This window comes from Lytechinus pictus, chromosome 3, assembly GCF_037042905.1.
Source record: "Lytechinus pictus isolate F3 Inbred chromosome 3, Lp3.0, whole genome shotgun sequence".
NCBI classification, from domain to species: domain Eukaryota; kingdom Metazoa; phylum Echinodermata; class Echinoidea; order Temnopleuroida; family Toxopneustidae; genus Lytechinus; species Lytechinus pictus.
The window spans coordinates 31,467,670-31,756,027 of record NC_087247.1 but is presented as its reverse complement, the minus strand read 5'-3'; the positions used below and the strand labels follow the sequence as shown (position 1 = coordinate 31,756,027).

The 288,358-nt window shown below is 35.7% G+C and overlaps 9 protein-coding genes and 1 long non-coding RNA gene across 14 annotated transcripts; all 10 read left to right on the top strand.

Moving 5' to 3' along the window:
- Positions 1-4,954: 4,954 nt before the first annotated feature.
- Positions 4,955-11,496, top strand: LOC129257439 (MORN repeat-containing protein 5-like). The gene is made up of 4 exons (XM_054895759.2): positions 4,955-5,129; positions 7,159-7,270; positions 8,037-8,168; positions 9,510-11,496. Exons 1-4 carry the CDS (start codon positions 4,983-4,985, stop codon positions 9,593-9,595), a joined length of 477 nt encoding a protein of 158 aa, XP_054751734.1. The 5' UTR covers positions 4,955-4,982; the 3' UTR covers positions 9,596-11,496.
- A 1,347-nt stretch (positions 11,497-12,843) lies between these two features.
- LOC129257440 (kelch-like protein 18) lies at positions 12,844-41,700 on the top strand. The gene is made up of 10 exons (XM_054895761.2): positions 12,844-13,259; positions 21,548-21,678; positions 24,910-25,050; positions 25,730-25,928; positions 26,560-26,720; positions 30,155-30,291; positions 30,784-31,006; positions 33,709-33,813; positions 34,514-34,625; positions 35,489-41,700. The coding sequence occupies exons 1-10, from the start codon at positions 13,083-13,085 to the stop codon at positions 35,870-35,872; spliced, it is 1,770 nt and encodes a 589-aa protein (XP_054751736.1). The 5' UTR covers positions 12,844-13,082; the 3' UTR covers positions 35,873-41,700.
- Positions 41,701-48,493: 6,793 nt separating this feature from the next.
- Positions 48,494-69,648, top strand: LOC129257441 (protein disulfide-isomerase A4-like). Its single transcript, XM_054895762.2, has 8 exons — positions 48,494-48,710; positions 52,440-52,634; positions 56,416-56,554; positions 58,422-58,484; positions 60,910-61,005; positions 62,605-62,730; positions 64,000-64,036; positions 66,342-69,648. The coding sequence occupies exons 1-8, from the start codon at positions 48,533-48,535 to the stop codon at positions 66,477-66,479; spliced, it is 972 nt and encodes a 323-aa protein (XP_054751737.1). The 5' UTR covers positions 48,494-48,532; the 3' UTR covers positions 66,480-69,648.
- A 27,748-nt stretch (positions 69,649-97,396) lies between these two features.
- Positions 97,397-123,241, top strand: LOC129257442 (uncharacterized). The gene is made up of 9 exons (XM_054895763.2): positions 97,397-97,822; positions 102,420-102,500; positions 109,712-109,951; positions 110,759-110,988; positions 111,816-112,028; positions 112,448-112,562; positions 112,959-113,761; positions 115,109-117,529; positions 118,429-123,241. The coding sequence occupies exons 2-9, from the start codon at positions 102,428-102,430 to the stop codon at positions 118,639-118,641; spliced, it is 4,308 nt and encodes a 1,435-aa protein (XP_054751738.2). The 5' UTR covers positions 97,397-97,822; positions 102,420-102,427; the 3' UTR covers positions 118,642-123,241.
- An 11,376-nt stretch (positions 123,242-134,617) lies between these two features.
- Positions 134,618-151,494, top strand: LOC129257443 (ras-related protein Rab-8A-like). Its single transcript, XM_054895764.2, has 7 exons — positions 134,618-134,917; positions 140,453-140,513; positions 141,344-141,404; positions 142,841-142,918; positions 143,547-143,636; positions 144,871-144,936; positions 145,382-151,494. Exons 1-7 carry the CDS (start codon positions 134,794-134,796, stop codon positions 145,523-145,525), a joined length of 624 nt encoding a protein of 207 aa, XP_054751739.1. The 5' UTR covers positions 134,618-134,793; the 3' UTR covers positions 145,526-151,494.
- A 1,140-nt stretch (positions 151,495-152,634) lies between these two features.
- On the top strand, positions 152,635-176,634 carry LOC129255699 (aspartate--tRNA ligase, cytoplasmic-like). Of its 2 annotated transcripts, XR_010293035.1 has the most exons (15): positions 152,894-153,025; positions 160,194-160,281; positions 160,846-160,930; positions 161,376-161,468; positions 162,504-162,606; positions 163,091-163,193; positions 164,429-164,572; positions 164,961-165,072; positions 167,017-167,151; positions 168,553-168,644; positions 170,579-170,781; positions 171,742-171,865; positions 173,229-173,340; positions 173,642-175,356; positions 175,712-176,634. XR_010293035.1 is itself a non-coding variant. In XM_064096822.1 (14 exons), the coding sequence occupies exons 1-14, from the start codon at positions 152,997-152,999 to the stop codon at positions 173,803-173,805; spliced, it is 1,587 nt and encodes a 528-aa protein (XP_063952892.1). In that variant the 5' UTR covers positions 152,635-152,996; the 3' UTR covers positions 173,806-176,634. The 2 variants fall into 2 exon arrangements, 1 of the variants encoding a protein (XP_063952892.1); XM_064096822.1 differs by having other exon boundaries at positions 152,635-153,025; positions 173,642-176,634.
- A 1,399-nt stretch (positions 176,635-178,033) lies between these two features.
- On the top strand, positions 178,034-198,922 carry LOC129257445 (fumarylacetoacetase-like). Of its 2 annotated transcripts, XM_064096821.1 has the most exons (14): positions 178,034-178,112; positions 178,306-178,605; positions 183,452-183,562; positions 186,207-186,328; positions 186,806-186,946; positions 187,762-187,856; positions 188,708-188,760; positions 189,660-189,759; positions 190,196-190,326; positions 191,038-191,113; positions 192,293-192,339; positions 193,103-193,204; positions 196,003-196,120; positions 196,513-198,922. In XM_064096821.1, the coding sequence occupies exons 2-14, from the start codon at positions 178,519-178,521 to the stop codon at positions 196,587-196,589; spliced, it is 1,260 nt and encodes a 419-aa protein (XP_063952891.1). In that variant the 5' UTR covers positions 178,034-178,112; positions 178,306-178,518; the 3' UTR covers positions 196,590-198,922. The 2 variants fall into 2 exon arrangements, with proteins under 2 accessions (XP_063952891.1, XP_054751741.2); XM_054895766.2 differs by lacking the exon at positions 178,034-178,112 and having other exon boundaries at positions 178,269-178,605.
- A 1,957-nt stretch (positions 198,923-200,879) lies between these two features.
- LOC135153573 (uncharacterized) lies at positions 200,880-203,040 on the top strand. Its single transcript, XR_010293033.1, has 2 exons — positions 200,880-201,051; positions 201,881-203,040. It is a non-coding gene; the product is annotated as an uncharacterized LOC135153573 (long non-coding RNA).
- A 14,784-nt stretch (positions 203,041-217,824) lies between these two features.
- LOC129256369 (methylcrotonoyl-CoA carboxylase beta chain, mitochondrial-like) lies at positions 217,825-241,602 on the top strand. 2 transcript variants are annotated; one of them, XR_010293032.1, is made up of 14 exons: positions 217,825-217,988; positions 221,115-221,216; positions 224,413-224,540; positions 225,026-225,138; positions 227,046-227,159; positions 228,262-228,326; positions 228,872-228,971; positions 229,995-230,163; positions 230,721-230,864; positions 231,473-231,629; positions 231,999-232,113; positions 236,268-236,353; positions 237,043-237,229; positions 237,855-241,602. XR_010293032.1 is itself a non-coding variant. In XM_064096820.1 (13 exons), exons 1-13 carry the CDS (start codon positions 217,825-217,827, stop codon positions 237,158-237,160), a joined length of 1,575 nt encoding a protein of 524 aa, XP_063952890.1. In that variant the 3' UTR covers positions 237,161-237,749. The 2 variants fall into 2 exon arrangements, 1 of the variants encoding a protein (XP_063952890.1); XM_064096820.1 differs by lacking the exon at positions 237,855-241,602 and having other exon boundaries at positions 237,043-237,749.
- A 4,010-nt stretch (positions 241,603-245,612) lies between these two features.
- LOC129255701 (DNA-binding protein RFX7-like) lies at positions 245,613-272,021 on the top strand. 2 transcript variants are annotated; one of them, XM_064096819.1, is made up of 7 exons: positions 245,613-246,111; positions 255,059-255,092; positions 260,384-260,472; positions 261,778-261,900; positions 262,631-262,747; positions 264,091-264,175; positions 265,264-272,021. In XM_064096819.1, exons 1-7 carry the CDS (start codon positions 245,798-245,800, stop codon positions 268,954-268,956), a joined length of 4,455 nt encoding a protein of 1,484 aa, XP_063952889.1. In that variant the 5' UTR covers positions 245,613-245,797; the 3' UTR covers positions 268,957-272,021. The 2 variants fall into 2 exon arrangements, with proteins under 2 accessions (XP_063952889.1, XP_063952888.1); XM_064096818.1 differs by having other exon boundaries at positions 245,626-246,111; positions 262,631-262,751; positions 264,095-264,175.
- The last annotated feature ends 16,337 nt before the right edge of the window (positions 272,022-288,358 follow it).

The window sequence follows — 288,358 nt, the reverse complement described above, 5'->3', positions numbered from 1 at the left end:
ATTTTTGGTGTCTACACTGTGGTATGAAGGGTCCATTATTACATTAGGACAAGTAACAATGATGGTTAGTTATCAATTTTGTCCAAAATCCAAGGAAGATTCTAAAATTACATCAATGGGTGCTGTTGCCAACTCTTACCTGCTTGCATTTTGAATGTAGGCACCAAAATTATTTCTCACAAGTGGATATTACATCCACTTCAAAGTAACAGTTGTCATTTTAGAACCCATTTATGGAAGCCATCTTGGATTTTCAGGCAAAATGGACAATTGTAACCAGTCCCTAAGTATAATTTGATCCTTGAAACCCTAGTGTAGACACCAAAATAATATCACCAGGTGTATTTTTGATGTACTATGTCCATTTTTTAGTAACATTATAACCCCCATTTTTCAAGCCATCTTTGAATTTTTTGACACAATAATGACACCTGACTGTCCTTTCAACTTGACCAAATGTACAGTATTTCTTGACCCTTTAAATACTAGTGTAGACATCAAAATCATATCCCCATAGTATATTATTAATGAACTATATTATGTCCATATTGAAGTACCAACAGTCAATTTAGACCCCATTTTGGAGGCCATCTTGGATTTTTTACATACCAGTCCACTGACTGTCCTCGTAACTTGTTCTAATGCATTAAACCATGGTTTTATGATTATGGTTTAGACATCAAAATCATATTCCCCAGACAGATATTGAACAAACTATGTCCTAATTTATTATTTGACTCTTGAAAATATGGTTTAGACACCAGAATCACATCTCACAGGCGGATATAGAATGAGCTCTGCCAATTTTTAAGTAACAACAGTCAATTTTAGACCCCATTTTGTAAGCCATCTTGCGGTTTTTAACATACCAAACCACCGACTGTCCTTGTAACTTGTCCTAATGCATTACTTGACCCTTTAAAATATGGTTTAGACACCAAAATCATATTCCCCAGACAGACATTGAACAAACTATGTTTATTTGTAAGCAACATTAGACATTGTTTTATATCTTTTTTGGAAGCCATCTTGGAATTTTGGACATACAAGACCACCGACTGTCCGTGTAGCCTGTCCTAATGTATTATTCGCCTTTGAAATCATAGTTTAGACACCAAAATCATATCTCACAGGTGAATATAAAATGAGCTTTTCCACTTTTAAGTATCAGCAGCCATTTTATAATTATTTTCGGAAGCCATATTGGATTTTCGGACATACTTGACTGTCGTTGTAACTTGTCCTAATATTGTTAGACTCTTGAAACCAATGATTTAAAGTCAAAATCACTTCCCCTAGGCCAATATGAAATGAGCTACGTCCGCTCTAGGTATCAGCAACCATTTTAGATTCAATTTTTTGAAGCCAACTTATGTTTTTGGACATTCCAGACCACTGGCTGTACCTGTAACTTGGCCCTATGTACTATTGATCCTTAATATTAAACCAATGAATAAAAAACAAATTAAAGCCATTTTATCAAGTAATGGATGAGTTGTGGATTTTTAGCCTACGGCAGCCAGTGAGGGCACCATCTTGGATTTTCCTGTTACCCTGGAGTACTTAATTTTTCTTTTCAACCTTTCAACCAGTAAGGGTATTTTTAAAAATTTAAATATTTTAATAAGTCTACTTATCGTGTAAAATTAGCAGTGAATAGATTATACTTCATGTTGATTAGATTCATAATTATGTTAATTAAAAAATTATCACAGTATTTCAAAATCTTCTTCGTCAAAATCTGTAGTGTAATTTTGATGTATTGAGTAAAATTTATTTTTAAAAGTTGTCAGCTAGCCCAGCGAAAGAGTAAAACTTTCGAAATTTTTCATTTTTTTTACAAAAATAAAATTTTGTAAAAGATTTTGGGTATAGTATTTGTAAGATAATCATATTTTATCCATCTCTCTTTCAGGTTCTCTTTATTTTTTTCTTGGTAATGATTTTTTTTGGGGGGAGTAGGGTTGCAGAATTTCCGGGAATTTTCTTGATGGAATCTTTTCATGGGAAAAAACGGGAATTTGGTGGGAATTTTTTGAATTTTCGGCAATTTTCAAGAAATGATGGGAATTTTCAAAAAGTAACAATTTTCTGATATATGCAGAAATTAAAATGCGTACTAGCAGATGATACTTGATAATTCTTTGTCATCAAATTTCGAGCCAAGTATTATGCTAAAACAGTCAGACAAAGCAAATTTTAATGATTTCCATGTAAAAGTTGATTTACTGTATTTACATTGATTAGGAGCTCAAGACCATGTCAACTCCTCAGATAGACTTTTGATTTTGATTTATCAACGCCTATTATCCCCTTATATATTGATATGATGAACGGCCTTAAAGCACAAATCACACCAAGACGCTTTCTTCAAAATGGCAGCCTGCGAATACTTTGAACGAAATTGACCAGCCTCGAAATTAGAGTTTCGGGAATTTATTTGAGCCCAAAAAAGTCTGATATGATTTTTGTAGGTCTTATTTCGATGCCATGTATAATGAAATAAGATGGTGCTTATCATTTAGCATATTTATGTTCAGCACCCTCAAATAAGGGACAAGGAAATAAAATAAACATATTATTTTTATCAAAATTTGTACTTTTAAGGGACCATTGGCAACATTGATATTTATCATGTTCAAGCATTACCAAATCAAGATATCGTAAGAAATCATGCATAACACTTAATGTGATTTTAAAATTAAAAGAGTAGGTCAAACCTTACGCATATTAAGTTAATTTTATTGTATTTTCCACCTGTCCATTATCTTGTCAGCCATGTTATTTTTTGGGTAAATGATATGTTATTTTATTGCCATGGTAATGCCTTAAGATGTTATTTATACATTAACCAACAGAGATGTACGTGTATGTTTGGCACCCTAAACTTAGTAGAATTGAATGAAAAATAAGATTCTACAAGGTATTTTTTATCAAAGATGGTATTTTAGGGGGAATAAAATGACCCGTTGCCATGGGAACAGAACACACATTTGTAAACATTGATATCAATAAATTCAAGCATTACCAAGGCAACATCAGTTTTTATCATGCTAATGAACTCATGCGGAACACTTACTGTATTTTTTGTTCAAAACTTAATGACTGGTCAAAGTCAAACCTTATGTAGATTAAGTAAATCTTTACTTTACATTCCACCTGTCCATTATCATTACAACTGTGTTAGTTTGTTTTAAAAATTATATCTTGATTGGTTGCCATGGCAATGGCTGAAGATGTTATTTATTTATTAACAGCAAGCATATATATGCTTAGCTCCCTAAATTTGGGGCAAATGAAATAAAAATCAGATTTTACAATTTTTTTGTTTATCAAACATGATACTTTTCTGGGGGGAATGAGCTGTTGCCATGGCAACGGGACATTTGAAACACTAATATTTATCATTAAATTCAAGTATTACCAAGGCAACATAATTTTATTATTCTGATGAACTCATACAGAACTCTTACTGAAATTTTTGTTCGAAATTAAATGACCGGCCAAACCTTTCGCATATTGAGTTATTTGTATTTGTATTTTCCACCTGTCCAAAATCTTGTCATCCAAATCATTATTTTTTAGTATTAGATATTATCTGGTTGCCATGGCAATAGCTTCAGATGTTATTTATACATTTTGCATCAAACATATCGATGTTTAGCACACAAAGATTAGGGGAAATGCAAGAAAAATCAGATTCTACAGTCCCTTTTTTAATCAAAACTGATACTAAATGATCTGTTGCTATGGCAACAGGCCATTTTGAATATTGATATTTATTGTTGAATTCAAGTATTACCAAGGCAACATCAATGTTTATCATTCTAATTTAGTTCATGCAGAACACTGACTGTATTATTTTCCCCTAAATTAATTGAGTAGGTCAGACCTTACGAATGCACATTAAGTTAATATTCATTGTATCTTTCACCTGTTTTTAACCTTATCATCCACTTTTTTTAAAAAATTGATGTTATTTGGTTGCCATGGCAATGGCTTAAGATGTTATATTTATAAATTTAGTCACAAACATATCTCGATTAGTACCTTGAAATTAGGGAAAATGGAATGATGATCTTACTGTACATGTATTTTACATTTTTATCAATATTTTTACTTTTCTAGAGGGAAAGAGATGTTGCCATGGCAACGGGTCCTTTGCAAAATTGTTTATTTTTAAATTTAATTCAAGCTTTATCAAGGCAATATTAATTTTTATCTTTATAAAGAACTCCTGCAGAACAATTTTGTATTTTTTGTTCAAATGAGGGGGTCAAATCTTAAGCATACAGATTAAGTTAATTCCACTTGTATTTTCCACCTGTCCATTGTCTTGTCAAACATGTTATTTTTGTAAATTAGATGTTAATTGGTTGCCATGGCAATGGCTTGAGATGTAATTTACTCATTTAGCAACCAAAATATCTTCGATAAGCACTGTAAAGTTAGGGGAAATTAAAGATAAATCATATTCTACAACGTTTTTTTAATCAAAATTTTTACTTTTCTGGGGAATAACAAGCCGTTGCCATGGCAACGGACCAATTGGAACTTTCTTGATGATCTTGAATATTTCTAAATTTCATATGCATTCAATTGGGAGCCTGAAAATTATCATTTTGGTCATCTATATCATGTTTATTTACCATTTACATGGGAATGTATGTTGTTTTGGAGAAATTAATCCGTTGGCAACGGCCGAAAATGGCATTTATAAATTTACCTCCCATCTTTAAAATAAATCTTACGGCATATACTAATACTTGTGAAAGTTTCATGCTTTAGTCAAAATTTGCACAATTGTTCGGCTAATCCGCTCTACTATTAATAAAATACACCTCTATATAATGTATCCAGTGGCTGGACAAACACTGGAGGACAACCGCAAACATAATCAGTTTATTAGACAGTGCATCAAGCACATAATTCATGTAGAATTGTAATATTAAGTCAGTTATATTTATATTTCTTCTTGCAGGATGGAAGGTAAAGGAAAATATGGGTTTCCAACAGACACAAAGTATGAAGGTGAAATGAAGGATGGCATGTTCCATGGTAAAGGAACACTTTTCTTTCCAAACGGAAGCAAGTATGATGCAACATGGGAAAACGGCACAGCTGTAGAGGTACATATGACCAACAGTGATTTTTTATTGCATTTTGCAAACTTTACATTTGAATGTACCATTTTTAGCTCATCCGGCCCGAAGGGCCAAATGAGCTTATGCCGTGGCGTCCGGCGTCTGTCGTCTGTCCACAATTTCAAAATGCTACTTCTTCGCCATTTCAAGTCCGATTTCAATTCTGTTTGCTTTATATGATAGCACTAGGTGGGGGATTCAAAACTTTTACACAGAATTTAGAAATTTATTAAATATGCTAATTTATGCGCATTTTTCAAAATTCACAAAAAAATGCTTCTTCTTTATTTGTTGACCGATTTTGAATTTTTTGCTTCCATCTGGTAGAGCTTCATGAGGTTCACCAAACTTCTACACAGAATTTTCAAATTTTGACCAGAACAATTTTTATGCTCATTTATGCGAAATTAATTTATGCATATTTTTAAAAATTAACATAAAATACTACTTCTTTATTTGTTGACCGATTGTGATTTTTGTTCTTCCATCTGGTAGAGCTTCAACTTTTACACAGAATTTTGAAATTTTGATTAGAACAATTTTTATGCTAATTTACGCAAAATTAATTTATTCATATTTTTAAATATTCACAAAAAATGCTTTTTCTTCTTTAATTGTTGACCGATTTTGATTTTTTTTTCTTCCATCTGATAGAACTTCATGAGGTTCACCAAACTTCTACACAGAATTTTGAAATTTTTAGTAGAAAATTATTTATGCTAATTTATGCAAAATTTATTCAGAAATCACAGAAAATGCCTCTTCTTTATTTGTTGACAGATTTTGATTTTTGTTTCTTCCATCTGGTAGAGCTGCATGAGATTCACCAAACTTGTACACAAAATTTTGAAATTTTGTCTGGAAAATTATTTATGCTAATTTATGCAAAATTTATTCATAAATCACAAAAAGAAATTCTTCATTTGTTGATCAATTTCAATTTTGTTTGCTTTATATGATAGCTCAAGGTGGTGATACAAAATTTCAACACAGAATTTTGAAATTCATTAAATATGCTAATTTATTCATATATTTTCAAAACTCACAAAAATTACTGTACTTATTTGTTGATTGATTTTGATTATTTTTGTTCCATCTGAGAGCTACATGAGGTTCACCAAGGTTCTACACAGAGTTAAGAATTTTTGACTAGAAAGTTATTTATGCTTAATTTATATGAAATTTATTCATAGATCACAAAAAATGCTTCTATGTCATTTCTTCATCAATTTCAATTCTATATCCTTAATTTATGTCACCAATATAATTCACTACAGTGTCAACTGGCCTGAAATTAAAATTGTGTTAAATTTCTTTGCTAGTTATTTTCATTTCTCTTTATCATTTATATTTCTTATCTAAATATTGAGCTAATTAATATTTGAAAGTAGAAATCTCTGGAACTAATGATTTACAAATTTCATGGCCTAATTTTCTTTAAAAATGTGAATATTACATTTTTTGCTCAAACTTCAATTATTAATTGAATCAAGGAATTGTAATTAAGAACAATGTGGAATCTATATAGAAAAGCACATTCTGAAATTTCAATGAAAATAATTACGATTGTTTTGGCTGAGATAGACCCCTGATACTAGGGCTCTGTGTAGACTGTCTAATAAAGGTGAAAAGTGTTCAATTTGTTGTGAGGCTATATGATACATTATTTTGGTGGAAAGACCACGGCTAATACCCAGCATCAATGCATTTTGTGAAGTTCAGGGTCTGTCCAGCTAGGAGGTCATTTGCTTGTCTGGCATCAGTTGACTAAATCTCCTTCAGGCCCCCCCCCCCCCCCCTGACTATTAGTATTCTACCCAGCATTAATCTAAAACAAGAATCCCCCTAAATATGTGATTTTAGCATTTGTAGTACTGTAGGTTTTGTCCCACTTCCAGTTTCCTTTCACTCCTAAATTTCTATGTCACTGCAGATCCAAATGTGAAAGTTATTGTTCTGGATTCATTTAATCATGTAAAGTGATTGGCTGTGGATTTATTCTTTCTTTATTCAGGGGAAATACACATTTGCTGATGGTTTGGAATACGATGAACCAGAGTGGCTATATTGTGATGGTTATGATAGGAGATTCTACACAGAGACGTGTGATGGACTCAAACCAGCTGGTAAGTCAAGGGTTTTATGATATCGTTGTAATACCCTTTTAACACAATTATAATTGAATTAAAGATGGATCGTGTTGGGGCGTTGTGGCCTATTGATTACGACTCTTGTCTTTCAATTAGAGGGACATGGGTTTGAATCTGAGCCTTGGTGTGTTTTCCTTCAGCAAGAAATTTACCTGCATTGTGCTGCACTTAACCCAGGTGAGGTGAATGGGTACCCAGCAGGATTAATTACTTGAATGCACTGAGCGCTGGAAGGCAGCTTAAGCTAAAGCTACAATAATAGTGTGCGTCGAAATAGATTATTTCTACATGGATGACACTATATAAATACCTTTTATCATTCTTAAAACATAAACAAGGAGATCACTAGTGATTTTCAGTAGTTCACATGAAAATTTAACTTTCAGAAATCTTGTCACTGTTCCTCCTCACGGATCTTTTTCATACTTTCATTTGCGTTTCATTGACTTTCAAACTGAAATCTATAATCTTTTCTAATATTATTAGTTCTTGGCACTCTGAAACTCATTCAAACTCTCTTATACTCTCTATTTTTCTTGTGCACCTCAGATTAGAAATTACTAGATAGGCAGTGCTATACAAATGCCAATTATTATTCTTTGTGCTGCTTTTTTATTGACTTCAGAGTGCTGCTTTAAAAAAGTTTCTTGGAACTTTGTTGTCCTTTTCGTAGGGAGTAATGAGATATGAATGTAGTTTTTCTGTGTCCATTGATGATTTATATGATTTTGTTTTGCCATAGGTCGATCACAGCTAACGAATAGGATACCCCCAAGAGATATTCCAGAAGGTTGCTATGATACAGGTGATGGTTTCTATAACCCAACATCAAGAGTCATTGTGGATTATAACCATAAATTCCTAAGAAATGCAGGTGAGAAATAGGTTATTCAATGTCTCTTCAAAAGTATAGTGATTAGATCATAAGTAATTAATGCAGGAACATGTGTTGTATCATCTCTGCTTGAGACATTTCACAACACTTTGAAATCATCCTACTGGTGCTCAGGCACGACAAAGCCCACAGAAAGTCTCCAGAAATTAGTATCCAGTTAAAGATCCCTTCCCAAAGAGGAGATTCTCAACTTTAAAATGAACGAAAGTCACTACTATTTAAAGAACCTATCCCTCAATAAAAAGACAAGAATGTTTGCTGCCATAGAATGCATCTTTTCAGAAATTAATGGATTTAAATTTGACCAGTCTCTTTAAGCACGTTTTCCCTCATACTCTTGTGCAAAGGTTACAAAAAGAGGATTAGAACTCAATAGAGTTGTCATAAATAGGGGTCATCAATTATATCCAAATGTGGCGCATCAACTAGGCCCCTCCTGTTTATAACAAAGGGAATATTAATTATTAATATATAATATTAATAATGATTAAAGTTCATTGTTTTTTTCTTATCGATCAAGCTGAGGTTTCAATTGGTCTCAAAATATAACCTGTGGAAAATGATACAGAAAAAAATTCATCTGATGGGACTAAACCAGATTTAAAACCTGGATTCTTTGAACACTCAATTCAAAATATGAAGAAGGCATGTAAGACATTAGAAACTTACTGTATAGGGAGGGGGAGGGGCAGCCTTCTACAGCACACCATGCAGAAAACACAGTGTTTCAAATATCATTTCATATGTTTTGAGACAGAATGTGTGATGATCAGGGTGTGAGTTCTGAAATTCTAAAGTATGCAACTCCAAAAGGCTGTTTTATAAATGAGGTTACAACTAAGTAACTTTGTCATTATGGCAACTGCCATGGTAACAGAAGTGATTTTTTTTTTTTTCTATTTTCACTCTTAAGTATATTAAATTTTCACTTTAGTAAAAATAAATTGAGTTTGAATTTAGATGGGACGTTTGGGGGGAAAAAATCATCATTATTTTCACTTAGTGTGACACAAAGGATCATGTAGAATTTTTTAGACGTAAATGTCATATTGTGATATTTTTATATATTTAATATACTGGTATGTCATTGTTTTTTGCTGTCGTAAAATTGTTTCATTTTATTGGTTTTCATGGAATTTTGTTTATTTGATTTTGTTCTGTCTAAATCAGCTAGACATTGTGGGTGGATATAGGCCTAAAGGAATGCTTTTAAATTAGGCATCTTATTCTATATGGAATCATTGATGGTTGTATTTCTCTTACGAATGTTTAGAACTGAGTTTGGAAATAATATGGTTGAAATATTATTTGTCTCTGCAGATGATGATGAACATGCATGGATTATCAAGACTTGCAGGAAAGGATGGGACGAAATAGCAGGATATCAAGAGAAACCAGATTTATAAGACATACTTAATCATAAGATATGATCTAGCAAATCTCAACTGTATTCATCATAGTTTTAATATGCAAGACTTATTTCCATACCAGTGCCTCTAAAATGGGCTTGGTACTTTTCAAGTTAACATAAGTTGTCAAAAAGATGTGCAGACAAACATGACAGGTATAGGTAACCAGAGATCTGTGCTATACCAATTTCTTCATTTCATGAGTCATGGTGGATTTTATGATAACTCAAGAGTCATGTTTTATTCATGTTGATTTTATTGGATTACAGCAAATACATCCCAAGTCTCTTGACTTTGTTCAGAAACAATGTTGCCGAGTATACATTTTCTTGCTTAGTTTTTTCCCGCCATATATGAATGAAAGCTTGTTTTAACTGCACATTACAGGCAATTTATTACTATGATAATACTAAAGACGACTGAAGTTGTAAAAATTACAAAATCAATGATGTTATGAGCAACATAAAGATAACAATTGCAAAAATATAAGCCCCTGATGTTTATGAATAGTATGACTGCAAAAATTGTAATGCACAATATTCTTTGCTCCAAAATCTTCACGATTAGAATTTTTTGTTGATTTGATGAGCATGTATTCTGTGGCTACATTCAGAAAACTAATTTGGCTCGCCATATACGAAATCACTTAAAAAGTCATGAAGTTTTTCAAGTAGCATAAAAGTTCAACAGATCAGTACTTTTGATTCATGCTATGAATTTCTTAGACCCATGAGATGAAGCCCTAACCTGGTGGGTGTTTCATAAAGCTGTTCATAAGATACGAATGACTTTACTCTCAACTGGTGATCCTTTATTGTGCTATGTGATATAGCCCTATGTAATTGATTTATGACCTAAGAATATGTTCCAGTCATGCATAATTTTACAAACAGCTTTATGAAACACCCACCTGATCACATAGGTGGAATATATTTTATAAATAGAACTACTCTGTAAATTACTAACCCAAGCAATGCAATCATCACCTTGAAAGTTAATCCTGACAATAAGATGGCATATTCTTAAAAGCAGAAAAATTTGGTGAAGGTTTTTATCAGAGACTAAGAGTTATGAATTTCAAATTTAGATTTTGTTTTGACGTCATAATATTTTTTCAATAACAATATAATCATAATCATAACATAATTACAAATAAGTCTAAGAGAGAGAAAGAAGGGGGAGGGTGAAAACAAATCATTACAATAAATTGAAAGCCGTGTTTAGAAGTGCTTTGTTTTGGAGTCATGCATGTTTAAACTGATTTAAAGAATTTGATAATTCAACAGAATTAGGTAATGAGTTCCGAAAGAGTGGTCTAAAATAAAAAACAGATCGTCTAGTTAAAGCTATACGTGGCAAAGGAAGGTGGTAACCGTTACAATTTCTAGTTTGATAGGAGTGATACAAATTATTCATTTTAAAATAATCTAGAAGAGACTTAGGTAACATACATGTATGGGTGTGGCATTGGTACATGAATATGCGAGCAGCTACCCTGTTTGTCATCATTATGTAATGTGAATTCTATGAATTCACCTTTCAAAATGGTTCATGACTGAATATAGTTTTCTCATAAAATTGTGTATGAAATGATTTATGTCTAAGTAATATGTCTGATTATGTATGACATGCTGATATCAAACTATTATCTTTTTTCAGAGAAAATGTCATATGGAGGAGCTAATTGCACTTGACACCATAAGAGTATAATTTTGTCTGAATGGATTTTCAATTTCATCTTTTAATTGTCTCTTTTGTATTTTTGTCAGCCTCTATCACTTTCAATTTCGTGCTAATATTGTACAAATTTTTATAGTATATGTTGTAAATTTGTAAATTGTATATTATCTTTGTAAATATACAAATATTGAAAGAAGAAATAAATAAATTTAATTGAATTGCATTGTATAAATTTGTCTTTATTTCTCTCCTATTACACAAGGCTCCTAAATGAAAAACAAAATGTCCTGAATATGACGTCTACCTATCAATTTTGACTCCTTGCAATGGGAAATGTATTAGTAATGCAAAGAATTTTGACATTTAAAATAGATAAATTGAAATGCACACATAGGCAAGCAGCCTGAAGATGCCGGATATAGGCCTACTTCCGGGGGGGGGGGGGGGGGGGCCCAGGGGGGGGCCCACTTACATTGACGAGTGGAAACCATGCGCGACCAAAAAAACACGTAAAAAGAATGTCTTTTTCAAGATAGGGCACGTTACGTACGTAGCGTGATAAGGGTGTCAAAAACACAAAAATATTGAAAAAAGGGTATCTATTTCGTTCTGAAAAATATATGTGTTTAGGGTCAAATATGCGGGGATGATAAAACAAAATCAAAATGTTTTATAAAGGATGTCCTTTTTGCCCCAACACTACGTGTTTAGAGTCCGATTTGCGGAAGGTGGGGCCGTACTAAAACCAAATAAACGTGTGTAAAGGTACGACCAATGGACCCGTGACATAACATTAAAATATCTCTGCACTTGTTTAGGGGTTAATTTCAGGGAATACTTGCCAAGAGTATCGTTTTGTTTCCAATACTTGTTAAGGGGTGCATTTTCAGAATATGGAAAATACATCGCTGTACTTGTTTAGGGGCTCAATTCTGGGAATAATTGCCAATAGTATTTGTTTCCAATACTTGTTAAGGGTAGGGTTTCACACGCCAATACTTGTTAAGGGGTGCATTTTCAGAATATGGAAAATACGTGTTTAGGGTGCTTTTCAAGACCCTGTGGTCGCGCATGGTATCCACTCGTCAATGGAAGTGCCCCCCCCCCCCCCCCCCCGGGGCCTACTTGTATAAGATTTTGGATCACAAAGAGTATGTGAAATGCCAGACTTCTTTATTTTTATGCTAATATAAGCTCTCATATAGGTTTTTATGACAAAGAGTTCATGAAGGACACTATATTTTATTTCTAACCAATTCTGTCATTTTTAGGACTAGCCTGATTAGCATAAATATGCTAGCTATATGTGTAATATATATCAAATTCTTTGTCAGTATATTCCCTGGGTATATTCAGAAATTTTTCTCTGATTTTTTTCATGAACCATGCTTTCATTTTTAAGTGATACAATCATCATAAATATGATTAACATAAGCTAATTAACAATTTCAGCAGCCAGATTATACAGCGGGCTTAATTCACTTGGCAACTAGAACTTGATGTAAATAAGCTCATCGTGCTAATAAATTGTGTGACAACAATTGCTTACAATGAAAACTAGTTTCATAAACAAATTCCTCATAGAAAGAAACCCTCGACAGGCTGTATTTTTCCAGATTTCAGGAAATATATATACATTTATAATGAAGTACATATCTTGTACATATGCCATATGCTAATTAGTTCATTATGCTATGAATGAAATTGCATTACTAATATTAGAAAGTTTGCGTTTTAGCAGACACCGTAACGTAACGATATACCAAATTCATCGGTGTACGCGTTATATTATAATTATTGGAAAATGTTTAATATGATGGCTTCAACTGCAGCTCCAACTAGCATTACTGCCAGTACCGGAGCTTTTCCAGATGGCATGTCGGATTCAGTAGTATTCTGTAAAAATGATCTACCAGCAGACGGTTACATGACAATGGAAAGCATACGGCGGCAAGGAAAACTCTGCGACGTGACATTGAAGGTTGGTCAAAAATGGGCTTACTCGTACAACTACAACTACAAGTACAACTACAAGTCTAGATTGGGATTTAGCTCGTGTGCATTTTGAAAGACATTATCACAGAGTTGTGATGAGCCCATAATGAATGTGCGTGCATAAGAATTGCATGCAGCACTGATAGGGATGACCTCATTGTGAGTTGGGCCGACAAAAATTAGTAGGATGGGGGGTTGGGTGTCCGGACACGTAACAGAAATGAAGCCTTGTTTTTATCTCAGGAATAAACCAAAAATATAGGTTGAATAGTTTTTTTTTCACCATCAATATTTGTTCTTTATAATATTTTCTTATATTCTGTGCTAAAAAGAATTAAACTTAAAGACATTGCTTGTAAACTTTTCAAAATTGAGAGTAAAACTAAAAGTCATGTGTCCGGACACCCAACCCGTCCGGACACACAACCACTGGGTACAGTAGAGGCGCACGGCCAATATTGGAGACTGTCTCCAATGTGGGAGATTATCTCCAATATCAGAGACTTTTGTAAAGAATTTGGGTATCCAATTTCAGAGACAGTCTCCAGTTTTGGAGTCCAATTTCCTTTGTTTACATTTGCTGCAAAAGGATTACCTTGGCGGCAAATAAAAATGTGATAAGCAGATTCCTCATGAAAAATTACCCCTTTTCACCGTCTACTTTAAAAATTCACCGTCTACTTTTATTTTGATAAGGAATTTTGTTGTCAATCACACACAAAACAAATGGGCTTCTGACCTCAGTGAGACAAAATTTTGGGTGGAAAAAATCATACTTTTGTTGGTGTTGTTTCTTTTGTCCTTTTGCAAAGCAAGTCTCCAATGTGGGAGATTGTCTCCCCTATTGGAGAGAGTCTCCCATATTGGCCGTGCGCCTCTACTGGGGTATACTCCAGCAACTCATCTAATTTATTATGTTAAGTCGAGGAGAAGCTCAATTCAAGATCATGGACCCATTGCAGGGTACTCATTCCTGTAATTTTGAAGTGAAAAAGAGAGAAAAAAAGCGGGCGGGGGAAAATAGGGTGATCAGATAATTTTTCTATTTTTTTATTAAGAAAAAAAAATACTATTTCGTATTTACCATGGATAAGAATTCATCTTGCTTAAACCACTTACCAAGGTTAGATGTAAAATCATCCTGGAAAGCTATAATTTGAGGAATAAATTTCCATTTTTGCCGAATAAAAATGCACCGATAACGATATGCGATATTTCGCACGAGCCTTTGAAAATCACGTTCTAGCAGTGCAGCGAAAGTTGGCCAGGTATTGTACCTAGCGACCAATATAGATGCACGCCAGTCGCTATATGAAAATTGCTGCAGTGATGCGATTAGTATAGTATGGTCTATGTTGGCAACTGCCCAAGTTGCAGCACTTGTTTCTAAGTTTGATCAAAATTGCATAAATTCTAATTCAAAAGCCGTGATATCAAATTAAACACTTGTGTTCCTAGACAGCTGGCAGCCTTCTGTTTCGAGGAGTTTTTTAACATTTTTTAAATAATTTTTTTATTTCTCCTCGTACACAGACGGCTCGCTATCGTGCAGCCACCATTAGGGGGTTAACAATGCAAAATCCCCCCGACGGGGCTCAACCACTTTTGTCATTATTTCATAAAAATATATAAAAAGAACTACCAAAATGAAGATTATTATTCCATTTTGGCCTGAAATGCACCAACACAGGGAAAAATAAACTTAAAAGGGGGAAAAAACAGTGACTTACTTTGGCTGTCGCGCAACTTCACTTCCCTGTTTTAATCCATAAACATATGGCCATTGAGTCCCTGTACAGATCGAGCTAGAACTTGGGTCTCTGTATTTGGTGAGTGGAGCCAACGGAGTTCAGCGGAACACCCAACATAACAGAGACCGAAGCTTTTGGTCTATTGTGTTCCCTGATATTTCCTTTCTTGTTTCTTTCTTTTTTATTTCCTTCCTTCCTTCTGTTTTTGTCTCACCTGCATAGCAGGGTGAGACTATAGGCGCCGCTTTTCCGACGGCAGCGGCGTCAACACCAAATCTTAACCGAAGGTTAAGTTTTTGAAATGACAGCATAACTTAGAAAGTATATGAACCAAGTACATGAAACTTGGCCATTTATAAGGTTAATCAAGTATTACTGAACTTCCTGCCTGAGTTTCATGTCACATGACCAAGGTCAAAGGTCATTTGGGGTCAATGAACTTAGACCATGTTGGGGGAATCAACATCAAAATCTTAACCTAAGGTTAAGATTTTGAAATGTCATCATAACTTAGAAAAATATATGGACCTAGTTCATGAAACTTGGAAATAAGGCAATCAAGTATTACTGAACATCCTGCATGAGTTTCAGGTCACATGATCAAGGTCAAAGGTCATGTAAGGTCAATGAACTTTGGCCATGTTGAGGGTATTTGTTGAATTACCATCATATCTCTGTAAGTGTATTATAAAACGTGGACATAAGAGTAACCAAGTATCACTGAACATCTTGTGCGAGTTTCAGGTCACATGACAAAGGTCAATGGACATTGGCCATGTTGGGGGTAGAGGAGACCGGGGTTAGTTGGAACATTTTTGACAAAAATGGCTGTAAAATCCAAATAGATTTTATTTGAGAAACAATCAATATATCAGCTTGAAGCATATCTAATGGCTTCAAAATGTACCCCATAAAATTTTTTAACTCTATTATGGTTACTGAAAAAATCCACTTTCAACAAGACCATCGCAAACGTTCCAACTTACCCCAACACGGGGTAAGTTGGAATAATGTTGTAACCCGCACCCGTTGCGGTACGGGTTAACCTGCCGGTATGCCCCCGATCGCGGGTTGCGGGCCGGGCCGAGTTCATTCTCAAACCCGCAGACCGTCATACGAAAAAACGGGAGAAGTAACGACGCATATTAAAAACATTAACAATGAAAATTGAGTTAGGATCATGTGCTTCTTACGTGGCGGATTCTTTTAGAGACGTAGATATTTCCTTTAAAAAAATGCCGGCGTATTTTTGTCATGTGAACAGTGAACAGGACTGAGACAGTTCGACATAATACATCGAGTTGCTCTTTCAAAGGAGCGCGAGAGAGAGAGGAGAGGAGAGCGGATGTGTTAGGAGAAAGTAAACAGTAGCCAGAAAAAAATTGCGTAATCATGTCTGGCAGGGAGCGAGTGATTTGGCAGAGAAAGGAATGTTTTACGACTGGGAGAGGGGAGAGAGAGAGAGAGAGATAGAGAGAGAGGGGAGGGGATGTGTTCGGAGAATGTAAACAGAAGCCAGAATACATTGCGTAATCATGTCTGGCAAGGAGCGAGTGATGGGCCATGTGGCAGAGAAAGGAATGCGTTATGACTTGGAGTGGGGCGAGTCGAGCCTGTTTCCACGGCAACGCTCGCTGTTTGAGCTCGAGGTATTTGCGGTGCACTGCAGTGAGACAGTTGTTTGCTTACTGGATTACCAAATTAGGTCATGACCTGATAGAGCGTGCCGTTAGGTCAGAGTGTTAGCTGCCCTTTTTTGAAGACATGCTAAGCTGGTCTAGTGGCTAACTAACCCTCCTTTTCGTTATTTCATACATTTTCTGATGAAAACTGAAGCCCCCGCACCCTGAATGCCCAGATCTCTTAATTTTTCCAATGTACAATTGATTGAAAGTCTTTAAGATTTCTGAAGATGTAAAATTGGATTGCAAGTTTCTTGCAAATACCTCTCTCTTGACCGATCGATCGAGAGAGATAAAAAATAAAAAATAAATAAAAGCCTAGCTAAGCTAGCTAAGCACTAGTAACACGAGCTGTTTACGTAAGTTCATGGGCGCCCTCGTGCACGTTTGTATAAGTTTACAAAGAATTGGAAGAAATACAAAAACAGAAGGAAATAATATGGAGATATACAGTACAAGAAGAAAAAATTGACTGTATCATTATCCTGGTATTTATTTCAATTTTGATTACTTTATAGACGAGGTCCCATAGAATTGAATATTGTAATTATGATTGTTGTGAGTCGCTGTGTCGACCGACCTGGACTGAAAAACAACATTGCCGATCTTTGCTGGGCAGCCTTGGCTAGCTAGCGCGCGTGCTGAGCTGCAGCTCCAATTAGAGGACTTAATTGCGTAATGCTTTTAATTTCGAGATCAGAGCGGACCCATTTTGTGGTACAAAGTCACCCAAAAAAACATTTTCTCTCCGAAATAAAAGGCGAATTTGCAAATTGTAAGTAAATTCACTCTAGGCTAGGTTAGTAGTTGGCATACATTTTCCTGATTTGAGCCTGTATAGTGTGGGGATTGCAGAAATAATATTTTTCATTTTTCAAAGATAAATTGACTTGCGGGTTAAAACCCGACGGGTCAGCGGGTCCCGCTTGCAAATTATTGGATTATACGGGACAGTACGGTTCGGGTTTTCACTTGCGGGTTACAACATTAAGTTGGAACATGGTATGGGGTAAGTTGGAACACTGCATGGTCAATTAAGAATTATACTAAAACTGTAATATTACATGGTTTTAGCCTATTTGCTTTATTTTTTCAAGTTCAAAACATTTAAAGTGTGGATTTGTTGAACTTTGTTTTCTATTAATTATACAGCCACTCACGCAAGCAGACTGTGTAGTAGAATTCCGCATATTTGGGTGCGTTTGATTTTACATGCAATTAAGTGTACTATCAGCAATTTCATGTACTTCTGCATCAAAATTACAAGACAAAAATTAATTGTTTTTATTTTTTCCATTAATTAATTATGCAAATAACCATATGAAATTTGCCCTAAATTTGTTTTTTTTTTATGTTTTTGCCTTTAACTCTATTTATTAAGCTAGTAGAATGCTAATTTTTGGTGAGAGTATCAATTTTCACATTTTTAACAAATATCCACCAAAAATTGCAAAAAAATATAATTTCTTGTGTATTTTTTATTTGTATTTCTTTGTTTTTTCGAACCTTTGTTTTTCGATTGAACTTTGTCAGGACTCTTTTGCGATCATAAATAGCATAAAATAAATCTATTTGAACCAACAAAAGTAAAAAATAATCATACATAATATATGACTTTTGGTTGAAAAACACAATTTGCATTGACCTTGTACATGGAATCACGTTTTTGAGCAATTTTGGGTCCGACATGCACTTACAAAATGTTGCATAATTTCAAAACCGCGCACACAGGCATCGCAAATTTGGTCTCAAATGATGCGCAAGACTTGAAAGTAAAAAGTTAGCGAGCAGTGTAGTAAAAAAAAATTGTGCGACGGCGTAGTGACAAAATTTCTTGAGGGGGGCTCAAATTGACCCCCCCCCCCCATTTGATAAGGGTTAATAGTGCATTAGGGGCCTACAATAGGCCTTAAAGTTGAATTAAGAAGGGGGTGAGTTTCCATAAATATGGGTTCCACACACAATATATAGTATATATCAGTTGTTCAAACAGATAGCATGTCACAAAAATACTCTGCCTTCTCGATATTTTGCTTTGAAAGTCTATGAAATTAGCCACCTGTCAGAGCCCGAGAGACGAGTGTACAGAAAAATCACTCGGAGTGTGACGTCACCGTGGGGAATTTAGTATAAGAGGTGTCCGGATATAATACAGAAATGCTATGCAGAGAGAGAAAGATGATTTTACTTTTTTTTTTCAAAGCAACTCAAATCAAACAAATAGGAATCGTATGTACAAATCTTTACTTTCCCTGTATAAAAAACAGTATGAATAACTATCATGAACTCTTAAATCATGATGTAAGATTGCAAACAGTGAGTTATTGAATTATATTTTCACTATTTCTCATTTATTTTATCACGATGTTCCATCAAGTGAGTAGCTGGAAAGTAATTCCGGCAGCTAGCTCAGCTCTGCGCGCGCTGCACGCGCGCCTATACAATACACACAACACCCAGGCATTGAGTGTACTGTACAGTATAGTGGTCTGGTACCGGTATATGTCGACCCGCAGTTCATGACCATGCAGCGATCCCCTGGCGTCTTTTTCTTCTTTCCTTTTGTCTTTGACTCCATTTTTATATCCTCTGGATCATTTCCACTCATAGCTCATTCCACAGAACAATCTTGAATCAAACGTACTATTCTTCTCGGCCTTCCGAGTTGTTTTCTATATTTAATTACGCTAGAGGTCATCGTCACACATATAAACGCAATTCGCAAGTGAGTTGAAGACAGCAAGAAAGGTATGCGGTATAGTACGGTAGCTCGACAGCTAGCTGAGCCGGAGCGGGCGGCCGGTCGGCACAAAGCAATTCCGCAACCAACTGTGTTTTTTGCAAGAGCCGCGTCACACGCGGATAAATATGTCATAATAACACGTCTGCTACGTTATCGACTGGTGAGAAGATCTCGATCAACTTTAATATTATTCGCCTTGAAATTATTCCTTTAGGGTCTATGGTATCATTCTGAGGGAATTTACATATTAGGAATAATAGTACGGCCATAAATATACTTTTAATCATTTCCTCTTTGCAAGTTCTCCGGCTCGTAGATACAACTTTAACTGCAGTTGATTCCATGGCATTATGACTTGTTTCGCCACGGACACAGTCCCGAACGAAAACAAGGCATTAAAATCGTCTAAAATCGCTACAAAGAAGAACAGTTTTAACAATGTAGGGTTATATTATTGACTATATGTCTTTGAATAATTATTACTTCCTTTCAGTATCGTTCACATAAAATCAATAGCGATAAAATGAAGTTTTGACACAAAAGTAAATATGAAGGCGTACGTGTATAGTACACAAATCGGCACTGCCTTGTTTACTACACCGGGACCGAATACCCCCCGGTGACGTCACAGTCAAAGAACACCCGTCTCGGTAGGCATTGCATGAGCGAACTCAGGGAAAATGGGTAGGGATAAATCGTTCAAATTCACTATTTTGAAAAAAGAAAATAGGGGGTCGAATCACCTCTTCGTGTTTGGGGGGTTGTAAGGTTGTTATTAATGTAAATATCTCAATATTTGGAATCGTCTTCTTAATTCAACTTTAAATGCACACTCAGACCTAACTTATAAAAAAAACAAGCATGGTGCTGCTATATTGAATCGCGTGATGCAGGTGAGACCGCCAGAGGCATTCCACTTGTTTTGTCTTTCCATTTATTTGTCCTTTTCAATCTTCTTAAAAATCCTTTGCTTTTTGTTTCCTTCCCTCTTTCTTTCTCTATCTCCCTCCTTTCTTAAGTTTTCTTTCTTTCCTTCATTTTCTTTTTCTCATTATGTTGTATTTGATTATTTATGTTATATATAGAATTATATAATGGTTGAAAGATATTTTGAAATAAATACGATATAATTAAGAAAAAATGAATGCTTCACTTTCCTTCTTTCTTTGTCTTTCTTACCATTTATTTGTCCTTTTTACTTTTACTTTTTGTTTCCTTCTCTCTCTCTCTCCCTCATTTCTTATTTTTCTTCTCTTTTTCCTTCATTTCCTTTCCTTTTGTATTATGCTGTATTAAATATATATTTATGTTATATATAGAATAATATAATGGTCGAAAGATATTTTGAAATAAATACGATAAACTTGTAATCAAGAAAAAAAAAAGTGCTTCACTTATTATTTTAAAGAAGTATTCATCATAGGAGCCACTGGAGCAGGATTATCTTTTTTTTTTCTTCTTTTTTATAAGTATCCTTCCTTGAGATGTTTTTATGAGTGTAAACTCTTTAAGTTCATGTTTGATCATTTTGAATTATTATATTGGCTCCTCCAAGGGCTGAATATACATGTACATGTAGAAGTCTCTAGAGGTAGATCCCGTACATTTATTCAAATTCATCATTTGCAGTTTTTGCACCAAGAAGCTCTGTGGGGGAGAGATGTGATTGAATCCCAAAAGGGTTGATGTCCACAAAGTTTGTTCCGATCTCTTTTCAGTTGAATAAACACAATACTTAAGCCCTTCTTAGAGGTGGCTGTCTCGGGCCTTGTGCAGAATGAAGTGATGGTCTTTGGGGTTTTCTTAATAGGTACCCCCAAAGTATACAATATTCACCAACTTATGTCCTTGTCTGTAAATTAGTAAGCTCATTTCTTTGCCCCCTTTGGGGTTGGTGTAGGGCTCATTTTCCAGTATGAGCCATTCGCACATTGTATTGATTCTTTGCCATATCCAAGCATGACCTTACCATTGTATGTTTGGCCCTTTTCAGCTGAATGAATTGGTCCTGGTCCCTGGCCTATATCTACATACAGTACATGCATGTCACGAGTAATACTATCTTTTCATTTTCATGGACTTCTCTAATCCTTTTTAGGTTGAAGACCACAAATTTACAGCACATCGCATCGTATTGGCGGCTTCCATTCCATACTTCCATGCAATGTTTACCACAGATATGGTGGAAAGCAAGCAAGAAGAAATTACCATGTCTGGCATTGATCCAAGGTAAGTACTACCATGACATGGAATGATGCTGTGGTGTATAAAAATAACAGAGTTCAAGGCTTTGCTATGCTCTTCTTTGGTAATATCATGTATCAGGGATGTGCTGTAGTATAAGGTTTCATTTCCTTTTTATATGCCTGCTCTAGGACGGGAGGTATTATGGTATTACGCTCGGTAGCCGTCCGTTAACTTTTCCTTAAATGCGATAACTTCAGTTTGACTTCACATAGGCTCATATCATTTGGTGTGTATGATACTAGCATGGATCCCAGGAAGCCTATTGATTTTTAGGTCAAAAGGTCAAGGTCACAGTGACATATTTTCATCTTACCCTTCTGCAGTCCTTGTAAACGTGATAACTTGAGTTTAATTTAACCTAGGCTCATATAATTTGGTGGGTATTATACTAGCATGAATCCCATGAAGCCTAATAATTTTGAGGTCAAAAGGTGAAAGGTCAAGGTCACAGTGACATTTTTTCATCTTACCCTTCTGCAGTCCTTGTAAACACGATAACTTTAGTTCAACTTAAAGGGATCGTTTAACTTTGTGAGCAGCTGATTTAAAAATTTCTCAAACTGAGTTGAAACGTGCGTATGAGTGCCTGTATTTGTCCTCAAAAACCCTGAAACAGACCACAATATAGGATGAAAAACTCTAATTTAGATACAAGTAGCAATTTATTAGCCTGATTATGAGAACCGTCTAGTAGACTGGTTCAGCTTATGACCAGTTTTCTCCAATTCAAAAAGTCCGTTGGCTATTTTGACTGCCTTCTGTTGTGTGTATCTCCTATACTATACACACGCTATTAGCTGCACTGTACATTCAGTGTATACCTTGTACACACTAGGTCATGCTGCATGCTGTGTTCATCTAGAATTAATGTGTTGTGGTGCACAGATTCCCTGTATACACATAGTCATTGAAACCAACTCCCAATTATTTTCAAACTTTGGTTTACATCTCCAAGATTTAACATTGATCCTGTAATTGCTGTAAATATAATACTTTGAAACTTTTGGGATGGTATTTTTACACTATAAGCCTAATGTTTAGTCCATTTTCAGGAACCACAATGAGATTTTTTTAAATCAGAACAAAGTGAAATGATCACTTTAACCTAGGCTCATATAATTTGGTATGTATATACTAGCATGGATCCCAGGAAGCCTATCGATTTTGAGGTCCAAAGGTCAAGGTCACAGTGACATGTTTTCATCTTACCTTTCTGCAGTCCTTGTAAACGCGATAACTTCAGTTTAACTTAACCTAGGCTCATATAATTTGGTATGTATGATACTAGCATGAATCCCAGGAAGCCTATCGATTTTGAGGTCAAAAGGTCAAAAGTCAAGGTCACGCTAACATGTTTTTATCTTACCCTTCTGAAGTCCTTGTAAATGCGATAACTTTGGTTTAACTTATCCTAGGCTCATATAATATGGTATGAATGATACTAGCATGAATCCAAGAAAGCCTATGGATTTCGAGGTCAAAGGTCAAGGTCACACTGACATGTTTTCATCTTACCCTTCTGAAGTCCTTGTTAACACGATAACTATAGTTGAACTTAACCTAGGCTCATATAATTTGGTGTGTATGATACGAGCATAAATCTCAGGAAGCCTATTGATTTTGAGGTCAAAAGGTCAAGGCCACAGTGGCACATTTTCATCTTACCCTTTTGCAGTCCTTGTAAACGCGATAACTTCAGTTTAACTTAACCTAGACTCATATAATTTGGTGTGTATGATACTAGCATGGATCCCAGGAAGCCTATTGATTTTGAGGTCAAAGGTCAAGGTCACAGTGACATGTTTTCAGCTTACCCTTCTGCAGTCTTTGTAAACGCAATAACTTCAGTTAACTTAAACTAGGCTCATATAATTTGCTGTGTATGATACTAGCATAGATCTCATGTAGCCTATTGATTTTGAGGTAAAAGGTCAAGGTCACAGTGACATGTTTTCAGCTTACCCTTCTGCAGTCTTCGTAAACGCAATAACTTCAGTTAACTTAAACTAGGCTCATATAATTTGCTGTGTATGATACTAGCATAGATCTCACGTAGCCTATTGATTTTGAGGTAAAAGGTCAAGGTCACAGTGACATGTTTTCATCTTACCCTTCTGCAGTCATTGTAAACGTGATAACTTGAGTTTAACTTAACCTAGGCTCATATAATTTGGTGGGTATGATACTAGCATGAATCCCATGAAGCCTAACAATTTTGAGGTCAAAAGGTGAAAGGTCAAGGTCACAGTGACATGTTTTCATCTTACCCTTCTGCAGTCTTTGTAAACGCAATAACTTCAGTTTAACTTAACCTAGGCTAATATAATGTGGTGTGTATGATACTAGCATGGATCCCAGGAAGCCTATTGATTTTGAGGTCAAAAAGTCAAAGGTCAAAGTCACAGTGACAGGTTTTCATCTTGCCCTTCTGCAGTCCTTGTAAACGCGATAACTTTGGTTTAACTTATCCTAGGCTCATATAATTTGGTGTGTATGATACTAGCATGAATCCAAGAAAGCCTATGGATTTCGAGGTCAAAGGTGAAGGTCACACTGACATGTTTTCATCTTACCCTTCTGAAGTCCTTGTTAACACGATAACTATAGTTGAACTGAACCTAGGCTCATATAATTTGGTGGTTATGATACTAGCATAGATCTCAGCAATTCTATTGATTTTGAGGTCAGAAGGTCAAATGTGAAGTCGCCACCTTCCACTTTTCTTGCTTGACCAATTGACCAACTCCATTTTCCGCGTTACAGGCGGGCATATTATGTGCTCGCCTTAGCGACACTCTTGTTAGCTCATTCCCTCACTCTCTTCTCATTGCCTTTTATGTTTTTGTTTGTACATATATTTTGCAAACTTTGGAGCATTATCTGTCTTTCTTTTTTAACATTGTTTATTTAAAAACTAAATACATGTAATTGAAACTTGAAAATGAGAAACAAAACAGGAGCAAGTGATAAGATACATTAGTTGAAATCAAGCTTTTTTGTTTTTAAATTTCATGAAGATTCCTTTTTTTCATTGCACATTTAATAGACACATTTGGTGTTCACACGAAATGACACTTGTTCTTTTTGTCAAAGTTTGGCAGTTTACATTTTCTACAGGTGATTTGATAATAATCCAACTCATTCTGACTGTTCATAATTTTGTAGGTCTGTGTTTAATATAGCACCTATTTATATGCCTCATTTTCTCTTCAGTGCCTTGGAAGTCCTAGTGAATTTTTCATACAGTGGTCGTGTTATTATCAACACCCAGAATGTCCTATCTATACTTGTCTGTGCTAATTTCCTCCAACTCCAAGTCATAAAAGAAGCTTGTTGCAGTTTTCTCAAAGATCGGTATGTTACCTTATTTCTTCTCTTGAGGATGGATATATCTCATTGTCAAATCAGTGGCTTGATTGCTTCATCTTATTTTTAAAATTAAAAATATATTGATTATTGATTGATAGTATATAATTTTATACCAGAGGGATGTTTCACAAGGGTTTTAGAGTGTCACTGAAAGTCATGCTCAAGTGCTGATGAGCACATGATATTCAACATGTAATCTCATAGATTAATGGGCAGTAGCACAAGTCCTCCGAGCACAATTTGATTAAAGTGGAGCATTTTATACTGCATGCAACTTGGAATGTAAGTGTGGCTTTCATTCACACTTAAATCTTTGTGAAACACCCGCTGTTCTCATATTGCACGTTCATATTGTATTAAGTTTTAAAATTAGTTATGATTTGAAAATTTAATCCATTATGTAGTTCACTTCTTACTGCAGATAATGCTGGTGGTGACATCATTGTTGATGATAATATGGTAATTCATAAAATACTGATGATGAAATATGAAAGAAGACTTCAACAGTGTCTTACAAATACATTTTAAATCAGGAAAAAAATTATCCAGGGGCTGTTGATGTTGACGTTGCTGGCTTTCCAAAGTTGTGGTTGATTTGATCAATCACAACTCGTAAGACGGGACCCAGGGCAACAATGCATGTGTTTTTTATTCTGTATTTCAGCTTGGACCCTTCCAACTGCCTTGGTATACGTCGGTTTGCAGACACCATGGTGTGTGGAGATTTATTCCAGGCTTCCACTAGTTTCCTTCATAAGCAGTTTGTAGATGTCTCATCCTCAGATGAGTTTATGATGCTGAGTAAGGCTGATTTCATTGAGATCCTAGAGATGGACGGGCTCAATGTCACGGGGGAGGAACAGGTATGATGATAACTCAGTTATCAGTGAAAATCGGTCTGTTTCATAAATTAGAACCAAACCAAAATATGGTGATTTCACTGGGGCTAATGAGGTATTCATACAACTGCATCTTCGGCCCACATGGACCGGATTCACACCAAATCTTGTTTTTTTTTATGTTTTTTCATCATGCTTCACTGATGAAGAATGCTGAAATCCCCCCCAAAATTAATTGTGACATCATTGGTTTGGTACATTGTAGTCTATAGGAAGACTAGAGATTTTAGAGATTCTAACCATATTTTGTGTCACTGGGTAACTGGAATGAATAAGGTATTGTGACAAGTACACATGTATAATGGATGTGGGAGGGGCTGTTACATTCAGTTACATCCTTTAGTTCTTCATGATGCTAAAGTCAAGATACAGAAAGTCTATTACCAATGACATAGAAATGTGGCCCATGACATCTGTTATGGTGCATAAGGGATCAGAATGCTAAATGGAATCGTTAATACAACTTGAAACCAGTTTTGGCTTCCAGTTGTCCAACTTAAAACTTCAATAGTAATTGATTAATCAGTGCGTTTTCAAGCTAAAGTTGACATTATTGACTAATAATGTCAATTCTTCTATTTTTTTCTTTCTGTAGGTGTTCGACGCTCTTATAGGATGGGTGAAACACGATGAGGAGGTGAGACAGGAATATATGCCAGAATTACTTGGTCTAGTAAGACTACCTCTGATACGGCCTCAGGTTCTTACAGATCATATATCAACGGAAGAGAGGGTCAAAGCTTGCCATAAATGCAGGTGGGTAGCTCTTAGGTTCATGTATCATCAGTTTGTATTTAACTTGGTCTTCATTCAGTTGGTCTACTTCTCAGTCTTAATACCACATGGGCGCGTCGTGGTCTAGTGGTTCTGACTCTCGCCTTTCAAACAGAGGGTTGTGGTTCGAATCCTAGCCGTGGCGTGATTTCCTTCAGCAAGAAATTTATCCATACTGTGCTGCACTCAACCCAGTTGAGGTAAATGGGTACCAGCAGGAAATAATTCCTGAAAAAGCTGTGTGCACCTGAATTGGCAGTCTAGCTTAGCCGGGTAATAATAATAGCAGGGCCCGCTGGGAGAACAGGTTTCGGAACTGAAGTGGCTACCCTGGGTAAATATACTGTTATTATTATGGGCTAAATACATGAGGCCTACTATCAATTAGGTCTACATTACACTTGGTCTAATACCCACATAGTCCAATTCTTATTTTAATTATTTTTACTTTGTCAAATGAAGTTTAGTTCATAAACAGTTCATCTAAAGACGTAGACTATGTGGGGTTAGAACAAGTGGATATAAGACAAAGTGAGGAGGCCAGTGGCCTCATCCACTGCAGACTAGACCAATACTAAATGGGCTTAAATGCAATTATTAGACCGAATAGGTTATAAAACAAACCGGTAGTAAACGAAGTAAGATTGAACCATGTGGGATCATGAGACGAAATTCAGTAAGAAAAAATTGTGTGTGTGTGGAAAATTTAAACAATTGAATAGACTTGATGAATACAGATTTTTTTTTTTCAGAAAAGCAACGTTTCTGCAGATATACATGTATGTTCACACAGTTAATTCATCTTTTCGAATTCATTCTGTTTGGCAAACTCAGGAATCAAATGAATTCATATAAAAAGTGGTGGAAACTCATTCATTTATTTTGAGCATGTTTCTAACAGATTGGTGGCCTCCATGTCATTCCCTAAAACCTTGGCCATCAAACATGCTTTTTGCAACAAAGATTGGCATGCACTCTTGAGAACTGTTGCATCGGTTTTTCCAATTGATGATAATTATCCTGTATGACACAAAAAAGTCAAAATTATGGTCTACCTCTTTTATTTACATCTACAGTGCGTCCCAAAAAAAACTATACACTTTTGAAATGGCTGCCAAATAAAAAATGTAGCACTTTGGGGGGAAAGACTTATAGATATGGAAAGCCAATAATGTCAACTTTCAAATGACACCAAAAAGTTGGAAAACTATTCATGCTTGAGCGAGCACTGCCCACTTAAACAAAGGGTATGAAAATTAGGGTGGGCCGGAATTAGCCTTCCAATTTCTTTCAGGTTTGTTTGTTTGGTACTTGCAAAGGTTAGGGTTATTTGGTGAATTAAAGATCAGTTGTGATCAGTTTGTTGTTTGTGAAAATTTAATGCGTTATTAAATTGAAATTTAATGCATGGGTAATCATGAATTGCAATTTTTAGTGCATTATTTTGTCTTTATCATGTGGATCTCAACAATGTGTTCATGACAGTCAGGAGAAGAGGGGGTAATATGACTTAGGTAGGTGAAGTACGTTGATGGGATAAAGGTCAACAGAACATTTAGCAACCCCTCTCTCCATCTCAACCTCCCCCCCCCCCCCCCCCCCCCGCTTCTCTTCTCCTGAGAGACTAAGCTCGGCTAGGCTGGGCAGGAATTAGCCTTACAGTTTTTTTTTTAGTGGTTAGTCCTTTGGAACTTGCTAAGCTAAATTAATGAGTGAGATAAGTTTTGGTTTCCTAGGCAAATTTCATGAGTTACTAAATTGAAATTTAATGCATGAGTGAACAGGACTTGTAATTTTAGTGTAGCATATTCATCTTGTGGACCTCAGAAGTGTGTTCGTGAGAGTCAGAGTAATGTTGATGGTACCTGTTACAAGCAAGAGCGCGAGATATGCTAAGACTTGGTTAAAAGGGCATTCCTCTTCTTTTTGTCCTTTTACACATTAAAAGTCATATGTACTCTCCCCTCTCCACCTCCATTTCCCAGCCCTGCCCCCCTCTTTCTGTCTCACTTCCTGGATTGTAGCCTATTCAAAACTTAACTGCCAAGTGACCGGTGGCTGATGGTCAGTTTTTTTATTGAATGATTACCAAGAAATTTAATGATTATGATGATTAATGAAATAATTTATTGAAAAAAAAATGAATGTTTGATTGATCACATTGCACATTGAATGAGTTGATTTACTGATAAATTGTTGATTAAATGATAGGAAAAAGTTGATGCCCCAATTCAGAAATAATCATTAAATCAACATTCTGCTCTGGACTTTGCGCACATGACAATAGCCATCAGTCTCTCAACAGGAGGGGAGGGCGGGAAAGAGGGAGGGGCGGGGGCTGAATGTTCTGTTGACCCTTATTCCATCAACCTACTTCTCCCACTTAAGTCCTATCTCACCCCCTATTCTCTCGACTCCCATGAACACATTGCTGAGATCCACATGATAAAGTTTAAATGCTGCCCCAAAAGAGATCCAAATGATACAGTTGAAATGCTGCCAAAAAAGTGTAATTTGTGTTCACTCATGCATTAAAGTTCAATTTAATTATTCATAAAATTTGCTTAAGCAACCAAAACTGGTCACGGTTGATCATTGATTTATCACAACGCCCTTAACTTTGCAAGTTCGAAAGGATTCGCCTCTCAAAAACTGACATAAATTGGAAGGCTAATTCCAGCCCACCCTAATTTTCATACCCATTGTTTAAGTGGGCAGTGCTCGCTCAAGCATGAATAGTTTTCCAACTTTTTGGTGTCATTTGAAAGTTGACTTTATTGGCTTTCCATATCTATAACTTTTTCCCCCAAAGTGCTACATTTTTTTATTTGGCAGCCATTTCAAAAGTGTATAGTTTTTTTTGGGACGCACTGTATATTAAAACTTAAACCCTGCATAAGTTTCTGCAATTCAGCCTTTGGCTGCTAATTTGATTTTGCAGTATACAAATAGCGAATAGGCATGAGTGCGGTGGTGCGAGATTTCGCGTGAGGTGAAAGATGCTCTATTCAATGAGGCGTTAACCGAGTTGAATAAAGCATCTCTTTCTTTCACCACATGCGAAATCTCGCACCATTGCACGAATAAGAATATTCGCTACTTGTGTTGTACAACGCCTCGGAATTTAGCGAAAATACGAAAAAGAAACACAAGTTTTTCCCTGCAGTAATGTATGAAAAGGGAGCACAATTATTGAAAACAAATACAAGAGCAACTTCATTTTTACTGAGCGCAATGAATTAAATCGTATTGTAACGTCACCTCCTCAAGCCGTGCAACGGTACATTTTGGATGGTACATCTTGTGTGCAACGGTACAAATGTTTGACATTCAGCCTCTCATTTGCTCGCGTACAACAAACAAAGTAGGTGTTATACAATAATAGATAGTATTTGGTTTTCTATCAATCCATTTAGGGACCTAGTAGACGAAGCTAAAGACTACCATTTAATGCCAGAAAGACGTTCTCTTCTTCAAAGTAAACGCACCAAACCTAGATGCTGCAATGACATTTCGGGTCTTATCTATGCAGTAGGAGGCCTAACACGCTCAGGTTTGTCAAATTTCACATAAAAACTCATGGCCATGATTATAGCTGAGTCAAAACGTTTAACCACCATTCACATGACTGCTGAAAGCGTAACTGTTTAGCCATTTTGTTTACCGTTTGTGTTGATGTGAATAGTAACTGGAACTGAAAGTTCTAGAAATCGTTCTTTCAGAGTCAAGAAAGAAAAAAAAAAACTCTTCACTGTCTTGGAATTTTCTACTTTATCAAAATTATTTGTAAGAAATATTCACAACTCGTAGACAGGCATTTGATGGTGTCAAAGAAATCTTTGTATCTCTTGTTTGGTTTAACTTTTTAACTTATATTTTGATAGCTTTGAGAAAAGACTTTCAGATATGGATTTTTTTTTCTAATTTTGATTTTGGAAGACCTTGCCTGTTAAATTATTGTTGGTTTTCAAGGTGGAGGGTCACACGTTTTCAACGTTAATCAATTAGTACTAAAAATTGCCAATGTCTCTTCAATGCACACTAGGTGAATCATTGAATGCAGTAGAAGTCTATGAACCTGTCAACGAGACTTGGAGTGTGACCAAGCAGATGACAACGAGACGTAGCCGGGTTGGCGTAACGGTATTATCAGGACGATTATATGCTGTAGGAGGATATGATGGTCATTCTAGACTGAACACAGTAGAAGTCTTTGATCCTATTAGCAATGAATGGTGGGATGTAGCACCCATGAATCATAGGAGAAGGTAGATATAAACTTTTAGGACCAAGTACATAGAATCATAGAAGATTTATTCATTTTATCATTGATTTATCATTTATCATTGAATCTAATTATTTCATGTATATTAATCACCCTTGGAGTAGCAGCATGTATATGGCTGTGCCTAATACTTGTGGCACATTTATCATTGAATATGATTATCATTTCATGTATTTGTCTTATATTATTAAGCGCCCTTGGATTAGTAGCATTAGATGGCCGCATCTAATTTTTATTACACATTTTATCATTGAATATAATTATTATCTCATGTATATGTCATATATTAAGCACACTTGGAATAACAAGCATTAGATGACAGCATCTAATATTTACACATTTATCATTGAATATAATTACAGGGTGCTACATAGATTTTTTGAAGCACTTGCCCAGTCGGGCAAGTAAATTTTCAAATAGTTGGAAAATACTTGCCCGAATATAGATTTCACTTGCCTGAAAAAATCCTTCAAAACGAAGTTTTATTGCTTCAAAACAAGATATAGCCTTATAGTTTTACATACCATACCATTGACGGCTTTAAAAATACATTTTTCAACATGACTACTGATGTACCTTGTAGTTGTATTTCTTTTTTTTTTTTTTTTTTATCTTGAACATCATGACAAAATAAATGGTAAATATGCTCTTTAATTAATTTCCTAATCTCATATATTTTCCATATATTTTGGAGGGGAATAGGACACACAATAAAAAAAAGGGGAAATCACTGAAAATAACCAGAGAAAAAAAAATGAAGAGAGGGGGAGAGAATGAAAGAAAAAAAAGTAAGAAGACAGAAAGGACGAAGAAATAAGGGAAGGAAGAAAGAAAAAAAAAAGAAAGGAAGAAAGAAGGGAAAGGAGGATGGAAAGAAAAAAGAAAGAAAGAAAAAAAATAGAAAACAAAATGAGAGGAAGGAAAGAAAGGAATGAATAAAAGGAAAACAAGAAAGAAAAAGGTAAACAGAAAGGAAGGAAAAGGGAAAGAAAGCAAACGAGAGAAAGGAAAGAAGGAAGATAGGAAGTTAGAAAAGGTATAAGAATAGATGGAAGGAAGGAAAAAAATAAAAAAATAAAAGAAAGATACAACGAAAGACAGAAAGAAATGAAGGAAAGAGATGAAGGAAGGCAGAAAGAAAAAATAAGGAAGAAAAGAAAGGATGGATGGAAAAAGAAAGATCAAAAGAACCAAAGACAGAAATAAAGAAAAACAGAAAGGAAGAAAGAAAGAAAGAAGGAAAGAAAGGAGAAAGAAAGAATGAAAGACAAAAAGAAAGGAAGGAATGAAAGAAAGAAATAAAGAAAGAAAAGCGAGAATGAAAGGGATGAAGAAAGTAAGGAAGAAAAAGACAGGAAGAAAAGGTGAAGAATGGATGGACGAAGGAAGACAGTAAGAAAGAATGAAAGGAAGGGGAAAAAGAAGGAAGGATTAAAGAAAGAGGTAAACAAAGGTTGAATGGAAGGAAGAAAAAATAAAAGATAGAAAGAAAAGAATGAAAAAAAGAAAGACAGCTATAGTAACAGAAAAAATGAACAAAAGAAGGAAGGGAATTTAAAGAAATAAAGAGAGATTCAAAAGAAGGAAAGATAGGCAGAAAGAAAGCTCAAACTATCCAGTCATAAAATAAAGAAGAAAATTTATCAATTTCCTTGGCTAAAAAAATAGTTACGAAAGAAACCACGTTTATCAACATACACACAAATGCATATGTGGGACTGTCAAACAATGTATTTCAGTGTGTGCGATACAGACGATCATTCGAAACCCGATCTTTTTGAAGCATAACAGAAGTGAAAATTTCTCCTTTTACTGCTTACAAATGACAGAGCAACCCCAATTTTTAGGAAATATGGACATTACAAGAATTTTCATTGGTGAGATATGTGAATTTTGACAGTTCTGTGGGAGATTCTTCCATAGCAAACTTCGTTCGTGCAACACCGTACACCGTAGAAACTTTACTAAATGCATCGGCTGCGTGGACTAGGCACTAGCTAGCTAGGTATGCTAGACTGCCATTGATTCTGTGTGTGTGTGTACGTCTCTGAGCTGTGTGTTTATTGCAGAAAATGGCGCAAAATTTGCAATTCGAATTATAAACTTTTTTGAAAGAAGAAATTAATGATATTGCTTTTTTTTTATCTCTTTTTCTTTTCTATATTTTGATGGTGAAATATGGGGAATCTTTCTAAAATATAATTTCCATAGGAGAATTTTGCTTGCCCGATTCGGGCAAGCAGTTTTTGTCTTTGCTTCAAAACACTTGCCCGACTCTAACTTTTACTTGCCCCGGGCAATCGGGCAAGCGCTTATGTCGCACCCTGTAATTATTATCTCATGTATATGTCATATATTAAGCACACTTGGAATAACAAGCATTAGATGACAGCATCTAATATTTACACATTTATCATTGAATATAATTATCCTGTGATGTATTTGACATATATTGAGTGCCCTTGGAGTAACAAGCATTAGATGGCTGTGTCTAATACATATTATACATTCGTCTTTGAATGTAATTATTATTTCATATAAATTAAGCCCCCTTGGAGTAGTAGCATTAGATGGCCGTGATGTCTATTAATTACCCTTATTATTACTTCATCATATAAATGTAAATGATTATTTATTCACTAATATGAATCTAATTACTATTTCATGTATTTGTCATATATTAAGTGCCCTTGGAGTAGCAGCACTAGATGGCCGTGTCTATGCCTGTGGTGGGTATGATGGGATATCATCTCTCAGCTCTGTGGAATGTTATGACCCAGAAACTAACAAGTAAGTACATACTACAATACCCCATGTTTGCATGGTTTACATTCACTAGGTTGACAAGAAGTTGGTCTATTTTTTGGATAGTCTAACAAGTCATAGGCTAAACTCACAGGCCTACTACCAATATGGTCTACAGCACACTTAGTCTAATACCTACTAAGACTAATGCCCACTTGGTCTAATTTCTACTTTGTCTAATGAAAGTTTGGTCCATAAACAATTCATCTAACCGTAAAGCCTAAGTTGTGTTAGACCGAGTGGATATTAGATGAAATTTTGTACAGCCATAGTAGTAGTAGTAGTGGTAGTGGTAGTGGTAGTGGTAGTAGTAGTAGTAGTAGTAGTAGTAGTAATAGTAGTTGTAGTAGTAGTAGTAGTAGTGGTAGTAGTGGTAGTAGTAGTAATAGTAGTAGTAGTAGTAGTAGTAGTAGTAGTAGTAGTAGTAGTAGTAGTAGTAGTGGTAGTAGTAGTAGTAGTAGTAGTAGTAGTAATTGTAGTACTAGTAGTAGTAGTAGTAGTAGTAGTAGTAGTAGTAGTAGTAGTAGTAGTAGTAGTAGTAGTAGAAGTAGTAGTAATAGTAGTAGTAGTAGTAGTAGTAGTAGTAGTAGTAGTAGTAGTAGAAGTAGTAATAGTAGTAGTAGTAGAGAAGCAGTAGTAGTGTTGTTGTTATCATTACTACTATTATTATCATATTTTTGAACAGGTGGTATGTTGTTGCTGATATGACAAAGTCAAGGAGTGCTGCTGGTGTCGCTGTTCTCAGTGGAGAGATCTTTGCTGCCGGTGGACACGATGGTCTTCAAATATTTAGCACAGTAAGTTAACAGATTCCTTGTATCTTATCTTTGGGCTATTATGGATAGAGTTGCGATTAAACATTACTGAAAAAATCAAGCACAAGTTCCTTATACGTGCATTTCATTGGTTGAATGTCAAGATGCGTTTGACATTTTAAGTCACATTTGATTGCAACTCTTCCTGTTTCTGCAACTGGCCTCTCGATAAATATATTATTCAATTGACTCAAATTAAATAAAGAGTTGCAAATTTAATTCCTCAGAGTTGAATTCAAAAGATATCCAATTAATTTCAAGCTTTATTTTCTGGAAAATAGCCACAGGGAGTCAAAAAGAAGTTATTAGAATTGTACAAAAGCCTTACTGTTGGTGTGGAAATTGTAGTTCCTCTCAGTGTCTTTTCCAGGCTTAGGTAGGATCCGTCTGTTCTCATAACTAAACAATTGTTTAACAGATCGACTTCGAAATTGGTGTTAGTTTGGATTAAGGTGTGACGATGATCGGATTTTTGTTTATCAATCTCAAAGGTCACAGAATTCATTATATACCTTGAAATATATCTTGTTCTTGCAATAATTCAAGAACTGTTTGAGAGATCAACTCCAAACTTGATTCATATATGCATATTGCAGTGAATAATTTTGCTTTACAAATTTGAATAGCATTTTTGGTCCTAAGAGAAGAGCTCTCAAATAAGTACAGTCTTTCAAAAATATGGAGCAAATTGCAATGCAATACCTGGAAAATTATTCCCTGTATTGGATAATGATTCTTTTGCAAGGTAAAATTTGCTTTGAATATAGAGAATTTCATTGATTAAGTTACAGTAAATGTATAAACATAAATGTATGAACATATTGTCCTTGAAATTGTTTTACCAGGTGGAGTGCTTCAATCGATTCACCGGTCGCTGGACAGTGGTACAACCCATGCAGAGTAAGAGATGTCGTCTCGGAGTCACATCTTTCAATGGTAAACTCTACATCTGTGGCGGTTACGACGGCTCGAAGTTCCTCAACACCGTTGAAGTGTATGATCCTGTAGCAAACGCTTGGACCTATGCAGCACCCATGAACTCTCGAAGGAGTCGTGTAGCTCTGGTTGCCAATAGAGGGCGACTGTATGCAGTTGGAGGTTATGACGGACTTACGAATCTGAACACTGTAGAGATGTATGATCCTCAAAAGGATGTATGGACTTTTGTATCACCGATGCAGTCGCATGAAGGAGGCGTAGGTGTTGGTGTTATACCCCTTTCTGTGTGATTGCGCAACTTTTGTTGTCATCTCTTAAACTTCTCAGACACTGAATTCTTCATTCATTGAAAGGTGCCACACAACCAATAATTTGACATTCCTTGTTCCAAACTTTGTGGGAATAAGCAAATTCCAAGCTTCAAAATGGTATGCAGTTTGCCATGACTTGATGGAGAAATTTCTTATGAAATACCTTGGAGGATGTGAGAAAGTCTGATGAGTATCTTTCAAGAATAATGGTGAAAATGAGTCTTGAATAGTGAGATCACTAACGTTTATTAACAAGTTATAGCCACAGCAAAAAGAAAAAAAGAGGTAAATCAAATATCCTTATGATACATTATGAAAGGATTTTGGATTAAAGGGGTACTCCAGGTAAAAAAAAAATGATTTGAAGAGACAGAGTCAAATTAGACAAACATAAAATTGAAAATTGCATCAATATTGGATATGGAATATGTGACATTTGAAAGTTAAGCATTATTTCTGTAAAACTGTTACATTCATGTCATGAATATTCAATGAGCTAGCTGATGATGTCATATCCCCAATTATTTTTATTTATGTTATGATATGAAATTGTTTGTATTTAAATTTTGTAATTCAGGAATGTATGTATAAAAGATTGACTTCTGCTCTGATATGTAAGATTATCATTGCTGAAAATTTGTTACAAGGGAGATACGCTCTACACACATGCATGGAAATCCATGAATTATCGTGTAATGAAATAAGAAAAGGAATGCACATGGCATCATCAGCTCACATGCACAGCTGTTTTCACAAAATGTTGCTAAACTTGAGAATTCAATTTTTTCTCTTCAGAATTTTATATTTTGTTTTGTTCATTTGTTTTTATTTTCTTTATTCAGATATAATTATTTTCAGTCTGGAGTATCCCTTTAAGCTGAAAAGTTACATAACCTTTGAATGCATATCTTGTCATGATTTCAACTTTCAAATTCTAAGACCTCCTAATTGAATGGTCAGTTTCCTGCAGGCTATCTTACTGACTTTCTTTGGATTCCCAGCAGCTTATGAGGTATTTTTTGTAGTATGCATATATGTCAGGTAATTTTTAACCCCTTTAAAAGATAATTTTTAGACCACATCTTATGAGGTATTGTTATGTAGTAACTAGTATGTACTATAGCACATAACTTTTATCCCCTTAAAAGATCATTTTTAGACCATATCTGACCCTGAAATTAGCGTGGTGGATATGATCGTTCTTAGGATTTCATATTTTACCTTTCTAATCTGGCAATAATATTTATAGTATACAGTAGATCAAGTATCCAACATTCAACTTCTCTTCTTCACAACACCTATTTATGCAGGAGGTTCACCGTCTTCAATATTCAACTTCTCTTTTTCACAACACCTATTTATAAAGGAGATTTACTGTCCTCAACATTCAAATTCTCTTTTTCACAACACCTATTTATGAATGAGATTCACTGCAATGAACATTCAACTTCGCAAACAAAGATAGGTCATATGCTCTTATATACTTTGTCTTCTACATAACTATCATGAATGAGAGATGATCCTTTTTACATCACAGGAAAACACAACACATGTACACTACATATTGGTTTGGAACCAACCTGCAGTCTCGGTCCTCTAACGATGAAGAGAAACAGAACTTCCTAATAAAAATCACGTTCTTTTGAATTTCACCACCTTAAAATACACTCTGAGATAAAACTCGATGTACTGAAGAGTACATTGCTTATAAATTGATGTTCTCTGCTTAAATTCTTATATGTTGAAAACCAGTAGAGAAATGGAAACTAATAACTCCTTGTGTATTATGTGTGCATTCTTTACTGACAACGACTCACTTGATCACTACTTAGGCAAAGTATTTCGGAATGCAGTCTAACCCATGTATGAGAATGCATTACTTTTTTCTAAACATCTGATATGAACACAGCAGTCCTAAACCAAATATCCATATTGCATTTATTTGGATTTAACATACTTAATTTACAGATGTTACTGAGTAATACACGTTTTGCTATTACTTGTGATGTTCATAATTAATGGTGAACTTGAATCCAGTTAATCTTCCTTTGCTCATGCAAGTTATAAATGTTTCAAGAACTGATTTGTTCAATAAATTTGAATTTAGCAGTCACAAATAGGACTGAAATATCCAGATTTAAGATATATCATATATATGCTTACTCAGTATTTGCACATTTTTCTTGAAGTTGTGATTTTTACAATATGATCTGGAAACCAAAAAACTCTTTCCCTGATCATGCATCAGTATCAACGCATGCATGCATTGCATACATGCTTGTCTCTCTCTTGTCTTTTTATAAGAGTCGAGAGGGCTACTAGCAGTGACCCCCTTGTTGAAAAGTTCTATACAGAATGTTTTAATGGCAGTGTATTACATATTAGGTACATATATTTTGCATATAACTTCATAGATATGACATAGCCTTTTTTTTTTCTTACACAGTACATCAAACACTGCTGTAACAAACAACATATTAATGTTGAATTATCTGGATATTATATACTCTAACTATAGGTGTCAATGAGTAATATGCAATTTACTTATAGTTTTGATGTTTATTAGCATCTGAATATGATATACTTTATTCATACAATGAATAGGATATTCAGTAACTTAACATTACTATAGTTGTGGTGGAAGCTTATAACTCACTGACTGTCAATGATACTTTGAGTTACTCTAGCTTAAGGATATTGCGACATAAGCCAGCAGCGCTACCCTCGTTATACATGTATACCATTATACTTCATTTAAACTGCAGGGACTGCGTTGTCTTAGATACATGTAAACATGAATGCAGCTGTCACAACAAAGAAACAGGACTGAATTCATACATGTAAGCGTACTTGAGTAAAGTAAGCGCATAATTCTTAAACACTCCTGTGATAGAATATTTAGATAGTAACCTTACCCATATTGCATTACTTAATCACTAAATATAAAAAATCACAGAACATGGGTTTGAGACAGCCTTTTATTGATGTTTTTTCTATACATTCAATAAGAACACACTACTTACAAATAGAATATCAACAATGAATTATTTGAAATTACAACAGTCAAATGTGTACTGAATAATATACATTTTGCTAATAGTTGCACCATTTATACTCTAAATTCAGGTGTTACTCAATACATTTTGCTCATAATCTTGATGTTTATATAAGTATTCGAATTTAATATATTCCATTCATATACATTTGCTGAGTAACTTCACATTTTCTTATAGTTGTAATGGAAGCCAAAAACACAGTTGTTCCTTATTCATGTATCATGTGCGAAATCATTTATATTCCAGCTAGGAGCTGACAGTGAATGACACCTTGAGTTTCTCAGGCTTATCTATGTTTGATGTATCATGTATTTTCATTTAAACTGCAGGGTCTGTGTTGTTTTAAGATGAACATGCATTTAGCAGTCATAAACAGGACTGAATTATTCGGATGTAATCCATACATACACTTAAGTTAACGCACACTTAAGTTAACGCATACTTATAAACATAGAATATGGAGTATTTTAGATAGCAATACACATAATACACACAATTCAATACACTTATACTCATGTACATACATGTAATAAACAATATGAACAAAACAGTAAGCTACAGAACATCAACACTTAATCAACATGTCTTACATTTACTTTTACATTCACTCAATTATCACAATCACCATAATCCTTAATTGAAGTGCTGACTGACCCTAATCATAATAATAATCATAATTCAATATAAACATGTAGTTCAACATTTTACCTCCTTATGCCTCCAGGGTAAAATGATCCATTTTCCATGACGCTTTTTTGTCTCGCCTGCATAGCAGAGCGAGACTATAGGCGCCGCTTTTCCAACGGCGGCGGCGTCAACTTCAAATCTTAACCTAAGGTTAAGTTTTTGAAATTACATCATAACTTAGAAAGTATATGGACCTAGTTCATGAAACCTGAACATAAGATTAATCAAGTATGTTAGGAGAATTATTTTCAAAATCTTAACCGAAGGTTAAGTTTTTGAAATGACATCATAACTTAGAAAGTATATGGACCTAGTTCATGAAACTTGGGCATAAGGTTAATCAAGTATTAGTGAACATCCTGCTCAAGTTTCAGGTCACGTGACCAAGGTCAAAGGTCATTTAGGGTCAATGAACTTTGGTCAAGTTGGGGGTATTTGTTGAATTACTATCATAACTTTGAAAATTTATGGATCTAGTTCATGAAACTTGGACATTAGGTTAATCAAGTACCACTGAATATCCTGTGCGAGTTTCAGGTCACATGACCATGGTCAATGGTCATTCAAGGTCAATGAACTTTGGCCGTGTTGGGGGTATTTGTTAAATTACCATCCTAACTCTGAAAGTTTATGGATCTAGTTCATAAAACTTGGACATAAGAGTAATCAAGTATCACTGAGCATCCTGTACGAGTTTCAGGTCACATGACCATGGTCAAAGGTCATTAAAGGTCAATGAACTTTGGCCGTGTTAGGGGTATTTGTTGAATTACCATCCTAACTCTGAAAGTTTATGGATCTAGTTCATAAAACTTGGGATATAAGAGTAATCAAGTATCACTGAATATCCCCTGTGAGTTTCAGGTCACAAAACCAAGGTCAAAGGTCAGTTAAGGTCAATAAACTTAGGCCATGTTGGGGTAATTGTTGAATTGCCATGATCATAACTTTGAAAGTTTATGGATAGAGTGAATGAAATGTGGACATGGGTGTAGTTCACAAGTCTTAAGTCACCGTTCAAATGTCATTTATGGTCAATGAACGTGGTATTATGTCATTATATGAATGGTGTTTTTGTGAATGATTATTTTATAGTAGTTTTCAAAGTTAGCACTGCTGCTATATTAAATCGCGTAATGCAGGTGAGACAGCCAGAGGCGTTCCACTTGTTATTACAATCATTTATTTATTTGTATGTTATTTATTTAATCGTAGTAGTATTCGTATTCGTACTAGTGATGGTTTTATCAATAACAGTACTAGTTTTTATAGTAGTTTTTATAGTAGTAGGATTAGTTTTAATGTATCCATGCATACCAATACATCTCTTTTATATTAAAAAACGTAATTAAACTCAATTTGTTACAAGGGAGATACGCTCTACACACATGCATGGAAATCCATGAATTATCGTGTAATGAAATAAGAAAAGGAATGCACATGGCATCATCAGCTCACATGCACAGCTGTTTTCACAAAATGTTGCTATAAACTTGAGAATTCAATTTTTTCTCTTCAGAATTTTATTATATTTTCAGTCTGGAGTATCCCTTTAAGCTGAAAAGTTACATAACCTTTGAATGCATATCTTGTCATGATTTCAACTTTCAAATTCTAAGACCTCCTAATTGAATGGTCAGTTTCCTGCAGGCTATCTTACTGACTTTCTTTGAATTCCCAGCAGCTTATGAGGTATTTTTTTGTACATGTAGTATGCATATATGTCAGGTAATTTTTAACCCCTTTAAAAGATAATTTTTAGACCACATCTTATGAGGTATTGTTATGTAGTATGTACTATAGCACATAACTTTTATCCCCTTAAAAGATCATTTTTAGACCATATCTGACCCTGAAATTAGCGTGGTGGATATGATCGTTCTTAGGATTATCTTACCTTTCTAATCTGGCAATAATATTTATAGTATACAGTAGATCAAGTTTGTGTATAGTAGGGTGCACGAATTCCACAGCACTAATAAACAATAATTTCATGCAATAGTTGCTCCAATTCTGAAACACAGTTTTAAGTACAAGTTAAGTTTTATGTAATGAAGTATATCACTACACTACTTCACAAATTGTTGTATCAACTTGATCCTTTTCTCTTTTAATTTAGCTACTCTAAATAAAATTTGGCTTGGGTTGGGCTTTCTTAATTATTGTAATAAAATTCTGTAGTACATGTGCATTTGCATGGTTTTTACTTGACCAGTGTCACGATGGAATACACTCTAGTTCTTGTGACGCACCCAGTGATTTTTTGCGTAGCAAAAGCGAGACCGCTGTGTCACATTCTATTAAATGTCGTGTGGTTTCACGCCCAAATAACATTCACTGAACATGAGCGATGCTTCATACCGGCATTTTGGGGAGCCTCAATTACCACCAAATGGTTCATTTATACCATTTCTAAAACATCCTATCAGCCAAGTATTTATCATTATTCATCAATTTTTGTCTCGCCTGCATAGCAGAGCGAGACTATAGGCGCCGCTTTTCCGACGGCGACGGCGGCGGCGTCAACATCAAATCTTAACCTAAGGTTAAGTTTTTGAAATGACATCATAACTTAGAAAGTATATGGACCTAGTTCATGAAACTTGGACATAAGGTTAATCAAGTATTACTGAACATCCTGCCTGAATTTCAGGTCACATGACACAGGTCAAAGGTCATTTAGGGTCAATGAACTTAGACCATGTTGGGAAAATTATTTTCAAAATCTTAACCGAAGGTTAAGTTTTTGAAATGACATCATAACTTAGAAAGTATATGGACCCAGTTCATGAAACTTGGGCATAAGGTTAATCAAGTATTAGTGAACATATTGCTCGAGTTTCAGGTCACGTGACCAAGGTCATTTAGGGTCAATGAACTTTGGTAAAGTTGGGGGTATTTGTTGAATTACTATCATAACTTTGAAAATTTATGGATCTCGTCCATGAAACTTGGACATAAGATTAATCAAGTATTAGTGTACATCCTGCCTGAGTTTCAGGTCACATGACGAAGGTTAAAGGTCATTTAGGGTCAATGAACTTTGGCCAAGTTGGGGGTATTTGTTGAATTACCATCATAACTTTGAAAATTTATGGATCTAGTTCATAAAACTTGGGATATAAGAGTAATCAAGCATCACTGAACATCCCCTGTGAGTTTCAGGTCACAAAACCAAGTCAAAGGTCAGTTAAGGTCAATAAACTTAGGCCATGTTGGGGTAATTGTTGAATTGCCATCATAACTTTGAAAGTTTATGGATAGAGTGAATGAAATGTGGACATGGGTGTAGTTGACAGTCTTAAGTCTCCGTTCAAATGTCATTTATGGTCAATGAACGTGGTATTATGTCATTATATGAATGGTGTTTTTGTGAATGATTATTTTATAGTAGTTTTCAAAGTAAGCACTGCTGCTATATTAAATTGCGTAATGCAGGCGAGACTGCCAGAGGCGTTCCACTTGTTGAGTACTTACAATGTTGGGCTTGGTTAGAGTGCGGGATTTGATGATCAAAGCCTGAACGAGGTAGAAAACATGCCCCCCCAAAATGCCCTCTATCAACTGGCGACAAAAAACCTACTTTTGAGATATCATGCAAAGTTAATTTGACCTGGATTATGATATTGTTTTGTAAACTTGTGTGCCCTACACCCTACAAACGATGGGTCAATGAACTCTTACCATGTTGTGGTATCAACATCAAAAGCTTAAAGGCTCATATAACATTTTGGTAAAGATTCAGTGTGAAATGAATTATACTCAAGTATCATTTAATATTCCAATGTTACAAAAGTGTATTAGCCATCAATTGAGAAATTTGATTTTTTTTTAAGGCATCTAATGCCCTCTTCCTTTTGTGCACTTACAATAGCTGTGATTTGGTTTCAGAAAGCGACACATTATATCTTGAAAATTCTCAGCCCATTCCATGCCTGAAAAGTTTTTATATCTAAAAAAAAGGAAAACACAAAATTCCCAGATATTTCATTTCGATCGGGCACCCCTCAAAATCAGTTTCCCTTGTTAAGTTTATGTATGCTTCTGCTAATCCTTTGTATATTGCTTGGGGTAATTCCTCATACATATTTCTTTTTTTTCATGTCGGATATATATTGCCAAATCTCCACTTGTAGCGATTTTTGTGCTTTTATTTTTTTTTGTATATATTTATAATAGAATATTTGATCTAATTTACTCACATGTGTAGATTTTTTTCCTAGATAGGCAGCTTTTTCTAAAAGTCATTGCAAGGGGCCTGTTTCATAAAGACATAGTTTACGACTCATAAATTTGCACTTTTGACAACTACCATGGTAACAAGGCTTAGCTGCCAATCACAATAAAGGTTTCAAAGTTACCATAGTTGTAACCCTTCATGAAATGGTCCCCTAGACTTATGTTGGTTAATGTGCAATTATTTCATGGTTCATCATACTTCATGTTCCTGTGGTAATATAAGAAATAAAGTGATAATCAAATTTTTAATGAATTTGTCTTTTGTGTGATGTATATGGCCTGGATATCTCTGAAATATTTTCTTGTAAATATATTTTTTGTATGGGGGGTGTATGAATATCTACTCTTTTTATTCATTCATTTTATACATCACTTGCGCTCAAATTCAGAGAAATAAGGAGAGTCACGGTAGAGAGAGAGAGAGAGAAATAATAGGGGAGGAAGAGAAAGAGAGATAATGTGCTGCTAGGTAATGAAAATTACGTCTTTCTCTTTATGACCCTTTCCCAACAAAAATATATTCCTACCATTTTTTTTACTCAAAGTATGACATGAAAAATTGTATTCTTTCACAACTATATTTTTCAAATCTAGTTCTTGAATTTATTCTTAAAATGAAACAGCAATGTTCTAAGTCTTATTTCATTTTAACTTCTTTTTCCTTTTTCAATTCCTGAGATTTGTTTTTTCATGGGGAAATATAATAAAATAGTTTCTTAATATCTTTGTCATAGATCCTTCAATTTATATTATGTTGTTTGATCCCACTACTTTCTTCTATTTCCATAATCATATTTTTCACCCCCATTCGTCCTTCCGCCCTTTATTTCTTTTAACCGATATTTTTTTGTAGTTCTATAGGATGGCGCGCTTGAGCCACATGAAAATTACGAATCCTCCAAATTTGCTGTTTGAAGTATAACTAACCTTTAAGTTGGGATTCACATCGAAATCCCCATAATTATAAGGATAGATATTCTTAAATACAGAACGTTTTAGTTCATCTAAATGAGGGGAAAACGACATTTGGTGTTTTCTCTCTCCTAATTAATTAAAGGCCCTATCAATTTTTCAGTATGTATCTAAGCCCTATTATGTTTTTTCGGCAAAATAGAACTTGTTTAAATTTCACTTCCAACAGAAAAAAAATGAAATGGCCGTATGCTACAATGAAATTTGCATATAAAGATAAATTTATACGAACAATATGAACGAGATAGGTAGGGGGTATTTCATTGGTAAACAAAAGCAATTGCATACGCCCCGACAATTAGAGGGATCCACTGAAAAGCAATAAATGCTCGTAGTTTGTGGACCTCTCTTTCTTCCCAATCTCACATCTAAAGGTGTGCTTAAAGGAGAATGAAACTCTTGGAGCAAGTTAGCTTTTGTGAAAGCAGAAAAATCAAAGAATAAGATCAACAAAACTTTGAGTAAAATAGGACTAGCAATAAAAGAGTTATGAGCATTTGAATGTCGAGATCACTAATGCTATGGAGATCCTCCCATTGGCAATGCGACCAAGATCTGTGATGTCACACACGTACAACTCTCCCATTTGGACACTGAAAATATACCCCAAAACATCTCTTTTTGCTCATTCTAATCATATGACAAACGATTCATCAATGATATAATGTTGTGAAACCTCTGTACTTGTCATCTCATAAAGAGAACACCTCACCTTGTGATAGACTCTATAAAAGTGAGAATATAAGTGAAATAAGTACTAAAGTAATGAGGGAGTTGTACGTGTGTGATATCACAGATCTTGGTCGCATTGCCGTTGGGAGGATCTACATGGCACTAGTGATCTCAATATTCGAATGCTCATAACTTTCTTATTATTCATTCAATCTTCCTCAAACTTTCAACAATATGTTTCTTTGATTTTTCTCTTTGATATGGATTCAGCTGGTTTCAAGGGTTTCATTCTCCTTTAAATGGTTTAAACCAGGGTGACCAGATTTCACAAAATGAAATATGGGGACAATCGAAAAAGCACGCTAGCTGCACGAGCGGATCTACCGAGCCAACAAAGAAGGCTAATGTTAGACCTGTAAACAAATAAGAAAAGGAAGGTGAACGAAAGAATGAAGGAGAGAAAGAAGAGATGAGAGAAAATAGATGAATTGAGAGGAAAGAAAGAAAAAAATGAAGGGCAAAATAAAGGAATAAAGAAAAAAAAAGTTAGAATAAAAGAAGGATAAAAGAAAAAATAAAAAGGTGTCCCTCGATCATTCTTTGAAATGAATAAAGAAATAGAGGAAGGAAGGGAAGATGAATAAATGTGTGAAAGAAAAAATAAACGAGACAAAGAAAACGAGGAAGAAAGAAAGAATGAAGGAAAGAAAAATGTTTCCTTCATTCTTTCAAAGAAAGAAAGAAGAAAACAGAATTGGAGGAAGAAAGGGAAAAAATAAAAGGGAAAAATTAGAAGGAAAAACGAAAATAAAGAATGAAGGAAAAGATGAACGAGAGGGAGGAAAGAATGAAGGGGAGAGAGCATTAAAAAAAGAACGAAAATAATGGAAGGAAAGAAAGAACGAAAAGAAAAGGAGGGGAAGGGAGAAAGAAGGAAAGAAAATTAAGGAAAGAATGAAAGAAATAAAAAAGGAAATTTAAAAAAGAAGGAAAGTAAGAGAAAGAAGGAAAGAAAGAAAAATGAACAGAGAGAGAGAAAGGAAAGAAAGTTAGGAAAGATTGGAAATAAAGATAGATGGAACAAAAAAGAGGCAAGCAGAAAGGATTAAGAATAACAAAAATAAAGAAAAGAGGGAAAAGTTCAAACTTCAAGCATATCCCCAAAAATCCAATCATCTAAAAATATTTAAAATATATTTTAAATACTAAAAATAAACTTAACATCTTGGCATCACTGGAGATAAATTTAACAAAAAAAGCAAGCAGGCAGGATAAAAGGATGAAGAAAGAAGGATAGAAAAAGGAAAAAAGGGGAAAAATTCAAACTTCAAGCAAACCCCCCCCAAAAAAAATCAATTGATATATTTATAGATTAAAATAAAAAACTAAAATGTTGTAGAAATTAATAAAACTTAAAAGTGAAAATTGCCAAAACATTGCCAAACTTAAAGGAAAATGAAACCTTTAGAACAAGATATATCTTGTGTGAAAACAGAAAAATCAAAGAAACAGATTAACGAAAGTTTGAGAAAAATTGGACATATATTGAAAAAGTTATATGCATTTGAATATTGCGATCACTAATGGTATGGAGATCCTCACATTGGCAATGCGACAAAGATGCGTGATCTCATTTGTGAACAACTCTCCCCATTACTTTAGTATATATATTTCACTTAAACTGCCTCTTTTATCACATCTATCTGTAGATCATGTGTTTTTTTTTTCTATAGGAGGGCATGTAATACAGATTTTTAAAGAATACATCATGGATTAAGAGTTTGTATCACCATAAGAAAAAGCAAAAAGAGACATTTTTGGGGGTATTTTATAGTCCATCAAAGGGAAAGTTGTTCACATGTGACTGCACACATCCTTGTATTGCCAATGGGAGGATCTCCAAAGCATTATAGTAATTGCCCGATAATTGCAATATTCAAATGCTCATAACTTTCTCATTATTTGTCCGATTTTTCTCAAACTTTCTTTATTCTTATTCTTTGATTTTTTTGTTTCGACACAAGCCTACTTCTTCCAAAGGTTTCATTTGCATTTCATCCCAAGTACCTTCGAATAACCGATCACAAGACTCAAAACGAAAGCTGAATTACAACTAGATCTAGTGATGAAAACTCAACAACTTGCTCCTCCGATCACATCATCAAATCATATCAGCAATCCGAGAATCCATAATATAATTATGAAAATTTCCAGTCACTGAATATTTTGTGATTATTTTAGTCGAAAACTGTTTATATCATGTGATATTGTTTGCACCATTGAGACTACTCCGATCCTATTCATGCCACACACACACGTACACACACAGCAGAACTTACAAAAGTTTATATTGTTCTCTCTGTTTTTGTCATCTGTTGTTTGTCTGATGAAATTAATTCTTCACTTTTTTTGTACTAATTATATTTTGTTCAATATTCTGAAATACGTCACAAATAGCCGTCCCGGGAAGGGTTTGTCGGGACGCCGGGACAATTACGGGACGATCCCGGGAAATAAGTACGGGACATCTGGGGAGCGTTTCATGAAAGGACTTGTCGGACGTTTTATCCGACAAGTCCCATTTTATCCGACAAGTCCCATTTTATCCGACAATTACCATAGTAACAGTACCTCTCAGCCAATCAACATCAGAGAAAGATGTCAGATCTGACAACTTGCATGCCCACTTGCATATGTCAAACGCTCCGGCGGGTCACCCTGCTGGTTTATCAACACTATGCATTGTTATATGCTCATCGTATATGCGGCGTATATGTCAATGCCATGTATAGTTTTTTTTTTTATTATAGTACCATGATTTTTGTCAAATAAATGATAATACTAATGATATTCCCCCGACTTTCATTTTTTATTTTTTGTACAGCGCACGAGGTCGGACCGCGGAAATAAAAGACACGCCCCCCCCCCCCCCCACCCTAGCCCTCAATTCGATTCACATATCGTTTTCCACGCATGCGCAAATATCTCACTTGATTTCCGTAATTCCTTGAAGATGTCGTCCTCCAACGCATGTCTCGTTCTTTTCCTTTATTTGTTGTCCATGTTGCTGAATGTTGCTCAACTTGAAAACATCGGAGAGGAAGAAGTCAAGGCCACGAAGCCGAAGTATTTCACCAAGGATGAATATAATTCGTTAATTGAAACTGACGACCGCTTCCTCGTAAATTTTGGTAAGCATGGAGGAGGTGATTGCACACGTAGCAGACGCCATCGTGTATTGATCACACAGGAGGCCATTCCCATATACCGCGGTGCATGCAATTCTTATGCACATTATTATGCGTGGTTATCATAATTCTGTGATACAGTCATTGGAAAGAGTTCCTTTTGCGACAGCCTCCCAAAATTGATCGATATTAATTGACTAGCCAACATTCTAAAAGAGGGCAATTTTTTTGTAATGGGGTTTGAGTAAAAAATGGGGCATGGTCATGAATCATGGATTTTTTTTTTTTTTTTTTTGGGGGGGGGGGGTATCATAAATGATAACATTAAAAGAAAATGAAAAGAAAAACAAAATAAGTTCCCCAGGTGCCAGGCCCCAGTCATTTGAATTGCACAGGAGCTAAAAGCAGCCAAATCGTGGTTTCGGGAATCACTCAGTGCCACTCGTCGATTTGTATACGCGCACTTGTGTACAAATTAGTGAATGGAGGTAGGATGAGTGGGAAATAGGGAACCGTGCGTGTGACTGAATAAAGCGCTGCTGTATGAAATAATGAAGTGAACGGTGGTTCCCAATTAATATCACGATAATGCCCTAAAAGCCCTATCTTTAGTTGTATTTTTTTTATGATACTGGACTCTGGAGTACCGTATATACTTCACATTCATTACTCACCACCTTGCATTGTCATCTTTATGCTTTAAATCCCCATGCAGGACGTTAACTTGTTGTTATCATTTAAATCTGTGAATTTGTGAGAACTTTTGTAAGTGAAAGTTTAATTTGTCTGGAACATAGACTTAGCCGAACTCCCTGGGAGTTCGCGGACTTTTTTTAAATCTTGAAGGAATCCCAGCAAATTTGATATCATTGGAAAGTTTGTGAAATAAGAAAAACAATCAACTCATTGTCTGATATATTGACGGAGATATTTCAACTTACAGGGGAAAATATGCAGATTTTGTTCTGTCATACAAAAATATTAAAGGCTTGTTTGAGTGGGGGAGACAGTGGCTTTTTGAAATCTTGAAGGAATCCCAACAAATTTGGTACCATTGGAAAGCTTGTGAAATAAGAAAAGAATGGTGCATAAATCAGCTCATGATGTCAAATATTTCTGTTCAAAAGGGAGAATGTGCAGATTTTTTTTTACAGCAAAAGTAGATTTTCATAACTTACACAAAATGCAATGAATGGGACTGTATAATACTTTTTTAAAAGTACACTGCGTTGTTATGTGAGGCAAGCATGCCCTTGAATTATGCATCATTTTATTCATAATACTTCAAAGTTTCTCATGGTATAGGTTTCTATAGGGTTTTCCTCCTCCTTTAATGGCTTCATACTTGTTTTATTATTTATACATGGGTGCACAGACAGACTACAAAATTCTTAAAGTGGCATTTCACCGAAATCCCTAGATTTGGGCAGAATCAGTGGCGTATCTGCGGGGGGGGGGGGGGAGGTATTTCCAGCCCATACGTGCCCCCCTTCCCCCTTTGAGAGTTGAGAGTCATAGTAAATATTGTTAATGAATATGCTGTTCATACACAAATGAACCCCCCCCCCCTTGCGAGTCCCAGCAAATCTTTATAATGGGAATACTGTATGTTGTTCATACACAACTGAAGACCTTTTTCTTAGAATTTCTTTCAATTTTTTTAGTTATTGATTTATATATTTTTTTTTTGCTTGTCAAGTTTTCCGTGGGACAAAAAGACCTTAAATTTTTATATAGTGACAACCACTCTTTCCCCTTTTCGTACAAGTCTGTTAAAATGCAGGTAACCTTGAATAAGTAAAATATTTTGGATCGACCTCAGAAATCTGCTTGACTTAGAAGAGAATATGTTTTGCATAATCTGGTGATTTCTGGTTTAAAAAATTACTTTATTGACTATAATGTGAGTCTGACAAAAATAGAAAGTCAACTTATGCAAATTTACTTGTAGTTGTATGATGAAATCCTTTTGTCCACATTCTGAGAAGATTTTACCTACATTCCCTTTAAGTATGTGACCTGTACAGTATTCTAAACTCGGGTTGAAACTAAACCCTGGCTTAAAGTTGTGGATTAACTTTGGAGAGCCAACTGGGTCACATATCCCTAACGGTACACATCCAATTTATTAACTCATTTGACACTCAAATAGTTTATAATTGTCTGGGAATGATAACTGATAAATGATAAGTATTTTTCTTCATTATGAAAACAAAAAGAAACAAAATAGTAAACGTAAGAAATATAGGTAAACATTTTTTTTTTTTTTTTTACTCCCCATAATTTTAGCACAGAGTTAGACCGCGATTAAAGTTAAACCTGACTTCAGAATACAGGCCTATTAAAGTTTGTAAAACTAATTTCTCATCTGTCAATAATATTATTCAGGGGCAGATCCAGGATTTTCCCAAAGGGGGCACATTTTTCCAATGAAAATTTGACGAGCAAAAAAAAAAAAAAGGTTTTCACCTAAAATTGGAGGTCATTTCGTCTGATGAAAATTTGGCAAGCAAAAAAAAAATCAGGTCCTCACTTTCAAAAAGGGGGAGGGGCGGCCAGGGCACACTTGGATATGAAAAGTAAAAGCGGTATATTTACATTACAAATTTTTATTATGGCTCTCAAAAGGATCCACCAGTGATAGTATTAGTAGTTACACCCTGCTTGTTCCCGTATTTCATAAGAACAAGCAGGGTGTAGCGATTTTATCTCTAAGTGTACACTTATGTTATTGCAAAGTAGGCAAAATCAAATTAGAACTAAAAAAAAATGCAAAGCCCTGCATTTTGAGAGTGATTTTTGGAAGGAAGTCATTCAGCACATCACAATGATCACAGTAAAAAGAATAAGAATTTTGCCATTGAAATTGATGCGCAAATAGTAGTGCGCAGCGGGATGCTTGAATAAGCTCGTAATACGTTCTCATATTACATGGTTGAAATCATCACTTGGCATGCACATAACAATAAATACGACAACGGCTTAACACCAAACAGGTAATACGGGCTCAAATTACCTGTTTGATCTTTGTGACCAAGTAAAATAGGTAAATACGGGTCGGGGGGGGTTCTAGTGTAAATGTATGATACGTATGTGCCACGATCGAAACCCCCATTTTCATCCTAAATTTCCATTCCAGACCATCACCAATTTAGAAAGCCATAGAAATTCCTATTTTTTCACCGTTCCAGAGACCCTCAAATTTGTAATTTCTTGTTCCAGTGCCCGCTCTGTCAGCTCAGCACAGCACAATGGCAAATCGCCATTAGCTGCGTGAATTCTGCGGACAGCTCTGCACAGCGATTCGGAGACCGCTTATTGGTTCATCGCACAGAAACGTTGTAACCAATTTCATGCATACCGTATTCATGTGACACCCTGAAACATGTTTCATTTGTGCCGTTCCAAAGCATTGCATTTTTAGCAATCGTTGATTTTAGAGCAGTTCCTGAGACCCCCATTTTAAGACTAAAGCTTAGTTCCAGAGCCCCCTATTTTTGTTTTTGGTGCGGCACATAGGTATTATTTTAAAATTTGAGTACCCGCCAATCTTTAATCTCTTGTTCACCTGAAAAATAATGAAATGAAATAATAACCAATTCAAATGAATAATTTGTATTTGAATTTGGAAAGAAATCAAATGATTTAATTTACTTGCCTTTGCACTGGTTTTATTTTGCAATTAATGTATTAAAACAACTAGGTAACTTCACAATATCTCCTTGTTTGCAGTGAGCCCTGGGTGCATCAAGTGCAATGAATTTGCCCCTGAATATGAAGAAGTGGCGCGGTATTTTGCTACTGAAAAAGCAGAGATGAACATCAAAGTGTTTATAGAAGGTGACCTTCAAGTCATTCGAAAGCAAGCTCTCAGAAGGCTTCCATCTCTATACTACGTCAGAGACAAGACTCCCATCTTGTACACCGGTGAGTTTCCTGTAAATTGAGTAGAATTCTTAGTACATTTTAATGTATAAATTAAATGAGGACTGTGATTATTATTATTATCATTATTATTATTATAAATTAGTAGTAGTAGTAGTAGTAGTGGTAGTAGTAGTAGTAGTAGTGGTAGTAGTAGTAGTAGTAGTAGTAGTAGTAGTAGTAGTAGTAGTAGTAGTTAGTAGTAAGTAGTAGTACTTAGTATTATTAGTAGTAGTATAATTATTATTATTTTTAATTATTGTTGTTGTTATTGTTAATGTTGTTGTTATGATTATTTTAGTAGTGTCCTTTGTTGTAGTTGTGTTTCATTTTATCAATCATGTTTTGTTAAACATTTGATTGACTCATTAATGATTCCATGTACATAAGATAATCTTTGCTGCAACTTGTTATGTTACAAAGGAGACATATCATGTATGAAAATATTAAATAATTATGATTTCATGTTAACATAAGAAACAGCAAAGTGGGGACATGACATCATCAGCCCACCTATTGCATATTCACGATCACATGCATTATGCATATAATTGCTTTCACAAAATATGGCTAAAATTTTAAATTCAATTATTTTGTTATTTGTTACCAGATTTTTTACCATTAATTTTTTACTATTCATGTACAAATTATATGTAACCTTTTCAGCCTTGAGTACCCCTTTATGGTAATACTTTAAAAATTATTTTTCCCCATTTAAATGGTAGCTAAATCAATGATTTTGCATCAATATAATTTTTTCTGTGCATTAATGCATTTCTGAAAGCTTAATAAGCTTTGTTCATATTCAATCAGTCTGCGATCAGGTAGGCTATTATGCATTCTTGCCAACATGAAAGACTGCAAAAGAGGTAGGCTTTGCTACTGGGGGGGGGGGGGGCAAGCCCCCCTCCCGGGGCCAGAGACATTCAGAATTTTGAAAGAGACTATTTCATGCATTTTCAAACGCTTTCAATTCTCAATTCATTGTGATTTACAATGACATCCCCTGGCCACTAATTCAGGAAGAGCCCACTTCTGGAAAGCATTTAAAGGAAAATGAATCTTGTTATAAATTTGGTTAGACTATATCATAATAATCAGTCTTATAGTCGTTTATCAAAATATATCTTCATCTTGAGTAATGCCCTCGGCTATACATCAGCCGTATCCCTGCGGCACCTCTGACCACGCCCACAAATTGGTGTCAACAAGTATAGAAACACGTATATGTATGATATCACTATCCAAAGTTTATATTAATAAAGCTTGGGGCCAAGCGTTATCGTACTCACTGTATCAGAATTTTTAGTAAAACCTGGTGAAAATATCTCTCGGCTATTAGATTTTTGAAAAAGCGGTAGATTCTATTGTAAGGAGAGTTTAAAAAACGTTAGATGGTGAAAATGATTTAAAAGCAGTAGAGTTAGCAACAGTGATTATGTGGGCCAGAGTCTGTGGAAAACATGTGTTATAGCAAAACCATTTAGTCTCCAACAGGTTTAAATGTGTAACTTGCCAGACAGATCACATTTTTTTTGCATGTAAAGTTTGCTTTTGTATAGTTATACAGGAAATCTGATAATTCAGATGCTACATATTAGTAATAATGGGAGAAATACAGCAATGGGAAAATGTCAGCTGGCAGGCTGTCTTTGTGTGAGATCTATAGAAAGATATACAAAAAAGGTCTTTTGTTTGAACCCAATTTAAAGCAGACGGAAGGTCAATGGTTTAATAAATATGTGTTGAAATTATTTTTGCCCACGTGTAACTCTCTCAGTAGTCATCAAAGATTATGGGTATTTGCCAACTGAAAAATTAAACACTCCAGTTCATTTCGCAGTGATGTATGGATGAAAAGCATACTAGAAACTCATATTTCTTTGTTTGATTTTCAAATGTCAGAGATGAGAATGAGCATAGTTTAGTATTGAATGAATCTAATTTAAACCAAAAAAGAGAAACATCTAACACAAAAATATTAATAGGATTATGTTAATTTAATAGTGTATTTTATGTATGAAATACATATAGCATAATTGATTATTGCCAATCAATTTTAAGTATTCTTTTATTTGTTAATCATTTTATGATAATGATATGAAATGGTTCATATTATTTGTTCAAAGTATATTGTAAAGCAGCAATTTATCCTGGGTATGCTTTTTTTTACCAAAATACCACCCCTGGGGGAATATGTTTCTGTGCACAATAAACATAGGCTTATATTCACTTGATCGACTTGTAAGGTAGTTTTATACCACATCCAATTCTAAGTCATTTGGTCTACTCTCAATTTGGTCTAAATAATTGCTGTTTGGTCAACAGTGTGCACTACAGTTGGTCTAATATACCCACTTAGTCTAATTCTCATATGCCCAGTTCGATTGGTCTAATTTCCACTTTGTCGATTTGATTAGTTTATACTTTGTGAAACTGAAAATCTATTTAGGTAATTTACAGTTCAATAGTGGTGTATAGACCAAATGAACATTAGACAAAATAGGTAGAGCATGAAATCAGTGAAAAAATTACATCTGGGGCTTGGGATGATTTGCCCCTTTAATGGTCAGCAGAGCCCTGGAAACTAAAAAGGAGCAGGTCTAACCAATCAGCAATTTACCACATTTTATTAATTCTTATTTTGCATTCTCAGTGTGAATATTAATTGAATTCAATTGACTGTGTGTTGTTTTAATTGCAGAATATTAATACTACCAGCACCAAAATTTACAATGATTGAAGCATTCAACTCATTTGTTACAATTAATATGAAAATAATGTGACTCATTTCATTAACAAATCATGGAAACTTGATGTGTAATATTCAAATGAATTTAATTTGAAATGTATAGTGAGGAAAAAGAAGGGGAAATGCATTGTGTGAACAGAATTGTTGCTGTATTTTTTTCTCCAATTTAGCTACAAAAGGTTGGCTAGTAGCTGTTTTCTATCAATGTCCATATTAAAATTCACAATACAGTGTGTCCCAGAAAAAAAAGACTTATATCACAAAAAAATGATTTAAAATAACATATGATCACTCTGGAGCTTAGCGTCTTTACTTTCATCTTTTGCTATGACAAACTTCATGCATGAATGAGCAAAAAAAAATGAAGAAAGGATACAATACATTGTTTGAGGGTATCTGAATTTAAAAAGAAATCGCATGAATTGAAAGGTCCATACATCTATCTGCTTTATAAAACTCCAAACTAACCAAGCTAATGTAGAATTTAGGTTCTGTCAATTTTATAACGATGCTTGATATTTTTTCTTTTATCGATTAAAGATGTTTTCACATGCTGGATATCAGAATATTTCTCAACATGCTGTTTTGCTGACAATCAGTTATGAGTCTTTTGCTAATCTTGCTATTGCTATAGTAGGCAGTCAGTTAAAAAAATTGCATTAAAAATGGAAATGCAAGAAACATTAAATAAATAGAGCTTTTTTATGAGAAATAAATAGAACTTTGATCTTCCTTGGTTATTTTCATTAATTGAAGTATCCTCTTGAAGAGGAAATATGGAACTTTTGAAACATACAGACTTTTTGATATCCTTGTTTCTACCCATTCACTGAGTGCATCAGATCAAACACAAGGGGTTTCCAATGATTTATCATAAATTTATTTATTATATAAAAAATAGCTATGAATGATGTTCTGTGTAGTAATGTCCACTTTTCTCTTTCTCAATTCAACAGTAAAGATATTTGAAAAAAAATGAAGCATTCATGTTCCTTGATGATAAAAATCTCACTTTTGTCTTTCTCTCTCTAGGTAAAATGGACGCCTATTCTGTCATTCATTTTGTTGAGTTCACAGGAAGAAAAATCCATTTAACACTGATAGATGACGACTTTGAACACCGAACTCAAGCTGCTACTGGTTCAACTACTGGACCATGGCTTATCCTCTTGTAAGTATTTTTCCAGCTTTTGTCCCTTAAAAGCGGTAATCCTGGCTGAAAATAATATTAGCTAAATAAATAGAATAAAGATTTAATGAGTCAATTGCTGAAAGTTTCATTGACATCCAAAAAAAAGATAAAGAAGTCATTTAATTAAAAAGTATGCGATACTTTGTGAAAACAGTTATTTGCATGCCATCATGGATATGCAATATCTGGGCTGATGATGCCATGTCCCCACTTTCCTTTTTTCTATTGTATTCCATGAAATTGTTATTATTTCACATTTTCTCACAGGTCTGCATGTATAATAGCATGTCTCCCTTGTAATAAAATAGGTTTCAGCAATATTACACAGGAGATCAATAGGGTACATTGCCAAGTCGTATACTCACCACATGGTCTACTTTCATTTAGTCTAATGCCATTCCGTCCATCAATATTTCGTCTAACAACCATTTGGTCCATTATCCATTTGGTCCAATCATCACTTCGTCTAATCACCAGTTCGTCTATGACCATTTCGTCTCATAACCAGTTGGTCTAATATCCATTTCATTTTCATTCATTTTGCACAATTTAACACTAAGTCCAATTAGACCAAATGGTATATGGACTAAATGGCTATTGGACCAACTGGTTATCAGACGGAATGGCATTAGACTAAATGCAAGTAGACCATGTGGTGAGTAGACGAACTGATGGTAACCAAATGATAGTAGACGAGTTGGCAATTGGACGAATTGGCATTAGACGAATTGGAAATAAGCCATCAATAAACACTCATTTTTTACATTCTTGGAGGACAAAATTTGAGTAACATAATTCAGTGTACATGTAATATCAGATACAGAAGAAGTGGGAAGATGATGCCATCAGCTCGCTCACTGCATATTCATGAAGACATGCAAAGAGCCGTTCCTCCAAAATTATGCAAAATTTTGAATTGTCATAACGTTGTTATTCCTCGTCCTATTTTAATGAAATTGTTCAGTGTCACTTGCTTGTCAGAGTCTAGCCTTTAACAAAGCTAATGAGAAAAACATAGTGAAAAAAGGGAAAATGGCATTAATAGCAAAAAGTAGCAAAAGTGCAGAGAGATCAAATTAATAGATTTGAAAGGCATACTCCAGGCTACACCAGGGGCATTCTATGAAACAAACAGTGAGTGAATTGAACTGACAACTGATATAAGCTACTGAAATCCTTGCCCCTGATTGGCTCTCAACAAATCATTCTAAGGTGAAAATCACAGGCTATTTGATTGATGAAGGGCTCCCATGAAAAACTTTTTAAAAATATTTTCACCTGGCCTTGCTTTGAGGCTCACAGAACAACTTGAAAAAGATGATCTTATACAAAAATTATCAATTTTGTTGATTTCAAGTGAAACAAATTTTCACTTTGTCATGCACACATTGATTAAAGGTCAAGTCCATCCCAGAAAAATGTTGATTTAAATCAATAAAGAAAAATCAAACAAATATAACGCTGAAAATTCAGGCAGGCTGTCAAAGCACACAGCCAATGTAGAAACAATGGTAGCTCTCATGTTCTGGGAGGAATAAAACTTTATTTCACATGACAATGAGGAGCAAAATTTAAATATTTGATATTTCATGTAATGAAATACAAAAGAAATAGTGAGTGATTGATGTCATCAGTTCCCTAATTTTTTACTGACCAGGATGTGCATATAACTGTTTTGTGATATCAAGCGAAATTCTAAAATGTCATAACGTATTTTACATCCAATATTATTCTAGTTGGATTTTTCTCTTTTTGTTGGGGTGGACTTGTCCTTTAATGCACTTTTTTAAGAGTAAATTTGCTTTAACCATTTCTGTTCTTTTCTTCACATTCTTTTACATATCAGCTGTAATGTCGAGAATCCTGACTGCTCTATTCTTTTGCCTATGTGGGAAAACATTGCATACAAGTAAGTATTATGAATACTGCACATGTATAGTTTGGGAAATGATTATTTGACCCCATCCACAATACGTACAATGGCCGTATGGATATGTGCTGCCCGTAATACCCCCTATCGTGTCTTCCCAGCCGTTCCCAAGCATATGATTTTCACCCCTTTTCACTGACCAACCTATTGTCCTGCGGTTTTAGTTTTTATTTGATTATCATTAAAGGAGAATGAAACTCTTAGAGCAAGTTAGCTTTTGTGAAAGCAGAAAAATCAAAGAATAAGATCAACAAAACTTTGAGAAAAATAGGACTAGCAATAAAAGAGTTATGAGCATTTGAATGTCGAGATCACTAATGCTATGGAGATCCTCCCATTGGCAATGCGACCAAGATCTGTGATGTCACACACGTACAACTCTCCCATCTGGATACTGAAAATATACCCCAAAACATCTCTTTTTGCTCATTCTAATCATATGACAAACGATTCATCAATAATATAATGTTGTGAAACCTCTGTACTTGTCATCTCATAAAGAGAACACCTCACCTTGTGATAGACTCTATAAAAGTGAGAATATAAGTGAAATAAGTACTTAAGTAATGAGGGAGTTGTACGTGTGTGATATCACAGATCTTGGTTGCATTGCCGTTGGGAGGATCTACATGGCACTAGTGATCTCAATATTCGAATGCTCATAACTTTCTTATTATTCATTCAATCTTCCTCAAACTTTCAACAATATGTTTCTTTGATTTTTCTCTTTGATATGGATTCAGCTGGTTTCAAGGGTTTCATTCTCCTTTAAGATTAATTGTGCGTCTTTGTTATCCTGCTCTAAAGGCATTATGAATCCTGCAGCCGCAGGAACTTAACCTGCAAAACACAGAATCGTTGTGGCTGATCTAGGTGATCAGCTGATCTAAGAAAGGACAAAGGAAACTTTAAAGGGGGAATTCACCCTGACGAGAAGTTCATTGTAAACGTAGCAGAATAAAATAAAGGTGAAAGTTTGGGAAAATGCACCAAAGATTAAAATAGGTTTTTAGAATTTTTATTTTTTGATTTGTGACGTCAAATGCGAGCAGCTTTCCTACATATCGTATGGTAAAACAATCAACAAAATGGTATTTTCTCATAGAATTGCAAAATAAGTTTGATTGTACCTTCAGTATATCTACAGACAAGTTATTTCACATCTGCTCCTGAAGGAAAAAAAGTTTAGTCTTCATGAACCATTTAGAAATTGAAATATTTGCATTTTATATTGCATAATATATGAGGCACCGGCTAGAATGCCCGGGACTGTTCATATCCTACCAAAGGTCTTGAACAAGAGAGGGAGGTGAACAAGGATAAGAGGACTTAATCGAAGAAATGGAGCAATGATGACTGTAGATTTCTAGGAAGAAGTCTGATTGCTGTACCAATAGAACATCTAGTTATGGAAAAAAGAAAGAACTGCATACTTGGCTCTTTGCTCACTGTCCCTATATAAGAGGGACAGTCACTATTTTTTTTTTATGAAAAGAAGGATTTCACTGATAACAACCCCATGTCCTTATTTTTGTGAATCTTTATCCATACGGATGTGTAGAAAATTCAGCAATGTCCCTATTTTTTTTAATTCATTTTTCTTGTAGTACATTTTCCCTGTTTATTGACTGTATGCATTAAGGTTTGGCAGGTATGATAATAAACTTGATGGTCGGAGTAACCGTTTCATTTTCAGGGTGTTTTTTTCTCATCTCCAACATATACAATTCATACATATATCAATAAATCTAGACAGTTAAAGGGCAATTCCATAAAATGATCAACCTTTTTGTACATCCGACCCCCATTTTTCTCCAGTCTTACTTCACTTCATAAACTGACCAAGTCATGATATTTTGAGAACATTACAGACTGTCAAAAGAACAAGAAATCAGAGACAGAAAATTTAATGAAGGTCCTATATATAGGGTCGGACGTACATAATTTATGGAATTGCCCTAAAGAAAAACAATGCATGCAATATAACATTTCAATTAGAACCAAAATTAATAGCACTCATTGAAGAAAAAAAAACATATCGATAAATAGTAATGTTTTGCTGGGAATGAAAAGGACCACTGAGAAGCTGGGCTTGTATATCATTGACCCCTAGGATAATAATAGTTAAAGATAATAACTTACATATAAAAAAATACAATATTACATAGGTTATGTAGATTTGAATCAGTGATAGGTCAATACGCCAACTCCCCTCAGAAGCTATGTTTTTCCCTCGGGAGAATATTTTCCCTCAGCGCTGCGCGCTTCGGACAAAATATAATCCCTTGGGAAAAATGTAACTCTGTCGGGGAGAGGAAATGTTATATTCAAACTTTAGGTAGGCAATATAAAGAGTAATTATGGTTTTATTGTTTTAACTGCTTTTAATCGATACTTTTTCTAGACTGCATGGGATGATTGTTGTTGCAGTGCTGGATGTTGCTACTAGCCCTCAGACTGCCAAACGATTCAAGCTGACTAACACTCCTTCAATGCAACTGTGAGTAGAACAAATTTAATGAAAGTAAGTGTGATGTCAGTCGGTTAGTCGTCTAGGTTTTAAATCCGGTTTAGTCCCTGGCTACGGGGCAGGCCCGATCCATCACTCACAATGATCACCCTCATCCCTCACTTTACTCTATTCATTGCATCCTGATTGAGTCATCTTATCTTTAATATCTCGTGCTGTTTTGGGGGTGGGAGGGCGCGGCAAGCAACAACTTTTTTGGAGAACATATCCTAATGAAAACCAGTATGATGTCATGATTTATCACATACTGTTTTGTTTGGGGTGGGTGGGGGAAGCGCGAAAACCCCATCTTTCTTTCACCAAGTGGGGGTTGGGGGAGATAACGATAAAAAAAATCCATGGCATCGTTTTGTCAAGCAAGAAACTGATTCATAATGTGCTGCATTTGACCCAGGTATTATGGGAACAGGTAGGAAGTTATTCCTCAAAAAGTAGTGTGCATCGGAATCGGGGAGCCAAGCTAACCTTGGGTTATATACAAGCACCGCAGTTGGATATGAGGCCAATATAAAAACAGATTATTTTTATTATTGTTATTGCATTTGATGTATACTGTACAGGGATCATTTGGTGTTTTGAATATAAATTTTGCCATGAGTCGTAACAGCGGTTCCACGACATTTGCTCTGGTGACAACTACTCCTATGGAAAATCTGCCCATAAAGCCAAACAAAATTCTAACCTCTAAAACTGAATAAACCCTAATCCTTATCTTTATATTATTCTGAAGAAAAAAAACAATTACAATCCTGACTCTAACTCTGAGATGCCCTCTGAGATATTAAGACTGTAGCAAATGTCGCAGGGGCAAATGTTGTGTTGGCCCTAACAGCACTGTTCCCTTGGGTAAAATATTATGTAACTACAGAAAACAATGTTCTATTTCTGGTTGGCTGTGATCTGTTCAAACAGTATCCCCAGTCTTAGTAATCGTTGTTTAATATTATTGGTGTCAACTGGCTTTAGATGCCAGTCTACGAAATGATCTGAAAAATGAGTTTAAACAAAATCCAATGAAATGACCCCAAAGTGTTTGTATGCATAAATGAATCATATGTGCCTATTGATTAGATAGAAAATGTGTAATTTCTGAGAAACAAGCACATGGTATTCTAGCTAGATGTTGGGGCTTTTTCCAAGTAATAATAATAGTACACTCTCCCACATATGCTTAGCTGTGTTGGGAATCTTCAGTGTGGTCATTTTCCAGCTCAGATTACATGATTTCACGGAGTTGGATTTTAAGCAGATATAGATCAGCCATGAGATGGTGCCTAGATTTTAAATACATGCCATATTATTGCTGTTAGTCCTTTTCTTAAGTTTTAACCATCCCACCGCTGCCACCATGTCGTGGGTAAGTAAGGACCAACGTATTGTAAAAAGAAGGAAATCTACTAAGCGACTTTGAGGTTATATTAGTCTTTTATTCAGTTGCGGCCAAGAGGCCAACACAAGGGGGTGCACTTACACTTTGCACATCCATATAGATTAGTACAACATATAATCATCATATCAATTATGACCAAACACTGGGGCTCAATCGACCTGTTTTTCGTCCGTCCACAGATTCAAGAATGGGAAGCGATACGTCTACAACCTTCAGATGAGGGACGAAGAAACCATCGAGGCATTTGCAAAGAATGGCTTTAAGCAGGTCACAGCCATTGATGTGGTGCCACCACCTTCACCATTGTAAGTTGATTACCATATCATCATCATCATCAATCCAAAGTTTTTAATTTGGTCTTGTCCCTTTGAATAGGGTGGCCAAATTCACCTCACACTCGCAGCAATCGCCAATACCCCACCCTCCACTTTGCCCGATTCAGTGCATCCTTTATCCTCAACCCCACCCTCGTCTCCTCCCCTTGCCTCTTCCACGTCTTCTTTCGCCGTCCAGATGGTAATGATAATTATCTTGACTATTTATTATTTTGACAATTGATGATCCATAGATTTTCTATCTTGATTTCAATTTCAAGTTTCAATTCTAATTCAAAATTCAATTTCAATTGACAAAAGAACAAAACATTTCAGTTGCCTTCACATACACTAATGAATGGGTGTTTTGATTGTAATTGTCTGTATTTGTTTTAACTTGATGCAAATATGTTCATTCTTATGTTATGTAATATGTTCAAAATACCATGCAAAAATGCAATTTCCAATTTATTTGGACAATAAATACTACCTTATGAACACTATACTTAGCAAATACAGGCCTGTGTAACACATAGTAACTTTTGTATCACTCAGAGGTGATCCCAGTTGTATAAACCTGAAGTATGCAGTCTGTGAAGTATGTACATGTGCTTGTGGAGATACAAAATTTCATGGTTGAAATGTACAAATTCAAAGAAAGAGAGAGGGAGAGGCAGAGAGAGAGAGACAGAGCGAGCATTAGCGGGCAGTTTGAGTCAGACGGAAGGGGGGAGGGGAAGACAAAAAATAAGTGTACCAGTACATCCTTTATAGAATAGAGATTAAGCAAGCAATTGAGAGGGAAGGAGGGAGAGAGAGAGAGAGAGACACACAGACAGACAGACAAAGCAAGCATGTATGAAATTGAATCAGTGTTTTACATTTATGTGATATACATTTATGTATAACACTTGTATTGACTTACAAATAAAACATTGCTTTCATTACTTTTAATGCCCTTCATTTCCTTGGAGAGCAATCAATAGTTTTTAATCATTTTTAATCATGAATTTTGATTTTTTGGAATTTTTGTGTATGCTATTTTTCATCCTGCAAATATGACTAATTCCTTATTGGAATCATTAGCATACAGAACTTTAGGTAATTATTAGTCATCCTTTGAGTTTTTGTTTCAATAGAATTTGTTATATTGAATATGAAACGTTTGAAAGTAGTGACTTATTTTTATGTATGTTTAAATCCATTTTTTTTTAATTTGAAGTTGGTTGATTACTGTACTTTCAAATATATTTATTGCAGTGATACACTGACAGAAAACATCGCAGATCAGGTGAAGGTATGTATATCCTTAATGCATTCCTAACTTCCACTGCACTTTTTATCATCCAACTGCTATATTATTATAGTAAATAGTGGTAGTAAAATATGAGTTGTGATTGGCTAGATTGGTACCACGTGACCTCCCTTCAAAAAGTTATATTGTACATATGTACAATATAACTTTTGATTTTATGAGGATAAAACCCATGTTAAATGAATAGGGAGAATATCGATTAATGGCAATGTGCATTTAGCCAGTCGGTCATGCGTGTCCGATTTACTAAGCACATTCAATGCAATGAATCTCAATTTTTATAGTGATGTCACCTTTTCCCGACTTGTGCAACTTTACATTATGGACGGTACATTTTTGTATGGTACGTGTGCAACAGGACGAATGTTTGACATTCAGCCTCCCATTTGCTCGCGTACAACAAGCTGAGTAGGCTTTGTACAATTTACAATAATAAATAGTGAATGTACTATTATACAATATTACTGGTCTATATGAACTCCAAATATAAAATTATTCCTCATGCGGGTCTATTTCGCCTCGGTGAAATAAAGCTGCACTGCGGATAATTTTATATTTGTCATACATATAATCCAGTGTATTGTACAATAGATTGTACACTATTTTAATAATATGAGCAGTGCCTTTAATAACAGTGGGGATGTTATATTCATTAAAGAATTTAATATTCACACTGCAGAAGTCACATGTTCCATCCAATTTCCTGTTGAAGAGAAAACAGTATACATATTTTACCGAAGCAAGTTAAAGATAAAGATCATTTGATTGTAAGGTATATTATTAACTGTATCAGACATCTGAGCAGGGCAACTTTGATACATTATTGCCTGCTTATTAAAGACTGGGATCAAATGGCCGGTCAATAAATTTCCAATTGTTTATCCACGGGCCCAATTTATTGCCCGCTCAGGAAAGTCAATGAGAAAATGCGTGGAAATGTAGCGGGCAATAAAGCAGAGCTAACATCCGGGTATTCTACGCGATTTTGTACGCGTCCTTGAATTGCGCAGTGCTATACGTCATAATGATAATCAAGTTGAGACAACGCTGGATACTGCGTCCCTAGGCCAGGGACGCGTCATTTCAATTACGTCACAATGTTAAAGTTCAGAGGCCCAGTCTGCTCAACATGACAAACTAGATTCTCATTCTTAAACTTTAAAATATCTAAATTTTAATGATTTTTGCTCTAGATGTCTGATTTGGTTAATAATAGCAATATTGACTGGCCTGGGGGCGAAAGGACATATATTGCCCTCACTAAATTGATATCACCCTCGTCTACGACTCGGGCGATATATGTCGTATTGCCTTGAGGCCAGTCAATATTGCTTTATTAAAGTTGTTTGTGTCATGCAAAATACCTCAAATTGCTCAGCATTTCGGACCGGAAAAAAAAGGTGTGTGATGATGGGCTTTAGAGGAAAAAGTTGAGATATTTCATTAGACAAATACAAAAGAAAAGAAATGAGTGGGTGATATCTTAGCTTCCCTCATTTGCATATGGACAGGATGTGCATATAACTTTTTTCATAATTATTAAAGTAAAACTTTAAAATATAATTTCTTCTTTTACATCTGATTTTGATGTAAATTTTCATTGTTATACTTATTTCATTTGTCCCTTTTCATTTGAACTAAGTTGTTGTTAGTGAGGAATCTAAACGTAACCCCTTCTTTTGGGTTGGGTTAGGGGTCTCTCCGTAAGCCACCTTACTGAAAAAAATCCTTGCATCTTTCATGCACGAATCCTGCAAAGGTCATTTCATCACTAACTCTCACATTCATCAGACAAAATGATTGGAAATGCGGAAACCTATTAAAAAATGCATGGCATCTTTGAATCTCGCCTGTGGAGGGAAAGTTTGCCTGGACGTCACCTTTGTTTTAATAAGAGACAGACAAAACGTTTTAGTGCAGGTTTGATGAAAGTCCATCAAAGTAGAGCAGGATAATGGATTTTTCCAATTTTGGTTTTGTGAGTAGCTCCTCCTTATTTCATGGGATATTAATTCCAGGAATTGAAAGTGGTTTTATTGGTGCATTTAATGAACATCATTCTTATCCTTTAATATTCCTATTCTTCATGAACCATTCAAAAATTTACAAATGTTTTTATTTGTTAATTATTTTGGGGGAAACAATTATAATTGATATGAAACCAGTAGAAACAATTCCACTATTGTCGCCAACTATATATTATGCATTGTAGCTAAAGGATTTTTATATTTTTTTGTGATTTGTCTCACCTATTAACTAGCATTCATATTATTTTTGTTGAATACAGGAGGTTCTCTCAGATGAACATTCCTCTAAGCTTGTTTATATCGGCCTAGCTGTGGTCATTGTACTTGTTATCATCTTCGTTCTTATCCGATGTCGACCATCCGAGGCTGCACCCGAAAGAACAAAGAAAGGTGTATAATAATTCATGGATTGTCCCATTTTTGTGACATTTCGCCTTATTGTATGTAGTATTTATTATATAGCACTATTCCTTAGTATTTATAGATATTAATCACTTTCTAGTCATTTCTGCTTAAGAATCTAAGATGAATTAACTTCAGTGGCCGAAATTCACAAATGAGGTTTAAACCTGGAGTTGTACAAAACCATGAACTATGCAGATCTCATGTATTATTGCATTTAATACAGCATTTATTGAGTACCCTGAGCAAAAATTTATTATCAGAACTTTCTCAATGAACTCGCTGAATCAAGTGCAGTTATACATAAAATCTGCATAATTCACAGTTAGATACCCCTGTTTCTTTTGTGAACGCCGGCCATGGTGTTTAAGATACACCTCATGTCATTATGATTCAATTATCATATCAGGGTCCCGTTTCATAAATACTTGTTGTAATAACACATGCACATTTTCTATAACAATTTACTATTAGCCAGTCTTATTAAATGATTTCAGTAGCTTTTAATTGTTATTACAATTTTGTTGTAACAAGTTTTACGAAACGGGCCCCAGAATCATTGTCTGGATTTATTAGTTTGCATTTAGATGAATACTTTTTAGATAATTCTTTTATTTTGTCTTCCAATACATTTAGAGTAAATAACATAGAATATTTAGGTTTAACCCCGAAAAGGCTTGGGGAGGGGGAGAGGTAATCCACCCTGGCCCCTGTGGTATTTTAAGTGATATGGATGCATATTGCAAAGGGGTCGTATAACATTCCATATTTTTTTTATCTTCAAATCATTTTGTGCAGCTTTTGAGACCAACTTCACAATTTTCTGGCATGTGATTCAGCCTAAATTCAGAAATGAATTATTTCAGCTTTTACTGATAAAAATCAATTATTGTTATGCTGATCATATTGATATAAAAAAATGTAGCCAATAAAAATCTAAAGATATAAAGATGTGGGGAAAACAGACAAAATTTCAAAGGTAACTAAGTATATAAAATTGATTTTGAAACCAAATTATTTTTTAAAGAACAATTTACGGAAATCTTCAGTCTATTGAAGCCCCAAATTATTGTGATACGAGCTTCATCTAGTAATTGAAATGCAGTTATTGTAGAAAACTTATGTAGATTATATTATGAATAATACGTGTGCTGATTTTTTACTCTTTCACATCAGAGGAGAACAGAGAACAATGCCCCCCCCCCTCCCATGCCACCTCGCCCCATTTAATGAGGGTTAGAAGCGTTTCTTGTTTATCATATTTTATTTAACAAAACTAGCTATTACTCTTTTGTTATCTTAATTTGTTCTTTATCATTGATATTACTGTGATGATATTGACTGGTCTTGAGGTATATACCACATGTATTTTTCTAAAAGCAGTTTCACGTTGCCCGAGTTTTGACGAGGACAATATGGGTCCAGTGAGGGAAATACATGTGCTATCTCCCGAAAATGTGTTGTAATTTAGTACAGAGGCGCAGTAGGAAAATGAAAAATTTTGCAGGAGAGTTTATGAATATTATGGTCACTAGCCATACAGCTGAGCCAAGGCTGACCCATGGTGACATATTTTTTGTGTTTGAGTGGTTAATTGGACAGACAAAATATGTATTTTTATCATGTCTCAAGAATGCCTTATTTAGATATAATCTGATATATATTGTGCAATTAATAATTTACAAAGTGCCTTGAACAATGTAATATAATCAGTATTGTATTTCATACTCTGGTTTGGTGTACAAGCAGTTGGTCTACTACTCAGAGAGTCCAGTGCCACATGGGCTAAACCCAGTCCGCCTACTTTCAATTTGGTCTAATCACTGATTGGTCTAAGCTGCACTTGGTCTAATACCCACTTAGTCTAATTCTCATTGAGTCTAATGCCCAGTTGGTCTAATTTCCACCTTGTCTACTTATTATGTTTTTTCTTTGTCAAATGAAAATTAGGTTCATAAACAGCTGATCTAACCATATAGACTAGTTTGTGATGGACCAAGTAGATGCTAGACAGAATCGATAAGGCAAATGGAAATTTGACTAAAAAGTAAATAGGCTAAATAGCAATGAGAATAAGTGGTTAATAGAGAAACTGGTTGTAGAGGAGTAAGATTAGACCAAATGAGATGAGACTAAATCGAAGGTAGATGAAACAGGTATAAAGCAATGAGCAATTTACCGATACTACATGGTGACAGAGTTGAATACCCAAATAAAGCTTTTCATATGTAAATAGGGATGAAAAGTGATAAGTTATAATTCCAAATCTCATTTGATTTTTTTCTTAGGGGAGTTTGTGGTTAGGTAGATGATCAAGTGTATCTTTACTTAGACCACACATTTAAGGAGCTGCCAGTTGTCAACTCATTCACCAATTTAAAAAAAAAAAGTCTGTCATTTAATATAAAGAAGATTAGGAAAGTAAGAAAATACAATGAATTTGTATGAATCATTTGGTACAGTATCTTTGCCATAAATATTGAAGTATTCGATTGAAGGCTGGTCTAAAATTCTAGTTCAGACCGAGGTTAAGCCTGGGTTTAATTCTCTGAATACCACCCATAGGCTGGTATACTCACGTGGGGTTTAACATAGACCATGGTCCAAGTCAGTAATAAACTTATGGGAAGCCAATCATGTCAAAAGTTTGTTAACATTATTTGATTTTTACGTGAACTTTGCTCTTTCCTCATGCTTTAAAGGTGAAGAAAAAAAATTTAGTCATTATTTCCTGACAGTTATGAATGATATGAGTGTCAGATGAGCAGATAAATTGTTCTTGTACTGTGACAGATACCAGTCACAGTTGGCTCTCCATAAGTTAAACTGCAACTTCAGCCCAGAGTTCAAATTAAACAACGAGTTCAGAATATGGGCCATAGTGTTTTATTTCATATTCATACCAGGGAAGCATTTCATGAAAGGACTTGTCGGACGTTTTATCTGACAAGCTCTGTTTTATCCGACAGTTACCATAGTAACGTTGCTTCTCGGCCAATCAAAATCCCAAAAAGTTGTCAGATCTAACAAGTTGTCGGACAAAAATGTTGATGAAACGCCCCCCAGATCACATTACTTGCCATATATTACTACGCTAATGTTTTTAAAACCTTAAGACATTTTCTTCTGCTGAATAAAATCATGACTAAATGATAATGACGACTATTCTTCTTTATGTTTCATTGATTTGTGCTTTCTTTGATGAAGTACCAGTGCTTGTAAAAGATTATCACTTTTTTTATTTGGTTCTCTTAAATTCCTGGGGATGTTTCACAAAGATTTAAAATCATCATACTGAAATTTTCCAGTTGCTTGTGTTATTTAACGAATTGCCACATACATGCAGGTCAGATCATGCACTGGGAGTACACAGTGTAACCAATGGGATACCTGTTCAATAACGTGAGAGTTGGTGCCCAAGCATGACTAAAAGTTATAGTTATCTGTGCGAAACACCTGATATATCGATGATACAGGGGTCCATTTCAGGAAACTTGGTAAAATAACAAATTAACAATAGTTTTAATCTACTGAAATCATTCAATTTTATTGGCTGACATTGAAATTATTATAGAGATTTAAATTATAACCAGTCTTTATGAAATGGGACCTAGGAGTCGTCACATCGATTTGGGTGATCATAGTCAAGGCAAACTTCAATGAGTGCTGAAGAAAATATGACTGAGAAATTGAGTGTAACATGATCACGATGCAAGTGATGAAAATGATGGAGATTGTTATGAAAATCATCAGGATGATAGTGATGATTATTATGATATTGTTGCTTGTGATAACTATGATTATCATGATGAAGATGCTCATGATGGTGATGAGGAGATGGATGATGGGCATTCGCCGGTGAGACAAAGATAGGAAACGTGATTGGTTTGAGTTACATGTCCTTTCACCCAGCAATTAACTGGTAAATTCTGATTCGTTTGAAGTACGTTTATCAGTTTTGATTTAAAAAAAGTGTTTGTGATGGCATGAGGCATCATCACACCCTCTCTATTCCTGATAGATTCGCAACTCCTTTCGATTATAGGCCTACATCACATTTTGATATTTTATCATTCATTTTATGTGCCTTTTTTATGTTCGAAATAGGGGGGCGCCGAATTTATGTTCGACATAGGGGCGCCAATTCTATGTTTGTCCTGGGGTGCCAAATTCATGTTCAAACGTAGGGAGAGGGTGCCAAATTCATATTCGACTATTAGGGCTCCAATTCGATGTTTGACCGGAGGGCGCCAAATTCATGTTTCACATTGGGGTGCCAAACTCGTGTTTGCTCGCATCAAATGCTTATAGTTAGATGCCATTCCTGTTCATGATTATACCAAAATGAATAGAAAGTCCAAATTTTAGGTAAGAATATCAAAAATGTTCATGTCGCTCTTTGCGCTTGCATCAATTTTTGTTAGTAAGGTGCCCGGTAAGGTGACGATCCTGTTAATGGTTAGATGAAGCGGTTAGAATGTCCAACTTTGGGTCGAAAGATCGAAAAATTTAAGCTCGCGCTTCGCGCTCGCATAAAATGTTTTGTTCGATACTCGTCCTGTTCATGATTACCAAAAATGCTAACTCGAATGTCCAAATTTTAAATCAGAATATAAAAAATGTTCAGCTCGCGCTTCGTGCTTGCATTAATTGTTTAGATAGATACTCATCCTGTTCATGGTCACACAATGTGCTCAGAATTACAAGTTTTAGGCTGGAATATAAAAAAATTCAGTTCGCGCTTCGTGCTTGCCTCGATTAATTAGATTCCCATTCTGTTCATGATTACAGAAAGTGCTTAGGATGTCCAAATTTTAAGGCAGAATCTAAAAAGAAATCCGCTCGCGCTGTGCGCTCGCATCAATAATTGTTTAAATAGATACCTATTCTGTTCATGGTTACAAAAAATGCTATAGAAAAATGTCCTGTTTTGGGTCGGAAATTCAAAAATTGTCAGCTCGCGCTTGCATAAAATGTTGAGATAGATAAGGTGACGATCCTGTTCATGGTTAGATAAAGTGCTTAAAATTTCCAACTTTGGGTCAGAACATCAAAAATTTTTAGCTTGCGCTTCGTGCTCGCATAAAACGATTTGTTAGATACCCATCCTGTTCATGATGATGCTTAGAATGTCCAAATTTTAGGTCACAATATTAACATTTTTCAGCTCGCGCTTCACGCTCGCATCAACCATGTCAACTACTTAGATAGATACCCATCCTGTTCATGATTACAAAAAATGTCCAGTTTTTGGTTCGGAAATTCAAAAATTATCAGCTCGCGCTCGCATAAAATGTTGGGATAGATACCCATCCTATTGTCATGATTGTTGATTACCAAAAGTACTTTTAGATTTTCCAAATTTGAGGTCAGAATATCCATTCTCCAGCTAGCGTTTCGCGCTCGCATTAATAATCGTTTAGATATACGTATACCCATGATGTTCACGGTTGCAAAAAGTGCTCAGAATGTCCGATCGGGAAATATGTAGATGAAAATATTCCCCTCCCTAAAATATCAGCCCCTGGGCCCGTATTCCATAAACGAGATAAGCATGCTTAAGTCAAAAATCTAAGCATTTTGTCTTAGTTTTCTGTCTAAGACAAAATTCTTAGCAAAAACGCGTATTCCATAAAGAATTGGCTAAGAATTTTGTCTAAGAATTTGGCTAAGAATTTTTGCGCGACTAAGACAGATTTAGGATGAATGGCTAAGTAACTTTTCTTAAATATGCAGAGTCTGTATTTCATAAATTCTACATGGCTAAGAATTTTGCCCTAACTTTAAGACAGTTGTGAGTTGTCTTAATTGCTTTAAGACAACGTTTAAATCCAACAAATCATGGCCAATTTTTTTTTTTAGAATTTATACCTATATTGCATTTCGAGCTACTTCCTCAGTTTTTAACCAATTTTCATGAAATTTGGAACACATATTGGTCTTAAGGTAAGGAGGTGTAAGATTTTTTTTTTTGCTTTTTCAGAAATTGTGTTGCCATGGTAACAGTATATTATGGCCAAAATTTAAAATTTAAATTACTTCATCGGTTTTCTACCAATTCTCATGAAAGTTGGCTCACACATTGGATTTGAGGAAAAGATGTGCAAGACACAATTTTGCATGTGTCGGAATTGTGTTGCCATGGTAACAGTATATTATGGCAAAAATTATGTATAAATCTTGCTATTCCAACTACTTCCTCAGTTTTTAATCAATTCTCATGAAATGTGGCACAAACGTTAGTCTTGATGTGAAGATGTGCAAAGTATATTTTATGCCTTTATAAAAAATTGCGTTGCCATGGCAACAAATAAAATAACAAAAACTAGATGAAAATCTTGTAATTTGAATTACTTTATCAGTTTTCAACTGGTCAATTCTCCTAAAATGTTGGCGCACACAATAGTCTTGAGTTGAAGATGTCTAAGATATACTTTTGCCTGTATCAGAATTCGTGTTGCTATGGTAACAACATATTATATTTATAAAGAAATTAGGTGAAAATCTTGTGGTTTGAATCCCTTTATTAGTTTTACCAATTCTTATAAAAGTTGGCTCACACATTGATTTTGAGGTGTAGATCTGCAAGACATATATTTGAAAATTTGTTGCCATGGTAACAGCATATCAGATCAGTAAATGTGTAAACAGCATGATGTGTATTGAACTACTTCATTTTATGACATTGGCCTATATGTCCATGAAATGTAGGTTTTGAGCTAAAATAATCTGCAAGACACATTTTCTCATTCATCAAAATATGTGTTTGTATGATAACTACATGTATACGCCAAAAAAGATTAAGACAATGGTCAATGCTAACTTTTGTTTGGCTACATAGAGAACTACATGTAGCTGAGGGCTTAGTTCTTTTTTTTTTTTTTTTTTTTTTGGGGGGGGGGGCTAGACCTCAAGATTTCGAACTACAGCCCCTAGTTTAGATCTAAGCCTAGATCAAGATTCTTTAGTCCTAGAAATAACCCAATGCTAGATCCCTAGCCTACTTCCTTTCTCAGGCCTAACGTTAGATGAGTAGAACTAGACTAGATCTAGCCTACATTTACTATTTTTAGATCTAGAATCTACATTGAGATAGAGTCTACAAGTCTCTAGATCTACACCTATTACTATGACCCTATGTACACCTAGATTGGTATAGTTCTAGATCTAGATAGGGTCTAACTTTTAGTCTAAGTGAGTAAGTCATTTAGTCTAGATCTAGGCCTAGGTTAGAGATTTCTAGATCAAACAGTAGACTAGATCAGCCAGTCCTAACGTTAGGGCTACCGGATAGGCTAGAAATAAAATCTAGAATGAATAGAAGAAAGCACAGGCTAGGCCGCCTAGGCCCTAGATCTAAATTCTTATATAAATCTAGGCCCTAGTCTAGACTGAGCTGTTGCCAGTGTTGGTCTAGGTTTAGGCCTGTTTTCTAGTCCTGGAAACCTAGATCTAAACAAGTCCTCAAAATGTATAAAATAAAAACTCCAAACAAACAGATGGACCTAAAGCAGGAGTAGATCTAGATAGATGTCTAGACTACTACTAGGACTAGATCTAACTTAAGGCATAGTTGGCAAGCAATGCATAGCGATATATCTAGCACTGTTGACAGGAATAACCGTCGTTTCTGGGGATTTATTTAAAAGTTTCTGACATTTACTGTCATATCACATTGGTGAGACTAGGCCAACGTAACGTTAGACTGTTTAGTGTCGTACTCGTAATACTAAAATAGCGGAACAACCAAAATACAGTCGGAGACTGAAGCTTTTGGTCTAAGTCAGATCTATTCTAGACCTACATGTAGATCTAGATAGATCTATCCCTGTCTTAAGGCTAAGCCAGGCTAAGTCCTGCATGTTCTAGGCCTAGACCAATACTAATATAGGTCTATCGTTAGATCTAGGCCTAGTATGTAGCTTCAGTCTCAGTTGCTCCACTACGGCACTAGACTAACAAAGTTACGTTTTGCTTCAGTTCAGCCTTCAGGAAAGTAAAAAGTAAAAACAATGTTCAATTCTCCTCCAACCAGACGGATATTAGTTGTAGATCTTGGGCCTAGGCTAGATCTAGGCCTAATGTTAGACCCAAGACTAGTCTCAAAAGTTACAAATGTTTTCCCTTAGACCCTAGGTCTACTTCAACTGAAGAGTGAAGTAGAATAAAGATGTCGAGATCGAGGAATCTACCCTATCCCATTTAGATTTTGACAAACAATACATGAAAAGTAATGAATGGGACTGATACATAAAAAACTGTGCAAGTCACTCGGTTTGGGATTGAAATGTTTTGGTAATTAACAAAATATAGAATACTCTGCATAAAGAATTCTTACCATATATGGGTGATGAATGCTCTTCTTTTACTACAATAGTTGTAATTAGTTTCAATAAAATCAAACTTGTTAAGAAAAAACAACTTCAATGACATTTCTGCTATTTTGTTGCAGTCACCCCTGCAGCAGTTTAGAAGGTCATAGAATTTGACTTTGAGACTTTGGCTTAGCCATATCGTCTGACTTGAGACAAATGTCTTAAAGTTTATAGAATATCGTTAGGGAAGATTTCTTAGACAAGCAAAATGCTAAGACAAATTGCTACGACTTAAGCAAAAAGCTTATCTCGTTTATGGAATACGGGCCCTGGTCCTGGTAAATAGATTAATCCTGGACACGCGCCTGATACTGGTTATTATATTATTTCGTCATCCTTAAAAGATTGCGTAATAATATAAATCTTTGTACAAAAAAAGCTCTTCAAAATGCACCAATAATTTTGACGGCGCAGCACCTCAACATTCATACGCAATAATGGGTGACCGCGCCCTGGGGGGCGTTTCATGAAAGGACTTGTCGGACGTTTTATCCGACAAGTCCCATTTTATCCGACAGTTACCGTAGTAACAGTACCTCTCAGCCAATCAACATCAGAGAAAGATGTCAGATCTGACAACTTGTCGGATGAAAATGTTGATGAAACGCTCCCCTGGTAACAGCCGCGCCCCAACAACTGTTTGTAAACAAACTTCATTCTCTTTGCAACTTTGCGATCTTGAGAACCTCCTGCCAATTTTTGACAGTTTTCGACCAATTTTGCTAACTTTTTCAAGTCATTTTTGCCAATCGTCAGGTCAGTATCATATCTTTAGGTATTTCTCGATAACCTGAGCAAGTTAGGAGATAAAATGATGAATACTCGAAACACTGAACAAAAATGTTACCGCCATGGATATTAAAGCTATTAGTGTTAGGGTAGATTGAAGCAAAAACAATTGTGAAAATTTGTGCTTTGTAATATTTTCTGATGTTACTTTTTATTGTTTAATGAATATTGATCCCAAATTTCTTGAAAAAATTACCGTCTTGTCCGGACAAACAACAACTGTCTAAGTTACATTATGTAGACATGTTTAGGTCTAGGTCCAAATGTAGTCATTTTTCAGGAGTTGTTGTTTGTCCACAGGTTGTGTGTCCGGACAATCAATTTTAAACAGCCATAATTTGGAAAAGTTAACGATAAAAGTTCCATAAATTAAACTGTTCAGCAATATATAGGCCTAGAGAACAAAACTGAAGAAGATTACAACCATTTAGAGTCTATTTCATTTTTTTATGTGTAATTCAAAGCCAAAAAGAAGGCTCCAAAATTTTAAAGTGTCCGGACACCCTAACCCTTCATAAATTATGTAATGGTGAGATTTTGAAAAAAATCTAACCCGAAAAGAAAGTATTTTTCTGAAGTTTGGAAAAAGTGGACATAACACCCCCCCCCCCCCCCCCCCGCGCCTCCCCTACTGGTCGTCCTGAAGAGTGCAATTATCTTCCTTTTCTTCACTCTACTCTCCTTCCAATTCATCTCTCTTATTAGAACACGGTTTATTTTAGTTTGATCACGGGAAACATATTTTGGCGATGTATTGCAATCGACTTGTCCGTCCCCCTACCCCCTGGGTCCTGAGACCTCTTCCCCGTACTCGGTTAGCTTCTCCTGCCATCAGATCACCGATGGTTAAACCCATGGATGTAAGCAATTCATATCCAAGTAGAATATGTAAATGACATGAAATAGAAATGAAACAAAAACAAAATAGCAGACTTGTTGTTCTGTGTGAAAGAATATTAAAATTACACCACAGTCTGTAATGAATGATCACTTAGTAAATCGTTACTGACAATAAAACATTTTAATTTATAAATTCATTGTCAGATAGTTTGGGAATATAACATAAAGCAAACATGTATGCTGTGTGAAGGATGTGATATATGGATAAAATTTAAAATCAAATGAAAAAAGGTGTGTCCTCAATCCCCCAAAAGAATGAAATAAATAAATGAATGAATGAACGAATGATTAAATGATTATACATGAATTAATAAATAAATAGATGAATAAATTGATAGACAAATAAAATTGAATGAATAAACAAATAAGTAAACTAAAGCAAAATCGATTAACAGATAACACAGTATAAATGAATTAATTAATAATAACAATAATAATAATAATATATGCAATTTGTAACGTGCCATATCCATCTCGTAAGAGAAGCTCAAGGTGCACAAGTGAATGGGGGGGGCAAACAAAATTACAAGTAACAGAAAATCATTGATAAAATGAGTTAAAGAGGTACTTTTTAATAAATAATCAATTAATAGATAAGTAAAAAGAAATTAATTAATGAAAGATTATTTAGATGAATGAATGGACGAATAAATAAAAATGAAAATAAATTTTAAACAAAACAAAAATAAAAATACATATTATGATATTGGAATGGTAGATTATAGTTAATTAATGAAAGATTATTTAGATGAATGAATGGACGAATAAATAAAAATGAAAATAAATTTGAAACAAACCAAAAATAAAAATACATATTATGATATTGGAATGGTAGATTATAGTGCAATTTATTCGCAGGGAAATTTTTTATCTTTTGAAATGCAGGGTTGAGGTGAGTATTGTAAATATTTTAATATATTCTTTTACTTCGAAATTCTCATAGCTGTTTGATGTTACAGTTATGATTGGAATAGCATTCTGGAAAATATCAGGGTCCTGGTTGCATAAAAGAAAATACTATTTTGACGACGTTCCAATCCAATGGTAATACCATGGTAACAATGCTCGATTGCCAAAAATAGGCAACCGGGTCCTGCCCACAAACAATTGCATTAAGAATGAAATTGCTTGTTCAAACGGAAGCAATTCTGCAATTATTCTTAAAAACCAAAGGAAATAAGCATCATGGCTCACAATAAATGTAAATACCAACATTGATTGATTAACAATGATCATTCCATTTCCGTTTCAAGTAATAACTAGTACTAAGTCTGCAAACGCGTACTAAACCTGATGATTGAGACATCTTAAAGGAGAATGAAACCCTTGGAACCAGCTGAATCCATATCAAAGAGAAAAATCAAAGAAACATATTGTTGAAAGTTTGAGGAAGATTGAATGAATAATAATAAAGTTATGAGCATTTGAATGTCGAGATCACTAATGCCATGTAGATCCTCCAATTGGCAATGCGACCAAGATCTGTGATGTCACACACGTACAACTCCCTCATTACTTTAGTACTTATTTCACTTATATTCTCACTTTTATAGAGTCTATCACAAGGTAAGGTAGTCTCTTTATGAGCTGAGGACAAGTACAGAGGTTTCACAACATTATATCATTGATGAATCGTTTGTCATATGATTAGAATGACCAAAAAGAGATGTTTTGGGGTATATTTTCAGTGTCCAAAAGGGGAGAGTTGTTCATCTGTGACATCATAGATCTTGGTCGCATTGCCAATGGGAGGATCTCCATAGCATTAATGATCTCGACATTCAAATGCTCATAACTCTTCTATTGCTAGTCCTATTTTACTCAAACGTTTGTTGATCTTATTCTTTGATTTTTCTGCTTTCACAAAAGCTAACTTGCTCCAAGAGTGTCATTCTCCTTTAATCAATTACATAGGTCAGAATGTCTAACAAAAAAACCTCTTGGATAAAGTGCTCTTCAAAATATTAAGTCAAATTCGGGGCCTTTGCAAATTCAGACCAATTTCATGAGAATGGTGAACATGCCCCCCCCCCAAAAAAAAAAAAAAAAAAAAAAAAAAACACTATTCATTATCATTATAAATTAATCAAATTCTGTATAAAACAATATATCGGTATAAGAGAATAGGCTTATCAACAATGATTGTTTTTATTTGATTTATTTCATTTTCGTCTTAACAATATAAACAAACATAATGACAGACAAATAGTTCAGTGCTACTTGCATTATGTTAAAGACATACAATAACTGTATTGCTCAGTCATATCGCAGAATAATATAGGATGGAACAAGAACCAATGAACCTTACTGCTAAAGATTCTGGTCAACATTTACATTTTCACTATCTATTCATAACACGGAGATGGAATAATCGGTATATCAAAAGCCGAAGGTAGTCCATCACGGTACAGAGCGGGGTGGGGCTCTGTATATAGGGGCGGCACCAGAGTATTTTTTAAACAGAGGAGGGTTGCAAAACTTTTTTTTTCAGTTTGATTACACGATACATATTACTCTCTCTGTCTCTTTTCACTCTTTCATTCTCTTCTCTTTCTCTTTTTGATCTTCACCTATGATTATGTTTCACTACAGTTTAAGAAATGAAGCGCTTTTAGCACGTACAGTGCTTGTATAATGACTGCACTACGAGTGCTGATTTTATAGTTTAAATTTGAACTAGAAAATCATCACTCGTAGTGCAGTCACTATACAAGCACTGTAAGTGCTAAATTAGCACTTCGTTTTTTAAAGTGTACTTAAAAAGACATTGGGGGTTGCTATCACCCCCTTATGTGGTGCCCAGTGTTGTTGTGCCTTGATGCTCGGCCTTGGCCTTAAGGCGCCTTAAGGCATACTTTTCCTAAGCCTTGGCCTTGAACATTCAAGCCTTGGCCTTGAGAGGGCCTTGGCCTTGAGGATTTTGAGCCTTGACATTTTAAGGCATTCTCAAGGCATTTTCAAGGCATTTTGTATTTTGTACTTTAATTCGTTTTTATATAAGTAATTATAAATGTTTCAATTGTTCTGTATATCTAATGACACTAATGGGCAATACTACCAGTCAGCAGTAGTAAGTGTACTTAGCAGTGCCATCAATTGCAATCACCACCATTATCAAAAATTATCATCACATTCCCGATATTTTCAAGAACTCCGTTTAGGTTAGAAGAAAAAGATACCCCGCAACATAAATTCCGACGACTAACATCAAATAATTTACTGAGCTTAAAAGATGGTCTTGAAGACGCGGATTGGTCTGAAGCGTTCAGTTCTCAATATACAAATACAGCATATAATATATTCATGGAAATGTTTACTTCACATTTAGATAGACATGTACCATTGGTCAGTAAATGTAATAATTATAAAAAGAGTCCAAGACTTCCTTGGATATCGAAATCAATGTTACGATCAATAAATCGCAAAAACAACTTATACTATGCCGATAAAATTAATCGCTCAGAAAAGTCACATCGTAAATATACTACAATACCCTCACTAAATTATTGCGGAGTGAAAAAAGAAAATATTTCACAAATCAATTAATTCGTTTCAAACACGACATCAATAAATCATGGAAAACAATTAACACTGCCATAAATAAACAAAGCATGAAAGCACGCATAAAAACAATAAAGCACAATAATGTTGAAATTCATGATTCTTTTCGTATAGCTGATATATTTAATCAATACTTTACACAAATTGGAAAAAGTCTTGCAGACAATATACCATTAATACAAAAGAAATTTACGGATTTCATTAACCAACCAAACCCTAATTCTTTATTTTTAGCACCAGTACATAGGAATGAAATAATAGATATAGTGAACAACTTAAAAAACAAAAAAGCTGTGGTCACGATGGCATTGACAATATTTTATTTAAAAATGTTATAGAATATATTGTTGATCCATTAGTATACATATTTAACCTTTCTATAAGTAATGGCGTCGTGCCTGACAATATGAAAATATCAAAGATAATACCAGTGCACAACTACAGACCGATAGCTTTATTGCCTTCTTTGTCTAAAGTTATGGAAAGGGTGATCTATACAAGATTATTAAATTTTGTGAATAAATATAATATAATTTCTGATTTTCAATTTGGATTTCGCCAAAAATATAGTACATCTCATGCCACTCTCTCATTTATTGACAAAATCACAAAAGCTATTGACAACTTTGAACATATAATACGTGTTTTTCTGGACCTCTCCAAGGCCTTTGACACTATAAATCATGATATGCTTCTCTACAAACTTGAAAATTACGGAGTTCGTGGGAAGGCCTTGGAGTTGTTCAGAAACTACCTCGCAAATCGTTAACAATTCGTAAGCATAAATGAACAAAATTCTTCTCTACGAAATGTTAACTGGGGTGTTCCCCAAGGCAGCCTCCTGGGTCCACTTTTATTTATAATCTATATAAATGACATCCAGAACTCCTCTGAAATATTATCTTATATCCTTTTTGCAGATGACTCAAATGCACTCGACTCTCATTCTAACCCCAATATTTTAATTAATGTACTGAACACTGAACTGGATAAGTTGGTATATGGATTAGGGCTAATAAATTGTCAATTACTGTACAAAACACGAAATGCATGCTTTTTAGCAATTCTTTAGAACAATTGCCATTTAATATTAAACTGGACAATAAAGACATTGAAGTTGTTACTACAACACATTTTTGGTTACAGCCCGATAGACCGCGGGTCCGATAGTCCGCGGGTCCGATAGTCCGCGGTGTGTGTAAAATTATGATCAGGATATAGTGAGATCCAATGTCATCAAGAGGTCAAAAGGTCAATGATACGAGTCCATGGGGTTCTATAACGATGACCCAAAGGACAATCGCCCCATGACAACTATTTCAAGGAAAATATTATCCCCATATTTTTATCGTCGGGGACTGTTACCCCCCCCCCCCCCGGAAATTTACCCTCTAGACGCCAATTACCCCTAGTACGGAGCCTTTCAAATGCCATTGACTTGACGACATGGCGAGATACTTTATCTTGCCATGTCGACTAAATAAGCTTATTATGTCCGCATGGCGAGATACGTTATCCTGCCAAGTCCACATATAAAAAGTTATACGTCAACATGGTGACATAAGTCGACTTGTAACAAGTTATATGTCAACATATGGCGATATATCGGGATTCTCGCCGGGACTTGTACTCTTCATATCTCGCCATGTCGATATATAGACTTGACAAGATAGAATATATCGCCATGTCGAAATAATAAGCTTATTAATTATACATGGCAAGATAAAGTATCACGCCATGTCGTCAGGTCGATGGCATTTTAAAGGCTCCGTACTAAGGGTAATTATCCGGGGTAATCGTCTGGAGGGTAAAAATATGGGGATCATATTTTCCTTGAAGTAGTTGTCAGGGGATGATTGCCCTAATTGGGTTATTGTTATAGAACCCAGGCGCGGATCCAGGATTTCGTGAGAAGGGGGGCCCAAATTTGACCTGATTCTTGGCGCCCATGTGTACTTTTCGAAAAATGGCGCCCACTCCCTCCCAGCCCTATGCAAGCTAAAAAATGAATTTTCATGTATTTAGTCCTGAAAATTGAAAATTCTGGGCAATGTTTGTGAACCTGAACAGAACGCGTTATGTAACTAGATAATTACCATGATCAGAAGTGTTAAATATGCATTCTGGCCTAGTCGAAAAGGGACCTGTTAAGGACGTTTTGCACTTAGCAATTAAGACGATACATATTTCAACGATTAAATAATGTGAGCGCGAAGCGCGAGCCGAACATTTTTGATATTCCAACCTAAAAAGATGAGATTTCAAACCCCCCAACGGGACACTCGAGTCATGTTTTGTCAATCATGAAAAAGGATGGTTAATTTTTTGTATCTTCATAATGCGAGCGCAAAGCGCGAGCAGAAAATTTTTGATATTCTGATCTGAAACTTGATAATTTTAGTACGTTTTGAATAAGATCAAGCTGCGTATCTCAAAAAACATGTGTGCGCGTGTTTTAGAGTTAAACAGAATCTGCATTCTGAATACATTTCATTTTTCATCATGAAAATCGATAATGCGAGCACAGAGCGCGAGCTGAATTTGATAATAATCCTTTTTTTGTGACCCTGAACAGGATATCTATCTCGCTAAACAGACTTAAAACTCGAAAACATTGTTTTTGTCGATTATCGTAAAAACGGGATATTTTAATTCAGCCGCATTAATTTAAGCTTTTTGGGCAGGACATATAAACAGACAATAGAAGCAATGTTGCGCACCCGGTCGAAAATGAAATTGCATGAAGCCCCCTAAGTTCAAGGTCAATTTGGCGCCCTCGGTTGAACATAAACTTGGCGCCCCCATGTGAAATATAACTTTGCCCTCCCCCCCCCCCCCCTCTAAAACATGTATTTGTCGCATTATGGTCAAAATTCAAATTAGTGCTCCCCCAGTTCGAACATCAATTCAGCGCTCCCATAGTTCGAACATCAATTTGGCGCCCCCCTCCCAGTTCAAACATCAGTTCGGCGCCCCATAGATCGAACGTCATTTTGGCGCCGCCTATAGTTCGAACATCAAATCGACGTCCGGGTCAACATCTCCCTCTTTCGTTTCCCATTTCCTATTCTTTCTTTTTTTTTCTTTCTCTTATCCTCATTCCCCTTCCTTTCTCTTTCTTTCTCTCTTTTCTTCTCTTTTTTCCCCATCTTTTCTTTCCCCCTTTTCTTCTTTTTTTTCCCGTCTTTTCTTTCTCTCTTTTCCTCTCACTTTTCTCTTTTTTCTTCTCTTCCTCCCCCTTACTCTCTCTTTTTCTTCTCTTCTTTTCCCCTCTTCCTCTCTCTCTCTCTCTTTTTCTTATCTTTCTTCCCATCTTCCTCTCTATTTAAATATTCTTCTCTTCCTTCCTTTTTTTTCTTCTTCTTTTTCCTCCTTTCCTTTCTTTTCTTCTCTTCCTTTTCCCTCCTCTCTTTTTTTCTCTTCTTTCCCCTTTTCTTCTCCCTTTTTCTTTGTCTTTCCTTTCCCCCTTTTTCTTCTCTCCCTCTCCTTCCCCCCTCTTACTTTCTTTTCTATTCTCTTCTTTTCCCATCTTCCTCTCTCTCTTTTTATTCTCGGCCCCCATGGATCCGCACCTGATAGAACCCCATGGTCTCGTATCATTTGACCTTTGGACCTCTCGATGACATTTGATATATCTGATCATAATTTTACTAACGGACTAACGGACCCGCGGTATATCGGACCCGCGGACCATCGGACCCGCGGTCTATCGGGATGTCCCCAAATTTTTTAGGTCTCATAATAGACAACAAATTATCTTGGAAAACACACATTGACTTTATATGTCGTACAATTTCACGCAATATTGGTGTTATCAACAAAGTAAAGTTTTTTCCTCCAACCTCCTCTCTAAAAAAGCTTTATTCAACATTAATTTTACCACATCTAAACATTTACCTCCTTATAACGAGGACATTTACCTCGTTATAACGGAAACATTTACTTTGTTATATTGAGGACATTTACCTCCTTATAACGAGGATATTTACCTCGTTATATTGAGAACTTCTTTATACCGAGGATATTTACTTCGTTATAACGAGGACATTTTCTTTGTTATATTGAGAACATTTACTTCGTTATATTGAGAACAATTACTTCTTTATAACGAGGACATTTTCTTCGTTATATTGAGGACATTTACTTCTTTATAACGAGAACATTTACCTTGTTATATTGAGAACATTTACTTTCTTATATTGAGAACATTTCTTCCTTATAACAGGGACAATTCTTCCTTATATTGAGAACATTTACTTCGTTATATTGAGGAAGTTTTTCTTCCTTATATTTAGAACATTTACCTCCTTATAACGAGGACATTTTCTTTGTTATATTGAAAACATTTACTTCGTTACATTGAGAACATTTACCTCCTTATAACGAAGACATTTACCTCGTTATAACGAGAACATTTACTTTGTTATATTGAGGACATTTACCTCCTTATAACGAGGATATTTACCTCGTTATATTGAGAACTTCTTTATACCGAGGATATTTACTTCGTTATAACGAGGACATTAACTTTGTTATATTGAGGACATTTACCTTCTTATAACGAAGACATTTACCTCGTTATACCGAGGATATTTACTTCGTTATAACGAGGACATCAACTTCCTTATTATCTTCGTTATATTGAGGACATTTACTTCTTTATAACGAGAACATTTACCTTGTTATATTGAGAACATTTCTTCCTTATAACGAGGACATTTCTTCCTTATAACGAGGACATTTCTTCGTTGTATTGAGAACATTTACTTCTTTATAACAGGACATTTCTTTATAACGAGGATATTTCTTCCTTATATTGAGAACATTTACTTCCTTATAACAGGGACAATTCTTCCTTATATTGAGAACATTTACTTCGTTATACTGAGCACAATTACTTCTTTATAACGAGGACATTTACTTCGTTACATTGAGAACATTTACCTCCTTAAAACGAAGACATTTACCTCGTTATAACGAGAACATTTGAGAACCTCTTTATACCGAGGATATTTACTTCTTTATAACGAGGACATTTACTTCGTTACATTGAGAACATTTACCTCCTTAAAACGAAGACATTTACCTCGTTATAACGAGAACATTTGAGAACCTCTTTATACCGAGGATATTTACTTCGTTATAACGAGGACATTAACCTCGTTATATTGAGAACTTCTTTATAACGAGGATATTTACTTCGTTATAACGAGGACATTTACTTCTTTATAACGAGAACATTAACCTTGTTATATTGAGAACATTTACTTTCTTATATTGAGAACATTTCTTCCTTATAACGAGGACATTTCTTCTGGAGCAATTGTTTGGGGAACATTGAGAACATTTACCTCGTTATATTGAGAACTTCTTTATACCGAGGATATTTACTTCGTTATAACGAGGACATTTTCTTTGTTATATTGAGAACATTTACTTCGTTATATTGAGAACAATTACTTCTTTATAGCGAGGACATTTTCTTCGTTTATTGAGGACATTTACTTCTTTATAACGAGAACATTAACCTCGTTATATTGAGAACTTCTTTATAACGAGGATATTTACTTCGTTATAACGAGAACATTTACTTCGTTATATTGAGGACATTTACTTCTTTATAACGAGAACATTAACCTTGTTATATTGAGAACATTTACTTTCTTATATTGAGAACATTTCTTCCTTATAACGAGGACATTTCTTCTGGAGCAATTGTTTGGGGAACATTGAGAACATTTACCTCGTTATAACGAGAACATTTACGTTGTTACATTGAGGACATTTACCTCCTTATAACGAGGATATTTACCTCGTTATATTGAGAACTTCTTTATACCGAGGATATTTACTTCGTTATAACGAGGACATTAACTTCCTTATAACGAGAACATTTACCTAGTTATATTGAGAACTTCTTTATACCAAGGATATTTACTTCGTTATAACGAGGACATTTTCTTTGTTATATTGAGAACATTAACTTCGTTATATTGAGAACAATTACTTCTTTATAACGAGGACATTTTCTTCGTTATATTGAGGACATTTACTTCTTTATAACGAGAACATTTACCTTGTTATATTGAGAACATTTACTTTCTTATATTGAGAACATTTCTTCCTTATAACGAGGACATTTCTTCGTTGTATTGAGAACATTTTCTTCCTTATATTGAGAGCATTTACCTTCCTTATATTGAGAATATTTACTTCTTTATAACGAGGACATTTTCTTTGTTATATTGAGAACATTTACTTCGTTATATTGAGAACACAGGACGATTACAAACGAACAAAGGACGATCACAGACAAACAAAGGACAGTTAAAAACAAACAAAGGATACTTGCAAACAAACAAAGGCTGATTAAAAACAAACAAAGGACGACCAAAAACAAACGAGAAACAAGTTAAAACAAACAAAGGACGATTGGGCCGGGCAATCAAAGCACAATTACAAAGAATCTATCAATACCGATTCCAAATAAAGAAAAGATGTTTCGAAACATCGAATAAGGATGATGAGAAATGAACAAAGGACCTTGAGAAAAGGACAAAGGACGATCAGAAAAGAACTGGACATATTAGGATAGTAGAGGGTGTCCTACACGACACCATACAGCTTAGCGCTAGCTGCAGATATGAGCGCTGTATTCTGTTAAGTGTTTTCGATTGTTAATGCCAATGGAGGCCATCATCACAAACAACATTATAGAGAACGTACTGCCAGACTTATTTCAGGTTACAAGATGGCAGAGATATAGATGATATTAATATAAGTCCAAAGTCTTTTTTCCAGACCCGGTTGTATCAAAAATTATATTATAAGTACAAAGTCTATTTTCCAGACCCGGTTATTTCAAAGATTATAATATAAGTCCAAACAAGGATACGATAATGATATTCCAGTGGAATAAAAATGAGAATTGAGCTTAGTCTTTTCTCCAGACCCAGTTAATTAAAACTGGTGGAATAAATGTCTTTGTTGTTGTTTTAACTTATACGGTGCTTATTGTGAATATATGCCCTAAGAGTAATCAAAGGTAGTCTTTTCTCTTCTGTCCTAATATGTCCAGTTCTTTTCTGATCGTCCTTTGTCCTTTTCTCAACGTCCTTTGTTAATTTCTCATCATCCTTAATCGTTGTTTCGAAACATCCTTTCTTTATTTGGAATCGGTATTGATAAATTCTTTGTGATTGTGCTTTGATTGCCCGGCCCAATCGTCCTTTGTATGTTTTAACTTGTTTCTCGTTTGTTTTTGGTCGTCCTTTGTTTGTTTGGTAGCAAGTATCCTTTGTTTGTTTTTAATTGTCCTTTGTTTGTCTGTGATCGTCCTTTGTTCGTTTGTAATCGTCCTTTGTTCGTTTGTAATCGTCCTGTGTTCGTTTGTAATCGTCCTGTGTTCGTTTGTAATCGTCCTTTGTTCGTTTGTAATCGTCCTGTGTTCGTTTGTAATCGTCCTTTGTTCGTTTGTGATCGTCCTTTGTTCGTTTGTAATCGTCCTTTGTTCGTTTGTGATCGTCCTTTGTTTCTTTGACATAGACATTTCACCGTACGAAGTTTTTGTTTGTTTCTTTATGTCCATTGTCTGTTTTACTGTGTTTTGTTTGTTTAAGATGACGTTAATTTTGGTCCTTATGGCCGCCCATAGAATATTGCTTTTACAAAAGAAGGCGTTGCGTGTTATTTTCAACATGTCCTTGAGATCCTACACGGATCACTTGTTTTTCAACAATAACATTCTAAAAATAAAAACACTGTACCAATATAACTTAGGTCAATTCATATATCAGTTAAACAATAATATGTTACCACCCATATTTAATTCTTAATTTAACAAAAACAAAACTCTTCACAAATATCCCACACGTCAATCAGATGAATTCCATTTACCACTACCCCGGACCATCCTTGCAAAATCAATTTTTACTTTTGAAAGCCCTAGACTTTGGGGAACTATTAATAATAACATCAAAGAATCACCAAGCCTAAATTCTTTCAAATATAAGTTCAAAAAATTTCTCCAAGATAACCGTTGAATTAACTCTTCATCACTCAAACTCTTGTATTTTTTTTAAATCAAACATGATTATCGTGTGACGTACTCTTTTCAATCTCTTTCGTTTTCCTGTTGATCAGCGAGGTCCGTTTGTGAGTATACTAGGGCTGGATTCTGGAGACCTTTAATATCTCTTTTTCTTATGTCCTTTTCTATTTTAATTTCCCCCTATTTCTTTTTAATTTAACTGGTTAATGCTCAAGTTGTTATTTTGATTTGTATATGCTATGTAACTACAAGAATATTTATTAGGAGGCTGCACTCTACAAGCTCCGCTTTTTAGCAGCCTCCTCCATTTCCAACCTGATATGTAATAATCTTGAATATAATTTTTGTACAGGGATACTTGAAATATTTTTGTTATTTGTATGTCAAAATGTACAAAACAAACTGTGATTGTTGAAAATGGAAATAAACGAAATGAAATGAAATGAAATGAATCATGTAACAAAGAAAATAGAAGTGATGAAAAATAACCTTTTTTATTGGTAATACGTTTTAATCATGACTAATGATAATGACAAATTTAATAATAATGATAATAATCTTTTTACAAAGATTATAGTGATTTTATGACAGGAATAATTTTGACAGATATAACTGCAATTTTGACAACAATTTTCATACTTTAAAAATAGCTAACTCTAACTGTCTTAAGAATGATAACAAAGTTGATTTCTATTCCATTAGGATTTTCCTTGTATTATTTTCTTTGAGCTCAGAATGTTTTAGTCTTAATGATATTCTGAAAAGATTTGGTAAGCTTGAACACAATCTACAATTTTGTCATTTCCAAATGGGCTATGTCAATGTCATGATGAGCCAAATATTTTGAGGGGCCAAGCATGGCATATAGAGCAAAATTTCTGCCAAAAAAGTTGAAAGCGATTGAAGTGAGCAAGCGAGCAAAAAATGTCACCCTCTTACTATTAGAAAAGCTAATTCTGTGATAGATTGTGACAATATGTTAAGAAAATGATATCACATTTAAATCCTTTCCTTTTATAAGTTTATTCTTGGTGATGGAACTTTTTTTCTCTCTCTTTTTTTTGGGGGGTCTGATATTTTTTTAAACAGGCGAGAAAGAGGAATGGGAAGATAGATAGAGAGGTGAAGGGAGAGGCTGGTTAGGCAGAATATACTGCAAAATCAGTTAATATGTTGATAGGCAGTAAATCTAATTAAATTGTTTTTTTTGGGGGGGGGGTCTAGTGTCTCAGAATTTATTTATTTATTTATTTATTGGTATATATGCACATAAAAATTGACCAGCAGCACAAGCTGAAAGGGTCAATTTACAAGATTTCATGAAGTAGAATATACAAATATAACAAAGCAAATGAATAAAAACGTAATTACAGTATTTATTCTACGTCAAAACTTATCTCCAATTAAAAGATGTATCTCATAAATAAAAGTTTGAGAAAGAGAGAAATAAGCAAAGGGGAGGAGGGAGAGAGAAGAAGAAGAGAGAGAGAGAAATGAGAGTAATGGAAAGAAAGAGAGGGAGAGATGGAGTATGTCCTCCAAATAGAAAGAGAAAATTGAGTGAGGTAGAGAGAAAAACAGAAAGTGGTGAAGAAGTGGAGAGTGACATGGAGAACATAGAAGCCAAAGTACTGTCAATTATGATTGACACTACATAAAGATATGAATATCGTATATGAGATACAAAATGATTTATATATATAAATAGATTCAACATAAGAACAAGTAGTATAATACATTTTAGCAAGACAATAACTGTAATCATTTCAAATTTTCTATGTACGTAGGCCTAACCTACAAAAAACCGATAGAAAGCTAAAGAAAGGATGTAAAGAAAGAAAGAGGGACAGACAAGAAAATAAAAAGAGAAAAGTGTAAGGGATAGGACTCAAATAGGTAAGGAAAATAGTACTATAGGAAAGGGAAAGAAAGAGGAAAGAGGGAGAAAAAATAAGGTAAGAGAGTAAGTTTACATTGTAACAACACTAACAAAAAAGGAGACAGAAGGATTGTGGGCTGAAATGGTGACAAGGAATGGCTATATAATCAAAATACAGGAATTGCGGAAAACTACTTCAAAATCTTTGCAAGGTGAGGAATGGTAGATTTACGGTATCTTTCAGTATTGCATTTGATTGTGGGGAAACCAGTCATGTTGCGTAATTGTCTAGTACAAGAAATGGACCTTGGTGTTGGAAGTAGGTGTTTATGATGATCAGAGTTCATCAATTTCTGTCCAAAGTTTAATAAAAGTGAATCCCTTCTGGAAGATAGCGAAGTGAGTTTGCTAATTACCAGAGCATCAGAGTAATGAATGTCATATCCTACAATTATTTTGAGTGCCCGCTTTTGAACAAATTCCAGTTTATCAGATTCTTTCACTAGCGTACCTACGGGGGGGGGGCACTCTGCCCCCCCCTGACGAGTCACAACCCATGCAAAAACGTCTCTTTGCCCCCCCTGACGGGCTTGAAAAACCTTTTTTGCCCCCCCTGACGAGTTTTAATACCTTGAATACCCCCCTGACGAGCTTGAAGACCTTTTTTTTTTTTTTTTTTTTTTTTTTGGTACGAAATCCTTTATTGTGATGGAAGACCTTTTTTTTTTTTTTTTTTTTTTTTTTTTGGCTTGTCAAATTTTTTGGCGGACGGTTTTGCCCCCCCTGTGGAAAATCCTAGGTACGCCACTGGATTCTTTGATTGTGATAGAAGTGTGCCAGACAGGGGAAGCATATTCGAGAATTGGCCTAATATATGTAGTGTATACAGTCACCATATCAGCCAAACTTGCCTTCGATCTCCTTAGAATACAGAGGGTGTACAACCTACTTGATGCTTTGGAAACGATTTCTTCAATGTGTAGGTTCCATTTGAGATCGTTTTGAAGTGTAACTCCTAGAGGTTTGATACTTTCGACAACATTGAGTGGGGTTAAGTTAAGGTGGAAATCAATACGGGGTACAAAGTTTCTGAGGAAGGATATTGGCATAAGGTTACATAAGAATGACAAAAAAAATGTAAAAAAAATGGCTACTTATATTTAATCATATGGTTCGACAGTGATATTCGTTTCACTACAGTTTCAAGGAAACAAACAAAATATTTGTTTTTGTGTCAGTGTGGTTTAATAGAGAACTCTATTTTATTGTTTCAAGAAATACTTAAGATTTACCCTCCCCCAACTAATGGTATGGGGTGCGCCCCGTTTGTTTTATATCCTTTTGAACATAACTTTATTTTGTTAGTATTCTTTATTCCGGTTTTGAGGTAAAATAAGATTAGTGTAGAAGATACAAGAAATGAAAATTGAAATTTAAAAGTGGTTGTAAGCAGAAAAAAAAACATGAAAACTGACAAGAGCCCTTTTTTCCAAATTATATAAATACCTTTTTTTATAGTAAATCATAATACATTTTAGATTTGAAAATCACAAAATTTTGGATCGCGCTGGCATAAATTATTGTTAAGGAAGGTACTCATTCTGTTCCCATTTACAAAAAAAGCTTAGAATGTCCAGTTTTCAGGTTAGAATATCACAAATTTTTGAGCTCGCGCTTTGCGCTCGCATTATCTCATTGGTGAGTTATGTATCCTATTTATGAGTCACTAAATGCAGTCCAGATTCCGGTTTTGAGGTAAAATAAGATTAGTGTAGAAGATACAAGAAATGAAAATTGAAATTTAAAATTGGTTGTAAGCAGAAAAAAAAACATGAAAACTGACAAGAGTCCTAAAAATGACTCATTTTCAGGTCAGCATTTGAAAATTTCAACTTGCGCTTTGTGCTCTCTTTCCCCCTCCCCCCCCCCCTGAATATTCCCTGTAGGAAAAAATGCCCGTTTTCCAAAATCGAAAAAGCCCTTTTTTCCAAATTAAATATGCCCTTTTTTAAAAAATAAATACCTTTTTTATAGTAAATCATAATACATTTTAGATTTGAAAATCACAAAATTTTGGATCGCGCTGGCATAAATTATTGTTAGGTAAGGTACTCATTCTGTTTCCATTTACAAAAAAAGCTTAGAATGTCCAGTTTTCAGGTTAGAATATCACAAATTTTTGAGCTCGCGCTTTGCGCTCGCATTATCTGATTGGTGAGTTATGTATCCTATTTATGAGTCACTAAATGCAGTCCAGAACAGCTTCCTTTTCTGGTCAGTAAAAATTTCAGCTCGCGCTTCGCTCTAGCGTTAATTCTTTAGTAAGTTGCACATCTTTTTCATGATTACAAAAACAACTCGGACTATTTAATTTTCATTTCTTATTACACGAAATGTCCAGAAGTTTGAGCTCGTGATTCATGCTGGCAACATCTCCCAAGGTTGCCCTTTTAACAGTGATTAGCGCCATAATTGACCAAAAATCGAGTTTTACAACTTCAGAATTGATTTTATTTTTTCAAAACCGCTTGCTCGCTACGCTTTCTCGCGGAAAAGTAAAGCCTAAATCACAATATGTCTCTTATCAATTAGAAATCACTTTAAAAAGGCTTTGCTGAAATTAATTTCTACAAAACACACAACTTCTTCATGCAGTTGATAATCTCATTTGAAAAAATATCTGTTGGCACCAAAATGTTCATTTTGATTTATAAGTGCATTTTTTGGCTTTGACCCCCCCCCCCCAAACAAAAATACGTTCCGCCTCCCCTGTCCCAGGGAGTGGAGAAAGATATTCGTTGAAAATGGGCATGCCATGATCAGATGACCGTGGTTATAACAATTATTGCAATGTAAATCGCCTAGAGAAATAATGTATTAAATGTACAAAGGTAACTTATTTTAATATTATGTCTAAATCTATCATGAAATTATACTTGTTTTACATGTACAAGGGTCAAAATTTTCACTCGCTCACACCTTTTATACATTTTGCCCTGTGTGTCATGTCTGCCGCCTTTATTGCTGTCTCATTGTTCCATATACATCTATTGAAAGTTTGAAATGCCTTGGCCTTGGCCTTGAGGTTTTCAGGCCTTGGCCTTGGCCTTGGGTTTCCATGACTTGGCCTCGGCCTTGGGTATTGAAGCCTTGGCCTTGGGTATTAAAGCATTGGCCTTTGCCTTGGCCTTGAAGGTTTGAGCCTTGACTACAACACTGGTGGTGCCACCACTGTCTGTACATGATATCGAACATAATATTTATCTAACAATGGTTACTTATTTAGGCTATAGGTGTTGTAATATGGGTCAGTGCTATAAAATAATTTCTCTTTTTTTTTTTACAAAGGCTTCAACAATTAACAGGCTATGAAACAGAGGGGGATATTAGAAAAAAGAGAATCCAGGGGTGATGATGAATACATTGTGCGTGTGCGAGTGGGTGTGTGAGCGTGAAAGGGGGAGGTCATTTGGATGAATCCATCTCCATTAGACACACACTGCACGTATATTGTCCTTACGTCTTTCAGGCAGCGCTTCTCAACTATCCTTGTCGCATCCTTAAATCTCGTCCTTCCCCCGCATACTCGATGGATGGACGGTATATATATAAGTTAATGAGATCTGTTGTCACTCTGTTCTCAACTGCAGAGCAAACAGAGAACGGTGTGTTTTTATGATGAAGCTCTTGAATCTCATCCAGGCTTTCTCAATTCTCCTAGAAACAATGAGACAACGATACTGATCATAAATAACAACTTTACAGCTTGTCTCGATTATTGCGAAGTTAATGTTCTGTGTGCATCTCGGGAGATGTAATATGTAGCATGATATAGAGAAATTTCCTCTCAAATTTTGATCATCTTTATTAGACAAACAGCTTCATTTTTTTAAATCAATTTTTTTGACATATATGTCCTGTTTATATTCAGGGGTTTTTTCCACAAACGATACCGAATTATATATGTTTCATATGTATTTTCATATTTCAGGAAAATCGTTGTGTTAAAATCAGGAAAATTACTTACTTTCCTTTAAAATTGCGCATTCCACACATGCATGGGCGGATTCATTTTTTTTCGCATAATTCTTTTCTTGTGCTTTCATGTTAGGCGCTTTGGCAAACAAAGAGGATTTTATGTAAATGTGTGGATACGTAATGGATGCTATTTGGCTTGTGCACAATCAACCCATCGACAATATTATTTATTCAAATTTACTCGTGGGGCTTAAGACAGTGAAGCTAATGAGCTGTAAGCTATGAATTCGACTCATTAGTGATGATGGGATACACTAAGGGATAATTGTTTATGGTTTACCAGACGACTGCTAACATTTTACAATGAACAGATGAGTGTCGGCTGCACTAATTAGGTTAAAGGGTATGATATTCCCTAATCAGCTTACGCACACCCATATATATAACAGCAGAAAGGTGAACGTGTATATACATGCGATGCTTGTGATTACCATGACAACCAACGTGCTTGAATAAAGATGAATGCATTATAGAACCCTTTGCAGAGTACATCATCATGTTATGAATATCAAATATTGAGATGAAAACGGTATGGCTCTAGCTGATATCGTACTCTTTAGAGAATGGGAGGATGAAAGAAGCAGTGAGAGAGACAGGAGGGGAACTATAGAGCTTTTCTAGCGGTATGTGTGGGGGTGGGTGCGCTTATGCGTCTGTATAACTGTGTTCTTTTAGCATAATTGTGGAACCAGAGTAGACAGAGAGAGGGGGGGCTCGAGCTATTCTCTCGGTGTGTGTGTGTGTGTGTGGGTGCCTGAGCTTGTGTCTCTGTATGTGTTCATTTAGCATTAGAGAGACGAGCGGGAACAAGTACCCGTAAGTTCCTTACCCAATTCGCCCCCCTTTAACATTACAATGAAGTGGTGTGTATCCTTCCTTACGTCTTCCTTTTACTAATAAATTGCTTCATCATGGGAAAATAGACGAAAGTCGGTATCACAGTGTCTGGAATAATATCTTACCGGTAAGAGAGAGCAATGATGAAAAATGGAACACCAAATCAAAACTATTTTTTAAATCCATATGGGAGGTTATTTATTCTGATAATAGCGGCCACATCATGCCTATCAAGAAAACCTGTTTTTAGTGGCCATGAAAACAGTTTTCCATCAAGAAAAGAAATAGAACCTGCCTATAAAGACCATCTGTCCCCTGTTGTCATTTTCCTGTTTCCCCTTTGATGACATTATTAGATAGATTTTATCTCAACATTTCGAGAAAAAAAATATATAGAAGGGAAAAAACCCAAATCAAGACATAACAGCAGTGATTGCAATTAATATGAACTAAACCAGACGAATGTATAGTGTGCAGTAACAATATCCTCCGAAGATGCACTCGATTTCAAGAGAAACATCGTTCCTTCGTTTACTTACACTCGTTACCATGGCAACAAAGTGCAATTATCCGACTGGCTTAGCCTAAGTTTGAAATCAAGAGGCCTGATGACCTTGATTCCCTCAAGAAGTTTTAAGGCTAGAGTCACAGTGGGCAACAAAACCCCTAATCTTCCAATTCAAAGAAGTAGGTCTACCTACGAAACAAAATACAAAGTGCTAATGTATACTTTGTAAGCCACATGCGTGATGCCGCCAGTTCATGGGAAAACTAAAAAACTGTCTGAGTTTAAAATAGGTAACTGTGAATATCACCCGATTTATTGAGAATGTTATAATACATGGACATTAAGCACAGGATTAAATATGAATATCAAAGTCGTATTGTGTCTTGGAATATGGCTTAATTGTATAACAATTTCAGTAATTTTAAAGAATATGCAGTTGGCAACAGGCGCGGATCCAGGGGGAGGGGGCACAGGGAGCACGTGCCCCCCCCCCCCCCCCCCTTTGAGAAGCAATGTAATGTAAAAAATGCCATTAAAACAGAGCTGTGCCACCTCTTTTGAAATTGAAGACTTTTTTTTTTCCTTGTCAAATTTTTTCTGGTACGAAATATCCTTTATTTGTGGTTGAAAACCCTTTTTTTTTTTTGCTTGTCAAATTTTTCCTCCGAAAAATTTGCCCCCTCCTTTGGAAAATCCTGGATCCGCCCCTGGTTGGCAATGTTAAAACTCACATTTTGACACAATTCCGAGTAATTATGACATTGTTTGAAGATGACATGGCTTTTATATTTATTTCTTATGTTATATATCCGTGTTGTCAGGGGAAAAACTGTGAATGTACCAAGTCTTGGCCAAGAATTGCATACCTAGGAATTCCCTGACAAGCCATTTTGATATGCATTAGAAAAAAAATGTGCTAATTCTGTTTAAATGCTTTGACAAACTATGATTTTCAATTAAGTGTTAAAATTATACTATATAGATTGTATGTTGTAAGAACCATTGTGTCTTTGGAAGGTGTATAGCTTTATTCACATTTCGCATGTATATTTGAGACGGACAATCTCCATATTTTAGGGCCTATATAAGTGGTGTAATGAGCTGAGAATTTTTAGGGGGCCAGACATCGCCTATGACCAAAAATTTCTAAATAGCTGCGAGCAAGCAAAATATTTCACCTTTTTGAAAAGAAAAAAATTATTCTCATAATCAATCATATTGACATGATTGAGAAAATATTGTGTATTTCACAATTTGTCCGTTTCTCTTCTATTATCTTCTCACTTTCAATAACGATAATGAAAATAACAGTAACGTCATATTCTGCCCAGAGTAGCCACCTCAGTTTCGGAAACTATTCTCCCAGCAGGCTCTGCTTAACATGATTATGTTATTACCCCGGCTTTAGCACGGCTACCTTGATCGGGCGTTTGAGCATTTGAGGAATTTCTTCCTACCGGGTATCCGGCATTGAACTCACCTTGTTCGTTTAAATTTTGGGGGTGTGTGGTCCTCAAGCATGTAGAAAATATCCTCTATTATGCAATACTTTATATATATTCATTTATTTGATGTATGAAAATCTTGTAGATAAAAATGGGTAGTGAGTGCCGAGTAGGGGAAGCACGACTGGAAATCGAACCCCGGACATCTCATGTAAAATAATTAAGGCTCGTCAGACCAATGCAACTGCATGTCCGTGTCATCATGATTGTGGAATAGGCCTAATATCGAAGTTTTTTTCTTTTTCAAGAGAGATCACTGTTTGTTTACAAGCAAAGCCAAGAAGATGGGGAAAGACAATGACGTGTTGAGTGTGTGGTTAGAGACATGACTTCAACATCTACCCCTGACGAAATTTGTTACTTTGGAAACGCGACATCACTCTGTACTTCTCCACCCAACAGCATCTACTGGAGGCCGGTGTGTGTTTATGTGTGTAAGATTTCATTGGTTTTGAAGCACGATAATTAAACGTTCACACAACTCCTCCACGTTCGCACCGTGTTGCGTGCTGGCAGAGAGGAGGGTTTGCAATTCGTAATTGGTTGTGTGTTGACAAGTCGATTACATGATTTTGGTGCTTGGAAACGTGCATGCATTCAACAGGCTGGTGAAAGTTAAAACGATTACCAGTCATGAGACGGTGGATTTGTCTGTCATTTTCATCAAGAATGAATAACTGATCATGATCACGTACGTGTCTTTATTTTATAGCAGTATCAATTTTACATGGAATGGTGCTGAGATTTTGTTTTACGACGGCAGTACGCTGTTGTCTTGGTAGCGAAACGTAGCTGCCGGCTTAGTGATCGATGGATGAAGCTGAGGCGATTTTTTTTTCCATCGGGAGATCTTTCGGACTACAGACGATCGCCAGGGCGTAAATATCTAATAATCAGGTGCGTATAGTTTCACTCGCTTTCTAATTTAATATAAAACCTGTTAGTTAATTCAGTATTGCTGTGACCAGTGCCACTTGTATGTACTCTTTGAATATAGAATAGGCTATTTGTAAAAATCATTATGATGACAACAATGAACAATTAGAAGCGTTACAAACCGTTGCCAAGATACTCCGAAGAGAGTGGAGAAGGTGCACTTTATTCTCTAAATGCAGAGTGTGCATTTTTATTACACTTTTACTCCAAAAAAGGTTAAAAAATTACTCTTGAACGATTTAAATATCATTCCATCAGGACTGGTCCCTCATCTCACTCTTAGAAGAGTGTAATTAGGGACCAGGGGGGCGTTTCATCAACATTTTTGTCCGACAAGTTTTCAGGTCTGACAACTTTCCTTGATTATGATTTGCTGAGAGGCACTGTTACCATAGTAACTGTCGGATAAAACAGGACTTGTCGGATAAAATGTCTGACAAGTCCTTTCATAAAACGCTCCCCTGGTTAGCTCCTTTGCATTTTTGAGTGTATGTGCGGAACAGTGTTGGATCCAATGACCAAGGTGAGTGTTTCATCAACGTTTCTGTCCAACCGTGAGTTGTCAGATCTGACGAATTTTTCATGATTTTGATTGGCTGAGTATCCCTGTAACTATTTTATAACTGTCGGATAAAACGTCCATGAAACCTTCCCCCGGTAATATGAATTAAAGCGCTTAGAAACGGAAGTATTAAACCATATATAAATAAGCTATTAATATTATTATTATCATCATTATAATCACCATCATCATCATTGTCATTATTTCAAAAGAAAATAACCATGTGACGCGAAAGTATTATTTTACTCGAGTACAGGAAGAATCAATTCAATGAAAAATTAAGAACAAATGCAGTGAGTAAAGAGAAAGACAAGTTTAATTGACGTTTTAAGGCAATAACACATACATGCATATATATATATTATATATCCACTTGGTATGGGATTGGTTGAGGTTTCCAAAAGTGCTCAATGCCGGGGCAGAGCAATATATATATTCATACCTTGGTCAGTTCGGTCTACTACCGTCGGTTTCACGCTTTCGGCGATTTTCAGGCAGACGATCAATCTTTTTCTTCAAACACCAGATCTACGCTGACGACGTCGGCATTGTAGTTGAGAGCTGCGATGTGGACGGAGATTAATACTTGTAAATTAAAAGAAAAATGTTCCAAATCATGTTTTACTTAATTTCCCTAGCTATGGACTGATGTACGTTATCTAATGAGAGTTAGGTCTAGATTAATTGCATCCCCTTGGAAGGAGGGATTTAGTATCATGGCTGTCTTGGGTTGATGAGCTTACCAATTTAATATCTTCATTTGTTTTGTTTGTGTTTATGTTTGTTTGCTGTATCCATTATGATTTTTGAAATCATTTTTGTTTGTTGAAGTCAAAAGCATCAGAATCCTTATTGAAAAAATGAAGTTTTCAAGAGGCTTGTATATACTGATGTTGCAGACAGCTTCCCCAAAATGTCTTGACAGTTATGTAGCTCCACATTCTCACAGTTACTGACACTTCGTCAATGATTGGGTCATGTTACGTGTCTCTATAATAAATTCTTCTGAAGTGACATCGAAGGCGAGTAAGGAGATTTCGCAATCACTTAGCAGACGCTTTCTGGAACGTATAGAATCTATAGTTAATAGCCTTTCATGACAAAGCAGTCTTTGTCGAAAATTGGTAAATCAAAACAGCAGTTTCGTCCGTGACTGTGGATAAACGAATATTTACAATTATACATTTAATCTGAATCTAAGGACGATCTGCTGTCCCAGCTCACCAATACTCGAAAAAGATCCTCAGCTAGTATAATTGTGATTTGACGTGCATTTACAGGGCACGCATTATATTATGTTGTATACAATATCCGTCCACATTTCATGCATGCGAAAACTCGCTAATCTCGGCGAAACATCATACCGTCTGAGCGAGTTCCATTAAAAAAATCCAATGCGTGATTATCAATCTTCTTTTCAGGGACTGCATGGGATTGGTCAGAGCAGGTGCCTTAATTTAGATTACAGATAATTTTGATGTTTTAGATCAGGCAGGCGATCGGTCTCGCGGACCTTAAGTCATGGAGTCTCTTGGTTATTGCTTAACACGCTTATGCAGGAAGAAAGAAATGAACGCCACAATGTTAAGCAAAGATGAATCAAGATAAAAGAAAATCATATTACTCAATACAATGATTCTATTCCTCTGATCTGACTAGGAGAAGTGTCCTCGTTTTACGTTGTTCGACAGGGACAATTCTTCTGATAATAGTTCTTTAATCCTGCAGGAAAGAATACCCCCCCCCCCCCCCCAAACAAAAAAAAAGGAAAAGAAAAAAGATTGAACGGAAATGATTTTTTAACGTAATGAATGTCTTACTTATATGACGCAAGTATTTGCCTAACTGTTGTGGGATAACTTACTTTGACTACCAACTTTAAGTGATTATGATTTTTTTGGTCAATTTGTTCATTGTCTATGTATGCATAGAATTCATTGTCTGTATTGCAAAAGTTGTCTTATATTAATTGTGCGCCTTGAGCGTCATTAACGACAGATATTTGCACTATATAAATCTCAAATTACTATTTTATCATTATTATGAAAACACCCATTGACTTTTCTTAAGAGCAGCTATACAACCATTAACAGAGGATTGCCGTAACGTTTTGCAAAGTAAAATAAAAACAACCTTGCACTTTGACTGCACGAAATCATGAATTATGGATTGCTTTATTGTAAAGACCGGATGGACCTAAGATTATGTTATTTTATATGGTGTATTATTATCACGGAAACCCACACGCAGTAATCATCATGCGTCGCCTGATGAACGCTCTTGATGCAGGGATGCGTACATCTCCGAGATGCAATCTCATATCATCGTCACCTGTACTTTTTATACCATGTTCTGCCTTCTTCCGAACATCGAACTAAGATCAATTCCGAAGAACACTCTGAACTAAAATTGCAATCACACAATTATCATTTTCCAAAGAAACTCAAAATAGGCCTAAAAAGAGAGATCGCGTGTGTTATGATTCCGTCCATCGAATTATCCGATCTATATTCGGCCCCCGTGGAGATTGCAAATGACGCCATTGCGCTATAAAAATATATGAAATGCACGTGCATAAATGGTTGCCATGGTAACTGAAATTTTGTATTATTACTCCCTCCAGGTCTCCAGTGTCCGCGGTGGACAAAGCATGTGTACGTTAGAAATGGAGGCTCTTTAAGAAAATTGTTGGTATACAAAATAGCATCTGCTCATGCTGGACTGTTATAGTGTTTACAGATCTAGCAGGCGTTTCTCGAGCTTGATAATATGCAATATAGCTTATTCTTGCTATGACATGGTTGATTAAATCATTTTATTACACGTAGATTACCCGTAAAGAAACCAAAAAGATGGGCGTTAACGATACCAATAGTATTATCCCCAGTTATCTTTGTTGATTATCTTGATTAAATCCCTCAAGGCAACAGGATTTTGTGTCATGTTTGAGTGATTGTTTCCAAAGAGATGAATTTTCCAGTCTAAGACCAATGGTCCAATACTTCGCATGATATCAAATAAGAGGAGTAATACTGATATGTCATCTTTGTATTTTTGGGGTGTAACGTTTTTTTAGAATAACGAAATTGATTGAACTCACACAAACTTGAAAATGGGTGAAATTTACCCAACAAGTGAAAGTCACACTTAATGTAGTGAAGTTTTATTCACTCGCTCCTATAGGAGTGAAATATTTACCTGAAATTTTTAAATGTATACCTATACCTTTTGAATTGATGAGGGGTTTTCAAATTCAATTTTTTAATTTTTATTTATTTGTTATTGTCGGAATCGACTTGGATATCAAATATATATATATATCTAATAAATAAAAATTATGCTCGTGCTAAGTTTGTTTCTATCATCATGTATAGTCTTCCGAAAATTAAAATTTCCTATAATTTCTAAATTGACATGTGTGTGTATGTATATAAAATATATATATATTGTATTATATACAGTATAACATACATACATTTGATGTTTTGCATATAATTATATTTGCCCATGAACAGACGTATTTTTCACGACTGTTTCAGAAACGGATTTTGAATTCTCTTTTTTTTGTCACATCAACATGGGCACTGACGAAGAGTGTGACTTTACCTTTCATTTTTGAGAGCTATATGCTCCTTTTAAAATCCACGATTTTATTTTTACGGCATTTTCTAAACTATTTGTGATTATATATATATATATATATATATATATATATATATATATATTTATGTGTGTAAAGTTATACAATATATATATATATATATATATATATATATATTTATATACATAAATAGTCTGCTTCGGCATATGGAATAAAATAATCATAAATGGTTTGGTAAATGCCGTAGAAATAAAATCGTAGATTTTAAAAGGCGCATAGCTCTCAAAAATGAAAGGTAAAGTCACACTCTTCGTACAGTACAGTTTATAATTTGATGTTTTCTAGGTAATACCACGTTAACCGTTATAATCAAATGTGTTTATTCATCTATACAGATACGAGAATGGCTTCTGGTCGTGCAAAGAGAAAGCGGCTTTATCATCAGACACCCCCATCCATCGACATTAGAATTAAAGGTAGGACATTCGGAAAGATTAAAAAAAAATATTTTATAAATTATCCATTTATTCATTTGGTTATACAATTCTACCCTCAAGGACTAGAACAAAAAGAAGTGTTAAAAACGAAGCAAAGTTATGATTTTAATGGGTGATTTTTATGGGTAAGTCGTGTGTGAAAAAGACTCAACTTATCGATTGCTGAACGAATTACATTTTTTGTTTGTAACATCTCCCCTTCTTTTCCCTTATTTATACCTCATATTTTCTTCATTTTCGTTTTTAGTTTTTTTTTGGTTCTTTCTCTCTTCTTTTTCGTTTAACTCCTTCCTTTTCTTTCTCATTTATATTTTGTCCTTTCTCTTCTCCCTCCTTCCTTATTTCTCTTGTCTTTTTCCATTACCTTTTCCCGTCTTCTTTATCCTCCCCTTTTTTCTCTGCTAATTGAATGGGGGATGGGCAGCTTCACCCCTTGGATGCGCTTGTGACTGAACAGAAATGAACCCTACCTAATTACTATTTATTCAATTCCAACATTGTAAGTCAGGCAATCCGAATCCGGGGACAGGTTTGGATAGTATTGTTGTAACCTTGCTTCTGCCTCGATCCACACGGCACGTACGGTATTGGACATGTTGGATGGATTACGAACATAGGGTTTTGATTCCATGACGACATCAAATTAGAATTAACCCTCTGTCGCTCAACCGGATCTTGCAGGCGGGCCACGCGAAGGAAAACTTAGAATCAACGAATGACGAATGAGGTTGTAACCTTGATGTGTTTTGCTAATGGATTGGATGAGAACTTGAGACATGAATACTAAACGTGTCAATTGAAAGCTGCTTAAAATCTGGGGAAGAAACTATGCTTCATCCGCATGTTCCGGGTCTTAAATATTCTATTCGAGACTGGAATAAGAAATTGATGTAAAATGATAACAAAAGTATACTAAAATAAACAAAAAAAATCAAAAGGACGAAAACATATTAAAAGGAAGAACAAGGAAATATTGACGAAAAGTAGGTGGGTGATAAGAGAAATAAGAGATTTGTTCAAATTGAAATATTCAATTCATGTTATATAAAATTCAGGCTTTTTGTTTTCGTATTTTTGGTTTATCTTTGTTTACGGATACTTTGTAAGAAAATAATTATGTTGTAGATTGTTTATCATCAACATGTATTTTTGCACAACCTTATCATTAACTGTCCTTATGAAAGACCAGCAGCAACTATTTTAGTCGCAAATGGGTCAACGCCCATATTTTCCTTGTAATGAATACCTTGAAATCCTTACTTTTCGGAAATCAAAGCAACAACAGAAAAAATAGTTATAATTAATATTATTTGAGGCGATAACCAAGAGAGAAAAATAATATAGGATGCACACTTACCAAATCCTCCAAGTGTGCAGTTGATACAGGCATGCACGAATAAACCATGGAGCTAGCTCCATGAATAAACCATCTGACACTTACAGACCTTGGATGCGCGGACGCTTGCACACCCACATTCCCGACCCACCCTCACGCCAACACACACCCTCACAACATTAATGTGATTTCACACCCAGGGTGAAGGATTTATGAATGGGTAAAAGGACAAAGAAAGTGTATATATTTCCTATGCTTTTTTACTCTTCATTGTATTCTGATGTATTCAAATTTCTGAGAGACTTACGAAAATATTATCATCATAATTTATGATAAATCATGTTAAAGAAGACGTAATACGCGCTTATGGAATGTGATATGAAAAAACAGTTCCTTTCTTATGTTATGAGTGTTATGTATACTTTTAAAGTCAAAATTCATGTGAATGATTTTTGTTTACTAAAAATCAATACCGATAAAAACACGGATATAACAATGACAATCGCCTTTTGGTGTGTATATATAAAATGTTGCTTCATAGAAATATGATATGGTATAGACAGAAGAGATTCAAGTTTAAAGTACCTTTTTGTAAGAGAAATGGAAAATGGAATAATTACAAACAAAGAATTGAAGAAGCCAGATAAAATATTACCGGAGAAAATGTTAAATGTATTGTGATTTTCGGTTGACTATGACATGTGTGATGAATTATGAATAAATCCCTCGTTTAGAGGTAAAAACAAAAACAATTATCAATCATAAGTTGTTTCCTGAAAAATCTGACCAAAGAAATCCAACCACAATCTTAGTACAGCCTTTAAGCATCAATGCCAAGAACCATTTTCTCAAACAGATCAAATGTTGAAATATCCACATCTACCTAAGATGACTGTATAGACCAACTTTGTTTGAGTTAGACGTCAACACACTAAGTCCAGGTGTGCATGCACATCGCATGCGTTACTAATAGAATATTTTAGGTACAATCTTGCACTTTAAGTCACTATTCCTATTTGCACACGGAAGTGAAGTGCCCGTTTGGACCCGAATATGTGTAAAGTTTCCACATTTTAGTGTGCATTTATTTTTGCGTTCAAAATGTGCGAATTTACATCTTCTCTAAAGGGTACAACTCTATACAGTGCGTATCTAAAAAAGTTTACACTTTGAAAAAGCCCTGGGAATTCATAAATATACAACATGTGGGTAATTTTTTCACATATCATCTTAGGTTTGGGTCTCATCTATCCAATGAAAGTAAAAGTTTTAACAGAATGTTACACTTGAGTGAGCACTGTCCATTTTTGTAAAGCTCGCAGAAATCTGTTTGCGCAGAAATGCTAGTTTTCACGCTGTGTCAAGGGGAAAGGGCGAAATCAAACTTACCCTGTGAAACATTTCTCATACATTTCCCTTGCACTTTTAGTCAATTGAAATTAAACGGATACAGTCAGACCGCAGGTCCCTATGCTAATGAGCAAAAAGGCCAGATTCATCCAAATCATCTCGTGGCTGAATCCTTCTCCTTGCAAAATCTCGTGATTCGTGAGATTTTCTTTCTCTAAGAATTTACCTGTTTTAACCTCAAGTTAAATGAAATATTATTGCACCATCAGATAGAGTAAAAGTTACTCTTTCATATTGGTCATTTATTTTGTATACAATATTTTGTTAAATAAGTAAATTTCTGGCCTGAAAATGTGCCTCAAAACTGAATTTTCTTTCTCTGTTTTCTTTTGCAAATTGTGCAAAACTTTTCATTTTGAGCCTCAATGATATCTATATCACCATAAAGCTGAACTTCTGTACTTTCTCACAATGCCACTCTTGATATGCGGCACCTTTTAATCGGGTCAAGATCACACTTTTCCCACCAAGGTACAAGACGAGATTTCTGAAATGTTGTACTTGCATGAAATCCAGAGTTCTGATTGGCTGGATAAGGTTCACAGAACAACAGGCGCGGGGTATTTGAGGAGATTACCACATGGGAAGTGTGACCTTCCCACGAACCCAGGCACTGGAACCGTTGGAATTTGCCATTGTGTGGTCTTTTTGACCAATCAGAGTGCAGTATTCTTGTTTTCAAGCTGCTTTATGTACTTGGCAAATGAAAAGTGTGATCTTGACCCGATTAAACCAATTCTTATTTTGAAACCTATATCATTTCAAAGCATACATATTCAGCTTTATCATGATATAAAAATCATTTGGGCTCAAACAAAAATAAAGTGTGAAAATAGCAGCTTTTGTCAGGTGAAAATATTTATTTTGTAGTATATTTTAGATCAAAATTTTAACCTATATTACAAAATCTTCGAATAAATCCAAACACATGACCTGAAAGAATAATTCTTCTTCTTCACAATGGTACCAAATTCATGAAATTCGATGCACAATTAGAGCAGCAATGACCGAATGAAAAGAGGTGTTTTGGTCCGCATCAAGCTCATTAAATATGCAAAACATCTCAAGTCATGAATATCACTTGGATGAAAGAAGCCACTTTCTTGGGACCTGCAGTCTGACTGGATACATTCAAGCATTTTGTAACAATTTTGCCACCCAAATTGAAAATTTAACATTTAGTAAGCACAACCTTTACCCTTTTTGTGCCAGCTGGATCTGAGGACATAACTGAACCTGAACAAAAGTTTATATCAGACATCTCCAGCATTTTTTCACTGAGTTTTTATCATTTAAAGTGGGTTTACATTTCATTTTTTATGTAATACTTGTTTGTCCACACTTTTGCCAAGCTTGACAATGATTAACAAAATTAAAATCAAGCCTAAGCCATTTCATGTAAACCACAGCTCAGTGCAAAGCAAATATCGTCTCGATGGCCTCGGTGTGTGGGGGAGTGGCCGGGGTGGGGTGCAATGCACTCTTCGAAGTGTTTTGGGCAAGGAAACAAGTTTAAAAAGGTAAAAGATATCTTCAAATCAATTTTACTAGCTAAATTCCATGTTTTCTTCATGATTAAGGTCTACTTTTATTTGTATAACTATTTCAAAGTTATGTGCAAATCATTTTTCACTACATTTTCAAAAGTAAGTGGTGCTCGCTCAAGCGGAAATATTTTTCGACAGTTATATCGTCATTTGCTTAAATGGATCTGTACCAATGTTAAAATGTGGAAAAATCTTCAAGATATTACAAATGTATAATTTTACAGGATTTTTTCAAAGTGTAAACTTTTTTTTGATACGCACTGTATAACACAAAAGATTGATAAGGTGCAAATGTCGCACCCCAAAAGGAGCTCAAAGTGATGCCTTTGAATAATGCTCATTGAATTTTTGCACCTTTTACTATGGGTGCTTGAAGCCTGTCAATAGGACTACTATAGGAAACAGACAATAAGCTAATTTGATAGAATAAAATATCAATATTGTATTATCATAATTATATTAGATAAAATAATAAAATAATTATTTTGTGTATAGAATCGTGGATAATCTATACCATACGATTACAGAAATGAAATTTTGTTTGTACCTTATCTATCCCAATTACCCAACAACAAAAAATTACCACGCATGATAATTAAAGTCATTAAAAAAGCCATTGCTATAATACACTTCCTTCTCGCATTAAAATAATCTTCTAGTATTTAAACTTTCAAATCTATGAATGTTGAGCTGTTGCGCATGTACTCCTAAAAACCTCATTTAATTACCCTTCCATAACCCCCCCTCCCTCCTTCCCTCCTAGGTTGGTCTGCACCTCCTTCATTTTACTTTATTTTTATTCCGTACTTTGTTCATCTAAGCTTTCAAAATATCTTGAATAAATTACATGAAGAAGGTCGATGTCAAACCCAACCTTTAATTTATTACCTATTATCACAAAAAGCTTGGAAATTTGCTCTCTACAAAATAGATATATTCAGAGTCGAGAGGAAAAGGAGAAGTGACCATTCAGGTACGCAGCTGCATGATGATTGTGATAAGCGCTTTCCATATCGAAAAGAAGGTCACTGATCAACCAGATAAAACCCTGCTATACAGCAACACACCTTTAATACGTTCAGCAATCCTTACTCTTTCAGACTCAATGAATATTCTACAATATTTCCTTCTCACATCAAGGATTCACTCATCAGCTTTTTAATAACTGCGTGAGAATGACCCACTTGAATCTGAATAATACGTATTTTAAAAGATAGGAGTTATTCTTTTTGTTAAAGGACATCATGAAATCTTAATTTGGGTGTTTCTGATCGGTTCATGGATTGGATCATTTAGAGAGGCATGGAGCGACCACCCGACTCCCCCCCCCCCCCCCCCTAACGATTTTTTTTTTCAAGTAAAAATTAATTGGAAAGAAAGAGGAATATAAAGGAACGGAAAAAGAAGATAATAATTTTCCAATAATCCAATCGAGCGGGAAAAAAGGTGTCATCTTATAAAGTCATTTTGCACCCTCTCTCACTCCATCAACATGATCTGGCGCCATACCTGGGTGGTATAAATAATGCAACTTATGGCCATTGGAAATCTAGGGTGCATTATTGGTAATAGATTGTTATTAAGATATTGGATGGTTTGTAATACGATTTGGAGCCAGAGGGTGTGAGACAATATTTTATCACTTAATGATACAAATGAAGTGACCTCAATTTTTAATTGAATTCATGATAGTGATGATATGAGAAGGGTACATTCTGAATAAGGTCGTGATAATATACTTTTTAAGAGGACTCGGGCTTTTAATTAGTAGAATTACAATTTATTGTCGGGGGGGGGCGCTTGCTAGAAACTTGCAATCAAAGTCTAATTATGGGTTCCTAAAGCAATCATGAGTCTGGAAAATTTCAAATTTACACCGCCCTGACTGCTAGTCTGCTTCTTTCAACGAGTAGTAAGAATCAATTTGTTTTTTATAGTTGAATTGTAAATTTTGCATAGAAAATTGCTGTTGATTGTAAATAATTTTCCTGCTACACTCCCTTATGAATTCAAGTACTGAATGACAAACTGACCTTTCCTTGAAATGAAAAAAAAACATCTAATTTAAAATTTTCGATCAAATGGGTTGAAGAAATTGACCGAAATGGAGTGTGATATATACTAAAGACAGGCGCGGATCCAGAGGGACCGACCCCCCCCCCCCCCCCCTTCCCCCTGGATCCGCCAAATCGAGTCTAGGTCTATATCAGATGGTCTAATTCTAAGACTGACTAACACCATTACGACTGAACTCACTTGGTCTACTATTGGACTAATTAAAGTTTAGTTCGTGAATCAATAATTCATTTGGTCTAATACTCGCAAATAATTCTATAAACTATTCAAACATTTTGCATTTAAATATCGTGCAAATTCTAATTCTGGATTCCCATAATTTCATTCAATTTTCCTTTCCAAGAATTATCTGGAAATGGTCTAGATTTTCAGGACTTCTGTATTTGGTAGTTGCCGGCAATGTGGAAACATCATTTCCACTCCATAACTGTGGGAGGGGGGGTAAAGATGTTCATTCTTAAACTTTGGCCTAATCAGTATCGTTTACCATTTAAAGGGCCTACGAACCTGCAACCTTAATAGCCCCACCAGACCTTAAGTCCCCAACTACTCATGTCTGACCAGATTCATTATCATAATGCAACATTCTGAACATTGTAGTTATGTAATCTTGAACGATAGTACACTACTCGATACATTCATAATATTCTCAACACAAATGAAATTATAGGCTACTCTATTATATTTTCTGCATTACTAGTAGTTATCTCAAAATGTAGATAAGACTTGCTATTAACGGTCAGTGAGAGGTCACACAATTAATGTTGGTCAATTCGCTTTAGGTTAATAATCTCTCAATGTTTTTTTTCTCTCTCATATAGTATGGAAATGTTTGAGGGTGTCAGCCCAAGTTGCAGCGAAAGGGATGGCCACTGCGACCGCTTACATCGTGATGTTGTTGGGATACCTGACTTACCTCAACCCCGTCCCATGGCTAGCTTCGACCTTGAAATCCCTCTTCACGAGACAGCGTCCCCGACGGATGCTTACATACCACAACTACCAACCGGTTACATATAAACCGCCCTTTATTGAACGAGTTAAAAACACCTTGAAAAGTGGTGAGTTAACCCCGCAGAAAAGAAGACAGTGTTACACAGTGTGGTCACAGTGTATTCGCATTACCGACTGTGTATAGGTGTGGTTTGCACAATGCATTCACAACGTGTTCACATAGTGAACGATGTGACGATGTTCACATTGTTAAATATTCAAAATTATTGTTAACCATTGTAATAAAGACACTTCCACACGGTGGACGCTTCTAGTGATAGTTTACAATTGTGTTCACACAGTGGACAAAGTGTTGTGAACCACTCTGAAATTACTTGAGCTTTACAGTGTGAAGACTATTTCACACTGTGGATGCCTCTTTTCTAAAGTGTGCGTGTGTGTGTTTCCAATATGTGAAAATGTGATCAGCACTGTTAGAATGAGAAAATGTGATCCACACTGTTAAAGTGCTCAAATTTAACAGTGTGACTATGATTCCACACTGTGAACACTCTCTGAGATGCCATGTAGGACCTTATGTTCTTTCCATCAACTGATAAACTTTATAAGATCTTGATGTTTGTACTGTGTCTAGATATTTAGCAGATAATTTATCGGCATATTTTCGACCTTTTCTTCCAAGAGAAGTTAATAAGCAATAAAGGGGAGGTTTTCAAGTCAAAACATAATCGACAATAATACATGCCTGCGACCTAGTCTACGACAGCGCCACGAAATGCTGTCTCTGAATAGCCCGCGAAACATTCACAAATATATTCCTTCTATATTTTCTTCTCTTCTTGTCATTAAAAAACTCAAATCAGTCCCTTTATTCATCGCCATTTTCCTCAAACCCATCCTCATCTATTTCGCAGAACAATCTCTTAAGAAAGAACTGATGAATTGGCTTAAGACGAAACTCCCTTCAAGTGTTGTTGTCAATGACTTCAGAGAGAGCTGGTCGAATGGCGTTTCCCTGTGTGCCTTGATGGAAGCAGTCGTGCCTTCTACATGCCCTCGCTATGATCTTCTGAAGCCAGAGAGTCGGGTCAACAATTGCAGACTTGGAATGACACTTATACGGAAAACCCTTGGTATTGAAGAGGTATGTCAGATAAGTTTGTTCACTTTTGAAAAAGTACTTATTCTACGTTGCACCGCGACTAAAACGAATTCAGTAACATAAAAATGTAATATTATCAAATGTCCCTTCATGACAAAGAGCAACCAAGAAGTCTTTATCAAAAATTGGTGAATCAAAACAGCAATTTCCTGTTGGCATCCGGACGAACGAAATATTTGCAATTCGTCTTCAGCTCCGAAACTTTGGATGAAACTGCTGTTCCGGTTCACCAATTTTCGACTAAGAACTCCCAACTGGTCTTTGTCATATTACGGGCATTTTCAATACATTTACTGTGTTATTGAATTCGTTTAGCATCGTGGTGTGAAAACTCACTATCATTTCATTCAATAGTCTTAATATGAATGTAACTGCTAATTCAGATCTGGGCCCCGTCTTACAAAAAGTTATGATTGTTATGTTATGATCTCAACTCTATAAAAATCCATCCATACCATAATGTTTTCTGCAAGAAATCTAAGTGAACAAAGAGAATCACAATAAATATTCAAGAGAATGATGAATGTATGAATAAAAACATATATAAACAATTTTGAATATTTTTTTTTTAGATGTTGACGTTGCTGCATGGCCGTCCATAGTTCTGGTTGATCGGATCAATTGCAATTCTTTGTAAGACAGACCCCTGTAACAGGCAGATAGTAGTATTCCGCGTTGATAAGGTTGTCTGTTACAGAAGCAATCGAATGTGTTCATAATTTTTTCAGTCATAAATATTCATCATTTTGGCATAATAATAATAATAATATTGATAAACTGGAAGGTAATATATTTATCTATCGTCATAGCCAATGGAACCCGAAGAGATGTCTCTGCCTTCCCGAGCGAGTGAGACCAAACTTCTTCGATACATCCAGACAATACGTTATGCCAGTATGATACCAGTCGAAACGCCTTCTTACAAGACAAGCCCCTGGAGCAAAGAAGGGGCGTGGCCCAAGAAAGCAACATTCAGTGAGCCGGTAGACGAGGAGAGAAAACAACTTATGGAAGCTGATAAGGTATTATTTTTGCATTCATTCTTTTTAGATGGAAAACGACAGGATAAAGATTCTGATTATGAATGAAAACCGTTGTACAGTGTTTAGCTCCTGCTCACCAGAAAAACTTATTGCAATTATCGAGCATCGCAAAAAGAAATATCTAAAGATTATCTTGGCAGGTTTGCATCATATGGTGGTAGATATAACGTAGAGGGGGCTAACGGTCCTTATCTCGAAAGATATTGATCATTCACATGCTTCCTTTTGCTTGTCTTTCAATTTTCATTTATATAATTCCACCATCCCACAGTCCTAGCTTTTCTAAGCTTACCACTTCTTGAACCGTAAACCCCTATACGAATCCTCTTAATTAATCATAAATCGAATGATTTTAGAATCTTTATTATTGTAAAGATATTTCATGTATCTTTTCAAAGGTTGATTGCACAGCAAGTGGCAGTGGGCTAGTTATTGCAAAGATTGGCAAACGTGCAAAGTTCAACGTATACACGCCCAAATTCATCTCCAAAAGCCTCTATATTCACATCAAAGGTGAGTCGAATTGTGTTCTATCCCTTCCAAATAGTTTTAATAAATTGCTATCTGACCTTAAAATCTTTGTCGCATGTCAGTGCAACCGGAATAATGTTTAAAAATGTTGAGTAATTATAACAACAGCAGGAGACATGTGAGATGCGTTATCTATCTTTCTGACACTTGTTTGATATCTTATTAACCTAGTTCAGCCTGAACTTACCTGGAAAGAAATAAATCAGCACATAATCAATTCAGATGACTCTTGCCCTAGAAATAACAGATTGACGTAGAGATATATTCTCTGACGTGATTAGATTCGCCGTATAATTTTCAAACTATTTTCACTGTTTTGTTATCTGACCTTCTCTTCGCCTTCTAGTTTTAAATAATTCATTCTTGATCCGATCACAGGTCCTTTGGGAGAAAGTGTAAGACGGAAGATAATAAACCATCTCCCTGGAGGACGCCCCCATCGTGATGAACCCGATTCTTCAAACATGAGTTCAGCCTCAGTTGATGATAGTCATACGTCATCGAGTGCGTCTTCGGCTTCAGGGGGTGTCATTCCCTGCGATTACCAGTGTGTCCGCGAGGGCCACTATGAAGTCAGTTACATTGCACAGTCTGAAGGAGCATATGAGATCACAGTCACGTGGGGTGGAGAGCAGATTCGCAACAGTCCGTTCACCGCGCAGTCATCAGTAGCAGTCAAGAGATCTCTCCCTGATACGGATCCATCAGACCCTTCCCGCGTTGTCTGCTTCATACATGAGAAAAAAGTTTCGGGTACCACTGGCGTAGAAGATAGTGAAGACTACCCGTCTGCAGAGCCAACGGACAACGACGTTCCTCTCCCATCCCCGGACTCTTTCGAACAAGAATACGCGCCAAAATACAACACACGAGCACGCAGAAGACAGTCCTTCTGTCGACAATCCCACGTCACTACTCTACGGGAGTCCTACGAGAGCGGAGGAAGCACTTCACCTTACGACAGTCGCTGCAGCAGTATGATCATGAGTAGCACGGAACGCAGTATGGATAGCGATGTCTTTTATCCGTATGGATCTGCTCGAGCTTCATCCTTCATCAGTTCTTCTCGTCGGGGACTGATTAGTTCGTCGTCATCTAGAAGTTCTATGATGAGCCATCGAAGCAGTTCCATTCTAAGCAGTGGTGGAGATAGACCTGGGACGGTCAGAACCAGACGAAAGGTTAGTCTCCCATATTGCTCAATATATATATATATAATTTTCCTCACCTCACCCTCCCCAATAAGTTTTACAACTTGAAAATTTATAATATGCAATGGAAATATGTTTTCCAAGCATTTGAAAATAATATAAAACCATGAACCTTGGCATAAATATACTATTTAACATACGAAATTTTCATTGTTTTAGACGGTGCGCTTTGCGCTCAAAATTCTGTATTTTTGGCGCCAAGAGCGCGCCGAAAATTTCGGACATTTTTGCCCCCCGCCAAAACATGGATTGACGCCCCAGTAATAATTATTGAGTATTGCTTTTCTATAATCCTTGTTGGTGTTTTTTTGCATTTAAAATAAAAGCACTATTAGATTCAAGTAGAAAGGGGAAATATTGTTAACTGATGTAAATCGTTAATGCTTAAATCATGGAATGGGTTAGTTTTATCGCCTGATATTGTAAATAAAAGAATATTAAATGCAAAACAATTTAGTATAATCACTTCAGAAATGGAGATTCAGATATTTTTGGAATTATTGTACTGTATTTACGATTAGAAGCATAGATATATCTTTGAGAAATAAAGTTAATAAGTTAGCCTAACCCCTCTCCCCTCCCCCTTCTCGCGGTCGCGTAAATCAGGCGCTATTAAGACCAACTTTGCGATATTTCCGAAGTTAAGCAATTTTTTAAGGGCATGTAGGAGACCAAAAATGGCTAAAACTCGTCATTTCATATTCAAATCCAAAGCTACTTTTATTATTAACCAAAAGTCTTTCATTTTATTTTTCTGATTGAAATCAATTTATTATTGTCATGTTGTTTAAGGTCGGAATAGTGACCAAGATACAATAAAAAGCAAAAAGTCGATACACAAAGAAATACATAAGAAATTCATAAAACAATGAAGTACATTTAAAAATTCATTCCATATCCTTTTTTTCGTAATATATTTTGCTAAAAACGCTGCAAAGATAGTCTAAACCAAATATATAGTTAGTTAGGCCCCTTTTCTTGAATCAGAGCAGAATTTTGATTAATTCGTAAATTATCATAACCAATAAAATCCCACAAGTTTACGAAAAATTGACTAAATGCAATTTCGTAGATTATGCAATATAGTGCCAATTTTTGGCACGATCGCGCGGTCGACGACCAAGATCCTGAAGGGGAAACGTGCAAGTTGGGGTTAAAACGTAGTGTAATTTTTTCACGGCTCGAAATAATACATGGCAAATTAGAATTTTTATTGGTAGGGTAATGGGACAAATCAACTTTGTTAATTTCAACACCAGAAATTGTTGGCTTACGCATTTTTATAGGTTTTCTTTTTTATTTGTCATTTCTGGATAGATAATCAAGCGAACTATTCGAGGCGCCGGTGGTAAAGAAGAAATCCAGTATCCGAGCAGTGCTGACATGTCGTCTGTCTCGAATACTTCATCCATCATGGGCATGTCAATGTGTGGCTTCTCGTCTGTAGGCAACCCCAATGACCAATCGAGCGTGAGTGGAACCTCGTATGTTAGTGATGAGCGTTTGACCGGCGTGAGCAGCTCTGCGTCAAGCGCCCCATCTCCTACAGTTTTAGCTCCAGTTCCAACTTTAGCGATAGCTACCAGAGAAATCCATATGTTTGCTGATCGCATTGCCAAGGCGGTGATGGTATCAGCCATGTATGATCTTTCAAAGAAGTCCGTCCTTTCACCGGGTATATCCCGAGGTAAAGCCACCTCGGAGGAACATAAGGACCCTGATAAACTTTCCAAAAATTGCTTTGACTCTGATGGCCGTGGATTACCTTTTGGTCTTGAGTTGCAAAATTTGAACGAGTCGTTGATCAACGAAACTGCTGTCAATCAAAAGAAAACTGTCAAAACGCAAATGGGTGATTCGTTGTCTAATAGGGTTAAAACTGAGGAAAGTGGAGCCAGAAGTAAAGTTTCACAAAGTCCTATCTTTCTTGATGTAACCGGTGCCATTGAGGATGTGTGCAACAAGCCAGTTGAATCACAAATAACAATAGAATTTGAACCGCAGTTAGGAGCCGACTCCTCAAGAAATGCGAAGGAAAGCAGTTCTAGCAGTTCTTCGACGACAGCATCAGCAGAGCGAGAACATGTTGAGGAGGAGTCTGGCTATTCCACTTTTGAAGATACAATGAGGTCCTCTGATCATGCCATGCATTTGCTTCGCCAGGTAAACAAGAAAGACGGTAATACGAATTCGATACCAAGTAAACATTTCAGTGCTTTCGAACCTCGTGGCTTTCGACCAGTTGAGCCATCAGTGGACACCAAGCTCGACCAGAACAGTGTTCGCAGGGATTCCAGTGATCGCATACATACTCCGAAACCGCAAAGGCAATCAAAGATTCGACGTAGGGCAGATAAGCAAACCCAATGCACGTCTGATGACATCAAGAAGGAAACTGGTTGGATCAGTAGGAGGAATGCCTTTACCAAACAAAAGCGAAGAGAGCAAAATGACCCATCTATGGAAAAAGTGAAACAGAAAAAGAAGATATCTTCTCAGCCCACTACAGCAAGAACAAGTCTTGCTATGTCAGATACAAGTGAAGGGCCTGAACACGGAATATCATCCCCACGAAAGAGACTTGAACGTAGGACACCTTCAGTAGAAAATAACACATCCCGTAATACTCGACAAACAACTCCTTCTCAAGCTAAGATAGGTTCTAGATCGGTTGCTAGACAGTCGACCTTTGACAGTGGTTATTCCGATGAAAATGGGCACATCTTTAGTCTTACAGGTCGCGACCGTTCAAACTCGTCATCAAAGAATAGAACAATACGAGTGAATAATGATATAACTGTTGCGAATGTCCATAGCTTACCAACAACACAGCACATTCCGCCTTTTGGAGAAAGATTTGATATCGCTGCAACACCAAACAGCCACAAAGATCAGAATGGTGAGATCAAAACAAGAGTTGTGAGGCAACAACTGCCAAGTGGATCGGAGAGTTCTCGTAATCAGCTGCTCTCTGAGAAGCCCCGCCTAGGAGTAGAGAATATGATTGAAGACGAAGAGATCATTGCAGTCACTAACAGGAGACCCAGTTTTAGCGCCATTAATTTTGATCTCTCGCACCTTCAACACGTGTCGGGCTCGCAGGATCAAGAACAGACTCCCAATCTTTCACCAGGTCCAATAAGCAAAGAAACCCCGTCTGTTGAAAATTTTCTTTCTGAATCTGTGAACGGGAAATCCCTTGTGGAAACCGATTGCAGTAGCGTGAGCGGAGAGAAAAAGAATGACGAGATAAACCAGGCGTCATCATATGAAACTCCCATTCCCCATTCGACTAATCCTCCTTTACAAGGGAATTCATATCGTACATTGGCGAATGAAAAGGACGTTCCAGTGAGTAAGCTCTTGGAAACTCTGGAAAATGATCCAGACTTCACCATCAGAGAGTTCGTTCGAAAGTTCATGCCATCTCTTGGTGGGAATTTAGGGTTCCCGGATGATGTCCTTGGTAGGGATGCTGACAAGCTATATCCGACCATTGATGCGTTGGAACAGGAGATGGATTCGTCCTGGTCAGAGCTGAAATCCAGTTTTACATCAAGGGCAGGTGGGGAAACGAACAGCAGAAAGAGCAGCAGAAGACATACCCCTCGTGTTGGAACGCCTTTCAGCGCTCACAGTTCATCAGATAGTTACCTTACCTCCATCCGACCATCCTACTGCCAGGCGATGGGGACGGGAATCCGTGAGGGCCTGGTAGGAGTCAAGAACAATTTCCAGGTTAGTATGTCCAATGTTTTACTGGATGCATGTGATTTCCATAAACAATCACTTTACGTTTCAATTTTGGGGGTGCGGATTTTAGGAAACTATACACTCCCAGCAGTCACGAAAGGACAACCACACCACCTCATCAAAAATTTACCTTGGCAAATTACCAGAGGCCAACACTCCAGAACAATTACCTTCAGGAGAATATTTCCATTAAGATATGGTCCAACATGGTGTCGATTGTCACAGGATAGACCTTATAATAACTTTTGTAATGTTCCCTTATAATAACTTATATAATATGTAATGAATCCTAATGCCAAAGGTAGTATTTCAGTCTGTATAACTTGTTTTCGCAAACGTTTTGGATGAATGAATGTCCGACTGCTTAGTTTTGCTTCAGTCACTTTCGTACAGAGGTTGCAATTAGATTCATAATTCGTATTGTATTTCCTATCAAAATAAATAAAACCAGAAAAGCTCTGAAATTATGCATTATCGCATTCAATTATTCGTAATTGCATCACTCATCAATATTTTCAAGAAGGTGAAAAACAACACTTTTCTCTTTCATAATTTATGATTCGCAAAATTTTATGATATAAAAGGAATTGTCGATTTCAAGTTCATCTTCTCGTTTCATTATGTGTAAGTCATACGTTAGCAATATTTATAGTTATATATTTATAGTGATATTGATGCTTCCGCTAATAAAAGTGATAGTAATAATAGTTTTAATAATAACAATGATAATAATGATTATAATAATAGTAAGTAATAAAAAGAAATAATATTCAAAAGAAATAAAATGAGAATGATAATAATAATGAAATATTCGTGTATGGATATGTTTGTGCAGGAATGTAGCTTAATTTGCCATTTCTTTTTAATAACTCTTCACTCTGTAGGTTGAGACTTCCAAAGCTGGTGAGGGTTCGCTTGCTGTTTTTATCCGAGGTCCTCGTCCTCATACCGTTAATGAGACGAGTGTGACCTTTACTGGAGATGACCTCTATGAGGTGGTCTACGAGGTCAATCTTGCTGGTTTCTACGTCATCTCGGTCAAATGGGCAGACAGACACATACCCGACAGTCCTTTCATCGTTCAGATATCATTTTAAACTTACACTCTAAAATATTGAGTTAAAAGAATTCCCAAGTTTGCTTAAAGAAGGGGGATAGGCATGTTTCTTGTGGAAAATGTTGGATAAAAGCATGTTGGATTCAATGTCACGCTACATTGTGCAAACTTTGCAGGTATTTGGTAATATTTTACCCTCCAGACATGCAGGCTCCCTCTTTACTAAATTAGGTAATACCTTTTTTTCAGTGATATCAATTATTATTTGGATTGGGTTCCGTGACATTTCCTCCGGCGACAATTGATCCGCTGTAAATTCCACACACTAAGGGAATTAATGACCAACTTCAACCCTGGATTTACCATTATCCCCTATCCTAACCCTAACATAAAACCCTATTGCAACCCTAACCCCAATAAAGCCCGGAGCAATTGTCGCGGGAGCAAATGTCGTAACACCTATTATTGCGAATCCATATAGTTTTGCGTAGAATTTGTGTCGAGATAAGTAAGAGGTACTGTTACCATTTTTGTCTCGCCTGCATAGCCATTATAGCGGAGCGAGACTACAGGCACCACTTTTCCGACGGCGGCGTCGTCAACATTGAAATCTTAACCAAGGTTAAGTTTTTGAAATGTCACCATAACTTAGGAAGTATATGGACCCAGTTTATGAAACTTGAACATAAGAATTATCAAGTATTACTAAATATCTTTTCTGGGTTTCGGCTCACATGACTAAGATCAAAGATCATTTAGGGTCAATGAACTTAGACCATTTTTGGGGGGATTAACATTAAAATCTTAACCAAGGTTAAGTTTTGAAATGTCGTCATAACTTTGAGTTTATAGATCTAGTTCATGAAACTTAGACATTAGGATAACAGTGTATCACTCAACATCCTGCCTGAGTTTCAGGCCACATGACATAGGTCAACGGGTCAACGAACTTATCATGTTGGGGTATTTTTTGAATTGCCATCATAATTTTGAAAGTTGATGGATGTAGTTCATGAAATCTAGACATAATAGCATGTATTACCGAACATCTTGTGCAAGTTTCAGGTCATATGACTAAGGTCAGAGGTCACTTTAGGGTCAACAAACTTTGGCCATGTTGGGGGTATTTACGGAATTGCCATCATAGCTTCTAAAGTTTACAGATCTATATAGACATAAGAGTAATAAAGTATCATTGAACATCCTGCACGAGTTTGAGGTCATATAACCAAGGTGAAAAGTCATTTGAGATCAATGAAAATAGTATTTTATCATCATTATGAATGGTATTTTTTGTGAATTATTATTCAATATTTTTTTTCAAAGTCAGCACTGCTGCTATTAAATCGCGTAATGCACGCGAAACTACCAGAGGCGTTCCACTTTTTCCCCACAATTATTAATATTCGAAAAATGCAGTCTACTTCATCCTTGTTGGTTGTTATCATGATTGAATATATTAGTTAATTAGAGTTTGTCTCATGCTGCATTTGGGTAATTGAAATAAATATTAAAGACAAACATTTATGGTGTATTTAAATGCGAAATCTAGAACATCTACTCAGAGTGATCTTTCAAAAATCATTTTTGATTTATTCAAGCAACTGAAGTTTCTTTTAGTTTTGTTTATATTTTACAAGCCTTACAGATCTTTAAAAAAATATATATGCGTCATTATATTGTAAATGATATTTTTATATGTGTTTTTTAAAAGATGTTGACACGACTTTGAGTATTTTTAGGTATAAGAAAAGCATGAAACGAAATACATTTTGTTTGAAAATTTGCTTTGTATATATAACAATTGAGTCAGAAAAACTTTAGACCTAATAATCGCAAATTAAAAAGAAAGTCATGAACACAAACTATATGTCCTTAATTAATAACCTTTCCTCCAAATAATGTAACACCATATTTATGTGCTATCTGTTTATACATGGATAATCAGGAGGTGATTCTATACAAAGGCATGACCTAAATGAATGCTGCAGATGTCTATGAAGTCATAACACTATATGAGCTACAATAACTTTAATTTAGATACCTTTTTCAGTTTTGAGCGCTGATATTACAAAGCGTTTATCAATCAAATATTTTTCATGTTAAATATTGAAACAGGATTTTTCAGCTAATGTTACTTCAACTCCTGTTGGCCAATTTCTTCTATAGGAACACTCTGTGAACACTAACACTGTAGAAGAGTATCCACAGTATGAAAGTCACACTTTTAAATCTGAGCAATCCTCGCCTGCCGCGTGTGGGTTGGTTTTCGGTAAACGTACTTCATCATGTTCATGCATAAAACTACAATTTGTACAAAATTCAACTTAGCATCCAAGAACTCGAACAGGACTCGAACTCGAACAGTGTGAACACAATTTCACACTGTGGACACCTCTACATTATGTGTTCACGTAGTGGACTGTGTGAATATGTAATTCACACAGTGAAAACATGTTCAAATTTAGGAGTGTTAAGATAATTTCACACTGGTGACACATCTACGTGGACTATGTGATGATGTGATGATTCCCACATTAATACCATAATACCGTGAAGATAGTTTCACCCGTAGTTGCCTCGAAATTTTAAGTGTTCACTATGTGTTCTCATAATGGATTATGTCATTCACAATGCTGAAATGCTCTTATTAGTGCGCAGATAATTCCACTCTGTGAAAACCTCTACTATTCCAGGGTACTGTTCACAGTGTATTCACATCGACTATGTGAAAATTTGGTCCACTTAAAATATTCGAAGATAAGTGTTATGATGATTTCACATTGTTTTCCGCACTGAAAAACACAGTGTGGTACACATTTATACAGTTATGTTATATATAGTCGCTTGCAGAATTTTACCTTATGACGGCGCTGTTCGACTTGTTCGGGAGCTGTCATACACGAATGTGTTTGTTGTTTGTTTGTTTTTAGCCACCGTCGATACGTACCCAATGACAAACCGTTTTCTCATTCACATTCTTGATATGAAGAAATGCCTTTCATAAACAACGCAAAATTCCTCATATAATTTATTTGAATTAAAAAATATATGTTTAAAAAAAACGCAATTCTTGATATTGATAATGGAATACGAGCTTGAAATCAACAAAAAGAATAAAAGGAGCAAATTGATTTTTTATTTTATTTTTACTATAGGGGGGTTATTTCTCTTGAGAAATAACATATCTTATGTACATGCCTATTCAAAGGCGTAATTTTACTCTAGCTTTTAAAGCAAAATACTTTCCAGCGCTTGGAGCAATTAAGGAATGATTATATCAGCATGCTCTTACGTAATCACTCCAGCACTCAATTTGAAAACCCACTATGGAGGAATGACCTATAATGCTAAATCATGATTTAAAGACGGATTCCATACTGGAAAGAACACAGTGTACCACAGTGTGGAACACCATTCACATTCTTAAATTTGAGCATTTCAACAGTTTGAATCACGTATTCACGTAGTTGACTATAAAAATTAATATGTGAACACGCTGTGAACAGTCATTCTGTCAAGGTGTCCACAGTCTGAAAATATCTTCACACTGTTGTCACATAGTCCACTCTGTGAACACACTGTGTGACACTATGTTCTTTCCAGGGTTATAACACAATTATTGAAAAAATGATGAATCGAGCTGCAATGCTAGGGTTTAACATCATTTCAGTGTGGTTTGTATTTGCGATAACCTTCTGTACTTTGTATCATCGTGTTTAATCTTTAGAAAAGTTTTTTTTTTCATATAAGTGATTTCTAACAAGGTGTATTTCACAGAATACCGCTGTTAATCCGTGTGGATTAAGCATATATTCCGAAAATTGATTATCGTTACATGCATGATGAATTCAATTGGAAAAAAGAAAGGTGGAAATTAATCAAGATTCAGTAATTAAGTAATCAGAAATGTCATACTCTCTGTACTTAGATCAAATACTTATAGTATAATTATTGTTCTACATGTATATCCTTAATATTCTGGGAATGATCTGTATGACCAATGATCTTGAACAGTTATTTGAATCATCAAAGAGTCCCAACAGTCTATTATGTACAGTCTTTTCTTATTATTGTTGATACATAACATCAACCTTGTGTTAGTATAAGTTAATATTTCTGCTGACAAAAAAAAATGGTCTATATTTGTAATCTGAATTTGTGAACAAATTTCCACTATGTGGAAAATAAATTTGATTCAATATTTATTTATTTATCAATTTCTTCATTCATTTCTTTAGACGGGGTGGTATACATAAAAACTACTTCTTGAGAGAGCATATGTACATGAAACAATCATGATATATTGTATGGTAATGAACAGGAAAAGTAGAATTCAGTATAAAAAAAAAAACATGTTTTGTACAAGGAAAGTGAAGTTGTAAATCAAATTTCTTTACACGTATTCCCCGTATATACACGTATCCCCCCTTCCCAAATTTATTAAGAATTGCCAATGTTTAAGATTTTAGGTGTGGGCGAACTTTTGAACAATTCCGGTAAAATGAAAAATGAGTCTGTGTCTCTTTCTCATGAAGATGTTTTAAGCATGTAGATTTCATTTATCGAGAATTCTTTTGTGAAAGAATAAAAATGAACATTGATCCTGTGTAAATAAATAACGATCATTACGATTTGATAATTATTTATACTGTGATTGTATATCATTTCTTGATCTTAATTTCCTTGAACTGTAAGAAATCATGCATGTAACTAAAAAATATATATGAATTAATCTTGTGAGAATCTTTCAATTAGATATCGCTCCGAAGTCACGAAACATGATGAAAATCCATTATCAGGCTTTGATTGTGTGACGCCACTTGCAAGAGGCTGTCTTATTATATAATGGAGTATAATAATTCCATTAATTTCAGTTATTATAATGGTTCATGGTGATTTTGTGAAAAATGTTTCTCGGTGAAGTTTTTATCATGAAATAACATTTCTGATATCATTAAATAATGCAAATGTCTGACAATTTTCAATTTTCTGAAAAGAGCCCTATTTTTATGTAACACGACCCCTTGGAATTTCTTCAAAACAACCGAAAGTGTCATCATGAAATTAATGATACCATTCGCTGACGTAGAGGTGGAAGGCTATAGGGACCATGGACCCACAAAAACATTCAACGTCCAAGAAAAAAAAGAGAAAACTAAAGAAAACGAACAGAAAGGATGCAGTGTGATATTATGTTCTAAAAAGTTAAAAGATACCACAAAATTTGGTTTTTGTAATGAGGTCAAAACATTTTGCTCGTTTGCTTCGCTCGCTCGGAGCTCCTTATAACTTCTGCCATGGGTGGCGGAGCAGAGGATTTTCCTTTGTTCACGGGGGACATCCGGGGCCCGTCTTACAAAGAGTTACGATTGATTCAATCAATCGTAACTCTATGGAAATCCATCAGTGTCATCTTTTTTTTTCTACAGGAAATTTGCAAAATGTCCTTTGTATACAAAGAAGAACACACCAAATTGTCAAGAAATCAATGAATTTATGGATATACATTCATATCTAGAATTTTTTTTGAACAAACATGCATTTTATATGTTGACTTTGCTGGTTTTCGATAGTTGCGATTTATCGGATTAATCGCAACTCTTTGGGCCCTGTTGCTGTGTCCCCCTTCCCCAATATAAAACATAATTCTCTGCTCCGCCGCCCATGACTTTTGCCCTTTTCCCCATATCTACCCACCCCCTCAAATCTTTGGCTCATTACGCTTTACTGATACCATCTACCGGAAAACCCCATGAGAAAATAAAGATCACAACACAAAATCACGGAAGAGAGACTAGAAAGCCTCGAGGATGAGGACAAACGATTAATGTTAAACCTTCATTAAATATTCTTCTTAATGGTTTATTTTATTTTACATTTCCTTAAGGGCGTCATTGGCATTTGAATTTACAAAAAACGAGTCCATCATAAGAACATATTTTTATATACGAATAAAGTTTTAATCTAAGTATATATACTGCATATTCAGAAAATGCATGCATTTATGGATCAAAGAAAAAAGTATTCTTGTTGATATCGGGACATGAAAAAGAATTTGAAGAAACCAATATATTAATGTGAAAGTATAGATTGTTGGTTGAAGGCTCCTCAATGAGTCTTAAAATAATGAGTGGACAAGAAATACTTGAAGAAGAATGATAAAGAGAGGGGGCATGGAGAGGGGGCATATTAAGGAACCGGTCAATATAATAAACACATTAAACAACATAAAGGATTTATATAGGTACATAGAAGAACAGGAATAACTACATGGGAAAATTATGAAATGATCAGAGTGGTATATGTTGTGCGATGGCGCCAGAAAGCTCTACCAGCGAGGATTTAGGGGTGACCCAGCGGGGCATCAATGCCCGACCCCACTCCAATATAATTATTCCGTCTTAGAAATCCCGATGCAATCATGTTTCACCCACCAGTCAATATCATAGGCGGATCCAGCTTTTGGCGAAAGGGGGGGGGGCGCACTGCCGAGCGGCGCACATATGTTTGCACTTCACCGGCGCCATAAAAGAAAATGTTGAAAAAGGGGTAAAGTCTGACCCTGTCAAATGCTCCTTTCAAAATGTAGGATTTCCAGTCATGCCATTTTGCATGACCACACGCAGATAATATTTCCGGGGGGGGGCAAGACTCGAAAATTTGGTGCACATCTCACATTTGCACATTTTTCATAGTTTTCATGAAATGTTCAGGGGAAAAAAATTGTTTTTCACAACAGCAGATCGCGAATGTGCCCCCCCCCCCCCCTCCTTCCCCTTGCTGCGTACGACCATTCCCTGAAGTACACTTAAACATATCTCATTATAACAGAAATATACATCAATTTAAACATATAATCTTTCTAAAACATATATAGAGAGAGATTGAAAATCTTATTAAAGAAAGAAACAAGCAAAAAGTAACACAAATTATGCATGTAATGTGCGATTTCAAAATCTCGTGCATTAACCCTTTTATTGCAATGAGGCCAATACTTTTGTATATTAATAGAGATACAAGTTTTTTTACTATATGTATATATATATATATATACATATATATATATATATATATATATATATACACAGGGGTGTCGATCCTTTTTTTAAGATTTGAGGGGCAAAATCATGAATCAACTTTCCAAAGGCGCTCGATATCACACAAAACAAACAAACTCACACAAACACACACACACATATGCATATATACAGTGCGTATCAAAAAAAGTTTACACTTTGAAAACGCCCTGGGAATTAAAAAATATACAACATGAGGGAATTGTTTTCACATATAATGTCGGGTTTGGGTCTCATCTATCCAATAAAAGTAAAAGTTTTGACAGAATGTTACACTTGAGTGAGCACTGTCCATTTTTGTAAAGCTCGCAGAAATCTGTTTGCGCAGAAATGCTTGTTTTCACGCTGTGTCGAAAGGAAAGGGCGAATGTCAAACTTACCCTGCGAAACATTTATCATATACATTTCCCTTGCTTTTTAGTCAATTGAAATAAAACGGATACATTCAAGCATTTTGTAACAATTTTGCCACCCGAATTGAAATTTCAACACTTAGTAAGCACAACCTTTACCCTTTTTCTGCCAGCTGGATCTGAGGACATAACTGAATCTGAACAAAAGTTTATATCAGACATCTCCAGCATTTTTTCACTAAGTTTTTATCATTTAAAGTGGGTTTATATTTCATTTTTCATTTAATACTTGTTTCTCCACACTTTTCCCAAGCTTGACAATGATTAACAAAATGAAAATCAAGCCTAAGCCATTTCATGTAAATCACAGCTCAGTGTAAAGCAAATATCGTCACGATGGCCTCGGTGTGTGGGTGAGTGGGGTTGGGCGCAATGCACTCTGCGAAGTGTTTAGGGCAAGGAAACAAGTTTAAAAAAGTAAAAGATATCTTCAAATCAATTTTACTTTCTAAATGCCATGTGTTCTTCATGATTAAGGTCTACTTTTATTCGCATAACTATTTCAAAGTTCTGCGCAAATAATTTTTCACTAACTTTTTAAAAGTCAGTGGTGCTCACTCAAGCGGAAATATTTTTCGACAGTTATTTCATCATTTGCTTAAATGGATCTGTACCAATCTTTAAATGTGGAAACATCTTCAGGATATTACAAATATATAATTTTACAGGATTTTTTCTAAGTGTAAACTTTTTTTTTATACACACTGTATATATATTTATACGACTCATGAGATAGAAACACATATCTCACCAACAAATTAATGCGAGCGCGAAGCGCGAGCTGAAATTTTTTAGTGTACTGACCTGAAAACAAGAAAAAGGTGCCTGTTTAGGACTGTTTGTAGTAACTCATGAGGAGGATACATATCTCACTACACAGATAATGCGAGTGCCGAGGGCGAGCTGAAATTTCTTTATATTCTGACCAGAAAGCTTGATATTTTATGCATTTTTGGTACCAATGATTAAGATGGGTATCTAAAAAAAACTATAGATGCGAGCGCGAAGCGCGAGCTTAAAATTTTGATATTTCGATCTGAAAAAAAATGACAGTTTAATGGACGTTTGTAATAAAGAACAAGATTATATCCAGCAAAAGATTATTGCAAATCGAAGCGGGAGTTCTTTTGACGTTTAGTCCTGAAAAAGGGACATTCTATTCACCTATTTAATCATGAAAAGTATGGGGTTTTGCTACAGAAATGATGCGAGCGCGATCTGAGAAGCGGATAATTTAAGAATGATTTTAAATAAAGAACGAGTTGTGTAGCTCAATCTCAATATACGACTGGTTGCGTAATTATGCACACCTGGTATCTAGTAACGGGTTTTAGCAAAGTTTTGGGCTAAAATATCGAATCATCTTCATAAAACTAAAGGCCATAGAGGTGGCACAATGTGGAATGTGTAAAGAAGAAAACTGACTGACCTTCTTTTTATTAAAGCATTGGAAAATAAGATCAAAATTAAAGGATTTGCTCTACGCTTTTGTATGATTCTGGGATTTTTTAAATAAATTAAAGATTTCATGACATCTGTCATTCTGTGGGCAACTGCCCCGCCCCAGTCCACTCTGTAAGGGCATGCGATAAGCTTTGTTATGACCATTCAACAATAAATGTATAACCAGGTGCCGCTGATCATTCTTGACCGGCGCCGATCTAGATTTGGTTGGCAATAGGCCCTTCTTCATTATTCTACCGGCGCCTATTTATTGGAACCAGGGGACGCTGATTATTCTTGACCGGCGCCGATTTAGAACAAGTAGTGCTGATTATTTTTACCGACGTCACGTAAGATTCAGGCAGCGGCAATTCATAATTGACTGGCGCCGATTTAGAACCAGGAGGCGCCGATTATTCTTGACTGGCGCCGATTTTTAACCAGGTGGTGCTAATTATTCTTGTCCGGCGCCGATTTAGATTAAGGTGGAGCTAATTATTCTTGATCGGCGCCGGTTAACACTCAGGCAGCGCCGATTTATAACCAGATGGTGCTGATTATTCTTGACCAGCCCCGATTTAGATATAGGTGGCGCTGATTATCCTTGATCGGCGCCGGTTAAGAACTCAGGCAGCGTCGATTTTTCTGTACCGGCGCCGATTTATAACCATATGGCGCTGATTATTCTTGTCCGGCGCCGATTTAGATTAAGGTGGCGCTGATTATTCTTGATTGGCGCCAGTTATATGCAGGCAGCGCACTGCTGATTATTTTTAACCGGCGATGACCCAATATTTCTCTTTTCAGAATTGGGTGTGAAATAGTTCGTCTGTTGATAAAGTGAGTAAAACTCATTTTCATTTATTTGAAAATGACGTCTCATTTATTTTTTTTTTTTTCAATTCACGAAACATGAGAAGCTGCCCGCATATGACGTCACAAATCAAAAATTTAAAATTCATATGAATGTTTGAATTTTCACTGGATTTCCCTCAAACTTTCACCAATATTTTTTTTCGGCTATTTTTACACTTTAAGGGTAAACTTCGAATTGAGACTGATTTATTTTTATACACTTTACATGATGTCAGTGATGTCCTTTTTATGAAGTGCATAAGACCAAAACTACTAAAAGTGTATTTGCTAATATTCGTAGGTTTATTTTTATTCTTATTGATAAAACTATAAGTTACACATTTACGTACAGGGAGATGAAACAGAGATATGAAATCAGTGCCGCATACCCGGAAGCATTATCTTGGATGACGTCATCAGCACTATCCGTCGATTTCGATGGGATACCCGCAATCCATGCAGGTCAACCCAACCATGGGATCGGCCCGACCAAAGACAGTCCGAACCGAATCCTGGACAACTCGACCTAGTCAACTAGGTTTAATTGTCCGGAGGGGGCATTTCGGTGTACACAGATCGATGCTTTTCATTTGAGCTTAAAAATATTCCTGTATATACACGGTCATTGACATGGCCCTGGGAAGCAGGGGTGCTAAAGCCCCCACAGGATTTAGGGGTTCATTTCAGGGAATATTTGCCAAGAGTATAGTTTTGTTTCCAATACTTGTTAAGGGTAGGGTTTCAGACGCCACTACTTGTTAAGGGTTGCATTTTTAGAACATAGAAAATACGTGTTTAGGGTGCTTTTCGAGACCCCGTGGTCGTGCATGTATCCACTCGTCAATGGAAGTGCCCCCCCCCCACAAAAAAAAATCACGACCAAGAAGAAAAAAGGAAAACAAGAAAGAAAAGAAAATGAATATGTGTGAAATATATTATTTTCTGAATAAAAGATGTCGAAATCTATTACAAAATTACAAAATTTCGTTTTAATAAGTTTAACATTTTTGGTCGCTCATTTCACTTTCTTCTTTCTTGCAGCTTTTCAGAAATTTTGCCCCGCGATATACGGAGCATAGCGTGCAGCGCCGAGACATGCCTGACTGCCCGTAGCGTAATCATCTCGGAAGGGGGGCCGCCGGGGCAAAAGTGCCCCGGACGGAACTTGTGGGGTGCACAGGGGAAAAAAAGAAGGGAAATAAAGAATAACAATAGGCGTATATTATGTTTAGAGGATTTGTCGAAGACACTCCCCTCTTCTAGTGAAAAAATAGGCCAATATTAACCGGTAAAGTTATTTTTTGGCGACTTTGTTTCCTCGAATGAATGCTTTCACAATCACTTAAATCGCATTGTGGTCTAAACTTTGCAGCATTCATATTTCGAGAATTTGGATACCAGACAAAGCAGGTCAAAGAATTACTAAATGATGTCGGAGTCATTGTTTTTTAAATGTCAATTTATATAGCATCCTTTCGTGTCAGTAAAATTGCAGCCATCACAAATTTTGATTATGCCTCTCAAACAAAAAAAGGGGGCACGGGCCTAATGTGCCTCCCCCTGGATCCGCCAGTGAATATGTACAAACTTTTTTCTCACGATTTCAGTTTTCATCCTGCACGTTCATAATTACAATGAGTGCTAAATGCAAAAATTAGAATTAAAAAATTAAAAAAAATCAGCTCGCATTACACGCTCTTGCATTATTAATTTGGTGAAATGTCATCTTCGCAAGTCACTGCAACCGGTCGTTAACAGATCTGTTCAGTCAAGTCAGTAGGACCTAACTTAATTTCAGCTCGCGCTTCGTGCTCGATTTTGTGAAACAGGCAAATAATCGTGTCCGCCTTGCATGCCCTTCCCCAAAATAAGTTGCCCCCGGGCCCCCACCCAGTGGCGTAGCTAGGATTTTTTTCCTGGGGGGCACTGGGGGTCCTTGCTTTTTCCAGGGGGGGGCAACATTTTTTTTCTGTGTGTGTATGTGTCACAAGAGCGGATCAGACTTTCGTCAATAGGGGTCGGGGCCTGAAATTATCTTCACCTATATTTTCCCCGATCAGTCACTTCTTAGCTTTATTCTTATAAAACAACATAAATATGAAATAATTTCATTAGCCCTATATAAAAAGTCTTTAATCTTTCATGTATTTTGTCCTGAAAATTTAAAATTCTGGGCAATGTTTGTGATCCTGAACAAGATGCGTATATAATTACTGCGAACGCCAAGCGCGAGCAGAAATGTTTAATAAATGTTCTAACATGATCGGAAAGGGACCTGTAAAGGACTGTTTACAGCTACCCATGAATACGGTACATATTTCAATAATGGGAGCGCGAAGCGCGAGCTAAACTTCTTGACATTCCGACCTAAAAAATCGACATTCTAAGCACTTTTTGTAATCATAAATGGGATAGGTATGTAACTATAAGCAATTGATACGAGCGCGAAGCGTGAGCGGAAGAAAATTGAGATTTTAGACATAAAAGCGGGACACTCTATTCATATTTTGTAAATCATGAATATATGGTTAATTGGGTATCATTAATTATGCGAGCGTGAAGCGCGAGCAGACAATTATTGATATTCTGATCTGAAACTGGATAAAGTACATTTTAAATAAAGAACATACAGGCTATCTCACTAAACGTGCATGCGCATGTTATAGATTTAAAGCTATAGAATCTGGGCATTCTGAATACATTTTTTTAATCATGAAGATCAATAATGCAAGCGAGCTGAAAACATATGATATTACAATCTGAAAAGGTCAATTTAAACACGATTTCAAGTACTGTGTAGGAAAATTTTTAAATGGATGTGGATCACACTTAATGAATGATGCGAGCGCGAGCTGATATTTTTGCCTATTATTTGAACAAAGGACCGGGACATTCTAAGGACAGTTTGTCATCATATGAAAATGATGACTATCTTCCTATTATTATTTCTAAGTTGTCGATATTCCATTCTGAAAAGACCCAATTTAGTTATTAGAAATTCATGAAAATTTTATTTTCTTATTTTTTTTTCTGTGTGTGCATGTGTCACAAGGGCGGATCCGACTTTCGCCAATAGGGGGTGGGGCCTAAATTTATCTTCACCTATATTTCCCCCGATCAGTCACTTCTTAGCTTTATTCTTATAAAACAACATAAATATGAAATAATCTCATAAGCCCTATATAAAAGGTACGAGCGCGAAGCGCGAGCGATTTTTTTTTTATCTTTCATATATTTTGTCCTGAAAATTAAAAATTCTGGGCAATGTTTGTGATCCTAAACAAGATGCATATGTGACTAAATAATTACTGCGAACGCCAAGCGCGAGCAGAAATTTTCAATAAATGTTCTAACATGATCGGAAAGGGACCTGTAAAGGATTGTTTACAGCTACCCACGAATACGGAACATATTTCAATAATGGGAGCGCGAAGCGCGAGCTAAATTTTTTGACATTCCCACCTAAAAAATTGACATTCTAAGCACTTATTGTAATCATAAATGGGATAGGTATGTAACTAAGCAATTGATGCGAGCGTGAAGCGAGAGCGAAAGAAAATTGAGATTTTAGACCTAAAAGCGGGACACTCTATTCATATTTTGTAAATCATGAATATATGGTTAATTGGGTATCATTAATAATGCGAGCGTGAAGCGCGAGCAGACAATTATTGATATTCTGATCTGAAACTGGATAATTTAAGCATATTTTAAATAAAGAACATTCAGGCTATCTCAATAAACGTGCGTGCGCCTTAGACCTAGAATCTGGGCATTCTGAATACATTTTTTAATCATGAAGATCAATAATGCAAACGAGCTGAAAACGTTTGATATTACGGTCTGAAAAAGGTCAATTTAAACACTATTTCAAGTACTGTGTAGGAAAATTGTGAAGTGGATGTGGATCACACTTAATGAATGATGCGGGCGCGAAGCGCGAGCTGATATTTTTCCCCTATTACTTTTACAAAGGACCGGGACATTCTATAGGACATTTTGTCATCATATGAAAATGATGACTATCTTCCTATAATTCCTAAGCTTGTCGATATTCCATTCTGAAAAGACCCAATTTAGTTATTAGGAATCCATGAAAATGTTATTTTCTTATTTGTTAATCTAATGTGCGTAATGACAGCGTGGAAGTTGTTGTTTTTAAGGCTTGAAAACTAGACATTTTAAGCATTTTGTAATTATGAATACGCATTACAATGGTTAATACATTTGAGCAATAATGCGTGCGCAAATCGCGAGCTGAATTTTTTAAATAAAATGTAATGAAAAGGCCTGGGGTTTTTGTTTGCCTCTATATAGAATTGATATAGAGTACTCACCAATCAAAATGCGAGCGTGCAGCGCTTATAGGCCTACGTTTTGACGTCACATCTGAAAATTGATAATTTGAGAACTTTCAGGCCCCTATGAAATACACGAAGACAATATGAACTTGCCAAATCAAAATAATGCGACCAGTGGCGTACCGTGAGTCACGGTATTGGGGGGGTACCAGCAACATTTTTGAGTCACTTAGTGAGCGCGCGAAGCGCGCTCAGTTGCCAGGTATACTGACCTAATAGGGACATTTAAGGACATTGCCATTAAACGGATATGTATCTCACTGCTCAAATAATGCGAGCGCGAAGCGCGATCTGAAAATTTTTGATATGCAGACCAAAAAGGACATTATAAGCAATTTTTTGTAATCATGATACATACCTATCTCGCTGAACAAACAATGCGAGCGCGAAGCGCGAGCTGAAATTTTTGTAAATATTGACCCCAAACAAGGACATGCTAAAGACTATATTTTAGAAATCCATTAAGAGTATACATATCTCACCATAGTCATCTAATGCGAGTGCAAAGCGCTTGCTGATTTTGCTACATCTAAACACATGAAGCACTTTTTGTAGTTATTGTAATCATGATAATACGCATCTCACTCATCAAATATTGCGAGCGCAAAGCGCAAGCTGAAAATTTAGGATATTCAGACCTGAAGAGAGGCATTCTAAGGCCTGTTTGTAAGAATTCACTCAGACCATACGATACGTATTTCACTAACCAAATGATGCGAGCGCGAGGCGCGAGCTGAAAATTGTTGATATTCAGATCAGAAAAGGGAACATTTTAAGGACTGTTTTTTAGAAATTAATGAAGAGCAGACATATCTCACCAATCTACTAGTGCGAACGTAAGCACGGACAGGAAATGTTTTATATTAAGACCTTAAAATGGGGCAATCACTTTAAGTAGTCATGAAAAAGAACCATATGACACTACATAAAACAATAATAAGTCGAAGTGCGAGGAAATATATTTGGTGTATATTGACTTAAAAACGTTAAACAGACAATGCGAGTACCGGGAACAATGAAGACATCTAGGCCTGAGCAAAATAAAGTTATGAAATAATGTTTCTTATGTATTATTACATAACATAATTATAATATAACATTATAATGAACAATATTTTTTTCATTCCCACTACGTTTCTCTTCCCTTCTCCCTCTTTTTCTCCTCTTCCCGTTTTTTTTTTGTTTTGCCAGCCGATTGGGGGGGGGGCACGTGCCCCCCATGCCCCCCCCCCCTTAGTTACGCCACTGAATGCGACCAAGCAGCGTGAGCGTAAAATGTTGATTGCAGACCATATTAATGGACATTTTACAGAGTGAATTTAATTTGTAAATGGAAAAAAAATAATGGAAGCTCGATGACTGAGCTGAAATATGTTTTGTATATTGACTTCAAAACTTGATATTTTAAGCTCCATATCAGCCTATTGAGCAAGATATGAATCTCATCGAACAGGCAAATTCAAGCGCGAAGCTCGAGCGAAAATTTTATTTAGTAACATGACATTTTTTTTTTGCATGTCTTCCCTTCCAACATTATTTTATTCACTCGTCTTCCTCCTCTTATATTCATCTTCTTTTTTGCCTTCTGTCTTTCCCCTTCTTTCTCTTTTTTTTCCTCCTTTTTTTTTGCTCCGCCAATTTTTTTCAGGGGGGGGGGGCACCTGGGAGGGCACACCAAATCTCAGGGGGGCACGTGCCCCCCAGGCCCCCCCCCCCCGTAGCTACACCACTGGTCATGGTGAATCATCTGCAAAGGCAGTCAAGTAGTTGGGAGATCGAGAAGGAGAAAAGAAGTAAAAACAGAAAATGGGAGAAGGAGCAAGCAGACGAAACCACCAGGTCAATTTGTCCAGGAATTCAGGTTTGACTGTCGTGGGTCGAGTTGTCGTATGGTCGGGTTGTCTGAACTCCTCGACAGGGTGTTCCCAAACGTAACATCAACAACATTATACACCCTCTCTATTCAAGAACTGTGGCGAACGGCGAAGGCCTATCATTTAGTACAGAGCAGGACGGGATTTTACTTGTTTAAGGTTAAATAATGGCTAAAACATACGATTTTCTTTTCAAATTACTATTAATAGGAGACTCAGGGGTTGGAAAGACCTGCGTTTTATTCAGATTTTCAGAAGATGCTTTTAATTCAACGTTTATTTCAACGATAGGTGAGTAACTTATTCGAATTTTTCGTTGCGATAAATCAATCACGTTAACCATGTTAACGTTGGTGTAGGATAAAAAGTTTTAAGAGTGTTCCCGCAAGAGAGGAAAAGGTTAAAAATGAATTTGGTGTGGTGTGACTGTGAGATATGGGGGAAGTGGGTCCATGGCCCATGGGAGATGAGCAATGCTGAGAACGATGTATGGACGGTGAATAGGTGAACTGTGAATAATTAATGCCAGTTTTGTCTTCAATTTAAAATAATGCAGAAGCCCATGAGAGATGGTGTTGACTATTAGTACCGTAAGGGCACTAGTATTCAACCCGTTTGGAGAGTTTCCTCAAATATAAAGAAATATAGAATTTACCTGAATTTCAGACCCGTCTTATTTCCAAGAGAAAATGCTGGTTATTCTTTTTCCGTTATTTTTTTCTTCAACCAGTTGACTGTGTGCGCGGGCGATCGAATTATACGGCGACGGATTTTGGTACTAGTATTCAACCCGTCGGCACTAGTATTCAACCTAGCGATGAAAGATGGCCCTGTCTCTCAATCTGCCCTTGTCCAATCCGACTATGGACTAGACCATTTGAGATGAGACCAAACAGGGAATTAATCAAAGCCAGAGACTTACAAAGATCTAGATCTAATTTAGCAATCTAAACCCTTTTGAGATTTGCTATCAATCCTCACTAGGTTGAATACTAGTACCATTCAGTGCAAAAGGCCATCGCCGCATGATTCGATCCTCCGTGCATACAGTCGACAGATTGACAAAGAAAATATCGACAACAGATTACCCTGGAAATAACAAAGATGTGAAATTAAGATAAATTCCCTATTTCTAAATATTTTGGGGAATATGTCAAAATCTTTGAATTATGCCGGGTTGAATACTAGTACCCATACGGTATAGTAAGGTAGAAAGAGTGCCGTTGAACTGGTTAGTGGTTGGTGAGGGCAAAGTGTGGGCATCTGCTGAGGAGCAGGAAAAAATAATAAGGGAACTTGGGGTGATTTAACCCCAAAAATGCTCAAAAGAAGAACCCCCTTCCCCCCAAAAAAAAAATTAAAAGAGCTGAGGCCTTGGAACTCCCCATTCACTGCAATGTTATTGTTAAACTAAACTTATCAAATAATTGTTAATCAGTTGTAAAAAAAAGTCAAACAATTTTCCTGCTGAGGAGGATCCATGTCCACATAGTTCACAGTTTTATTGGGGGATATGGCAGGTATGTTCTAAAAAGGACTTAGGATTTATACAAGGTGAGCAGTCAAAGCATGATTAGAGGAGGGCATAGTCATGGAAGAACTTCAAGAAGCAAGTGAAGAAGGGGAGAAAGCAGATGCACTACCAGTTTAGAGTCTAAACCAAAGTTTTCTGTCTCTCTTCCATTCATTTGACTCCTACACTACTTCTTGACGTGCAGGAGTGAGAGCGCGATTGATTGGAACAGAGACATAAACACGACACTGAATCGTGCAAAGTGGAAAGAGGGGAGTGGGAGTGATAAACACAAAAGTCACAAATACTATATAGAGAAATGTAGTCAACCTAGGTCATGGGAGACAAAGCTAACTTTGAATCTTTATATGGCTTTTCATAGTCCTTTTACAATGTCTTAATATGATCTGAAACACTCTTCAGTAACATTTCCATTATGTTTTTCGAAAAAAAATCTTCATTAAGATAATACTCAGTTATTATTTTCTATGATTATTGTTTCTAGCTATAGAGCTTCTACATGAGAAGCCTGAAAAGTAACGTTCAAATGAAAGAAACCTGAAAAGTGAAAAGAAATATTTAAGTCTCAGTCGAACATTTGCATTACTTTTCATATAACAGCTTGAGAACATTTAGAAATAATAAAACAATCATGATAATAATTGAGACATTTCTTTACTATTTTTTATGGTAAAGTACCCTAAGTCAGCGCAGTGTTCCTTGTCTGTGCATACGTGTACGTGTATTTGCACAATTCTAATAAGATAAGATATGCATTGACCACAAACCTTATGTTTTCAATATGATGGGGAGTCCAAACTTCGCAGACATTTGAAAAATATTCATTAGGCTAAAATTCATTACAAAAATATTAACATTTTATTAAAAAAACAATTCAAATAGCTATTAAATTGACGACAAGATAGTAAACTCTAAAATTATTGACGAAAATGTGTAGTACAATGTAGGTCAAGGGGTCTCGTCCATATCGCAATCTCAAAATTCTATCCCAATCGACGAATGCGCGCTGTGCTGGAAATCCGTTCTGAAAAAGTGTGACCTTACTTCACGGACCTAAGTTTTGTGGAGATTTAAACAAAAACTCAAAAGGTGAGATATTTATATCATATTGACGGCAAAATGCTAGAGAATCATTCAGTACCACATTCAACTCATATTTTTAATGATATCTGCTTACAAAATGATGATATCGTGATGCCTGTTGAGAAATTCAGATTTCTTCGGAACGGGCGCTAACGGTGACAAACTTGCTGATCTTTTGTCAATATTGTCATGAATACTGAATCCTAAAGAAACTTATGCCAAAGCGTTATTTTAGGTCGCTTTTCACGTTGATAATGTCAGATTTTAAGGATATTGGCTAGTTTTTGAGATAATGACCGTCTGTGAAGTATGGACACACACGAAGTTTGGACTCACTGCCATACATAGACCTCCATTATTTAAAAATCTGACTCAGAATGGTAGAAAACTATTGAATTTCAGGCATTTCATGTTATGGCCTCGAAATGCATTTTTTTCTCATCAAAATCCCTCCTCTGTAATCCTTTGTAAGGTAATTTTTTTGTTCAATCTGTGAAATTTTTGAAACACTTAATATAAGGAACAAATTATCAACTGAAATGTGAAATAAAAAGATGTTCATGTTTTTTCTTAAGTTTAATTGTTAGGTGCACAGACACGCCCCCCTTTTCATAATGTAGGATTGTAACTTTTAGAAATCCATTTTTATAAATGTTAACTCTTTTGGAACAATGTTATTCCCTTTAGAAAAAGTGAACATCGGTAAGTATTTGACTTTTGGCCTAGAGATCCCTGGTTTGCACCAGGCAAGACAACTTTTTTTAATTGTCATCTCATCTTCTTTGACTTGGTTTGCAAATAGTGCAATCAACAACCATATTTTGGTAATTTTAACTATTTTTCTTAGTGAATTTCATTTGGGAGAAAAATTTTCATGAAAATTGAGTTTGTATTCCTGTCTTTCATGAGCAATATGTAGAGCTGTTATTAGTGCTTAGTACTTCATGTTACCATGGAATTACACAATCTTTGTATTCCATATTTGCCAATTCTCTACTGACTTGGCTGTACTATAGTCTACCACTTTTCAAGCATTTTCACTACATACCGCTTTTTTACTCTCCTTAGAATAGAATCTACTGCTTTTTCAAAAATCTAATAACCGAAATAAAATTTCACCAGGTTTTACTAAAAATATGCAATTAAATGCAATATTGCTCCCCAAACTCTTTTAAAATGTATGTACTTTAAATCATAATATCATGATACATACCCATGGGGGGTACACTAGTTTGTATAATACTGCAATGTGGGTGTGATGGGAGGCGCTGCTATTGTAAACTGGTAGTCGAGAGAGTTACTAGATAGAGATCAAGAGTAGGCCAAATATTATGCGCAATGTATCCTTTCATTATATAAAAAATACCTAGAGGCTAGACTTAGTTTATTTTGCATTCACTGAAAAAAAAAATGCCATCATGACAAATATGGCATAGGTTTTTTCATTGAGCATTTTGCCGGTTCTAAACTTGACATACAATGTACAACCACTAGGCATAAATCCCGGGGAGTATTTCATCTTCTCTGCATCTGTTTTTTTTTTTTAGATTGAGAGAGTGTGTGTGTGGAGTATAACTGCAGATATAATTCAAAGGTGATCAAATAAATGATTATAAAAAGTCCTTCCTTTTTGCAATCTTTCTTTATATATATATATATGCATCATTGTGTAATTTTTACATTAAAAAAAAAATTATATTGTGGTCTGTGATCACCTATAAATAATTACAACCTTATTCCCAATAATCCTGATCCATTTTTGTCCAGTCTCATCTCACCTCAACTAGTGAATAAAAAAATTTTCAGAACAAATCTTGACTGTTTAATCCACATTTGCTAGTTTTTATATAACAACTTTTTCCTTGTCTTCTGAAGTTTAATTTATATGACCCTTGTTTGTCTTATTATTTTAAACAACTGAAGCAACTTTTTCAAGGCTTTCAGTCTCTCACATAATTACCCAACCCTTAAAGGACATGTTTACCCCTACAAATATTTGATGATTTGAATAACAAGAGAAAAATCCAGCAAGCATAACACTTGAAATTTAATTAAAATTGGATGTAAAAGTGAGAAAAGTTTCGCTTAATCTCACAAAACGGTTATGTGCACATCCTGGTCGGTATGCAAGTGAAGGTACTGACGACATCACCCACTTGCTATTTATTTTGCATTTTCTTATAAAAAAATATCAATTTCGTGTGAAGCAAACTTTTACTCTTCCCTGAACATGAGGTTTTAAATACCATTGTTTATGGTTCAGTCAAGTTGGTCCTGGTTGGAGCATCATCAACTCTCTCATGTGCTTGTCACTGTGTTGTGCATAACTGTTTTCTGAAAAATAAGGAAACCTAAAAGAGTACATCCGATTTGATGAAATTTTCAGCGTTATACTTGATTCTATATTTTTCTATTGATTCAAATCAACATTTTCTGGGGTGGACTTGACCTTTAAAAGATGTTTTGAGACCACATTCGGGAAAATTTTCTCGCTCGCTCTGCTCATTTGTATATTGATATTAACTGTGAACGTGAAAAGCCCATATCATCCATTGACAAATATCTTGATAACTGTCATCACCTTAAGTGATCAAATGAATGATGGTGGTATGATGTAATTATGTTATGTAGGCCTACCCATGTACAGTATATACATAACCCTTGATGTGGGGATGCCCCTGACATTTTGAATTTTAAGGACAATACTGCTGTCATCCAACCCCCCCCCCCCCCCCCCCACTGTACTCGGATCGGATTAACCTCACTGCATGTGACTTACATTGATTTAAGTTGAATTCATGTAAGTTTGAAGCATTACAAAAAGCTTGTATTGAAGGCGTAATGTGCCATAATTTCTTCTTCAAAAAATTGTTTATACTATGATAAACAACTCTTTTAGACTGATGATATAATCCAACTAAATTTCCATTGATTAATTTTCCTTTTTATGCTTCTCAGAAATGTACATGTCCTAACTGAAAGGAGTTTAGATAATCATCGTTATACTTTCAAATTGAATTAAGAATTAAAAGTGCTTTAACTGTATCAGATTGATTAGAAAAATTGCAAGGTCTCTCATTCTGGGAGAGGGCAACCCCCCCCCCCCTTCCAGACTCTACCTATGGCTTTTGCAGTCTTCCATGTTGGCAAGTGTGGTATTCATTCAATTTTCTACTGATCTTTTATAACATTCTTTTTCTCCACTACAGGTATTGATTTCAAGATTAGGACAATAGAATTAGACGGTAAAAAGATTAAGTTACAAATATGGTAAGTAGCAATTCTTATGTAGCAAAAATCCACCACAAGCACACAACACAAAAACATTCATGTTTGTTCTACTCCAAAAAAGGAGAAATCATAGAAATTAGAATGTATTGTTTTCTAAGATAAATAAGATAAATTTTAGAATAGATCAACTTTAGTTGAGCCTTTAAATGTGGAATTTAGGCTCTTGAAATGCACATTTTGCTCTGGTTTTATTGCTCTGACATGAAACTAATTTTTCATGTGATTTTGGGGATAACTTTAGTTTTATTGCCAATATTTCTGTATTGGTGCAATTAAATCTTAAACAAATGAGATGAGGCAAGGGGAGACATAAACAATGACCATTGTCAAATTGAGATTATCATCTTGTTTTACTTTCAAGTAAATGTAAAGTAGAACCTGTATACAAAGCCTACCTGAGGGAGACAAAAAAGTGTCATTTATGAACTGGGGCTCGTTTCATAAAGGACTTACAACTGTTGTAACTTTGCCATAATGGCAACTACCATAGCAACAGGGCTCAGCAGCCAATCAAAATCAAGGTTACCATGGTAGTTGCCATAATGGCAAAGTTACAACAGTTGCAAGTTCTTTATGAAACGGGCCCCAGATGTTCTTTATGGACAGGTTCTTGTAATACATGTTTCAATTGTGATTCCTTTTCAAGGGATACCAAACTTGTGGTCTTTTAGACAGGTGGCTCTTTTATACAAGTGGTCATCTAGTTAGATTAGTTTTATTTTTTTTGACTTTATAGATTAGTTTTACATTGAAAAAAAAATGATAGTGCATGGAGGGGGTAAGATTTGATTTGATTTTTGTTTTTATAGGGACACAGCAGGCCAGGAGAGGTTCAGAACAATCACAACAGCTTATTACAGGGGAGCAATGGTAAGCTGGACTTGAAAAATATTTTTTCTTTCTTTCTTTGTTAGCTTCTTGTGAACTGCCCACAGTTTTGCCATAGTCACACTGGTAAATCCGACCACAGGGCCCTGTAACACAAAGATTAGCCATTAATTGCTCCATGAAATGGCCTATCAAGATTATCGTTGCATGTGCGATTTGCTCAGTAGACTGACTAGGAACCAATCAGAATTGTTAGTAGCTAACCTTTGTGTTAACAGGGCCCAGACGAACCAAAGCTATTACGTTATTTCCATTGACATATAGTCAGTCGATTTGGAGTCGGGCTTCGTTGGTGTGACTAGCATTAAGCATATTTCAGTGACCCAGAAAATACTCTTAATTTTGCAACATAAAGGCCTTTATCCTCAAAAAAGGTTTTGACTGTACCATGGTACAAAACCATGGGCTATCACCATGCAGATTTTTGTATGTAATTATGCACATGTTACTGTGCACAATAAGAAAAATCAAATTGAATACGCACTGCTGGCAAAGGGCGCTAAAAGGGAAGCGCGACAATACGAGAAATCAGCATTAATCATGGTTTTATACCATGGTGCCATTGAAACCGCTTTCAAGAATATGGGTCAGATGAAAGGTTTTTCTTATGTGTGAATCAGGAGTGGTTCAGAACAATTCACACAACAGCGTATTACAGGGGCGCAATGGTAGGCTTGACTTTAAATCTTTCTCCCTTGGTTAGCTTCATTTACAGGGTTATATTGCTCCTAACGAAAATGTCCTTTCCTATTTTCTGGATTATAACTTGAATGAAATCATTTATCAATCCTGACCCATGAGTGGGTAAAAATAAAAGTGAGTTTTCAGCCAAACATTGGCTTATAAATAAAAAAAAATGATTTATGAAGAACAAAATCATGTCTATAATAAAAGAATGGTATATCCCAAATTATTACCGGTAGATTCAAGTTCATGTTTGTGTGGAATCAGGCCATGCTTGGTAAATAAAGAGATGGTGAATAACTGAATTTTGTTTTAAAAATGCATTAAGCAGAAATCCTTGTTAAACGAACCATTGAGCTTTCAGGATTCTCTCTCATTTAGAAATCGTAATTGATATAGCATGATTTTTATGGTACCCACTTGAATCTCAGTTATCATTATGTAACAGAGAATCATGTAAAGTCACAGTGTCCCATTTGATATCAAATCGGTTCATTTATGCATGGGCATGTAATTGGTATACCTGAATGTATGTAGATTGTGATAAAGAACAAAACTCTACCTGTCTTTTATACTTCATCATGACTGATGCTCATTAAATTCTTCCATTGGTGGAAAATTTTAGTTTTATGAATGTTAAAGATTTCTCAGTATTATGAATCAAAATCATCATTAAGCTTCAGAGGCTATATATTTCTATTTATTTTAAAGCATTTCTCTTTGCTTTTTTTCAGGGCATCATGCTTGTGTACGATATCACAAACCAGAAGTCATTCGACAACATCAGGAATTGGATAAGAAATATCGAAGAGGTGAGATGATCTTTGTATGCCTCTGCCTACTTTAGGTAGTTTAGGTAGTACATCTGTACGTTCCATTTTCATTCATGCGATAAAGAACATTCAGTGGATGAACTTGTGTAAGCAAATGTTCTGAGCAGCTTTAGAGGGACCAAGATCAAAGGACATACATGTAGAGGTGAAGAACTCTCGAGGAATCTAATCCAAACTGGGCTTACGTGTACATTTTGAAGGGAAAGCAAATATAAGAAATTGAAATGATGTGAAACCATTTTGCAATGTTTATAAAGACGCGGAAACCCACATGAAAGCTGGTCATGAGAAGTAGTTCCATGTAAAAAAAAAACATAAAATCCACATTGCTGATCAATAGAATATTAGTCCTATTTACCAAACTTCAACAACAAAGAGGCAGCATTTTGATAAATTTAAGAGAAAATAAGGAATAAAAGTAGTACTTTGCTTATTTTTTTGAAGATGTCTATTTGTAACATACATTTTTTAGTTTATTTCAATCAGTACTTTGAAGATCGGCTCGCACAAAGTTGTTAGTAATAGCAACTATGGAATTATTTTCCTTCTCATTTGAAATTTCATTAAAGATGAACAAATATTGGTTTTTCTTTACATTTTTGCTCAGCATGCGTCAGCAGATGTAGAGAAGATGATCCTAGGAAACAAATGTGACATGGACGACAGGAGAGCAGTATCCAAGGAAAAGGGAGAACAGGTAAAGATAATCAAGGGGTTTACAGTACTCAGAAACTTCACTTGAATTATCATGACCATTTCTTTTGGTTTAAGTTAGGAAAGAGAAATAGATGCTAATGCATGGTCTGCTTTTAGAAGTCCCTAGCCTGATACTCATTTATCTAAACTTCAGCGAAAACAAAATTCAGCAGCAAGGCTTTTAACATGCAAAAAGAAATTTCAGTGTGTGACACCAAGCCTACATTCTTTTCTGTTGGCTGGTGATGCCTCGCATTCTGTTGAAGTTCTAATACTCATGTAATGGGAATGCCTCTGCTCTCCTTAGTAATCTCATTAGAAAATATCAACATAATTGAGATCTTCTTTTGAAATTGTAAGTATTTTAAGTATTTATTTGTGATTGTTTTTATTTTGTTTTGTCTTTGTTTATATCTATCTTTTTTAACCATATGACCCTGGGAGCGACCTCGATAGGTATTTGACCTTTGTTGCTCCCCCACATTCTAGACATATATTACTATTTTTTTGTTTGTTCATTTTTCTGCTTTGTATTCTGATGTATTATGTAAGTTTTCTATGTACTGGTGTCTTTGACATCTTTTTATGTATACGAATGTGGAAATAAATTTTTATGAACTTATGAACTTATAGATTAAAGGACTTTCTTTGGGAAATTTGTGTAATATCCAAAACATTAAAGCTTATGAGAAATTGTCATCAACATTGTGGAACAATCATCCTCATATGCTATAAGATTAATGACTGACTTTGGCATATTCAAATCTGTTTTTACCTTTTCACACATGTATAAAGTATTCAAGTGGTATTATGCGTTCCTACGAGCTGAATAATATGATTATGATTATTATTATTATTGTTATCATCATCATTTATCATCATCATCACCATTTATTATTATTATTATGAGAAGTGAATTTGTCTCACTTGCCTCTTTGAGAACTTATTTGGCAAATACTAAAATAATGACTCGGTATTTCCAGACATTCAAAAGTAAATTTATTTCAATTGGTTGTATCAACCTGTGTCCTATGCTTCGGTACCTAGATTATGACCCATTATAACGTTTTACTCTCAGATAGAATTAAGTGGCATGAATTGTTCCACTGTCATAGGAAAGGGAAAATTGTCACCAGAATCGGCTCACATCAGATGGATTCTGGTGTTCTGGAATCTTTAATATTCAGTTCATCAGAGAGGCACCATAATTGTATGATGTTTGTCTTTTTAACCAGTTGGCAATAGAATATGGAATCAAGTTCATGGAAACTAGTGCCAAGGCTAGCATTAACGTTGAAGAGGTAAGTATCATTATGTTTTTAAGCCTATCTATAAAATTAAATACTGACTTTAAAACTGATTATTCATTGAAAAGCAATCGGCTGTCTTTCTAAAAAAAAATCTCAATATAAATTTATCCATGTAGGGAAATTGCAGAAATAATTTTTTTTTTTTATAAATACAAAACTTTGATCTTTGATTTTTTGTGCCAATTGTTTGAATACATAGTGCAACGTATTAGTTGCAGTGAAGTGCTACTGCAGCATGAAGCAAAAAATCATACATAGTGAGAGAATTGATTGGTCAATTTCAATGGTTTAAACTTTAATATGATGGGGGGAGTTTCTGTCCCTTCTGTTCTGAATTGTATTTGAGGGAATTTCGTGAGGAGATCCTGCCTTGCACATCCTTCGGAGCAGCAAACTTTGATCTCATCCTTTCTTTCTCCGTTCATTTCACCACCAGGCTTTCGTGACTCTTGCCAGAGACATCAAGTCAAAGATGGACAGGAAAATGGATGCAACAGGTCAGCAAAAACTAGGAGGGGTCAAGGTCACGGAGAAAGAGACGCAAAAGAAGAGTGGCTGGAAATTGTGCACTTTATTGTGATGCATTTCCATCCTTATGCATTTCCATGAACTGCTTTTAACAAAAAAAGACTATAAAGGTTTAGGAGCAATTCCAGCATTTTGGATGATTGTGATTGTAACCAAGGCAACGTCCTGAAACGCTGGAAACTCTTCATTCCTTTTGTTAACCCTTTTCTGCAAAATTGAAGATGCAAACAGGTGTGCGGAGAGATTCCAACTGTGCGGTTTCCACAAAGGGATTCTTTAACTTCTTACCCAATATAAACTACAGGTAACTTTAGCTTTTAGGAAGGAAATATATCTAAGAGATCTTGTTGGCCCAAACATTTTTCTCTTGTTCTGAAATATGCTTCATAGCATCTTTTTTAAATGTCAAGTCCACCCCCCTTAAAGCTGGTTTGAATGGAAAGAGAAAAATCAAACTGGCATATTGCTGAAAATTTCAGCCAACTTAGATGTAAAATAAATAAAAGTTATGTCATTTTGAAATTTTGCTTATCTCAAAACATTCGTATGCACAACACTGATATGTAAATGAGGGTCGTAATGTCACTAAGTATTTTTTTCACTTATTATTGCGTGAATTAAACAATACTGTATTTTTAACAGATTTGACAATTATGAGACGTTCCATCAAATCGATATAGGTTACAGCATCGACAATTCCACTTGTCCAGGAAGGAACCACACTTTGTGTCAATTGTAATGAGGATGAAATAACAAAAATCTGTCGTGTAATGAAATACAAGAAATAGTGAGTGGATGACATAATCAGTTCCCTCATTTGCATACTGACCAGGATGAGCATATAACTTGTTTGTGAAAGTAACCCAAATTTTGAAATGTTATCACTCTTTTATTCGACATCAAATTTTGGTTTCATGACATTGCTCCGGGAACAATTGCTCCGCTGCAAATTCCACACATTAATGGAATGATCAACTTCAACCCTGGATTTAACACGATACCCTATCCTAAACCTAACATAAAACCCTATTGCAACCATAAACCTAACCCTATATTTTAGACGAAATAAAGCCCGAAGCAATCGTCGCCGGAGCAAATGTCCTGTCACCCAAATTTTAATTATTCAGCTTGTTTGATTTTTTTTCTCACTTTTTATTCAAGTAAACCTTTTGTTGGGTTTGACTTGCCCTTTAGATCCAATCTATGCTTTTTGCCCTACATTGTTTGATTGATGCAACCTTACTAAAGTGAATGGGGTGTATTGTAATACGCCAGAATTAACAATATCGCCAATGAGTAGGGAAAGAATTATATTACATTTCATTGCTTTATACTGCAGGAAATTAGATAAATGCTGCAACATATAAATATATATCCTTGCAGATTTAACTTTTAAGTATACAGCAAGTGAAATCAAATATGTAAGAATGATAAAAATTATTGTTGTTTTTTATATGAAAACAAGCTTTTTTGTATTATTAGATGTAGGTAGGCCTACATGTACCTTCCTAAAAGCAACACAAATAAGATTGTCATTAACATAAAAGATTTTCCCCAGCAAAGAAAAACAAATGGATGGGCTTCAAGAAACTTGCTGGAAAATAAGATATTTTTCATTTCCAATTTACACTTCTACCACTTTGTCCCCTTGCTCATAATCTAAGTATCATTTTTACATTCTTTGTATTATAGATGAAATTTTGAATACTTGACATTTTGTTATATTTTCAATGGAAGAAGAATGATTTACATGTACATGTTCTTTCTTATACTAATATAGGTTTAGATTTTCATGTAAAAAAAGGAAATATATGATAATTTACTAAACCTGCTTTATTGCCCCTATTGGAATATCACTCGGTGGATAGCAGCAGTCACAAATCACATATATTTTAGATATGACATAAAAGGAAGTCCCCTCTAATTAAAAAAAGCCATAATTTTTTAGAGAAAAATAGTAGAAGTGAGTTTTACCAAGTCATGCATGAGTGCCAGGGAAATTTGTTATTTAAGTTTGCACAAGGCGTTTTTTCCTGCCATATTATGAGGAAATATAAGCACTGCTTGCCGTTTATTTCTATGCATTCTTCCCCAGTCATGGTATCAACAACCTTTTGCTTTTAAACGATATTTGACCACACTGTTTGGTAGCAAAATATGTTTTTATTATTTGGGGGATTGGGCAGTTCTAAATTTGGGAGCATGAAATGTTTTTAAATCGCCCCCAAAATTATTTTCATCTCAAAAACAAATGTCAAATTGGTACCTGGTAGGGATCTCCCTAAGACGACATGAAGGTGTTCAAACTTGTGCGGGCAGCAACTTAAGTGGCTGATTTTAAGCTGGTTTTAATCTCAGACTCAAAGTGTTACTATCAAGGGATAGAGACTATTCCAATCCGTCTTCATTCTTGGTAAAGATGACTACGCATTTAAATTTTACACCGTTGTTTAAGGGGAACTTATTCTTTTTTTTAATTACATATTTTGTGGATGCTGTTTTCCATGGATCGATCTTAAACCTTATATTCTTTGCTATATATTGCTCTCTTACTAATTTTTAATCACATTCCTTATTGGTAATAAACAAATTGATACTTATTCCTGGGCATTATATATACTTTAAATACCAGAAATAGTGATTGAAAATATTGATTGCATCACTTTTGGCTTACCATAGTATAACCTTGAATGACTGGGAAATCCGAGGGGGGGGGACATTTGCATGCCCTCAACATGCAAAGGAGATGGCATGGTGATTCATGGGTTGGGTGGGTTTTTTTTTTCTTTTAAGTCTTATGCATCTCTTGAGGCCAAATCTGTGATTTTCGGTCTGGCAGTTCTCAAGTTATACGACATTCCTACCTGTTCATCATACAAAATATCCCCCAAAATTCCTTCCAAATTTATTTTTCTGAATCGAGTTTTGCGTTAACTGATTAAAATCAATTAATTTCACACAGTAAAATAGATTTTAAAAAAAAAGATTCTGGAGAATAGAAATGAATTTTTATGCTGATTTTTTGGTTCAAGCATATTTGGTGAGAATTTGTATTTATGCATGAAATCATAGTAATCTTCATTATGATATGAAGATTTTTTAACACAATTTACAATGAAAAAAATGAAGTATTTCATGACAGCTGTTGTTTGTATTTCATTTTGTTTTCGTAAAAGTTGATTTGTTTTCAGATTTATGTTATATAATATTCCCAACATTTTTGCGCTATCACCTACTCTCAGTGGTCACCGAGGCATGATTTTGTTTTCAGGTTTGCATTGTCAAAAGCGATGAATATCTGATGAGATTTGTGATTTCAAGGTCAAAATTCAAGGGTTACAGAGGTCATACATATACACCTGAAAATTAATCATTTTGTGATAACTAATATGTGTTTGAGGGATTCACATCAGACTTGGTTAATGTTTGCATTTAAGAGTGAAGATCTGACGAGATTTTGGGGTTTCAATGTCAAAGATTTTAGAAACCAATTTTATATGAAATGAGTGAAATGTTCTTTGAGGGCCCCCCCCCCATCATTTTATGGTTGCATTGAGAACCAAATGAGTCAATAGATATTATAAAAACACTTCCAAAATGGAGGAATATATCCAGTGTAATTTGAAAGGCAGTTAGACACAAGCAAGGAACTCCTATTTTCATAGTTATAAATACAGACCTACATGTACTAGTATCTTATTTCACATGTTGATATTCTCAGTCTGATAATTTGAATGAATAGTGCTTCCTTTCTCCCACCCCCCCCCCTTCTCTCTCTGAATACATATAACTTTCTTCAGAGGCGAGTTCGAGTATCGAGCTATGTGTACACATTCAGTGTTTCTTTTTTATTATTATTATGTTATGTAATATTGCTTCCAATTGACAAGTTTTTTTAAAGTAATTGCCTGTAAGATGTTGCCTCTAAAGTGAAAAACTAGTATATTCAGGTCATTCAAGGATGAAAGGAGAATTGAACCATGGGAACAATCGCTTTTGTGAAAATAGAAAAATCAAAGAATAAGATTTATGAAAGTTTTTGACGAAGAATGTTGTAAGCATTTGAATGTTCAGAACACCAATGCCATAGAGTTTCCCCAAATTTCCATGCATTAAACATGTGTTGTCACACATGAACAACTCTTCCATTTGGATAACCTGTGGACAAACATATTTTATACATCTCTTTTTAGCTTTGTCTAATCATAGTACAAACTCTTTGTCCTAGTTATATTTTAGAAACCTCCATTGCATGTCCTCCTGTGAACAGAACACCTGGGGACTGTTTCATGGGAAGTTGTCAGCTGTCTTTCTCCGACAGTTACCATAGTAACAGTCAGAGGCTAGTGGTTCTCAGCCAGTCAAAACAAAGGATTTCACTTAAATTGTCAGTGCCGACAACTTTCATGTAACGCCCCCCCCCCCCCCTCCCCCTGTTCCATAATGAAATATACTTATTAATGTATTGAGTATTGATTCATGAAGATGTTATTAGAAATATGTATGTCCTCTGACAAATGTTACCAATATTCTTGTCACTATTCGCAAAATCACATTTTGCAGGTATTTAGTTGTGACTCAATATCAGTGATGAGAAAAGGGTATGTTAATTGTTGTAAATGAATAGGTCCTCTTTCATTAAATGCATGAACAAATTATGTAACATGAGTAACCGAGGCATTTCAATGATTTTCATGAAGTACAGTTTTTTGTCGCCAATTTGTATTTTGTGCAAATGAGAAACGGCATGTATATGCTTTTTTGTGACATTTAAACTACCTACCATTAATAGGTATGTAAGAAATCAACAACTTAATAATTTTGGCTTCTAATGTATCTTTAGTACCTAACAGTAAATTGTTTGTTTGCCGTTACTGATTTGACCTTAGAAAATTTGCAGACTTTCATTTTTTTTTTCAAATTTGACCCCAAGAAATCAACAATTTGCCTATTTACCATAATTTCAGACCGTTTTTCTGGACTTTTTTAATTTTTACTACAAATAAAGTTGATAAAAATAAGTAAATTGTGTAGTAAAATATTTTCATATCTACAGCAGAAGACAACTGTGTCTGAGCAACCCTCAATATCCATAATAGATCTAGGAAATGTTTCATTTCATAACAAAAAAAAGAGCAACCCTATTTTTTCCTCTGTTACGGCAAACAAACAATTTTGAGCATAAATGTGGATTTGATTTAGTTCACTGCCTGTCTATATATATCATGCATGTAATTATTATTTTTTTCATGTTGATTATCTCCATGAAAAGGCCTGCAACTTACTGATTGATGATGAAACTTTTTTATTGAAAGATCTATGGCAGATTCAAAGTTGGTAGATTTTACTATAATGCTCACAGTTGCCATTATTGATAACAAATAAAAAGCATCTCTTATGAATTGGGATACGCGGACACTGCCCGAAAGAGCATTAATATCAGTGTCTAATATACAAATAATACAATTGGGTATTAGCTAGAGTTGCACACCCAAGGTATCTTTGGAACAGTTCTACCATCCAGAGACAAAGCAGAGGGCATTTGGGCTATTTCAAAGGTTACAAATGGGTGTAATTATTCTAACGCTGAACAAAATGATGTGTATGACATCTTTATGTTGTATAAGATAGTGATTTGGATTCTTGGTTATTTCATAAACCATCCTCGTCTTAAAACAATGACTGGTCGATAGAACAAGTCATTAGTACCAGTCATCAGCACATGACTGGTCACATGACACATATTAGCCAATCATTTGGAAAGGATCCATTTCACCATTTTATATTGTAAGAGTATGTTATTTCCAAATAACTCATATCATCCAAATGCAAAACGGGGTGATACCATTGTGTTATAATCATCGTGTATCATAGTCTTTTGCTCATAAATTTACTTATTTGCATTATCAAATTGAGAGCTTGTCATTTTCATTGTAAGACATTGCACATGTATTGATGAACATAGTTACATGTATAATTGTCTTTCTTACAAATAAAAAAGATTACAACATATTTCTTTCATATTTTTTCTACTCCGCATTTTCATCATTTTTTCAGCATCATAATCATGTAGTCAGTGGCTGAGGTCGGGGGGGGGGGGGGGGGCTGTATTTGATCAGCCAAAATGGCCTGTCCAGCTGAGATTAGATAAATACTCAATTTGTGTTTTTTGTTTTTTGCTTGATATCAGTTTTGAGAAAATCAAGAGTAAAAACATACTGGTCAAAGAGATGCTTTTGAGTATAGTGCAGAGGAGTGATTTCACGGAAGTATTATAGAAGAAATGTAGCATTTTTTAATTTATGCAAGTACTATGATGATACTTGAGTATCTGTATCAATGGGGTTCGTAACATAGTGTCTGTGTGTGTGTGTCTGTGTGCTTAGGCAATATCTACGGTAGATGTAAAAGTAGCCTAATAACATTGGCCCGCATTGAGTTGTTTGCAGGCCGATTACCACCTCAGATTTGATTGATTTCTTCACAAAATACATTTTGGAAATTTATGGATAGATAGTCCTGTTCTAAATGAATTTAGTGTTTGTTTTTACTATAAAATTTAAGACAACTATAATTTTGAGGGGGATGCATCCCCCACTCCTGGGATTTATGCCCATTGATCCTCTTGATGATCATAAGAAGAAATATATATAGACTGAAACCATTTAATGCAAGAGAAAATTCAAATAGCCAGTAGTATTTAGAGAGACAAATAAAATATGAAATCTTGTAAAGATGTATGATTGGTGAAGAGAATTTTATGCCAGAGAGAGAATTGAAGTGAGTGCCGGAGTGAGTGTGTGTAACGCAAGCCTTTGGGATCAGTGTTTTTTACTTAATTTCTTTGCACTTTTTCTGCTTTGGGGGCTACTGTTGTATTTTTGGGATAGTGAATCATTAGTGAAGTGTCAAGGTGCATGGGCCTGGGGTGGGCTGGGTATGGGGGACTAATATTGGCTTGTTTTGCTGAAAAAAACTTGATTTGAGATAATAAATGGTGCTACTTATCTCCTGTAAAGATGTTTTATTGTTAAAGAGAATTATATGCAAGAGAGAGATAACTTAAATGAGTGAATGCACCTAGCCTTGGGATTTTTTTTACTTTCTTTGCATTCTTCTCCTGCCTTGGGGGTTGCTTCGTATTTTGGGGGATAGTGAATCATTGGTGAAGTAGTATCAAGGTGGGCTGGGTATATGGGGGCCTAGCTGTACGGGGGACTCTCTGACGTTGGCTAGTTTTGCTGAGAAAATAAGTTTACTGATTTGAGATAATAAATGGTGCGACCTCTATCCTTTTCAATATTAAAAAAATGCATAAAAATAACAATATTAGGCTATATTTGTTATGAAGACTCTTCTCTCATAACTGTCAGCAAATCAGGAGGTCTAATTTTCCTTTTAAATTTTGCATTTTGACTGCACCTTATATGATTGCAAGGACTTTTTTTTCACGTGTACAAATTTGACGTGTGTCGCTCAAATTCTGGATTGAAAAACGCTGTATCTGAGCTCATTTCATCATTATGGCAGACAACGAGGGAAACAGTGAAGGGTAGGTATAGTCGGTCAGTCTACGTTAGGTCTCATCGTGAAATTTGTCTCTCATCCCTGTGTTCGCTTATATTTACTTTGTCATTTTTACTTGGATATCCGATCGGCGATAGGAACAGCAATGTCAAAACAATGGGATGGGAGTGGCTCGCGGTGCGCGGCCCGGTTATATCGTAGGCCGGTAGGGTACCGCCGTCGCTAGTAAAGTAGCATACCGGTACCTAGACCAAAAGCTTCGGTCTCTGTTATGTTGGTTGTTCAGCTGAACTCCGTTGGCTTCACTCACCAAATACAGAGACCGAAGTTCTAGCGCGATCTGTACAGGGGACTCAATGGCCATATGTTTATGTACTTAAGATCGGATAAAACGGGGAAGTGAATTTGCGCGACAGCCGAGGTAAGTCACTGTTTTTGTTCCTTTTAACTTGATTTTTCTCCGTTTTTTGGCAATTGATGCCAAGAGGGAATATCAATTTGCATTTTGGTCGCGTGAATTTTCAAAATTTTTACTCATTAAAGACAAAAATTGAAGAGCCCCGACGGGGGGATTTTGCATTGCAAGTCCCCTAATGGTGGCTGCACGCTAGCGAGCCGTCTGTGTATGAGGAGAAATTAAAAAAAAAATAAAATGTTAAAAAACTCCTCGAAACAGACGGCTGCCAGCTGTCTAACCGGTACCGTACCGTATGTTAATCGAAAATTACCGACCCATCACTCTAGTGAATGTTGATTTGAAAATTCGTTCTAAAGCTCTTGCAGAAAGATTAAAGAAAGTTCTGCCTGATTTGATTCACCCCGATCAGGTAGCATTAATTAAAGGACAGATTTATTGGAGAAGCTGTCAGGACAGTTGAAGATGCTCTTTTCTTTTCCGACTTGAAAAATGTTCCCGGAATATTATTAAGTTTGGATTTCCAAATGTCAATCGATTCACTAGACCATTCTTTTTTGTTGAACGTCCTCCGATCATTCAATTTTTTAGAAGGATTTTGTAACTTTATTAAAGTTTTATATACCAATTTAGGAAGCGCGGTAATGAATCGGGGTCTGTCATCTGGTTATTTTCCCGTTGAAAGAGGTGTTAGGCAGGGAGACTCATTGAGTGATTGAGTCCTTATTTATTTGTTTTAGCTATAGAGACATTTGCCATAAATATTCGTGAAAACAAGACAATACATGGTTTAAAAATATCGGACAATTTAGAATTGAAATTGTCGCTGTATGCGGTTTGCCTTTCAGACAATATTTCATTTAGACACCTTTTGAATACACTTCAGAATTTCCGAAAGGTATCATCACTCTCTATCAATATTTTCAAAACAAAGGCAATGTGGATAGGAGCCTGTAAAGATAATCAACATTCACTAGAGAATATCCAGTTTGAGAAGTCTTTGACAATTCTTGGGGTAGATATAGCTTATTCACCCAATGTTTTTTCTTTACAATTGCAAAGAACACTTGATAAAATTAGAGTACAGTTGAATTTATGGAAATCTCGTCATTTATCTTTAATAGGCAAAATACAAATTGTCAAAACCTTTGCCTTTTCGCAATTACTTTACCTTGCAAGTTTGTCAAAAATCCCAGATTATTATATAAAAGAACTTAATAAGTTAGTTTTTGGGTTCATTTGGAACGGCCCTGACAGGATCAAAAGGGAGATACTTGTTAAGCAGTATGAAGATGGGGGGCTCAAAATTATATGCTTAAAATCTCTTCTACAAGTGCAAAAAGTCAAGTGGATACAAAGAGTTTTTACATCCAATTCAAAGGGATGGAAGATTATCCTGTTGACACTGCTTCAAAATGTAGGTGGTGACTTTATATTCCATTGTAATTATGATCGTAATATTTTAAACCTGACAATTCCTGAATGGTATAAAGATCACTAAAAGATGTCATGGTTAGTTGGAGCACAGTATTTCAAAAAAACGTAAAAATATGTAACCAAATGCTATGGAGTAATAGATGCATATTACAAAATGGAAAATCTTTTTATAAGCCAGAGATAAAAAACAATAGGTTTTGTTAAAGTGTCACATATGTTGGATGAGTATGGCAGACCATTAAGATGGAAAGATGCCAAAAATAAAGGCTTAACATTTGTTGAATACTTATTGCTTCTTGACTGTTACAAGTTTATGCCATCAAAATGGAAAGTATTTTTTCTATCTCAAAACTTTCATCCCATTGTCGACAACATTTCATTGATTCCAACTTTAACTATTGATGACATCACTAGAGAAGTAACGGGTGTACCAAAGTATATTTTTTACACATTTTTTATGAATGAAAATAACCCATCAATTTCGAATATATTTACACGTTTAAAAGACACTTATGGGTTTCAACAACAAGAAGTAAGAGAACTCTTAAAACTACCTCTACTTACTACTATAGATACGAGACTTCGAGCTTTACATTTCAAGATTATTAATAATTTGATTCCTACCAAGGTTTGGTTATTCCGTATTAACAAGGTAACTGATACACTTTGCACATTTTGTAAAATATCACCAGAAACTCTAGTGCATCTTTTTTATTCTTGCCATGTCGTTAACCAATTTTGGAATAATGTTGGTACACTTTTTGCTTCACTAGATCTTCCTGATTTCCTCTCAGAAAGATATGTTCTTTTTGGTATCTGTAAGCCCCAAATTCCCAGAAATATATTTATATTGAACTTTCTGCTCCTGTCAGGTAAACAATATATTTTTAGATGTCGATGTGACGAAACAAAACCTACTCTCCCCCATTTTTGTAACTTTCTTTTATCATTTGAAACTGTTGAACATACCATAGCACAAAGGAAATGCAAATTAGAAAAGCATGATGGCAAGTGGGCTATCATTCTGAATACTTTAAAGAGGCGATAAAGCAGAAGGCTGTTTTTGTTATGTTTATTTATTTTTTATATAGGCCAAGTGCCTGATTTTTTTGTTGTGTTGTTGTAAACAAACATATATGTTTTTTTATTATATACTATTTTGTATGTTAGACATGTTATTTTATATGCCAACGTCATCTGAACTTTTATATGTGATCCATTATATCATGAATGTTTTGTTATGTATATTTTGATGAAAAGGATCAATAAAACATGAATTACAAAAAAAAATTCCGTACCGTATCATAAAATTCGTATTGCCGGACACCTTCATTTCTGTGCTTTAAAAAGGACATTTAGAGACAACAAATTCAAGAAAAAATCGCACTAGCTATTCCAAATATTATGAAAATTATGAATATGGCAAAATTCTTTGATAATTACTGGCCGATTTCTTCGTACCGCACTTGCCGCATACCCTCAGTCAGACTCCACGAAAAACAATTATTTTCGTGCGTGACAAATAACATCATGATTCCGGACGCGCGCCCCCTATGGGATGCAACATTATATCAAACATGGGTGACAATATTCTTGTTTAATAATTATTTAAAAGGGAATTGGTGAGATTTATTCTTCATATAGCATAAGATTAAGATGCAAATTTTCAGAATTTTTCTTGTTTTTTTTATAATTATATTGAATCTGATCAGATGTTGAAAATAAATTTTCATTTGCTGATTAATGCCGATGTCGTTCCATTCTTATGTTTACAAGATTTGTACGCGATAATTGAAAATAATTGTCATCTTGAGTGATCATCAAACAGAAACTCATCCACTCAATCAATCAATCAAATATCCATTCAAACAATCAACCAACGATTCAATCAATCAGCCAATCAATCTACCAATCAATCAAACAATCACAAACACTAGTTTTGACGGTATAGAAACATGCAATAGAGATAAAATGTTCAGTTTTACTGAAGGCTTCTATAAGAAGCATTTTATATTCACTTTTTTATCTTTTTCTTTTTTTCCTTTTTCCTTTTTTTCCTTTTTCCTTTTTTTTTTCATTTTTACGTTTGCACATGAATAAATCTTATATGAAATAATGTTATGAATGCACTGAACTGAACTGAAACTTTATTCTGTCGACCCCTTTCGGAGTATGAGAATATACATAGTTATACATACATCAAACATTCATACATAGTATGCATACGTACATAAATACATGCATAACAAAACATGAGACATAAACATGAAATAGTAATAACAGCTGGTATATCTTTTCAACTAAAAACATAAATGAGATGACTGTAATGTTCTGGCAAATACAGTACTGAGGGTAACAAAGATATTCAATAATTACAATAACGATGCTACAAAAACGATGGGAAGATAATAACAATATCAATAATGATAACAATTATGACAATGAGGATAAGCAATATTTAAAGTAATTATTCATAAGTATACAAATCATAATACGAGAACAATCGGTATTTATTGATATATCTTAAACCTAAAACAAATAATAATTGCGGATAAGACGATTGCATTTTGTTGGAGAGAATAGACTTTAAACTGTCACAAATATTGACATCAAACAAATATGTCTCAAGAAAGAGAACACAGCAAAATATAGTGAAATGTGAAACGGAGACATTTGAAAAAATTTAACTCTCATCGCAGCATGGGCAGTCAAAGGACTTGGGTGCTCTGAACCAGTGACAGCAGTACCGCAGATGGACCCAGTGATTGCAATGGTCACAATTTACCCAATCAAGGATGAAGACGTGGGCTCTGTCCACCTGTTTGGGCACACTTGCTTGACACACACAGCAGTTTGAAGATTCATCATCTTCCTCGAGTTGGTCCTCACTTTGTGCGTCTTCGCGAAAGACGAGCTTCCGTCACGTTTATGATGAATCATTCATACCAGATGTGCCTGGGATTTCTGACTGGGCAGGGGCGGCAGTGGGTGTAGCAAACTCCTTTGGACTTGCTGGCATTAGGTGTTTGTCCTTCTTGCATTTTCCTTTCTTTGAAGTTTGGATCTCTTCCAGAACTTGAGAAGCATCATCGTCAGGATCAACACCATTTTCCTGAAGTATTTTGTGGTAGACATCTGTTTCCGTGATCTCTACCCCGGCAGGTTGATAACGAGACTTCCGCTTGTGATGGCAGAATCCTCGCTGGGGGTAGTTGTTCGTCCATTGATCAGGAATGCAGCTACCTTTGCATCGGATGCAGTTTCCCTAGTTTTAGTTAGGCCTACCTCAGGCTCATTTGTTGGATTGACAAGGCTGGGTGGACAAAACATTTCCTCTCCATTAATCTTGTCTGGATGGAATGGGTGAATTCCTGTTGCCCGGAATCCAGCTTGCAAGTTAGACTTGCTCATGGTTCGAAGATAGGATTCTCCAGTCAACTTGGTGAGGAGGTCCCTCGTGATCACCTTGCCAGGATGTTCGTGGAGATACCTACTACAGGTGACATTGTAGTGGGACTTCAGCGGGCTAAATATACCTACATCCAAGGGCTGAAGGAAATGGCTAGTGTGTGCAGGGAGAAGAAACAATACGATGTCGTGTTCTCGTGCATATTTTATGACGTTAATGGGTACATGTGATCTATGTCCGTCATAAATCAAGATGACCTTTTCTCCCTTCTCCCTTCTCGCATCCACAAAGGGAGTGAAGTGACTCTTGAAGAAGTCCTCAAACATGATTGAGTTACTCCACCCACTCTCGTCCCTGGAAGTGTACAGTCTTTGAACTTGTCCATGTTTTTCTTCCCTTTGAAGACGAGGAAAGGTGGGAGGCATTCCCCATCTGCATTGCCGCAAGCTATCAAAGTTGTCAAGGAAGAACGTGGTGTAACAATGAACTGTGGCCTAGTCAGGGTCTTCCTGGCCACAATCTTGACAGGCTTGTGACTGTGTCCACAATTAAACCTGACTTCGTCGACGCTGAAGATCCTTTCTCCTTTGCCCTCCAAGTCGTACTTCTTTAGAATGGCGCTGAGTTCATTGAAGTAACTCGTAACCAAACGGACGAGACTGCCGAAACTTTTTCTTCAGAACCGGCTGTAATTAGAAAGATGAATAGCCTATGCTATCAGTCATTTCTCTCATGTCTTTTGTCAATCATAACATAGTCGATTAATTAACTTGACATAGTGAATTAATTAAAAGATAATTAGATAAGGAATATGAATTAATGGATGACTTAGTTCCAATTCTCACCAGTGTGTAATTTTTTTTTATCATTATCATCAGATATCATTGTCATTGCAATTACTCTAAGATTCATTTGTGTTTTATTTAAAAAGAAAACATATCCTTGTTTTTTTATTGTTAACCTTTTTGAAAGATAATTGCTTCAACTTAACAACTTAGGATAATCAAAGACACTTAATAGATTAATATTCTCGTCATTCACTATTATGATCTTTGTTGTTATCACACGTGACACTCGTAATCTCTTTCGCCGTCTATTGAAAAATTGACGAATGTCGCACACTCATACTACCCTGCACTAGAATCACCACACATACCCACAATACACCGCACGTCAACTTTCCGAGCAAAAGATCGAAATTTGGCAAACCAGGCTCATTTCTCGTCAGAAAATATATCAATTGTGAATGAAAATGATATGCAATATGAAATTTTAAGCATTTTATATATAAATAAGCTGAAACTTACATTTTTTCGCCTCATTTCTGCTATCTTGTTCCATGTATTGATCTGTGGAATTGAGCTGCGTAGTCCTAGGCGTACAAAGTTACTGTAGTAGCGATAATATGCACGTCCGGAATCATGATACTGTCTGGTGATACAATGTGCGACTTAGTATAAATGAGATACAACTTAATTTCTGACATTTCTACGATATTGATTTAATTTTTAAACAAGAATTCATTAAAAAAACAAGAAAAGTATTATGAAAAGACGGGGAAAACTTGCCACCATGTTTACGTTGCCATCTTGTTTTCTTTGTTTTATGCCAAGCGATAAGATGCATATCTTCATGGTCTAACTGCCCATTCGTCCACTCACCATTTCGTCTAATAATGAATTGGTCCGATAGTCATTTATTAGACTAATTGGCAATTTACCCAGTTCAATGCCTTCATTTTGCAACTTTTCATTTTTGCGAGATTTCATACATCTAAAACTAAAAGTGTGCTAATTTGTTGTGTAAATTTTTTTCAATTACTCCTTTAGCTTGTAAAATTTTCATGTTAGATATTGTGAGCATGAAAATCAATTTTCTTTTTATGTATTTTGATTGAAATCTTTTCATTTTTTTTCTTGCAACCCCATTAAGGAATGCACCAATTTCCAAGAAAGCCCAGAAGAAAGCCCAGAAAGAGGCAGAGAAAGCAGCGAAGAAGTCTGAAAGAAAAGCACAACAGGTAGGCGGCCCTTCTACTATAGGGTAGATCCTCAATCTCTGGACTTTTCCTTAGTGGAAATAAAATTGACAGAAAGTTGCGGATTTTCTATGCAACTAAATGCTGATAATATATTGAGATCAATACACAGTGCATTTAAAAATGTTGACACTTTATTAAATACTATAAAATAATATAGATTAAAGTGCCCAAATATCGGACGTCTAAGCATTATTGGACTAAAACATAAGAAAAGTTGTTGAATCATATAAAAATCATATTGTTGTGTAAATGTTATTTGTTATGAAAGCTATGAAAAGCTATGGACAGCACATGGAGTTCATGTGGGACCTGAGACAAGCCAGGATCCTGTTAAGAAAACTAAAATTCCACTGGAACACAGTTGGGCCATTCTGGGAAAGGATAATTTTTTTCTGATAACAACACTAAACATTTACCCCCTAGTTATGAACCTTTTATTATTGAACATTTGAAAAAAAAATCAAATATTCTAAAGTGATCAATTTGTACTTCACAATATTTCACTGTGATTTTGTGTTCTCTCACTCTCTTTCTTAATTGCAGGCTGAATCATCTAAAGCAGAAGAAGCTGACTTTGCTGAAAATTGTTATGGCAATTATCCTCTGATTCAGTCACAGAATAAGATAGGTATGTTTTTGTTTTTCTTATCATATGGTGCACACTACAGTAACTACATGTGTACTGCATTGAGATTAATTGCAGTACTGCACTGTGATAACAACATACATACAACACTGTCCAGATTATATGCTAATTATGTGTAATTGCATACAGTGACTTTCTATTGAGCATTGTGGATATTGGTCTGACATCTGATCAATTCTGAATTTGGAAGCGGAATCTGATTTTTGTTTTTATTATTATTCAGAGCTCTTGTTTGTTAGATATTCTTAGTGTTGAAATAGATTTTCTATCCATTTTTGTTGGGAGGTCTGTATCATTTAGGCCTACTAAATGGGCTACTCAACAACACAGTGATTTGTAAAAAAAAAGTTGAAATGATGAAGTCAATAAAATGTAGTCTGCCTGCTTTTGTAAACAAAATAAGATTTTCAACTTTGATTTATTTCAGAGAGGAAAATCTATCGAGTTGAAGAACTCACCGCCGACAAAGTAAATCAAAAGGTGTGGATCAGGGCCCGCTTACACACTAGCAGGAGCAAAGGTATGCTATCTGTACAAAATGATGTTGGAGTGGCTATTACAACTTGACAGGGGTCATCCTTCTTACATAACATTCTGCATTGTAATGTATGCTGTATTGCCCTAAATCTGCACAGTGCCCCTTGTCTGTGCTTACACATATCTGTGTGATTCTAATCAAATAAAAGACAGTAAAGGGGCTTTCACAATTGCTCTTGCGATCGTTTGAGATCATTTGGTCACACTATATGCTGCACACAATCGCAACGATAGTAAGCAGTCGCACCACCAATTGTGAAAGGGGCTTAAGACACACAATGACCATGATCTTTTCATCTGTAATAGATATGCAGATTTTCATTCATACACCAGGGCCCCCTTGCATAAAAGTTACTATTATGGTAACTTTGCCATCCAATGGTAACGGATGATCAACAGCCAATCAAAATCAAGGATTCCATGCAAGTTACCATTGGATGGCAAAGTTACTATAATGGTAACTTTTATGCAACGGCGCCCTGACTCAAAATAGTGAAATGATTTTCCATGAATTTCAATAAATTCCATAAATGTTAGGCATTTTAGTTGAAGGTCTTAAAGTCCTTCCCCCCCCCCCTCAAATTGTGTACAATGGATAGGTGTGCAGACATGTGGCACCATATGAGGAATTTCTTCCTACTGGGTACCAATTTACAAAAAAAACTCTATCTGGCAAAAACATATTTTGTTTTATTTTCGGGGCTACTATTCACAACCTGCCTAAATCTGCAATATTGGATAAGCTTTTACATTGCAATTAATGGGGACTTCTAGGGCACCCCTTTTTAGTTTCCAGTGCTTTTTTGAGCATTTTGGGGGCTAAATCTCCCCCAGCCCCCCTGTAACCTATTCCCTGAACCTTATATATTGTTCTCATAGACTTCGGCCTCACTACATTATAAAAAGTAAAGGTGCCTTTTGTCTGGCTTTTATAGACCCAAACTCATACTTTTGACATGTCATTAAATCTTAAGCTGTGCATGGTATGTAATTATATTTTAAAATTTTATTTTCACAGGTAAACAGTGTTTCCTTGTGCTCCGACAACAGCAATTCAATTGTCAGGGTCTGCTGTGTGTCAGTGATAAAGTTAGCAAGCCAATGGTCAAATTTGCAGCCAAGTAAGTTCATAACTAGTTGCAAAATGGACTTTATGGGCCCATTTTGGTTTTATTTAAATTGTGACACCAATATCCAAACGGTAGAAATTCAATTTTACAGCATATTTGGAGCTTGATTCAATGGTAATTGTTTGTGAATGATAGCTGAAACATTTTTCTTCACTATTAAAGCATGAGGAAAGAACACAGTAAACATAGATTTTTTAAAATTTTGTTCGTTTTCTACCTTATTAGTTTTCAACATGTCTATTTCCTACCTTCAAAATCTGGCAAATATAACTCAGATTATCACTTTTATACTAAAAATACATTTTCTAATCATCCAAGAATAATGCATAGAACTGAACCAATTATTTATTATTTATGCTCCTTTTTCAACTTGAGATAAAATTATCTTGTGAATGATGATATTCAGTGTGATTTTTGAATTATTTATTGTAAAACTTTGCATCCTTCTTCCATTATATTTTTGTTCCATTTGTAGTATTACTAAGGAATCCATTGTTGATGTGGAGGGTGTGATATCTCCTGTACCTCAGCCAATTGAGAGCTGTACCCAGAAGGATGTAGAGCTTCATATTGAACAGGTAAAATATAGTGATCTAGGTAATTATATAGTGCCATCTTTCTTGAAATTATCTATTCCGAGACGCATAATTATTTTACCCCGGCTTAAGCCTGAACTGCTGTTTCCAATACTGTGCATTCTAGGAATCGATCCTTCCAGGCACCCATTCACCAATAATGGGTTTACATAATGTGAGTAAATTTCTTGCTGAAGGAAAATAATGCCATGGCTGGGATTCAAACCCACGACCCTCTGATTTAAAGATGAGAGTCAGAACCACTGGACCACAACGCTCCCATTATAATCAGTTTGGATGGATCTTACGGAACCTCATACCATTCTCACTCAAAACGTTGTTTTGCCACTTACAATGAAAAGGTAGCAGAAAGCTTGATGTGGGGGTCAAAACTGTGTATTTCACCTATACTTCAGGGCTAGATCATCAAAGCAATGTGTGTTAATGCTCTTTATTGTGTGAAATTATGCACAAGGGGGGGGTGAGAAAGTCTGAGCATCCTGTGATCAGGTGACGTATAGGGACCAAAAGTAAAAAGGTCTGACAGATTGTAAAGCATTTTTCCATTTGATAGTTAGGTGCAATTGACCTAAAATATGAAATTTTTAGCTTAATCTCAATTGAAGGGAAAAGCATGTAATTTCTGATGTTCCTCTTGATTGACTGCAATCAACCAATGACACAAGTGGCTGTTTGGAAGATACCCCCCATAGAAAAGGCTGTTTTTACTTTAAACCAATGTATTGAATGTTTTTACTGATTAAGCAGCAATAGTTGGTCAAAAGAGACTGCATTTATTATTTTTGTTGTCTGCTTTTGGGGCCACTTGTGTGAGGGGGGGGGATGCTGGGTAGGTGCAACTCTATGGATGGTATGACTATGTCGACAATTCAGACAATATTCTCCTGCAGAGGAAGAAGTCAATATACCAGAAAATATCTTCTTGTGATAATTAAAGAACTATTTGAGGGATCAACATCAAACTTTGGTCATAAATGCATATGAAGGTGACAATGATCTGTTTAGATTTGGGGTCACAAGGTCAAAGTTCACGGAGGTCATTTGAAAATTTTAGAAGTTAGATATGTAAGATATTGTTGATCTGGCAGAGGAAAAATATTGAGAATCCATAAAGTTTATATTCACCATCAATAGGCAAGAGAATCTTTTATTTTTATTTATTGTGTTCCTCTTCATATTGACACTTTTTATGAATTTTTATGTAATTTAATTTGAAGATTTTTGTGGTGAGTCCTGCCGAGCCCAGGCTGCCCCTCCAAATTGATGATGCTGCCAGGTCAGAGGCAAAGGAAGACGAAGATTCCTCGCACGTGACGGTCGGGCAAGATGTCCGCCTGGACAACCGTGTCCTGGATCTCAGGGTAAGATGTGAAAATAAAATACAATCTTGGAAGTGAAGTAATAGGCTAAGATATGTTGTAATGTAAAATTATTTCTAATATGCAAACTGCTTTTTATTCAAGTAATGAAACAATAACTAGTTTAGCAGGAGTTTAAGCATTTCTTTTCAGTTGGTCTTCCTTTCAGGGGTGGGATGACCTTCTGAGCTTTTAGCCTGCTCTCTCGCTTTTAATCAAGATGTACAAGCATTTCAGTTTCTGGTTGGTGTGGTATTCTTTGGCAGCATACTAGAACCCTTGGCTTTCCATGGTTATGAATTAAAATTGTTGTGTGGTAATTATATATATGAGGAATGATCTCATATTCTTCCAGTAATTATTTTGAGCTGGATATTTGTTGTTTTATCAGACCACAACTAACCAGGCCATCTTTCGTCTTGAGGCTGGAGTAGTTCAAGAGTTCCGATCAGCTATGAAGAAAAGAGACTTTGTCGAACTTCAGATCCCGAAAATCATTTCCGGTAAGAACAGCTATGTTAACCCTAAATCTCCCGGGGTATTTTTATTCTTGTCATTCCGGGGGGGGGGGGGGGGGGGCCATTATGGCCCCCCCTTAAGATCACAACGAAAATTTGCATGATGGTAGAGAATGACGTAATCTACGCAGTTGCATTGGTAAGTTTCACTGAATTCATATATTTTTATTGTATATGAATTAATTATGCTAATTTATTCATGAAATCATACTTTTTGCTCTGATTCACTGAATAAAGCTCCTAGAATGCTATGTTTTGGTGAAAATATTCTTTATAGCATTCCTAACAATTGTGAATGAAAAAAATTCTGGTACCAAGACCGATTTCTTATGTATTTTATTGTTTTTTTAATTTCTTATGTATTTCCTTGTTTATTTACTTTTTGTTTTATATTGTTTTTTCGATGGAAATCGTTCCAGACTTAATTCTGATCATAAACAAGGCAAAATTAATTAAGTTTAATCAGTAAAAGTAGAAATAATGATACATTTATGAATTTTGGCTAAATACACAATTTGCATTGGATTTGTACATGAAATCACGTTTATGAGCAATTTTAGGTCTGACATGCACTTACATAATATTGCGTAATGTCGTAACCGCGTACCCGGGCATCACAAATTTGGTCTCAAAATTTGTGCGAAACTTGAAAGTAAAAAGTCGGTGAGCGGCTAGGTCAAAAAAATTTGCGCAGCGGGAGAATTAGGGTTAAGACTAAGAAGTGAATATGCATACAATATAATTATAGATACTAAGAGTATATTATGGAAATGATCAAGTGCATAGAGATTTCCTACTTGCCCATTTTCCTGATAGAATCCGAATATTGTGATTTTTCAACTTTCAGGATACCCTAAAATCAAAATTCCTGTCTTCAAAATTTTGAATGAATTATTCCCTATCAATATAAATTTCATAGCAGGAATTTGTTAAGATTTTTTAAAACATTTTTACTATGGATATGCTTTATTGGCACCAAATTTTGACGTATTTGAGATTTTTTTTTCTTATGATTATATATCACCTTGACCTGTAGCCCTGGTGACATGTTGTTCAATTGAGAAATTCTACAGCAATGGATGCTCTAACTTTAGTATATTACACCCCATAGCATGCATTATACAACATATATTGCATTTATTCCTTTTCACTTTATACAGCTGCCGCTGAGGGTGTTATTAGCTGTGTCTTACTTTAAGAACAGTATATAATTATATAATATTGACTGGCCTTGAGGGTAACACCAAATATATTGCCCGCAATAGAATCATATTGGCCCGAGTCTTTAGACGAGGGCAATATGGTTCTTTTTAGGGCAATATATTTGATGTTTCCCGTAAGAAGAGCCAGTCAATATTTTTATTATTATCCAAATCAGACATCTAGAGCAAAATCATGAAAATTAAGATATTTTACCCTTTAAGAAAGTGATTATATTTTTTCATGTTGAGCTGACTTTGCCTCTAAGCTAAACCATTGTGACATATTTGAAATGTTGCAGTATCCATATTGATTGACATTATGACGTATATTCTCAGATGCCCGGATGTGAGACTAAGGAAAATACCAAGGTATATTTTGCGTTGTCTCCGCATGCAAAGTCAGTATGCGCAGAAAGGCCGAGGAAAATACAAAGAATATACCTATCGCTTCCCGATATTTATGAAATATAGGGCAATAAGGTTTTGTAAATGACCAGCTCAGATGTCTGATACCGGTAATAATCCATTATATTTCACCCCAGAACATACTCTATTAAACAGATATTACATTTATTCCATTTTACCCTTCATTCAGCTGCCAATGAGGGTGGAGCCAATTTATTCACTGTGTCTTATTTTAAGAATAGTCTATAATCCAGTATATTTTACCCCAGAACATACTCTATTAAACAGATATTACATTTATTCCTTCTTACCCTATATACAGCTGCCAGTGAGGGTGGAGCCAATGTATTCACTGTGTCTTACTTTAAGAACAATGCCTATCTTGCTCAGTCACCTCAGCTCTACAAGCAGATGGGTATAGCTGCTGATTTTGAGAGGGTCTTCACTATAGGAGCAGGTGAGATGAGTTTCTTTTTTTTTTTTATCTGTCTGATGTGTAATTACAAACCACATGCCCAAATATCTCATGCATCTTTAAATCCAGGGGAGGGGGGGGGGTGTATTTCATGAAAGGAAATGCCAGATGTTTTATCTGACACATTGGCCCATATTCTGAAGTCAGGTTTGACTTAGATCATGGTCTAACTCTGTGCTAAAATTATGGGAAGCCAAAAGTGTCAACATTTTTATTAAGTTGTATGTTTCTTATGTTTACTGTGCTCTTTCCTGATTCATTGATGGTGAAGACAATCATCTATTTATACTTCCTAGACAATTACGAGTGATTTGAGAGCCAAATGACCTGAAATATGATATCTCTACTGGTATGTAACAATTTATGTAACAATTGGCTATCCATACTTAAACCACAACTTTAAACCTGAGTTTAAGTTAAACCCGACTTCAGAATACAGGCCATTATGTCTTAATCAACACCTATCATAGGAACTGTGTTTCTCAGGCAATCATTCAAAATCAAGGAAAGTTATCAGATCTGACAAATCGTTGAACAAAAATGTTGATGAAATGCTCTCCAGAGGGGTGGTTTATTAAAAATTATCGGCACAGACTCAATTGTCAGCTCTTCCAGTCACCATAATAACAGTCAGAGACCAGTGCTTTTCCTCCAATCAAAACCAACTATTTTCACTGGAATTACCAGAGCTGACAAGTTGGTCAAGTGTTGACAACTTCTAAGAATCACCCTCCTGATTCGGGATATTTGGAAATGAGAAAGTAATGGGACACTGCTTTGCCTCTTTTTCTCTTTTATGCAATGTCAAATATACCTACACTCCCAGGCCTATATTAATTCATATAATACAATGCTGTAGTCCAAAGTCTAGTTTGTGCAATGCTTACATAAATATAGGATTAAGATTCAAAGATTTTTTATACATTTAAAATGTCTACATTTGAAAGGAAAACAGTTGATTGGTTGAGATTTTAATATATGTATTTAGATTTCATGTGATAAAACCAGCCTGAGATTGGAATTAAAGATTCTGCATTGCAAAGAAATTATGTACTGAGCTTATCAAAAAAGTGTTCAAAATATCATTGAGATCTGGAATTGAGATTTGGAATGTAGTTTTTGCAAAAGAGTTAGTCATGGTAATAGTACGATGGCCAAAAACACACTTTGAGATATGAGATTCATTCAGTATAAAACAGAGATTAAAAATATATTTAGATTCAAAAGCACTTTGAGATATGAGACTGAAGCTGGTAAACTAATTTCTAATGAAACTTGAGAAAATCAAGATTTCTAAATAAATATTTTTATATATAAATGAATAATGAACTGACATAATATAGATAGATTTTTGTATTCTTCATAACTCTGCTTCCTAAACAGTTTTCAGAGCAGAAGACTCTAACACCCACCGTCATCTCTGTGAGTTTGTCGGCTTGGACATGGAGATGGCCTTCAAATATCACTATCATGAAGTAAGCGATAAAGAATATTGAAAAATTTAAGTGTTGTACACATCTCTAAATTCATGGTTGCTGTCATTTGCATATAGAAAGTAGCAAAGATTTTTTGTTTGTGTAAGTATGCCATGACACACGACATGAATCTCAATATGATTTTCACTTTATTGCCGAAGAACATGGCATATGATGTTTAGAACACCTAAGAATACTGAATTTGCAGATGATGTTTGAAAGTGTGCATGTTGGTATGGACAATCACAGAAATGTTTTATAGTACACCATATGGTGAGTCCTAGAAGGACTATTAAAGAAATGTGGATAGAGGTATAAGTGAAATGGGGAGGCAAGAAAGTTGAAGATTGGAAGGTTGAGTATTCATTTTCTTAAAGTTGAATTAAGAAGACGATTCCAAATATTGAGATATTTACATTAATAGCAACCTTACAACCCCCCAAACACTAATAGGTGATTCGACCCCCCATTTTCTTTTTTCAAAATAGTGAATTTGAACGATTTATCCCTACCCATTTTCCCTGAGTTCGCTCCTGCAATGCCTACCGAGACGGGTGTTCTTTGAGTGTGACGTCACCGGGGGGTATTCGGTCCCGGTTTAGTAAACAAGGCAGTGCCGTTTTGTGTACTACTATGGAATAACTGCAGTTGAAGTTGTATCTGCGAGCCATAGAACTTGCAAAGAGGAAATGATTAAAATATTTGTGGCCGTACTGTTATTCCAAATATGTGAATTCCCTCAGAATGATACCATAGACCCTAAAGGAATAATTTCAAGGTGAATAATATGAAATTTGATCGAGATCTTCTCACCAGTCGATAACGTAGCAGACGTGTTATTATGACATATTTATCCGCGTGTGACGCGGCTCTTGCAAAAAAACACAGTTGGTTGCGGAATTGCTTTGTGCCGACCGGCCGCCCGCTCCGGCGCAGCTAGCTGTCGAGCTACCGTACCGTTCTTGTTGTCTTCAACCATAGAGATGTATACTAATTACTATATATCTTTCTGTCTTCAACTCACTTCCGAATTGCGTTTGTATGTGTGACGGTGACCCCTAGCGTAATTAAATATAGAAAACAACTCAGAGGGCCGAGAAAGAATACTATACGTTTGGTTCAAGATTGTTCTGTGGAATGAGCTATGAGTGGAAATGATCCAGAGGATATAAAAGTGGAGTCAAAGACAAAAGAAAAGAAGAAAAAACGCCAGGGGATCGCTGCACGGCCATGAACTAAGTCGACATACCAGACCATGACAGTACACTCAATGCCTGGGTGTTGTGTGTACTAGTATTATGCGTTCAGCGCGCGCTGAGCTAGCCGCCGGAATTACTTTCCAGCTACTCACTTGATTGAACATCGTGATAAAATAAATGAGAAATAGTGAAAATATCATTCAATAACTCACTGTTTGCTATCTTACATCATGATTGAAGAGTTCATGGTGGTCATTCATACTGTTTTTTATACAGGGAAAGTAAAGATTTGTACATATCAGTCCTATTTCTTTGATTTGAGTTGCTTTGAAAAAAAATTGTAAAATATCTTTCTCTCTCTGCATAGCATTTCTGTATGACATTCAGGCACCTCTTATACTAAATTCCCCCCGGTGACGTCACACTCCGAGTGACTTTTCTGTACACTCGTCTCTCGGGCTCTGACAGGTGGCTAATTTCATAGACTTTCAAAGCAAAATATCGAGAAGGCAGAGGATTATTTTGACATGCTATGTGTTTGAACAACTTATATATACTATATATTGTATGTAGAACCTATATTTATGGAAACTCACCCCCTTCTTAATTCAACTTTAAATGAGTGTAGTCTTAACAAAATTTGCATTTTCAAGAAAGGAAAACTGAGGTCTCTATAAACTTAAGTTATAGGTGAGATCCAAACCATTATGGATATCTTTTTGTCCTTTTTAACAGGCCCTGGATGTCATTGGGAATGTCTTCAACGATATTTTCCGGGGTCTCCGAGATAATTTCCAGACTGAAATTCAGACTGTGAGACGCCAGTTCCCTTCGGAGGACTTCAAATTCCTCGATCCCCCTCTTCGTCTTGAGTGGCCCGAGGGAATTAAGATGCTCCGTGATGCAGGCGTTGAGATTGACGACTTGGAAGATCTCAGGTGTGTTTTCATTCAAGATAAATGCCAGTTATATAACCAGTGGCGGTTCCAGACGGGGGCCCAAGGGACCCACGCCCCAACTATATTTTGAGCATTGCCCATTGAACATTAACTTTATTAACAGAGCTAAATCTCAAGAATTTGTAATCTGCGCCCTCTCTGTTTTCAAATTTGCTATTTGCACCCCTCTACCGGTATTTCAAAATCCTGTATCTGCCACCAGTTGTAACAAATGAGTTCCAACACATTCTAATTAAATGACAATCAAGTGTTTGCATATATAAATAAAATAACATTTCCAAATTGTTCTGGTAGAAAATGTATTAGCAAATTAGAAATTAGCAAAGGAAGCATGACATTGAAGCCAAGTGTCGGGGTCTTTATCCAAGCAATATTGATACACAATGTTGAAAACCAATACTCTAAAATGCCATTTTGCCACCTAAGGTTAGAACCCATTTTCAGCTTGTGGGTTGCACAAAGGAAAATTAACAGTTGTATGTCTTTATATTCTACCGTTTGTGAAAAAATGGATGGAAAATTGATTGCATGATCACAGTGCCCCTATCCCATGTTTAGAGAGTCTTTTTAGAGCATTGTGGCCCAGTGGATTAGTTTCCAAACTTTGAAACAGAGGGTTGTGGGTTTGAATCCCAGCATTGGCGTAATTTCCTTCGGCAAGAAATTGATACACCTTGTGCTGCACTCGACCCAGGTGAGGTGAATGGGTACCTGGCATGAACTTATTCCTTGAAATGCTTGTGTGCTGTAAAATGCTTGTCGGGCTAAAGACAGGCCAAAAATATCCATGTCACATAGGAAGTGCATAGGTATGGTAAGTGTTACAAGATATGCACGAGATAAGAACTGAATGTTATTATTTTTATAACATACTGAAGTTATTCATTTGATTAATTCTAATCTTATGGCTTGTAATTATTCCTTTTGATTATCTGACAGCACCCCTAATGAGAAGTTTCTTGGCCGGCTTGTGAAGGAGAAGTATGACACAGATTTCTACATATTGGACAAGTTTCCACTCTGCATCCGGCCTTTCTACACCATGCCTGATCCAAACAACCCGGTAAGTTATGTTGGAACTAGAAATTTTCTGTTCATTTCATTTCATTTTGTTTATTTCCTTTCGAACAATTACAGTTTGTTTGATTTCATACATCTTGTTATAATAAGCAATAAAACAAAGAGAAAATTTTATGTACAATATATAATCAAGATTTATCATACCAACAGGTTGGGAATGGTGGAGGCTGGTAAAAAGAAGTGGAGATTGTTGAGTGCAGCATCCTAATGAACTATTATTATATAGACAAAAAAAAACACAAGGACAAAAAGATGAGAACTTGAGCATAAAGCAGTTAAATGTTTATTTAAAGATATTTTTGTGGGTTTTTTTAGGAGAAAATGAGAAAGAGAGAAATTAAAAGTTTTGATTGGGAAGGCAAAGGGCAGGCCCACCCCGATAAAGAATTTATTTGATTGAAAAGAGAAAAAAAATCAAACTAGCATAACGCTGAAAATGTCATAAAATTAGATATGAAATAAGAAGGTTGAGATGTCTTCAGATTTAAATCAACTAATTTATAAAGCAGTTATATGCACATCTTGGTCAGTATGTGAATGGGGGAACTGATGACATCACTCACTGTCTATTTCTTTTGTATTTTGTTATTTGATGGATGAAATTTCTTAATTTTGTCCTCGTAATGTGAAACAAGGATTGATTTCTCCTTGGGATTGCCATTGTTCTAACCATTGTTAATCATGATGAGGATATTCTTTTGTTGTCAAATCTGCAAAAATAAAGATATTCTATATTTCTTATAATATAAAACAATGTGTGAGTGAGTGACGTCATCGCCTCTCTCATATCCATATCCCTGTGTTGTGCTTATAACTGTTATGTGCAAAATAAGCAACATTTCAAAATACCACATTAACCTTTATTTATTTTACATCAGAATTTAAGTTTTTAAATTCAGCATTATACTTGTTTGATTTTTTTTTTTTGGGGGGGGGGGGGGACTTGCCCTCTAAGGGCTTATTTAAGGGGTTATCACACCAGGGCCCCGTCTTACAAAGAGATATGATCAATCGTAACTCTATGGAATCCATCAGTGTCATAATTTTTTATACAGGAAATTTGTTAAATGTCCTTTGTAAACAAAGGAGATCACACCAAATTGTCAAGAAATCAATGAATTTATGGATATACATTCATATCTAAAAAAAAATTTGAACAAACATGCATTTTATATGTAGACCTTGCTGGCTTTCCATAGTTGCAATGATCGGATCAATGACAATTTTGTTGGCTTCACTATAATAAATATGACCCTGTCCCTCATGTATTTGCCATACATCAATTGCAGTATTATAGTTTGTGCAAATTTGTTAATTGTATTTTCCCACCAATTTCTATTTTTCAGCAATACTCCAACTCATACGACTGTTTCATGAGAGGAGAGGAGATTATGTCGGGTGCTCAGCGAATCCACGATTCAAAGTTCCTTTTGGAGAGAGCTAATCATCATAACATAGGTAGAGATTTCTTGATTTATTTGAATAAATGAATTTCCACCCTAGTACCTTATTGCATTCTGACTGCATTGTCTGTCCATAATAGGTATGGTATTGTACCTTTGTAGAGATAATCCTGATAGCATATTATCATAAAGCTAAACTGGGAAATTTGTACGTACAAATCAAATATTTGATCTGCCACTTTAAAACCCAACAGTAAGTCACCTAAAATAAATATTTAGATTTCTCATTACTTTAATACAGAAGTTATTATAGATCAAAATATAAATTTATGTCATTTTTTTCATTTCAAATGCAGATATTGAGAAGATCAAGGCGTACATCGATGCCTTCCGATATGGAGCGCCCCCACATGCTGGTGGCGGGATAGGATTGGAACGAGTCACCATGTTGTACCTTGGTCTGGATAATATCAGAAAGACGTCACTCTTCCCTCGTGACCCTAAACGTCTTACACCATGAGAGGGTGTACTCTCTTTCTTTGTGTGATTTTTAATTTCCTATTACCTTCGGTGAAAAGCACCATTTAGAAACAGATATCTTGTCTTTTCTAGGTAGTTATATTTTAATGAGTATGTGTAACATACAACTTAAATATTTGATGTCAAGCAAGTTCTCTCTCACATCTCTTGTCGTATTCTTAACTTTTATTCCCAAATTATATCCACACTAAACAAGAAGAAGGCCTTTATGATTTATTGATGATAATGTTTTTCCATTGCAACTGCAGGATAATTTCTGTACAGGGTATTATGAGTTTGTATACAAATAGCACATGGCTCTGAGTGCATTGGGTCTAACTATAAACGCATGCCATAACTTCTGATTCATCGCTTTGGACAGTTCTGAAGTTATCAAATGTGCTAATGTGAACCGATGCACTAATGAAAGCCTTGCATTATTTGTTTTATGAAATAAGATATAGATTCTTGTGATTGATACAATGAAGTGAAATCTAAATGTAACATTAGGAACATTAGATTTTCTACCTACTATGCAGCACACTGGCATTGATCATATCCCTCGAACATAGGCATAGGAAAACATGTAGGCGTGCCGCTAGTATTCAGAAAATTCATTCCATGTTATTTCCTCTCAACTCTATATTTTTGCATTTTAAGCAGGTACATGCATATATGGTGTGTATGAATCTCCATTACCCATTATAAGATCTTATAAAATCTTTTTTGTATAAGCCTATTGCTCATATTTTCCTTATTGTACACTCCATTCATTGCCTGTCAAATTTCTTTTCTGATGGAATGATTTTTTTTCTTGTGTTCCACCTTTGGAAGGTATGAGGTTATCTCATTGTAACAAATATTTTGACAATATATTTTCTGTTCATGTTTTCTTTATGATTGCTTTGAGCATGTACTTTGAACATTGTGAATTCGTTATGATCTTTATTTGCATACTTATGAGGGCCTGAGTGGTTTACCTTTCGTGTTCCTTTTTCTCAGCATTGTAAAATCATAATCCTGATCTTCCTACCCTCACAATTTTTATGATAGAAGAAAGCATATTGAATTATAAAGTAATTCTTTATATCTTTATTCTTGAAAAAAATGTCAAAAATATGTGTTTGTTAGTAAAAAAAAATGCCATAATGCTTACCACATGTTCCCTATGAATTTCAGTGCTGTTTTAGAGAATTGTTTATCCCCCTTTGAAAATTGTTATAAGAAAAAATCAAATTTATCCAATTTCAAAGATGTTCCATTTCCAAAATATGCTGACCATTGGTATTTAGTCTTTATCATTTTTAAGCTTGACCTCGGGATTTATGCTTGTAACACTCATCTGTGGAAAAATTAATAAAATAACCTTTCCATGTCTCTTTTGGGAAATTTCGGGACAAATTCACCCAGAGCCCCCATATACTTTACCCTGCTACCCAGTGTCCAGTCAGTGTTGCTCACTATTCTTAAAGATTTTGTCCAGGGCCCTGTCTTACAAAGAGTTACAGTTTGTCCAATCAAACCACAACTACGGAAAGCCAGCAACATCAACATCTAAAATGCATGTTTGTTCAAAATACTCTCTAGATATGATGTATATCCATACATTCACTGTTTTCTTGACAAGTCAGTGTGCTTCTCTTTATTTATTTTTAAAGGACATTGTGCACATTTCCTAAAGAAGAAATTATGACATTGATGGATTTCCATATACTTGTGGTTGATTGGATCAAAGAGTTAAGATTGATCCAATCAATCATAACTCTATGGAAATCCATCAGTGTCATAATTTTTCTCCAGGAAATTTGCAAAATGTAATTTGTAAACAAAGGAGAACACACCAAATTGTCAAGTAATCAATCAATTTATGGATATGCATTCATATGTATAGAAATTTTTGAGCAAACATGCATTTCATATGTTGGCTTTGCTGGATTTCCATAGTTGCGATTGATCGGATCAATCACAACTCTTTGCAAGACGGGGGCCCCAGATGTGTGTTTGACAACTTGATTCTCAGGGATCCATCAGGTTTAAAGCAAATTTCATGCAATTATGGATTTTCTCATAATAAGCCTATGTAACAATGTAAATACCTTAATGCAACACACAACCTTGAAAGTATGAGCATTTTTTACCATAGTTCTTAGCATCAGTTTTTTTTCTTATTAAGGTACAGTATCATGTTAACTTGTAAGGGTCACAGGTATTCTTTTATCATAATTTTTTATTAGGAGAAGTGGTAGTTGTATTAGCAGTAGTACTAGTAAATACAGTAGTATGCACTCTACCATGCTGGGGCAGTGGTAGTGCGCCTGCCTCATTAACACAAGGTTGTGGGTTCAATCCAGCAGAGTCATACCAAAGACTTTAAAAAATGGGACATTTTGACTTCTTGTATTAAGGCGCTCAGCATCTAGATTGGAGAAGGATAATAATAACATAAGTTTGTTATTCAGAGCACACAGGTAGAGCAGTTAAACTGAAGTGGCTACCTTTGGTAAATAAAATGTTACTCTTATTTGTTTTGTTTTACTTAATTTTCCCTATTTAATTCAATATAATTATTTATCGGTGAGAATCACAGGTATTTTTTAACCATAATCATAGACGAGTAATTATGATGTATTTGACTACATTCAATATCGCAGTGATACATGATCATTGTTATTAATTTTTTTCTTCATTTACTTTACCTTTTGTGAAATAAGTACTGTGTGCATGAAAATTTATTTTGTGAAATGATAATGAAGTGTAGAAAGTGTATGAGCTCAGTTGTAACGAGTATAGTGGTTAAATGGCAGATTATAATAAAAACAATTTCATATGATATGACCTTTGTTTTATGATTTATTTGTAAGACTAATGGAATCACTGGCTGTAATTTGGAATTGACACAAGCTGGCAAATGACTTTACTTTGGTAGCAAGCATGAATGGAGGTGCTATGACCCAGTGGTCTAAGGCACTCAGGAGAGCCCTGGGTTCAATATCTGGCACAGCACTTCATGCCCTAGCGCAAGGCCGTTTGTCTACGTGCCTCTTTTTATCTTCAAATAAAATGAAAATGGCTATTGGCATTATTGAAATCGTTTGCACAGATTAAAAAAAAAGTGACTGTCCAATAGAGCAATTAAATTCTAGCCCAACTTTTTTATTAGTCGAGTGTAAATTGGATTTAGTAAGAAAGGTGTATTGAATGGACTCTGTTTCAGCGGCAGGTTTCCGGAAATATACGATTATAGGGGCCCATGGGGGGGAGCAGAACTATGTTGTCCATTCTTGTGAAATGAACTGATCACAAAATCTGAATTTCAATTTCTGAGGTCTCCATTAATCAAGAGTTAATATTTACTCCCTGCTAAATCAAAAATACATTATTTAACATGAATACATGCAAACCAGGTCAACCTATTGCTTTGATTGGAAATATCAAATGCAGTCAATATAGCTTGAGAAACAACAAATTTTATAGATTTAACAGTGTTACCATGGGCAAAAGTTTCTCACAGTACAAAACAATGAGAGAAATACAGCAGGGTGTTTTGAGCTCCCATTATTTTAGTGGGGTAGACTGAAACTCTTTCCAAATGCAATTGTGTGTATATCGCATTGCATGTGTACATCGAGGCAGTTTATTTTTCATCATGTGGATGGTCTGTTTGGCTGGGGGAATGATGAAAAGTTTTGGAGGAATGAAAATGGGTCAAATAAAACGGACTTTAGCTTATAGATCTGCCGATCTAGAAATTAAAGCTTTGGTGACTTTTTTAACAGCCTCCCCCCCCCCCCCCCACCATTGGACATTGCTGGATCTGCTCCTGTATATAAAGGTGAATTATTTTGCATGTGACTATCATGGATCATTCATTGTGGAAGAGAATGATAATAAAATGAAAACATGTAAGTCTATAAATACATCTACCCATATATAATTTAATAATTACTCATTTAAATATGTTCAAAGCTATTTGAAAATTTTCACCAATTAAAGGGCGATTCCACTCCAACAAAAGTAGATTTAGATTGAAAAGAGAAAAGGCAAAAATTTTCATCAAAATCATATGGAAATGATATTCAAATTTTTTGTTTATTCTAATATTTTTTGTGAAAATAAGCAGAAAATCATGAAAATGCCATAAATATTTTTATCTATATCTGATTTCAATGGAATGTTTAGCTTCATGCATGCTTGTTTGAATTTTCTTTAGCCAAACCACTTTTTCAATTGTAGAAGAATTACTTTTCGATTGAATAGCTTTGAAAAGCTCATCTTGTGTGAAATTTTGCACTGATTCCAAGCAAACCAGTCTTATTACCGTTTTTCTTCTTGCCACTTTTCTACTCCGAATCAATTAATTGCCCGTTTTAAAATTCAATTATTTTAGCAGTTATTTTGTTTATTATTATAATTTTTTGTATTAAGATTTTTTTTTTTTTTTGCTTTGCTTTTTGTGATCGGACCTTTCGGCGACGCTATAAATGGTACGTCACACGTGCAGCATGCATATAGCAGCAGCGCAGATCAGACAGCCGTACGACCCCGATCGATCGCCGCCCCAGCTCGACCGTCCAAGACCCTGGCACGCTAGCAGCAGCTTCGCACACTCGCACTCGGTTCAACGATTCAGACTCAGAGTCAGCACCCATAAATACATCTCGTATCCCGTCTTTTCTAGATCTTGGGTCTCTTCGTTATTACTTTTGGTTCCATCATGTCTCCATCTTTTATTGAATACGGCTCGGAATGCAACTTTCCAATTCAGAATTTACCGTATGGAGTGTTTTCAACAGCATCTAATGTAAGTTTTTTTCTGCAGGCGCACCTAATTTATTATTATTCAACTAAGAATAAAGATTTAACATGAATTTATTTTTATTTCAAAAAAGAATTCAATTGATAATGTTCCTTATATGCTCATGAGTATGTGTGCCAAAATCTGTTTAAAATATGAAAGAAATTATATGATTGTCTTTGGAAAAAAAACGGCCAGTCATTTTTATTTAGATTGAACAAAAAAGTGGTGCCCATGTCTGACTGAGCACCCATTCACTTCACACACGATTCAGGTATTTTGATGAGAAAGGCTTCATATTTTGAGGCCGTCACAGAAAATGCCTGATATTTATTATTTTTCCTCCATTTTGAGTCAGATTTTTTAGTGAATACCCTTCTCTACAGGTAAAGTTTGTGGTCATTGCGTACATGATCGCGCAGATACGCATGTGCGCAGACAAGACCAAGGCCAGGGGACTGTTTGTTGTGACTTGGGTTGGGCCTTTTTGGGGGGACCTTTCCATTTTATAAATCATGTTCATTGTGTTCATCGTCCTATTCATTTTACCTTTTATTTACTCGTGACACCTTAGTCTGTATTATCTGTTAATGTGTTTCCGTACGTACATCTTGAAAGTTTGAATACGAAATTTATTGAAATATTGATTTGAAGTTAATGAATGTTAGTTTTTGTTACTTATTATAAAGATAATGTTGAATGGCAATAGAATATGAAATTAATTACCTTGGCCGGCCTATTTTTGCAGAGATGTAAGTTTGCGGTCATTGTGTATCTTTATTAGAATTGTGCTATTTTTGTCAAGACCAATGCCCTGTAAAATACCAGTTGCAGTTTTTAGCATTCCAATATTGTCAGGATACAACACTGTTAGTGTATATGATTGTTCTGAGTCTCTGACCTTACAGCACATTTACATGGAGATCCATCATTTAGGCAAAGTCTGGAACGTTGATAATCTCTGTTTACTTAAGACTTACTAGTTACTACAAGTACTTAATATACAGCCTTTTACAGGTGATAATCCTGACACAAAATGGTCATATAGTATAAATTGAATGGGTATAGTCATGTAAAAATTATTAAGAGACTTACTTCACCTGAAGAAAGCAAAGAAACTATTATAAATTCAATCTCGTCCTTTGCATATTTTTTAATGTTACATGTATGTATAAAAAGAAGAAATTTTTAATTGTGATAAAGTAGTTTTTGAAATTGTTGTGATTAAAAAAAAACATTGGAAATACTCGAGCATTAAATAATCTTTCTTGAAAGATGAATAGCAGCAAACAGTTGTCAAAGCTACATGTAAGGCTGTAAGCTACATTGAAAAAATAGATGAATCTTAATATGGTCCATAATATACTTCAACATGTATTATGGGGGCATATTCACTTAATATTTTCACATCGACATTTTCACATGAAAGATGCTACTGATCTTATTATTTCTTATCTAATTCTAAATGTATTGAAATGACAAATATTGATAAATTATGCGATGGTCCTTTAGTGAATCTGATTTCTACTTCCACTGGTCTGTGCTGAAAAATCACTAGTGGGCGCTTGTCAAAATAAAAATGTCATGACTCTAGGCTTATTTTATTAAAACTGAATCATCAGACAATCAGCAACCCAAATTATAAGGGAAACTGTGTTATATCTCTAAATCCACAAAAAATCCCAATCTACCCAATTTTGTAAACCACTCTCATCAAATGTTAAAAAGGTTATACCTTCAGACACCATTTCCTGAAGACCTTTATATGGGCATTTTCACGGTAACTGACATTACACGGCACAATGTTTTCACACCTTTCATTGTGTGTATCTCTAAAACAACAAATGATGAGAGTTTGCTTTTGATAGGGTTAATAAAGTGAACCTTGCTGTATACTCTGATACTAAGTTTTCCTATGTAACCACATTTTTTTACGTATCAGCAAGCAAAAATGTGTCGGTAACTGACATTACGCAAAAGGACATGCAATTTCAGGGTGTTCATTAAAATTGAAATATCTCATGTCCCTGAGTAGATAGAGTAATAATTTGTATATGTAAATATACCTCCGTTACTAGGTTAAGATGTGTCAAAATATTAAAAAATTTGTTTGTGTCTTTTGGGGACTATGATAATTTTTCCACAACCATGCTGGTAACTGACATTATGGTAACTGACATTACACTTAATTTGCCATAGAGATAACACATGGAAGTCAAATGTGTGGAATCATTGCATTGTATCTTCTGTGCAGGGCTTCACATGAAAGTGAGCTTGATGTGGAAGTATACCCGAGTTTTTAGGAACATTTCAATGAAAAACTTTTTCTTTTTCTTAATTCCTTTCTTTGATTTGAAAATTTTTATCATTACTTGTCGGTAACTGACAATACACATTAACATTTACCAGTGCTATATGATTTTCAAAGGCATAATTTTCTTGGTACTTATATGTAAGGCTTTTTAAAATCATAAAAGTTTCATAATACTTCACATTTTTAATTATCAAAAGATAAGAAATGTACATGTATGTTTTACTTACTCGGGGGGGGGGGGGGGTGGGGTCATAGCAGCTACATGTTTTCCTATAGTAATTTGATATTGCATTGACTGTACACATGGATTTTTCTGACTATACACCCATAATATATTCATCAGTTTTATATTGACTTTTTAAACCTTTTCCTTCTCCAACCTCCCCCTCCCCTCAAAAAAGGCAAAAATGAATAAGGGTCTCCTCCCCTAGGCTACATGTACCCCTCCCCCGAATCTCATGCAGCCATGAAGTTTTATTGATTTCTATTCTGGTCAGTGCAAGCAATGCTTGTTCATATCTGTCGGATTTCAATTCTCTTCATAATTTGTTAAATCATTTTCTTTGCTAATTTCTTTTATAAACTGTCAACAAAAAATAAACTCCAGCTTCTAAACTGAAACTGAACTATTTGTAAATTAGAAAAAAACACCACAGTTTTAGTAGATCCATGCAACATTGATCGGAACTGTCAAATTTCACTTTTCATCTATACTCGTAAACCAAAAACAAAATTGTATCACACATCCACACTACTAACAGGTATAAAAACCAGGAATTTACTTTTATAGCGAGGCAATGCTCAAAAGAATCCTAGACACTAAAAAAGGGACCCTGGAAATCCCCTTCATCACAATGTTAAGCTTTAAAAATGTTGCAGATTTAGGCAATAGGTTGGGAAAAGCACCCCCTACCCCCCCCCCCAAAAAAAAACCAAACAAAAAATTGTCTGATACAAACAATTAGGTACTGTACTTGGTAAGTGCATGTACAGAACAATTTCATAGTAATTTTTTTTTGCACGATGGGAATGCAACTTCCTTCATAATTTCATATAGTATTCCTTGTGAACTATACCTTTTAAAAGTCAATAGCAAGCTCCTTCTGGTGTGACTTGACTTAAATAACAAGTATACAATATTTCTTCACCATAAAATTGACCACATATTTGCATTTCAATATTGGTAACCAACGTTTATCATGGTAACTGACATTACATCTCGGTAACTGACATTACATTTTCCACTTGGTAACTGACATTACATATATTTAATGGTACCCTATGGCTTCATTGTTAATTGGTAATCTTTAATTTTGGTGTAGAAGGGAGGGGTGTTACCTAGAGAGGAAATCTACCAAGTTTCATATAATATATCCTCTTTTCCAGGAAATGAGAAAAAAAAGTTCATGTTTTCGGTAACTGACATTACATACCATATCACATACTTCATCAATGTTTTTTTATCAGATGAATGAATTACTGGTGATTCTTTCTATGGGATTTTAAAAAGTGTTATAATAGCAAGCTAAATCACAGGCGAAAACATCATGATCAAACCTGTTCTTTAAAAATACTTCAAAACAAAATATGTATCAATATACTATTTTCAACACTAATTTGTATCCATACTTTGGCAGCCATTTTGAAATAAAAAATGGCTGCCAGAGTCGGAAAAAAATTTTGTCTCAGAAACTTCAGGTCTTGTTTTATTAAAAAACATAAAGCATTTTACATGAATATCAACTTGATTTTTTTGCCTCTGTGTCCATCTGTGGTGAAAATGCCCATATGCATAAGTGATGAAACACAAGGAATGAAGCAATAAGGATGATCGGCATGTTGTCTATAGAGGAAAAATATACTACTCTGACTTGGCTATGAATCTGTTCATCATTGTATAATTTTCTATGGGAACATCACTAGCCAGGAAGTTCTGGGGACATATTTTTTCCATAAAAAATGTCCATGTGTAATGTTCAGTTTTTAAATGCAAATATAAGATCTCTAGGCGTAATAATTGATTGTTGTTGTTGTTCTGTCAGAACAAAAATTGTATGCATTTCGATTTCACCTGGACTTGAACGTTGTACCTTGAAGAAAAATGATTTGCTTGCCCAGATTTAATTTTTTATCAATGCTACATAGAATTGCTACATAGGATTGTACTGAGTCATGGGTTCTTTAGATCCCATTAAATTTGCTACAGTGAGAAATGGTCCGCTATAAATTCCACACACTAATCAAATACTAACTTTAAGTGGTTATAAACACTACACCGTAACCTACACCTACATGCAACCCTAAACCTAACATAAAACCCTATTGCAAACCTAACCTGACCCACATATACATTTTCAATGAAATATAGCATACATGTAGAACAATTGTCGCAGGAGCAACCGTCATGTCACCCATTTTAAATCAATAATTGGTCAGTTGGAGCCTGTCTCCTGCTGGAGGTAGCTAAATATACTAAATTGGTGTTTTATTTGAATAAATTACATGAAGATTGTCCTGTATTTTATTTCAAATGTGCAGGTCAAACAAAGGATTGGTGTTGCAATTGGAGACATGATACTGGACCTGTCTCAGATCAAGGATCTGTTCAATGGACCTATCCTCTCAGAGTGCAACGATGTCTTTACAGAGGTAAGGAATTTTCTTGTCTACAGGAGATGAAGGCACAAACAATTGTTACCGTTTATCGGTAAATCAAAACAGGGAATTCATCTTCTATTACGGATTTTCCAGTATAGATCAGTTGTAAATACTGTACAAATTTTTAAAACACAAAATCTCTGTCCCTAAATGGGGAGTTGCAATAAACCTTTTAGTACAATTTCATATTAAGCCCAAGTCCAAAAACCAAATCAAGCATAATAGGATGTCATGAGAGAGTCCTCTCGCGATTAAAAAACAATCGATTTGCAACAATCAATGAGTTTTGCATGATTTCTGGACTTTCACTTGATTTGAAATTGAATATAAGTTCCAATGCCACATAAGGTACCCAGACAAGGTTTCTTTGTCTGTCCACTGTATGCCATTGGTTTTAAATGTTAAGTTTACTTGGAAGATTCTTGAAACTTCACATTTGTTGCCTGAATAATATGACCAGTATCCCATAACCAGCACATGCATTGAGAAAATGTATTCTCTTTAATGATGTGTCTGCCAAATCTCCATGCAGGCATGTGTACATGATGTAGCTACCTTCATGTATTTTTGCTGGTAGTGGTACCTAAAAATTTAGTGAAGCCTTCCGGTAAACGTTGCTTGAAATTTTGCCTGGTATCTCAATTGCTAGTAGAATTCCCCAAAGAGATTCAAAGCTTTATATTTCTTATTGCTTCTTTTTGTTGAAGATATGTACTCTTCAAGTCTCCTTTTGTCTCACCTGCATAGCAATAGCAAGACACAAGCGCCAGTTTTCAGACGATGGTGGCAGCATAATCTTGAGATTTTGAAGTCCCTCTCTTTCATTCCTGGTTAATATCCCCTCCCCCTCTGAAGCATGTTGGTCTTGTTCCACTTTGATTACATGTAGGATTATGATCTTGAATTTGTTGGTTTTATCCCATTCTTATTTACTTTCTTAAACCAGTTTAGTAGAAACCACTTTAAGATGTATGGAAATGTTCAAAGTGGTCTGGGAAGCAATCTTAATTGGTATTCAAACCAGTTTAGAAATCCACCCCACAATGTTGTTTCAAGACCGCTTTGCCTTGGTAAAATGGTTTAAGCATAGATGGGGACACGTCCGGTCATCAGAGACAATCTTTCTTTGTTGTATTCTGTTAGGCAATCAATGAATTTGTAAGGTGCCTATTTTAAAGAAATTGTTCAAAACATAGCAAAGAATCAATGAAAAAAATGATATGGTTTTTGTATGTTATCATAAATTTACAAGTACCTGGTCCTATTTCAGGAACCTTGGATCTAAGGGTATAAATGATATACAGTAAGGTATCCCTGATCATTTGAAATATATTCCAGCAGGCCTTGAATTTTAATATTTTTAGCACATGACCACTTTCCTTTATAAGGCAAATCTAGATTTATCAAAATAGAAAATCAAATAAATATAAAAAATAAATAAAATAAAATAGATAGATTTCATAATGAATTAGAATATAATACATACATGTAGATAGATTTCATCAAATAGATTTCATGGTACAAATGAGCAAAATAAAATAAGGGCATAACAATATCCAAGGCCAGTGAGTAGGGCATAGAGTCCAATCAATAGGGGATCTAAGGCCATAAACCTGATGACCTTTGATTAATTTAAGCCTTGTTCTAGGTCAAAGAATCAAGGTCAAAGTTTATTTTGGTAAACTAGTCATATGAAGGTAGTTTGCTTAGGCATTAACTTTATAATAAAGATAGACATTCAACCAAGGGATTTTATGGTTACTGCCTGCAAGGTTAGTCATCAGGGGCCCATTTCATAAAACTTAATAACATATTTCCAATAACAGTTTTAAGCTACTGAAATTAGTCAATTTGATTGGCTGACAGTGTACTTGTGATAGACAGTGTGTACATGTATTTCTTATAATAATAAGTATTTTTGAAATGGGACCCAGCTGGTTAGAGTGAAATAGCATACATACAAATCATCAAAGGCATTATTCAGAATTGCATGCACAAGATACCTTAGGAACAGATCTAAGAAACCCAAGAGAGAGCCGAGGGAGTTTGATTTGATTGGCTGTGATTGGCCATTCAAAAGTAACAAGTGTACAGATGATGTGTAGTGGATCCCTGGTTATCTCAAAATCGTGATTTGCATCATGCAATCCATGTCCACTACAATCCAAAGATTAACCAACATAAATCTCCTTGGAGGGTGTTTCATATTAAAGCTGGTTGTAAAGTTACTCACAACTCAAATGTGACATGTTCTTAGTTGCTAAAATCAATTACGGATCACTTTATAGCAAAAGAAAGGGTCACCAGCCGTGCGTAAAGTCATTTGTTAGTTGTGAACAGCTCCATGGAACACCCACCAGGGGGTGTTTCACAAAGATTTAAGTATGACTTAAAAAGTTTTGCTTAAATGCCGATGTGCACGTGATATGATACGGGCAATCCTATCGATGGGTATGCAGTAACGCTCCTCCTAGTATGATATATCCAATACAGCGGTACATTTAATACCACATCCAATCAAGAATTAAATTGCGACTCTAATTCATTCTTAAATCTTTGTGAAACACCCCCTGGTCTACTCCCAACTGCCCTTGATAATGTGCATTATTTGTTTTATTTATCACTTCTTGTCTAGGAAACCCTGAATAGCTTTATGGCTCTTGGAAGACCAGCATGGAAGGAGGCTAGAGCTACCATTCAGCGTCTTCTGTCTGCCGATGAGCCTACTCTCAGAGATAATGCTGATCTCAGGGAAAGGTAAACACGATTCCACTTTGAATACATTTCTGTTTAAAGATGATAATTTCTTCATCATCATCATAATTTGAGTCTTATCATTTGACCTGGGCCCTGTAACACAAAGGTTAGCGATTAATCACTAATTTTAAATTGCCATTCTGATTGGTTCCTGGTCAGTCTACTGAGCAAAATGCGCATGCAACGATGATCTTGATAAGCCATTTCAATTCATAGCGATTGATCACTAACCTTTGTGTTACTGAGCACAGGGTGATGCCTTAGTCACACTGGCATTATCAACTCCAGACAAAGAAGAGCTATTATTAAAACGTTATTACCAATGTCTGACCATCAATTTTGTTTGGAGTCAGTTTCTGCATTAATTCCTGACTTACCCACAGATGTGCCACAATACCCACATATGAAAAAGTTGAACAGATTTTATCATGAAGGAAAAATTTTAATATAAAAATTTTTCACTGGTTACTCTTTCAGGGCACTCGTTCGCCAGAGTGATGCAACAATGCACCTTCCTGCATCTATTGGAGACTACACAGATTTTTTCTCTTCTAAATACCATGCCACCAACACTGGCACTATGTTCAGGGGACCAGAGAATGCCCTCCAACCTAACTGGTAAGTCCATGTGTGAAGCCTTTCATAATCAACATTTAGGAGCAAGGAGGGTTGATGTTTAGGATCAGTTGCCCTTTGGTTTGTATGGTTGCCTGCAGAATAATTCAACCCCCATGGTATAATGACTACATTTATGTATTTTGGCAAAATTTCAAGTTTGGTTCTTTATGGAATGAAACACACATCTGACATCAACCAGATTATCAATTTGAAGACATGGCAATAGCCTTTGAATTCATCAATATTACGATTGTATTCATTCATGCACATTAATGAACAAATATGGTCGATCAAGCAAATTTATGCCGTTTTCATTACGTTCATGTGATCACTGAAGCTTAATTTGTTCACTCAAGTTTTGTATTGAGGACGTGAAATATTAATGATTATAATAAATAGGCATTTATATAGCGCCATCAATCTAGAAATATTCTATTCCGAGGCGCGTTTTTATTATTATTATTATTACCGGCTTTAGCTGCCTTTCAGCGCTCATGCATTTAAAGAATTAATCCTGCCGGGTACCCATTCACCTCACCTGGGTTGAGTGCAGCACAGTGTGGATAAATTTCTTGCTGAAGGAAATTACGCCATGGCTGGGATTCGAACCCACAACCCTCTGTTTCAAAGTCAGAAGACTAATCCACTGGGCCACAACGCTCCATGCTCCATAAATATCGGAAAGATACCGCTGTCCTATTTAATTCTTTGTCAAAATATGTGAAATTCGAAACATCCGGGGTGCAGACACTCAATGCTAGGTTGCTAAGTATGATTCGTCTGATTGTTATTTGATATTTTCATGTATCTTCCAGGAAGCATCTCCCTGTCGCCTACCACGGCCGTGCTTCATCAGTCGTCATTTCTGGTACTCCAGTACGTAGGCCTTGCGGACAGACTAAGCCAGATGGTAAGATCAAAAGTTATTGTGGTTTCGTAGTCCGGTTCCATGACATTTGCTCTGGCGACAATTGTTCTGATTGAAAATCTTAAAATTTAGCTAAACATAAGATCTAACTTCCAAAACTAAATAAACCCTTATCATTTATCTTGACATTATTCTGAATCAAAAACTCTATTACAATCCTAACTCTAACCCTTTTCCCTCTGAAACCGTAGCATATGTGGCAGGAGCAAATAAACTCCCTCTGATAAAGCTAACTGATCTACATGTACATATTTTTCTTTGTATGCATTATTTACCAAATAAAATGAGGTTTGTTTTAAATTGAATGAAGATGACATATTAGGAAAACCAAACCAGCCCACCGTTTCCACTTCTGGAAGTAAATATATCGGCTTTATACAGTGCACTAATGGTATGGTCGCACTACGCACATTCTGTGTATACAGCTAAATTGGCAACGTAAACCGCTCTCCTACTTGTCATAATATATTTCACTCATTTAATTAATTGATGCCTATAGTGAAACTCTGTTCTAAGTAACATATCCCACTAATGTGCACGTTTTGATTTTTGAAACAAATCATTTTCTAGTCATTCGTCTTTTTCATTTGTTGAAGTCAAACAATATGGCAATATAGAAATAAAAATAAAAGAAATTGGTCCAGACCACTGTCTATTTGTACCAGTCACCCACTTATCCAAAAGTGTGCATCTTTGTTTTGTTTTTTTTGGGGGGGGCTTGGGGTATTGCCCCATCTTCTCCATGATTCATATCAGTCTATTATGCAGGTATTTATGCCACACAATATTTTCTTTACAATATTTCATTCCATGCTATACTTTTTTTATTACAGACAAACCTCCTGCATTTACTTCTTGCAAGCTCATGGATTTTGAACTTGAAATGGTAAGATTTTTTCTTGAGGGGGGGGGGGGGCATAGAATAAGCATGAGAAGGTCTTGGATCAAATGTAGTGTAGACAAAATGGCAATTTGACCAGATTGGTAGCAGGCCAAATGACAGTCATTTTCTAGTCTTATGGCAAGTTGGATGTTTATCCCGTATTACAGAATATCAGTACCAAGGAATTTACTTATGTTGTTCGGCATTCAAATTTCTGGCTAGCATCATGTGTAGTCTGTATATAGATGGAGGATGGGTTAGCAATGCGAGTCCCAAATTTTCCGCAAAATGAAAAAAATTCTTACAATTTAGGAAGTACACAGTATTTCACAGAAAATGTGATTTTCAGTTTGATAAATTAAAATATGAAAATTGCAGTGAAAATCATGAGTTTGCCAACCTTTATCTGCATGAAAACATTTTTCTAAGATTTTCACTATTTACAATTGCTTTATATGTTTTATACATAGTCACTGAAAAACACAGAACAGGCAATTTTCACTCAGCGGCAAACCGAGGATTCAATAACACAGTAATTGTATTGAAAAATACCCATCAAATAACAAAGACCAGCTGGAAGCTCTTTGAAAAAAAATTGATGTAGCAAACAAGCAGTTTCGTCCTGAGTTTCGGACATAACAGAATATTACAAATAAATTTGTGTCCGGAGTCGAGAACTAAACTGCTGCTGTTTTTATTTACCAATTTTCAACAAAGACTTCTTAGCTTTTCTTTGTCACGACAAGCATTTCACAAAACATCTCTGTACTTCCATCATCCATTCGTCGCTGTGCGCAAACTCCCTATCATTACGTTTATAACGCCGAAGAATACAGAAGTAGCATTTCTAGAAACAGGGTCTCTTTTATTATTGATTCTTTGATTTGTCTTGATATATCTAGGCATTCTTTGTTGGATCAGGTAACAAGCTTGGTGAACCGATTCCTGTTGGCAGCGCCCATGAACATATCTTTGGTATGGTCCTCATGAATGATTGGAGTGGTAAGATTATATTTCATTCCTTTATCCATCCATCCATTTCATTCATTTTGATAGTAAATACAATCATATAATACATACATGTGTTTACAACCAAAAGGTCTTTTCGTGGGAAAGAACAACCAAAAGAACATGACTGTAACAATGATCAAACTCCTTGAAATAATCCTTACATGTCCAAAATTTCATGAAAGAAATCTGTTAACTCAGATTGCCTACCATAGCAACAGTAGAGTAAAATAAGAAGATTGCCAACATAACAAAGTTAAGAAGTAAGTCCAACAGAAAGCCTGTGAAAATGTATGTTTATTAAAATTATGGAAATACATTTATATATAGTAATATTTAAAAGATTAAAAACTATTTTTAATTGTAACTGCCTGAATTAAAATTCATTTTTTCATAATGTTTTTATTCATATTTTGTATCATAACCTCAGCAAGAGATATCCAGAAGTGGGAGTATGTTCCCTTGGGTCCTTTCTTGGGAAAGAACTTTGCAACCACCCTGTCTCCATGGATCGTCACTATTGATGCATTGGAACCATTTATTGTAGCCAACAATGAACAGGTAAATATATCCTTTGATTCTTTCTCTGAAACTGCCATGTTGATGGTTTATATCATCAATCGATGGATGAAATTTGGGTTCACGGTTTGCAGACAGATGTGTTGGCTCAGTTGGTAGAGCATCTGTCTCACAACCGGGAGGTCGGGAGTTCAAACCTTGGCTGTGTCAGACCAAAATACTTAAAAAGATGGGAGTTGCTGCTACCCTGTTTGGTGTTCAACATTTAAGGGATAGAGCCTCGTTGATCTGGCGCTGCACAGTGGCTGCGGGGCCCACTATCAATCGGGCAAACTGAATTTTCGGAATATTTCCATTCTCAGATTTCTATTTCAAACAATGAAATAGGGATTCTCATTAACCCTGAGAGATTGGTCGACCATGATATACTCAAGACCATTCATTAATCACAGTGTTTCTCTTTCAAAATGATTTCAAATTCACTGCTAGTTTGCTCTACTGATTACTCCTTATACTTATCTATACTTGGGATATATTGCTAAGTTCAACATTTCTTGATTTTGGGGGCTTCATGAAAAATTGGTTGACTCACAAGTCTGTCATGATAATGGTGGGATTTTTGTTTTGAAATGCATGGATTAAGAAAGATGCCTTCAATGCCTAATTTTAAATAATCAGTTTACATATGTAGTGCAGATGATGGTTTCATTATTTCATCCATCTTCCAATATTTGTTCCCCCATATCCATTCAGGATCCAGTGCCTCTTCCTTACCTTCGACATGATGACCCATTCAACTTTGACATCAGCATAAGTGCTGCTATCAAGGGTATGTATCTGATGCATTGCTGTTTTGTCTACACCCACTTTGTCTACTTTCCGTTGTGAATCGGTTCCATGACATTTGCTCCGGTGACAATTGCTCCACTGCAATTTCCACACGCTAATAGAATGTCCAACTTCAGCCCTGGATTTAACACTATTCCCTATCCTAACCCTAAACATAACATGAAACCCTATTGCAACCCTAACCCTATGTCTTCGACGAAATAATGCCCCAAGCAATTGTCGCCAGAGCAAATGTTGTGTCACCTATGTCTCATTCCACATTGCTAATCATAGTTCATCTACTACCAGTCATCTACTTATCATTTAATATACATTGTATTTTAGCCCATTTACTATTTTGTTGTGTTTGCAGTTATACAATACTCATTGTCTAAATTTTTACTTGATCTAATAGTCTATTATCAGAGCTGCCAACCAGTATGTTTTTGGCGTATTTAGTACGTTTTTGCAACCAAAGTACGTTTTTTCTTTTTAAAATACGATTTTGTAAAAAAAATTAAAAAATTCTGGTAACTTGTTTTTTTTTCAATCATTTTGTTAAAACCAGGGTGAGATATACACATTTTTCAATGTTTTTTTTTTTTCATCTGCAAGAGCAGTGCGCATTTTAGCTTGCATGCAGCTTGTGCGCCGCGATGAGCGCGCGCGCCATGCATTTTATTATGAAATACAGTTCTTTTTGGAAAAATACATTTTTTTTAATCACAGAATACAATTTTTCATTCCCAGAGGTTGGCAGGTCTGTATTATATCCATTAATATCCATGCAAATCAAGCCCTAATGAAAGTTTGAGGCCTGCATAAATTTATGTTTGAAATTAGATTCCTTTTTGACACACATGGCATGCTTGTGAAAAAAGAGTTGTAAAGTTTTAGAACTGTTGCTATGTCAGGCAGCCATTTAAAATACTGAAGTACATCAGATCTTTTAATACCCCACCCTGTTTTTTTAGCAGAGCCATACAGATTGATATTATCCCATGTAGTTTATATTTCGTAAGCTTCTTTGCTCCCTGGATGTCTAGAGTTAGAATAGACACCCCTTGGTAAAATGATTGATACAGTATTTGTGTATCTTCAGTTTATGTATTAATTAATTATAAAATAAATGATTGTGGATCATATCACGATAAGACATTTTGTGCTTATTTTTATATAGGTGCTGGAATGGAACAGCCTGCCGTTGTCTCTCAGTCAAACTTTAAGGTGAGTACATTAAAGGATTGTTTCGTCGACATATGTTGTCAGATCCGACAACTTTCCTTGATTCTGATTAGCTAAAGAAGCGCTGGTACTGTGTTTACTGTTTGATAAGTTAAACCTTGTCAGATAAAACATCCGGGGAGCATTCATCAACATTTTTGTCTGACAAGTTGTCAGATCTGACACCTTTCCATGATTCTGATTGGCTGAGAAGCACTGTAACTATGGTAACTGTCGATTAAAATGGGACTTGTCAGATAAAACGTCTGACATGTCCTTTCATGAAATGCTCCCCTGGGGCCCATTGCACAAACTACTCTTATGGTAACTTTGCCATTTATGGTAATTTTGCCATGGTAACAATGCTCAACAGCCAATTTAAATCTAGAATTTCATGGAAGTTACCATCAGACGGCAAACTTAACATAATCGTAACTTTCACACTCTGGGGCCCTGATAAGTCATGAATTTGTTTGGGAGCCATTGAGTAACGATTCACATATGAAGATGGAACAATGAGGCAAAGAAATTTGTTTTATTTTGGGGGGCTACATTGCACAACCTTCTGCCTAAATCTGCTACATCAGACAAGCATTAATGAAATTTTTAGTGAATATTGATTTTCCGGTGCTCTTTTGAGCATTTGGGGGACGAAATTGCCCCGAATGCCTGTGAATGTTTTTCCCTGGTAACAGTGATGATTCAGGAAGAAGTTTGTAATGAATTGACCTGAATTTCACCATTTCTTGCTTGTTTAATTTGACAGCATATGTATTGGACCATGAAGCAGCAGCTAGCCCACCACACAGTGACTGGATGCAATGCTCAACCAGGAGATCTCATGGGATCAGGAACACTCAGTGGACCAGTAAGTTAACTTATGCCTTTGTCTACTGTATGTGGTTGCCGGAGGGTATGTTTTTAGGGTATCCGTCCATCAGTCCTGTTTTTATTCTCGTGATGTTAACTAAAGAAGCATTGGACGCAGGGTCGGAATTACACGGGGGCGACGGGCGATTTTGCCCCCATGACAGACCAAATTGCCCCTAAAAATTCTCAAAACCCAATGCTTTGGGGCGACTATTTATTTCAGAATCGCCCCAATAAAATACCATCGACAATGTAAAAAATACTTCACATAATTACGTTCTCCGGCGGCGGAGCGAGCGCATCTTTTATATCGCCCTTGCCAGCTTTAAGTTGAATGGTCGATGCAATATCCGAATCTTCCGTAACACCGGAAGCTTCGCGATTGTAAATAAATGCGCAATGCAATATGGGATGCGGAGTACGCATAGTCTTTAGCATGGGGTTTTTGTCTCGCCTGCATAGCAGAGCGAGACTATAGGCGCCGCTTTTCCGACGGCGGCGGCGTCAACATCAAATCTTAACCTAAGGTTAAGTTTTTGAAATGACATCATAACTTAGAAAGTATATGGACCTAGTTCATGAAACTTGGACATAAGTTTAATCAAGTATTACTGAACATCCTGCCTGAGTTTCAGGTCACATGACCAAGGTCAAAGGTCATTTAGGGTCAATGTACTTGGACCATGTTGGGAAAATTATTTTCAAAATCTTAACCGAAGGTTTAGTTTTTGAAATGACAGCATAACTTAGAAAGTATATGGATCTAGTCCATGAAACTTGGACATAAGGTTAATCAAGTATTAGTGAACATCCTGCCTGAGTTTCAGGTCACATGACCAAGGTCAAAGGTCATTTAGGGTCAATGAACTTTGGCCAAGTTGGGGGTATTTGTTGAATTACCATCATAACTTTGAAAATTTATGGATTTAATTCATGAAACTTGGACATTAGGTTAATCAAGTACCACTGAATATCCTGTGCGAGTTTCAGGTCACATGACCATGGTCAATGGTCATTTAAGGTCAATGAACTTTGGCCGTGTTGGGGGTATATGTTAAATTACCATCCTAGCTCTGAAAGTTTATGGATCTAGTTCATAAAACTTGGACATAAGAGTAATCAAGTATCACTGAACATCCTGTACGAGTTTCAGGTCACATGACCATGGTCAAAGGTCATTAAAGGTCATTGAACTTTGGCCGTGTTGGGGGTATTTGTTGAATTACCATCCTACATGTAACTGTGAAAGTTTATGGATCTAGTTCATAAAACTTGGGATATAAGAGTAATCAAGCATCACTGAACATCCCCTGTGAGTTTCAGGTCACAAAACCAAGTCAAAGGTCAGTTAAGGTCAATAAACTTAGGCCATGTTGGGGTAATTGTTGAAGTGCCATCATAACTTTGAAAGTTTATGGATAGAGTGAATGAAATGTGGACATGGGTGTAGTTGACAGTCTTAAGTCTCAGTTCAAATGTCATTTATGGTCAATGAACGTGGTATTATGTCATTATATGAATTATGTTTTTGTGAATGATTATTTTATAGTAGTTTTCAAAGTTAGCACTGCTGCTATATTAGATTGCGTAATGCAGGCGAGACTGCCAGAGGCGTTCCACTTGTTAGAATTGTTGACGCACTTGCCGCATGGCTTATTTACATGTACGCGTGCACGATTAGACTGCACAGCTGGTAACGAGACCACGTGCATCGTACGGTATATTATGTGTACTAGGCATGCACAGAATTGCATGCGATCAGCTGGTGATTGTGACAGCGCTGATTATCGACATTGTCGAGTCGGAGTGCGAGATGGATAAGTTTCTAATTCGAGTTCAACCTGGCTCTGCCAAACGGCCAGAGCCAGCGCCAGAAGCCTCTCCAAATCGAGATACTGTTGAGAAGGATAAGCCAAAAAAGAAACAGTACTGTACAGAGACAATCGACAATAAAGTCTTGGGGCCTCGATTGGCTCGAATCTGAAGTGTGTGAAGCTAAAGGCGATTCTGGTGCACTAGCGTACCTACGGGGGGGGGGGGCAGGGGGGCAGTCTGCCCCCCCTGACGAGTCACAACCCATGCACCTTTTTTTTTTTTTTTTTTTCTTGTCACATTTTTGGGCGGACGAATTTGCCCCCCCTGTGAAAAATCCTAGGTACGCCACTGCTCTGGTGGGATCACTGTTGTTTATGGTAAGGCCTGTAGCCTACAGGAATTACAGTTTAAAATGTTCTGAGCTTTTAGGCGTCACAGTGAGTGAGTCTCGAATGTCAAAAGGTAATTGCTGATATGCGATAAAAAAAAGTAGCCCCATGAATTAGAAAATAGCCCCAAGATATTCAGTGGTAGCCCCAATGTAAAAAAAAAGTAGCCCCTAAAAAAAATAATTAATTCCTACCCTGAATTTGGACGGATCAACTTCAGCTTGGCTCATGTATGTATATATTGGGCTGGCAAAGAATTGACTAGATTTTGGGTTCATCCGGTCTAGGGTCATACATTCATTGAATAGCATCTCATTCTTGTGAAAACTGAAGAACTTTTTTAGTTGTCAAATTCAAACTTGGTTCATGTATGCATATTGGATGGACAACAAATTCTTCAGTAAGAAATTTACCCACATTGTGCTGCACTCGACCCATGTGAGGTGAATGGGTACCTGGTAGTATTTATTCCCTGACATTTTAGCGCAGATATGGCAGCTCAGCTAATATGATACCAAGTATCAAAGCGCAGTTGATAATATGCATATAGTAACTGCACTATATAAATGGACATTTTTTTTTCTTCCTTCAGACACCCGACAGCTACGGATGTATGCTAGAGCTCTGCTGGAAGGGAACCAAAGAAGTCGATCTCGGAAACGGCAACATAAGGAAGTTCCTCAAAGATGGCGATACAGTTATTCTTTCAGGTAATGACGATGATAGCGATAAAGGTCGTCTTTCATTCATTCATTCGCTCTAAGTTCAAGAAATTGAAATTGTATTATGATTGTTCTATGTACAGAGCACTCTCAAAAAGCAGTTTTGGTGTACTGAAGAGATAACCCTTTCTAAAGAAAACAAAAATAATAAACAAAGGAACAACATTCTGAGATTTTTTCCCCTTTTTTTTTTTTTACATGGCAGAACTTGAACACTCTAAATTTAACTTTTGAGCATGACTGTATGTACAGAGCTATCTAAAAACGCAGTTTTGATGTTCTGAAGAGATCATTCTTTTGTAAGAATACCAAAATAAATAAATCAAGAAATAACATTCTAAGGCTGTTTTTTCCTCTTTTTTTTCTTTCTGTATTTGCAGGTTTTTGCCAGGGTGAGGGATACCGAGTTGGATTTGGGGAGTGCGTAGGCACCATCACTCCAGCTATGTCCCAATAACATCAGTCAGCTGAACTTCCATTGTCATTCTTAACCTTGTAACCAGCATCAAAGCATTGTAATAACTTCTCTGCAACAAGTCCATTAGTCTTGATTCGCCATACAAAGCCAGATCCAGGATTTTGAAATAGCAGGAGTGCAAAGAGCAAATTTGACAATCGAGTGGGCACATATGGCAATATTCTAAGATTCCGGTGTATGTTTGGTGACACATTTGCTCCCTTGACATTTGCTTCGGCCTTGATATCTCAGAGGGCATAGGGTTTTTGTTTAGAGTTAGGATTTTAATATATATATAATGTAAAAGATAAGGATGAGGGTTTTATTTAGTTTTAGAGGTAAGGTTTTATGTTTGGCTTAGCGTGCTGAATTTCCATCTGGGCAATTGTCGCCAGAGCAAATGTCATGGAACTGATGTTCAATGGGTGATTCTCTATTGCACCCTTACCTGGATCCGTCATTACCTTATGATGTATATGTTTCTTTGTGCATTGTATTTTCATTCAGTCTTAGCATTTACGGCCCAACGGCTTATGCACAAGTCATCCTATACCTTTGTTGACATTTCCACAACATGTAATCTACATTTTAAAGGGAATTGCAGTTGCAATAATTGGTCATGATTCGCCACATGTACATTTCTTTGCACACTGTATTTTTATTTTTTAAATGCTAGCTTTTCTGATCTAAAGATGCACTAGTCAAATAATTCATGGGGGCAACAAGCATTTGCTCATGCAGGGCCAACACTGGAATTCTCTTCTATAGAGTTTGAAAACCCAGCTACAAGCGACCACCTTCATGGGCAACCTGAGGACATAGAGTGCTTTTTGAGAGACATCCATTTATGTATTCATTGTTTGAATTAAAACATCCTGTAATGTATTCTTTTTTCCTTTCTCATTTTTCATTCAAAATAAGGTGGAAAGTGTGCCGTATTAATTTTATACATTATCAACAAGAATGCTGCAATGAAAATGGGACGATGTTGTATATTATATATTTGGTCGGTGGAGTATACTCTTGAATCCTAGTAAGCTTCCATTTTTCAAAATGCTTCAACTTAATATTTTTTTTCACCCTTCTTTGCCTCAGAATAGTGTGCTTGGCAGATAAATGCATTATGCATGTATATAAATGCTGTGCTTCGTATTATTTTTAAATTATTATTTTATATTTAAAAAGCACCTAAGTTATTCTTTTTATAAGGTTTTATTTATCTTCCCCTAGCTTGTAGGTCATTAGGAATCCTATTTGTTTCAAAAGTGTGCATAAGATTTTATTTATTTACGAAGTAGACATGGGAACAAATATCAAATTTGCAAAATAAATATTTTTTTTTTGTATTGAAAAATTGTATTTATTGTACTTTAATCCCCAAACTTGCAATATAATTGCAATGTAGTAGCCAAATAAAGACTATGGGATTGATGCAAGAAAATAATTGCAATCAGTTGGAAACAGGGGTGTGAGAGTTCAGATATTTATCTGATTTCAGATTTTTTTTGTTTTGATTTTTTTTGTTTTGATTTTCAGCTTAATTTCAGCTTATTTTGGGCCTTCCTCTGTACAAAAAGTATGGGAGCTCTTTCTATTTCAGACTTTTTCAACACTCTTCAGCTTTTTTCAGATCTTTTTATTTGTGACCACTCACACCCCTGGTTGGAAATTTCTGTTGCAATTTTCTAATTGATAGATTAATTTTAGCTAGGCCTATACATGTAGTAGTGTATACTAGCAAATCAGTTCACACTCTTAGTTGCAAGAGGCAGATTGGCAATCAATTGCAAATTTGCTATTTATTATAAGACATGACTTATATGGGGACCTCAAAATAGATTTTCAATTGATTGCAAGTTTCTTGCAACATCCCACATGACTGATAAATAACATCGTAAACATCTGTCAAAAGAGGTTCAGATTGCCTTGCAAATATGATATCTCTAAATGACTTTCTGAGCTGAAATATTTTCTGTGATATATCATCAAATTATCTATCTGTGGGCAGTGAAATATTAAAAAGTCCGATGCCATTACCATACCTTGTAAATATTTAATACAGTTTATAGGGTTATCTCTTAAAAAAGAAAGATCCTTGCAGGAAAAGTATTTTTTTTTAATATGAAATCATGTGATGATTTCTTTGTTCATCCTTTATAGCATAGCTTTTTTTTCTATCTTTGTTTCTTTGTCGAGACATGTTCTAGATAATCAAGAGTATAAATATAAAGAGATTGCAATCATTGTTGTGAATGTCATGAGGAAATGGCTGAAACTGGGTACCATATGTATTTGATGTGTGGTTACTTATTAAATCATGAAATATAAAATTATTTTATTGTGATTTGTTTTTTTTGTCGTATGTGATTTGCGATGCAAAGGATTGATTGAATGACTGTTGAAATTGGTAGAGTAAATGGTCGAATTTTTATTAGACGTGTAAAAAATGATTAGTAGATGAAGTGGTGATTAGATCTATTGGCTGTTAGACCAAATAGATATTAGACCAAGTGTGTAGATGCAATTGATAATAGACCAAGTGGGTTTAAGCTTTTGTAGCATTAGACTAGCTGAGAAGTAGACCAGGGTAAGACCAATAGAAACACGTAAAAGGCATTCATTTATTTTTATTTATATTGGTATATACATGGACCAGCAGCACATAGGCTTCAGTGGTATATTTACCAATTGAAATATATGAAAACAAAGCACAAAATAAGTACAGTAAACAGAATTCTAATGATTGAATTCCATCAAGAATGGAAATCTTGCAAGATGCTTCATGATAGGAAAAGTGATAGAGATTGAAAGATATGGACAGATAGAATTAAATCATACAAATGAAATAAATGTCATCAAAATTGGAAGAGGAATAACAAAATAAGGACACTTAAAATTTTGCATTATTTTGATAAAGCAGTTCAATGCATGTCTTCATGAATATGCAGTGAGCAAGCTGATGCTGTCATATCCTCACTTGGTATTCTTTTGTATTGTATAAATACGAAACCATGTATCAAAACTTTCCCTCCAAGAATGAAAATTTTAGGATTGCACCAATTTAATATTTCCCAATTGCTAAAACTTATTACACAGGAATACACACATCTAAAAATGTGATGATTTCATGTAATAAAAATAAGGAAAAAAAAGGATGGGTGGGGATATAATATTAGCCACTGATCGACGCGTATATTGTAAATACATGACGTCATACTGTTCAAGTGGGGAATGATGAAAAAACAGTTAAAAAGAAAAAATGTAAAGGAAAGAAAATTTTATTGTTTTCAGCCGTTCTTCAATTTGGCAAGCTCCAGGGGGCAAGCTCCTCTGCTTGGACTCAACTGATAGTATTATTTTCTCTTTGCGATTGGACGTTTCGGCGACACTAATGATTGATCGCCGAGCTAGCTAGACGAGCGAGCTCTTTTAATTTTGTGTAGACACCGCGGAGTCAAAAAAATCATGAATCTTACTCATACTAAACATGTATTAAGAACATTAGTCAGAGGGAGAAGTAGCTTGCAGACACTATTGAGGTCGTATCATGCAGAAAAGGTTGCTACTATTGGGTCACCAGCTGATAAAACCTCGCCGCAATATCAGGTAAAGTTTATTAATAGTCCGATATACTCAATGCAGGGTTAGTTTATTGCAAGGTCGCGATCGACTAACCTCGCACAGCTGATGTATGTAGACTGCGATGATGCGTATGTACTATTTGAATGCATACTTCACAAAAACGTGATATTATACATTTGCTTATGCATCTAAGTAATCGAACACACTGGTAATAGAAATGGCCTGCGGAGTACTAGGTAAAACCACTCCTAGTACCAATGAGGTCCAAACATACATGTATCAGTAGAGGCGCTGGTCAGAAAATTGGGATCGTCCCAGTTTAATACAGGGACTGTCTCAGTTTATAAGGATTTCTTCACACAAGAAATCTAGGAAAGTTCATTCACCTGTCAAGTGCCGACACCAATCAAGTGTGCTAGTCAATGTAAACATATCGGGTTTCATAACAAGATTATGGGAAGACAGTAAGTCATGAAAAATAGACGGTGAACTGGGGGGAATTGAGGTCACTGAATCTATTTTTAGCACTCTCAATTCCCGTAATTGCTGTCTTTGTCCCGTAGCACAAAGAAGAATTGTACAGGAAACCCGCGCATGCGCAGTACGCTCGTTCGATCGCCAGCGTAGTGCGTGACGTCATGTTTCATTCACAAATCTTGAGCTGTGATCTCATTGGGTGTTTTGGCTCTCATTTGCATATTTTCCCATAATACAAAACCTATGTAGTGCGAGAATTTTCTCTGCGAACCACCGATCAACCTCATACTAAACACGACGTATTTCCTTCAAGATTTCGAGTTGAAAATCTCATTTTCTTCATACGGTGTAGCTACATTACCTCGGAAAATCTGATGATATTTTGCGGACTTCTCGTCATTTGGTAAGTCATATTTTTGAAGATATTTACCGTCGAGAAGTGAAAATCGCACGACTGTGTTCGTTGTTTACTGTGTGTCAATGTGTGCAAAGTGTATGTGAGCGACATGTATTGGTACAGAGCGACATACGGAAAACCGTCTACACCGAGGTTTATTTTGTGAACTGTTTTGCGGTGGTGTTTGTGCTTAGTCCGCAATGGTGTATATAAAGCATGGCGTACGTTGTGTTGTGATCGGGCTTCGCTCGGTTGTTCGTGCATGGTTCGTGAATGGCTGTGGAATGTGTGTGAGCTCGGCCATGCGGCCTTGGGGCGTGTATGTAATGAATGGCAGCTGCACCTGTTGTTGTGTATGGCTCTGAAATTGAAGCTCTGCTTGTATTAATGGAATGGCGAATATCATACTCGTAGTATTTTAGGAATATAAGTTTGGGCATTTTATTTGTTGGAACTTTCGCGATACTGATTTAACTTCTAAAACTGGACACTGTTTTTATTTTTTTCGGTAAGGCCAGGGACAGTCAATCGTCAATGGAATTTTTGAGACATGATGATATCAATAATTAGACCCTAAAATACAGGAAATTGAATTGAAAAATAATGCAAATTATAATCACTGAAGTGCAGAAGTGTACCAAATTGATATGGATGGAGATTGATTTTGATTTTGTTTCCTTCAGTATTTGTTTTGCAAAAATCATAAATATTTTCCTGCCCTGTTCTTTTTCTTATCTATTTTCTTTTTAAATCTTTGAATGACCAATTATGACATTAGCAATAAATCAAACTCAAAAGTTAAAACTATGGTCTATTTTCATTGTATAATTTACAGCATATAATCCGAAGATGACTGACTGACACTGCTTGAAAGACTGTTGTTCACAAGACCCAAACGGAGCAAAGGTCGAGAGCTACAAGTTCATATCGCATTTTACAACTGCTCAAGAAGGTGAAGGATTGGGGATCACTAAATCAAGACGATATAAAAACAATTTTATTGTCTTATGAGATAATCTTTCAACTTCATTTTTACTTAAAATTGAATAAGTGAATAATTTAAAAAAGTTATGAATATGATGCTGAGAAGGGTCGAAAAACAGTTTCTGTTAACAATGATGCACTGTAAAATGATATTTATATGTATGGTCATAATATTCTTGTGATTTATTTGTAATTAATTTATGTATTATGTTGTTTCATTGTTAAAATATAATTCAAACAACGTTGTTTAATATGTGAATTGCATAGTAGTTGTTTAAACATTTTAAGTGTTTAACAACTTTATAAACAACAAAGTTTTATAAACTCTAATATTTAATTATCAATAAATAAAGCATGATTGTTTCAGATTTTAAACACTTTATTAAACTGTTTAAACTACTATGGGATTCATGTAGTAAACAGCATTGTTTGAATTATTATCATATGCTCAATAAATTCTTATGCATTAAATTTGCCTTTAATAAGAGTTTCCAGTTCAGTATGAATTATTAAAAACATGGAATTCTGGAAGGACATTCACTTTCACGGAATATAGTAAAACGCTGTTTTAACTAAAAATTATCATGAAAAGAATAATGAAAATCATCAAGATAAATCAAAGCCAAACTGTAAAGTGTAAGCAAACCCTATATCATGATTTCTTTTAATAAAGATTTTAACAATTTGCAACTGCATCAACTTTACTATTTTAATGTCAGTTTATTACACCAGTCACATTTCCCCTATACGGCGGCCGTACGGCAAGTCGAAAACGGCAGTTTAACATTATTTTGTACCAGTGTTGTATACATAGTTTGAAAGAAATGAATAAAACGGCTGTTTTCGACTCGCTGTACGACCGCCGTAGAGCAAATGTGACTACTAAGGACGTCAAATTTTATAGAACATATTTTAATAGAAAACTGGAAAGGATTGATATTAAGTCCAACGAAATTACTTAAAGCCAGATTTATTCTCAAATTGATCAATAAATTTACCCCATACTTTCTACATCTTTTGAAATTGTGATTTAATTTTCTGAATGCGTGTTTGGTTCTGTCAACCATTGTTTTTCATGTCGATGACAGACTCGTACCTCGGTCACATTTGCCGCACGGCTAGTCGAAAACAGTATTTTTATTCATTTTTATATTGTACATAATCTTACATGTACAAATTAAATCTTACATGTATAATGTAGCTGGTACAAAAACAATATTAAAACGACTGTTTCGACTCGCCGTACGGCCGCCGTAGAGCAAATGTGACCGAGGTGTAAGGACCATAGCCCCTCGGTCCGTGAAATCCCAAGATGAATTGTTTGCAGGCCTTCAAATAATTAATGGACATCTGCATTCATTAGACGGGGTCCCAAACTTCTCTGTAATACATTAAATGTTTTTCAATTTCGGATAAAATATAACTTTCATAATTAATAGCTTCCTGTTAAAGTTTATGATTCGTATCCAATTATTTTCTTTTTAATATGAATTAAAAGTATTTACATTCGTATCAGGAGCGGATCCAGGATTTTTCGAAGGGGGGAGGGCACGTTTTCCCCGAGGAAAAAATTGACAAGCAAAACAAAAAAAATAGAAAAGGGTTTCAACCAAAAATAATTAAGGGGATTTTGGTCTTCACTATCGGAGGGGGGGGGGGCGCACGCTTCTGTTTACCACTATTTTTACATTACAAATTTTACTTGTGCCTCTGAATGGTGGGGGGGGGGTGCGCACGGGCCGGCTGTGCCCCCCCCCCCGATCCACCGGTGATTTTTATTGTTCTTTGTTCACCCATGATCACGAATGTTTTAATAATGCATACATAATTTTTAAAATATACGATTATAAATGTCTTGTAAGTAGTTTGACAGGCCTAATTCTTTTTGCATACCACACTTATGGAGCTACTGTTGCTACTCTACATCAGCGTGTAGTGTACGAGAGAGAGAAGGGGGGGGGGGGTAGGAGCTAGGGTCGCAAAGAGCGATCGAGCGAAAGAGGAAGGGGTCCAGAAATGAAGAGGGGATGTTGAGATCATGTGTGTGTGTTGGGGGGGGGGTGTTCGAGGCGAATGTTGTCACTGCTGATCACGATGATGGTTGATAAATCTTCACATCTTAATTTTGGCGATTTGGGAAATGTTTTCTTATACCATGGGTGTGGAGAGGTGAGTGATTCAGTAAATTTCAATAGAAGTTCAGTTTTAAAGTTACAGAAGAGAATTTCACCCTATGACGGGAATTCGGGAAACATCATTTTCAAGCAATACTAATTCGATCACGTGCCATCGGCTTTAGGGCCAAGTGTTCTCGTTCACATTTAAACTTTCATTTCATAAATAGGTACTCTTACAAATTAGGCCGATGCCGTTGTAAAGATATAACTATTTGAAGCGTTATTCAAATATAAAATGACAATTGAAATTGAAAAATAATTCATCGAAATTCCCAACGATATTCAAATAAAAATATCAACTTGTGTAGATCTATAGGGATGAACAGACGAAATACAAGCTTTAACGTTTAGACAAATCAATTAACTTGAAATCCATATCATTCGATGAATTGTTCAATTCCATCATATGCTTCATGGAGTCTAATTGTCATACTGTTGAATATGAATTCTTTTGGGATCTATTGAATCACGTACCCCTCCCGATACAAGGTATATAGGTTTCCCAATCACCACAGATAACATTACATAACCCATGTGGTATCTTATTTACATTGTTAGGTACTGACGACATCTTCATAAATACATTCACAATTATTTCATGAAATGTCACCATTGCCGTGGCTGTGACATGTTAAAGCCTGAAAGCTATTACATAAAATATTTTGTGCACTTTGATATATTATAGAGGTCAGATATTCTTGTCAACTAATATATACATTCCATATTATGCAACGTGTTTCAAAATGTGTAAGAAAATTACATTACCATCAGCATTCAGATTATTAGTCCATGATTAGAGCAGGGAGATCGGAGTCTACCCTTTTTTGGAATTTCTATTTTTTCAGCACATCGAAGTGAGGAAAAAAACACCAAAACAATGACATCACGTTGAGACCCTATACAATATTGGTATTAATGATAACCAATTTTTATTGTAAATTTAGGACTGAGGGTATTGGGAGAGATCGAGAGTATTTCATTTTCCAATAAAATACAAAAGTAGAATATTTTCATGAACATGAAAAGTTAAAAGCTCAATATTTTTATAGAATTGTTCAGTAGAACAATAATACTAGCTGTAATAATGTTGAAAACCTTTCAGTCAATGTTTACATGTGTTTCATCAATCTCAATATATTGACAATGAAAATAAGTTTTTAATACAGAAATATATTTTATATGACTATAGTGAATTTTGAATAATCATTTAGATCGTTGATTAAACCACCTTCCTGAAAACAATCACTTTGATATCTCCTGTAAAATACATTTTAGATAAAAAATATTTTCTGTTAAAATTGATTGCTAAGATTCCTGTCTGAAAAATGATGACACAGCCTAGCTCAAGTAAAAGTGCATAATACAAATATATTGAATACTCATGACATTGTCCAGCAAAAAGAAAATTGTCAAATAGTTAATGAAAAATGATTGAATTATAAACCAACAATTAAGTCAAATAAAATATGAAAATTATAACACACAATCAGGTCACATTCGTTCTCACTCTCGTAGTTGGGGGGGGGGGGGTTGGGCGTCCGGACACTATTTTTTAAGGCTTCTTTTTCGTCTTTGCATTACACTGTAAGTATGAATTCAATGGTTGTACTCATCTTGTTCTCTATAATATTTCCTAATATCTTGTACTAAAAATTGAAGAAACTTCGCTTGTAAATTTTTCTATATGACTTTCTAAAAGTGATCGTCCGGACACACAACCTGTCCAGACATACACAGGGTAGACTCATGCTAGTCTAGAAGCACTCCCACACTCCAGACAAAGTGTCACATGAATTCTCGTGAGCACACAAAAAATACAAAATATATGCTCTTATAGAATGTACTGCCTTTTATAGTTCAAACATCCTACAATTACACCCTTTTTGAACATCAAATGATTCTATTAAAAAACAAAGTTAATTTGTAGGACATTAATATACATGCATGAAGTCTGCGCCGAGCATCTAATCAAAAGGCAGTCTATCAGGAAATTCATTTATCGCGGAGGCAACGCAGAATTCAGTACAGACAAGTATACATGTACATTATATATACGCTGTGCACTGTACTCTATGCAAATACAATTTATGCAAGCGGCCTTCGGCCTTGCGTAACCCGATGAAAACCACATGTTTTGCTTAGACTTCGGACCCTGCCTGCCGAAGTGCCGATATCATCCGAACATGTGCCCGAAATCTACACGCTGGCATCTTTACCCGACAGAGTGTAGTGCTCCGTGAGTCAGCCGATCGCGCGGTGTAAAGATTCTCACACACAGCGCTGGGCGAGGAAGGGAAGAGGGTCGCGCGATCAGCCAATCAGCGTGCAGGGAATCCGTCTACTGTGTGCCTATGGGGAAAGTTCTATGTGCGTAGGGGGAAGTGAAAAAAAAACGTCCCCATAAAGGCATAAACAAGGACAGTCTCAATTTATCAAGACATGATTTGTCTTCGTTTATGAGGATATCCTTGTTTTCTGGGACAATCCCAATTTTTGGACCAGCGCCTCTACTGTGTATGGACCTCATAGGCGACATCAGTAGTATTTTGGGTTAGAAATCTTTGAGCACAGGATATTTCTATATTTATATCAAAAGTACAAGCTATTTTCATTTCTATTCTTTAAATTTTAATTTTAGAGTTTAAATGCTGCCATTTTTAGCAACAACAACAAAATGAAAGAAAATAAGGGAAACTTACATTTTCCTGATTTTCTTGGCAGTTGCTCTTCACTTCTGACTCGCGATCGAAGCTGATATGCAGTTCACGTGATACGCGTTCTCGTCAGGTGATCGGTTGGTTATTCTTTTCGCCAGACGTTGATAATTATATATTTCATAACGCTAGCATTCATCGCAAATTTAGGTGAAAGAGATTGAAGTTAAACAGCGCAAGCTTTAATTTTTTTTTCAAAAATAATGTTTAATTGATTGCACAAGTTTCGCCTCGGACATGTAAGATCATTTGGTCCCATATTGGTGTAACGCGTAACTACGGGGGGGGGGGGTGTCCCTACCACTACCGTCCACAAGCCAGCAATTATCTTTTTTTCTCTCTTTTCTTAACCAAAATACTTCCCCCCCCCCAGAAAAAAAGGAACCAGGGTTGAAGAGAAAGAGAATTATGATAGAGGAACACAAAATACTATATTTTTTTCAGCTTTTACTGTTTTATTCGACTTATAATCAAATATTTAATGGGGCTTAGAACAGTTTCTTTTAAGTCAATTAATAAAAATATTCCTCCTCGGGATTTGAGCTTTCATGAAATATCAATCTTTTTCATGATTACCGAAAATACTTAAAATGTCCAAATTTTTTATCGGTGTATAAAGCTTTAGCTGATGCGTTGCGCCCGCCTTATTTTAATGTTGAGATACAACTTTATGCTTTTAATGAATTCCTAAAAACACTAATTCTCAGATCATTTGTCGCAATCGAATGATTCGATAAGTAAGCTAATGAATGATTATTATGTTTCATGAATTGTTTAAAATGTGTCTCTCTATCAGTTTTGAATATTAAAAAAAATGTCAGCTCGTGCTTTTTGCTCGCAATATTTTGATTAGTAAGAAGTTCTTGTATATGCGAGTTTGATAGATAGATAGATAAATAACTAGAGAGAGGGGGGGGTCCCTCAGCTAACTTGTCCTCGCTTATTCCAAATTTTTTTTATTATGCTCGTGTTGTGAGTGTTTCAAAGTCTTTTTTTTTTTTCACCCTTTTTATTGTCTCGGAGCTTCCCTCTATTTCTTTTAACTATGATGTAGCTCTTTTTACTTGTTTCGATTCTTTTATGTTCTCATTTCATTGAAAACATAATTATTAAACTGACGTAGAAGACTTAACAACGAAATTTTGATATTGTTTTTTCTTGTTTGTTTGGCTTTCTTTTTTCTTCTCCTCAGTCCTTCTTTTTCTTCTTAGTTTCCCTTTCCTTATTTTCTCTTTTATTTCATTTCATGAGGAATCCGCCAACTTATATACAACAACAAACATATTTAGAGGCGGATATCCAGTGAGGGGGCGTGGTGGTGTGCCCCTCTAAAAAAGGAGGAAAATAGGAAGGAAAAAAAGAAGGGAAGGGGGAAAAATAAGAAAGAAAAAAAGACGATGATGGCAATGATGATGATGATGAAAATTATCTTGGTGAAGATTGATGATAGTGGTGGTGATGGTGGCGGTAATGATGATGATGATAATGATGGTGGTAGTGGTGATGAAGATGAGAATGAAGTTGGTGACGATGATGATGATGATGATGACTAGATGTAATTTTGTTATTTTGTCTTTAAAAAAAATTAAGTAGTGCAAAGGCGAATTCATTTAAAGTTTATTATGAAAATAGCAGAAAAAAATAATTTGAAAAATTGGTATGCGTTCGAGGAAAATCCATCCCCCACCAAAAAAAAAAATTAAAAATTAAAGGTGAGATTTTTTTTTTATTATTTGTGACGGCGTAGGTCTATGCGAGCAGCTATGGGATATAATTATGGTAAAAAAGTAAATGAAATGTCAAGAAATACATGATAATGACTTTTATTGTACATTCAGTATATCAATAGATAACTTCATACTCGTTCCAAAAAAGAAAAAAGTGGGTAATTACGGACCATTAAAAATGGGAAATTTTGGCATTTTATATTACATAGAATATAGAGCAACTGCTCGTTTATGACGTCACAAATCAAGCATTCGAAATGATATTAACTCCTATTTTTTTTTAAATAACACCTTCACCGATATTTTGAAATTATTTTTCTTATATTTTCACAATATCAAGGTGAAATTCCCCTTTAATTTACAAAACAGTATCAGCATGATCAGTGTGTAGCGGTAAGTTATTCACCTGATAACTATAGACCTATCTATAATTCATGCAACGCGCAGCGCGTGCGCAATGATTAATAATATATTGCTGTGAATAGAATGAATGTCATTAAAAACATAATCTCACAGATCAAATAATGCCAGCTCGACGCGCAAAATCAGAAGAAAAAAAATATTTTCTGCCCTGATAATTTGATAACCCTAACCTAACCCAATTTCTAAGTATTTTTATCATAAACAGGATAACTATAGACAATTGATTGAAAACTTTATATTCTTTTGCGAAAATGAATATGAAGGACAACTTTTTGATAAAGAAAAGTTTTAGAGCGTTAGAGCTCGATTTATACCTACAACCGCTAAATCCTGTCACTGTCGGTATACATGAAGCAGTCTCTGATTCCATCAGCATAATAATTTTTGCAACAGGTGCCAGTCCAACAAACAGACAGGCATTTGCCCAAACGGACAACATCTCAACCTCTGCTCATTTCTTTTTGCACGGGCACATAAAATCTCGACCTATACCCATCACTTTTCTCACTATTTTCTCCTCCCTTTTATTTTCCATTAATTTTTCTTTCGTTCACTTTTTTTCTGTCCTCTTTTCCCTTCTATTTTTTCTTTCTCGTCTCACCGCTTTTCTTCATCCCCCAGCCCCCGACGCCCGTGCAGATTCGCAAACAATATCAAGAGTATGTCTACTTGGCAAGGGGGGAAATCTCTCCCCAAAGGTAGGGGGACCAGGGGCTGGAAAGTTTGACAAGCAAAAAATAAACAAACAAATAAAAAAAGAAGGTTTATCACCCCCAAAAGAAGGTCATCTTTACCAAAAGAAATTTGACAAGCAAACAAGCAACAACAAAAAAAGGGGGGGGGCACCCCAAAAGTAAGATCGTCTCTTCCAAAATACATGTTTTATTTTGATTTTGAATGAAAAGACCAAAAATAGTAGGGGGACATTTCATAATGTGCCCCCCTACTATTTTGGGTGAGGGGGACATGTCCCCCTGGGATTTGCGCCCATGTGGGTGGGGGTGTTGCGTCTCCCTATCGGAATCATTATGGAAGAGTGTAAATACTCGCTGTGATTTCGATCTCATACCTATTAAAAAAAAATAGAACAGCTACGCCTTGAACACAGGCCAAAATGCCTAACGATTTCTCCGCGGCATTAACAACTCTCGTAAGGGGTGCTCCATTTATAAATAAAGTTGCATGTGTAGCTGTCTACCGCGACAGGGCTAGTCGCAGAATTGTAGCCAGAAGCGTAGGAAATTGCCAGTAAATTCAAGAAAAGAACCGGTGAGTACCGATTTAACAGTACTAATTTATTTAGTAACATCTATTGAATTTTAAGAATATTTATTTTTTAGTAAAACAAAGCTTAGTTCTAAGCTAGGGCGGCCCAAATGCGCGTGAGTGGAGTCCCAGTTTCTTAACACGGGTAAGTTTTGCGGTGTCGCCTAGAGTGGGTAAAACCTAGTTCCCTCTTGATTGCTGCAGGCTCCCACTCGTCATCCCCGACCATTTGCCATACAGCAAAAGGTAGGGGATGGGACTAGAGTAGAGGTATGTGAGGCGTACTCATACTAGTGAGTCATAGACAAAATTTGTTATAAAAATGTAAAAGTAAGAGAGTTTGACTTACCAGTCTTTCCCCCCGAACCAAACGTTGATCTTCCTTCCGTTGTTGCTGTAATTTTTCTTGGAATCAACGATATATTGTCATTTATTTGAAGACTCTTCGGGAAATCGTCGGAATGTATGATGAAATTTGTCATGATCCTCAGCAGCGCATAGATTTCTATGTAGAGGATGTAACGCGCCCTCTTGTGCTCAATTAAAGAAAGCTAACGGAAGCGACCACACCACTGACCTCTACAGAGCTGTATAAAAATGTTTCTCACCACAGATGCCTGTTTCCGGTGATGCTTCTATTTCGGATCTCCGAGATCCAGTGATAGTTGTCTCTTTCTCCCCTGACACAATATTTTTTTTAATTATTTGATACACAAGAATAATTGTTGTAGCGCCATCAGCTTAGTTTATTCTATAAGGAACTGTATCTTGTCGTATGGTGAAAGGAAATATGATGCCTTTTTTTTTGGGGGGGGGGTTATTGCTTCTTCTCTCGATCCCCAATCTCTCTCTCTTTGTTGAGTATTATCATGGTAAGGGTTAATTATTAATATTATTTTGGTTTTCTATTATTTTTCATATTGTTGAATATTCATTTTCATCATCATATCACTTTTGTAAGCCCACATTTTGTACCGTCCTGGAATTAATATGGGTAAAGGGTGAAATGTGAAAAGAATGAAAGGGGCAAGGAACTCAAGACAAAGTGATAAAACAGAACATAATTACGTTCCAATTTTTTTTAATGAGTTAATTTCTTTTATTTATCCAGGATGGGGAGCACATCAGGCTCGTGCCCACCCCCTCGAAAGCCATAGAACAGATTTATTTTGCATCCATTTTGTTTGATAATTTGTATAAATTGTTAATTTCATTTGATTGTAATCCTTTATGTTTGGATTTGAAATCGATTCTCGCTACCCCAAATAGCGATTTCGCCGAGATCCGGGAAAAATCCCTGCAACGCGCATTGCATTATGGGATAGCTTTTCGGTATTACAACTTCCTGTTCGGAAGTCCAATGCACTGTTTTGCCATTCAGATCAACAGTGCCGTCATCCACAACACTATGTCGCTTTCGCTCGGAAAGTTCGTGATCACAACACTCTCTTTCACGATAGTTTAACGGCCTTTTCTGCTAAAGTCACTAATTCTGCCCGACGCTTTCCATTGCACGGTATTCCTCTGTCAGTTCAGATTTTTTTAAGTTCCGAAACTGATTTTTTTATCCATTTTGTGGTCGACGAAAAATTGAACGGAATGAATGCTGTAGTGTATATATTTAGCGTCTAGTCGAATACGATCGTGATGTCAGGCCGGTCGCTAAATGCAAAATTTTAAGATATTCATTTTTTGTTTAATTTTTTATAACCAAATAAAAACATCAATAAAAATTATTATCACATGAAATATATTTTTTATTTTTATTTATAATTCAAATGGAATCAAAACTGACCAAATTAAATAAAAAGTATTATAATCTGTACATATTACGCTGATTGGCATCGATTTCAGCGTGGTGGAAAACTCAGTATCGCGAACCTCGCGCGAGCATGACTCTGAACCGGAAGTGGTGATGACGACCCGACGGAGTGAAAATTATCTCGTCTCGCGCATTATGAGATTTTTGTTCCTATTTGGGGTAGTGAGAATTAAATTAACTTAAAACTTTCCCGCCCTCCCCCTTGAAAATTTTGATCTGCCCCTAAATAGGCCTTTGTGGTAAGAGATTTTTTATTTTATTTATTTTTTTAATGAAAATCCTTTAGGTTTGGATTTCAAATCAATGAAAACAAACTTGAAACTTCATACTGTATAGCGAGGAGCTGTTATCATGATTATGAAATTATTCGTTACATAAATCTCCTTCAGGGGGGGGGGGGGGGGCTTGTTATTTTTTTCTGTAAAAGAAACCACCCCCTCCCCCTTTGGAAAATCCTGTATTCTCCCCTGATTAGACCCACAGTTAAGTTCGTTATTCCGAACTTCTCTTATTTTAATAATTCGGAAATTAATGCCTAACTTTGTAAAAAATATTTCACCGCCCCCTGGCTACATGCCTGCCAGATGAAGAGGCGAGCGAGCAAAACTTTTGTCACTTTTATTACAAATATCAATTTTGTGATAGATTTTGACATAACATTCAGGATGATTCCCGCATGCATTTTTCTTTCCTTCCGCTTTTTTATGTGTTGTATTTGGCCTTTTATTTCTCTTCCCCTTCCCTTTCTCTCTCTTTCTTTCTTTCTGTCTGTTTTTCTTTCTTCCTTTTCTCTTATCTCGTTTTTTTCCGGTGAAATCCACTAGGGGGAGGGCCAGCCTGCCCCCGCCGGTTAATGCCTCTGAGTGGATGTAAGCTATACTCATGATCTTAATCTTCATTATGATTCCGACTAGGAGCGCATCCACAATTTTCAAAAGTAGGGGAGGGGGTGAATTTTCTCAAGTAAAATTTGACATCCCCCCAAAAAGGTTGTCACTAAAAAAACCAGTCTCGCGTAAAGTTTGACAAGCCAAAAAAAAAAGATGGTCATTCAAAATGAAAGTCATTTTGTCTGCATAATATTTGGCAAGCCCCCCCAAAAAGTTAAGAAAAAGGAAAGTCATTTTGTCCGCGTAATATTTTGCAAGCCCCCCCCCCAAAAAAAAAAGGTTATTAAAAAAAAGGAAGGTCATTTTGTCCTGCTTTTTTATGCGTGAAATTTGACAACAAGTAAAAAAAAGATGGTCACTAAATATGAAGTTCATTTTGTCCATGTAATATTTGGCAAGCCCCCCCCCCTAAACGATTTTAACTAAAAATGATCGATGGGCAATTTTTTTCCAGTAAAATTTGTCAAATGAAAAAAATTGTCACTAAAAAGTGAAGGTCATTTTGTCCCACGGAAAATCATTTGGCAAGCCCCCCCCCCAATAAAAAAAAAAAATTAATAAAGGTTTTAACTAATAATGGTCGAAGGTCATTTTGTCTCACGTAAAATTTGACAAATTAAAAAAAAAAGGTTGTCACTAAAAAAGGTCATTTTGTCCACCGTTATATTTGGCAAGCCCCCACCCCCCCCCCCCCATAAAAAGTTTGTCACTAAAAGTGATGTATATATCGAAAGTCATATTGTTCCCCGTAAAATTTGACAAGCAAAAAAAAGGCCAAAAAAGAGAAAAGAATATGAACAACATATTTACATTCAAAATGTTGACTATAAATCTCAAAAGGGGGAACGGGCCAGAAATGCTCACCCCCCCCCCCCCGGATCCGCCACTGATTACAATCTATAATTACTTTTCTCTGCACTACTGATGCTTTAAAATCAAGATACTGAAAATTGATATGCTTAATATAGATTATGAACGTCTGACAAAAAGATAACCAACCGATCACCTGACCGATCAGCTGACCAGTATGCGTATCACTTCACTTTGGAGTTGATCAGTCGTCGCTGCTGTGTGGAACGCTCACCAACATTGATCTATTTTAATTTCAAATATTATTAATAACATATTCTATTGTTCCAACCTCATGAAAGTTATATCTTATGCATCCAACTTGTATTAAGGTGTACATTTACCAAAGTCCTGGGTTGGAAATCAAAACAGCATTGTCCAACCCATAATTTGGGTAATGTCGCCTATGAGGTCCATACATGTTAATGTTTGGACCTCATTGGTACTAGGAGTGGTTTGGTTAGTGGTTCGGCAATGAAATTATGAATGACCAATTAAAAAGTACTCTATGACTATGCCAGCGCCAAGCCCACATGCAATCGTAAGACGTAACGGAGGTCTGTAAAAATAACAAATTTTGATTTTAAAAAGAGTGGTTAGACCTAGCCTTGAGGACTCCATGTCTGATATTTTTTAATATTTTGACATATACTTCTTCGGACATGGAGCCTTGACACTCTTTCCATAGACGCTGCAGCGAGACCTACACACCCGGATGGATTTCCCTAGGAAATCCATAGAGGGTGAAATCGGTTTGTAGGGGTGAATTTTGTGTATCTATGAACCTTCATGCGCCTAATGCGTATAAAGGGATAAAAATTATTTCACTATAAATGGTAAAAATGAGTCGTTTCTTACCAGACCGATCTCCAGTGGCGTAACAGGCGGGGTATGGGGCAAGTTGCCCCCCCTGGCAGATTTCACCGGGAAAATAAAAGAAAAACAGGAAAAAGAAAAAAGGGAGGGAGAAAGAAAGGGGAAAAGGAAAGAGGAAAAGGAAAGGGAAAAGTGAAAAGAAAACGAAGAAAATTCTTTTTTTAATGGAAAAGGAAGGAAAGCGGGAAAATGTACGAAAGAAGAACATTTGAGAAAGAACAATTTATTCCGAAATAGGCCTATGTAATGCAATAGCACGGTGGGAAATAAATTAAAAGATGACAGAATGGCAAACAATAGCAGGAAACGAAGGTAGAATGTAATTAGTCAAAAGCTAAATTGGAAAACAAAGAAAAGGGACAAAATACGACCGGGCTACCGATGATTGACATTAAAGAGCGGGAAGAAAGGTGGACTGCATACAATATTGTGCTATAAGCTTGCTAAATTTTATGCAAATAAGCTACCGGGACTTTGCCCCAGACCCCACGCAGTAGGGGCTCTTCATTTATAACCTTCAAATGGCTCTATAACGCCCCCCCCCCCCATTCAATCACTGGCATACAGGCGCAAGGGGGGGTCTTGGTTCCACGCTCAAGAGGAAATAAAAGAAATTATAGGAGACAATGTATTATGAAATGAATGGAAACAATGAAATATGTTATTTGCTGAATATAATGGAAAAATCTATCACATAAATTAGAATTTAATTTCAATAGGCAATTTTTTTCCAGCTCGTTTTGCACGCTGGCGACTTTCTACAAATTTTTCCCACATTGCTATGTTTTGCCCCTCAAAATATTTGGTTCATTACGCAACTGGAATGAATAAATGTGTTGTGTAAAAGCTATATTCTGTATATGCCTGCAATTTGATTAAAATAGCGGCACTCTGCGAGGTTTAAACGGCTTTGATATCAAGAAGTTCCGGGGGCTCCGCCCCGGACCCCAACCGCACAGCATTGCGTATGGAAGGGTTGGGCCATGGCCCTAAAAGTTCTACAAAAAGAACACAAAAAAGGAGGAAAGAAAAAAAAAGGAAAAGTGTAGAATATGATTTTATTTACTGAATATAATGGCCAAAAATAGCTCACAGTTAGATTCTCATGAAAAGGTGATTTTTTTTCTCGCTCGCTTCGATCGCTCGGGACTTATATAAAGCAGCTTTTTAGCATATGTGCAATAATGTGCCCCTCGTTTTTTTTTTTTTTTTTTTTTACTCTTCACGCTACTGCCGCAAAGAATCCTGTTCACAGTGGCGTACAGACGACAAAAAGGGAATCTAAAGAGAGAAGAGTGAAATAGATTATTCTCTGGATATCATGTCGAAATCTATCACAAAATTGGATTTTTGTATTACAAAGGTCAAAATTTTTGCTCGCTCGCTCGCAACTTTTTTTTTTAATTCTGCCCGACACGCAATATCTGGCCATCTCAAAATAGTCGTCTCACTACACCATTACGCCTGTTCATACCATGATATGAAAGGGAAATTTTTGGCTCTTGCCCCCCCCCCCCCCCTGGCCACCGACCCCTGTTACGCCGCTGCCGATCTCGTGTAGATCCCTCGATCCATTTGTCAACAAAGCAAATACAATAGACCTGACCCTTGAACCGCTTCGTTATGACATACATCCGATTAGCGATGCCATTTTGAACAACAATTTATAGATAAAAAATATTATTTCACAAATACTAAAATTTAATACGTGATTATAAATAATTAGTATAATACTACTAATTATTATATCATCTTATACAGCATGCAGATTCTATATGGTTCCTTAGAACTTCTATTTATTTTCTCTTTTTTAACAAAAATAAAAGTCCTCCTTACTTTCATTTTCAAATTGAATAAAATTACCAAGAGAAAAAAAAAACAATGAAAATGAGAGAATGAGAATAATTTTTTTTCTTCAAAGAACAGGGTATTTTTTAAAGAATTATTTCATCTAGATATGATTATGATTGATTAAACACCTTAATATACGAGCAGTCTCAGCTACTGTATTTAGGAAACCCCCCCCCCCCTATGTTTTTCTGGGCTTCCTATTGATTAGAGGGGCTCCCGCTTGTAAGTAATGGTGATTCTGATTGGTTTTTCTGTGTAAAGATGGGCGGGGATGTACAGAGATATGAAAGAGAGAACCCAGTGTTCAGAATAGCGATTTGTTACAATCATAGCAGTGTCACGTCTTGGAGAGAAATAACAAAATTCATTACAAAAGTTTAATACCATTGAGGTGAATTGAAAGACAGACCATGTGGTTTTTTTTTACATTTATACTTTTAACTCTTACCATTTTATGTCTGTTATGTATCACTGTTCATAATCATGAGAGGCCTGTGGGTCAATGACTTTTTTGAGGCAATACGAGACTGGGCTGTACACTTCGCAAGTTCGCACTGAAAGATTAGAAGTTCCTCGATAGGAGTTATAATATAACAGCTTAAGGCATTGTTTTAGCTGTGACTTTCTTATTCTTCAACATTGAAAATGAGGAATAATCTCTTCTTTCTTGACTCTGAATTCTAAAAGATATATTTTTAGACTAACATGTACATACATGGAAATTTAATGGGAGAAAATACGATTCTGGTGAGAATAGAAAACTTTTCATTATATAAGCTTATTTATACATTTTGGGGATAATCCAAGAATATATGGAATAATTTTTCGTCATATTTGGCTTATTTAGGTATAAAAATACCTTATTGGGATAATCAAAGAATATGTTATAGATTCATTTATTTTTCACTTTTTATTGCTTTTGGGCTCCTTTTCCTGAATGAGAAAAAATATATATATATCAGCATCAAACTATAGATGGAGGTATAGGCATTGTGGATATAACAAGAGTTCAGTGAATTGCCCAATGACTTTGAACATCGTAGTTCTAATTTAATTTTTTCTCTCTATTTTGAAGTTCTTGCTCTATTTGTGTAAGAATGTTAAAAAAAACATGATTTGAACACTTTTAATTTGCCCCCAAATGTCTTGAAGACAATTATAACTCCTCGCTAGCACCACTAATACTTGGATGTGTTTATCATGCCATTGCAGGAGAACTATGAACAGATGAAAGGACTTGTTAATCAACTGAAATCTACAGTATCGCAGATTGCACAGGGTGGAGGAGAGAGGAGTATAGCGCGACATGTTTCACAAGGAAAGATGCTCGTCAGAGAGCGAATAACAAATCTTTTAGACCCAGGGTAAGTTTTTTAGTAGTAGTATGTATGTTTCTAGTTTTCTTGGTTAATCGCCACCCATGTTGTCTACATCCATTTTGTCTCCTTTCGCTTGATTTAACCCTAGTTCAATTACAATCAGTTCTTCTTCTAACCATCTGGTCTAATTGCCATTTAGCCCATTCACTATGTTGTCTAATTTCCAGATACGTAGGCTTTACCCATTTCATGTAACATCTACGCCAACCCCAAAACAACAATAAGTCACCGGGGAAAGTTCCCTGTAATTGTTTGTGACCAGCCACCCCCAAAACAATAAATCGCCAGGGAACAGTTCTCTGTAAATAGCCAAAATAGTAATTTGATCTTCAAAAACCAAATAATTGATTAGCTTATCTGAAAGAGCAATTCTTCTTCATAATCATATTGTTAAAATTTCAAGTGTAAGCGTTTGATAGAAAAGAAGATGAAAGAGTTATTTTGACACAAGTTTTTTCAGAGTACTTGGATGTTTCATTGAGATTGCTCAGTGTGTACATCTCATGCTTGAGTGAACCCCCAAATTAAAATCTTGTTTTCCCCTTATTGTTTTAAGCTGCCGCTTACATGTACTTCTGCATCCAATCAAGTAATTGTATGGGTTATTGACTAGCTTTGACAAGATATATATCATCTTAAAGCTTGGGATGTGAAAATCTCAAAATACTTGTTGGGCAACTTATTGATGGTTTTTTGGTGGCTGGTCAAATTTGTTCTTAAATAGTGAAATTAGCTTATCTGAAAGAGTATTTATCCTTCTTCATGCTGTTTAAATTTAAGTTGTAAAATTAATAAAAGCCAATATACACGATTTTCTTTGACATCAATTTTTCTGAACTGCTTGAAAGTTTCTTAGGCCTGTATCTCAAGCTTGAGAGAACCCCAAAATTCGAACCTTGTTTTCTTGTTTTCTCCTTATTTTTTTAAGCTGTCACTGAATACATTCTACATGGATTCAATTGATCCTTGTGTGGGTTATTTTTTAATCAATTTTGACAAGTTATATATATAGGCTATGGATGTCCTTTTTGAAGCTCAAGAGAAATCTCAAGTTTCATGTTAATAAACTAATTGTTGGTTTTGAGGTGGCAGGTCACGTCTGACGAAGTGTAAAATGAAGAAGACAAAGTGGAAATTGAATTCCCAATATAATTGTAGTGGTGATGATCAAACGCATTTCTTTATTTTACAATATTTGTTCATATATTTACTCTTTTACCACCTCTTCTTTTGGTATAAAACCACTTCTCAAGCATGGAATAGGTTGAAAATACAAGGATATGATTTCTTTTTTAATGTTTATTTGCATAAAGGTGATTGCACTATATGCCATTTTTTTAAGAAAAATCAAAAATATTATCAGGTCTGAGAAATGGCCCTAGATATGAAACAATTCAAAATTTTATTTTAACAGTTGAAAGATTATTCAATGGTCACAACTATTTTGTGTTAGTACTCAGTAGCATGTCAAATGATACTTGAGTATAATTCTTTACCCTTAACCAAAGCTTTAGTCCTGCTTTAAAGGAGAATGAAACTCTTGAAGCAAGTTAGCTTTTGTGAAAGCAGAAAAATCAAAGAATAAGATCAACAAAAGTTTGATTAAAATAGGACTAGCAATAAAAGAGTTATGAGCATTTGAATGTCGAGATCACTAATGCTATGGAGATCCTCCCATTGGCAATGCGACCAAGATCTATGATGTCACAGATGAACAACTCTCCCCTTTTGGACACTGAAAATATACCCCAAAACATCTCTTTTTGCTCATTCTAATCATATGACAAACGATTCATCAATGATATAATGTTGTGAAACCTCTGTACTTGTCCTCTCATAAAGTGAACACCTCACCTTGTGATAGACTCTATAAAAGTGAGAATATAAGTGAAATTAGTACTAAAGTAATGAGGGAGTTGTACGTGTGTGACATCACAAATCTTGGTCGCATTGCCAATAGGAGGATCTACATGGCATTAGTGATCTCGACATTCAAATGCTCATAACTTTCTTATTATTCATTCAATCTTCCTCAAACTTTCAACAATATGTTTCTTTGATTTTTCTCTTTGATATGGATTCAGCTGGTTTCAAGGGTTTCATTCTCCTTTAAAGATAAATGCCAGTCATCTCAATCTCAATCTCAAAATCATAAACCTTTGAAAATGGCCAATGAAGGGTTTGTATGTGCAGATGGAAATATGCCAAATATTCTGGAAGAAAATTGCAGAGAAATGAGCAAAATGCCTAAGAAAATGGGGAGGGGTGCTGATTCAGCCCCCCCCCCCCCTCCATGATCTCAGCCGTCGATCGCAACGAAAATTGGCATACGCATTACCCATGGCATAATCTACAAAATTAGAAGATCAAATTTTGCAAAAAAAAAATTCATTGCTAATTAGTCATGCTAATTTATGTGTAAAATAATAAAATTTGCTCTTATTCACTTAATAATGCCCCTTTAATGCTAATTTGTGGTTCACAGACTCTTTATAGGAATCTGATCAAATGTCCTTTAAAGAAATTTCAACATCACATTTATTTTCTTATGTATTTTATTGTATTAGAAATTTTTCTTATATATTTCTTTGTTTTTCGACTTTTTGTTTTTTATTGATTTTGCAGTAGGAATTGTTGGAGACTTTATTTTGACCATAAACAGGATGAAATTAATTGATTTTATTCAGTAAAAGGAAAAATATTGATTTATTTTGGTTAAAAACTGTACTTATTTGCATTAGATTTGTACACAAATTCATGTTTTTGAGCAATTTTGGGTCTGCATGCATGTAAGAAATGTTGTGTTATTTCGGTACCGCGTACCCAGGGTTTGCAATGTAGGTCTCAAAAGTTGCCTGAGACTTGAAGTAAAAAGTTAGCGAGCGACACGATAAAAAAAAATTTGCACGGTGGATTTATTACGAAAAATGTCGAGGGGGGATTTAGTACCGGGTTTTGTACTAGATCTTCGATGCTATGGTGAATTTAACCTTGATTGTAAAGACTTACTCTTTAATAAAATTTTGTTTACTGCAAGTCCTGCAACTAAAATGTATGTTAATATATTTTGAAAGCAGAAGTAAAGCTACCTCATTTCTTGTTTATCGTCAGATCTCCATTCATGGAACTTTCTCAGTTAGCTGGCCATGAGTTGTATGGTGAAGAAGAGGTACCAGCAGGCGGCATTGTTACTGGTATTGGTAGAATATCAGGGTAAGTCTAAACCTATTGATATCTTTGTATGCTAATAGGGTTCTAGAGCATACCCTTCTGGTTTACACAGTCCCAAAATGAAGTCCAAGAAAGGTCCACACTGCGTAGGTTTCACTGGCAGTCCTTGTACTTGTATCGAGAATAGTGTCCCCATTAACATCTATTCATGTCCTTCAGTACAATTATTCCAAACAAGCTAAAAGATCTTATTTATTTTGTTCTTTAAATAAGCACTTGGAGAGTAGAACTATATTCACTGTTATTATTGTCAAGTGATTTGGGCATGTTAGATAAAGAGTGCTATATAAATACTACATACCTGCCAACCATTCCGATTTTGGCGGAATTATACCGATTTTTGGACCTCCATTCCGAATTCCGAATTTTAAAACCGAAATTCCGATTTTTGGGTTACCCGGTAATCAATTTAGTGTTGAAATTATTGAAACGGCTGTATGATGCGACTAACGCACGCACGGCTGTAAGATGCGACTAACGCATAAACGACTGGAGCGCACGGCTACGCAAATACACAGTAAACGGCGCGCAAACACTACTAAGTGCGCAGTTCCATTGCAAATGCATGTGAAAATAACGAGCGTACACGCTATTCTTCGATGTTATCGTTGACTTCCGGGAAAAAATGGCGGCTGATATCGGCTCGCGAAAGTGCCAGTTTTTAGTGAGGAAATGTTTTCACAATCCACGAACATCGGAAAAACCGTGAAAATTTCACTTTTTTAGACCCCTTGTTTCCTAACTACGATGTTAAGAATCACCGATGGTGATATTTTTTATGCGAAATATGGTGATTTAGGTAAGAAGAAATCACTTTATTTGAAGTATTGCCCATGTCGCCGGATGATTTTGTAGTGTGGGAGTGAGTTAGAGAATGTGTAGTGTACATGTCTAGAGTGTGATGGTGATTTCAGTGGTATATTGCTTGTCTGCTGGGCTGCGCTGAAGTAATGGCCGCACACCGACGCAGTTACTCTAACTTTTAGATCTATCCCAACGCAATTTTAACATTGATCTGTACTTTATTTTCTCAAATAATTGTCAAATTTTCGAGGAAGAAAGGAGATTTTCAACTTTTGATCTCAATTTAGCCTTCGAAGTCAAACACCAAATCTACTTGCTTCGCTTGCCTAAACTCCCGGCGCCTGCCGAGTTGCTGCGCCTCAGCCTTCCCGTCTCGCCGGCGCACCGCAAGTGCTGTGGTGGGTGCGGGTCGGGCGCATGCAGCCGTTAGTTTCAGCTCCGTTTTTATCATGGTTGAAAATCTGCGTTCTTATACCAACAAACACTTATCCATTGTAGTTTATGATAGAACCTTGTCCTCGGTCAGTAACCCCTGTGTGGTGAAATAAGATTGTCAATGTTTGGCTTATTTCCTCTTGACTTGATGCATGATTGCATTGATGATGTAGGTTGGATAAATAGATGTTTGATTTTTTGGCACATCAATTTTTAATAAAGTAGGGCTAACTTAAATCTAAATTTATCATAAAAAATATGCCCTGGCCCAAAATTCAATTGAATTCTTGAAATAATTTTTTTTCTAATTGAAAAGAGAATCTGCATCAATCTCTTTCCACCAATAGAGGGCCTCACAAAAATATGCTTAAAATTAAAGTTTTTGAGAGTTCTGGTGAACAAGAAAAATTATTCCTTACAGATTTAGATGAAAACAAATCACACCTGAATGAAATTAGGTGGGTTTTTGTCACAAAAGTGATATTTTAAATACCTTTTCTAAATTTTTAATTGATAAATTAAGGTCGACTACATGTAGGTCATCCTCTGGTGTGGTAATGAGGGTAAATTTGCTTTAAAAGGTGTAGGGAAATGCTACTTTTACATGGTGTAAATGCAAAGAGTCCTTACCGTTGGAGCGGGCCGGACACCCGCTCGGTGCCGTCGTAGCTTTGATACTGATTTTTTATTATCAAAGGTTGGCAGGTATGATACTATAATTTATGTAAACCATATTCCAAGAGAAGGGAGACATCTTTTAATACTGGTAGCATCTAAAGCGGAACTAAGGATAGCAAGCCACTTTGAACATCATTTAATCCTACTTCTTTCATGAATTCTTTTGATATAAAGGGCTGCCATTTGTCATCATCTATAATGATTTATTGATGTCAAGAAGTATGATTAGATGAGAAATTGGCTTTTCAGTTCATTTCAACTTTATCAGAAAGATTTATGTGGTACCTTGAGATTCAACTTACATGTACTGTAGGCAGAGTTACTTATTTATCAATCCAATATTAGAGAATTCATGGATACAAAGGTCAAATGCTTTTAGAGCTTATCAGATGTGAATATGTTCTTGAATGAATTGATAAGTATTTTAGTTGATGTGTTTTGATAATTTTTTGAAATTTATCACTTCAAAATACAAACAGTTTGAATTCAGAGTCCATAAATTGTGGGCAACAATTTTCATTATTATCCAAATTGGTTTTTGTGTGATATCTTTATAAATGTTGAACAGATTAGATAATTTTTGATATAATAATAATGAAATAAAATAAGATAAATTTAATTGTATAATATGATGATACAAATAATAATAGTGATGATGATGATGAAGAAGATGATGATGATAGTGATGATGATGAGGGTGATGATGATGATAGGGATGATGATGATGAGGGTGATGATGATGATGATGAAGATGAAGATGATGATGATGATGATGATGATGATGATGATGATGATGATGATGATGATGATGATGATGATATAATAATATGAATAATAATGATGATAATAAAGTTTATATATGGTACTCGGGTAGATCACAACAAAACTATTTTGATGAATTTACCGTCTATTAGTCCGAAATTGGCCATAAAATTGCGTCCTTGAATTAATATACAGGTTAGAGTCCTGATAAAAGTGTGTGATAAAGTGTACAGAATTTTATATTTGTTTGTTTCCAAGTTTTCAACTTCCAGGGCAGTTTTTATATTTCAGGTGCTTATTCACCCTCACCATCATGATCTCTCTGATACAAATTTCTGATTTCATAAAAGAACAGATAGGTGGTGGTGTTATTTAGAGTGGAATTTAGCCTCCGAGTGTTAAAAAGGAAATCCATTCCAATTTTGATGATAAAATGCTTAGTGTGAAAGGAGAAAAGTCAGATAAACAATACAAGCATATGTCTATTTTTTTTTAACAGGACAGAGTGTATGATTGTTGCTAATGATGCTACTGTGAAAGCTGGTACCTACTACCCGATCACTGTGAAGAAACATCTCAGAGCTCAGGAAATTGCCAAGGAAAATAATTTGCCCTGCATCTATCTTGGTAAATTGATTTTCCTTTTTATTGATTGCTTGTATGTGGAAGTCAATTATTTTCATTTATCTGTAACTATGTTTATATGAAGTAGCCTTTAGACACCCCCCCCCCCATATTCCAGCCTCTGAAATACCCTTGTCTTTCTATGGCTTGATGTATTAGGTTGTAATGTCATTGTTTATGTGTGTGTATGTTTGTTTTTTGGGTTTATTTATTTATTTTTGCTTTACTTTGAATATGACATTGTATTGCCAGGAGGATATTACCTTCCCACCCCCATGAAATAAGTTTTAAAGGAAGTAATAGACCTCTAGCGACAAGCAAAAAGAAAATAATAAATTCAGAAAACTGGAATCTGTCCAATACAATCAGCTTCTTGTAACATTTTTCCCGTTCTGGTGTTCTAATGAACCAAGCGACTATACCATAATTCATGCTCACACATTCTATCTGAGCTTGTAAAACATTCAGTATTCTGTTATCTTATGCAGTGGACTCGGGTGGGGCTAATCTTCCGAGACAGGATGAAGTGTTTCCAGGGAAAGAACACTTTGGTAGAATCTTCTTTAACCAAGCCACTATGTCTGCTGCAAGAATACCACAGGTTTGTAAAGGATGTCGGTCATTTCACTCCTATATTGAAACGTCTTCACTGGCTGCCCCCTGAGGGAACATATTTTCTTCAAAATACTTCTTTTGGCCTTTCATATTGTCAGTGGAATTTCCCCCACTTACAAGAAATCTTTGATCTTTGTAGGTTTGCATGGTGGAGTTTATAATGTGGAAAAGGGAAGGAAATACAGGCAGAAAGATTGAAATTCTCGCTACCCCAAATAGGAACAAAAATCTCATAATGCGCGAGACGAGATAATTTTCACTCCGTCGGGTCGTCATCACCACTTCCGGTTTAGAGTCATGCTCGCGCGAGGTTCGCGATACTGAGTTTTCCACCACGCTGAAATCGATGCCAATCAGCGTAATATGTACAGAGTATAATACTTTTTATTAAATTTGGTCAGTTTTGATTCCATTTGAATTATAAATAAAAATAAAAAATATATTTCACGTGAGAATAATTTTTATTCATGTTTTTATTTGGTTATAAAAAAATCAAACAAATAATGAATATCTTAAAATTTAGCATTTAGCGACCGGCCTGACATCACGATCGTATTCAACTAGACACTAAATATATTCAGCATTCATTTCGTTCAATTTTTCGTCGACCACAAAATGGATAAAAATCAGTTTCGGAACTTAAGAAAATCTTAACTGACAGATGAATACCGTGCAATGGAAAGCGTCAGGCAGAATTAGTGACTTTAGCAGAAAAGGCTGTAAAACTGTTAGTGAAAGAGAGTGTTGTGATCACGAACTTTCCGAGCGAAAGCTACGTTGTGTTGTTGTGCATGACGGCACTGTTGATCTAAATGGCAAAACAGTGCGTTGGCCTTTGGACTTCCGAACAGGAAGTTGTAATACCGAAAAAGCTATCCCATAATGCAATGCACGTTACAGGGATTTTCCCGGATCTCGGCGAAATCGCTATTTGGGGTAGCGAGAATTGAAAGACGAGATAGGATGAAAAGAGGAAATTAGAAATATTCTTTCACTGGCTGGCCCTGAGGGAACATATTTTCTTCAAAATACTTCTTTTGGTCTGTCTTCAAAATACTTCTTTTGGTCTTTCTTCAAAATACTTCTTTTGGTCTTTCATATAATCTTTGATTCATAACTACGACTACACTGTACCAGCCCTCATGAAACTTAAGATCCTCAATTTCTAACCTTTTATAAGTTCCGGTTTCAAAGAAATAATGGGGGAAAGGCCTTTGCTCATGCAGGGCCGACCCTGTGGAATTTTCTTCCACAGGGTTTGAAAACCCAGACATCAGCTATTACCTTCAGGGAAACCTGAAGATGTACCCATATAATGGTACTTTTTAATGACAACCATCTATAATATATTGAAGGTTATGCTTGTGTAGTTCAAACTTGCTATATACTTTTTTTTCTCCCTCTCTGTAATATGCTCTGAAGTGCCTTGGGCGTGTAATTCAGATGGAAAGTGCGCTATACAAATTCTATTTATCATCATTATTATTTGTGTACCACAGGCCTCTAATCAGCTAGTGGTCAGTGCCACCGATGACCATGGCCATAGGTAATCCTTACTTACGTTTTAGGTATTGCCCAACTCCCCTAAAAGGGGTCAAACAGGCATTTCTATGAGGCTCTTCAAATTTAAACTTGGAAGATCCCTTTATTTATTCGAATGACAGTGATCTGATAAGAATTATCGAATCATCTAATGCAGGTAAGTTTTTTTAATAGGCGTTCCTCTTGCTATTGTCATTATTATAGATTTTATTGTATTTTTCCCTTATCCTCCTCCTAATCCATAAGGCAATCACATATAATAATTTGCCATTCTGCCTTTTCCATTTGATTTCATTGACTTTGTTGGAACATGGTTAAAAGTAAACCTTGACTGTATTTTTATTTTCACAGATTGCGATAGTTCTCGGTAGCTGTACTGCAGGTGGAGCATATGTTCCAGCCATGGCAGATGAGAGCATCATTGTCAGAAAACAGGGAACAATCTTTCTAGCTGGACCTCCTCTTGTAAGAATTCTGATTTGTTTTGTTTGGGTGAATATCATGGCCCTAGGAAGGGGGGTGCTGGGGTGAAGCACCAAGATTTTTCATTTTCAGGGGGTGCTGCGTAGAGATTTGGGGGCAATAACCTTTTTTGCTTGTCAATTTTTTTTCAAAATTTCAGCGTTTTGGAGGGGGCTTCTGACTTTCGTTTTTGTAAAAACACCTCCAGCACCCCCTATTTAAAGATCGTTCCCAGGGCCCTGGTGGTTATGTGTCGTTCATGTGTGTTTATTCTGACTGTCTATCACAATAACAATCATGGACCTGCAAAGATAAAAACAATTAAAACAAATAAAGGGTGATGAAATAGTTGGTATATAGAAATCAGCATATAGTTGGGCGGTCAGGCATTTGATAATGTTGCAAACTACTTCCTCAGTTATTAAACAACTATCATGAAATTCAGTGCACACATTGGTCATGACGTGCAAGATATTTTTTTCACATTTGTCGGAAGTTGTATTACCAAGATAATGGCATATTAAAGCAATGATTAGGTAAAAATCTTGCTCAATAACCTACTTTTTCAATTTTTGAGGGTAGCTCATGAAATTTAGCACAAACATTTGTCTTGGGGTAAAGATGGGCAAGGCATGTTTTTTCTTATGTTTTGGAAACTGTGTTGGCATGGTAATGGCATATTTCAGCAATAATATTGTAAAAATCTTCCGTGAATCAAACCGCTTCTTCAGTTTATTACCTATGCTCATGAAATATGACACACACATAGGTCTTGAGGTAAAGATGTGCAAGAAACATCCAAGTGTATTGGAAATTTGGTTGTCATGGTATGTTTTGGCCGAAATCCAAGGAAAATTTATTGCAGATCAAACTACTTCCTCAGTTTTTTGTCAGTGCTCATGAAATTCGGCACAAGTATTTGTCTTTGGATAAAGACATGAAATTCATTATCAAATGAATGGTGTTTTCCTTCATTATTTTCAAAGTCAGCACTGCAGCTATATTGAATTGTGTAATACAGGCAAGACTGCCAGAGGGATTCCACTTGTTGATAGTGATAATTGTGATTTGTTATTTGTATTATTCCTCTTTCCTGGATGTGTAGGTGCATGCTGCAACAGGCGAGATGGTATCCGCTGAAGATCTAGGGGGAGCCGATCTCCATTGCAGGTGAGATACCGGGCCCCTACTTACAAAAGGTTAAAATAATAATAATTCATAAAGCGCTTAATACAAGTGTCTCTAAGCGCTGCATACTATTACCCGGCTTTGGCACGGCTATCCTGATCGGACGATGGAGCATTCAAGGAAGTCCTTGTTACCGGGAACCCATTTACTACACCTGGGTCGAGAGTGGCAAATGTCAATAAATACCTGGCGGGCTGAAGGTGCAGGCGCACCCCATAAAATTTTGAAATACCTCATTTGGGAGAGATGACATTTACTTTTCTTTTTTTTTTTTTTGGTTGTTAAGATTTTTAGGAGACAAAATCAAAATGTCCCTCATTCTGGAGTGATGACTTTTTTTTGCTTATCAAATTTTTGACGAATAGGATCTGTGCCTGAACCTAAGCCACAAAATTAAAACCTTCCATATGAGATTTAAACCACCTTTGTGAATTCCACCCAATTTATTTAATAGAAGTACTTCTCATTCATGCTGATTGCTGATGTGATTTGTTACTACATGATATGAATCCCTGTTTTTCAACCAGGTCATCAGGTGTTACAGACCATTACGCCAATGATGAGAATCATGCACTCTATCTTGCCAGGAGAGCTGTGGCAAATTTGAACAGAAAAAAAGAAGTCAATGTGAGTAAACGAGTGAATATTGCAAACTTCCTACGCGATCAATCTGTATATTTGCTTAAATGGCCACTGCAACCCAAGTTTCAATTTGATTCCCATTGATTTTCAGCACTGAAACTAATTTTTGTTTATTAAATATCCAAATATGCTTCATTGATTTTTAAATAAGTTTTGAAAGAGAAATTTTTCAATTTGCTAAGCTCTGCCCCTTAAGAAGTAATCTCAGATCTCATTCCTACAATGACTTCATCTGTCAATCATTGTCAGTGTCACTAACATTTTACAACCGGCAATGGTATGTAACTTCCCTAATTTCAGTACATGCTTATAATAGAATTCAATGCTTTCATACAATGCTTCTACATTGCTTTCTTCTTGCTGGCTAAAGCTTGTCTAATATTGCACTTTTTATGTTGAGACTGGGGTAGTAAGCTTTGGCAAAGATTCATAGCACTGTTTCTTCGTTAGGTCATTATCAATTGGTTGGTGATGCAGGAATGAGATCTACTAGAGTTATGATTAGTTTTTAGCCTTAACCAAATGACCTTTGTTAAACCTGCTGACTTAATCTTTTTAATTAAAATTTCGCCTGCCCCCCCCCCCCAAAAAAAAAAAAAAATCTTACAAATTTTTCTCATAAATGACACAGTCAGATAGAGTTTGTCTGTTCTTTTTGGTATAATTGCATTGTAGCCAGTGTATGGGTGAAATTGAGTTTTCTATTTTCTGATTATCTATGTATATAGGACTTTTAATGTCATAATTAGAAAGACGTGACCAGGGGAGCGTTTCACGGAAGGACCTTTCGGACATTTAATCCAACTAGTCCCATTTCATCTGACAGTTACTATAGTAACAGTGCTTCTAAGCCAATCAGAATCAAGGAAAGTTGTAGATCTGACAACTTTTTGAATGAAGATTGTGATGAAACACTCCCCATGGCTCGAACCTCGAAACTCTGCATCAATCAGATGCATGCCACAATGCCCGGTCATGAATACAAGTCTTATTGCATCCTCATTGCAGATACCAGTGTTGAAGCCTAAGGAGCCCCTGTACTCCGCAGATGAATTGTATGGCATTGCATCGGTGGATTTCAGTAAGGTTTACGACATCAGGGAAGTGATTGCAAGAATTGTAGATGAGAGTGTCTTTGATGAGTTTAAGCAGCAGTATGGAGACACCATAGTGACAGGTATTGATTATTCCAAATGCATGTTGTAAGAAAAGATGTCCTTCGATGATAGAGCATCTAAGCTTCACTCAAGCAAATAGAATTGAATATAAAAATTCATTGATTTAATTTACTAACAGGGCCCTGTAAAACAAAGGTTTAAGTAGCAATTTTTTTTGTGTGTGTGCTAAATGAAATGGCTTATCAAGAGTATCGTTGCATGCGCATTTGATCTTCGACTTTATTTCACATATTTCACATAATTATGAACATAATACAAAAACAATATAACATCAGAAGAATTCACATGGTGTACAAATCAGACATGGCTCTGTAGACTGACAAGGATAAGGATTGTTCTTTCAAATTAGCAATCAACCGCTAACCGTTGTGTTATGGGCACAGGAAAACTTTTATAAAGCAATGTATCAAAGGCCATGAATCAGTGTTTACTTTACAATATGACTGATTTGTTCAAATAATTGATCGCTGGAGTTTGAGCTCCTCACTTTGTTTTCACTTGAAAAATCTATGAAACTGAAGAAAAAAATAATTCTTTGAATTGTTTCATTTGTCAGGTTTTGCTCACATCCACGGCTACCCTGTTGGTATTCTTGGTAATAATGGAGTTCTGTATTCATCAAGTGCCCTCAAAGCAACGCATTTCATTGAGCTGTGCTGTCAGAGAAAGATCCCTCTTCTCTTCCTCCAAAATATCACAGGTAAGCCAATCTGCTGATTTGTAGGTTATGCCCCTCCCCCACCAAAAAATAAACTAAAACTTGATACTTGCTCCTCAATAATCCTTGCTATGAGTCCTTCCCTTGAAAAATGGTTGGTAGATGTATAGTTGAAGCTATCCCTTATTAATTGTCTAATTTTCTAAGCATCATATCTGCATAAATTTTCTTATAAGGCAGATCCTATGCTCAGATTGACAACTCTAGTCCCATGTACGTAAATATTGACGACCAGTGTATAGAACAATTTACAATAATAATAATAATATAGAGTATTTCTAGCGCCAAGTCCACATTGATTATGTGCTCAAGGCACTGTGAAAAGGAAATAAGAGAAAAATTACATGGAGCAGGAAGGGACAAGGATAAAAGAAGCACAGTCATGACAATGAAAGGAAACTGCTGGAAGGTATAATTTTAAACAAATGGGTTTTTAGAGCAATTTACAATGTACTCATTGCAATTTACAATGTACTCATTTGCACCTTCGTTTAAGACCTGACCACCCATGTACACTTATTGTATGGCAAAATATTCTCACTCATTGCATATAAACGAGAAGACTTCTACAACTGATTTGTTCCTATCAGGTTTTATGGTTGGCAGAGAAGCAGAAGCCGGGGGTATAGCTAAGAACGGAGCTAAGATGGTTACAGCGGTAGCTTGTGCTAAGGTGCCTAAGATCACAGTCATTGTTGGGGGCTCCTTTGGGGCAGGAAACTATGGCATGTGCGGCAGAGCTTACAGGTAAACAGTAGACGTGAATTAAATTCATTTTATTTCAGTTTTCATTAGGATACAAATTACATAATATCACAAAGATGAAATGGGCATGGATACATAATAAAGAGAATGCAAATACAAATGTGTGGAAAGTTTATTCCTATAGAAGTATTTTTTTCATAAATCTAAAGAGATAGCCAAGTTATGTTGACACTAACAGATATAAAGTCATTTACGATTATGAACAGAATATGTAAAACTGTGAATTTCATATTCTTCCTGAATTCATTTTTTGTTTCCATTTTCCGTATTGCGGAAAACTGGGCACTCTAGCTTTGAAGCTCCTAGAAGCCTATATTTCTATTAAATATTTCATTTTTTTTTTTTTTGTAGTCCACGTTTCCTGTACATGTGGCCTAATGCTAGGATCTCAGTGATGGGAGGTAAACAAGCTGCCCTTGTTTTGTCTCAAGTCATGGCTGCACAGAGGAAGAGAGAAGGTTTAGAGGTAAGTCCATTCAACTCAGTTCATCCAAACCACTCTCATAGTCATTTGATATAGCACCTCCTTTTGGTGCTGCATGCACACTCATCCATGTTTGGGCCACTAAAACAATAATAACGTTCATTGTCAACATAGGCTTGTGAATTAACCACTTTTTTCTGAGACATACAAGATGGCACAGGCCAAGCATAAGAATTGAAAAATTAAAGAAATATTTGATATATATACTTAATCCATGGCACAGAGATAAATACAGATTAATTAGTAGAACAAGCAGTGAGAGACTAGAAAATTGTGGTATGTAAATGGGATTTGTAAATCACTTTGAAGGAGAAGCACTGATTAGTTTGTGGTACACTACACTAGGGCCGTCTGCACCATCCCGAGTTTTCAAATTAGCGCGCTATTTCTGATCCGGCAAATTATCCCGATCTGAAAAATCTCGAGATTGTTTGCAATGGAGACGCAATTATCGCGCTAGTTCGCAGGATTAATCTCGAGATTGCAATCCGAAGTCAACTCGGATTTATTTGCAAAATAGCGCGCTATTTTACGAATTATCCCGCTAATTCGTAGGTGCAGACGCACTCGAGATTGGACTCGGGGTAATTTATTCATGACGTCAGTCCATAATGGAATTCGCGTTCCACTTCCGCCTTGGTCAAAACATAAACACTCCGCGATCGTAACGAACACGTGCACTTTATACACGCGAATAGACCTTATCGCAAATAGCGTTCATCGTTTCCCCAATCAGCATTGTGTCCCACCAGTGAATGGATTTTGGGAGAGAGCAGACCGATGGGGGAAGGCACTCATTATCGATGATGGTCACAGTCAATAACAACACTGACAGCAGTGTCGTCTTATTTATTTATTAATTCATTGCAACCATGACAGTTGGATTATTGACAATGCAAAGTAGTACAATTAAATACACAATTAAATATGACAGAAATATTAAAAAACTGGTGAGAAATATGTAACAATATATACACTGTACATTAATACCAAAACAAACGGGAAAATAACCAGCATTAAAAGGAAAACGGAATATGAAGAATAAGCAGGGAATGAAAACAAGAATATCTTTTCAAAGTTGAAAAAATACTCACAAGAACCAGGGGGGGGGCAAAAACCTGAACCACATTTCTTTATAAATGGTCAAACCAGATCATTCAGAATAAATTAGGATAGTTAATAGGTAATTCGGATGGGAAGGAGGAAGAGATGGGGAGAAAGTAATAAGGAATATCATAGAAAGAAAAAAGAAAGAAGAAGAAGAAGAAAAAGAAGATGAATATTTCAAATTTCAAATTTATTCATTTCACTTCCATCAATTGTACATACATGAATTGTATACCATATATAAACATAAATATTTGTATACGTTGCAAAAAAAAGAAAATAATGATACATATGTTGTGAAAAAAAAACAAAAAAAAACACAAACAAACACTTAGACAATTTGGGCAACACATTGTAGGTTTTAAATAAGTATACTATTTTTCAATAGAAATTAAATTTAGATGGAAATGGAGGGACCCACTAAAAAGCAATGCTTGTACAATGTGGGCCCCTCAAGAAAATGGATGACACAACAAATAACAAAATAACAAAATAGCAAAATATAAATACAGATAATCAAATGAGAAAAAAAATCAATAACTGAGAGGGAAATACTCACAAAATAAATACAAAGTTATCAAAAATATACAGTTAGATAATGGACAAAACAACCCGTCCTAAAAATATCCACCCTTCCCCACCCCACCCCCCCCCCCCAGAAAAAGAGAAGGAAAAAAAAAAAAAAAAAAAAAAAGGGGAGAATGCCCTGAGAAGATGGATGGTTGTTGTTGTATGTAGATAGAACACATGCCGTCGTGGACTCAAGCAAACTGGATTCAATGATGTGTATAAAAGGAGAAAAAGTATATAAAATAACCTGGAAAGAATATAATGCACGAAAAATGTGATTGATGCCGTAAACAAATAACCGGTAGGAAGGCGGATAAGCGGACAGGAGAGGAGAAAATAGAGGAGAGGATAGACACAATAATGTATGAGGTTCAATAATGAGCACATCGGAGAAGGACTTGTGTCAGATTTTTTTTTAATAAAAAAAGGATAATAATTATTTTATGTTTTAATTGTAGTCTTTAAAGTAATAATGATGACTTGACAGAGATGATGAATTAAAACTTAATTTGGGAGTATATTATAAGGTTTTAATAGAGATAATTTGAATTTAGTCTTAAAAGAGTTCAAAGATGTTGCATTTGTTATATCATTATGAAGTGAGTTCCATAACTTCGGTCCATCATATATAAATGTGTTCTGAGCCCGCAAAGTTCTTAAAAGTGGTAAATGAAATTCACCCATGAAGGAGAACCAGAAGAAGAAAAAGAAGAAGAGAAAAAAAGGAAGTTGAAAAAAGAAAGTAGAAAGAGGAGGGGTAGTATGAAAAAGGGTAAGGGGTCAAAAAGGAGGAGGAAGGAGGAAAGAAAGAAAGAAAAGAAGGAGAGACAGAGAGAGAAGAGGAGGAAAAGGGGAAGGGAGCATAAAGAATGAACCTGGAAGATATTACACATTGTATCACTTTCAAGTATACAGACTTAACATGATAGCAAATTTGGGAATACGCAATATTTAAATATAAAAATGTATGTACAACATCAAGAGACTACTCGATCCTTTCAACTGGGTAATCAAACAAACTCATTGTCTAATGCGCTAGAGACTATTCTTGTTATTGAAGGTTGTACAGACACCAGGGGATAAAACTCTGTTTGTACCTCTTTGTTTTACACGTTGGCAGGGGAAATTGTTTTCTGTTCCTAAAATCATACTTATACTCTTTCTTTGATGGAAGGAGGTTATTTAAGATATGATCTGACTTTTGCAATTGGAGGAATTTCTTTTCACACATGATTTTCCTGCGGTCGGATAACAATTCTAAGTTTAATTCTTTGAGTGCCTCAGTATACGATAATTGTGGGTTGATTATAGGTCCATGATTATACGCATTGCTCGTTTTTGTACAGATTCCAGTAATTGTGATTTGTTCGTTTGTTAACCCCCTTTGCAAAATGTGAGCAAATAGCATTTCTTTCCTCCTCTCTCTCTGTCGTTGCCTCCTCCGCCATGACACTAAAACCATCATATTTAACAAAGAATACATCACTTCTTCACTCGCTGAGCTGAGAGGATTGTTGCATAACACCGGTCAAATTCAGCGAAAGTGCTAGAAAAGGAGTACATTGATTGCATATCGCGGGAAGTTATTCAAAAGCGCGCGCCGTTGAAACTCCAAGATCCGAAAGTGCGCATGCTCGGAATATCGGGCCTGTTGCCTCGCTAGAGCAGGAATCGCTCTTCTTGCGATGGTGGAGACGGGGTTTCTTTAATCTCGAGATTAATCGCGAAGAGCGCCGATCGGGCTAAAATCTTGAGATTGTGCAAACTCGGGATGGTGCAGCACCGCCTACTGTGGTCGACTAATCTCTCAGGATTAAGACGTAGGAGTGACATAATGATAAGGTGCAACTAGAGCTCATGTCACATGTATTATGAAATGCACAAAATTAATACTATGTTAAAGTATATTTCTTAATCCAAAAATGTTTCTGTCTGATTAGTTGAAAAGTTATTGATGTAATAAATTGCATATTTGCCCATTCAGACTTTGATTGATGACATATGTCTTATTCCTTAATTTAATATATTCGTAGGATTTCAATTAGCATTACTACTTTTAAAACGTGTTTCAACAAATAAAGATTCCAGTTAAATTCCTACATTGAATTTAGACGGGTCTTTTGGAAGAGTCAATTATTCAATTTCACTTCTCATCAAAATTAACAAATTCAACTGAAATATTAAAAATTTTGTATCAAATGAAATGATATCAATTCATCTAATAAATTATCAAGTTATGATCATTGAAGATTTATAATTTATTTAATTAAATCAAAGGCTATTGTCTTGTCTTAAATTTGATATATCATTTGGTTGATGTCACATTTAATGTTTCATTCGATAAAGCATCAAGCTTGAAATTTTGCAAACATACATACTCATACTACGGGGTATAGCAATGCATAGAGAACAATTTTCAAGCTTGTTCTTTACCATTTCTTTTGTTGTTGTTTTTATAGCTTAGTAAAGAAGAGGAGGAAGCAATTATGGCTCCAATCTTAGAGAAGTATGAGAAGGAAGGAAGCCCCTACTATTCAAGTGCGAGGTAACTATATCTTTATTGCCCGTATTCTGAAGTCTAGTTTACCTTGGACCATGGTCCATCTTTGTGCTAAAACTTGTATGGAAAGCCAAAGTTTCTCAATTTTGTTTACATGTATGATTCTTACAAGTTTTTGATGTTCTTTCCTCATACTTTGATGGTGAAAAAACTACTTTAGTTATTATTTCCAGACAGTGAAGAATGATTTGAGTGTCTAATTAGCTGATTAATTTAACCTGTATTGTTAGCACATTAATTATAATAATATTAATCCTCTTTTATATAGCACTTAATACATCGGAACGGCGTCTCTAAGCGCTTTACAGATATATTATTACCCCAGTCATTGGATCCTGGCATGCCTGCATACAATGTATGCACCTCCACTCCCTGGGGAGCATTCAAAACAAGATTTCCATGACTAAATTGCATTGCTTCTCATTTGGCTGTCCATAGTTCAACTATCAAAAAGAATTATAATTTTGAATCATCTGTCCATCCATCCTCTTTCTGTACTCAGATTGTTTGAATGATAAAGGTCAAACTTGCTTCCTGTATGCATATGGGAGGGATATATAATTAGTTGGTTTATGTGTAAAAATATAAATCTAACAATAACTTCTCTTTCAGAGAAACAGATGTAAAATTGCGTCCTCTAAAAATGCATTTTTTTTTCAATCTTCTTTGTTCAGGTTATGGGATGATGGTGTCATAGATCCAGCTGATACGAGGAAGGTCCTGGCCCTGAGTCTTAGTGCTGCACTCAATGCTAAAGTACCAGAAACGCCATTTGGTGTATTCAGAATGTAGATCCTCATTTATATTATCAATACCACATGGGAAAGATCTTCTTGGGGTTTTTTTTTTTTTTATTCCAGTGTAAGTAAGAGTTTCTTCTCTCTTTCTATGTTTTACAATCGGGGGTGGCTTATTTTGTATGAATATGTTTAATACAAAGTGGTGAAACGATAAGTAATCATGTGATAGTAAGTTCAAAACAGTGTAACTGTATCAAGAGCGGAATTCTAGAATTGCAAGTTGGTCTTTACCCATTTTGGCTAATTTTCTGTCTGGTCTCTTACCTCATTGTCTAATCCTAGTTCATCTGTGACCAGTTCGTCTACTAGAGAACAATTTGGACAAATTCTCATTTAGCCCATTAACCATTTTCTATAATTTTCAGCTCCACTGTACACATTTCATCTGATATCCACTTGGTTCTAAAAATCATTTAGGCTATATGGTTGGATTAATTGTTTATTAAACAAATGCTCATTTGACAAACAAAAAGTAGTAAGTACAGGAAGAGAATAAGATAGAGTGGACGTAAACCAAGTGTAGTGACCAAATGGCAATTAAACCAAATTGAAAGTAGACCAAATGGGTTTAGCCCATGTGGTAGTAGATAATTTGATAAGTAGACCAACTGCTTGCAAACCAAAAGAAGATAATATCTTCCTTTAAGATGGTTTAAAGAGGAAACCAATTTTTCTCCCATTTGAAGTGATGTACACTGTATAGTGCGCATGAGGCCCGAGTTCATCATGTTGGAGTATCGGATTCCAATCAACGAAATGCCATCTAAATCCAGAATTGATTACTGTGACTCTACCTGAGCTTTACATGGTGATGGATCAATATCGAATGCCTCGTATTCTGTTGTCATTTTTGTTACTGGCTGTTTAGTAATGGTTTCCTGATGTAACAACTTGTCATTACATCACATCAAGTAAGCAACAACATGTGAACTTTATAACTAGAATAGCAGGGTGATCCAAAATAATCCTTATTTTCAAGTTGAGCATGTTAACTTCCAAATTGCATGTGAAGAGTGTGCATCACTAAAGTGCAATGAAATTGAATTATATTTGCAAATTTGGAACAAATAGCACTGCAGCATATATATATTTTTGTATATATGATTAGACATGTTCATGTTTTCATGTTATAAGGAGCTGTCACTGTGATGATTTATTAGCCTCCTTTTGGGGGAGCAAAACTAAGTGATCCTCCTCATACGTCCAGCTTCCATTATTCTCCGTCGGATAAAAAGAAGTTTTGCAAATCCTTTGAAACTGTGGTTGATTTTTCATGGGAGATCAACATGTGTTTGTTTGGATGGTGAAGATCAACTACAGATTTCAATTTATTTTTGACCAGATTAGTCTAGTACATGTGGTATTAGGCTATCTGAGAAGCAGAGCAACTACTTGTAGCCAAGTTTAATATAAAAAAAATTCACATAAATGTGATCACATAAGTGAATAGAAATGTTAGAAATATTAGAAATGTTGACATTTCAGCATGAGAAAGTAAACAGTGCTGCTGTTACATTGCGTTGCACGATTAAGGTGAGACCACCAAGAGCTTTACATTTGTTTCATGAAATGAAAGTAATCCATATTTGTATGTCATATTCATGTTGATTTTTTTTTTTGTAATTTAATACATGCGAGCAAGTTGTAACCTTGTTATGATATCACACATACGCGTTAATCCTGAGAGATCGGTCGACCACAGTGTACTGTACACCATGCATCAATCACACTGTCTCTCTTTTAAAGTGATTACAGGGTGCTACATAAGCACTTGCCCGATTGCCCGGGGCAAGTAAAAGTTAGAGTCCGGCAAGTGTTTTGAAGTAAAGACCAAAACTACTTGCCCGAATTGGGCAAGCAAAATTCTCACAGTAGAATGACCAAAATTAGGGTAGATATGATATGATATTGACACTAATTATGGTCATGGCAGGCAAGATAAAATAAGGTAGATCAGTTCATGTCAAAAGAGAGAAAAAGGTCAATGGTTTATAAACCCACAAAACTTTCTTTGGAAGAGGTAAAACTTCTTTTTTCAAGAATTTTTTCAGGCAAGTGAAAAAGATTTTTGGGAAAGTATATTCCCACTATTTGAAAATTTACTTGCCCAACTGGGCAAGTGCTTCTAAAAAGTTATGTAACACCCTGGATTACAAACCACATTTAAACATGACAGTTTTCCACTTGAAGTTCCACTGATCAATCTCAATTCTTCCAGTGCTTGAGATTCACACTTCTTTCATTGTTCAATTATGACTTTTGGCCCATGCTATCTTGAATGTCTTTGGAAAAAGTGGTCGACCCACAAGCCTCTCATAATAATGAATGTTATATTGGTAATGCATGTATTATGAAACATACAAATTTGGATCTCTTTCATACTGTCTTTAAATGTAATTCCAGCTATGGTATCTTAAAATGAGAAAGGAAAAAAATCCAATAAAAAACATTCTTCCTAGTGTTTGTATTTATAACTTTACGGTATATCACATGGTCATGGTAGATGTAATTGCTGAGAAATTAGCAATATAAACATGACATTCCTGTATGGTTCTTTTTTTTTTCAAGCAATAATAATGCATGTATTCACATTTGCTTTCAATCTTTGTTGCCAATCTAAGTGTGCTCGCTTTTCAGAATAGATTAATCGATTTTTTCACAAAGTTTATTTTGCGTAACTTTACTAGTTCAAGGTCTACGGTGATATTGTAACAATGGAGCCAACGTTTAAAGACTTATCATGAAATTAATGCTTGCTGCAGCCTATTGACATTGATACATCCATTTTGATTAATTTCATTTGTACCAAGATTATGTTAAAAATGTAAAATGTTAATGTATTCAGATGTTGTTTATTTCAATTGTAAATATTATTGGATTAATAAACCATTGCTGCATCTAATTGGATCTTGCTTTTAAGTAGCATAAATCATATCTCATTGCTGAGATACAAGACAAAAAAACTGCAGAATCACAGCACTGATGGTATTGAAGTTAGAAGGTGTGTAATCTCCATGAAATAGCTCATTCTTAAGATATTAATCTCCCAACCATTTGATGGATCAAATTCAAACTTTAGCTATAGATTCATATGGAACTAGCGATGATATGATTACATTTCATATCTGGGAATGTTTCACAAAGATTCAAGTGTGACGTTAATAAAGTGATGCCTATTAAAGTTCCAATGCAGATCTAACCCATAACCTCATTCATTAAAGGGGAATCCAACCCAAATAAAAACTTATTTTAATAAGAAAGAGAAAAATCAGAAAAGTTGATAGGTTAAAGTTTGAACAATATTGGACAAACAACAAGAAAGTTATGAATTTTTAAAAGTTGTAAATATTGGTAATCACTATACCCATGGAGACTTCAAATTGGCCGCATATGGGGTGTCATAGTGATGTAAGGCAAGGACTACTCTTCCATGTACTCCAATACATATTATGGCTAAAATGTCATTTTTCCCAAAAGTTTTATTTCAAATTATATTTTTCTTTCATGAGGACATAAAACAATATACTACCTGGGTTATATTTAGATTACTGCCCCAGGGGAATGGGTACTTAGGAGAAAACCACAAATCCCTGATAATAAAGTACATGGCCTATGGAAAAGTTGTCCTTGCCCCTTGTCATCATTTACTTACCCAGTTGCCAATTTGAAATCTACATACTATTAGTGATCTCAATTTTAAAGCAGCTATAACTTTCTTATTGCTTGTCCGATTTCTTTCAAACTTTCACCATTCTATTTAATTTATTTTTCTCCTTCCCAACACAACATTTTATGGCCAAGGCTGGATTCCCCTTTAATGAATGGGATCTGAACAATGCAGTGATAGATCAATAATAATAATATTAACGGTAGCCACTTCAGTTCCAAAAACTGCTCTCCCAGCCTCCCCTGCTATTATTATTATAATTATATGTATACCACATGCAACTGGGAATTTTAGTGTGATTTTTTTTTTAGTCATACCCCCCGTCACAGGTTATGCTGGCCATTGATTATCTAGGTAGTTCCACAATCATTAGAGTGGACACAGTGCCCAAGCATTTAACTCTTTGCACACTGAATTAATTTTGGGGAGATAATAATGACAAATGTTTCCATGTTATTTTCATTAATTCAAGATTTCCATACTGCGCAATTGATACTTTTTATTATTGTATAGATGTTATCCAAGAACTATTGCCTTTTGTTAGCTTATCTAATGTGAAGGTAGGGGAGAAAATTGATTATTAGTACGATTTCGGAATTTAATTGTACAAATGTGCAAGATTGCAACATCAGTGTGCAAAGGGTTTAAGGAACTGTGGTCATCCAAATAACATTATGACCTGGGTTCTGTAACACATAGGGTAGTGATTTAATTGTACGCTTGATTTTCATGATTACTTATACATTGTAGTCAATGCAGTCAATCATAAAAAAAAAAACTTCCACGATGATAGCTAAGCTTTGTGTTATCTAATGTGAAGGTAGGGGAGAAAATTGATTATTAGTACGATTTCGGAATTTAATTGTACAAATGTGCAAGATTGCAACATCATTGTGCAAAGGGTTTAAGGAACTGTGGTCATCCAAATAACATTATGACCTGGGTTCTGTAACACATAGGGTAGTGATTTAATTGTACGCTTGATTTTCATGATTACTTATACATTGTAGTCAATGCAGTCAATCGTAAAAAAAAAAACTTCCACGATGATAGCTAAGCTTTGTGTTATGGGCCAATGAAGTTAGTGGAGTCATCTTTTATTATAAATACAATGGAACGTCTACCTCTCTTAATTGATCGTATCCGCTAGATAAGCATATTTCTGAGGTTTGACCTTGGCATTGTTACCTGTATTGTGTATGGTGATGCAGTCCAACCTTTATAGAAAGACCTATTGTCTATACTGATCACAAGTTTGGATTACTTTGAATGATTTTCCACATTGAAACATGAATATGGAAACCTCTCCATAAAGACCACTAGCTTATGATACTTTTTTTGTCTTCCTTGGATGGTCTTTATATACAGGTTTCAATGTAAATGTATGATGATTTTTTTTACCTTTGATGATTGAGATTTACAAATTTCATTCTGGTTAATATTTAAACGATAATACCAATGGATTTCATCAAAAGGAAGAAAGGAATCATATAACAAATATATTTGTGTAAGTGAAAGCAATTATATTATAAAGGGGGATCATCAACCTCTCTTAATTGATTGTATCTGTTAGATGAACATATTTATGAGGTTTGACTTTGGCATTGTTACCTGTATTGTGTATGGTGATACAGTCCAACCTGATTTAGCAACCACCTTTATAGAAAGACCAATTGTCTATACTGATCACAAGTTTGGATTCCTTTGAATGATTTTCACCATTGAAGCATGAATGTGGGAACCTCTCCATAAAGACCACTAGCTTATGATAGCTAGTTTTTTTTCTTCCTTGTGTGGTCTTTATATAAAGGTTTCAATATAAATGTATGACTATTTTTTTTTTACTTTGATGATTGAGATTGACAAATTTCCTGCTGGTTATTATTGAAATGATAGTACCAATGGATTTTGTCAAAAGGAAAAAAAAAAATCATATAACAAATATATTTGTGAAAGTGAAAGCAATTATATTATAAAGGGGGAAACAAATCTAACAATCCGTTTTAACTTGTATATTTATTCAGGATCCAAAAATAAGTGTCTATAAATGGGCGCATTGTGGTCTAGTGGTTCTGACTCTCGCCTTTCAAATAGAGGGTCACAGGTTCGAATCCTAGCCACGGCGTGTTTTCCTTTAGCAAGAAATATATGCACACAGTGCTGCACTCGACCCAGGTGAGGTGAATGGGTACCCGGCAGGATTAATTCCTTGAATGCACCAAGCACCTTTAGCAGCTGGAGCTACAGCCGGGGTAATATATAGTGCGCCAATAAATAGGCAACTAGATAAATCAGCGCCTCATAAATGCAATATATTATTATTATTACATGTATTGAGTTATATTTCATGAAATAGAGCATAATGGCTATTCTATGAATAAATGACCATTCATAATTGTTTTATCCATTATGAAATATGTCTATAAATTGGCGCCTCATATATGCTATATAATATTATTATCTACACGAAAAATAAATTGAGTTTATATTTCATGAAATAGAGCATAATGGCTATTCTTTGCATAAATAACCATAATTGTTTTATCTATTATGAAATATATCTAAGCTCAATCCCCAACAAAATTCTTAATAAATATGATTTGAAATAAGATAGTTATAGAATGTTTCTCATAGTTTCATTCCATAATGATACTATATACATAGAATGGACTTGAGAGGCTGATGATCTTGCATTCTTCCTCTTTATATCCCAGTATATGAAATATGAGATATTTCTGTAGGAACAGTGTAAAATCATATCATGACTCCTAATGGAAAATATTATTTCTTTATCATTGTTACTTGTTATTCATTGAAGAACTTCTCTATTTTCAAAGCTGTGGAAAGTTTGAAATACATGGATTTGAAATTTCCTGTAATGAAATTTGTGTCCAGGGTTGATATCATTAAATACAAGTGTGAGATTGTTGTTCATGTTTAAATGATATTGTACGACACTTTGAACGTTATATGAATGTAAAGTATTACTATCACTGTTATTTATAACATGAGAAAATTGAAATATGTCGGTCATGTTTCACTATTAAATTGTTAAAGATATGAAATATTAGATAATGTGTTCCTTTTCTCTTCTGGTTGGTGTGTTTGTGTCTTGGGTGAAAAACCAATGTTTTGAACTTTTGCCTGTATTATCGATCATAGCTCTTTCTATGGTTGTAGAATACTATCCACGACATTACATCATGCTTTATATGACACCAAGATACATCCTTGGCATTTGATTGGTTGTTTGATATTGATCATTCGGACCATTTTACAATGTCATCGACCATGCAATTTAGGATCCATTCATCGTGCAATTTTGGATCCATACGATTTTGTCCATTGCACGCGACGCGGGCATTATTTGATGTACGCGACAATCAACAGACCAAGCTCGCACTGCATGATTGTATTTTGCATCGAAACTGATAAATTTCCTATGAAAAATAATCTAGTTTTGAGTGTCATATAAACCAAATAATGAATGTTCCTTCATTCATGCAATGGACAGAATACTCCATTCTGTGAAAGATGAAATGAATGATCCATTCAACGAGGCGTAGCCGAGTTGAATGGATCTTTTCATCTTTCACCTCATGAAGTATTCTGTCCATTGCACTCATAAACATTCATTATTTGTATAATAATAACTCCCATATCAAAGAACCCCTTTTCTGATCTATCATCACAGGTTCAATTCTAGTTAAAGGTCAAGTCCACCCCAGAAAAATATTGATTTGAATCAATATAGAAAAATCAAGCAAGTATTACACTGAAAATTTCTTCAAACAAGGAAGTAAAATAAGAAAGTTATGACATTTTAAAGTATTGCATATTTTTTCGCAAGACAGTATAAGCACAGATCAGTGACATGCAAATGAAAAAGTCCATGATGATCCTTACTATTTCTTTTGTTTTTATTGTTTGAATTTAACAGTATTGCAATTTTTACAGATCTGACATGAAGGAACAACTTGATTACACCAAAAATGTTGGTAATACCACATGTCCGGGGATGAATAAAAGTTTGTTTCACATGACATTGAGGAAGAAATCTGAATATTTCTTATGATAACATAAAAAAGAAATAGTGAGTGGGTAGCGTCACTGGTCTCTGATCATTTGCATACCAACCAGGATGCGCACATATAACTCGTATGTCAAAATTTTCTTATTTTGGCATTCAATTTTGATGAAATTTTCAGTGTAACACTTGTTGGATTTTTCTCTTTTTTCTTCACATCAACTTTTTGTTGTGGTGGACTTGTCCTTTGAATTATCTTATTCATAGTATACCGGTAATGCTTATATATGTTCATATTATCTTTGTTCATTATCATTTTCATAATCGATATTTCTATTTTCTACATCTTCTAGTTTTTTGGGGGGGTATATCTTGCAGAAATCGAGGGACAATCAAATAGGATTCAATTTATTTGTTTAACTATCAAGTACAAAAACGATACTAACAAATTGACAACTAAATACAATGATGGTAAGGACTGGTGACCCCAGAGAAACAAAGTTTCATAAAAAAGGGGACCAACAAAAAAACAAAATATACAATTATCGGTATAAACAATATAAAACATATCTTTAATTATCATATAGGTCTAGGCCTAAGTCTTAGATTACTTCTCTTTCTCGTTCAAATTATCATCATTTGATTTATTTCTACAACTCCTATCCGGATCCTCATTTTATTTTCATTGCTATTATCTTTATTATGCTAGAGCGCGTAGCGAAAGATTGAACTTGAAGAGCGCCATCTTGTTCATCTTAACAACAGCGACAAAAAATTGCTTTACGACAATCCCGAAAAATCATCATGAAATGAGGAAAAGGAGCAGATTTCGTGGCCAAATCCACTTGATTTGGCCGAAAACTTTACGGTCGAAGGTTCAGTTACTCATGTTTGTTTTCTGAAATTATCATAGACACGTCTAACGTGCGAGAAATATGGAAAGTTTCCAATTATCGACGGATTTGACGGCGACTCGTACAAATGCAAACCCGAATTCCACGGATGTTGCTGCAGGGGCTAGCGTGTATAGCGTACGTACAGGTACGGGACCGGGCAGGCCTTTGCCTTCACGAACAACGACACTCATGACACTTGGCGATCGTGATCAGCTATTTAACATCAATCCAATTCCAAGATTCACTGAATTACCCACACAGACCACTTTGGACGGAAATAACATGGAGAAGCTGAAGAAACTCGATACAGATTGTGAGGAGTCTGTGTCAAAAAGACTAGAGGCATCTCTGAGGTTTGTGCAATTGTTCAGATCGGGCTTCAGCATGATTGAAAAATAAAACAAATGTTTTCATCCTGGTTGTCATCTTGGTTTTGACTTTCGTGTGTTACTGTTGGCATCTGTTCAGTCTTTAAAAGTTTAATTAAATGTTATAAGTTAGGGGAACAAAAGATCATGGGTGAATTCTTAACTCGAAGTGGCTGTAACTATTACTAATATTATCATTTTAATAATAATAATTTGACATTTTAATTATCCATCTTGAAAAACGGACCCATCGATCAAAGTTCAATTCATGAAGAAAAAAATATCGGCATGCCTGGATACGTGATGTGTACTTAAGCAAGCTAGAAAGTGGGTAGACTGATGAATCCGCTGTTTCTTCTGATTTTTTAACATTTTCTTATTTTTTTTGTCCTACACAGACAGATGACGGACATAATTGGGTTCGTAATGGTGGAGCAAACAACCGCCGTTTAACTACTTGTACAGCGTCTATGGAGAAAGGGTGCAATTTTGCACCCTCCTCGATTACTCCTAAATTTTGCTTTTGGACTGGGGAAAAAGGAAGAAATATAGATGAATTTTTAATTATAGGGCAAGTCCAAGAGGCAAGAATTCGCGCACGTTACGTTTGGGACATTTCAGAGGATTTAATGACCTGAAAAATAGTGTTAAATGACTTTGATTAGATTGAATACCCTCATGATGGTAGACATCGAGGAGAAGAATAATAATGCAAAAAATGGTGACATATGACCTTGACCTTTTAGAGAGAAAAGATGTGCCGTTACGTATGGGACGCAGAAAAAAGACAATTTTAAAAACATTTTTTTCAAGTTGAGAATTCTCTGAAAGTATTTCATTTGACAACTTGTAACTTAGTGTGATAGAAGTCACAATACTCTAGTATATATCTAAGGCAAGTTTCATGTCATAAGCCAAATCCCTCTAATTACAGACTAATTAAACAAATTAATGACACGTTACGTATGGGGCAGTTACGTATGGGACATTTTGTCCCTATAGAGAACGTACACAATTTTCCCCATAATTCCAAAAAATTAAATAATTAAAAATATGGAAATAACAAAAGAGTTTCTTTCTTTTAAAATGTTCTATTGAGACATATTTGATATGACTGAAAGGGAAATTAGCCATTTCAACATTTTTTATCTTGTTTTACAGGGTTTCATGAATTTCTTGTATAAAGTATTTCTATTGTTTTTATTTTTTTCATATTTTTCAATTTTCACAAGTTTTTCGCTTCGATTGTTTTCATTTATCAGTATTCATAACAAATCAGTCTTTAAAAACTAAAGAAAATGTAAATAATCACTTTTTAGAGCACTCTTGAAATTTGTTTTTCTCCATTCACTTTGTACACAAATCTCCCCATTGACATTGTGTGTAAATGTCCCATACGTAACATGTTGTCCCATACGTAACAATTTTTATATTAACTTTTAATTAAAAAGTAAACTCTATTTTTGAAACTTTTTGTGATAACATTATCATACTTAGTAAATTAGAACTTCCCAGAGATGCAACAATACAAGTATTGTATTATGAGAAATAACTTTTTTTTAAATCCTCAAAATGTTACGTATGGGACATTCCATCCTTGGACAAGACCTAATTTGCATAATTAGATGACACCACTTTTTTCCCCCAAAAGTAATAAAATGTTTTATGGGGTCCATGTCCCACCTATGACTAAATCTCAGAAGTTTTGTTTTCATTTTCTATGAGTTTTTATAATTGTCCCATACGTAACGCCCATTTCACCAATAATGCAAATTAGGTGCCCCAAATTAGCATAAATATGCATATTATCGAAATTTTCTTAATGAAATTTTAAAATTCAACATTTGGGCTTTCTTAGCCAACCAAAGATAACTTCTTAAATTAAAGATGAAATTTTGCCTTCTAGGGTGACCTTTTCTTGGACTTGCCCTATATCAAATACAATTAGCTTACCATCTTACTGAAATATATGCTGGAAAATAGCGAATTTTGATGTCAAACAGATCAGGATCAGCCAGGTTCTTCGATCGCCGTCAGCTACAGCTGAGCGAACGGACGCACCAGCAGATTCGTTCGTACGCTCAACTGTAGCTGTGCTTATGGCGATTGAGCGATTGAAGAACCTGGCTGATCCTGATCTGTTTGTCATCAAAATTCGCTATTTTCTGGCATATTTTTTGGAAAGTTGGTAAGCTGAATGTATTTAATAAATTTATCTTTATTATATCTTCCCTTTAGTTTTACCCCAACAAAAAGCAAAATTTAGGAGTAATCCGGGAGGATGCAAAAGCGCACCCTTTCTCCATAGACACTGTAGTAAAGCGGCGGTTGTTTGCTTCACCATTAGGAGCCCATGGCCGTCATCGGTCTATTGACGGAGGGGATGCCGCGGAGCCAGACGAAGTCTCAGCGGAGCATATCCCTGACAGAAATAGACTTATTTATCGGTCTAGAAAGTGGGATACCAATTTGTCTTTATTTAGAATGAACTCTTGTACGAAGGCTTTGATTAATAAAAGTGCCATGTACATATGACGAAATGGTGATGTATCTTGCCAAGTTGACTTATAAATTTTAGTTGTTGATGTGGCAAGATACTTATTCGTTATGTTGATTAGTTGAATATTAAAAAGTTTAATGCAAGATACATTATCTTCCTTAATTGACTTACGTTAAAAAGTTATTTCATCATGGCTAGTTAAGCCAACGTTGTGTAATATGTATTTCGCCAAGACGACATAACTTTTTCAAGTAAATTTGGCAAGATTATGTATCCTGCCATAACTCGAAAAGAGTTCCTTTTGCGACTGCCACCTAAAGTGAAAAAAAATATTGGTTAAGGTTAGGGTGCCTCAGTGTCGCAAAAGGAACTCTTTCCCGACATAATGATGGTATTAAGTCGACTTGGCAAGACATGTACATGTATCTTGTTAAATCTTGTTAATTGTGACGCTTACACATGTAATGTCAATCACGAATAATTAAGAGTACATGGATGTCACCATTCGTCAACTGTTGCCATCTTTGTATTTTCACCACTCACCTGTCACACTCTGTCCAAAATGGTTCTAAATCTGGGGCCTGTTTCATAAAACTTGTTATTACAAATTTTTAAAAACATTTTAAAGCTATTGAAATCTGTCAGTTTGCTTGGCTGATAATAAGCTTGTAATGTTAATTAGAAATTTTGCATAAATATGTCATGAAAATGAGACAAAATTGCCCTTATTAATCTAACCTTGTGTTTAATGCAAATTTGGTCAACAGTTATCGGTACTTGGATTATGATTGGACGGGGTTGTGTGGCTCGGGGCTTGAAATCCCTACCCATTTCTAAGCGTCATTTGACCGTGAACAGGTACCCATGCAGAAAGAATTTTTCTCAAAATACAGACCCGTGCCTAAGGATTTTCTTTAAAATATAGACCCATTTTCCATATTAATTCTGCTACTCGTACTCTCGACCGGTACTAACATAAACATTTCCGGGGCTATTCCTGGGGATTCTTATTAGTTTAGTTTTTGGGTTTTTTTTAGAAATGGACCCATGTCTTAGGATTATTCAGTGAAAAAAATAGGACCCATGGCTAAGGATATCTTGCAAGAGCAAGACTCATGTCTAAGGATTTTTTTGCAAAAAACAAGCTACTGGAGTGGCACATCCCCGTATGCGATAAACCTGCGAGTACCCCCCCCCCCCCCCTCTCCCAGGATTTGTTATTACTTACAGGCTGGCCATGTGTTTTAAACTCGTGAACCCCAAGTGTGTTGAATCACAAATGCATGTGTCATCACTTTTGCAAAAGTTCTATAAAAAAAAAACTTTCTTTTGAGGGCCTCTTCCCCCAATTTATCTTATTTTTCTAATCCATGATTTTTTTCTTTTTATACCATATCCCCTTTCAGATATAGCTCATAGGGAGTTCTTCATTTAATCAATCAAATTCATGTTGATATGTGAATTAATGGAAACTTTGAAATACATATATCCATAGCTGACCTTTTTATCGGTTTTAGACTTTTAGCATTATAAGTATCATAAATCATAAGTAATCGCGAGAGGGTATTCATTTGTCTCGCAATCTACTATGGTCAACAAGGAAATTCGTGATCACTCTCGCAAAAAGTGTTCACTAGCTTTCTAGGAAATTCATGATCACTCTCGCAAAAAGTGTTCACTAGCTTACAAGTTCACGAGCTTTCGAGTGCCGCTGCAACTCTTTATCAAGTGACGAAAATTATCTGATAACGTAGTCTATTATACCAATCCCCAGGACCGTACGCATGAACGCGGGAACAATAGGTGGGCACTGATCCGTTGTGTGATTGGGCGGGCGTTTCACCAATCAGTGCGTCGATGTAAGGTGCGGCCGGTGATCCGTATATGCAAATAAGCCTGAGGTATATGCAAATATGCCGCGAGTCGGCAATATGCAAATAAGACAAAATTGGCGGGCTCGCTAGTTTCCCGTGGGTGGGGGTTGACTAGCTGAGCGGTCCCTCGCTCGGGGCCGGGAACGATCGGGTCGGCGTGCACTGCCAGGTAAGGGGGTATTGTGCTGTCGGATGGTTCGCATTCAGAAATTGGGGGTGTCGATCCCGCTGTCTCTATTGAAGTTGTTAGGACAAAGACGTATACTAATAGCCTCCTTAATCCTGCGTGTATACCAATGTCTCTTTGGCAACGCAATGTACACCCTCCCAATCTGGGTGGTGTTGCTTCTCCCAAGCATGTTCTGCCACCGCGGATGTGTCGGTTCGCTGTAACCGAACATCGTGCTTGTGTTCAGAAATGCGTTCAACTATCGGTCAGGCTGTTTCACCGATGTAAGACCCGTCACATCCCTGGCAAGGAATGTTGTATACTACGCCATCACGTCTATGATCAGGGATGGGGTGTACAAGCTGTTTGTGTAGGGTGGTGTCCGAGCGGAAAACTATTCGGATACCGTGACCTTCTAATCATAAGTAGTTAATGATTCTATGTTGTGTATAATTGTAGTAGAAGTGTATGTGGGATGTAATTCATAAACCAGTCTAATGTTCACACTGAAGATGGGAAATACCTTTGTCATTCAGAAAACGTAGAAGAAGAGCAACTACTGTAACTTAGGAGACAGGCAAATAACTGAAGTTGACTCAAGAAGTCTGGTACATGTAATGCAGTGCTTTATTAAAAGGTTGCTTTGCAACATCAAAATACAGATCATATAATTGGGGAAGATCAACCAGTAGAAACAAATAGAATGGAGGGGCAGCTAATGGTGTAAGAGTCTTAATTTAATAAAGGAGAGAGGTAAGTGGAGGGTGGTAATGATGTGTAAGAGCATACACACCATCCAAAGATGTTCGTGGCACTCACTCAGCAACAGTTTTCTTGTGACAAACAAGCTACAAATAACTTGTCTGCAAATTAACCTAAAATCCTAAAAATGACACTACCAGTATACAATGTCATGAAGCCAACATAAATAAAAATGTTGGATCATTACATGTACGTAATAGGAATGTTGAACAAAAGATTCGCATGTGAAAATGTAATGAATGAACAAATCTGAATAGGAAAATAATTTCATGAGAAGCAAGTTTCGAGTCAAATGGAAATGGATGACAACATACATGTACTTGTACTTGCCATGTAACAATCAAAATTGTAAACAAAGCTGAACTTAATAATAAAGCTGCAACTAAATGATTTATTAAAGTGAATAACTGAACATTGTAAAAATAATATGAGGCCAAAATCCAATCCCCTGCCTTCATGTTTTAAAAGTCTACATGTAGCATTTCAACAATCCATAGAGTTGCATGTAATATTTACTGCTCATCCCTGCCACAACTACATGTACCATCATTTTTTCGTTATATCGAGTAAAGTGTTGCAACTTTTATACATGTAGGCTCATACTGTCACACCTGACAGAGCTCATACTCAGCCTTTATATGACACTTCCATGTACATGTATCTCATGAAAATTACTCCTCCATTCGTAAAAAAAAAATCACATGATAATGAGATTTTAGTGTACATGTAATTCATGTAAGGACTATCAAGGTTTCCTTAATTATTATTGATTTAATGACAAAATTAATTGAAATACACTGTGAAGAGGGCATGATAGGTTATTTTCTAAATGTACATGTACATTTTGAAATGAGACCAAAATTAAATCACTATGAAGTCTCTCCTAAAGGCATTGTGTGTATGTCAGGGTGGATCCAGGATTTTTTTAGGGGGGTGGGGACATTTTTCCGATGAAAATTTGATTTTATTGAAATACACTGTGAAGAGGCATGATAGGTTATTTTCTAAATGTACATGTACATTTTAAAATGAGACAAAAATTAAATCACTATGAAGTCTCTCCTAAAGGCATTGTATGTATGTCAGGGCGGATCCAGGATTTTTCAAGGGGGAGGGACATTTTTCTGATGATAAGCAAACAAAAAATTTGTTTGCAGAAAATTTGAAGAGCAAAAAATAAAGGACCTCACTTTCAAAAGATGGGGCACACTGGTAAAAATTGTATTTTTACATTACAAGTTTTGATTATGGCTCTCAAAAAGGGGGGTGGCAAGGGCAGCTGTGCCCCCCCCCCCCTGGATCCGCCAGTGGTGTACATGTTCTGCTTCCCCCTCCCTCCACTAACACCCTAGCTGTATTTCATTCTATCTAGTGAATTGCAAATTCACATGCTTATGAATATATGCTCTCATATATAACAGCTTTCAAATTACACTAATTTCATCATTTTCCTGACAACACCTCTTGGTTCGACTGAGTTATACATGTACTGTATAAATGTTTTAACTGAACAAAATGTATATTAAAAAAACCGCCCTTTTGTGGGGGAGTTCAAAACACATGGCCACCTGCATGTATGACATTTTCTGTAGCTCTCTAGTCTCTAGTTTCTGTCAAGGCGTAATCTCGAGGGGGGGCACTCACATATATTGGTGGTACGGGGACGTGCCGCTTTGATGACCCCCTTTTTCAAACCTAATTTTCAGTTCTCTAGATACTCCGAATGACAAAATTTCAGTTCAGAAGCCGCCCAGCCCCGCTCACAAGACCCCCATACGAGACATCTCAGTTCCCCAGCCCTGCCAAAATGTGCAAGCACTGCATGTGAGAGGATGCACGTATGGCTTCGCAACTCCTTACATTATAACTAGTAGCCGATCCATGCACGGCTAGCACATGCACAGTGCTATACCTACAGTGCTGCGATCCCATTCCGTAGACCCTGTTTTCACACCCCGCGGTACATATTTAGTTCCCAAGACCCTGTACTTTACCCTTTTAGTCAGTTCCTTAGACCCCCATTTCAGAGTTTTGTGAGGCACACCCCCATCAAAAAATAATTTGAGTGCACCTCCGGGGGCATAATACTATTGTCTCACCCGCCGCTTTTCCGACGGCGGTGTCAACACCAAATCTTAAGTTTTTGAAATGACAGCATAACTTAGAAAGTATATGGACCTAGTTAATGAAACTTGGCCATAAGGTTCATGAAGTATTACTGAACATCCTGCCTTAGTTTCAGGTCACATGACCAAGGTCAAAGGTCATTTAGGGTCATTGAACTTTGGCCATTTTGGAGATAATTATTAGATTGCTGTCATAACTTTCAAAGTTTATAGATATAGTTTATAAAATGTGGTTATAGGGGTAATCAAGTATCACTGACAAGTCTTGGGTCGCATGATCAAGGTCAAATGTCATTTATTGTCAATGAACATAGTATTGTATCATTATATGACTGGTGTTTTTGTGAATAATCAACATCAAAATCTTAACCTAAGGTTAAGTTTTTGAAATGTCATCATAGCTTAGAAAATATATGGACCTAGTTCATGAAACTTGGACATAAGAGTAATCAAGTATCACTGAACATTCTGTGCGAGTTTCAGGTCACATGATCGAGGTCATAGGTCATTTAAGGTCAATGAACTTTGGCCAAGTTGAGGGTATTTGGGGAATTACCATCATAACTTTGAAATTTTATTAGTCTAGTTCATAAAACTTGGACATAACAGTAATCAAGTATCACTGAACATCCTGTGCGTATTTCAGGTCACATGACCAAGGTCAATGAACTTCGGCCATGTTGGAGGTATCTGTTGAATTACCATAATAACTTTAAATTCTATGAATCTAATTCATGAAACTTGGACATAAGAGTAATCAAGTATCACTGAACATCTTGTGCGAGTTTTAGGTCACATGACCAAGGTCATAGGTCATTTAAGGTCAATGAACTTTGGCCATGTTGGGGGTATTTGTTGAATTACCATCATAACTCTGTAAGTGTTTTTGTCTAGTTCATAAAACTTGGACATAAGAGTAATCAAGTATCACTGAACATCCTGTGCGAGTTTCAGGTCACATGACCAAGGTCAAAGGTCATTAGACTTTGGCCATGTTGGGGGTATTTGTTGAATAACCATCATAACTCTGAAATTGTATGGATCTAGTTCATAAAACTTGGACATAAGAGTATGGTAATCAAGTATCACTGAACATCTCATGCGAGTCTCAGGTCACATGACCAAATTCAAAGGTCATTTAAGGTCATTGAACTTTGGCCATTTTGGAGATAATTATTAGATTGCTGTCATAACTTTCAAAGTTTATAGATATAGTTTATAAAATGTGGTTATAGGGGTAATCAAGTATCACTGACAAGTCTTGGGTCGCATGATCAAGGTCAAATGTCATTTATTGTCAATGAACATAGTATTGTATCATTATATGAATGGTGTTTTTGTGAATAACCATTTTATAGTACTTAGTTTTCAAAGTCAGCACTGCTGCGCTTTATTGAATCGTGTGATGCAGGTGAGACTGCCAGAGGCGCTCCACTTGTTTTTATTAATCAGTAATGTTAATAATGTTGAATTTTAATCCTCTTTTATTTTCTTCACACAGTCCTGATTCAAAGCAGAAGATAGAGAGCCTATTGGTAAGTGAAATACAGTCAAATTTTATTAAAACTAACATTAGTAATTAATAATGTAATGTAATAATATTCATTACTTGCAAAATAATGGATGGAGGTTCTAATTTGCTATTTTCAAATTAGAAAAAGTTAAAGGGCATAATTTTGTTTTAAATGAAAATTAAGGGTTTCTGAAAATCTGCCTCCTGTATATGTACATCCCTGAAAGACATTGGAATTTTAGGACATCATTTCACCAATCAATATGTTGCATAAATACACTGCAGCTCCAAGCACATCACTATTAACACAGGTATGTGTACATGTACACATGTATGACTTTATCCAAGCAATCAAATCCATGGCTTTGATGCCCCATTGAGCGGCCTTGATGCACAGGCTCTCAATGGCCTTGGATATATGTGCCCTTTTTTTCTCCCCCCCCCCCCCTCATAATGTGTGGTGTAGTGTGGAAATGTGTCCTTTGGGTTTAAGTGACCTTGACCTAAAATACTCTACATGTACCTGTATGTATACAATGTAGGCTAATTCAATTTTGTCTAAATTTATAAACAGAATATTTAGGGTCAATGATGGAATGAAATCCAGATGTTTGACTTGCCATCGAAGATAAAGTTTCTGTACTAGTAATGGACTGCAAAGTGATATACAATTATTCATGTAGATGCCCTTGTTAACTCGAGGCCCACAACACCTTTAAGAAATATTTTGAGGCCCATGTAATTTAGATGAGAAAAGGAAATTAGCACAAAATATGACAAAAGAAAACACAATAAACTTGTAAAATGTTTTTTAAAAATACTCAGGGGAGACAATAAAAGCAGTCGGTATAAGCAGGTGGTCTTAAGATCAGGGGCCCGTTTCATAAATCTGTACGTAAGTTACAAATGATATTACGAACGACTGGTGACCCTTTCTTGTGCTATATGATACATCCCTATGTAGCTGACTTATGTATACATAACATGTTCCAGTTGTTCCTAAAGTTGTGCGTAATTTACGAATAGCTTTATGAAACACTACCCAGGTTCCTGTAAACATAAAGCTTTGTGTTCTAAGGCAGATTTCCACGATTGATTGCATTGGATATTGTGTTTGATCAATCGTTAAATCAGCCTCCTGATCAATCGCTAAAGCCTTACATGTATGTTTTGAGCCCAGGTTCCTGTAATACACATTGTAAAAATTTCAGGGAAACAACACTTTTTACAAAGAAGTTGCCCTTATAAACAGGTGCATTCTAAAGCAGGTTTTACTGTACATGTAAATGCTGTGCCTACAAAATAGATATTTCTGATTGATTGATTGGTTTATTATATATTGTTTATAATTGATAGTAATATATTAATTCAGTAAAAATATCTAAAAATTGTTATGCCTTTTCCATAATGCATGATGTAAATTGATTTTATAATTAAATTTAATCTGATTCAATTACTAGTATGACGGATTATAATTGAATCATTCAAATACATGTACGTAATTTATTATTGTCAAGCTCCAAGAGCTGAATGATTTCCAAAGAAAATAAATATGTGTATTAAAAATGAAGGCCTACATGTACATTATGTAAACTGTATCATCTAAACAAGTGAATGATGTGTAAAACAAGAGCAGAGAGAAGAATTCTAGAGGTCTGAGCCAGCATGGGAGGAAAGAGCTGTGGCCTGTTTCTGAAAGGTCAAGTCCACCCCAGAAAAATGTTGATTTGAATAAAAAGAGAAAAATCTAACTATTATAATGCTGAAAATTTCATCAAAATCGGATGTAAAATAAGAAAGTTATGACATTTTAAAGTTTCGCTTATTTTCACAGAATAGTTATATGCACAACTCAGCAATATGCAAAATGGGACAGATGATGATGTCCCTCACTCACTATTTCTTTTGGGTTTTTGTCTCACCTGCATAGCAGAGTGAGACTATAGGCGCCGCTTTTCCGACGGCGACGGCGGCGGCGGCGGCGGCGACGGCGGCGTCAACACCAAATCTTAACCTGAGGTTAAGTTTTTGAAATGACAGCATAACTTAGAAAGTATATGGACCTAGTTCATGAAACTTGGCCATAAGGTTAATCAAGTATTACTGAACATCCTGCCTGAGTTTCATGTCACATGACTAAGGTCAAAGGTCATTTAGGGTCAATGAACTTAGACCATGTTGGGGGAATCAACATCAAAATCTTAACCTAAGGTTAAGTTTTTGAAATGTCATCATAACTTAGAAAATATATGGACCTAGTTCATGAAACTTATACATAAGGTTAATCAAGTATCACTGAACATCCTGCATGAGTTTCACGTCACATGACCAAGGTCAAAGGTCATTTAGGGTCAATGAACTTTGGCCGAATTGGGGGTATCTGTTGAATTACCATCATAACTTTGAAAGTTTATGGATCTGATTCATGAAACTTGGACATAATAGTAATCAAGTATTACTGAACATCCTGTGCAAGTTTCAGGTCACATGATCAAGGTCAAAGGTCATTTAGGGTCAATGAACTTTGGCCAAATTGGGGTATTTGTTGAATTACAGCCATAAATTTGAAAGTGTGTTGGTCTAGTTCATAAAACTTGGACATAATAGTAATCAAGTATCACTGAACATCCTGTGCGAGTTTCAGGTCACATGATCAAGGTCAAAGGTCATGTAAGGTCAAAGAACTTTGGCCACGTTGGGGGTATTTTTTGAATTGCCATCATATCTCTATAAGTGTATTGGTCTAGTTCATAAAACGTGGAAATAAGAGTAACCAAGTATCACTGAACATCTTGTGCGAGTTATAGTAGTTTTCAAAATCAGCACTGCTGCTATATTGAATCGCGTGATGCAGGTGAGACGGCCAGAGGCATTCCACTTGTTTTTTTTTTAATCATACAATTTTTCATTTTTTTACAGATTTGACAATAAGGACCAACTTGACTGAACCATATAGTATTAAACAATGCTAATTCCACATGTTCAGGGAGGAATTTATTGTTGTTTCACTTGACAATAAGGAGAAAATTAGAATATTTCATATTTCATATAATGAAATACAAAAGAAATAGTGAGTGGATGATGTCATCGGTCTCCTCACTTGCATAATGACCAGGATGTGCATATAACTGTTTTGTGAAATTAAGCTAAACTTTAAAATATCATAACTTTCTTATTTTACGTCCAATTTTGATGAAATTTTCAGTGTTGTTGATTTTTTTCTCTTTTTATTCAAATAAACTTTTTGTTGTGGTGGACTTGTCCTTTATAACTTGTTATGATGTTGACAAAATTTGCAATAACAGTTAAAAGCCAATGAACTCCTACTTTTGATTTGCTCATGTTAATTTAGAAATTGTGCATTTGTTACTTTAACAAGTCTTTATGAAATGGGACCATGTTCGTGAATTTTCTGGATATTTCACAAAACATGTTCTAACATGTTGATTGGAGAGTCCACTTGTGAAAAGAACAAATTTTGTAAGTCGATGAATACATATCTTTTTTACTTACCGTCACTGTACATGTACATGTATAGTGAAACATATATTCCATTTTGGTATGTCAATATAGAGTCTACACATGTACATGTACATGTACCTTGTGCAAGTCAAACTCCTCAAAACTGAAGAAAATATGACAACTTAAAATTATTTGTGGGTTTACCGGTACATGTAGATGGTCCGGGGCAGCATTAATGTACATGTACATGTACAATACACCTGTGTATATATATATTGATGTACATGTAGCATCAAGCTCCTCATGCATGCAATATACATTCTCTTACATGTACATGTACATGTTCGCAGAATGTGTTTCGGACGCTCAACAATCAATTGGCACCACAAAAACACATTGGAGAACACACATGTGCATACTATACAGAGTGAGTCAGAAAAAATGTCCCACTTTTGTAAAGTTGAATTGTTTAAAATATGAATATTTAATCAATAGTTGCATGATATGTCTTGATAGAGGTATCCTCCCAGTATAGTACATTCAGGTACCTTTTTCATTTGATCCTCTGCACGCATGACTGAACAGCGGACAATCTTTAGAAGACTGTCAGATCTCACTTGCGCCAAGTTACAGGGTGGGGAATAAAACACTCTTTTGAACAAAGACAGTCCGACAGACTGAAACACACACACACAAACGCACACACGTACGCACACACACACATGCACACGCACTGGCAGACCCACTCAAACATGCACACACACACACACACACACAGACACACAAGCACACAATTACTGCAAACGTCGGTGAATAAAAACACAAACAATTAAAAGGGAATGAAGATCAAGATCAAGATGATGACAATGAGGATGATGATGATGATATTATGGTGGTAGTGAATGTGTTTTAAGGGGAAAGATTGTCGGGAATTGCCACTTAAACATTCAGCGATCTTGCTAAAAATCAATGCTTAATCAGAAAAGAGAAAATTATGAACCAGTTATTACCATGTGTGTTGTGTGTGTTTGTGTGTGTGTGTGTGTGTTGTGTGAGCATGCCAGTCTGTCTGTCTGACTGTCTTTGTCTAAAGCACTGTTTTATTCATCACCTAATAACTTGGCGCAAGTGAGATCTGACAGTCTTCTAAAGATTGTCCGATGTTCAGTCATGCGTGTACGGGATCAAATGAAAATGGTACCTGAATGTACTTGGAGGATACCTCTATCAAGACATATCATGAAACTAATGATTAAATATTTATATTTTAAACAATTCAACTTTACAAAAGTGGGACATTTTTTCTGACTCACTCTGTATTGTACATTAAACATGTCTGTAATTTTTTTTATAGTTTAAATGACTTCCGCAAAGGAATCAACATGTATTTCCTACCAATACAAATTGTGAAAAAATTTTATTTGAGGTACATGTAGATGAAGTAAGACTTGTTAAGTTCGAGTTAAAGATGTACATAAATACTTTCAAGACTAAGTTTTGATTAGACGTTATTTCGACCTAGCCAAAATTTAACTTGGACGTGGACATCAAATTGTCTTTGGTTTAACTGGAGAACATTCGGGGGCCTGTTTCATAATTTGGCCGTTCTATGGCAACTACCATGGTAATGGAGCTTACATGTAGCAGCCAATCTCAATCAAGGTTTCCATGGTAGTTACAACAAAGATAAAGCTTAGTTTTTCATGTACCTCTATATGAAACGGGCCCTAGGACTTCATTTTTAGTTGACCTAGCAATATCTGCGTTGCATTCCCAATTGCCATCTTGTTTATTAATCTCCCTTTCTCTTTCCCTGTCTCTTTGTCTCTCTCTCTATCTCTCGCTCTCTAGGCTGACATCAGGAAACTTGATGACAAGCAGAAGTTATTGCTTTATTTACAGCTTCCTTCAGGTACCCCTGAGCAGGACATTCACAAAAGGTATTCTAATCAAATCTTTTCTTCGCTAACATGGAGTTCTAATCAAAGTTTTTCTTCTACATGAAATGGAATTCTAATCAAAGTTTCATTCCTATGAATGATACAGAGATTCTCCCTCTGGCATTGTGACCAAGATGTTTCATGCAGTGTACAACTTTCCCCTTTGTTGGGCAGAACCCACCCCCACTGAAAAAAATATTTGAAAATATAAAATAGGTTTAAGTAAATGAATAGATAGAAAATGAATGGATTTTAATGAATGAATAAACAAGTGAAAAATAAAGAGTAGATATAAAATGAATAATGAAATAAGCTTAATGAACAAATGAATGAAATAAATAAATGTAAAAATAAATGGGTAAATGAATGAATGAATAAATGAAGAAGTAAATTAAATAATTGAAATCTCCTTTCCTTGTTTTAATGATAGTATATAGTATCCAAATCAAACACAAACAGTGGTGCAAAGTATAACATCATTGAACTCAGAATGATAGGTTTGGGACGAACTCTTTGTTCATGGTTCATTTAATGATTTGTATTGCACGTTATTTCATTTTAAAAATATGCATCTGATAAAAAAATATACTTGATAAAAGATAAAATGTATGTGAAATATGTACAAAATGGGAAAGATGTGTGACTTCACACATCTTGGTCACATTGCCAATTGGAGGATCCCTATAGCAATTAGCATTAGTGATCTCAACTTTCAAATGTTTATAACTAATTTATTCTTCATCTTTTCTCAAACTTTAATCAATCTTTTTCTTAAATTTTTCTATTTGATATAATTCATGATCTAATATAGGCCTATAATTTTTTAGGTTTGTCCATTTTTCTATGATACAAGTACAAACACGCACATATGGGGAGTTGCAAGAAACTTAAAATGTTTGATTGTCAATCAAGCAGAATTTCTGAAGTGAAGCAATAAAAAATAAATTAACATTTAGTCAAAACAACTTTCCCTTGATTTTGGGGACTTAAAATTTATATGGAATAAAACATAAGTTTCTTGTAATGCCCTAATAGACACACAGACATGTGAGATTATAGGTTTTTGTCTAAATTCAGTTTGTAGTGAGGTTTAATAGATTGCATAAGGGGGAAAATTACATGGGGGCTTGGGGTGATTTTGCCCCCAAAATTCTCATCCTGATTTATTGCCATGTTAAACTTATCCAGTGTTGCAGAATTAGGCAGCAAGCTGTAAAAAGTAGTCCCCAAACTATTTGTTTTTGTTTTTTTGCCTGGATTGCATTCATTTGCCTAACCAGATAGAATATCTCTCTTTCTTAACAGCACATCGCCAATGATGAGTAGTTGCAGAGTTGACCAGATGACTGCTTTAAACTGGGTTCGGAGTCACATTGAAGAGAGTCCTGATACATCCCTCCCTAAGCAGGAAGTCTATGAGGAATACAAGTAAGATATTTCTGTGTTATCTGGATGTTGTTTCATAATGTTCATAACGTTAATGCACGAATGGAACAAGATCTTAGATGCTAAGTCAGCTACATATGTCCTTTAGCACAAGAGAGGGTCACTAGTAGTGTTTAAAGTCATGCGTGAACTGGTGTGTACATTTGTCCATGAATTTGTGCCTAAATTACAAACAGCTTTATGAAACGACCCCATGAACTTCTTTATCAGGATTTTCCCATTCATGAGAGAGGAATCAAAGTTGTCAGATGTTCGTTTTGTAAAAGTCTTGTTCAAGTGGTATCTGAACGTTCTGGCCAAACAAAGTTTTAGGAGTGTGGACATCTGTGTGTTAATGGTTAATGATGTAACACATCTTGCCATCCTGCTAAGTGACTTCAAAAAGGTCCATTCCCCCCCCCCCCCCCTCCATGTTTACCCCTCTCCCCTGCAATAATTATTGAAGGAAAGGTCTTTCTACACCTGAGGTTCAACAAATCTATTTGTATAAGAGTAAGAAAAATCCCATTCTAGTCGTTTACCTGCACACACTCAATCAATTATATCAGGAAGTTCGATTTTTGCCTCCCAAGCATGCCAAAAAATAAACAAATGATGATGGTTATGGTGGTGGTGGTGGTGGTGGTGGTGGAGGTGATGATGATGATGATAATTGAGGTGATGATTATGATGATGATGTTAACAATATTCTGGTATATTATTTTGCCTACAGGACATTCTGTGAGAATGCCTACCAACGGCCTTTAAGCACCGCAGACTTTGGGAAGATAATCAAGGGAGTGTTTCCTGCTGTTCAAGCAAGACGTCTTGGCACCAGAGGCAACTCAAGATATCCTTTTGTCAGTTTTTGTATTAATTATAATAATAATAAATATTTGGTATTGCTAAAATTAAAAAGTACCTTAGCGCGTACAAAACATGATCATGCATTAACAATTGGTCATTCAAAGGAAAATATTAATGAGGACAAGGGCAAGAATACTGAAAGTCACTCTCTGGGTAGCATCCAAAGTCTATGAAGCTGCTATAGTAAAACGTTTATCGGCCGCTGAAAGTTTTGACGTGGTTTCTACTTATCTGCTCATAACTGTCAACAATAGCGCTTAGTCAAGATTCATGTTTTTGTCATTTTGTGTTAGAAGCATTGTGACTCCATAAGTTTGTACACAGAAAAAGTTGGTTCTTTTCTGCTTTTCAGATTCTGAATTCAATTTTTTTTTACAATTTGTAGGGGGAAAAAATGGCAATGACAGTTATTCAGTGCTGTAATGAAAGTCCATTTTCAAAGCCTGCTTATTCTGAAGCAAAATACTCCGATGGTAAGTGGTGAAAATCCATAAAGCTTGCATTGCTCTGTGTAGTAGGTCAAAGGCTTTTGATTGGTATATGATGTGTCAATTTAACTTTCGGGTTCAGTCTGTGTCTTTAAAGGTCAAGTCCACCCCAGAAAAATATTGATTTGAATAAATAGAGAATAATCAAAATAAATAACACTGAAAATTTCATCAAAATCGGATGTAAAATAAAAAACTTATGGCATTTTTAAGTTTTGCTTATTTTTCACAAAACAGTTATATGCACAAACAGTGACATGCAAACGAGATAGTCGATGATGTCCTTCACTCACTATTTCTTTTGTTTTTTATTGTTTGAATTACACAATATTTCATTTTTTAGAGATTTGACAATAAGGACCAACTTGACTGAACCATATAGTATTAAACAATGCCCAGTCCACATGTTCAGGGAGGAATTAATCACTAAGGATAAAATTAAAATATCTCATAATTCATATAATAAAATACAAAAGAAAAAGTGAGTGGATGACGTCATCAGTCTCCTCATTTGCATACCGACCAGGATGTGCATATAACTGTTTTGTGAAATTAAGCAAAAATTTAAAATGTCATAACTTTCTTATTTTACATCCGATTTTGATGAAATTTTCAGTGTTATGCTTGTTGGATTTTTCTATTTTAATTCAAATCAACCTTTTCTTGGAGTGAACTTGTCCTTTAAGCGTAGTAACCATGTGATATTGTGTAATGTGGTGTAGGTACTTAAATAATAACTAGAATTATGAAAGATTTTATGAATATGGGTCTTACTGATGGAGAATGGGAATGATATGACCTAAATGTTGATTGTGTTTTTCCTTGACTTCGATTGCACATATTGCTATAGTGGTATGAGAAAGAAACTTGAACTGACATCTCCATCACTCCCTCTGCTAGATGCTCCTGTTGTTAATCGAGGGGTGAGTCACAAATATATCTTATCATTTGTTTTGTTGGTATAACATACATACGTGGATCCTACTGGATTAGACAATAGTTTTGAGGGGCTGACTATTGTGAACAGGGGCGGATCCAGGATTTGGAGGGTGCAAATTTTTCGGAGTAAAATTTTGAAAAGCCAAAAAAAAAAGGTTTTCAACCACAAATTAAGGATATTTCGTACCTGAAAAAATTTGACAAACAAAAATGAGGTTTTCAACCACAAATTAAGGATATTTCGTACCCCCCCCCCTTGATCCGCGCCTGATTGTGAACAATTAATACCAGCCCTGAAATGATATTGAATCCAACACTGACATATAAAACACACATACATTTTAGAGCAGAATATACAATTACTACTGTATTACTACTGCTGCTACTGCTCCTGCTGCCACTACTACTTCTACTACTACTGCTGCTGCTGCTACTATTCCTTCTACACTATTCCTACTACTACTATTACAACTACATGTATTACTACTACTACTGCTGCTACTGATGCTGCTGCTACTGTTACTACTACTACTACAACGACGACTACTACTACTACTATGACTATGACGACCACTACTACTACTACTTCTGCTACTACTACCACTACTACTACTACTACCACCTCTACTGCAAGTACTGTGTCTGCTAAAACTGCTACAGCTTTATTCAACTTGATAGTTTTGTATTTCTCCAAAATTGTAAATAACATTTTCTCTGTTATTCAGATCTTAATTTGGTAAAGGCTTCTGTTCCAATCACAAAGTATAGGTCTTTTATGTGTAGAAGGTGCATTGTACATCACTTCAAAGCTGAAATATTGTAGATTTTAATGTACTGTAGATTAATATTAAATGTATAAGTTCGGCCTGAAATCTATCAAATTCTCTGAAAATATAATTTTTTCCTTTCAACTAATCAGTTTCTATTCGTAAAACCTAATAATACCTAGTTGGTGTGGATACATACAATGTATTTGTGCTTCTTCCATTAAGAAGTTATTCAAAGTAGTGGTGATTCCTATGTAAACTTGTATTTCACTATCTATTTTCAATGTTTTTACTTTATTCTGCAGGTGGATTGTCTATACACAACATGCCCAGGCTGTCCTAAGTCCTTGCTTCAAGGAGAGGATGATCATCTGCAGAAGGCTGCATCACAGGTCATTTGTGAATGGGCATCAGGGATCACCAACAAGACCTTCAACAACAGCCTGCAGGTAGCACAGCATCTGACAAATAATAACTTGGTAACCAAGTGTTCCAAGTCCATCCTCATTGTCCAAAAGCACATGGGTGAAGTTCCTAGATCTGATCTTACACCAGAGATGAGACATCGAGAGACCAACTTCCACTTGAAGCAGACACTGCAGTACCGTCAAGAAATCCGCAAAAAACAGGCAGAGGAGAACCAACAGAAACAGCATTCAAGTCCAATTGTCAGGAAACACTTCTCTACTGAGGAAAACATCTCCTCGCAAGCCACATGCACGGACAAGGCTACGCAATTAGAACAGAGAGATATGCCAGCTTTGACAGAAAGCTCAGCTGGAAACTCCTTAACATCGTCGGAGAGTGGTGAGAGCAGTACTAATCTGGAGAATAATTTGTCTTCAAGTAATGCTGTTGGGGAAGGTGCCAATACTGCATCCAAAGAAAGCCCAAGCAAGAGACGCTTTGCTCCAATACAACCAAAGACACCGGTCCGAGACACCGGTGCACCAATGGTACTAATAAATCCATCAGCTAAGAATGTGAATGGACAGCCAATGCAACTTGTTTTCATGAACGGACAGAAAGTCATTCCTGTGCAGGGTATATCGAAACTTACAAATCCTCAGCAAATGAATGTGTTGTTGCAGCCTGGACAGAATGTATTTCAGAGTTCTGTTCAGCCTGTTCCAGCTGTGAATAATCAAACACCTGTTAATGTTGTAAATAGTCCAGTAGTAGGCAATGCCATCCTTGGCAGTCCAGTTTTACCAGCAAATAGTATTCAGAGTTCAATCAAGAGTGGACAATATGTTGTTGTAGGAAATACAATTAGACAATTGCCTAGAGGTCTCCAGACTGTCAGTAATGCAAATTCTGCAATAATTCCAAATCAGGGAGAGCCTGTTGCTGCCAACCAGGTCGCAGTGTTAGCTCAACCCACTCCTCAACCGCATGTTGTGGTGTCTGGCAGCAGTGTTACTTGTCAGAAGACTGGCCTGTCATCTCAGGGAATTTTATTTAACACGGGTACCAGCAGCGGGAGATCGCACAACTTCTTAGACAGGACTGCACCAGCTTCAGCACCAACATTGACCAGTCCTGTCAACATGACGACACAAGCATCACAGCTTGCTTCCCCAGCTAACATCATTGTTCGGAGTGCACAGTCACAGTCGGTCGCTACAAGCGATAGCTCAATGTTGAAAACATCTTTAACATATGCAACCCACCCAATGAAAATACCTCCTGTAGCTGTGATAGGTTCCGATGCATTCCAGGGTGATCAAATCTTTTCTAGTGCATCTCAGAGTGACGTTGAGCCAAATTTGATGACTCCCTCTCATGCTGCTGTAATTAATTCAACACTTTTTACCAACAAGCTAGAGAAAGTTACTTCACCAGGAAGAATTTCTAAAACTTGCAGTGCTATTCATTCAGACGTGGGAGGTGGTTTCGGAAGCTCCAAGGGTGGTGTCTTGCACAGCGCTGGAAGCAAGACTGTTGCAAGCTTACTGAAAAGTGCTCAGGCAAGCTCATCATTAGCATCTTCAGTTGCATTGTCAAAGTTGTCTGTACCCAGTGTTGACCCCTCAACAAATTTGGTATTGGCACAAGTCCAGAATCTATCAAGGAAACCGGATGGGAGTAATCTGCAGCATTATGTGATTCAAGCAGCAACAGATGAAGATGTTCCTCTAGCTAGTGAGAGTACTTCCATGGCACCAGGAGGCACTTACCCAATTATCATGAACTCTCAGAAGCTTTCATCTGTGCCACAAGGATCCACCCTGACAGACATTCTCACTGATCATGGGAATATTAAAAAACAGGCAAACAAAAGTGGTTTGACTCTTCAAACTCTCACAGTGGAAGATGCTAATGTACTGAACCAGCTGGCGACACAACCATCTGTGTCACTGTTGACTGACAAGGATCAGAGTAACAGCACAATGCTGATGGTTTCAGGCATGTCTGCTGCCACCATGCTTCCACATAAATCCAAGTCCCACAACACACAGCTAATACAGCAGTTACAACAGTCTACGCTTGCTGTTCGAACAAGTCAACCCCAGCAAACCAATGTCACTTTATCCTTGCCATCGACAAAGCATATAAAGGTGCAACATTTGGCGCAGATTCCATCATCACAGCCAAAGATTCTTGAGAGGTTGTTAGCCTCGGATAATCAGTCATATATCAACCCACTTCAGAATGAGATACGTAGTGCACGATCCGTACCAACTACTCCAATAGCAGAGTTACGATCTCCACCACCACACATGATGATGCGGGCCCAGAGTGCAGCTATTCCTGTGCAACAAGGGGTAGACAGCGTACCACCTAGTCCTGTTGATGGGAACTCATTTGCATTCACTCCAATAAACATAATCGAGCTTGACGGTGGAGAAAGTCCTCATAAACCAAAGCATAAACCCAAACCCACCCATCCTACTGTGAGGAGTGCACTATCAGCTTCTACCAGCAGCGATGCGCAAGAAGGTAAAAATAAAGGTAAACGTTCTCAGCAATCTGAGTTTTTGACGCCTAACCGCAAACGTCGTCTCTCAAGTAATTCAAAGAGGGTCGCTGCTGCAAGCCCAAGTGCTGTTCAGCCACAGAATCAGGTCTATCAGAGTGTAACATTACCATCCCCAAGTCACGTTGCCAAACAGCAACCTAGGTATTATATGAAAACCAATCAACATGAAGTTACTCAGGGTTCTAATGTTGACATTAGAGGCTCTTCTCAATACTGTAGAGGAAGCGTACAGAACCAGCAGGCTATGTTCATCAGAAGGCGGAATCCTTCTGGCCCTTCTTGTTCTAGTTTCAATATGCAGATGTCCGGAGATGCAGACACAGAACTGTTAAACCTCATGAACAATGTTAATCCCGACAACTTACAAGCTATGTTGAATAAGAAGGCTTTACAGAACCGCAGTCAGTCTGTACCTTTACCAGAGCAACCTTTGAATCGTTTTCCCAAGTTCCAGCTCCCGACGCAGCCAGAACTTACTACCAGTCAGAACCCAGTGTTAAGCAATCAGGTGCACATCATACCTGTGGATTTAGGAGACACAGTGAGGCAGCTTCAGCCTTCCAGTGGCTTCACTGCTAAACGCAATCTCACTCAAGATCTGCTGAACCTAGAAGTGACGGAAGAAGATTTTGCTCCTGAAGCCCTCTTGAATACTGAAATCAACTCGGGACCTAATCTTCAACCAAGTCAGAATCTCGGCGAAACCACCTGGTCCGGTGAACAAGTTGAAGCCTCGGTGGCATCTGATTCTAATGTCAACTCCCAGCTAACTGACTTTCAAATGATTGCTGATCAACAGAATGGGAATTCTGCTCACGAAACTCTTCTCCCTAATCAGACATTTAATGATGCATCTAATAGCACATCTTCATCCATTAGTGATGGCATGATTATGGAAGAGTTCTCCGATAAAATGTTTCAAGATATTGAAGATCAGAACTTTGATCTGCCTCAAACTCCTTGGCAAATGGGCACGAGTGGTACCTCTATGTCAACACTAGAGTGTGGTATGTAATTTTATGTGTAAATATCTTTGTTTGATTGAGTGTTTCTTCAGTAAAGGTACCACTAGTGTCAGAGTTTAGCCAATATTTCATTAATATTTTACCATTCTAATTATAATGTGAATAGGAGTATCATGCAATTGTGTTCTTTAAAAAATGACTGAGAATATAAAAGTAAGGTAATTTTCATATCTTTTTAAACCTGGTTATTCAAAGCATTACGGTTGTTATGCCGTACATCTCTTTTTCCAGTATAAATCAAATTCTATCAGATGGATCAACTTTGATCATGTATGCATATGGGAAGAAGGAAGATCTGGGCCCCGTCTTACAAAGAGTTACGATTGATCAAATCAACCCTAACTATGGAAAGACATCAACATCTAAAATGCATGTTTGTTCAAATCGTTTTCTAAATATGATGTATATTCATGCATTCATTGTTTTCTTGACAATTTAGTTTGCTCCTCATTGTTTACAAGAGGATATTGTGCAAATTTCATTTATGAAATATTATGGCTTTGATGGATTTCGATAGAGTCGAGTTTGATCAGATCAATCACAACTTTTTGTAATATGGGACCCTGAATTGTTTTGGGCACATTGGGAAGAAAGAAACAGAGGTCATCATCATCATATGAATTATTTGTTCTCACAATATAAACTAAAGGAATGTTTTCAGACGTTTCAACCATTCTGAATAAGGAGGAAAGAATCTTAATTTTGATCATTCAGAGCTCTTGTTTGGATAGGATTTTCCTATTTTTTAATTTGCTTTACTTTGCACTCCTATTGGAAAAAAAAATTCCCCTATTTTTTAGCAAAAGCATCCGTATCTCTCTGTCAGAAAGGTTGAAGGGCTGCATATGATGGATCATTTTCTAACGAGAATCATCTATGCATATTGGAGTGATGATGATCTAATGAAAGCTAGGTCGTGGGGTCAGAGGTCATGTTCCTGCAAATAATAGATAACATTCAAGAATCAACTTTAAAATTTGCACATGTATGCATAATGGATTGAAAATGATCAGGGCTCTGTAACACAAAGGTTTGCGATGAACTGCAAATAGGAAAGAACTGCACTGATTGGTCCCTGGTCAGTATTTTAAACCTAATGCGCATATAACATTGATATTGATTGGTCAGTTCATTTAGCGATTGATCGCTAATCTTTGTGTTATGGGGGCACATGGTCAAAATGGCATACCAGTAAGAATAAAAATGTTAATAGTAACATGAATTGATGCACGAATCTTTAGACATTTAGTGAAAATTAATTAATTTTTTAGGTTATTCATTTAGTTTCTAATCATGTCAGAATCATGGCCTCAGCTCATAAACTCGGAGGGCCTTTTGAGACATTTGTTCAACACCAGTTAGAATGGCATTCTCCTATTTCATCTTACCATGAATCTATACATCATAGCTCAGAGTGGACTATGACATGCACTGCATCTGGCTTTGGTAAGGCAGGGGATGGAGGGGGATTTTGCATGTATGGTGCTCCTATTAACACATCATTGTCTTTTGTTAAGCTAGGTTACGATGGGATGGTCCTCGAAGTGTGTTCGATCACTTTTATATTTATAGTGTTTTAACCCTAGTTACTGCAGACTTTTTGTTTTACCATAATGATATGGTGAGACATTGGTCTTTATTTTCATGGAAAAATGAAAGTGGCATAGTTTTGCTCTTTCAATATACATGTATGGCTGATGTATACAGATGCTTTGCCCTAAAAGATGTACCCTGGGCTGAAAATAAATTATATCTGATTAAAAAGAGTAAAGTTCAGCGATCAAAACACTGAAAAATTCCATCCAAATCTGAAAATAAAATTATCGAATTATGAAACAAAGCAATATATTGTGACGCACCTTCATGACTATGCATGCAATAGATTGGCTGATGATGTCATGTCCCCACTTTTTATTTTCTTATGTTATTACATAAAATCGTAATTTCATATTTTCATACATGTGTGTATGATATGTCTCCCTTACACATTTTATAGTCATCCAATTTTTGTCTTGCCTGCATAGCAGAGCAAGACTATAGGCGCAACTTTTCCGACAGCGGCGGCGGCGTCAACATTGAAATCTTAACCAAGGTTAATTTTTTTAAATGTCATAACTTAGAAAGTATATAGACCTAGTTCATGAAACTTAGACATAAGGGTAATGGTGTATCACTGAAGATCCTGCCCGAGTTTCAGGTCATATGACAATGGTCACATAGGGTCAACGAACTTTGGCCATGTTGGGGTATTTGTGGATTTGTCATCATAACTTACAAATTTTTAAGGATCTTGTTCATGAAACTTGGACATAAGAGCAATCAAGTATCCCTAAACATCCAGTGCGAGATTCAGGTTACATGACCAAGGTCAAAGGTCATTTAGGGTTAACGAACTTTGGTAATGTCAAGGGTATTTGTGGAATTGTCATCATAACTTTAAATGGATCTAGTTCATGAAACTTGAACATGAGAGCAGCCGTGTATCCCTGAATATAATCTGCTTGTTTCAGGTCACATGACCAAGATCAAAGGTCATTTAAGGTCAATTAACTTTGGCCGTGTTGGGGTTATTTGTTGAATTGGCATCATGACTTTTTTATTATCATATGAATGTTTTCTTTTGTGAATGATTATTCAGTAGCTGTTTTCAAAGTCAGCACTGCTGCTATATCAAATCGCGTACTGAAGTTGAGACTGCCAGAGGCCTTCCACTTGTTTCATTCTTGGAGGACAAAATTTGAATAAATATGATTTCATATAATGAAATACAACAGAATAAGTGGGGATTTGATATCATTTTACTTTATCTGTTAAAATCATGTTATTTTTGGCCTAGAATACTCCTTTTATGTCAAAGCATATTTTCCCAGACCAATCTTGCCAATTATCAATGCATTCGTATAATAGTAATAGTTAGTTCTATACCCCAGTTGATGATAATTATTCTTCATGATAGATGATGATGAATTTGAAAGGATGTTGTAATATATTACAAGTAAATGAATGAAATAAGAACGAAATTCACTACATTGCAACAAACAAAAGTCCCCCCCCCCACATACTCAAAGGAAATGGAAATGTCATCTCCTTTATGTGAACTAACAAATTTTTCTTTTGATGATAATTGTTCTCTGAGGTTGTTCTAAGTCAGTTATGCAATTTATGCATAGAATACTTTCAGTATCACTTGCACTTATTTGAAGATATTATCTTTATATAATTCTTGACAAATTATTTTCTTCTTGGAGACTTGCAAAAGTTAATTTTTCCTATTTACTATTTATTTATTTGTGAAATTTCTTTTGAATTTTTTGATGTATTAATTGTTATTGTTTAATGAATTTCATGACAGACCATTATACAGTTAAGGTCACCCCAAGTTTTTTAAGATGCAGATCAAATTGAAGAAAGAAATCGCCTTATCATGAATTTAAAACAGGAACCAATTGAATTTTGTAAATCAAAACAATGTCCTGTCTTGGGGGGGGGGGCATCATGAAAAAGTTATATGATGTATCAATGCTTTACTGAATGTCGCAAAATATGGTTACATTATGAAAAGAAAAGAGCCATTAATTACGCTGTGTGATAGAAGAATGGCAGTGAGGACCAAAGTCCTGGGGGTGTTTCACAAAGAAACTGACTTGAATTCCCAGTTGCGCATGGTATGAAAAGTGTCACTGCATTGGTTAAATCATACTAACTGTGCATTGATATGAGTGTGTTACATATTATATACGCTTAGGGATTTAAGTCACACTTGACTCTCTGTGAAACACACCCCAGGTGAGTTTTCATAAAGATGTTCATAAGTTAAGAATGATTTAACGCTCAACTGGTGCCCCTTTCATGATATCCCTATGTAGCTAACTTTGCACATAAAGCTGTTCGTAAGTTAAAGCGACTTTAAGAACAACTGGCGAGCCTTTCTTACATGATACATAATCACCAATAAACATTTAATGGTGAATATCATTTACCACAAGAGAGGATCACCAGTCATTCTTAAAGTCGCTCTTAACTTACAGTTTTATGAAACGGCCACCTGGTACAGATAAGATTTGAGATTTGTCATCCATTTTTTTTTTTAAGATTATGAATAGCCTTCTGCAGTAAGCCAGTTCAGAGATAATCCCCCCCTCGACATTTTTCACGAAAAATCCGCCGTGTGAAATTTTTTTGACCGCGTCGCTCGCTGACTTTTTACTTTTAAGTCTCTCGCAACTTTTGAGACCTAAATTGTGACCCCCGGGTACGCGGTTCCGAAATTACGCAACATTTCATAAGTGCATGCAGACCCAAAATTGCTCCAAAAAAGTGAATTTGTGTACAAATCAAACGCAAATAGTGTTTTAGCCAAAATTCATAAAATGTATCATTATTTTTCCTTTTACTGCTTGAAATCAATTAAATTTATCTTGTTTATGGTCAAAATAAAATCCCCGACAATTTCCATTGAAAAAACAATTTTAAAAAAGTCGAAAAACAAAGAAATACAAATGAAATTTAGAAAACGATAAAATACATAAGAAAATAAATGTGATGTTGACATTTTTAAAAATAAATTTGATCAGATGCCTATAAAGGGTATGTGAAACAAAAATTAGCATTTTAGGGGCATTATTTTGTTAATTTAGAGCAAACTTATGATTTTATGCATAAATTAGCATAATTAATGAGCAGAAATTGATTTTATAGTTGTGTAGATAATGCCATGGGTAACACGCGTGCCAATTTTCGTCGCAATCAACGGCCGAGATCATAAGGGGGGCTGAATCAGCCCCCCCCCCCCCCCCCCCAGTGTTCTTAGGCGTCGAAATAGCCCAGTCTATTTAGGGTTAAATGAATGTCGTCTGTACCAAAAATCTAAAACCCACTGAAATGAAATTCTGTGAGGATTTCCTAACATGGCAACACATGTATTTATTAGATTAAATGATGTTGCCCTCCTCTCCTTATTTTGGGACGGTGTTGGGGGGGATGGGGGGCAGAAAAAAATGGTGCAATATTCCCTGAAATATAAATGCATTTTACTTGACTGCAGATGGGTCAGGCCACTGATCTCACCTATGAACTTGTTAATTAACAACCAGATTTTACATTTTATTTGACAGAATTAATAGTTCTCTTCTTATCAATCAAAGGTGGAATGAAATGATCTGGCTTAATTACTCATGCAATAAGATTTTGGTGTTGATATGTCATGATGCTATAATTCCATTTTGTTTAATTTTTAAAGTAAAAATATGAAATATTCATGATAATCTTATTCTTTAAAACTGAAATCACCACTTGTTTTTCCCCGTGAAACTGGTGCCTTTGAACATTGCACATCAAATGCAACTTTTAAGCTGTAGTTTCTTAATGCTTTTTTAGAAATAGACAGCTTCTTGAATAAAATTACCTGTTGAGACTTGTCTTAAGCTTCTTAGATAGAGTGAGATCAAATACATATGCATCATATAGTAAATTATTGACATGTCTGCAACTGCTTAATAGTCTACATTGCATTTGGTCTCATCCCACATGGTCTATTCCAAGGTCATCTTCAACCTGTTCATCTACTACAACTTGGTCTAATTGCCATTTGGCCCAGTCATCATTTGGTCTAATTTCCAGGAAGGCTATAACCAAGTTTGTCTAATATCCACTTGGTCTAACACTGTAACAGCGTAATTTCCTTCAGCAAGAAATTAATCCACATTGTGCTGCACTCAACCCAGGTGAGGTGAATGGGTACCTGGCAGGATTAATTCCTTGAATGTACTGAGCGCTGAAAGGCAGCTCGAGCTACAGCCGGGGTAATAATAATAATAACAATGCGCCTCGGAATAGATTATTTCTAGGCAGATGGCGCAATATAAATGCCTATTATTATTAACACCAATTAGTCTATGTGGTTATTTGACAAAGTGCCAAATGATTAGTAGACAATGTGGATATTAGACCAATTTTAGGGTAGACCAAACAGCAATTTCTAGTATGCTAAAATTGATACGGACTGGGTAGGTGTCTCATAAAGCTGTTCTTAAGCTACGAGTGATTTTACAAAGGACTGGTGATCTCATCTTGTGGTAAATTATGTGCACCAACATTTTGTTGGTGTTGATTAAGCTCCAAGGAAAGGATCACCAGTCGTTCGTAAAGTCGCTCTTAGCCTACGAACAGCTTTATGAAACACCCACCAGATTGGTGTAGCCTATGTGTTGTTAGACTATCTGTGAAGTAGACAGAGTGATTATTAACCCAATGTGTGCATGTCGTGGAGGATAATGGAACTTGGGGAGACATACATTTGTGACTTGGTCAAAGCTAATATATCTAGAAATTAATCTATTACAGGTTAAAATAAATCTGATTTGATTATTAACTGGTACAATAGAGAAGAGATAAACGAAGTATTCAATACGCATCATCTGTTTGATGCTAAATGTTGATCGGGGTATGCAGAAGTGTGTTTTAAGTGAAGTTGCTCACACATTTTTTTAATGGTATTGTATAAAATCTGTTTTGAAATTGCACATTTTGATCAAGTTCACTTGAGAAGGAGAACAATAGTAGTATATAGTATTCTAGAATTGTGATACAATAGAGTTTGCAGAGAGCTGTAATATACGAATGGTTATTTTCTGTAATTACAAAGTTTTTTAAAATGTCTGCGTTGTGTTGAATTGAGACACAATTTGTTTCTACTAGCAATGGTCGTACACTACATGTAAATTATTCACAGATTTGCACATGAGGTTTTAAAGAGAGACAGAGAAAAAGTACACTATACTTTATATGTGTAGTTTTATCAATTCATGTTCTTCCCTTCCGGCTATTTGTCATGATATTTTTATAATAATTGATTCAGTTATTGCATCTTCATATTTGCTTAGTTCTTTGAACTGAGCGCCATTCAAGAAAACAATAGTCCTATTTGGGCATACCCCAGGCCCACCCCATTGATGTATATTACTTGCCATTAGTCGCTAGGCACTTGCAACCTGAAATTTATGTAATTGTAGAAAATGAATTTCTATTTTGTATCAAAATTAAGTGTATCTCACTTTATTCTATGCTTTGCAATATTGCATATGTCTCAAAGTCACAACAGTGATTTTGAATCTATTGTTTCAAACCATTGTGTATGCAGTTTTCATCCTCAATTAGCATCCAAAAATTTATATTTGTTTTTTTCCAAAGGAAGCTAAATTTACCTTGTTACTAAGGTTTATATATTATTGAGTCCACGGTTTTTGTAAATTAATCAAAACAACTTATGGACTCATCAGTGCTGAAGAAACATATGTTACAAACATCCTTTTAGCCCGCTGTGATAAAAGCGTGCATTCGTTACTGGATAACAGTATACCTGCTTTAAGCATAAGCCAAAAAAAAGTGATTTAAAAATCTGCATTGATCATTATTTGAAAACATTGATCCAAAATTACCTTTGTGAATTCAGGCCTATATGTTTCTTCTCTTGGGTGTTTTATAAAGCTGTTCTGAAGTTACGAGCGACTTTACTAATGACTGGTGATCCTTTTATTGTGGTAAGTGATATGCACTGGATGTCCATTGGTGTCGATTTAGTTCCCAAGAAAGGGTCACCAGTCATTCGTAAAGTTGCTCGTAACTTACATACAGCTTTATGAAACCCCCACCTGTTTCCCCTAACCAGCAATTGACCTGAGCAATCTTTCTTCAAAGAAAGTATGCATACTTGACAGAATATTGTATTATGTTATTTCCATGCAACAATTGAACTTACAACATGAAATGAATTGACAATATTTCATGGTAATGATAAGAGTCATTGCATGGGAGGAGACAGTCATATGCACAGTGGCATGAAAAGGATGCCCCTCAAGAAAAAGACAACAGTTCTGAAAATACATGTATAATAGTACATAAATTAAACAAAAGCAGGGCCAAAAGTAAAAACATCAAGAATGTCACAAAAACATTTTAAAAAATACTAATGATGACAATCTGCCAGCCATGTATCAGTTAATAGTACTTTGTTTTGTTTAGATATATAGAAATACACAAAAAAAGTTTAGGTATACCCTCAATATAATAGTTTTAAAGAGAAGGAACATGAGACTGCAATTTGAATAACTAGTAAGAAAAATAATATTAAATAAATATTTGCAAGTGACTTCATGATAACAATATGTGTCATGGACATGAAGAGTGTGCAAATATGACTGTTATCTCTCAGATGGTGCACAGATTAAAGAAGAAATAAGCAAATATGAAGATGTTTGGAATTATAAAGTTAGTAAATGACAAAATAGGATCACATGTTCCTGTTTGCGTGGTGTTGTGGTAATTATTTTGTGCAAACGATTTTTATTGAGTGGTACCCTGAGCTATCCGAAGCTGTTTTATTGTCGTGTGAGCTTTTTTTCATGCATACCCTTCTTTTTATTTATGAAACGTCGATGGACATATATATTCAGTTTTATGTTCATTTGATAGGATTCAGGAATTTTTAAACAAGAACAGACTACAAATGTTTTCAACCTTTAAGAACTTCAAGCTGGTCTAAAGTTTTGGTAAAGATTCATAATTGTCCAATTATGTCATATTTATAATTGTAGTATATTTGATCCAAGTGTATTGGATTGGTAATTTAAACATTCGAATCTTCTAAACATGTAGTGACTGTTATTTTACTTTCATTGACTCTTTGTGAAAAATTTGAAATTGACCATTAAATCTGATATAGCGCCATCACTGTGTAATATTGTATTTATCTTCATAAGGGTCCTTTGAAACCCCCCCCCCCCCCCTACAATGCTTGAGAAATGGCTTTGTACAAGAAAATAAATTATTGAGGATTTTTTCTTTCTTTTACTTCAGACATCTTAATTGTAAATTTGTCAGATATTGTATGGATATCACATTTCTAAAATATATGCATAATAATTGCCAAAAACTATTACAGATTCTTGGATTTATTACAGGACAGTACACACTGGGCTATATTGTGAAGTTCAGCTTTACATTAGGCCATGGCCTAACTCTGGGCTAAAGTTGTGGGAAGCCGAAAATGTCAAAATCTTGTTAACGGTAAAGTTCACCCCAGAAATATGTTGATTTGAATAAATAGAGAAAAATCAAACGAGCATAACGCTGAAAATTTCATCAAAATTGGATGTAAAATGAGAAAGTTATTACATTTTTCACAAAACTGATCTGCACAACTCAGTGACATGCAAATGAGACAGTTGATGATGTCCCTCTCACTATTTCTTTTGTTTCTCTTTTTATTCAAATCACCTTTTTGTTGGGGTAGACTTAATATATTTATTATGCTCATTGTGCTCTTTTATTATGTTTTAATGGCAAAGAAAACTCGTCCACATCTGTTCCCAGATAGTAGTGGATGAAATGAGTAACATATGAGCTGGTAGTGTCGCTATTAACTTTCCACCAGAGTTTAAATTAAACCCGAATTCAGAATACAGGCCATTGTGACCCATTTTCTACTTCTGAAAAACGAATCGTGGCTGGTTTGATGAAACTTAAACTTTGTATCTTAAAATTTAAGAAAATGAGGACAGCTTAAAAAAGGCTGTGTTTTAAAAATATAGCAATGGTGGTAGTCTCATATTGTCTGAAAACAGTCTCCTGATGCATGTGAAGAACTCTTTTAAGGCAAAAGAAAGTTGCTACCCATGTTATGTAAATCTAAAATCCAGCTTATTCTGAGCTGTCATCAAAATAATCTGAAATGCGAGATGCAATGTTTTATCAGCCCTGTCACGAAATGTAGTTAATGCCTAAATGGAATTTAATCGTTTTTAATGGAAAGCACGGTGGGTAATGACGGTCTATGTTTATGCCTATAATATTGGGCTTGCAATGAAATTTAAGCCTAATCTCAAATTTCCCCTAGAAGGAAATACATGTAGTAATTGGATTTTTTTTAATGAAAAGCATGGTGGTAATGATACAGACCATTTTTCACTCGCAACAAGATGTGATGTTTATTGATCTTGCCTGTGTGTGAGTTAAATTTTCATTACGTACTTCCCATTTTTTCAAAGGGTATCGACCCAAAGTGGATATTTATTTCAATATGAAAAGTAAAAGGGAAAACCAGAGAAGGAGAAAGGTGAAGTTTTGAACAAAATTAGACAAACAGTAAAATAGTTGTGATTTTTTCTAAGTTGTAAAAAGCAGTAATCATTTCACTTGTGTATCACATTGGTGATATCATCGTGATCTGTAGGGAAGGGACAACTCGTACTTTTGCTTCAATTCACAAAAATAGCTTAAATGTCATTTTTTCCAAAAGTTATATTCAGAATAATATCGCCTTTCTTGAGGATGTGGAACAATATGGTATATTTTTGTAATGGCCCAGGGGGGAAGGAGTAAACCACAGATTCGTGATTAAAGTACATGACAAATCAGTTTTAATCTAATATTTACAAAGGCTTTTAGGGATCTCATAAAAAAAAACATTCTTGGCTTTCATATTCCTTCTTTTTCAAACTCTCCACATTCATTTTCTCCTTCCAAAAATCAGTTTTATCATGAATGTTATTAGTAATATCAATAGAAGAGTTTAATATGTATAGTTTTCTCCAAGGTTTGTTTGTGTCAATTTGTTGTAAAAATATAGGACCAATTTATATACAATGTTTCAATGATTGATGTGAATTACACCTCTGTATATTCTGTGATAAATCAGATTTAGATGAACATATTGAGATGTTATTGTTTACTAGATTGAAACCCTCGATCCAAACTCTGGAAGCCATTTTTGGGATCTCAAAATACAGGGACCCTCTTTTCACACTTCAGTCTGAATTTAGACTTTTTTAAACTGATTTTTTTTGGCCATAGAAAACACATTTTTCATGTAGAAAAGGGGGTCATTCTAGATTTTCAGACTTTTTAATCAATTTAAGTAACACCATTGAGTGTATTCCTCCCCCCCCCCCCCCCCGCCTGGGAATCAGGTGTGTGTTTCATGACCGTTGTCAGCACTGTCAGTAATGACAATTTCAGTGAAATCCTTGGTTTTAATTGGCTGAAAGACACTGGCCTCTGACTGTTACTATGGTAACTGTCAGAGAAAAACAACCTGTCAGTGCTGACAACTTTCATGAAACGATCCCCTGCTTTTCTTTGCCATATCACCCACATTTGGTCCAGGGGCCCATTTCATAAAGAATTACAACTATTGCAACTTTGTCGTTATGGCAATAAATCCTTGGTTTTAATTGGCTGAAAGACACTGGCCTCTGACTGTTACTATGGTAACTGTCAGAGAAAAACAACCTGTCAGTGCTGACAACTTTCATGAAACGATCCCCTGCTTTTCTTTGCCATATCACCCACATTTGGTCCAGGGGCCCATTTCATAAAGAGTTACAACTATTGCAACTTTGTCGTTATGGCAATACCATGGTAACGGAGCTGAGCAGCAGTCAATCACAGTTATGGTTACCCCGTGGTAGCTGAGTGTCATCATGGCAAAGTGACAATGGGTGTAGGTGTAATTCGTTATGACACAGGCCCAAGATTTTACTGGGGTCTAATTGAGACCTCCCCACCCCCTTTCTCAGCTTTGAGAGAACTTTTTTATATATAATTATACCCCCACCACTATCAAGCACGACTTCTAGAAGCTCTCTGTATGTCTTAAAGCCAAGTGATAATTGAATTATAAATTTGAAAAAATAACCTAATTATTTTGCATGTATAGATCTATTCTTATTTCAGCTAGTTTTTTCTGTAAGGAAAATACTTGTCATATTTCCATGTAATATTAATTTAAAAAATCAAATGTATAATCAAGAAAACAAACCAATTAAAACCAATTTATTCTACGTACAAACGCCTGTAATCTCAACCCTGCTCACTGCAGCTCACATGACGTCTACCCATTCAGACCGATTGGAACAGGTGCGGATCATGGAGGTGAAGGGGTCTTGCCCCCCCCCCCCCCCCCAAAAAAAAAAAAAAAAAAACAAAGAGAGAGAGAAGGGAAAGAAAAGAACATTGGAAATAGAAGAGAGGGAAAAGAAAGGAAAGAGAGAGGGGACAGAAAATGGAGAGAAATATGAGGATAGGGAGGGGAAAGGAAAGAAACTATGGAAAGGGAGAAAAGGCGGGACGAGATGAAAGAGGAGAGGAAAGATAATTGAAAGGTAGAGGGGAAAGAAAGGGAAAGAAAATACAGCAAAGGGAGAGAGGAAAGTAATAAAGGGATCGAGGAAAGAGAAAATTAGAAGAAAGAGAGAGGGTGAGTGAATGGAAAGAGGGAGATAAAGAAACTTACGAAGAAGTGTCACGGAAAGGAGAAAGAAAAGTGAGAGCAGGGTTCGCTAAGGTTGTGGGGAAGCGAGAGCCTTAACTCACCCCCCCCCCCCCCAAAAAAAAATGTAAGAGAGAAAAAGAGAAGTTGAAGGGAAAGGAAAGGAATGAGGGAAATGAACAGGGTTGATAGAGGCCATGTCGAAATGGCTTTGCTCCCCTCCTCCATAAGGGAAAGCAAAATAAAATTAAAGAAATGGAGACGGAAAAGAAGTCAAAGGAAGTGAAGAGAGAAAGGCAGAAAGAAGAAAAGGAAGTAAAAAGGGAGGAAAGCTCGAATTTTCGGTGAGATACGTATTCTCTTCATTAATTCTTTCAAACGGTCATTAAGACTTCTCTTCATGTTAGTAGGCCTATGTTAAAAAATGAGAGGACAAAAGCAAATTAGCTAGCTCTTCGCTTTCGCATTAACTAAAACTATTTAGATATGCATCCTGATTACAAAAAGCGCTTTAAATGACTCGTTTTGGGGTCTGGATATTTTTTTTCATCATTATGCATAGTGTGATGCATAGGGTCTATTTTCCTTCAAAAAGTTCTTAAACGCCTTTTTTCTTATCAATGTATATCAAATATTTCGATTCGCGTTTCGCGCTTGCATTATTGTTAATTTAGATACCTGACATGACTACAAAAAGTGCTAGAAGTGTCCTGTTTGATTATTACACATATTCAACTCGCTCTACGCGCCCTCATTAATTAGTTAGATATGTAGCCGCTTTATGAGTCACTGCAAACAGTTCTTAAAATGCCTGGTCAGTATAATGAAAAATTTAAGCGTGCGCTGCACAGCCTGCATTTGAACTATTGTAATGCGAGCAGGGGCGGCGGAATGTATTTTCATTTGGAGGGGGGGGGGGGAAGTAACAAATTGGCACTTATATGTCAAAATGGGCATTTTGGTGTAATCGGATATTTTCACCACGAAATTATCATCTGCGTGGAGTAGTTGAATGTTTTGTAGTAATTAAGTTGAGCAAGGCCTTTATGAAGTGATTTCTGATCAATAAGGTATATATTTAGGATCTATATTTTCGCGAGAGAGCGGTTAAGAAAAATTTTCAAATCTGAAGTGGTATAACTCATTTTTTGGCCAATTATGGCGCTAATTACTGTTAAAAGGGCGTCTTTGAGAGGAGTTGCGAGCGCTAATCGTGAGCTCAAACTTTTGGACATAAATTTTCATGCAATAAGACATGAAAATTAAACGTTCCGAGCAGTTTTTGTAATCGTGAAAAAGATTTACTTTGCACATAACTTAAGAATTAATGTGAGCACAAAACGCGAGCTGAAATTTGTAATATGCTGACCAGGAAAGGAAATAGGGATAGGATATTCCAACCTTAAAACTGAAAATTATAAGCATTTTTTTGTTTCAGTAATCAGGAACAGAATGAGTACCTTAATAAACAATAATTGATGCGAGTCAAAAATGTGTGATATATTTATTTTTCTAAAAAAGGGTATTTTCTATTTTTTAAAAGGGCATTTTCTATTTTAAAAGAAGACAGTTTCCATTTTGAAAAAGGGATTTTTTTTCATACGGGAAATTTTTGTTGAGGGCAAGTGCCCCCCCCCCCCCCCCGGTTCCGCTGCCTTGAATTCGAGATAAGTATTTTGTTCATGATTACAAAAAGTGGCCAAATTTGCCCCCCACGAAATCCTGCATCTGCAGTCCCTACTATTTCCAACCTAGCAAATTCAATTAAAAATCGTCGACGTCATCATCGATGTGACTTGAGGCAGATTTGGACTTTACTCCAACCACAAGACTTGCAGCAAAGGAAAATTCTGATTTTAGTATTCCTAGAATGAGACCGAACATCAAACAAACTAATTTGACTTCTTTGAACATTCATTTAAAAGTCACGTTTCAGTCGGATGATTGATCGTGTAAACGTAGTGTGCGGGGGTTCCCGACTGAATCTCAAGGGGTCGCGATGGCAATCAAACTTTCAACCAATGAGATAGTAGTATTTGATGACGTCAATGATGAAATAACGCGCGCCATCTCGCGGTACGGGTAGAATCAAACGACAAGATGGAGTTTACAGTTCCGAATTTGACCGTCATGGCTCAAGCAAATCTTGTTTAGTTTTTGTCAGAGAATAGATGTCTTTCAGCTTGATGTTCGACGGCTGGTGTTGAAGGAAATGGAGAAGGCCTTGGCGTTAAATGTTCCGGTAGGTAGACACTATAACTTTTTGTTTTACAACTTTGTCTTCATTCTGACTTTGCTTGCACTTGGCTCTATGGCTATGCTTGGACAGTCATGGACATGGTAAGCGGCCGCCGGGCACGGCGAGCCAATGGCAATGCAATGCTTAGCCGAGTTCGGCGCTAGTGTAGTTTCGCACCTCCCCGTTTAATGGTTTTCAAACATGTACAATCTCACCCTAAATAATTCACAACCTAAAATACTTGCATCTGAGCCTCCAAAGTCCAGTAGAAGTTGAATATTTGCCGTTTTGACACTTTTTTTTACAAAGTTTTACACCTATTTCGGAATCACTCGGTCGCTTGAAGCTCAGCGCTGCACATAAGCAGTCGGTACGCGTACAGTACGTACCACCTAGTGAAGTGCAAGAAGAGCGAGTTTTTCTATGGTATCTTCAAAAAGATTTTTTTCCCCTCTTTCAGCTTGCACCAAGTATTACGGTAGTGGTTGTGCAGAGTGGTTGATCTTGATGTTTGTTGTGTGAAGGTGTGTGTGGGGTGTGCGTGTGTGTGCTTGTTTGAATGAAATAAGAAAATTGAAAAATGTAATCTACTAGCATGAAATCAACATAGCATACAATTGTAAACTGAAGGAAAGTTCTCTGACCTAGAGTTCAAAACAAGGCTCTACATTATTATTTCTTATTTCATCGCTAAATCTACATGTATTCACATTTTTCACATTTCTTATTTCATTCAAACAAGCACACATACGCACACCCCACACACAACAAACATCAACCACTCTGCACAACCGGTACCGTAATACTTGGTGCAAGCTGAAAGAGGGGAAAAAAATCTTTTTGAAGATACCATAGAAAAACTCGCTCTTCTTGCACTTCACTAGGTGGTACGTACTGTACGCGTACCGACTGCTTATGTGCAGCGCTGAGCTTGATCAAGCGACCGAGTGATTCCGAAATAGGTGTAAAACTTTGTAAAAAAGTGTCAAAACGGCAAATATTCAACTTCTACTGGACTTTGGAGGCTCAGATGCAAGTATTTTAGGTTGTGAATTATTTAGGGTGAGATTGTACATGTTTGAAAACCATTAAACGGGGAGGTGCGAAACTACACTAGCGCCCCGAGTTCGGCTAGCTACGGTGCCGGTGGTGGCTGCAGCTGCAGCTTTGTACTTGTACTACTTGTAGCTACCTTGGGCGACAGGGTGACCAGATTTCACAAAACGAAATACGGGACAATCGACAAAAAAGATCAACAAAGAAGGCTACACAGTGTTAGACTTGTGAAAAAATAGAATGAATTGGGCCTTATCGTGAAATTTGTCACCTCTGATCTCTTGTTGTGTGTGTCGGTGTGTGTGCGATCGTTGTGTACAAAGTCAATGGGAGTGGAAAAATGTCACCACCGCTGACGAAATAAACGGCAATGAATGGACTGGTGACATAAACCACGATAATGCCAAGAATTGGAAGGGAGGGTGAACTAAAGAATGAAGGAGAGAAAGAAAAGAGATGAATTGAGAAGAAAGAAAGAAAATATGAAGGAAAAAAGAATAAAAGAAGGATGAAAGAAAGAATAAAAGAGAGAAAAAATGTTTCCATCATTCTTTGAATTGAATATAGAAAGAAAGAAAAAGAAAGGAAGGGAAGATGAATAAATGTATGAAAGACAAAATAGAGGAGGGAAAGAAAAAAAAAGAAAGTAAGAAAAAAGGAGGAGGAAAGAAAGAATGAAGGCAAGAAAAATATTTCCTTCATTCTTTGAAAGAAACTAATAAAAACAGGAAAGAAGGAAATAAAGAAGGGAGGGAGGGAAAGATCGAAAGAATAAGGGAAAATAATTAGAAGGAAAAATAAAATAAAGAATGAAAGAAAGAAAGGAAAGAGAGGGAGGAAAGAATAAAAAAAAGAAAATAAAAAGGAGAGGAACAGAGAAAAAAAAGTTTAAGGAAATAAATTATGAAGGAAATTAAAAAGGATAAAGAAGGCAGGTAAGAGAAAGAAGGAAAGAAAGAAAAATGAACAGAGAAAGAGAGAGAAAGGATGAGGAAAGACAGATAGGAAATAAAGATAGATGGAACAAAAAAGGTCACGTAGCAAGGATAGAAGTATGCCAAAAAAGAGAGGAGGGAAAAAGTTCAAGCAAACAAAAACAACCCAGTCATCTAACAAAATCATAATGATATTTGGTGTTTTTGAAATATATTCTTAAAATTTAAAACAAAACTTAAATGTTTTAGAAATGAATAAAATTTCAAAGTGAAACATTGTCAACTTAACAATTAAATGAAACATCGGGTATCATACACAAGACTCAAAACGAAAGCTGAAACAACTAGATCTAGTTATGAAAACTCAATAGCTAAGAAGTAACTGTTTATCATGTTATCGTTTGCACCATTGAGAATCTGCTCCAATCCTACATGTCTAGTAGCCTGCCACACACAGGCAGGAGGCCAGTTCGTTTGCAATATATTGGGTTACTAGAAAATCACCGCAGAACTTGCAAAAGTTTAGTTATCGATTTTATTGTTGTCTCTGCTTCGTCATCTGTTGGTTATTTGATGAAAATTTTTCACTTTTAAAATGTATTAACTAAATTTTGTTCAATATTCTGAATACAGGACGATCCTGGGAAATACGGGACGTCTGGTCACCCTGTCAGGTGATGGTCCTATATACACTTCACTACCGCTTCCCTCCGCTATACACCTACCCGAACCATCGGGCCATAAATACTGCTCTCAAATTAAAAAACCGGTGACAAACTGTCACTTTTTGGTAAAAAAGGCAACACGTCATGCCGGGGGGGGGGGGGGGTGCACTCAGTATATAATGCATACATGCGTGGTGGGTATGTGCCGCGGAGGGGACCCCCATTTTTACAATCAAATTTCAAGAAAAACGAAGTAATCCGTTCCAAAGCTTTGCATATTTTTAGTTATGCCATTCCGGCCGCATTGATCTGCTACAGTGAGCTGCAATTTTGAGGAAAAGCAGCCGCAGAGTGCTGTCCGACCATCGCCTCTGCACGAGCGCACCCGGCGCCTGTGCCGCCAGGCTAGCTGCATGCACGTATGCCCGTTCCATAGCGATGCATACGCAGGACCCCCGTTTTCACAAACATTTGTAGTTCTGAAGCCTGTTCCGAGGACCATCCTTTTTACAATAAGCCCGCTCCAAAGCCCCCGTTTTTTCCTCACCCACGGCACATACATGTACCCACCACTTTTTTAGTCAAGTACCCCCCCCCCCCCCCCCCCCGAGATGTCATGTAAAAAAAAAGACATTTAGCGTACTCTAAAGTGGCTAAACTTATTAAATAGGACGAAGACTCACTCCTTGCCCTTTCTTGTAAATGTCTCAAAATCGGTGATTTGAAGCCTGTTTGCAGTACCCCACACGCATTCACCTCTGAATCCAAAATGGCGAACGCAAATTGCACACAGGCCATAGTACGGTACTATCTGGCCCTGCAAAAAGGCAGGGTTAGCTGGCTTATTGTGGTGCTAGCACCACAATTGCGATTGCGGTGCTAAGAGATACAGTGTGAAATGAAACTGGGCTAAGGAAAAGTGGGGCTAAGCATTAGCCAATCACAGAAGTCAAAATTGCATTTTAATCGTGCTCTGTGTATGGTCAAATCATTAATATTCATTAGCTGTGTGTTAGTCCAGGGTTAAGGCGTTAACTTTGGCTAAGCAAATAGTATGGGGAAAGACAGTGTGAATTTAAAAAACAAGATATTATGAAGTTAAGGATAGTCCGGGGTTAAGGATACTATGGGAAATTAAGGATATGCAGTGTGAAAAGTGTATTAGTTTACTCCAAATGGAATGAAATATGAACATCACCCCATCCATTAGACCAAAAGCTTCAGTCACTGTATTTTGGTTGTTCCGCTGAACTATATTGGCTCCACTCACCAATACATAGATTGAAGAGTTGCTGGCCCGTACGTATAGACAGTGGTATACTGAACTAATGTTTTATAGGTCGCGATTTAAATCTGTTTTTAAGCAAAATTTACAGTTTCATGGTTTCCGTTGTCTGGGAAATATAAATAACTTCAATAATTGCGTACCTTGGACCGGAGTTATTGATTATAATTAGTATCGTTTGTCTTCGTGTAGTGTATTGTATCGTATTCGTATATTGCCTTGCTGGTGCTGGTGGTAATTCAATTGTTAATTTGATTGCAGGTGGTAATTTTGTTATTTGATTCACTAATTTCTTTTAGTAATTATGGCTGACTACTGGTGTTGCAATTGTGACTAATTTGAAGATCATTCTAATAGAAAACCTTTAAATGCAAAAATGAAACAGAGATTTTACAACTGGGCAATTCCAAAAAATGTGTACGTCCGACCCCCTATATGTGGGGCCTTTGTGAAATTTTCTGTCTCTGATTTCTTGTTCGTTTGACAGTCAGTAATGTTCTCATGGGTCCATGACTTGGTCAGTTTATGAAGTGAAGTAAAACTTGAGAAAAATGTGGGTCGGACGTACAAAAAGGTTGATTATTTTATGGAATTGCCCAACTGCAGATTCAATCAAATCATTAGGAATTGAAATGAGCCCGGATCAAGGATAGAAAAATTCATTTGCAAAAGATGCTCCCAGATAATCTTAAAATTAGCTGAATGTAATTCCAATGTAATAAAAAACAAATCAAAACTAAAGAAAATCAGTAAAATCAATATACCTACTTGAGGAGAAAGGTGATTAGATAATTCTAACAAAATCAGCAAGCGCTTGGCACTCGCATTAGATGACTGTAATGAGATATGTATACTCATAATGGATTCCTAAAATATAGTCTTTAAAATGTCCCTGTTTGGGATCAATATATACACAAATTTCAGCTTGCGCTTCGCGCTCACATTGT

What these genes read in the sequence shown, in the direction of transcription:
- LOC129257439 (XM_054895759.2), top strand. Translation starts at nt 4,983, where the DNA reads ATGGAAGGTAAAGGAAAATATGGGTTTCCAACAGACACAAAGTATGAA. An exon ending in AAAACGGCACAGCTGTAGAG is followed by an intron (nt 5,130 to 7,158) that starts GTACATATGACC and finishes TTCTTTATTCAG; the next exon opens with GGGAAATACACATTTGCTGA. An exon ending in TAAATTCCTAAGAAATGCAG is followed by an intron (nt 8,169 to 9,509) that starts GTGAGAAATAGG and finishes TTGTCTCTGCAG; the next exon opens with ATGATGATGAACATGCATGG.
- LOC129257440 (XM_054895761.2), top strand. Translation starts at nt 13,083, where the DNA reads ATGTTTAATATGATGGCTTCAACTGCAGCTCCAACTAGCATTACTGCC. An exon ending in TCTGCGACGTGACATTGAAG is followed by an intron (nt 13,260 to 21,547) that starts GTTGGTCAAAAA and finishes AATCCTTTTTAG; the next exon opens with GTTGAAGACCACAAATTTAC. An exon ending in AGGAGGCCTAACACGCTCAG is followed by an intron (nt 30,292 to 30,783) that starts GTTTGTCAAATT and finishes AATGCACACTAG; the next exon opens with GTGAATCATTGAATGCAGTA.
- LOC129257441 (XM_054895762.2), top strand. Translation starts at nt 48,533, where the DNA reads ATGTCGTCCTCCAACGCATGTCTCGTTCTTTTCCTTTATTTGTTGTCC. An exon ending in CCGCTTCCTCGTAAATTTTG is followed by an intron (nt 48,711 to 52,439) that starts GTAAGCATGGAG and finishes CCTTGTTTGCAG; the next exon opens with TGAGCCCTGGGTGCATCAAG. An exon ending in TGGGAAAACATTGCATACAA is followed by an intron (nt 58,485 to 60,909) that starts GTAAGTATTATG and finishes TACTTTTTCTAG; the next exon opens with ACTGCATGGGATGATTGTTG.
- LOC129257442 (XM_054895763.2), top strand. Translation starts at nt 102,428, where the DNA reads ATGGCTTCTGGTCGTGCAAAGAGAAAGCGGCTTTATCATCAGACACCC. An exon ending in CATCGACATTAGAATTAAAG is followed by an intron (nt 102,501 to 109,711) that starts GTAGGACATTCG and finishes TCTCTCATATAG; the next exon opens with TATGGAAATGTTTGAGGGTG. An exon ending in CCTCTATATTCACATCAAAG is followed by an intron (nt 112,563 to 112,958) that starts GTGAGTCGAATT and finishes ATCCGATCACAG; the next exon opens with GTCCTTTGGGAGAAAGTGTA.
- LOC129257443 (XM_054895764.2), top strand. Translation starts at nt 134,794, where the DNA reads ATGGCTAAAACATACGATTTTCTTTTCAAATTACTATTAATAGGAGAC. An exon ending in CTTATTACAGGGGAGCAATG is followed by an intron (nt 141,405 to 142,840) that starts GTAAGCTGGACT and finishes GCTTTTTTTCAG; the next exon opens with GGCATCATGCTTGTGTACGA. An exon ending in CTAGCATTAACGTTGAAGAG is followed by an intron (nt 144,937 to 145,381) that starts GTAAGTATCATT and finishes TTTCACCACCAG; the next exon opens with GCTTTCGTGACTCTTGCCAG.
- LOC129255699 (XM_064096822.1), top strand. Translation starts at nt 152,997, where the DNA reads ATGGCAGACAACGAGGGAAACAGTGAAGG. An exon ending in ACACACTAGCAGGAGCAAAG is followed by an intron (nt 161,469 to 162,503) that starts GTATGCTATCTG and finishes TTATTTTCACAG; the next exon opens with GTAAACAGTGTTTCCTTGTG. An exon ending in GATCCCGAAAATCATTTCCG is followed by an intron (nt 165,073 to 167,016) that starts GTAAGAACAGCT and finishes CCCTATATACAG; the next exon opens with CTGCCAGTGAGGGTGGAGCC.
- LOC129257445 (XM_064096821.1), top strand. Translation starts at nt 178,519, where the DNA reads ATGTCTCCATCTTTTATTGAATACGGCTCGGAATGCAACTTTCCAATT. An exon ending in TGTTTTCAACAGCATCTAAT is followed by an intron (nt 178,606 to 183,451) that starts GTAAGTTTTTTT and finishes TCAAATGTGCAG; the next exon opens with GTCAAACAAAGGATTGGTGT. An exon ending in CGATACAGTTATTCTTTCAG is followed by an intron (nt 196,121 to 196,512) that starts GTAATGACGATG and finishes CTGTATTTGCAG; the next exon opens with GTTTTTGCCAGGGTGAGGGA.
- LOC129256369 (XM_064096820.1), top strand. Translation starts at nt 217,825, where the DNA reads ATGCCATTGCAGGAGAACTATGAACAGATGAAAGGACTTGTTAATCAA. An exon ending in TGGAGACACCATAGTGACAG is followed by an intron (nt 230,164 to 230,720) that starts GTATTGATTATT and finishes TTCATTTGTCAG; the next exon opens with GTTTTGCTCACATCCACGGC. An exon ending in ATGTGCGGCAGAGCTTACAG is followed by an intron (nt 231,630 to 231,998) that starts GTAAACAGTAGA and finishes TTTTTTTTGTAG; the next exon opens with TCCACGTTTCCTGTACATGT.
- LOC129255701 (XM_064096819.1), top strand. Translation starts at nt 245,798, where the DNA reads ATGGAAAGTTTCCAATTATCGACGGATTTGACGGCGACTCGTACAAAT. An exon ending in AGACTAGAGGCATCTCTGAG is followed by an intron (nt 246,112 to 255,058) that starts GTTTGTGCAATT and finishes TTCTTCACACAG; the next exon opens with TCCTGATTCAAAGCAGAAGA. An exon ending in AGAAGATAGAGAGCCTATTG is followed by an intron (nt 255,093 to 260,383) that starts GTAAGTGAAATA and finishes CTCGCTCTCTAG; the next exon opens with GCTGACATCAGGAAACTTGA.